General features: G+C 45.4%; 2 protein-coding genes across 3 annotated transcripts; both read right to left on the bottom strand.

The window, feature by feature from the left end:
* Nucleotides 1-13,620: 13,620 nt before the first annotated feature.
* On the bottom strand, nucleotides 13,621-45,752 carry LOC115088752 (glycoprotein-N-acetylgalactosamine 3-beta-galactosyltransferase 1-like). The gene is made up of 2 exons (XM_029596986.1): nucleotides 45,132-45,752; nucleotides 13,621-13,942 (listed from the first exon to the last, which is right to left on the bottom strand). The coding sequence occupies exons 1-2, from the start codon at nucleotides 45,735-45,737 to the stop codon at nucleotides 13,739-13,741; spliced, it is 810 nt and encodes a 269-aa protein (XP_029452846.1). The 5' UTR covers nucleotides 45,738-45,752; the 3' UTR covers nucleotides 13,621-13,738.
* Nucleotides 45,753-130,630: 84,878 nt separating this feature from the next.
* OS9 (OS9 endoplasmic reticulum lectin) lies at nucleotides 130,631-277,306 on the bottom strand. Of its 2 annotated transcripts, XM_029594908.1 has the most exons (15): nucleotides 277,022-277,306; nucleotides 258,926-259,102; nucleotides 246,614-246,677; nucleotides 245,947-246,023; nucleotides 244,813-244,911; nucleotides 235,597-235,798; nucleotides 234,798-234,950; nucleotides 224,927-225,063; nucleotides 216,866-216,908; nucleotides 215,636-215,721; nucleotides 193,299-193,538; nucleotides 192,596-192,791; nucleotides 149,327-149,494; nucleotides 147,461-147,573; nucleotides 130,631-131,379 (listed from the first exon to the last, which is right to left on the bottom strand). In XM_029594908.1, the coding sequence occupies exons 1-15, from the start codon at nucleotides 277,289-277,291 to the stop codon at nucleotides 131,242-131,244; spliced, it is 2,163 nt and encodes a 720-aa protein (XP_029450768.1). In that variant the 5' UTR covers nucleotides 277,292-277,306; the 3' UTR covers nucleotides 130,631-131,241. The 2 variants fall into 2 exon arrangements, with proteins under 2 accessions (XP_029450768.1, XP_029450770.1); XM_029594910.1 differs by lacking the exon at nucleotides 149,327-149,494.
* Nucleotides 277,307-288,358: the final 11,052 nt, after the last annotated feature.

Here is a 288,358-nt window from a genome sequence, read left to right as displayed (position 1 = left end):
AGAATGTCTTTAATGAAAATAATAAAAGTTTAAATTTAAAAAAAAGAAAGTGCCATACTGGGTCAGACCAAGGGTCCATCAAGCCCAGCATCCTGTTTCCAACAGTGGCCAATCCAGACCATAAGAACCTGGCAAGTACCCAAAAACTAAGCCTATTCCATGTTACCATTGCTAATGGCAGTGGCTATTCTCTAAGTGAACTTAATAGCAGGTAATGGACTTCTCCTCCAAGAACTTATCCAATCCTTTTTTAAACACAGCTATACTAACTGCACTAACTACATCCTCTGGCAACAAATTCCAGAGTTTAATTGTACGTTGAGTAAAAAAGAACTTTCTCCGATTAGTTTTAAATGTGCCCCATGCTAACTTCATGGAGTGACTCCTAGTCTTTCTACTATCCGAAAAAGTAAACAACCAATTCACATCTACCCGTTCTAGACCTCTCATGATTTTAAACATCTCTATCATATCCCCCCTAGGTCGTCTCTTCTCCAAGCTGAAAAGTCCTAACCTCTTTAGTCTTTCCTCATAGGGGAGCTGTTCCATTCCCCTTATCATTTTGGTAGCCCTTCTCTGTACCTTCTCCATCGCAATTATATCTTTTTTGAGATGCGGCGACCAGAATTGTACACAGTATTCAAGGTGCGATCTCACCATGGAGCGATACAGAGGCATTATGACATTTTCCGTTTTATTCACCATTCCCTTTCTAATAATTCCCAGCATTCTGTTTGCTTTTTTGACTGCCGCAGCACACTGAACCGACGATTTCAATGTGTTATCCACTATGACGCCTAGATCTCTTTCTTGGGTTGTAGCACCTAGTATGGAACCCAACATTGTGTAATTATAGCATGGGTTATTTTTCCCTATATGCATCACCTTGCACTTATCCACATTAAATTTCATCTGCCATTTGAATGCCCAATTTTCCAGTCTCACAAGGTCTTCCTGCAATTTATCACAATCTGCTTGTGATTTAACTACTCTGAACAATTTTGTGTCATCTGCAAATTTGATTATCTCACTCGTCGTATTTCTTTCCAGATCATTTATAAATATATTGAAAAGTAAGGGTCCCAATACAGATCCCTGAGGCACTCCACTGTCTACTCCCTTCCACTGAGAAAAATTGTCCATTTAATCCTACTCTCTGTTTCCTGTCTTTTAGCCAGTTTGCAATCCACGAAAGAACATCACCACCTATCCCATGACGTTTTACTTTTCCTAGAAGCCTCTCATGAGGAACTTTGTCAAACACCTTCTGAAAATCCAAGTATACTATATCTACCGGTTCAGCTTTATCCACATGTTTATTAACTCCTTCAAAAAAGTGAAGCAGATTTGTGAGGCAAGACTTGCCTTGGGTAAAGCCATGCTGACTTTGTTCCATTAAACCATGTCTTTCTATATGTTCTGTGATTTTGATGTTTAGAACACTTTCCACTATTTTTCCTGGCACTGAAGTCAGGCTAACTGGTCTGTAACTTCCCGGTTCTCCCCTGGAGTCCTTTTTAAATATTGGGGTTACATTTGCTATCCTCCAGTCTTCAGGTACAATGGATGATTTTAATGATAAGTTACAAATTTTTACTAATAGGTCTGAAATTTCATTTTTTAGTTCCTTCAGAACTCTGGGGTGTATACCATCCGGTCCAGGTGATTTACTACTCTTCAGTTTGTCAATCAGGCCTACCACATCTTCTAGGTTCACCGTGATTTGATTCAGTCCATCTGAATCATTACCTATGAAAACCTTCTCTATTACGTGTACCTCCCCAACATCCTCTTCAGTAAACACCAAAGCAAAGAAATCATTTAATCTTTCCGCGATGGCCTTATCTTCTCTAAGTGCCCCTTTAACCCCTCGATCATCTAACGGTCCAACTGACTCCCTCACAGGCTTTCTGCTTCGGATATATTTTAAAAAGTTTTTTACTGTGAGTTTTTGCCTCTATAGCCAACTTCTTTTCAAATTCTCTCTTAGCCTGTTTTATCAATGTCTTACATTAACTTGCCAATGTTTATGCTTTATCCTATTTTCTTCTGTTGGATCCTTCTTCCAATTTTTGAATGAAGATCTTTTGGCTAAAATAGCTTCTTTCACCTCCCCTTTTAATCATGCCGGTAATCGTTTTGCCTTCTTTCCACCTTTCTTAATGTGTGGAATACATCTGGACTGTGCTTCTAGAATGGTATTTTTTAACAATGACCACGCCTCTTGGACATTTTTTACTTTTGTAGCTGCTCCTTTCAGTTTTTTTTCTAACAATTTTTCTCATTTTATCAAAGTTTTCCTTTTGAAAGTTTAGCACGAGAGCCTTGGATTTGCACACTGCTCCTCTTCCAGTCATTAAATCAAATTTGATCATATTATGATCACTATTGCCAAGCGGCCCCACCACCGTTACCTCTCTCACCAAGTCTAAAATTGCTCCCTCTCTCATCGGTTCCTGAACCAATTGCTCCATAAAGCTATCATTTATTCCATCCAGGAACGTTATCTCTGTAGCATGTCCCGATGATACATTTACCCAGTCAATATTGGGGTAATTGAAATCTCCCATTATTACTGCACTACCAATTTGGTTCGCTTCCCTAATTTCTCTTAGCATTTCACTGTCCGTCTCACCATCTTGACCAGGTGGACGGTAGAATACCCCTATCACTATAGTCTTCCCCGACACACAAGGGATTTCTACCGATAGAGATTCAGTTTTGTATTTAGTCTCATGCAGGATGTTTATCCTGTTGGACTCTATGCCATCCCGGACATAAAGCGCCACACCTCCTCCTGAGTGCTTCTCTCTGTCATTGCGATATAATTTGCACCCTGGTATAGCACTGTTCCATTGGTTATCCTCTTTCCACCATGTCTCTGAGATGCCAATTAAGTCTATGTCATCATTCACTGCTATACATTCTAATTCTCCCATCTTACTTCTTAGACTTCTGGCATTAGCATACAAACATTTCAAAGTTTGTTTTTTGTTTGTACTTTCAGTCTGCTTTTTAATTAATAGGGATAAGTTTGAATTTTTTAGCTCAGGTGAGGTTTTAGTTACAGGCACTTGGACTACTTTTCTAATTATTGGAACCTCACTGTCGGGATGCCCTAATTCTAATGCATCATTAGTATCCTTTGAACATACCTCTCTCCGAACCATGCGCTGCTGAGCGACTGTCGGTTTTCCCCTTTGTTCTAGTTTAAAAGCTGCTCTACTCTCCTTTTTAAAGGTTAGCGCCAGCAGTCCTGGTTCCACCTTGGTTAAGGTGGAAGCCCATCCCTTCGGAAGAGACTCCCCCTTCCCAAAAGGTTCCCCAGTTCCTAACAAAACTGAATCCCTCTTCTTTGTACCATCGTCTCATCCACGCATTGAGACTCCGGAGCTCTGCCTGCCTCTGGTGACCTGCACGTGGAACAGGGAGCATTTCAGAGAATGCTACCCTGGAGGTTCTGGATTTAAGCTTTCTACCTAAGAGCCTAAATTTGGCTTCCAGGACTCCCTCCCACATTTTCCTATGTCGTTGGTGCCCACAATGTACCACGACAGCTGGCTTCCTCCCCAGCACTGTCTAAAATCCTATCTAGGTGATGTGTGAGATCCGCCACCTTCGCATCAGGTAGGCATGTTACCAGGCAATCCTCACGCCCACCAGCCACCCAGCTATCTATATTCCTAATAATTGAATCACCAACTATGACGGCCGACCTAACCCTTCCCTCCTGGGCAGTAGGCCTTGGGGAGATATCCTCAGTGCGAAAGGACAATGCATCACCTGGAGAGCAGGTCCTTGCTATAGGATCCTTTCCTGCTGCACCTGGTTGGTGCTCTCCCATCATGAGACCTTCTTCCTCCAAGGCAGCACCAGGGCTGCCAGTCTGAAGTTGGGACTTGACTACTATGTCCCTGAGGTCTCAACTGTATACCTCTCTGTCTGCCTCAGCTCCTCCAGGTCCGCCATTCTAGCCTCAGAGATCGGACTCGTTCTCTGAGAGCCAGGAGCTCTTTCCATCGCATGCAGATGTATAACTTCTCACCGGTGGGTTAAAAAATCATACATGGTGACACTCGAAGCAAAAGACTGTGGAAAGCCCCCCTCTTGCTGCTGGACTGGTGCCTTCATCTCAATTTTGATCAGTTCCTAGTTACGTTTTAGGTTACTATGGGAGTAGGAATGTGTCTAACGTCCTTTAAATGTATTAGTGAATTCACTATATGTCTGGGAGTGACCTAATGGGGTCTGATCGAATTCTCAATAAAGTTTTTGTTGATGGTTTTTTTTTTGTGAAAGTGGCACCTGCCTATAAATTAAGGGATGAGCTAGGGGTGGGTGGGTGGGTGAGCAGGGGTGGAGGGTTGGGAAATACAAACAGTCTAACTTCAGTTAGTCAGCCTGAGTGACTCACTGCTCTCTTGATTAACTAATGTTGGTCCCTATTCAAACCCAATCACACTACCACAACACCTTTCCAAGGTGAGTAACTGAGCTGAACTATTCAACTTTTTTACTTAGGTATACACTGCTCCTAGCTTATTTCTAGCTTCTGGCTACTTTTTGGGTTGGTTTTTTTTTGTGGGGTTTTTTTTTTCAATGCAAACACTCAGTATTAAATACAAACACTCAGTTCTGCAGACTTTTAAAAATAAACACACTACCTACTGCTACCTTATTGACTGACTAAAAATACAAACAGTCTAACTTGTTTACTCACTGCCTTTCTGACTATTAAAGGCACAAACACACAAACACACTAAATAATATTCCCAAATAGTTAACTTTGCCCCAATACTTTTAAAAAAGACAATGTCCCAAGCAAAAACTTACTGATTCCTTTCAGCCACCAGCAAGGTGATCCTCTGCTCTTAGTGTTCCCACTGGAATGTGGGTTATTGAGCTCTTCCCTTCTAATTTATAATGTGCTTCTAAGATAAATTAGTGCAAAACAATCCCTTAGGAGATGTACACCAGTTAATTTTCCTGAGTGACTCACTGCTGTGCTGATTAACAAAGAATAGTACCTATTCACATCAAACACACAACCTTAACATTTAGTTAGTCAGCCTGAGTGACTCACTGCTCTCTTGATTAACTAATGTTGGTCCCTATTCAAATCCAATCACACTACCTCAACACCTTTCCAAGGTGAGTAACTGAGCTGAACTATTCAACTTTTTTACTTAGGTATACACTGCTCCTAGCTTATTTCTAGCTTCTGGCTACTTTTTGGGTTGGGGTTTTTTTTTTTGTGTGGTTTTTTGTTTTTTTTTTCAACACAAACACTCAGTTAGTATTAAATACAAACACTCAGTTCTTTAAAAGTCTGGAGAACACTCAGTTCTGCAGACTTTTAAAAATAAACACACTACCTACTGCTACCTTATTGACTGACTAAAAATACAAACAGTCTAACTTGTTTATTCACTGCCTACCTACTGCTACCTTATTGACTGACTAAAAATACAAACAGTCTAAATTGTTTATTCACTGCCTTTCTGACTATTAAAGGCACAAACACACTAAATAATATTCCCAAATAGTTAACTTTACCCCAATACTTTTAAAAAAGACAATGTCCCAAGCAAAAACTTACTGATTCCTTTCAGCCACCAGCAAGGTGATCCTCTCCTTTCAGTCTTCCAACTGGAATGTGGGTTACTGTATATGTATATATTGAAAAGCACCAGTCCAAATACAGATCCCTGAGGCACTCCACTGTTTAACCTTTTCCATTGAGAAAATAGACCATTTAATCCTACTCTCTGTTTCCTGTCTTTTAACCAGTTTGTAATCCACGAAAGGACATCGCCTCCTATCCCATGACTTTTTAGTTTTCTTAGAAGCCTCTCATGAGGGACTTGTTAAACGCCTTCTGAAAATCCAAATACACTACATCTACCGGTTCACCTTTATCCACATGTTTATTAACCCCTTCAAAAAAATGAAGCAAATTTTTCAGGCAAGACTTCCCGTGGGTAAATCCATGTTGACTGTGTTCCATTAAACCATGTCTTTCTATATACTCTACGATTTTGATCTTTAGAATAATTTCCACTATTTTTCCTGGCACTGAAGTCATTGTACCCTCCAGTCTTCAGGTACAATGGATGATTTTAATGATAGGTTACAAATTTTAACTAATAGATCAGACATTTCATTTTTGAGTTCCTTCAGTACCCTAGGATGCATGCCATCCAGTCCAGGTGATTTGCTACTCTTCAGTTTGACAATCTGGCCTACTACATCTTCCCCGTTCACAGTGATTTGGTTCAGTTCGTCTGACTCATCACCCTTGAAAACCATGTCCAGAAATGGTATCTCCCCCAACATCCTCATTAGTAAACATGGAAGCAAAAAATTCATTTAGTCTTTCTGCAATGGCCTTATCTTCCCTAGGAGCCCCTTTAACCCCTCGGTCATCTAATGGTCCAACCGACTCCCTCACAGGTTTCTTGCTTTGGATATATTTTTAAAAGTTTTTGTTATGAGTTTTTGCCTCTACGGCCAACTTCATTTCAAATTCTCTCTTCGCCTGTCTTATCAATGTTTTACACTTAACTTGAAAATGCTTATGTTTTATCCTATTTTCTTCAGATTTCCAGACCTTCCAATTTTTGAAGGATTTTTTTGGCTAAAATAGCCTCTTTCAACTCAACTTTTAACCATGACGGTATTCGTTTTGCCTTCCTTCCACCTTTCTTAATGTGTGGAATATATCTGGACTGCGCATCTAGGATTGTATTTTTAAACAATGTCCATGCCTGTTGAACACTTTTCACCTTTGCAGCTGCACCTTTCAATTTTTTTCTAACTATTTTCCTCATTTTATCAAAATTTCCCATTTGAAAGATTAGTGTTAGAGCTGTAGATTTACTTATTGTCCCCCTTCCAGTTATTAGTTTAAATTTGATCATGTTATGATCACTATTGCCAAGTGACCCCACTACCATTACCTCTCTCACCAAATCCTGCATTCCACTAAGAATTAAATCTAAAATAGCTCCCTCTCTTATTGGTTCCTGAACCAATTACTCCATGAAGCAGTCATTTATTACATCCAGGAACTTTATGTCTCTAGCAAGTCCTGATGTTACATTTACTTAGTCAATATTGGGATAATTGAAATCACTTTTATGATAATGAATCTCCCATTAATATTGCACTGACAAATTGTTAGCTTCCCTGATTTCTCTTAGCATTTTCATCATCTATCTGACCATTTTGTTCCAGTGGACGATAGTATATTCCTATTACTATACTCTTACCCAACACACATGGGATTTCTACCTATATAGATTCTATTGAGCATTTAGTCTCTTATATGATCTTTATCCTGTTGGACTCTAAACCTTCCCGGACATAAAGTGCCACTCCCCCACAAGTTGATCCTCCCTATCATTGCGATATAATTTGTACACTGATTTAGCACTGTCCCATTGGTTATCCTCCTTCCACCAAGTCTCTGTGATGCAAATTATGTCAATCTCATCATTTACTGCTATACACTCTAACTCTCCCATCTTACTTCTTAGACTTCTGGCATTGGCATACAGACATTTCAAAGTGCATTTCTTGTTTATATTAACAACCTGCTTTTCAGGGATAATTTGGAAATCATTAGCTTCGGTGATTTTTTACATATAGGTACATTTGCTTTTATTGGAACAGCTCTGTTGGGATTCCATTAGTATCCTTGAAGGATACATTTCTCCAAACCATGCACTGCTGAGTGACTGTTAGCTTTCCCCCTTGTTTCTAGTTTAAAAGCTGCTCTATCTCTTTTTGAAAGTTAGTGCCAGCAGCTTGGTTCCACTCTGGTTAAGGTGGAGCCCATCCTTTCGGAAAATTCTCCCCCTTCCCCAAAGGTTTCCCCAGTTCCTTACAAAAACTGAACCCCTCTTCCCTGCAACTATTGTCTCATCCACGCATTGAAACTCTGGAGCTTTGGCCTGCCTCTGGGGAGCTGTACGTGGACAGGAAGCATTTCAGAGAATGCCACCCCTGGAGGTTCTGCATTTCAGCTTTCTACCTAAAATCCTAAATTTGGCTTCCAGAACCTCTCTCCCACATTCGCCTATGTCATTGGTGCCCACATGACCCACGACAACCGGCTCCTCCACAGCATTGTCTATAATCCTATCTAGTTGATGCGTGAGGTCTGCCACCTGTGCACCAGGCAGACAAGTTACCAGGCGGGTCCTCACGTCCACCAGCTACCCTGCTATCTACATTTCTAATAATTGAATCACCAACTATGATGGCCGGCTTAAACCCTGCCCTCCTGGGCAGTAGCCCTGGGAGACTTGTCCTCAGTGCGAGAGGACAATACATCACCTGGCGAGCAGGACCTTGCTACAGGATCACTTCTTGCTATACCAGGGTGATGTTCTCCTACTGGGAGACCTTTCTGAACCAAGGCAGCACTGGGCCTGCCAGACTGGATTTGGGACTTGGCTACTATGTCCCTGAAGTCTCATCAATGTATCTCTCTATCTGCCTCAGCTCCTCCAAATCTGCTACTCTAGCCTCCAGAGATCGAACTCGTTCCCTGAGAGCCAGGAGCTCTTTGCACCGAGTGCACACATACAATCTCTCACCGGTGGGTTAAAAAATCATACATGTGACACTCAATGCAAAAGACTGGAAAGCCCTCCTCTCGCTGATGGACTGCTGCCTTCATCTTTGTTTTATTGAGTTTCTAGTTAAGTTTAGGATACTAAGGGAGTTGGAATTAGAGTACTTTAAATTTTCAGGAATATTTACTAATTAATCTGCTAATTAAGTTTAGGTTACTAAGGGAGTTGGAAGTAGAGTACTTTAAATTTACAGGTGAATTTACTAATTAATCAGCTAGTGTCCTACCAAGGGGATGATTAAACTTTCAATAAGGGCAGGTACAATAGTATGATTTAGATAAGACCCTGATTGATTTTAACAAGAAAGTGTCTCTTGCCTAAAATCAAGGCTTGAGTGGGTGGGAAAGATAGACACTAGATTTAACTATCTCTGGCTTGCTTATTACCTCAGACACACACAAACTCTAAAGAATATATCTCTCTATTTCACCTTTCACCAAACTTTTATAAGTCTAAAGATTTCCCAAAGTTATATTTACCAATCCTCTTTAACCACCATTAAATTAATCTTTACTCAGTTAATTGAACGGTTTGAGATTTGCACGTCTATTGGCGCACTCTTCTGATCCTCTTCTACTGCAAAGGGTGCAGGGCCTCTGGAAGCTAGGGCTGTGGAATTCAATCCCTGGATAGCTTGCGGTGACCTCTGGACTCTTCTCCCGGGGGATTCTGGGAACAGTATGCAGATGAGCCTTCCGGTCCTCTTCTATTGCTCTGTGGTGAGGTCCCATAGAGAACAGTCATGGGTTCAGGTCCAGACATTGGTCGTGGCCGGCAGACACAGTTGAGATCCCAGCAATGGTCATGGCAGGTGGCTGACAGGCATAGTCGAGGTCCAGGTAGAGTTCATTCATGAGGTATTGATCCAAGACAGGAGAAAACAGGACTGGGATGAGACAAGGGGGGGCATGGCAAGGCTCGGCAAAGGCAAAGTTCTGGAGCAAGGCAGGAATGGGAAGGCAGGAATTAGACTAAACTGGAACTTGCAACACGCTCTGCAGAGCAGGAGTACCTGTTCCTGAGGCATTGGCCTGCAGTTTCCGCAGTGCCTAAATAGAGCTGGCCTAAAAAGGGGGCCACTCCATGAAGTTAGCAAGTAGCACATTTAAGACTAATCGGAGAAAATTCTTTTTCACTCAACGCACAATTAAGCTCTGGAATTTGTTGCCAGAGGATGTGATTAATGCAGTTAGTGTAGCTGGGTTCAAAAAAGATTTGGATAGGTTCTTGGAGGAGAAGTCCATTAACTGCTATTAATCGAGTTGACTTAGGGAATAGCCACTGCTATTGCATCAGTAGCATGGATCTTCTTGGTGTTTTGGGTACTTTCAGGTTCTTGTGGCCTGGTTTGGCCTCTGTTGGAAACAGGATGCTGGGCTTGATGGACCCTTGGTCTGACACAGCATGGCAATTTCTTATGTTCTTATGGTGGGGCTTCTCCTACCGTGGGCTCTTTAACCTTCAGCACACACCATGCGTGTGTGTCTAAGCAAGATCTGGGAGGAAGAGGAATCATGGCACCATCCCTGGTACGAAGAAGAGTCAAGCGTCAGGGTGAGTAATTGTCGGGCATCAGACAGCCCTTGCGGTCAGCCAAACGTGACAATCTGAGTAACTGAAAGGAGAAAAAGATCAAGTAGAAAAATATTTGCTTCCAGAGGAATTCAGAGACTTTACAAGACGAGTGAGGTCACTCGTCTAGTAAAGGCCACTGTTGGAAGCAGGATGCTGGGCTTGATGGACCCTTGGTCTGACCCAGTATGATGTTCTTATGTTCTTATGTTCTTAAGTTTATTAATCTTTTTTACTTTTTATTTATAGCTTTCAAAGTACTATAAAGAACAAACTTTGCACAAGTAATTTCAGAAAGATATACAGATAAACAGAAATAAAGAAACAATTCACAAAAAATGTAAATTTTACAAAGCAATTTTCTCTCTTAATTTAGACCTTTCAACCAAAAAGGTGGGAGGACAGGAAAAACTAGGAGAAAACAATAAGGACAAACAAGACTTAGGAAAAGGCCATAACATGAAATCCAATCCTTACACAAATATGGTTAATCAGATCTTAAATCATAGGTGACACAGGAAAACCAGCCAGCTTCCTCCTGCTAAATATATTTTAAGCTCTTCTGGAACAAAAAAGATAATAGCATTTATTTCTCAAGCTGATGACACATTTGCAAGAGTATCTGGGCAAAAACGAAGCCCCCAGAGCCTGTAATTCTTGTCACAGGGCTCACCAGGTGGCAAGTGACCAAGAAAGAATCTCCTTCTCCTGCCTCATCAGTGGTGCTCAGAACCCAAAGGAACCTCATCTGGCTGTGTGTGCACATTCCGCAATGGTAAGTTGCCTGATAGGAGGAGGGTAAACCCACACACTCAGCCCTTTCTTATCAAAGGCATGGAAAAGTTGGAAAGCAAAAAGAAGCAAGAAAAGCAGGATGCTAAGCAGAGAGGTAACAGCTCATGTGGCCGTCTTACTGACTTTACTTAAACGCTGAATTGAGTGCTGTAAACATTCTTCAGTCATCTAATCAACTATCAGTAAAAGAAGTTGGAAACCGCACTGCTTCTCAGTGTGCTTTATGGATACAAAAGACTGTCATTATTATTTGTGCCGAATACAGAGAAAGAAAAGGAACTTGTACTGGAGCTAATGCAAAAGGGCCTTGAGGTTAAGCCTCCCCCCACTGACAGCCCTGGAAGTCAGAGGTGAAAAGCTATCAGTATAAAAACTGAGAGCAGATAGGGTCTATTTCTCTTCCTATGTGCCCCTGGGTGCATTTTGAGGGACCTGTCCTGCCCAGGGGTTACATCCTATTCGGGCCGATTCAGTAAAGTCTGCGGGAGACGCGCACAGGCCACTAGCATCCCTAGCGCCTCTTTTTGGACAGGAGCGGCGGCTGTCAGCGGGTTTGACAGCCGACACTCAATTTTTGCCGGCGTCGGTTCTCGAGCCCGCTGACAGCCACGGGCTCGGAAACCGGACGCCGGCAAAACTGAGCGTCCGGTTTTCGACCTGACAGCCGCGGGCCGACTTCAAATTTGTTTTTCTTTTTCTTTTTTACTTTGTTTACCCTTCAGGACCTCAGACTTAATATCGCCATGATATTAAGTCGGAGGGTGCACAGAAAAGCAGTTTTTACTGCTTTTCTGTGCACTTTATCGGTGCCCGAAGAAATTAGCTCCTACCTTTGGGTCGGCGCTAATTTCTGAAAGTGAAATGTGCGGCTTGGCCGCGCATTTTACTTACTGAATCGCGCGGGAATACCTAATAGGGCCATCAATATGCATTTGCATGTTGGGGGCGCTATTAGGTTCGGTGGATTGGACGCGCGTTTTCGGCCCCTTACTGAATAAGGGGTAAGGGAAAACGCGCGTCCAATGGCGGGTTAACAGTGCGCTCCGTCGGAGTGCACTGTACTGTATCGGCCCGAATTATCTGGATCTTTCTCTCTCTCCCCCTCTCCCCAGTGCTCTTAGTCTCTCGACCTCTGCATCTCCTCCTCCTTTCACCCCTCTCTCTTCAACCTGGGTTCTTTCCCTACTGTGTCCCCTGCCCTCTCTTACTCTGATCCCATTCCAGGTTTGGCCTTTCCTCCCCTAACCCTCAGAAAGCCCTCCTCACGTATTCTCCACCCCTGGAATGCTCTCCCTACACACTCTCCCAAAAAAAGCCCTACTCAGTTCCCCCATCCCTGGAAAGCTCACCTTCAGCTGACCATTCCCTGAAAAAACTCTCCCTTCATGAATAAATCTTTTGTACAATCTGGCCTCCCCCAGTTCTCTCTGCCCTATGCTCATCCCCCCCCCCCCCACCCCCCCCATATCCAGGATCTTCCCTCTTTGTCCTTCACTCTGATCCCTACTCCATCCCCTGTCTTCTATCCCCTTTCCTCAATTCTCTTTTGCTCAGTATCTCTTTCTACTTGCACCCTGTCTCCCCATCCTGGTTCCTCTCCCCTGCTTTCTCGGTCCTTTGTCTTGCTGTGTTCCCCACCCCTGGAAAACTCTATGTTCCCTCTCTCTCTCTCTCTCTCCTACTCTCCCCTATCCAGAAAGCTCTCACTGTGCTCTCAGCCACTTTTACCTATGGACAAAGGGGACAATTTCCCTGGAGCCTGCGTGACAGAGGGGCCCATTGCATGAGCACACAGGGCCCTGCCCCTGATGAGTATCTTGGCCAGTGCCCATCTCAGGCAGCAGAGAACAGCCCGCTGCTTCCTACTTCAGCGTCTGCCCATCCAGCAAGCATGCAGGGAACAAGAGGAGAGGGTTCAGCCTGCAAAAGACAGAGCATAAAGCATGGCAAAGAAAGCCACTTTGCTCTCTAATCCAGCCCTCCCCTCCTGACTTTCAAGGAGAGGAGGGAAGGGAAGAGCTTGGATCAGACTCTGCGGAGCAAAGAAAATCTGTTCTGCTATCCTAATCCAGCCCTCATTTTCTTGTTCAGCCTCACCCCCCCCCCCCCCCCTCCTCCTCCCTGCAGGAAACAGAGGGAGACTGGTGATGCTGGAGTGGACAGAAGAATTCGAGTTTTGCCTGCATATTTCTAATTTGTGGTCACTTATTCTATATTTGCTGAGGGTCTGTGCTGTGCATTTGTGATTGAGGTGAGGTGACCTGGCTAGGATATAGCGTCTGTGGAGGTATTCATAGGAGTCCAGCTTGTTCTAGTTTTCCAGTAGAAGGTATATTGGAGTTTTAGGTCCCAGTGGAATGTTTGCAATGCTTCATTTTCATAGGTAGAAAGTTTTGCTGTTTCACCCAGTCCTACAGTGGGTGAAAGAACGGGACGGCATCTGTTGATGGGACCTTTGTAGCTTCTTCCTTCTCACCAGCACTGAGGGAGCAAGAAGCTGATTTGGGGGCAGTGTGACCATCTGAGGATCAGCGTGTGCCTGGAACTCCTCACCTCCATGCTTCAGTTCCAGGGCCAACAGAAACCTTTCAGCAGTAGAATCTACAGAAGGATTAGATAACTTCCATCCTACACACCCCACCCCAGAATCACTCAATCTCTGCTGTGAAAACGTCTTTAGCAGTCGCATTCCTGGCCTCCATAATGTTCCCCTTTTCCTCTAGAAGTGTCTAAATGGTTTTCTCCTGGCTGTCTAGAGCACTGTCTTTTGAGTTATGCCCTAGGAGCTTCTGGGCATTTTCAGACAGCGCTGGACGGTACCGATACTGGTAGCCGTATGCCCGGATATGGTAAGTTAAGTATTCCAACATGTACATTTCTTCAGGTCCAATGTAGTGAAAGGATATTGTTAAGTCTGAGCAGCACTGAGGCCCCTGCAGAATAAAAAATTCTGAAGGTTAGTGAGAGAGCAGTGTGCATTACAGTACTGTTCAGAAAAATCAAGCATTGGGGTTTGTCAGACAGCATCATGTGACTATGCATCAGAATCTTTTCATGAGCAAAACATAATCAGTTTTAGGGCAGCTTTAACAAAGCCACCTAATGTTACAATTTACTCGACCTCCATCAATAGCAAGATACTGTACCTTTACCAATGCCTCATCTTGTTATAATGTGTTCTACCATCAATGCAGGGCAGCTTTAACAATTCATATATCACATCATATCACAATGTGCTCCACCTCTGCCAAATGATATCACAGTAGGCTCTAGCCTAATGAACTTTCAGCTGTGACAACTGAACATATTAGCATAAAAACAGATTAAACTGGGAATAATATCAAACAAACTAGGTAAGTAATTTTGTTTAGGGTAGATCATACTTTGATGTAAAAAAAATAGCTTTGACTCTTTCAAGCCGATGCAATAACAAGAGTGAAAAACTGTGTGTCCAAACTGGGCATACATCCCCCTCTCCTGGTCAATCGATGCAATAGGCAAATGAGCTGCAGGCTAAAAAGGATGAGCTAGGGATAAATTGTGCATCCGAGGTGCGTCCATGGCATCGGGCAGCCAGGAGATGTGGCTATGCACTGGTTAGGAAAACGGATGCTTAATTAATTAATTAATTAATTATTTATTTAGCTTTTTTTTTTTTTATATATATACCGAGGTTCTGGTAACAATATTACTAATCACTTCGGTTTACATATAACATGTGACTTAAGTTAATTAATGAGCGTTTGCTTTCCTAACCTACACACAGCCACAGGTTCGGAAAACAGACATCCATTTTCTACTCTGACTGCCATCAAGATTTTTTTTTTTCCATGCTACTTCCTGGTTCCTCCTGCTTTAGTATCAGGAACCACAGAAAAGCAGTATTTTTGGCTATTTTTGTGGCGGCTTGGAGCACATGAAGACTTAATACCAGCTCCGGGCTGGTGTTAAGATTTGCATGTTACAACATGCGCATCAGGCGCACAGTGATTCTTTGCATTGGGGGTACTCCTGGGGGAATTCTGCGCTACTGCAGAATGCAGAATTTGCGCAGAATTCCCCCCCCCCCCCTTTGCGCAGAAATGCCAAATTCCAAATTGCCAAATTCTGCGCAGAAAATAGCAGAGGAGACCCTGGCATGCCACGAACGGAGTGTGACCCGCGGCACATGGGGGCCTTCCCTTTTCGCCGCAAATGGCGCGCCTGGCCTTCATCTTTGCCGCGAACGGAGCACATCCCACGGCATGCCGGTGAGAGAGAATATGTGTCAGAGAAGGGAGGGGAGGGTGAGAGAGAGCATGGGGGGATGCCGGTGAGAGAGAATGTGTGTGTGAGAGAGGGGAGGGTGACAGAGAGCATGGTTGGTAAGAAGGGAGGTAGGGAAGGTGAGAGAGAGCAGGAGGGTGTGAGAGAGAGCATGGGAGGTAAGAGAGGGGGTGGGTGGGGGGATGCTTGAGTGTGGGTTTCAGAGAGAGGGAGGCCTATATGAGGGGAGGGGGATGCCGGGGAGAGAGAATGTGTGTGTGAGAGAGGAGAAGGGGTGTGGGGGAGGGTGAGAGACAGCTTAGTTGGTAAGAGGGGGAGTGGGGCAGATGCTTGAGTGTGGGTTTCAGAGAGGGAGCCTATATGAGGGGAGGGTGACAGAGAGCAGGAGGGTGTGAGAGAAAGCATGGGAGGTAAGAGAAGGGGGCTGGGGGCATGCTTGAGTGTGGGTTTCAGAGAGGGAGCCTATATGAGGGGAGGGTGACAGAGAGCAGGAGGGTGTGAGAGAGAACATGGGAGGTAAGAGAAGGGGGCTGGGGGCATGCTTGAGTGTGGGTTTCAGAGAGAGGGAGCCTATATGAGGAGATTGTGAAGGAGTGTGTATGTGTGTGAGAGATTGGGAGCTCATGTGTATGAAAAAGGGATCGTGTGTATGTGAGGGTGCTAGCCTGTGTGAAGGGATTGTATATGTGTGAGAGAGAGCCTGTGTGAAGGGCTGCGTGAGAGAGAGACATAGGTAGCCTGTGTGAGGATGTATATGTGAAAGAGAAAGGGAGCTTGTGTGGCTGTGTGTGCAAGAGATAGGGCCCTGTATGAGGGGATGTGTGTGTGCGAGAGAATAAGGGAGCCTGTATGAGAGTGTGTGTATGTGGAAGGGACACTCTTACAGCGAATTTCTAGGGAAATTCTGCTCAAAATGTTTAAAATTCTGCAACTTTAAGTAATAACTTTTTTCTGTAATAATTTAAAATGTAATTATTCAAATACTGTCATGTAAATTGTGTTATTTTAACCAATATAAAATTTGCAGAATTTTGCAGAATTTTCAGTTTTTGTGTGCAGAATTTAAAATCTTTTTGTGCAGAATTCCCCCAGGAGTAATTGGGGGTAACAACTAATGGGGTTGATTTAAGAAGGTTGCGCACGGGCGTACATGTGTGCGCAAGTTATAAAATCAGGGGTTGGCGCGCGCAAGGAGGTGCACAATTGTGCACCTTGCGTGTGCCGAGCCGCGCTGCCTTCCCCCGTTCCCACCCCCTAACCTGACCTTCCCACCTTTTCCTACTGTAACCCCCCCAAAATTTTTTATTTTACCTTTTGCGCCTACCTCTGGGCAGGCGCAAGTTGTGCACGCCGGCCGACTGCCGGCGCACAATCCCCGGCACAGCGGCAAATATGGTTGCTGTGCTGGGAGCCTGACCCCACCCTGTCCCTTCCCCGCCCCTTTTTGTAAGCCTCGGGACTTACACGCGTCCCGGGGCTTTACGCGTGCCGCCGGGCCTTTTTAAAATAGGCCCGGCATGTGTAAGACCTTTTTAAAATCCAGCCCAATAGTTTCATCTACATGGCATTTGCACGTGATGAGCGCTTTTAGCTACGTGCAGTTTGGATGCGCTAATCCCATTATTGCACGGGGAGTTATTGTAGCATGTCCAAAACACACATCCAACCCTGCAGCAAGCTGTGTGCACTGTATTGCATCAGCCTGTTTGAGAGGGCAGTGGACATCTTTCCTCCATCAGGGTGTACCAGGGCAGAGAATCTAAAAAGTCACTGCTCAGTCAGCTGGCCAGTGGCAAGTTTATCCAGGCAAAGATATGCATAACCTTTCACAGATATTCAGCAGGCCTTACCTGAATAAGTTTACCAGTGAATACTCAAAGTGGAGGAGCAGCCTAGTGGTTAGAGCAGTGGGCCACAAACCAGGAGAGCAGCGTTCAAGTTCCACTATCATTCCTTGTGACCTTGGGCAAGTCACTTTACCCTCTATTGCCTCAGGTACAAATTTAGATTATAAGGCTTCTGGGGATAGGGAAATGCCTACAGGTACTTGAATGTAATCTGCTTTGAAGTGCTGAAAAAAGTGCGACAATATAGAACTGCTGTTCCAAGCAGACTGGTGTGGATACCTTTAGTCAGAACATGCTCATTATCAGGGGCGGATTGTGGGAAAATAGTGGCCCAGGGGATTTTTCTCCATACTGGCCCATGGGTACCCAATTACACATACAATTTGGTGAGTCACCAAATACAGAATAAAGGGACCATAAAATATACACAGAAATGCACAGACAAACTGAACTGGAAATCACAACAAGTTTAGACTCTATGTAATGCAGCAATGGAAAAACAGAAAAATACCATAATTCCTCATAAAACATCAAACAATAAAATCAAGAACTATAAACATCAATCACAATAGGAAATCAAACTAAAAATATATATTTCAAAACTGCTGATGAAAAGAACCTCCAGTAATTTAACTCAGGGAAATTTTCAAAAATTTGTATATAACACCAATAAAATATTTCAAAAAGAGCAGACAAATAATATTCAATAATTAAAACTAATAAGGATTTTAAAAAGCCCCTGCTGTCCCCTTCTGTGGGAGCTCTTGATTTCCAGGCACCCTGATATTGTCGAGGAGTAGGAGGTTATCCTCTCTCTCTCACACATACTCACATGCCCATTCTCTCTCACACATACATTGTCACATACATACACATTCATGCTCTTATATCCACCATAACCTCTTGCTCTCACTGCACTGACACACACTCTCAGGCTCTTATATCCACCATAACCTCTTGCTCTCACTGCACTGACACACACTCTCAGGCTCTAAGGCAGACCCCATCTCTTTCTTTTGCCAGAAAACCTCAGAGCCTCTCTCATTCCTCTGCTTGCCACTATCACTGCTGCCACGTGGGCTATTGGGGAGGTGCCGATTGCTGCTACTGACACTGAAGCCCATTCTGCTGCCTCCTCTGTGCAGGCCCCGTGGGCTTCCACTTTCTTCATGCTGATCTCATACATTGTGAGATCTGCATAGAGAAAGTGCTAGTCTTGCACATTCCCAAAGTTTACATGTGCCAATCACTAAAAAGTAATTAATTTTTTTTTACCTTTGCTATCTGATCTTAGTTTTCTGATTGGTTGGTCACAGGCTTCATACAATCATTCATACACTCAGTCTCTCACTGGCACATACTATCTGACTCTCACACACAGGCTCTCTCTCACTCCCATATGCTGTGTTGTTCAAGCACAGGCTCTCACTGTCACATGCTGTCTCTCATACAATCATTCATACACACAGGCTCTCACTTTCACATGCTGTCTCTCTCACACACAGGCTCTCACATGCTGTCTCTGCAAACATTCAGGTCCTCACTCTCACACACAATCTCTCAACTCATCTCATACACATTATACAGACCCTCAGCCTCTCTCTCACCTCTGGGCCTCCTCTTCACGGGTCGCTGCAGCATGGGCTCTGCAGCAGCCCTGGTACCGGGCTTCTTCCTCTTCTCGGGCCGCGCTACTCCTCTTCTGCATGCGCTGATGCTCCTCCTCCTTCCTGCCCACGCGGCTCCGTGCAACGTTTACTTCCGGGGCCGCGCAGGCAGGAAGGAGGAGGAGCATCAGCGCGTTTAAACGCAATCTTTTTCTTTGGGCCGTGGTGACGTGAGCCTCACCACGGCCCTGCCCATCTGCCTGTCGCAGCGCCGCATGAGTCTCCCTGCGCCCGGGGGCATTGGCTCCCCTCGGGATACCACTGCTTGCGGCGCCCCAGGCCCAGGCCTAGTGCTTCCACCGGCCCTGCCCGCAGGTTTCTCTTCGGGCCGCAGCGCCAGCAGACCCTCTTCTTGTCTTTGGCTGGGAAGTTTAAAAAAAAAAAAAAAATCACGTGATGGGAGCGACCGGCCCACCGGGGGATGCCCGATTCCCCGATAGGCCAATCCGCCCCTGCTCATTATTACACTCGCATTAGTTAAAGTTTGGCTCCGACTCCGGAATGCCTCCATCAATGTCCCTTTTTGTCTAGATAAATTTTGTGCATAAAAAAAGTTGTTCACACAAAAGTTATGCAGTTGGCGGGGAATATTCAAAGCTCAGCAACTCTATAAAGGTTACCTGCACAAGGGTTTTCAATGTTAACCTCTTAACAGTGGCGACCCCTTTGGGATGATCCTTATTATGCTGGGTAAATGTGTACAAAACCGTCTGGGTAGGAAAGGCCCTGCCCTCATCATGCTCTGACTTGTTAAAGTATGAAGTAAATGGCTATCATGTGCTACCATGGAAATGTGTAAATTTGTTTAATGTGCTGCTGGGGAAAATGTGTATGTTCCCTTAAATATTTGGGGGTTCTGTTATTGGTGGATTCTAGAGAGTGGGCAGTATAAACGGGGAAGAGTCTGATGAGTTTTTTTTGCCATTTTCTCCCCGCCCTCTCCCTTATTGGGTGGGGATTATGGACCTCCAGGTACGAGACCACACTCGAATACGCAGGTCTACGGGCGGCAAGAGCCAGGGACCCTCACAAGGGGAGAGACCTGAAGCTTCGAAGGAGAGGAGTTCATTCCCCTGTGATGGTTGGGACCGAGCAGTGTTAGTAGCTTTCCTTCTTCTTGGGGGGGGGGGGGGGGGCACTACTACATAGCCCAAAGAAGAAGTGCAGAAGAGGAGTGAATTAACCATTTGGGGGAACCGCCCTGAATTTATTCCCTATGTGTTAGGTCCAGGGAATCTAGCACAGATGGAAAGGAGAAGGTTTCCTCCTCCTCCAGAGTTATTTACCATAGTGGTGAAGCTTGAGGAAAAGTGTTGGTACTTCTCCCGAGGAATTACCCAAAAGGTGCGGAGCAGGATACGCAAGAAGGAGGGGAAAAAAACTGTATTCGAGAGTGGGGTGAATTGTAATGAGGTACTGTCTCAAGAAGTCCTTACTGTGGATGTGTCCAGAGAGAGAGAGAGTTATGGGTAACACATGCTGTACATGTCAGGTCGACTTCCCCCATCTGCATGGCCAAATGTGAAGAACCCGCACAAAAGGAGTTGGAAAGAATGAACCTTATAGAATAGGGAATTCCCTGCCCCCCCTCCCATCATTTTATGTACCCCACTATAGGGATACTTAAGAAAATTATGGAGGCAATTTTCAAGCTGTTCAACTCATTGCAAAGTACCTGTGTGTATCTTTTATCTAATTGTTAAAGGGAAAGTATTGCATATATTTTCCCTTAGAAAATTGCCAAAGGTACAAAGTATGTTTTTTAACCTGCAGGCTTTGCTGCTGCTTTTTGTGTTTCTCCTTTTTCTCTCCTCATTTAATCAAAATAACCCTCTTCTCTGATTAGACTAATGTCTGTGCTAGCTGTTAGCAACTCAAACTGTGGTATCTCTCATAATGTGTCAGAACTGGACCATTTCTGGCAAGGCAAGAAAAGTTTGTGTCACTCATCTCTTCATGTGCCTGGCAGATGGAGGAGATCTCCACCATGGATCAATAATATCAGTACTAAATTTAGAGTCATTTGGCCTTTTATGGAGACTCCTATCCACTACAGAGACTCACATCCAGCCAAGACTGCAATGTGGTTTATGTGCAACCCAGCACTTTAAAATATATAATCTATAACCACCTCAAAAGTGAGAACCCTGAATGAATCTCCAGAGAGAGCTTAGATAGGGAGAGGAGAAGTGGAACATTATCACTGTTATTACTCTGGCATCTCTGTTGGCTTAACATAGTAAGTGGCGGCAGAAAAAGACCCATTGGCCCATCCACTCTGACAAGTTATTCCTGTCTACATTGCATCACACTTGAGAAGACGAGTCTGACCACAGTAGTCCTTGTCATGATAGCATCTCATCAAGGCTATTGCAACACGCTGTACAATTGCCTGACAACAAAAGCTTTCATTTACTTCAACTAATCCACATAACTGAGATTTTGATTTCTAGTCACCCAGAGATTATTGCAGGGTACTGGGGGAAGGGGAGAGTGGGAGTAGTAGTTCACTCTCATTCACTTATGCACATTCACTCACTTCTCTCCTACACTCACATGCACACTCACTCTTCTTCTTCCACACCAACGTATGCACCCTCATTCTCCTCATTTATTTGGCTAACCTTCACATAGTCGGATACATTCAGCGGTGTGGTTCCGCTGCTGAATACAAAGGCTAAATTAGCCAGAAGTTAATCCAGCCTAACTAGCCGGGCCACACTGCGGCTGAATATGGACCACAGTATTTCTTTGCCAGTGTTTGAATTGTGAGTTTGCAAAGGTCACTTACTTGATCTGAGCAACTAGTCACTAGGGTTTGATCTGAAAAAAAAAAATGTTAAGGAGAAGTATCGTCATGAAACAGGAAGATTAGCTGAGAGGGATAATTGTAATCTTCTTGCAATAGAAATCACTCACAGGAGACTGTTTTGAAGTATTTTTGTTTGAAGCAATTGCCTTTAAATATATATATATATATTTATATGAAAGTAAGAACTGAGTAACCCTCAGTATAAAGGGAGTGCTGGCAGTGGAGCCTTCATCTACAGATGATAAGTTTGGTCTTGTTGGAAAGACGCATTTAAAACTTGAACCAAAATTTAAAAAATAGTAATTCTTGGAGGGTTACTGGCTGTTTATATTATCTTCTATTTTTAAGGTTATTATTTATTTGCCAGTGTTAGAATTGTCTGTGTGGTGGGGAAATAGACTTTGTGTTACAACTGGCAGCCCACAAGACAGCCCTATGAGTCCGCCATATTCACCCCAGGCCCAACGGTTCTCCCTTCCCAGAACAGAAACACCAATGAGGGAATGCCAAGAAGCGCAATACACCATGCCTGAATGATGCTATCCAGGCTCGCCCTTAGATGCATGAATGCGGTGTGCTTGGATTCTTAAAGAGCCTGCGGTGGGAACTGGCTTGTGGCACCCTTGGATGATGTCATTTGCATGGGCCTATATAAGGAATCCAGACTTTCAGTTCCCTACCTCAGCAACAGGTCTCCTGGCATCCTTGTGTCCCAGTTCATGTTGCTATTCATGTCCTACTCCTTGCTCGTCCTTATCTACTTCCCTGTCTTTTATGTTACCTTGGTCCTCTCCTCTGTCCCTGTCCTTGCCTGTTTCTTGTTTCTCCTGACCCTTGTCTTGCTTGTCCTGTCTGTCTAGTTTGTAGGGATGTGAATCGTTTTTTGACGATTTAAAATATCGTCCGATATATTTAAAATCGTCAAAAATCGTTTGAAGCGCGATACAATAGGAATTCCCCCGATTTATCGTCAAAAATCGTAAATCAGGGGAAGGGGGAGGGCGGAAAAACCGGCACACTAAAACAACCCTAAAACCCACCCCGACCCTTTAAAATAAATCCCCCACCCTCCCGAAACCCCCAAAATGCCTTAAATTACCTGGGGTCCAGAGCGGGGGTCCCGGTGTGATCTTTTACTCTTGGGCCTGCGGTGCATTGTAGAAATGGCGCCGGCGCTACCTTTGCCCTGTCATATGACAGGTCAAAGGTAGCGCCGGCGACATTTTGTTTTTTGTCCCCAGACGTCAGGAGCGTAGGAGATCGCTCCCGGACCCCCGCTGGACCCCCAGGGACTTTTGGCCAGCTTGGGGGGGGCCTCCTGACCCCCACAAGACTTGCCAAAAGTCCAGCGGGGGTTCCGGGAGCGACCTCCTGCACTCGAATCGTTTTGCCGTACAAAATGGCGCCGGCCATACAGCGTATGGCCGGCGCCATTTTGTACGGCAAAACGACGTCAGGAGCGTAGGAGATCTCTCCCGGACCCCCGCTGGACCCCCAGGGACTTTTGGCCAGCTTGGGGGGGGCCTCCTGACCCCCCACAAGACTTGCCAAAAGTCCAGCGGGGGTCCGGGAACGACCTCCTGCAGTCGAATCGTTTTGCCGTACAGCCGGCGCCATTTTGTGCTCGATGTCATCTATTTGGATTTCAGCAAGGCTTTTGATACGGTCCTGCACAGGAGACTGGTGAATAAGATGAGAAGCTTAGGAGTGAGTGCCGAGGTGGTGGCCTGGATTACAAACTGGTTGACAGACAGAAAACAATGTGTGATGGTAAATGGAACTTACTCTGAAGAGAGAGCAGTGTTAAGCGGAATGCCGCAGGGATCGGTGTTGGGACCGGTCCTGTTCAATATCTTTGTGAGCGACATTGCGGACGGGATAGAAGATAAGGTTTGTCTTTCTGCGGATGACACTAACATCTGCAACAGAATGGACACGCCGGAAGGAGTGGAGAGAATGAGACTGGATTTAAGGAAGCTGGAAGAGTGGTCAAAGATTTAGCAGCTGAGATTCAATGCCAAGAAGTGCAGAGTCATGCACATGGGGTGTGGAAATCCGAAAGAACTGTATTCGATGGGGGGAGAAGGGCTGATATGTACGGAGTAGGAGGGAGACCTTGGGGTGATAGTCTCTAATGATCTGAAGTCAGAGAAACAATGTGACAAGGTGATAGCTAAAGCCAGAAGAATGCTGGGCTGCATAGAGAGAGGAATATCACGTAAGAAAAGGGAAGTGATAATCCCCTTATACAGGTCCTTGGTGAGGCCTCACCTGGAGTACTGTGTTCAGTTCTGCAGACCGTATCTCCAAAGGGACAGACAGGATGGAGGCGGTCCAGAGAAGGGCGACCAAAAAGGTGGAGGGTCTTCATCAAATGACTTATGAGGAGAGATTGAAGAATCTAAATATGTACACCCTGGAGAAAAGGAGGAGCAGGGGTGATATGATTCAAACTTTCAGATACTTGAAAGGTTTTAATGATCCAAAGACAATGACAAACCTTTTCCGTTGCAAAAAAATCAGCAGAACCAGGGGTCACAATTTAAAACTCCAGGGAGGAAAACTCAGAACCAATGTCAGGAAGTATTTCTTCACGGAGAGGGTGGTGGATGCCTAGAACGCCCTTCCAGAGGAAGTGGTGAAGACCAAAACTGTGAAGGATTTCAAAGGGGCGTGGGATAAACACTGTGGATCCATAAAGTCTAGAGGATGTGAATGAAGCGAAGAGGCACGGGGATGGCTTGCTTGCGGGAATGACTGCTACTACCTGGAGATTAATATCCTTATTCAATAAACATACACACAGTTAATGCGACTCCAACATTGCTCTATGCTTCAACGGCAAGAGGAAATGTGGAAAAAAGGTTTTGCATCCACAAAAAAACAGGGGAGTAGCTTGCTTGTTACAGCAGTTACTACCCCAAACCAAATAAGCCTGATACTTCACTTGGAATACATATCCAGCATAGCTCTCTGCTTCAACGGTGGGGAGAATGAGAAAAGTTAATTTATATTCAGACAACAACCAACAAGGAATGAATTACATAGTCTGGGTAAACAAATAAGCATGGGTGTAGCTTGCTTGTTACGGCGGTTACTACCCCAAATCAATTAAGCCTGATACTTCACTTGGAATACATATCCAGCGCAGCTCACTGCTTCAACGGCAGGGGGGAATGAAGTAAAGAGGATTTATATTTAGACAACCAACAAGGAGTGAATTGCACAGGCAGGGTAAACAAGTGTGGGAGTAGCTTGCTTATTACGGCGGTTACTACCCCAAACCAATTAGCTAGATACTTCACTTAGATGCAGTTCCAGCACCGCTGTCTGCATCGTTGGTAGGGGTGGAAGGGAATTGGAACCAAAAAGTTACAAATAAGGGCCCTGACCTCAGCGGTCAGAGTAACAGATAAGTATGAAAAAATTGGTGTGAAAGCTTGCTGGGCAGACTGGATGGGCCGTTTGGTCTTCTTCTGCTGTCACTTCTATGTTTCTATGTTTCTATATGTGTTTCTTGTTTCTTGTTTGCTTTTATATTCCTGGTCAAGTCCAGTCCTACTCTAGTCTTGTCTGTCCAGTCCTCGTTCTGTCTCTGTGCAGTTCTAGTCTAGTCCTTTCTTTATCAGTCCTAGTTTAGTTTTTTCCTGTCCTGTCCAGTCCTTGCCCTCAGTTCAAGGGCTTTTTCATACTGCCTTCAGTACCAGTCCTGTCTCTAGTCCCAGGTGTTGCTTCCTGGTCAAGTCCTTATTTCCAGTCCCTGCCTGTATCCAGTACCAGCCTTCTCTCCAATCGAAGCCTTGCTCTTGTTTTCAGCCTGTGTGTCCAGCCCATACCTTGCCTTTGATTCCAGCCCTTGTCTCCTTCCTGCCTGTCGCTAGTCCAGTCTGCCTCCAACATCCTATCCAGTTAAATTATTCAGATAAGTAACACTGCCCGGTTACATCCACTGCCCACCCACTGGCTATCTGGCTAACTACTTAGCCAGATGAGCGACTTATCTGGTTAAGTGGTGGCCACTGAAAGTAGCCATATATTCAGCAGCTGCCACTTAGCCAGATAAGTAGCTACTTATCTGGCTAAGCAGCATTCAGTACTTTTTGAATATTGAGGCCCCTATATCTAAAGCTTATTATTTGCCATCTACAAAGGATGCTTTACAGAATGGTGTTTTGTCTAGGCGTGTTTATGTTTTCAATTAAATTCTAATTTTGGAAAAATCTATGGAAAATGTGGTTTTTAGCCTCAACTATTATTGTGAACTTAGTTCTAGACTCTGAGCTTGACTTTATTTTGAGGCTATTTTTCATAACAGTGTGAAAGTACATATATTCCGGATGTTGCTAAAGCAACCCAAGCAAAGGGGAAAGAATTTTTATTGTTGTGACCTGGTATTATTCAGCTAGGAACTTTATTTTAGCTTAAATTCCACTATAAATCTGTTGTCAGATTTAAGGGTGTGAAATATATACTTTTTGAGCCTTCTCATTTGGTCACTTTTCATAATGAAGGACAAGCTCAGGTGAATGCCACTCTGTCTTTGGATCTTGCAGCCATTTCGTCCCCAATTATGGAGTGATTCTAGATGGTTAATGAATGGTACGGGTGTACATTCATTTGCAACATATTGGCAATCCGCAACATATATGTCCATATTCGTTTTATTCATGGGGTCGCGAAACATATCTCAATTCCGCAAGAATATAACATATCATCCGTTCCATACGTTTGACGCCGCGCACTTTTCTTAGCTGCCATTTGCAATCGGAGAACGCCATTTGGGTGTATCCATAGCCAAAAACCAGCCCTTTCCTGTGAGTCATCAGTGACCTCACAGCCCTGTCAGAGTGGGTCGGACAGGTTGGCAAGGAGACCAGAATGCAACGTATCAGCGATAAGAAGTTTTGCAATGCAGCCAATCGCGCTCTCACTTAGTGGTCGGTGACGCTTTTCCTGATGACCCAGCACTACATATACTTAAGGTCGTGGCGTGCCACACACTTTCTTTGCAGAAGTGATGTGGGGAGGTGGTCTCTGCGGAAGGTGGCTGCACTCAGAGCTAGTCTGAGTTCTCAAATCTGTATTCAATTGCTAGCTAGGCTAGTTACTTAGAGAGAAAAAGATATTTGTTCTTCATTTGGCTGCAGTGCCATCTAGCCCTATTTTTTATTTAAGCACTTTTTTTAGGTGATCTGAGATGGTCTCTCTGTGCCAGGGAGAGAAGGCTGCTAGCAGTGGCATTTTGTTTAATTCACCCTCTGGGGTAGGTTGCAAGCATGATTTGGGTGTTGTGGGTGGGAGAGATATATTCAATTTTTAGCTAGTTTGCTAGAATTTCCATTGAAAAATATATTTCATCGATTTTCCTGCTGTGCCAACAATTCCAGCTTTTTTAACTGCATTTGTTTAATTGAACTCACTCAGTCTCTCTGTGCACTGGGCATCTGTGTCAGTGGGCACTGGGTAGTTTAGCAGACTCAAGTATATTATTGGGACAGTCTGTGCAGCGAAATCCCCAGTGTGCCTCTTTTGTAGTTACAAGCTCTGTGTGTGCACACACATTACATTAGTGCATATCAAGGCACTGTGCCAGTGGGCACTGGGTAGTTTAGCAGACTCAAGTATATTATTGGGACAGTCTATGCAGCAAAATCCCATGGGTGCCTCTTTTGTAGTTACAAGCACACACATTACATTAGTGCATATCAAGGCACTGTGCCAGTGGGCAGCCAGTAGGCACTAGGCAGTGACATTAAATCCAAACTTTCAAGGAAAGCTAGATGTGGTCGAGTGATTGGGACTGGCAGAGGAGGCACTTCAAAAGGCACTAGTGCCAATCCCCCATTAAAGTTAAAAAGGGACCTGTTGCAATCTAAGCTCTATGGAGAGGCAGGCAGTTCCATCAGGAAAAAAATGAAATCTAAACATGTTGCATCGCCACCACCTGTTTCTGACCCTGTAGTTTTGGAAATGAGGGAAAAGGAGGCTGAGTCATGCCAGACAAAATGTCGACACCCAAAAGCAGCAGTGGGGCAGCAGTCTCGACTTAGTGTTGACAATGTAGCGCAGGCACTATTTGCTTCTGATTCAGATGAAGACTCATCTTGTGTGGGATTCTCATCAGAAATGGAAGAAGTAATAGCTAACTAAGTTTTAGGAGGATCAGTTAGTCCTGTTTTAGCCTCCACTTCAGTGGAGCAGGGGACAGATGAAACTGATGATGAGGAGGAGGAGGAAGAGCAGTCAGCGCAGGCACAGAGTGTGACTGAGGCCCCTGGCATTGCTTCTCAGGGTGCACCCACTACTTCAGCTCCAGTGCCAGCATCCACCCCCAAGGCTATACAGAAGGGAGGATCACGAAAGACATCTGCAATCTGGAGCCACTTTAAAGTGACGGAGGACCCGTGTTTTGCTTGGTGTAATTACTGTGGCAGGGCTATCAGCAGAGGCAAGCAAATGGGACATCTATATAATTTTGGCATGACGCATCATATGAAGAGGCAACACCCAACAACAGTACTGCTATCTGGGGATGGTGGCAGTACCAGTCAGGGGACCCCTTCCAAACAGCGTAAAGTGGTTGAAAAGGAGCAGAGTCAGCTCACGCCCTCATCCCCATCTATCAGTCAGGTGGCAGGCCAGCAACCCCCTGACATGTGGCAGAAGCGACAACCCACCATGGAGGAAATGGGGTGGAGTACGGTAATGCTATTCCGGGGTAGGAGGCAGGCAGCCTCAAAAGTTGTAATCAGGAGCATTGGGAAAATGATTGCCCTTGATGACCAGCCCTTGCAGTTAGTGGAGAATGTGGGTTTCAAGCATTTTCTGAAGGTCGAAGTTCCAAATTACAAAGTCCCCTCCAGAACCACATTTAGCAGAAAGGTCATCCCCAGCCTGTACAAGCAGTGTCGCAGTCGCATCCAAGCGCTGCTAGCTAAGGCACAGGGGAGTGTGCATTTCACCTGTGATATCTGGACTGCCATGAATGCTGCATAATCTTACCTCTCCCTGACAGCACACTAGTGGGGCCTGGCTGAGGCAGGGGCAGGTAGCAGCTCTATTACTGAACAAGTATCAGGGTGGAGGTGGGCTTTACTGCACACCCACCTGATGGACCAGGCCCATACCACAGCCAATATTCTAGCATGCATCAGACAGATGCTGGAGGACTGGAAACTATACCAGCGAGACAGGAATCCTCAGGCAGGGTTCTTTGTCACAGACAACGGTGCAAACATGGTTAAGGCAATAACCGATGGGCGCTTTCAGAACATCTGATGTTTTGCACACACTCTGCACCTGGTAGTGAAGTCAGCTCTGGGGTTGGAGTCCAATGACCAAGAGAATGAATTCCTGCATAGCTTAATTCAGAAGTGGAGGAACATAGCAGCGCACTTCCACAGAAGTGTGAAGATGGGGCAGGTTCTCCGACAAAAGCAGACTGATTTGGACATGCCTCACAAGCGTCTCATTCAAGACATTGCCACCCGGTGGAATTGCACCTTTATGATGCTCGAGAGGTTAGTGGAGCTGCAGACACCCCTTCATGAACTTTCTGGTTCAATGGACATAGGTGTGCAGAATCCCCTAGGGCATCATGATTGGTTAGTCATGAGTCAGCTGGTAAAAATCCTGCAGCCCTTCAAGGATGTCACGGAGGAGCTGAGTTCCAGAAATGCCACCTTGGCTAACTTCATCCCTATAGTTAATTTCCTGGATGAAAGTTTGGAGGCCTTTAAACAGGAAGAGGGAATGGCAGTTGAGGTGCTGCATTGTCTGGACATTTTGCAGCAGCAGGTGGAAGAGAGATTAAAGCCTTTAACAGAGCAGAACACATACATGCTCACCACAGTTTGTGATCCCCGTGTGAAAGGGAAACTCGTCCTACAGTACTATTGTCTCCTATTGGTGAAGGACATGCTGTTAGCAAAAGTCCATGAACAGGAGCACCATAGGCAGAGACAGATTAGGCGTGAAGCAGAGGTGGAAACAGCGGGCACTTCAGAGCGTTGTGCTAGCCCAAGCAGGAGCAGCACTCTGTCAGTGACAGCTAGTACCTCCTCCTCCTCCACTTCAGAACACCAAAGCCATGTTGCCCATAAAGATTCATCTATTGTGCAATGGGCTAGAGAGAAAGCAGCTGGCATGAGTGACTCTCAGCCCACCCAAGCAAAGGAGATACTAGCACAGCTTTCAGTGACACGGTATCTCTCAGAGCTCACAGAGAACATGCAGACAGATCCGCTGGCATATTGGGCACACAAGTCCACCATCTGGCCACACCTAGCCAAAGTGGCTCAGCGATATCTGTCATGTCCACCAACCAGCGTGCCCAGTGAACGTGTCTTTTCAATGACAGGGGATATCATGAGCCCTCACCGCTCAAGGCTGGCACCAGACCTGACATCAGCATCTGCGGTAAGCGGGGGATTTAAACCCCAGCCACTCCGCCCGGCGTCCCTCACTCACCGCGATCGCCACCGCCGCTCCTCAACCCAGACTGTAGCTGCAGGCCTGCGCATCCGGCGCTGAAGCCCGTCGGGGCAAGGCCTCACCGTTTCAGCACTCACCTCCGAGGCTCCAGCACCGGCCACGCGGCTAGGCCCTCCGATCCGCCCATCCGAGACGCAGCCTACCAGGAAGGAGACCCTCCCTGACGTCAGCAACTTCGCTACCACCCTATCAGAGCCTGCCCTGCTGGGTTTAAATCTGAGCTCTGCTAGGCGCCGCACGCCGAAGGAGCGCGACAAAGGGGCAGGCCCCTTTGTGCGCCCCTTAGTGCAGCTCCTTAAGGCAGCTCTCTGTGAAACAATCCGTTTGTTCTTCATAACAGTAACTCCCTTATTCCCCAAACCACTCGGCGTTTACCAGCTCTCTCCCACACCAACTCCTCCTGCGATAGTTTTGTTCTTGGGATATTCCGCTCACATCCAACCCCCACCTTCCCCATTCACCGTCTTCCATTGCGGACGAACCATGATCTCTCTCACCATCCCAATCATTCACAAAAGCAGGAGCAACTCAGCAAATATTCCCTACTCACCCTCAATCTTGCAAAAGAGATTAACCCCAATCATGATCTCTCCTCTGAACCAACTTCTAGGTCTCACTCTTTTCACCCTAACACTTTTAAATGCTCAATCCCGCACAAAAAAAACTCACCTTCTCCATGGCTACCTCTTGGAGACCCAACCTGACCTATGTGCCATCACAGAGACCTGGTTAAAAACAGAAGATATTGCCCTAATCAACCAACTTCCGCTTTCCTCATACAATTTCTTCTCTATCCCCAGACCTAAGAAGAGAGGTGGAGGTCTGCTTCTCGCTGCAAACAAAAAACTTAGACTTTCTCTTCAGTGGGCAAATGCCTCTCCCCCCCCTGGAACTTACCATCTTCAAATCTAACAACCTACAAATTGCCCTTACCTATGCCCCTCCCGGCTACCTTGAGTCAGACCCATCGCCGTTAATAGAGCTCATAGTCAAACATATTAATTCAGACAAACCAGCCATCATTTTGGGAGATTTCAACCTCCATGTGGATGAGACCCCACTGTCTTCTAGCTGCGACATATTTCTCAATTCATTGAGCTGTATGGGCTTCAAACAAATTATCAACGAACCTACCCACAAAGCAGGACACACCTTGGACCTGATCTTTTTAAATGAGAGCCTCTCCCCCTCAACTGGCACACTCTGTACTCCTATCCCCTGGTCTGATCACAAGCTTATCTCCACCACTCTAAAAAATCATCAACCCATCACTTCTCAGTCTCAAAAGACCAAAATCCAATACAGGAAGTTATGTAACCCTGACACACTCATCAATCACCTAACTTCGGAGTTAGAACAGCTCGACCTCACTGACGCAGACTCGGCCACTGCTTCCTGGTCCAAAATCACGAAAAAAGTGGCTGACCTCACCTGCCCACTAACTGCAAAAAATCTTCAATCAAATATGGACAACAGAAAACCGTGGTACACACCGGAACTTAAATCCATCAAGAGAGACCTCAGAAGCAGAGAACACCTTTGGCGCAAAAACCCTTCCTCTACAAGTAACCTGACGGCATACAAAACACTTATGCATCAATACGGATCGCCATCCTCCGCACCAAAAGAAACTTCTACTCTCAAAAAATCCATCATTTCATCTACGACCCAAAAGCGTTATTTACTCTTATTTCCTCGCTCACCAAACCATCACCTACTGCGGTTCCAGATGATCAAGCCGCAAGCAAAGCAGCCGAACTAGCTACTTACTTCAAAAAGAAAATCCTAAACCTCTTAGCTCCGCTCACGTATAACAATACTCCTCTCCCTCCACCCCCCATTACTGCAACCGCTCTTCCAATTACAAATCTTGAAACCTTCGAACCTACATCTTCATTGGAGATAGAAATCATTCTCAAAAAGCTCAAACCTGCATCTCACCCTCTGGACACAATCCCATCCAACCTGCTTATCTCCATTCCTAGTACCATTTCCAAGCATATTGCAAAAATCATCAATTGTTCGCTCTTACAGGGCCATGTACCAGACCCACTTAAACTTGCTATCCTAAAACCTCTGCTAAAAAAGCCGAATCTTTCTCCGGATAATCCAGCCAATTTCCACCCTATTGCAAACCTTCTATTCATCGCAAAAATTTTGGAAAGAATAGTAAACCAGCAACTCACAGAATTCTTGAACAACAACAAAATCCTCTCCCCATATCAGTTCGGGTTCAGGAAAGCCCGCAACACTGAAACACTCTTAATCACACTTACAGACACCATCCTCACAAGTCTGGAAAAAAAACAACCACGTCTTCTCATTCTCCTCGACCTTTCTGCGGCTTTTGACACGGTGAACCACGCCTATCTTTTAGATCGTCTATCGGACATTGGTGTCAAAGGCACCGCCCTAAGCTGGTTCAAGTCATTCCTTCAAAACAGGACCTACAAGGTCAAAATCAACAATGAAGAGTCCCTACCTGCCTGCTCTACGTTGGGAGTTCCCCAAGGCTCTTCACTATCCCCAACCCTCTTCAATATCTACCTCCTCCCTCTCTGCCATCTCCTCTCCAGTCTTAATCTAATCTTTTATCTGTACGCAGACGACGTACAAATTCTCTTACCAATCACCGAATCATTAAACAAAACCCTCGAGTTTTGGGACACCTGCCTCAAGTCCATAAACAACCTTCTATCAAGCCTCAACTTGATCCTGAACACAAAAAAGACGGAATATCTACTTATCTCGCACGACGGCAATTTCACACAGCCTAACCCCCTTCGTGCAACCCTTCCCACTTTCTCCTCCCAAGTCAGAAATTTGGGAGTCCTCATGGATAAACAACTTAACTTCAAAAGCTTCATCAACAACCCTGCCAAGGACTGCTTTTTCAAACTCCAAGTTTTAAAACAACTTAGAGCTCTCCTCCACTTCCACAACTTCCGTACAGTACTTCAGGCAATCATCTTCTCAAAAATAGACTATTGCAACTCTCTTCTGATCGGCCTCCCTGCAAATACTATCAAGCCATTACAGATGGTGCAAAATGCCGCTGCCAGGATTCTAACCAGATCCAAAAAATGGGACCACATCACCACCATCCTGAAGATGTTCCACTGGCTCCCTATCAATTACAGAATCCTGTTCAAAGCTCTAACCATCACCCACAAAGCGATATTCAACATCACACCTTTGGAACTCAAGTTCCCTCTTAGACTGCACTTACCATCCAGGCCGGTAAGAGCAGCATATAAAGACACCCTCCAGGTTCCCTTTCTAAAAACAACTTCAGGAATGAGAGCCCTCTCAGCGTCTGGTCCAAAACACTGGAACTCTCTCCCTCCAGACTTACGGCTAGAACACTGCCCGGTCACTTTTAAGAAAAGACTCAAAACTTGGTTGTTCAATCAGGCCTTCTCCTATTCATATAATCTTCTGAATTAAAACCTGCCCGTTCATGAGTAGTATTTTGACTCCTCCTTTCATTTATATCGCCTTAGTCAAAAAATTCATGTCCAGATTTAGCTCCTCTACTTAGTTTCTGTTGCCTTCACTACGGTTCACATACCTAATCATAACCCCACTAGCCTTTTATTATACTGTAGAGTGACACCCTAATATGCCCCTCTGTTCCATGATATTAGTTTGGGGCAATCCATTGTTGCGTCAATCCCAGTTTTCTGATTCGTAGTTCAAGATCTTAGCCTCTGCTATTCACGTGTGTATTATATTTATTCTCTCCGAGACACTGTTTTCTATATAAATGTTAAATGTTATCTGCTTGCTTTATTGGTTAATAATATATTATTCTTATTGGAATCCTTAGTTCTTTGTAATTGTTCTCATTTGAAGCTCTGTTAATGTTCAATGTAATTGCTTTCATTTACTGAAGCACTGTTTCTGTTCAATGTAAACCGAACTGATTTGTAACCCCTTACAAGAATTTCGGTATATAAAACTGTTAAATAAATAAATAAATGCTAGCGTTTTTGAAAGTAAACCTGCCTTTGCTTGGGTTTCCTAATTTTCCTTGTGAATAGCAAGATGAATAAAAGCAATTGAAAGCCTTGCAGCAGCTCCAACTACCTCCTGTGCTCCAGATAATATAAGCACTGCAGCACATGTACCTGACCTCAAACGCTGTGCCTGTCCAACCACTGTCCAGGCCGTACGTCCCTACAAGGACCTGACCTGAAATGCTGTGCCTGTCCGTCCACTGTGCAGTCCGTATGACCTAAAAGGGCCTGACCTCAAACGCTGTGCCTGTCTGTCCACTGACCAGGCCATACATCCCTATAAGGGCCTGACCTCAAACGCTGTGCCTGTCCATCCACTGTCCAGGCCCTACATCCCTACAAGGGTCTGACCTGAAATGCTGTGCCTGTCTGTCCATTGTCCAGGCCGTATGTCCCTACAAGGGCCTGACCTGAAACACTGTGCCTGTATGTCCACTGTCCAGGCTGTACATCCTTACAAGGGCCTGACCTCTCACGCAATGCCTGTCCATCTACTGTCCAGGCCATATGTCCCTACAAGGGCCTGACCTCAAACGCTGTGCCTGTCCATACACATTTGGAATGTGAGAACATAAAAAGCTGACTTAAGATGTTTGGAGCTTGCATATTTCATGTGCTCAATATTTTTCATGACCTTGCCAACAGTAATATTTCTAGTACTATCGAAAACTGGTGGTAGTTGCACTCTAGTTCATCCTGTGTGTTCCCATTATTTACAGAGGCACTGTGTCAACATAGGTTGATACTGTAGATTTGGACTTGAGTAGCGGTTTTCTTATTTCTGAGAGCTTTTCATGTTCCTTTGTCATCAGCTGAAGTGCATAAGTACAGTTAATAGCTTCTAGGTATTCAAAAATAATCTCCAGCTCAGTTCTTGCTTCACAAATGGCAGTCTCTATTGCTCTATGTTGCGACCGTCAGTCTACGATGGCTTCACCCTGCCCACCTCACTCTCCTGGCGGCTCCTCCCGCTCACCTCAGACTAATGGCCTCCGCGGTGTCTGTCTGCTGTCCTCTCCGGTGTCCCCGGACCGGCTTTGGTGCTGCTTCACGCCATGCTCCTCCAAGGTACCTAGGGTGCGCGCGCGCATGCGCCCTCGTCTTTATGCGCACAGTGGCGCGATCCTCAGGGGCACCCCCCTGAAATGACATCACGCCTCCCGGATATTTAAGCCTATTACGTTTTCTAGCTCGTTGAGTTAGCAACAACTTGGCTTCTATGGATAGGATTCGCTCTCCAAACCAAAGCTACTCTGCCACTCCAGCGCTTCTGGAACTCTTCACCCTTCGGGGTTACTAATGAGGTACCCGCTCCTCGGGGGCTTCATCTTTTTTTCAGGTGCTATCAGGAAACCGGTACTCGCTCCTCGAGGGCCCATGTTCCCTGAGTCGCTGCCTGCATCTACAAACCCTTCTACTTGGAAGACTTCAATAACAGTTTCCATCAGTGAGTACAGCTACCATCTTTTCCACAGTACTACTTCACTGGAACCAGGTACTCGCTCCTCGAGGGCCTGCCCTCTGCTCGTGTGCCAGACCTCTCGTCTAGTGGAAATGCTGTTACAGCTACGTGAGTACATTACAAGGGGGTCTCTCAGCTCTAAGGGATCAGGTACTCGCTCCTCGAGGGCCTGCTCTCCCTACCTCGGAGCTTCTCCTAACTCTACCTGGGACTCTGACTCTTTACCATCTTGTACTCATAATTCTCAGTCTCTTTCCACTACAGCACAGCTTTGCAGAGGATATGCTGTTCCAGCATTCTGTGGGAGATGCTCCAAGCCGGGCTTCACATCTACTACTCACTACTGCCACCTCTGGTGGTTCTAAAAGCTGTATAATAAGATTCAAATCTGTGTTTGTATGTCCAGAGTCTAGCCTGACACCGTGGTCCCTCACGGGACTGCCCCCCATGGGCATGGTCAGCTGCCACGGTGTCCAAGGATCAACCCAAACACCAATAATCACAACACTCTAAAAACATCCTCTGTTGAATTATCTTTCAGAAAAGAAAAAGATGCCATATTCTTCTGCCAGTGAACCAGTTCAGGAAGAAGTGACAGATCAAACCACAACATAATTGCACAAAGGAAATCCTCTAATGCTGTGCCTGTCCGTCCAGGCCTTATGTCCCTACATGGGCTTGACCTCTATCCTTGAATGCTGTGGCTGTTCATCCAGGCCTTTTGTCCCTACAAGGGTTTGACCTCTGTTCTTGATTACTCTGCCTGTCCATCCAGACCTTATGTCCCTTCGTGGGCTTGACCTCTGTCCTCGACTGCTGTGCCTATTCGTACAGGCCTTATGTCCCTACAAGGGCTTGACCTCTGTCCTCGAATGCTGTGCCTGTCCGTCCAGGCCTAATGTCCCTACAGGGGTTTGACCTCTGTCCTCGATTGCTGTGCCTGTCCATCCAGGCCTTATGTCTCTAGGTGGGCTTGACCTCTGTCCTCGATTGCTGTGCCTGTCCATCCAGGCCTTATATTCCTAGGTGGCCTTAACCTCTATCCTTGATTTCTGTGCCTGTCTGTCCAGGCCTAATGTCTCTACAAGGGTTTGACCTCTGTCCTCGATTGCTGTGCCTATTTGTCCAGGCCTTATGTCCCTACAAGGACTTGACCTCTGTCCTCGAATGCTGTGCCTGTTTGTCCAGGCCTTATGTCCCTACAAGGGTTTGACCTCTGTCCTCGATTGATGTGCCTGTCCGTCCAGGCCTTATGTCCCTACATGGGCTTGACCTCTGTCCTCGATTGCTGTGCCTGTCCGTCCAGGCCTTATGTCCCTACGTGGGCTTGACCTCTGTCCTCGATTGCTGTGCCTGTTTGTCCAGGCCTTATGTCCCTACGTGGGCTTGACCTCTGTACTCGATTGCTGTGCCTGTTCGTCCAGGCCTTATGTCCCTACAAGGGCTTGACCTCTGTCCTTGATTGCTGTGCCTGTTCGTCCAGGCCTTATGTCCCTACAAGGGCTTGACCTCTGTCCTCGATTGCTGTGCCTGTCCGTCCAGGCCTTATGTCCAGTCCTAATGGCTACACCCTCGTTGCAAAGGGAAACCTCAGTCTCTGCCAATTGAAACTAGTTATCCTTCACAGCATGGATCCTTAAATAAAACAAACAATTTTCTTTAGTTTCTGCCCAGAAAAGAGAACTTCCTCCCTCTTGCTTATGAAGTCATGATCTGTTTGCAAATGCTTAAATCCTAACAATTTGTACCATCATACACTCTAGGGGCCAACCCATTCCAGGGAGCCCTTTCCTGCTCAAAGGAAATGGAACTCTCCCCGGATGTAGCAGCCTATCTCTTATCACCTGTTGACCCATGTTCAGAACGAGAAAAGAGCTCCAAGGTACTTAGACTGTGGCAAAAACAGTTAGATCATGCTCACAGTGAGATCCTGCTCCACATCACCACACTTTGAAGGATCGTGCTTCACTCTAGGGGCCAACCCATTCTGGGGAGGTCTTCCCTGCTCAAAGTAAAGGGAACTCTCCCCAGTGTAGCCACTGCCAGCCTATCTCTTAGCACCTGTTGACCCATGTTGAACTGTTGTTCACATGGCACCCTGCTCCATGTCGCCACACTTTGAAGGCTCGTGCTCCACTCTAGGGGCCAACCCATTCCGGTGAGCCCTTTCCTGCTCAAAGGAAAGGGAACTCTCCCGGCTGTAGCCAGCCTGTATCTACCCTCTGATCCATGTTGAACCACTGTTTACATGGAAACCTCCTCCGCCTCAGCCTTGAAAATTCTCGTTTGTATATCTACTAACTCCACCAGATTTTAAAAGACCAGCGAGACCTCACTAGATGCCAACAGAAACACCCCACTCTAGGAGCGAACCCATTCTAGGGAGCCCTTTCCTGCACAAAGGAAAGGTAACTCTTCCTGGGTGTAGTCAGCCTGAAGATGTTGTACGGACAGGCACAGCAATCGAGGACAGAGGTCTCCCCAGGTGTAGTCAGCCTGAAGAGGATGTTGGGGAGGTACCCGTAATGGAGAAGGTTTTCATGGGTAATGATTCAGATGGATTGAATCAAATCACTGTGAACCTAGAAGATGTGGTAGGCCTGATTGACAAACTGAAGAGTAGTAAATCACCTGGACTGGATGGTATACACCCCAGAGTTCTGAAGGAACTAAAAAATGAAATTTCAGACCTATTAGTAAAAATTTGTAACCTATCATTAAAATCATCCATTGTACCTGAAGACTGGAGGATAGCAAATGTAACCCCAATATTTAAAAAGGGCTCCAGGGGCGATCCGGGAAACTACAGACTGGTTAGCCTGACTTCAGTGCCAGGAAAAATAGTGGAAAATGTTCTAAACATCAAAATCACAGAACATATAGAAAGACATGGTTTAATGGAACAAAGTCAGCATGGCTTTACCCAGGGCAAGTCTTGCCTCACAAATCTGCTTCACTTTTTTGAAGGAGTTAATAAACACGTGGATAAAGGTGAACCGGTAAATGTAGTATACTTGGATTTTCAGAAGGTGTTTGACAAAGTTCCTCATGAGAGGCTTTTAGGAAAAGTAAAAAGTCATGGGATAGGTGGCAATGACCTTTCGTGGATTGCAAACTGCCTAAAAGACAGGAAACAGAGAGTAGGATTAAATGGACAATTTTCTCAGTGGAAGGGAGTGGACAGTGGAGTGCCTTAGGGATCTGTATTGGGACCCTTACTTTTCAATATATTTATAAATGATCTGAAAGAAATACGACGAGTGAGATAATCAAATTTACAGATGACACAAAATTGTTCAGAGTAGTTAAATCACAAGCAGATTGTGATAAATTGCAGGAAGACCTTGTGAGACTGGAAAATTGGGCATCCAAATGGCAGATTAAATTTAATGTGGATAAGTGCAAGGTGATGCATATAGGGAAAAATAACCCATGTTATAATTACACAATGTTGGGTTCCATATTAGGTGCTACAACCCAAGAAAGAGATCTAGACGTCATAGTGGATAACACATTGAAATCGTCGGTTCAGTGTGCTGCGGCAGTCAAATAAGCAAACAGAATGTTGGGAATTATTAGAAAGGGAATGGTGAATAAAACGGAAAATGTCATAATGCCTCTGTATCGCTCCATGGTGAGACTGCACCTTGAATACTGTGTACAATTCTGGTCGCCGCATCTCAAAAAAGATATAATTGCGATGGAGAAGGTACAGAGAAGGGCTACCAAAATGATAAGGGGAATGGAACAGCTCCCCTATGAGGAAAGACTAAAGAGGTTAGGACTTTTCAGCTTGGAGAAGAGATGGCTGAGGGGGGGATATGATAGAGATGTTTAAAATTATGAGATGTCTAGAACGGGTAGATGTGAATCGGTTATTTACTCTTTCGGATAGTAGAAAGACTAGGGGGCACTCCATGAAGTTAGCATGGGGCACATTTAAAACTAATTGAAGAAAGTTCTTTTTTACTCAACGCACAATTAAACTCTGGAATTTGTTGCCAGAGGATGTGGTTAGTGCAGTTAGTATAGCGGTGTTTAAAAAAGGATTGGATAAGTTCTTGGAGGAGAAGTCCATTACCTGCTATTAAGTTCACTTAGAGAATAGCCACTGCCATTAGCAATGGTTACATGGAATAGACTTAGTTTTTGGGTACTTGCCAGGTTCTTATGGCCTGGATTGGCCACTGTTGGAAACAGGATGCTGGGCTTGATGGACCCTTGGTCTGACCCAGTATGGCATTTTCTTATGTTCTTATCTACCCTCTGCCACGCTGCCTTGCTGCCATACACCAGATGACTCACTCAACTCCTTGTGGTTTTCTTGCCACTATCATGGTTCCTCAGTGTGTTGGTGCTAGTCTTTCTGCTTGCTATGTTCCCCCTTCATTGTGCTGTAGGATGTTAATGCCACTTGTCTTGCCACTTTGCCTATTGCGCTGCCTTTGAGGGTTCATGCATCTGCTATCGGTGCTCTCTTTTGAAAGTGTGGTTTGTTTTTGACACTCTTGCCGCTGCTTTGCACCTCTATTAAAGCACTCTTGCTACTCCTGGTACCCCTTAGCCCCTTTAAAGTACCTTAGGCTATTCATGCCACTTTGGTGCCACTTTGCCACAGTCTAAGTACCTTACATAAGAACATAAGAAAATGCCATACTGGGTCAGACCAAGGGTCCATCAAGCCCAGCATCCTGTTTCCAACAGTGGCCACTGGCCAATCCAGGCCATAAGAACCTGGCAAGTACCCCAAAACTAAGTCTATTCCATGTTACCATTGCTAATGGTAGTGGCTATTCTTTAAGTGAACTTAATAGCAGGTAATGGACTTCTCCTCCAAGAACTTATCCAATCCTTTTTTAAACACAGCTATACTAACTGCACTAACCACATCCTCTGGCAACAAATTCCAGAGTTTAATTGTGCGTTGAGTAAAAAAGAACTTTCTCCGATTAGTTTTAAATGTGCCCCATGCTAACTTCCATGGAGCTCTTTTCTCGTTCTGATGATTGCTCCCCAGAAGTTTCACCAAAATTGATAAGAAAACTCCAATTCTGCAGCTAAAAGTAGGCTGCAAATACTTCCCCCATTGACTTTAATGGGAACCGGAAAACGAATGCAACGTATCAACGGATCGGGGGCGCCATTGAATGAATGCAACGTATTTGCCCACTGATGAATAAGAATACCGAATCGGGCAAATCCGTACCCTCTGCACATCCCTAAAGAATGGTCTCTCTCGGTATTTGGCATTATTTTTCTTTAGTTGAATATTTCTTTTGATATTGGGACTGATTTCTTCCTCTTGTGTAGATTGATAGGATATGGGAGATTATATTATTATTTCTAATTTCATTGTCATTTCATGTTCTCACTCTTTCCATGTTGTTCCTAACAAGTGTTATACCTGAATGTATTCAAATGTTTTAAATAGAAAGTAAAAATAAAAAACAACCAGACAGAGCAGAAGTTGAAAAGGTGCAGAGGAGGGAGACAAAGATGATAAAGGCGATGACATCTCTCCTGTGAGGAGAGGCTACGCAGGGGACATACGATAGAAACATAAATCATGAGGGGATGGAATGGGTAAATAAAGGATGGTTATTTGCCCTTTGAAATATTGCCAAAACAAGGGGACACTCCATGAAACTAACAACCAACAGATTCAAAACAGATTTCACTCAGTGCACTGTCAAGCTGGTGATTCTGTTTCCAGAAGACGTGATCAAGGCAAGCATAGCAAGGTTTAAAAGAGATTTGGACATAGATCTACTTTCTGGGATCTGGCAGATATATGTGACCTGGATTGACATGACAATTCTTATTTTCTTTGTTCTTATGGACAAGGTCATAGTGATGAACGTATGAAAGAATATAACCCTACTTATAGCTATACAATGCAAGGTTCCACACTGGGAGTCACCACTTAGGAAAAGGATCTAGGAATCATTGTGGCAGCAGCCAGGAAAGCAAAGAGAATGTTTGTAATTATTAGGACAGGAGTGGAGAATAAAACAGAGAATATCATAATGCCTCTGTATCACTCCATGTGCAACCTCATCTTTTGTTATAATGTAAGCCGCCCACGTGGCGACAGTTTTTACTTCACTGTACACCGGTGTGATATGTATTTTATACAGGAACGTCGGTTTATAAAAACTAAAAATAAATAAATAAATAAATAAATAAATAAATAAATCTTGAGTATTGTGTGCAGTTCTGGTCACTACATCTCAAAAAGGATACAGCAGAATTAGAAAAGGTACAGAGAAGGGTGACCAAAATGATAAAGAGGATGGAAAAAATCCTCTATGAAGAAAGGCTAAAGAGGTTAGATCTCTTCAGCTTGGAGAAGAGAGGGCTGAGGGGGAGATATGATAGAGGTCTATAAAATCATGTGAGGATTATAACAGGTAAATACAAATGGGTTATTTACTCTTTCAAAAAGTACAAAGACTAGGTAACACACAATGAAAATCCTCATAGCCTGGAATGGTCTTGACGTTTGGACCTCTCGAACTATTAATGCTTTTTACCCCAATGGTATCATATGCATACTTATCTTTGTGCTTTAAGTATTTTTGCACAATTAGTTATGCTTATTTTTGTATATATATATATATTGCTCCATTTTTATACATTCTTGTTCATTTTTTATTGCTATTGTACATCTTTGTATACTTTTGTATATTTTTGTACGATTCTGTTTCTTATTGCCCATAAATGCCTGTTAATCACAGCTTACGGCTAACTGCAAATACCAGGTAGTGAGGGGGGGAGGGGGAGGGAGGGGATGGGGTACAACATGGTTGGGGTTTCAGATGTTTGGCAGTGAAAAATCTGCTTCAGTTTGTTATGTTATACGATTATACCCATGATATGATGTATTGTAACTGTTTGATGTTTTTTTTGTATTGCCGTGTTTTCTGGGTTCTGCCAATAAAAAAGATTACATACAAAAAAAAGAAATTACTAGATAATACATTTAAGACAACTAGGAGAAAATATTTTTTCTATTCAAAACAAACTCTGGAATTTGTTGCCGGAGGATATAGTAAAAACTGTTAGTGCAGCTGGCTTTAAAAATGATTTGGAGAAGTTCCTGGAAGAAAAGTTCATAAACCATTATTAAGGTGGACTTAGGGAAATCCACTGCTTATCCCTGGGATAAGCAGCATTCAATCTATTGACCCTTTGGAATCCTGCCAGGTACTTGTGGCCTGGATTGGACACTGTTGTAAACAGAATATTGGGTTTGATGGACCTTAGTTTGACCCAGTATGGCAATTCTTATGTTTATGTATTTATTTATTTATTTATTGATTTATTGATTTAAAAATTGTTCTATACCGTCGTTAAGTTAAATACCATCACAACGGTTTACATAAGGGCACGATAAAGAGAAATATGGGTGGTATAGATTACAAATTACTCGTGTGCCATCATAGTACGGTAACAATGTAAAATAATAAACTAGGTGTGTAAATTAAACCTGATTGTTAGGAACAAATTAGGCAGTTTGATTTTAACATTAATATGCTTATGTAGGTTACTAAAAACTTCTAGCTTGGTGCATCCTTATCGCTCAACTATTTTTCTCCTTTTCTTTATAAAATGCTTGTTTAAAAAGCCAGGTTTTCAGATTAGTTTTGAATAATTTCAGATTTATCTGTAGTCTTATTTCGAGTGGCATGGTATTCCAGAGTACAGGACCAGCCAGTGACAGTGCTCTTTCCCTTACTTGCGTGAGATGTGCTGATTTGACAGAGGGGACAGTTAGTAGAGCTTTATTTGCAGATCTCAGGTTTCTTTGTGGTACATGCACGTGCAGTGCCGTGTTAAGCCAGTCGGCTTTATCATCGTGGATTAGTTTATGGATTATACAAAGTGCTTTATATTGTATTCTTTGTTCAATTGGAAGCTAGTGGAGTTCAGCAAATGTTCCTGTAATATGGTCACTCTTTTTTTTGCCTGTCAAAACTCTGGCAGCGGAATTTTACAATATTTGCAGAGGCCGAATTGTAGATTGAGGTAGTCCCAACAGCAGGGTGTTACAATAATCTGTGCTAGTGAATATCATTGCTTGTAGAACTGTGCGAAAATTGTTAATCGTTAATAGAGGTTTTAGTCTTCTTAGGATCATTAGTTTTGCATAACCTTTTTTTATTTTCTGTGAGATGTGTTGTTTCATGTTTAGCTCAGGGTCAGTTATTACTCCTAGATCCCTAACTTTTGTTGCTAACTCGGTGGTTTGAATATTTTTGATTGTGAATGTTGGTTGTGTGTGGTGAGTGTTTTTACGTTCAAGATGTAAGAATTCAGTTTTGTCAATGTTTATAACCAATTCCATCTGATTTAGGAGCTGTTTGATTATTTCTAGGTACATATTGGCTAGTTTCATTGTTTCTTCAATGGTGTTTGGAATGGGTAACAGTAATTGTATATCATCTGCGTAAATGTAATGTATGATTCCCAGTCCTGCTAGTAAGTGACATACTGGAAGGAGGTAGATGTTAAAGAGTGTTGCAGATAGGGCTGATCCCTGTGGGACACCAGTTAGCAGTTTGACTTTGTCTGAAAGTGCATTTTTGATTTGTACCTGAAACATCTATTGTTTAAGTATGACTCGAACCATTTTAGTGTTTTTGTTAGTGAGTCCTATTTCTTTCAGTCTATTGATTAGTATTCTGTGATTTACAGTGTCAAATGCTGCAGAGAGATCTAATAGAACCAGAATGTAGTGTGTTCCTGTATCGAATCCTCTTAAGATATTGTCTGATAGAGCTAATAGCAATGTTTCTGTACTGTAGTGTTTGCGGAATCCATGTTGTGCTGGATATAGTATGTTGTTATTTTCAAGGTGGTTAGATAGTTGTTTTTGAACTGATTTTTTGATTAGTTTGGCTATTACGGGTAAGTTGGAGACTGGTCTGTAGTTGCTAAGATTTAAGGGGTCAAGGTTCTTTTTCTTAATAATTGGCTTGATTATTTATTTATTTATTTATTTATTTATAACTTTTCTATACCGAAGTTCAAATAACACTCCGGTTTAATTATGGCTCCTTTTAAGGTATCCGGCATTACTCCTTCATCTAGTGAGAGGTTGATGATTTTAGTTAAGGTTGGGGTTATTGTGTCGGCTATTTTTTTTAATTCTGTAATGGGTATGGTGTCAATTATGTGGGTAGCAGGGTTTAATTGCCTAATCATTTTTTCTACTTCAGGGTGTGATACCTCCTCAAATTCAGCCCAGATACTGACGTCTCTAGTGGGCATCCTAATCTCTTGTTTTGTAGTTACAGGGATTTTTTTCCTTAGATTCTCTATTTTATCTTTAAAGAATTGGGCTACATCATTGCACTGATTTTCTTGTAGGGTTAGATGATTGATAGTGTTGTCACATGTTAGGCTGTTTACTATATTAAATAGGGTTCTGGCATTGTTTGCAAATTTTTCTATTTTTGAGCTGTAGTATTTCTTTTTTGGTGTCTAAGATTGTATTTTTTTTTTCTTAGAATACCAGATATTATTCTATAAGAGGTATTACCCATATACATACCTCTACAACTGCATAATAGCAATATTCTCTATACCAAGGTATGTCTGAGAAATTACTTGTCATGATGTATTCAGGAGCTAAAGCGTGGAATGTCTCTCGTCCTTTGGTGTCTCTAGAGTCCCCAGTTTTGACTCCAATTTGTTCCATGCATTGCCCAAGGGCTAAATCCTCAAAGAAAGAATAAGTGCACACCTTCCTGCTGAAACCATCCACAAAACGTCTTAGGGCCTCTTTACTGAGAACATAGCCTGCTCCCCCACTCATGTAGCCCTGCTTGAGTATGGGAAGGATGAACTGCTTGCCAAAGTAGATGGGCTGGTCAGGTGTGTAGTTGGATAGCATCCACCTGAGGTTGTCTAACACCACAAAAGTGTCATCATCGGCTTTCATGAACCAATCAGCTTCCTCCAGGTAGTGCTCATATACATAATGAAAGGCCTTGATGGTCTTCCAGTAGAGCTGGTCTCGGCCTTCTTTGGTGTCCAGGCCAATAGTGGGGAAGTTCTTATCAGTAACAGAACTCATAAAAAGAGCAACGTTACAATGTTGGGTCCAAGTATTCTTCAGATGTTTGGCCTTTCTTTCCAGGTTTTCAGGTTTGGTCATGACCCAGCAAAGGACCCGAATCTTGTTATAAAGTTCATCTCCTGCACTGTTGTCCTCCCCTGAAAATGAGAATTTTGAAAGATATGTGAACCGTAGGATACACATGTTAATAAAATCAGTTGGCCTAGGTCAATAGCAGATAGTAAAGGCAATCAGACTTGAACTGATAACTTCTTACATAGCACATGGTAGTTGTCAACAGATAAAAACCTCTTGGCCTCTCTGGTCTACCCGGTTATCTAACTGAGACTCTACTTGATTTCCAAACATCTCCCCTCCTTGCTCTCACCACGACCCTCTGTATCTGTCTAAAGTATGTTTGATTTCTGTCACTGTTTTGGTTACCACCCTGTAGGGGTGCACAACCCTCTCTGCTGGTAGGTGATTCTATGTAGGGCTGGTGCTAGCTTTTTTGTAGCCATGTGTAAACAATTACTGTGCTGCCCCTCTCCTTGTTCTAGATTTTTTTTAATGCTTAATTATTATTGGTTTTCCCATTGAGGCCAGTGCAAAGATGCTAGGCACTCTAGACAAACTTTTTAGCCTTGTGCTCCCCTAATCTAGCCTCGGCCCTCCCCACACATAATAAAAAATTAAGTATGTATAATAATATATTTTACACAGAAAAGGACATTCAAAATACAGTCTTCTGAGGTAAAAATTATCACCAACATGTATATTATAATTACATGCACTACAGTAGTGCCAAACAGAACACCCTGCAAAAAAGAAACATGGAACCATACAGTTTTAGACCTATTGTTATGTATGTTGGGTGTGGGCTTGTCCCTTAGAAAGCCATGAGTAAATTGAATTACACTAGCTGATTAATTGGTAAATTCACTTCTAAATATAAAGTACTCTAATTCCAACTCTCTTAGTATCTTAAACTTAACTAGGAACTCAATAAAATTAAGATGAATGCAGAGTCCAGCAGCAAAAGAGGGCTTTCCAGTCTTTTGCATTGAGTGTCACATGTATGATTTTTTACCCACCGGTGAGAGATTGTATGTGTGTCCTCGGTGCAAAGAGCTCCTGGCTCTCAGGGAACGAGTTCGATCTCTGGAGGCTAGAGTAGCAGACTTGGAGGAGCTGAAGCAGGCAGAGAGGTACATTGATGAGGCCTTCAGGGACATGGTAGCCAAGACCCAAATCCAGTCTGGCAGCCCCAGTGCTGCCTTGGATCAGAAAGATCTCCCGGTAGGAGAACATCACCCTGGTGTAGCAGGAAGTGATCCTGTAGCAAGGACCTGCTCCCCAGGTGATGTATTGCCCTCTCACACTGAGGACAAGTCTCCCAGGGCTACTGCCCAGGAGGGAAGGGTTAGGCCGGCCATCATAGTTGGTGATTCAATTATTAGAAATGTAGATAGCAGGGTAACTGGTGGACGTGAGGACCGCCTGCTAACTTGTCTGCCTGGTGCGCAGGTGGCAGACCTCACGCGTCACCTAGATAGGATTATAGACAGTGCTGGGGAGGAGCTGGCTGTCGTGGTACATGTGGGCACCAACGACATAGGAAAATGTGGGAGAGAGGTTCTGGAAGCCAAATTTAGGATTTTAGGTAGAAAGCTGAAATGCAGAACCTCCAGGGTGGCATTCTCTGAAATGCCTCCTGTTCCACGTACAGCTCCCCATAGGCAGGCAAAGCTCCAGATTTTCTATGCATGGATGAGACAATGGTGCAGGGAAGAGGGATTTAGTTTTGTAAGGAACTAGGGAATCTTTTGGGGAAGGGGGAGAATTTTCCGAAAGGATGGGCTCCACCTTAACCAGAGTGGAACCAAGCTGCTGGCAGTAACTTTTAGGGATGTGAATCGTTTTTTGACGATTTAAAATATCGTCCGATATATTTTAAATCGTCAAAAATCATTAGAGGCGATATTTAATAGGAATTCCCCCAATTTATCGTCAAAAATCGTAAATCGGGGGAAGGGGGAGGGCGGGAAAACCGGCACACTAAAACATCCCTAAAACCCACCCCGGCCCTTTAAAATAAATCCCCCACCCTCCCGAACCCCTCCAAAATGTCTTAAATTACCTGGGGTCCAGTGGGGGGGTCACGTTGTGATCTTCCACTCTCGGGCCACGGGTGCGTTGATAGAAATGGCGCCGGCGCTACCTTTGCCCTGTCACAGGGCAAAGGTAGCGCCGGCGCCATTTTGCTTCCTGTCCCCCAACGTCACGAGCGTAGGAGATTGCTCCCGGACCCCAGCTGGACCCCCAGGGACTTTTGGCCAGCTTGGGGGGGCCTCCTGACCCCCACAAGACTTGCCAAAAGTCCAGCAGGGGTCCGGGAACGACCTCCTGCACTCGAATCGTGTTGCCATAATGAAAAATGGCGCCGGCCATATGGCCATATTGCCATATAGCCATACGGCTGAAGTGGTTAGGGCTGTTCATCTTGGAGAAGAGATGGCTGAGGGGGGATATGATAGAGGTCTTTAAAATAATGAGAGGTCTTGAATGAGTAGATGTGAATTGGTTATTTACATTTTCGGATAATAGAAGGACTAGGGGGCACTCCATGAAGTTAGCAAGCAGCACATTTAAGACTAATCAGAGAAAATTCTTTTTCATTCAACGCACAATTAAACTCTGGAATTTGTTGCCAGAGGATGTGATTAGTGCAGTTATTATATCTGGGTATATAAAAGGTTTCGATAAAATCTTGGAGGAGAAGTCCATTAACTGCTATTAATCAAGTTTACTATGGGCCTGATTTTAAAAAGCATTTACTCGAGTAAAAACCAGGTTTACTGGAGTAAATTCACTTTACTTGAGTAAGTGGGTTTTTGAAAATTGCTACAATATATGCCATTGACTTGTCTATAGGATTTACTCACATAAGTGCACTTTACTTGAGTAAATGGCTTTTGAAAATTGCTACAATAGTAGCTACATTTACGCATGTAACTCGTTTTGAAAATTACCCCCTTAGGGAATACCCACTGCTAGTAATTGCAACAGTCGCATGGGATCTTCTTTATGTTTGGAACTTGCCAGGTTCTTGTGGCCTGGTTTGGCTTCTGTTGGAAACAGGATGCTGAGCTTGATGGACCCTTGGTCTGACCCAGCATGGTAATTTCTTATATTCTTAAATAAGACCCTCACCAAATACAGAATAAAGAGATCATAAAGTAGAAATAGAAATGTTCAGCTAAAAACTCAACTATATACAACAAGCCAGATTCAGTACACAGTGCATCAATGGAAAAACAGAAAAATGACCATTCCTGAGAAAATGTAAACTAAAATCAAGAAATATAAAACATTATTCATAATATTAAAACCATACAAATAAAAAAATTAATATTTTAAAATAGCTGACAACTAGAAAAATATCTAGAGGTCCATATACACAAGCCATTTAAACAGATAACGTAATAGTTATCCATCTAAATGGCTTACCTGGCTATATTTAGCTCTTATCCAGATAAGCATTCCATGGGCAGGCAGAGTTAGTCAGTTAAATTAACCAGCTAACTTCGATATTTGGAGTTAGCCGGCTAACCTAACCGTCTAAATCTGGTTGTGCTATAGGGTTGTGCTAAAGTTAGCCAGTTAATCATAACCATCTAACTTTAAGATAGCCAGGTATATTCAGTGGCACGACCCTGCTAGTTAGCTGGATATGTCTAGTCAAGCCACATAACGGTTGAAAATGGACCCCCTAATAATTAAAAACTCATATACACATTTTTTTAAATTTCCCAAACACCTTAAAATATTTCAAAACAGCACACATCAAATGACACTCAATAATTAAAACTAATAAGGATTTAAAAAATGTCCTGCTTCATTTGATTTCCAAATGCTCTGAGATTGTCATGGATTACTGGAGGGTGGGGGGCGGGTGCTCACAAACTTTCTCTTCTTTCTATCACATACATACACATATTCATTCTCTCACATACATACTCTCTCTCATGTGGACACACACAATCTCACATATGCTCCCTAACATACACATTCTCTTGCAAACATACTCACATACACTCATATGTTCTCTCTTTTTCTCACACATGCTCTCTCACATTTTCATAACCTCTCTCTCACATACACACATACACCTCCTCTCTATTTCACACACGCTCAATCACACTCCCTCTTACTCTCAAAAATACATGCTCTCTCTCTCTCTCTAACACACACACACACAAACATTTCCTCTCTCATACATTTCCTCTCTCAAACACATACTGTGACGATTGTTTGGATCAGATACAGGAGTTGGATGTGGCAAAGTTTGGTACAGGATTTGGACGAGACAAAGCTAGGTATAAGAGCTGGACAAGGCAAGACTGGAAGGCAAGGATGGACAAGACTGGACTTGATACTGGAGCCAGACACGGAACAAAGGCTGGGGAGTGATAGGCAAAGACAAGGCAAGGAAGCGAGCACAGGCAGGGAGAGATACAAGCAGGGCAGGATACTGGGCAGGAACTGGGACAGGGAAGAAGCTCTGTAAAGCATAATGGAACAGACAGGAAGCTGTGGGCAGGATTCTGGAGACTGGACTGGGCAGGGCACAAGACCAAACAAGGATTGGACTGGACAAGAAAGTCTAGGACAGGGCCGAACAAGGACAAGACAAGACAACACTGAACAAGGAACACAGAAGCCCAAAGGCCACTAAACTATAGGCCCGAAGGCCTCTAGGTATAGAGAGAGGTCTGGATAGAACACACGGTGGGATGTAAGTATAGAGAAGACCTAAAGACTACAAGGCAAGGTAGGGTCTAGATAGGCCACAAGGCAAGAGGTAGGAAGCAAGAAGGCCTGGAGGCCAGAAGGCAAGGTAAGGCTTAGGGTAGGCCACAAAGCAAGAAGTAAAAAGTAAGAAGGCCAAGAGGCCATAAGGTAAAAAGCAAGGAAAGCAGCTAGGTCAGAATGGCAAAAATGACTCCATGAAGAAGCAAGGTTGAATGGGCAAATTTGGTTTACATAGGGCTGGAACTTGGGTGTGGTGCAAGCAGTGAGGAGTAGCTTGGCAAGGCTGGAGATTAAGCTTGCTGAGGTCCCCTGGTGGAGAGGAGGCTGCAACACAGGCTGAGTCAGAAGGCCAGTGAGGAGATGGCTTAGATAGCTTTGAATGGAGCTCACTGGAGGCCTCTGCTGGTGAAGAGGTGTCATAGCCAGCAGTCTCAGGGATGGTGAGGCTGTGAAACAGGGAAAACCTTGACACATACATATACACTCCTCTCTCATATATGCTTTCTCACTCACATATAATCTCACTAATACACATACACAATTTGTCACTCTCACAAGCTCTCATTGACACACATGTTCTGACTGACACATACACACTCTGCCACACACAAACATATGCTCTCACATATGTTCTCACTGACACACAAACACACACTCTCTCTCTTACACATACTCTCACTAACATTCATACATATACACTCTGTCTCTCACACACACACACACAAACACACACACACATCCTCCTCTCTCACACTTACACTCACATATGCTGAATCTCTCACTTTTGCCCAGGCCTCTCTCTATTATTTCTTCAGCTGCTGGTGGGATGGTGTTCTGTTGGCCGCCAGGACCTCTCTTCTTATATCTCTAGCCACCGGCGAGATGGTCCATTGGTGGCTGCTCGAGCCTATCGCTCTCCTTCCTTTCTTAGGATATGGAGGCACCGCCTGACCTCTTCTTCTCTTGTCACCTACCTCCCCAAGCATCCATTCTACGTATTTGTATGGTTTGCACACCTGGTAGTAATGGGCCTGATATCATCCTCTCAATAAAGTAGTATTTCCTCACATTTCTTCTAGCTTAAAATCATGGCCTCTTGTCCTGGATTATTTTTTACTATGGAGGTTGTTATCTTCTTGCATGTTACTGAAGCCTGACAGATATGTGAATGTTAGTCCTCAGGTTCTGCTATCGTAGTTACTGTATCTGTTGTGACAAAGATGCTGAGACCCAGCACTCACTACAGAAACATTTTTTCTAGCTCTGGTCCCTTGTCCTTTATCTGTCTAACTTTCTCCCCTCCTCTCTGTCATATAGGAGAAATGACTCTGCCTCCATGGTCCAACAAGGTAGAACAGAGCCATCTTCAGGGATCAATCAGATGATTGACCACCAGGTGGTGCTAAGATTATAGCATTTCATATTGTTAGTAGCAATATATGAACATGCACAAATCAAATCATAAAATCTAAAACAATTGGAGTATTCATTCTTTACAAATTGTTTGCAAAATGTATTTTTTGCTCTCTTATTACAAACTTATAGACCTATATTATGAATGACCCATTGATTCTGCATTAAATTTTTGTAAAAGAAATATTGCAAAAATTAATCAATTTAGTATTTATCTTGCAAATATTTCCCATTAAATTCTCATCATTTTTGCAAAAAAATGCATCATTCTTGTGAAAAATGTCACTAGGTTTTGACTTTTCATGAAAAATAGATTTATGATTCTATTTTTCCTAAGAAAAGTAAAGAATTTTTCCTAAGAAAAGTAAAATCAGCCTTTTCTGAAAAAACTGAGTGAGTTGGTAACACTAACTACTCTGCATTATTGCTGTTTTCTTATGGATCATATCCTTATAGAGAAGCACATGCTTTGTAGGTCCAACAGACAAAATGGATGCATTCTAAGCATGTGGCACATATGCCCTTTTTGACAACATCATCTGTGTGCTTCATCTCACCATCAAGATGTATCATGTGCCAGTCAGAGTGGTGTGGATGAGTCTTGTTAAGTAGTGCTGATCTCTGTATTATCTGCTGAGGGTCCATAGCAGCCTGGTGTGTGGTGCCTTCCAATTGCTTGGAAAAGTTCTGGTCAATAAAGTCAGTCAGCAAATTAAAACATAAGAGGTATCCCACTAGGAAGCCACAGCTAAAGGTGAGCCTGGATGCTTTGCATTTCAAGAATGCCATGCTGTCTTTTGCATCTGAAACAAAATTGTAAAAAATTAAATTAAGAGGATTCTGATTGAAAAAAAAAAAAAAAAAAAAAGATTACCACCCTTAGTCCTAATAGTTTTCCAGCCTTAAATATTTGTGTAGCCTCCTTCTGGATGGAGCATTTAAAATGTGAGTGTCTGGCATTTGTGTGGGCTTTGCCAATTTCTTGGAAAAGGGTTCACAGCTGAAGAAATAGGTCAAGCAGATAATGTATCTGTAATGGGATTATTTAGTTTAAGTCTGACTTTTGATTAACTCAGAGTCACATACAGACAGAATATAAAGAGGCATGTAGAGAATCGATTCTGGGTTTGGCCATCTTAGAACTGGTTAACAAACTACAGATTTGTAGGGCTGCAGAGAACTGACCCTGACACTTAACCCCCCCACCTCCACCCCAACACACACACACACAATTGCTTTCTACTTACATATCCCCCATTGCTTGCATAATTGCTTTCTGCTTGCATATCCCCTACACAATTGCTTTTTGCTGGCATAAAGATAAGATTGTAGAATAACTGACCTCTGACTTAATCTGTTTTCAAGGTGTCCCTTAGTGCATGGCAGTTGAATCACACTGCATAAAAGAAAAGACTGATTCAAACAGACAAAGAGAGGAAGAAGAAAGGACAGCAGAACAGATAGATATGCTGCTGGAACACTTTTGTAGAAAGTATTTTGTCGAGTAAGGGTTGTGTGATATTGCATTAATATTACTGTTCCAACTACATATAAATTATATTATTATTGCATTATTATCATACCCGAGTCATATAATGAAACCAACTGCTTGGGATCAAATTGTGGTTATGGGCCCTGAAGGATGAGTATGGTGTGACTGTGGATCCCTTAGATGCCCCCTAAATTGCCTTGTGTGACGTACCTAGTCAGTAGGCACTTTCATATCTGAAAAATCACAAGAACCCGTAACAAATTTGGTGGCAAGAATGTGCATTTATGCATTCCATGCTCTTTTAGTGTTCAGGGCAGATTTGTTTATTTTTGTATTGTGTAGAGTGTGTTATTGATTTTTTTTTAGTAGTTTACAGAACACAGGATAGTGTGGGAGATAATATATTTGGTACAGAATATTGTATATTTAACTTTGGCATCATGTGGTCTCAAAAGGTATTGTTTGTTGCAGTTCAAAAAGTCAGAAAGGAAACTCTTATGTCAGAAGTAAAAGTAGAAACCAAGGAAAATTACCTTCTAGAAATTGCAGCAACATGTGTGAAAAACCTATGGGTCCTTTTTCTCAGTGGAAAAGGGTAAACAGTGGAGTGCCTCAGAGATCTGTACTTGGACTAGTGTTTGTCAATATATTTATAAATGATCTGAAAGGAATACAATGAGTGAGGTTATCAAATCTGCAGATGATAAATTATTCAGAGTAGTTAAATCACAAGCGGATTGTGGGGAATTAGACAGACAGTGGGAGTGTGAGACTAATTTGACTGAGAAGCTAAAAATTATTAACACCCAGAATGAGGCTTTGAAGTTTGATATTATATACCTAAATTGTTAAGTGACAAAGCTGAGGTGTTAGAGATCTTCCAGGACCAATACAAACCTGCATACCCTCTACCCGAATCCCCTACATCAATGCTCTCTGATGATGAAGTGGGAGGTGATAGAAAATTACAAGTATAGAAACAACCAGGAAAAGGGGAGAAAAATATTCAGTAGAGGGAGGAGGTGAGGATATAGATATCTGTGGTAAGATGCCAGCCAGTAACCTTGCACTTGATCAGAAGTTTGAACCAGCCCCTAAAGATCAGTGAAATATAAGTTTCTTGGTATTTGCTTTCGATGTAGACATGTAGGACACAATCTTGTTTTGAATTGTATTTTCCCCCTTTCCTTTTTTAAATTTTTAGGGGCTTTATGTCATGTTATGTATGTGAACTCTTATGTTGTCTACATCTAGTGTCCTGCAGAATGAGGTCTGTGAAGAGGGAGGGGAGAACCAGGGTGAGATATGAGTTGAGGCCGGCAGGAAGCCCAAGTCCTGCTGACCAAATGTTTAAGCAGAGAAGGGCATTGGAAAGGGATGAGGAAGTGGAGTGGAGAGGGGATAAGAAAGAGGAGTGGGATGAGGAATTGGAATGACGTGGATGGGGGGTGGCTTTTGTCCCAGACTGTGATCTGGAGGGGGGAGAGCAGAAGAGAAAGGGACCTGTTGATTTAGGGGTGGTCATACCATAGGAAGAATGGAGACTTGAGGATGGGGGGGTGGGGACTCAGTGGGGCAGAGAGAGGCACTTGGGGCTGAGGAGAGCTGGGACTGAGACACTAACTGGAGATTTGGAATGGGGACAGTGGGAACTTGGCAGTCAGGTGAACATGATTTGGAAGGTAGTTTATGTGTTGGGGGTATGTGAGAGTGTGAGATGGGGGTCAGAGAAAGAGGCTGAAGAATGGAGAGGGGCTGCCATGAGGTGTGCAGTGACAGACAGTGGAAAAAGATGTGGGAGCTATGAAGATAATGGGAATGGAAGTGAGGCGGTGAATGGAGAGTACTTGGAGGCAGGGTGGAGTAAAACACCTGAAGAAAGGTGCTGGAGGCAGAGGAAAGAATGAAAAACAGGAAGAGTGCTTATGAGAGGAACAAAAGCAGAGAAAAGCAGATGAGGACTGGGGAGGAGGTGAGGATAAAGGGTGGAAATAGGAAACTGGGGTGGGGGAATAAGAGACTCGGGAAGGAGAGAGAAAGCTGGAAGAAGGACTGGGAAGATGTTGTGAGAGGAAAATGGAAAGGTGAGGGGGAAGATGGAGAGATGAAATCAGATAATAGAAGGACTAGGAGGCACTCCATGAAGTTAGCAAGTAGCACATTTAAGACTAATCGGATTCATTCAATGCACAATTAAGCTCTGGAATTTGTTGCCAGAGGATGGGGCTAGTACAGTTAATGTTGCTGGGTTTTAAAAAGGTTTGGATAAAGTGTATTTCATATCCAAATCATTGGTTGAGAGACATCTCGCTGTGGATCCGGGAGGGCTGCCATTAGATATGCAAAACCTAACATCTTTCTTGGAATCATCGGCCATTGAAATTATCGATCGTTCTCCTTTATTGGTCTCTCTTGTTGTTGAACAGGACATCAGTAAACTTTCCGACATTTAAATATACCATTTCATGGCTCTGTAGTAAGTATGTTTCCTGACATTTCAAAAGTAACACAAGAAAGATGTAAAGGTTTCCTTTCAATGAGACAAGAAACAATATCATTGGGTGCCTCTTTTTTATTGAGGTACCCTTGCAAATGTGTAGTAAAAAAGGATAATGATTCATATATATTTTTTGTACCAGAACAACTGAGAGTTTTTCTTGACTCACATACTTCTTGAATGACATCCCATTGTCTCCAAAATAGGATGTAAGCTTCTCTTATCAAGGACTATACCTTTTCCTGAAAGTATTTTACTTTGAACTCCTGGTTAACCACCTCCGTCAGTAATTACTGAATTGTGATGTAGTAATAAGTCATTAAGAAATGTTTCTTTTAATGATGTATCATTGGAATGAATAATTGTAATGGCTTATGCATATCTCTTATGACAAAATATGTGTATGTATTAGTAAAAGTTATAAATAAAATTTTTTTAAAAAAATTAAAAAAAAAGGTTTGGATAAGTTCTTTGAGGATAAGTTCATTAATTGCTATTAATTAAGTTGACTTAGGGAATGGCCTCTGCTATTAATTGCATCAGTAGCATGGGATCTACTTAGTTTTTGGGTACTTGCCAGGTTCTTATGGCCTGGATTGGCCTCTGTTGGAAACAGGATGCTGGGCTTGATGGACCCTTGGTCTGACCCAGCATGGCAATTTCTTATGTTCTTAGTTATGAGTGACTAGAGGCAGAAAAAAAAAATGAAGAAAGGAGATGAAAGTGAAAGATCAATCTCAGAGACAAATGCAGAGGAGGAAGTGAAGAAGACAGGAGAAGAGAGAACTGAACAAGGTCCTACAGGAAGCAGAAAAGAGAGGCTGGGATCAATACAATTTGGAAAATAAGATCTTCAGACAGCAAAGGTAGAAGAAATCATTTTATTTTTAGTTTATTGATTGGAATATGTCTGTTTTGGAGATATGTATCCCCTATTCTTTCATTTTGCTCAGGAGAGGAGGAAATGCTTTTCTGATTCATGTTCTCCAGTGTTGCAGTGCATGAGGAGTTTGGCTTCTCTGGATTTCCATTTCAGTTTTTCTGTCAGTATTGCTAATTTCTAGTCACTTATTCTGTATTTAGTGAGGATCTACATGTGTGAATGAGGTGAGGTATAACGTCGTTTTTGTGTGGGGATTGATAGCAGTCTGCTTTCTTCTGTTTTCCCTGTAGGAGGTATATTAGTGCTCTAGGGCCCATTGCAATATTTGCAGTTCACCTCATCATAGGTAGGATTATTGCTGTTTAGGGTATTTGTGTTGTTTTGGAGATGGAAAGGTTGCTACACAGGTTCTAAGTGTGCTTTTTGTAGGGTATTGGGATGCTTCACAGAGTGCCTAGTACAGGATAGTTTGTGTCAGTTTCTGAGATGATGCCAAAATTTGAATATTTTTTTTTCTTTGGTGAATAATATGGGCAAACCTCCTCCTCCTGCTCTGGACCATCATCAGAGGTGTTTCTATGGATACAGAATAGATTTGCAGAACTGGAGGTACAGGATTTCAATAGGGGTTCTGTTCTATTCTGTATAGTTTGGGGTCAATTATAGAACACTCTCATATAAGAGGATTGACTGAATGATGCTATTGAATAATTAGTCTTTATCTGCCATAATTTACCATCTTACTAATGGTGGGGTGGCAATAACTGTCATGCACGGATGTGAAAAGATATTGTCAGCAAAAATTTTACTCAGCATCTCTAAGCATTCAGAATTTTCACAGTTGAAAGCTAGCAACCCTATCTTAACAAGGAGGCCATTCCATGAAATTTAATGTGAACAAATACAAAAGTGATGCATATAGAGAAAAATAATTCTAATTACAGATACATGATGCTGGGTTCCATACTAGGAGTCACCGTCCCGGAAAAGGATCTTGGAGTCATTCTGGACAATTCATTGACTAGGGATGTGAATCGTTTTTTGACGATTTAAAATATCGTCCGATATATTTTAAATCTTCAAAAATCGTTAGGGCCATGATACAATACCAATTCCCCCGATTTATCGTCAAAAAATCATAAATCGGGGGAAGGGGGAGGGCAGGAAAACCGGCACACTAAAACACCCTAAAACCCACCCCGACCCTTTAAATTAAATCCCTCACCCTCCCTCACCCCCCCCCAAATGCCTTAAATTACCTGGGGGTCCAGCGGCAGTCCGGAAGGGCCTCCTGCAATTGAATCGTGTTGTCTTCAGCCGGCGCCATTCTGCGCCGCCATTTTGCAAAATGGCGGCGGCCATAGACCAACACGATTCGACTGCAGGAGGTCGTTCCGGACCCCCGCTGCAGGAGGTCGTTCAGCCGGGGTCGTTCAGCCGGGGTCCCCCGGCTGAACGACCTCCTGCAGTCGATCTCCTGCCAGCGCCATTTTCCGTACGGAAAACGATTCGCGGCAGGAGATCGCTCCCGGACCCCCGCTGGACCCCCAGGGACTTTTGGCCAGCTTGGGGGGGCCTCCTGACCCCCACAAGACTTGCCAAAAGTCCAGCGGGGGTCCGGAACGACCTCCTGCAGTCGAATCGTGTTGGTCTATGGCCGCCGCCATTTTGCGCCGCCATTTTGCAAAATGGCGGCGCAGAATGGCGCCGGCTGAAGACAACACGATTCAATTGCAGGAGGCCGTTCCGGACCGCCGCTGGACCCCCAGGTAATTTAAGGCATTTGGGGGGGGGATTTAATTTAAAGGGTCGGGGGTGGGTTTTAGGGTGTTTTAGTGTGCCGGTTTTCCTGCCCTCCCCCTTCCCCCGATTTAGCTACGGACCGCCGCTGGACCCCCAGGTAATTTAAGGCATTTGGGGGGATTCGGGAGGGTGGGGGATTTAATTTAAAGGGTCGGGGTGGGTTTTAGGGTGTTTTAGTGTGCCGGTTTTCCTGCCCTCCCCCTTCCCCCGATTTAGCTACGGACCGCCGCTGGACCCCCAGGTAATTTAAGGCATTTGGAGGGGGTTCGGGAGGGTGGGGGATTTAATTTAAAGGGTCGGGGGTGGGTTTTAGGGGGGTTTAGTGTGCCGGTTCACGATTTTAACGATTTTCACGATACTCTAAACACCCAAACGGCGACGATACGATTCCCTCCCCCTCCCAGCCGAAATCGATCGTTAAGACGATCAAGGACACGATTCACATCTCTAATGTTTATTGCATTTCATCAATGAAACTGTGCCCGGAGCGCTTCTGCATGCTCAACGTAGTTTAAGTAAAGCCCTATTACTGGCCAAACAAACAATTCTCACACAATGGCTAGTTAAGGACCCGCCGTCGTTAACACACTGGTGACCAAAACTTCAATAGTTGGCAGTTTATGAACAGATGTCTGCGAAAACCTCGATATTCGTCAAGAGATATGAGCAATACTTAGCCATTTGGAATCCATACCTGCTCTCCCTCAACCCTCGGGCCCGCAGCAAAATTCTAGATATGACAACCTGATCATATTACAGCATAGCTCTAGTACATTATCTGGAGATTCAGCCAACAATTGCCCTCATTAGCCACCATTCCTTACTTCCGCACACGCCTTCAGAAAAAGCTATAAGGCCACTGCTGCTGCAGTATAAGGCTTCACACCTTCACACTGGGGACTTTATGTATCAATGCCTCGTAGTCTTGGTGACTCCCAGGATATATGCTACAATACCTTCAGACCTCATGGACATGACTCGTGGCAACTAAGGACTGCTGCCTTTAAAGACACTGCTCTGGGCTATTACAGACTGTGCTTAAAGGGGGGAGGGAGGAAGGGGAGTTGTTTGGGGTGGGAGGGAGCTTGGGTGTATTGACATCAGAACTTTGTACCAAATTACCAATGTTTCTGTTACATTTATTTGAAAATCAATAAAGGACAAAAAAAAAAAGACAAACAAACAGATCTAATCAATCAAGTAAGAAATCAAAAAATCAATGTATTCTTTCATGAATCCTCTTGGCAGAAAGCCAGAATTCATCATAACTACAATAAAATAGCATTAATCATCAGAACAGGTGCAGAGCTGAGCTAGAATAATTCACATTATACCCAACATGAGAAAATATATATTCAAATTCTGGTGTCACCTTAGCAAAAAATATCCGTCCACTGCTAAACATTTTGTGAATGTTGCGCCGGAGGTGGACCCTTGGGCCAAGGTGGGGTTGACACAATCCGTAGGAAGGATCCTATGGATCCCTACCATCGGCAGGCAGAGTGGGCTGATGGACAGAGGCCAGCTGGCGCTTCACCAATACCAGTCCTTGTTCCCCGCGGGTTGAGCCTTTGGGTGCCAGGGCCGGCTGGACTTAGGTGGGCCTCCGTATGTTGTCATAGATGGAGAGTAGAGGTCAGCCCAAAGACAGCAACAGAGAAAAGGTATAGTCTATACTGGACGAGGTAGAATCTTGGAGACTGGGGCGCCAAAGGAACACAGTCAGACAAGGGGTGCCTGAGCAAGAGCAGGCCGAAGCCTGAATAGGCCAGATCCAGGACAAACACTGAAGAGGCGTCATGAGGGAAGCTTGAGTCAGGGCCAGCGGCAATCTGGAAGCAGTGGCAAGCAAAGCTGAGGTCCGAGCGAGGAGACAGGCACAGTAGTTAGGCAATGGGTCTAGGTCTGGAGAGAGGCAACGGAGTAGTCAGGCAATGCAGAGGTCTGGGTCTGGAGAGAGGCAACGGAGTAGTCAGGTAATGCAAAGGTCTGGGTTTGGAGAGAGGCAATGGAATAGTCAGGCAATGAAGAGGTCTGGATCTGGAGAGAGGCAACGACGTGGTCAGGCAAAGCCGAGGTCCGGACTTGGAGAGTGAACAACGTGGTCAGGCAAAGTAAAGGTCCAGGTTTGGAGAGTCAACGACTTGGTCAGGCAAAGCAGAGGTCCGGGCTTGGAGAGTGAACAACGTGGTCAGGCAAAACAGAAGTCTGGGCTTGGAGAGTCAGTAACGTGGTCAGGCAAAGCAGAGGTCTGGTCTTGGAGAGTCAGCGACGTGGTCAGGCAAAGCAAAAGTCCGGACTTGGAGAGTCAGTAACGTGGTCAGGCAAAGCAGAGGTCTGGGCTTGGAGAGTGAACAATGTGGTCAGGCAAAACAGAAGTCTGGGCTTGGAGAGTCAGTAACGTGGTCAGGTAAAGCAGAGGTCTGGGCTTGGAGAGTCAGCGACGTGGTCAGGCAAAGCAGAGTCAAAATCCGTGTAGTCAGTCCAAGGAAGGTTAAATAGTAGAAGCGTAGGAACAAGGATACCCGGAACAACGAGGATCAGGAACACAGGAACAAGGAGGCAACCCTCAGGAGGCAACGAGTACTTGACCAGCGAGGAGACCTGTTGCCAAGGCAAAGCTAGAGAGCGGAACCCGGGCTTATATACCGGTGCGCCGCTGATGTCATCATCCGGGGCTGCGGCTCGGTTCCCGCCACGGGCCCTATGTAAGTCGCAGTGAAGCGAGCGTGCGTGCCTATGGAGGGGCGCGGCACCGAGTAGCAGCGTTTCTCCACAGGCCACATGGAGGGGCCCGACGCTGAGCAACAGGAACAGTAGCTGGACTGGGGACACCAGGGTCTGTAGCTGAGCCGGAGGCACCAGGGGTGGCCTGAGGACAGAGCCAGTGGCCTACCGTCGCCAGAGATGAGGGAACAGGCTTTAGAGTCACTGGAAAGAGGTGAGGGGTCGAGCCGTGGGTCTGCCGCTGATGGCACGTGTAACAGTGAATTAATACAAGCCATTGTAAAGAAAGAGACATCTGGAACCGTGCCATATCATGCAGTCACAGCACTGACTCTCAGGGCTCAAACAACAGCAACTTTATAAAAAAGTAGCAATGCAAACACTACTCCAGGCCCTAGAATAATAATTCACCACCTACTGGAGTAACAGAACAAGCCGGATTGCTACAAATTCCTACAGAGAAAATTCATGCTAGCAGATATACTGCACCTCAGTCACACACAGGCAAACAGAGATCAACCCTTACCTAATATAGAAATAAGGGGCTACAAATCAGAAACAGAAACATGCAGACAAAACCAAAAAAGCCTGAGAAACCAGTCTCTGAACAGTGGAATACAGAAGAAAGCAAAATACAAAAATATAAGAAATACACATGCCCAAAGATGGCATATTCCAATTGCTAAAATCTCAAAATATTTGTTTTGTTTTGCTTTATTTTTTACCTTTTTCTGTTCTTTGTATTTTCTAATCAGTTGTCCTGGCCTTTTTTTCCCTTGTCAGTCATTTCCTAATTCTTTTTTAGGGTCTCTCTTCTTGTTCTGTTTCTTCTCCTACTGTCGTCTTCCATTCCTCCCTCCCTTATTCACACACACACACACACAGAGGTTCATGCTTTCTCTCACAACAAGCTCTTATTTGCATATGCTCTCCTCCCCCCCCCCCCCCCCCCCCCCCCCCCCCCCCCCCCCACCCCCACCACACACACATGCACACATACACACAAGCTCTCACCCTCACATTCTCTACCACAGTGCTTCTCAACCCAGTCCTTGGGGCACACCTAACCAGTCAGGTTATCCACAATGAGTATGCATGAGAGAAATTGGTTTTCAGGACATCCACAATGAAGATGCATGAGAAAGATGTATGTGCAAATCTCTCTCTTGCATATTCATTGTGGACATTCTGAAAACCTGACTGGCTAGGTGTGCCCCAAGGACTGGGTTGGGAAACATTGTTCTGCCATACACACACACAAGTTCTCACTCTCACTTGCTCTCCCACAAACACAAGCACTCACTCTCACACACACACCCCAGGCTCCCATTTTCACATACACAGATGCACACCCAGGTTCCCATTCTTATACATTCACAGATGTACACCCAGGTTCCCATTGTTACACACACACCCACTCAGGCTCCCATTCTCCCACATACACCCCACCCAGGCTCCCATTCTCCCACATACACCCACCCAGGCTCCCATTCTCCCACACACACCCACTCAGGTTCCCATTCTTATCCACACATACCCACTCAGGCTCCCATTGTCTCACACACACCCAGGTTCCCATGCTAACCCACTCACACATACACACCCAGGTTCTCATGCTCATACACATACTCACACACCCATACCCAGGCTTCCATTCTTACACACAAACCCAGGCTCCCATTCTCACCCCAACACATGCACCCAAGCTCCCGTTCTCAGCCACACACACATGGGATAGATTTTAAAAGTGCATGCGGGCGTACATGTGTGCGTGCTACCCGGCGCGTGCACATGTATGCCCAATTTTATAACATGCATGCGCAGACGTGCTCATGTTATAAAATTGGGACTCAGCACGCGCAAGGGGGTGCACAATTGTGCACCTTGCACGTGCTGAGCTGCCTTCCCCCGTTCCCTCCTCCCTAGCCTGACCTTCCCACCCATTCCCCTAACCTTCCCCCACCTAGCCTTACTCTATCCCCCCCCTGAACTTTGTCTTACCTTTTGCGCTTGCCTCTGGGCAGGTGCAAGTTGTGCACGCCGGCCGACTGCCAGTGTGCGATCCTCGGCACAGCAGCAAACATGGCCGCTGTGCTGGGAGCCTGACCCCGCCCCCGGTCTGCCCTGTCCCACCCATGCCCCATCCCTTTTTGCAAGCCCCGGGACTTACACACTTCCCGGGGCTTTAGGCCCAACGCGCATAACCCTTTTAAAATCCAGCCCTTAGGCTCCCATTCTCGCTCATATACCCATATTCAGGCTCCTATTCTCATCCACACATAGACAGGGCCTTTTCCTTAGGCCCGGGCAAACCTCTTCTTCCACCAGTGCGGAGATAGGATCTCACAACAGCATTTCTGCTCCGATCTTCCTCTTCACTGTTGTGGAAATAGAATTCCACAACAGCCTTGCTGATGCATTTCAGCTTCAGCCCTCTTCTTCATTATTGTGGAGATGTAATCCAGTGTTGGCATTGCAGCTCTGGCCCACTCCTTTGCCATTGTGGGAATGGGATTCCGCAATGGCACTGCAGCTCCAGCCCTCCTCTTCACCATGGTGGGGATGGGATTCCATGACAGCCTTGCTTCTGCAGCCCTCTTCTTTGCTGCCATGGTGATGGGATCCCGTGCCATTGCGAAGATGGAATCCCGCGACAAGCTTGTTTCTATGGCCCTCTTCTGCACTGCCATGGGGATGGGATCCCATGACAGCATTGCAGCTCCAGCCCTCTTCTTTGCCATCAGGGGGATGGGATCCTTCGATGGCCTTATTTCTATGGCTCTCTTCTTCACCGCTATGGGGTTGGGATTCTATCAAGGCATTGCAGCTCCAGCTCTCTTCTTTGCCATCACAAGAATCAGATCCCACGATGGCATTACTCCAACAGGGCTCTTCCAGTGTCAGACAGCCCTGCTTGGGTTGGCCTGAGCACAAAGTGGGCCCACCCATAGCTAGGCCCATGGCAGGATAGGTTAGATATGTTAAAGGCATTTATATAAAATAGCAGAGAATGATATATACAAAAGGAGAGAAATGCATCAAGGCAGTAAAAAACTCAAAATGAATATATAAAAGACCAATAAAATTAAATAAAATAAATACATAAAATATTAGTAGCAAACAAAAAACAATCAATTGCAAAGAAGGCACACAAAAATCAATATAACTACTTATGTAAGGAATATATTTATTGTATTACAAATTCCGAAGGACAAATAATAAACTTTATTAAACACATTTATAGACCCAACATGGCCATCTTGTGTCTCATTGCCTGCTTCGAGGGCACAGACACTTAACCATATATGAACTACAGTCCTTTTCATAGTGTCTACAATAAAAAAAACTTTAATACAACCAATGACATAAAATATACAAGAAAATACAAATACAGAAACATATTTAGTAACTGACAAAATATTAAATGCCTTATAAATAACAATGTGGAAGAGGAGGAACGGCAATCCCCCAAATAAGGAATCTTTCAATCTCTATAACAAACATATATTATAAAATCTTTACATTCAAAAAAATGAAAAGGGGAATGTTTGACAAAAAAAAGGAAGGAAAAAGAAAAAACACATACCTTAGAAGAGCATTAGCTCTTTCAAAAACAACTTCTACTGTAGGAGGGAGCAGAAAAATACCACACAGATCAATGCTTATGGAATACAACCAACCCAATGGCTGTAAAAAATAAAAACAACTTCTAAAAGAAAATGTACAGTCATAAGAACAATAAAAATAAAACCAATAAAAAATGTAAGAAATAATATAATTAAAAGGATAAAAGTATTTATATAGATTTAAAACACAAAAAAAATAAAAATCCAATGTCAATAAAAAGAGGGAGAAGGGGGAGAAGGAAGTGAAAAAGGAAGAAAAGAGAGGGAGAGAAGGAATGAGGAGAAGGAAGAAAATAGATAAAGAAAGAGGAGGGAGTAAAGAAGAGGGATGAAAACCAAGGTAAAAAGGACATTATTTCATTATCTCAAAAAAAAAACAACAGAAAACCAGTCATAAGGGCCATAAAAGAGAAATAAGAACATCCCCCTTACATGTAATATAGCTCACACTCCTCTAATATGACTTTCTTCATTTCTCTTCCAGGTAGACAATCTCAGTTGTGTTTAACCACTGATCTTTAATAACTTTGCCTCCATTACCATAACAAACCAATAAATTACAAAGAATCAAAAAAGCTTTGTGCTGTTCTTTTCCTTATTAAGCACCACATCCTAGAATGCCCACAATCTCTCCTAAAAGAGAAACTATTAAAATCACCTCTCTTCCATTTACCAAATATCAACTTTTTATCCCAGAACTAGAAAAAAAAGAAACTTTGAGAAGAAAAATATACATTACCCCACCTCAGGTAGAGCTTCTGCAAACTCTGGCTAAATCGCTCAGGAACACCTGGGAATAAAGCCATCGCAGCAAACAAGAAGGCAAAGTAATTGACAAGGGGGCAGAACTTCACCCCGGGGCACGGAGCTAAATGTAAAGTTCAGCGTGCATTAAGTCAGTGTTTCCCCAAGCAGTGTGCTGTGGTGTGCCTTCAGATCTGATCAGGCGTGCCTTGCAAAAGTCAGCTCTGCCTGATGCTCAGATCCCAACCAGCACCCGGGCTCTGCTCTCAGCACCTCACAGCAACAAGACACCAGCAGTGGTTCTTAAACATGTAGATGCTCCATTCTCAGAACATGTACAGGCCCTAGGGATGTGCATTCGTTTTCAACGAATGTGCAATCCGCAACGCATAAGTCCCTATTCGTTATATTCGTGGGTTCGCGAAATGCATCGTGATCCCCCACGAATAAGAACATAAGAAAATGCCATATTGGGTCAGACTAAGGGTCCATCAAGCCCAGCATCCTGTTTCCAACAGTGGCCAATCCAGGCCATAAGAACCTGGCAAGTACCCAAAAACTAAGTCTATTCCATGTTACCATTGCTAATGGCAGTGGCTATTCTCTAAGGGGCGGATTTTAAATGCCCTGCGCACGTAAATCCGGCTGGATTTACGCACGCAGGGCCCTCGCGCGCCGGCACGCCTATTTTGCATAGGCCGCCGGCATGCGCAGAGCCCCAGAATGTGCGTAAGTCCCGGGGCTTTGTAAAAGGGGCGGGCCAGGGGTGTGTCGGGGGGTGTGCCCGGAGCGACACAGTGTTTTGGGGGCGTGTCGCAGCGTTTCGGGGGTGGCGACGCGAGCGTGGTTTCGGCCCGGGGGTGTTCCAGGGGCGTGGCCGTGGCTTCCGGACCAGCCCCCGGGACCGGAACACGGAGCGGGGCTGCCGGCTGGCGCGCGCAAAGTTACGCCTGCTTTCAGCAGGCGTAACTTTGCCGACAAAGGTAGGGGGGTTTTTTAGATAGGGCCGGGGGGGGTGGGTTAGGTAGGGGAAGGGAAGGTGCGGGGGAGGGCGAAGGAAAGTTCCCTCCGAGGCCGCTCCGATTTCGGAGCGGCCTCGGAGGGAACAGGCAGCGCGCGCTGGGCTCAAATGTGGCACAAATGTACACCCCCTTGCGCGCGCCGACCCCAGATTTTATAAGATACGCGCGGCTATGCGTGTATCTTATAAAATCCAGTGTACTTTTGTTCGCGCCTGGTGCGCGAACAAAAGTACGCAATAGCGCAAATTTTTTAAATCTACCCCTATGTGAATTTAATAGCAGGTAATGGACTTCTCCTCCAAGAACTTATCCAATCCTTTTTTGAACCCAGCTACACTAACTGCACTAACCACATCCTCTGGCAACAAATTCCAGAGTTTAATTGTGCGTTGAGTAAAAAAGAACTTTCTCCGATTAGTTTTAAATGTGCCCCATGTTAACTTCATGGAGTGCCCCCTAGTCTTTCTACTATCTGAAAGAGTAAATAAAACATATCATATTAGTTTCATTCTTTTGGCTCACAGTGATTTCTTAGCGGCCATTTGAAATAGGAGAAGGCCATGTTGGAGTATCCATAGCAAAAACCAGTCCTTTCCTGTGAGTCATAAGTGACCTCACAGCCCTGTCATAGAGTGGGTCAGACAGGTTGGCAAGGAGACGAGAATGCAACCTATCAGAGCTAAGCATTTTTCTAATGCAGCCATCGCCAATCTCACTCAGTGCTCTGTGACGCTGTTCCTGATGACGCTATACTATTTATACGTTAAGCATGCGGCATGCCATGCTCTGTCTTTGTGGAGGTGGTCCGGGGAAGTGGCTGTACTCAGAGCTAGTCTGAGTGTCTCAAATCTGTATTCAATTGCTAGCTACTTTGATAGAATTTTCTATTGAAAAAGATATTTGTTCGATTTCTTGCAGTACCGCCAGCCAGCCATGCTTTTTTTGACCGCACTATTTTTTTTATTGATCTCAGGCGGTCTCTCTGTCTGTCCCACTGAGCCAAGCTGCTAGCAGCGGCATTTTACTGCTTATTTTTACATTTTACCCCCCCTGCAAGCAGGATTTGGTTTTGTGGGTGGGAGATATATTCAATTTCTAGCTAGTTTGATAGAATTTTCCATTGAGAAAGATATTTCTTCATTTTTACTGCTGTGCCAAGCCATGCTTTTTTTTTTTTAACTTCAGTTTTTTGTTTTGGTTTTTTTTATTGAACTCAGACTGTTTCTCTGTGCTCTTTTAAGGCAAGAAGGTAGTGCACTGGGCATCAGTGGGCATTGGGCAGTTTTGCAGACTCACTTTACAAACTCTTTACAAACACTTTACAAACTCTTTTGTAGTTACAAGTTTGGTGTGTGCACATACAGTGTAGTAGTGTACATCCCGGCACTGCCTCGTGGGCCTGTGGGCAGTTTTGCAGACTCACATATATTGTGACAGCAGTGCTCTTTGAAGCCAAATCCCCAGTAGGCCTCTTTTGGAAATAATTCTTTTAACTGAAACCCTAGTAGGCACTGTTAGGCAGGACATTAAATCCATGATGTTAGGGAAAGCTAGATGCGGTCGAGTGATTAGGACTGGCAGAGGAGGCACTTCAAAAAGGCAGTGCTGCCAGTCCCCCATTACAGTTAAAAAGGGACCTGTTCCAATCTAAAATCTCTGGAAGGGCAGGAGTTCCAGCCGGAAAAAAAATGAAATTTAAAGATAATGCATCACCACCACCTGTTTCTGACCCTGTAATTTTGGAGGTGAGGGAAGGGGAGGCTGAGTCATACAAGACAAAATAAAAGCAGCAGTGCCACAGCAGACTCGACTTAGCATTGAAAATGTAGTGCAGGCACTGTTTGCTTCTGATTCCGATGAAGAATCATCTTGTGTGGGATTCTCATAATCAGAAATGGAAGAAGTAATTGTTGAAGAAGGTTTAGGAGGATTAGTTAGTTCTGTCTTAACCTCCACTTCAGTGCTGCTGGGGAGAGGTGAAACTGATGATGACGAGGAGGAAGAGCAGTCAGCGCAGGCACAGAGTGTGACTGATGCCCCTGGCATTGCTTCTCAGGGTGCACCCACTACTTCAGCTCCAGTGCCAGCATCCACCCCAAAGGCTATAGAGAAGGGATCACGAAAGAAATCTGTGATCTGGAGCCACTTTAAAGTGATGGAGGACCCGTTTTCTGCTCAGTGTAATTACTGTGCCAGGGCTATTAGCAGAGGCAAGCAAATGGGACATCTAACTAATTTTGGCATGATGCATCATATGCAGAAGCAACACCCAAGTGTACTGCCATCTGGGGATGGTGGCAGTACCAGTTAGGGGACCCCTTTGTCCAGGCAGTGTAAAGTGGTTGAAAAGGAGCAGAGTCACCCCACGCCCTCAGTCCCTTCTAGCAGTCAGGTGGCAGGCCAGTAGCCCCCTGCCATGTGTCAGAAGTGACAACCCACCATGGAGGAAATGGGGTGGTATTCGGTAACACTATCCCGGCGAAGGAAGCAGGCAGCCTCAAAAGTTGTAACCAGGAGCATTGGGGAAACGATTGCCCTTGATGACCAGCCCTTGCAGATAGTGGAGAATGTGGGTTTCAAGCATTTGCTGAAGGTCTTAATTCCAAATTAAAAAGTCCCCTCCAGAACCACATTTAACAGAAAGGTCATCCCCAGCCTGTACATCCAGTGTCGCAGTCGCATCCAAGCGCTGCTAGCTAAGGCACAGGGGAGTGTGCATTTCATCTGCAATATCTGGAGCGCATGAATGCTGCACACTCTTACCTCTCCCTGACAGCACACCGGTGGGACCTGGCTGAGGCAGGGGCAGGCAGCAGCTCTATTAGTGAACAAGTAAGAGGGTAGAGGTGGGCTTTACGGCACACCCACCTGACAGACAAGGCCCATACGTCAGCCAATATTCTAGCATGCATCAGACAGATGCTGGCGCGCTGTCAGCTACACCAGCGAGACAGGAATCTTCAGGCAGGGGTTCTTTGTCACAGGACAATGGTGCAAACATGGTAAAGGCAATATGCGACAGATGCTTTCAGAACATCCGATGTTTTGCACACACTCTGCACCTGGTAGTGAAGTCAGCTCTGGGGTTGGAGTCCAATGACCAAGAGAATGAATACCTGCATATGCTAATACACAAGTGCAGGAACATAGCAGCGCATTTCCACAGAAGTGTGAAGGTGGGGCATGTTCTTCGACAAAAGCAGACTGATTTGGAGATGCCTCACAAGCGCCTCATTCAAGACATTTCCACCTGGTGGAATTCTATCTATATGATGCTGCAGAGGTTAGTGGAGCAGCAGACACCCCTTCATGAACTTTCTGCGGCAATGTACATAGGTGTGCATAGTCCCTTAGGGCATCATGATTGGTTAGTTATGAGTCAGCTGGTAAAAATCCTGCAGCCCTTCAAGGATGCCACAGAGGAGCTGAGGTCCAAACGTGCCACCTTGGCTGACATCATCCCTATAGTTAATTTTCTGGAGGAAAATTTGAAGGGCTTTAAACAAGAAGAGGGAATGACAGTAGAGATGCTGCATTGTCTGGACTTTTTGCAGAAGCAAGTGCAAGAGAGATTAAGGCCTTTAACAGAAAACCAAACATCATGCTCACCATAGTCTGTGATCCCCGTGTGAAAGTGAAACTCACCCTACAGTCCAATTGTCTCACATTTTGTGAAGGACCTGCTGTAAATAAACGTCCGTGAACAGGAGCGCCTTAGGCAGAGACAGATTAGGCATGAAGCAGAGGAGGAAACAGCGGGCACTTCAGAGAGTAGTGCTAGCCCAAGCAGGAGCAGCACTCTGACAGCGACAGCTAGTATTTCCTCCTCTACTTCAGTATGCCAAAGCCATGTTGCCCATAAAGAATCATCTGTTCTGCAACAGGCTAGAGAGAAAGCAGTTGGCATGAGTGACTCTCAGCCCACCCAAGCAAAGGAGACACCAGCACAAATGTCAGTGACACTGTATCTCTCAGAGCCCCCAGAGGACATGCAGACAGATCCGCTGGCATATTGGGCACACAAGTCCACTGTCTGGCCACACCGAGCCAAAGTGGCTCAGCAATATCTGTCATGTCCACCAACCAGTATGCTCAGTGAACGTGTATTTTCAAAGACAGGAGATATCATGAGCCCTCACTGCTCAAGGCTGGCACCAGAGTTGATGGAAATGCTAGTGTTTTTGAAAATAAACCTGCCTTTGCTTGGGTTTCCACATTTTCCCTGTGAATGGCAAGATGAATAAAAGCAATTGAAAGCCTTGCAGCAGCTCCAACTGCCTCCTATGCTCCAGATAATATTAGCACATGTACATGACCTGAAACGCTGTGCCAGTCTGTCCACTATCCAGGCCGTATGTCCCTATAAGGGCCTTACCTCAAAAGCTGTGCCTGTCTGTCCAGCCCTTACATCACTACAAGGGCCTGACCTCAAACGCTGTGCCTGTCTGAGTTTAGTTCTAGTATTTCTAATTTGAGTTTCATGTATTTGTGCATCACTTCTTTACAGAATATTATTTTTCCTGTTTTGCAACATTTAGAATGTAAGAACATAAAAATCTGACTTAAGATGTTTGGAGCTTGCATATTTCATATGCTCAATAGTTTTCATGACCTTCATAATATGGGCCATTTTCCCTAAATCTTTCTTAGATGCCAACAATAATGTTTCTAGTACTATAGAAAACTGGTGGTAGTTGCACTCTAGTTCATCCTCTGTGTTCCCATAGTTTACAGAGGCACTGTGTAAACTACAAAGTCAACACAGGTTGATACTGTAGATTTGGACTTGAGTAGCGGTTTTCTTATTTCTGAGCGCTCTTCAAATTCCTTTGTCATCAGCTGAGGTGCATAAGTACAGTTAATAGCTTCTGGGTATTTACAAGGGCTTGACCTCTAATGCTGTGCCTGTCTGTCCAGGCCTTATAACCATACGAGGGCTTGACCTCTAATGCTGTGTCTGTCCGTCCAGGCCTTACGTCCCTACAATGGCCTGACCTCAAGTGGTATGTCTGTCTGTCCAGCTTGGAGCTTGGATATTTCATATGCTCAATAGTTTTCATGACCTTCATAATATGGGCCATTTTCCCTAAATCTTTCTTAGGTGTCAACTTAAATGTTTCTAGTACTATAGAAAACTGGTGGTAGTTGCACTCTAGTTGCACTCTAGTTCATCCTCTGTGTTCCCATAGTTTACAGAAACACTGTAAACTATGTCAACATAGGTTGATATTGTACATTTGGACTTCAGTAGCAGTTTTCTTATTTCTGAGAGCTCTTCAAGTTCCTTTGTCATCTGCTGAAGTGCATAAGTACAGTTAATAGATTCTGGGTATTCACTAGATGCCAACAGAACCACCACACTCTAGGGGCCAACCCATTTCAGGGAGCCCTTTCCTGCGCAAATGAAAGGGAACTCTCCCCGGGGTGTAGCCAGCCTCTCTCTTAGCACCTGTTGACCCATGTTGAACCGTTGTTCACATGGAAACCTCCTCCATGTCGACTCGCCACGCTTTGAAGGCTTGTGCTCCACTCTAGGGGCCAACAACCCATTCTAGGGAGCCCATTCCTGCGCAAGGAAAGGGAACTTTCCCCGGGTGTAGCCAGCCTCTCTCTTAGCACCGGTTGACCCATGTTGAACCAGAGCCGCTGTTCACATGGAAACCTCCTCCCCGTCAACTTGCCACGCTTGAAGGCTCATGCTCCACTCTAGAGGCCAACCCATTCTAGGGAGCCCTTTCCTGCACAAAGGAAAGGGAACTCTCCCCAGGTGTAGCCAGCCTCTCTCTTAACACCTGCTGACCCATGTTGAACCACTGTTCACATGGTAACTCCTCCGCCTCGGCCTTGAAAATTCTCGTTTGTATATCTGCTACTTCCAACAGATTTTAAAAGACCAGCGAGAGCTCACTAGATGCCAGCGGAAACACCCCACTCTAGGAGTGAACCCATTCTATGGAGCCCTTTCCTGCACAAAGGAAAGAGAACTCTCCCCGGGGCCAGCCTGTCTTGCCCCTATCAAAACCACAGGGACCTGACTACCTCAGCTCTGCCAACCTGTCTTGCCTCTATCAACTTTCTGCCACTCTGCCTTGCTGCCATACACCAGACGACTCACTCTACTCCTTGTGATGTTCTTGCCACTATCATGGTTCCTCAGTATGTTGGTGCTAGTCTTTCTGCTTGCTCTGTTCCCCCTTCATTGTGCTGTAGAATGTTGATGCCACTTGTCTTGCCGCTTTTCCTGTCGTGCTGCCTTCGAGGGTTCATGCAACTGTTTGAAGCTGTGGTGTGTTTTTGACACGCTCGCTGCTGCTTTGCACCTCTGTTAAAGCATTCTTGCCACTCCTGGTACCCCCCTTTGCCCCTTTAAAGTGCCTTAGGCTATTCATGCCACTTTGGTGCCACTTGCCAGAGTCTAAGCACCTTGGAGCTCTTTTCTCATTCTGATGATTGCTCCCCAGAAGTTTCATCAGAATTGATAAGAAAACCCCAATCTGCAGCCAAAAAATAGGCTGCAAATACTTCCCCCATTGACTTTAATAGGAAAATGAACAACGAATAAAACTAATCAACGAATTGGTTTTCCCCCCTATGAAACTAATCCAACGAATTTGGGTCCCGGTGAAACGAAAACTGGATCGAAACAAATTTTTTTCCTTCTGCACATCCCTAACAGGCACATATGCCTCCCCTTCCCAGCTACAGCATGAGCTCTAGAATATGGAAATTAATAAGCACTGTGCAGAGTAATGGACAGCAGAGCCACTGCTTTCTTCGGCACACCTACCTTTCCCCCCCCCCCCCCCCCCCCCTTCTGAGCTTCCTCCTTTGAGTCCTTCTAGCCTCTGCCTTACCCCTAGGCATAACCAGACAGGGAGAGCGTGAACTGAGCTCCGGATGTCTCTCATTCTGAGTGTTGGGAGCAGCAGAAGTGGAGGAGCTCCGGCAGCCAAGGTAACTAACTGAGCTGGCTGCCTGTGCCACGCTGCCGTCTCCTACCTCTTGCACTTGCACGTGGAGAGAACTGGTTCTTGGCGATGGGGGATCATGTGTGCCTTGGCCCCTCCCCTTCTTCATCTTAACGTTTCAAAGAGATATTGCTCTTTCAGTGCTTCCCTAGCTCTTCTTCGGGCCCATGTGCATTCTCTCCCTGTGTCTTCGTTGCCTGCTCCATGGAGGTTGGCGTGCCACACAAATGTTTTGTTACTATTAGAGGTGTGAATCGTGTGATCGATCGTCTTAACGATCAATTTTGGCTGGGGGGGGAGGGAAATCTTATCGTCGGGTTTTTTTGTTTTAAAAAATCGTTAAAAATCGTAAATCGGGGGAGGGCGGGAAAACCGGCACACCAAAAAACCCCTAAAACCCACCCTGAACCTTTAAAAGAAATCCCCCACCCTCCCGAACCCTCCCGTCGCCCATATGACATAGTGAGGGCAAAGGTAGCGCCGGCGCCGTTTTGAAGATTGGCAATACGGCCCGCGTGCAGGAGGTCGCTCCCAGACCCCCGCTGGACTTTTGGCAAGTCTTGTGGGGGTCAGGAAGCCCCCCCCAAGCTGGCCAAAAGTCCCTGGGGGTCCAGTGGGGGTCCGGGGGCGATCTCCAGCAGGCATGACGTCGGGAGCCAGGAAACAAAATGGCGCCGGCGCTACCTTTGCCCTGTCACATAAGGGCAAAGGGCCACCGGCGCCATTTTTCAACGCAGCCGTGGCCAGAGAGAGAGAGAGAGAGAGAGGGAGATCGCGTCGGGGGCCCCCCCCCCACTGGACCCCAGATAATTTAAAACATTTTGGGGGGGTTTGGGAGGGTGGGGGATTTCTTTTAAAGGTTCGGGGTGGGTTTTAGGGTTTTTTTGGTGTGCCGGTTTTCTCGCGCCCTATTTAACGATACAATACAAATGCCCCTGACGATAAATCGGGGGCATTTGTATTGTATTTGCACTCTAACGATTTTGGACGATTTTAAAATTATCTGACGATAATTTTAATCGTTCAAAAACGATTCACATCCCTAGTTACTATAGCTGTGCCTTGTGCTTGAAAAGGTTGGGAAACACTGCATTAGGTAAATCACGCAACAGAACTTATCTGCCTATTGAAAAAACAGGAACCCCTAACTGAATGAAAACTATCATCAGCCTCATCTATGGCCTACGGATTGTAATAGTGAGAGAAAAAGGAGAAAGAAATAAGGGATGGGGAGAGGGAGGGAGGTGAACACGTGCTGGGGCAAGAGAGATAAGGAAAAACGGTGGAGGGAGGGATCGAGAAAAGAGGAAAGGATTGGAGGAGGAAGGAGGGAGAAAAAAAGAATGATACTGATAGCAGGGAGGTGGGGGAAGAGGGGAAGGACAGGAAGGAGAAAACTGGGGGAGCTGAGAGAGAATAAGGGGGAAGGGGAAGGGGAGGAGCAGGGAAGGGTATTCGATTCTATTTTTTTTTTTTTTGTCCATTTGCGTATGGTAAAATGCTGTGGATGAGGGATGGAAGGGTTGTTGTTTCCTAAAGCCTTGTTTTAACCTGAAGGAAAATAAAAAGGAAATAGAAGGGTTTGTGATAAATCAAATGCAAGTTTTTGATTTCCTCCTGTTGACTGACCTTTGAGGAAATTAAGCCAAAGCTTGTGCTTTTTCCCTCCTTCCCTGTACCCTTTCCCTGACTTGCTCCTTCTCTTCTCCCCCCCCCCCTTTTTCCTCTCCCCTGCCATCATTTTTTTGTTTTGCTTTGTTTTTTGTCCTGTTTCCCTCTCCTTCCACCCCTGATCCATCCCCCCTTTTCCTATCCCTCACTCTTCCCTCTGTTTTTCCTTCTCCACCTTCCCCAACACTTCCCCCATTCCTTATTCCTTTCTCTCCCTCTTGTAATCTGTAGCCATAGATGAGGTTGATAGTTTTCATTCAGTCCCATTCCTGTTTTTCAGTTGGCAGATAAGTTCTGTTATATGATTTGATTAATGCACATTGAGGCTTGTATTTAGCTCCGAGCCTGGGAGGGGGGGCTGTGAGGCTCCACCCCATTGTCAATCACTTTGCCGTAGTCAAACAGTTCATGTTTGCTGTGATGTCCTTTCTTCTAGGCGTTCCTGTGCTCTTCAGCCAATGTTTGCAGCAGCTCTCTCTGACCTGAGGCTTATCAAAGTTTCTTTTTCTCTAGTGTGGGGAAAGAACGTTGGTGCTTGGTAAATAGAATGCAAATGCATTTTTTTATATTTAGTTTTCTATAAAACAAAGTTGGCATAGGCGCCAAATCTAACAGAGCATACCGTAGCTGCAAATAATGAACATGCAGGCGCTCACTGAACCAACTTGCTGCAATTAATTTTCACTTCTTCTGTTTTCCTCTACCTGATCTCTCCAAAATAAGCCGCAGCTTCTTCTTTGGAAGAAAAAAAAAACAAAACTAGTACTCCACCACTGTGTTGAAACCAGAAGTTTCTAGGAAACAAAGGAGCAAAGTTTTTGCCCTTCCGCTGATGCTCCAAGCTTATCGACATTTGATTTCTCCTCTGTGTGCAACCGGAGGTGATTAGTTGTTAAAGATTAGATGGTCAATATTCAAAAGCCATTTAGAAGGATAACTTACATTTATTTGTCTGAATGGCAAGTTTGGGAGATATTCATCCAGTTATCTGGATAACTATGTGGTCAGGGCCTTCAAGAGATTCAGTGAATCCCCAGACCTGACCAATTTCCTTTGCTTAATTTTATTTTCTTTGCATTTTTTTTTTCCCCAAAACAGGCATGGATAAACCAGACCCCTGTCTGGGCCAATGCTGCCTCAACCACCACTTTCTTATCCCCACAGCTGGCAGCAGGAGTCGCATATAAGTGAACGTCGTCTCCTATTGCAGAGGGGCCGATCTCACAGCTTCTCACACGTTGCCTCAACGTGACTGCCACAGTCTGTGCTACCAACGAAGAACTTGTGATCTGGCAGGCTGCCACTGCAGAACCCACCCTGTGGCAGATGAAGAAGAAGGAGACCCTACAATCTGGTGGCTGCCAGTAGAGTCCATCCCATTAGCGGCTGAAAATGAGTCCTGGCAGGCAACTGGGGGGGGGGGGGGAGCTGAATAAGAGAGGACCTGTTACCCGGCAGCATGGTGAAGAGAGGGGGAGGCCTTGAACCTGTGTGAGTGAGTGAGAGAAAGTGTGTGCCTGAGAGCAAGCAAGCTCCACTGAATGTGAAAGTATGGGTGTTAGGGAGAGAGAGCCACTGAATATGAGTGCCTCTGTTTGTGTGTGTGTGTACACAGAGAGCCACTAAATGTGAGAGAATGCCCGAGTGTGTATGTGTGTGTGTATGATAGAGAAAGAGCCAATGAGTGTGAGTGCCTTTTTTGCATGAGAGAATGTGTAAAATCCAGAATGTAAGAACGCCTTTTTGTGTGTGAGGGGGGGAGAGCCACTGAATGTGAGAGAATGCCTAAGTATGTGTGTGAAGGAGAGAGCCATTGAATGTGAGAAAGTGCCTAAATATGTTTGTGTGGAGAGAGCCACTGAATGTAAGAGAGTGCCTGAGTATGTGTGGGTGTGTATGTGAGGAAGAGAGGACTACCGAGTGTGAAAACGTATGTGTGTGTGTATGAGAGAGAGAGAAGAAGAGCGAACCACTGAGTTGAGTGTGTGAGAGAGTGCTTTTTATTCGTGAGGGACAAAGAGCCATTGAGTGTGAGAAAGCTCTTTATCAGGGCTGGTGCAAGCATATTTGGCACCCTAGGCAAACCTTTGGTTATTCATCCCCTCCCCCCTAACTTAACTTCAGTGGCAACGGATCCCTTCTTTGACAGTATTGGCTCTAGTATAGCATCCCTCTAGACCTCATACTAGCATGATTTTTCCACCCCCAAAATCTTGGCACCCTAGGCAATTGCCTAGTTTGCCTAATAGAAGAATCAACCCTGGCTTTTGTCTATTTGAAGGGGAGAAAAGCCATTGAGTGTGAGAGAGTGCCTGTGTATGTGTGTGTATGTGAAAAAGAAAGAGGCACTGAGTATGTGTGTGTATGAGATAAGAGTGTGTGTATGGAGGAGAGAAAGAAGATACATTTCCATACTCTCACACACCCCCAACCAATCCAGAACAATCTCAAGGTGACTAGAAATCAAAAGTTCCCAGGAATGGAGAGCAGAGGATTTTTTAAAATCCCTATTAATTTTAATTGCTGGATATTGTTTGATATGTCTGCTATTTTTAAATGTTTTATTGATGTAATATTTGCAGTTCTGCTCTTTCCTAGGTAGGGTTGTTGCTGTTTGAGTCCTGGGAGTTAGTGTTGTTTTGATATGGCAAATTTGTCTTTTGGGTAAACAAACTGTATGCTTGCTTGGCAGGCTGTCATAGCTTTTATTGGAGCTATGCAAGTATTATCCCAATATACTTTATGAGAGCTATTGAGATAATACAGAACACGTCTTTAGATGTGAATATCTCTGATCTGACATCTGAAGAAGGCGCTTATGTAGTTTCAAAAGCTCTTGTACAATATTTTTAGGTAAATTATTTATTTTGCAGGTATTTTTGGGCAACCTGGCTTGTTCTCTTTACCTGCTAGGTGGTGTATTGGTGTTTTATGGCCTAATGTAATATTTGCAGTGTTGCCCTTTCATACATAAGATATTTACTGTTTGAGTACTGGCAGTTAGTGCTGTTTTGGTATGGGAGATTTACTATATTGTAATTGTTTATTCATGGCTTTCTGAGGATCAAGCCCACACCCATTAAATGTTATAACAGGCCTAATGCCATACAGGTTCCGACTGTCTTTTGTATGTTGGGGAAAGGGCACAAAGGGCGCAAGACTGCTGAAGGGTTGTGAAGGGGGGTGTGGGACAGTAGAGGGAACAGAGGGAGCAAGATTATTGGTGACTTGGGAGTTTGGGGGGGGGGGGGGGCGGGGACTGAGGGAACGAGACTCAATCCCCAACCATAAAAGTCACCGCACACCACTGGTTATATCCAGATAAGTCATTATCTGGCTATAATTTAGCCAGATAAAAAAGGGGCATTCCAGGATTTAACAAAGTTATCTGGCTAATTCAGCCAATTATCAGCTATCCGGAGGAGTTAATGGAAATGAGAGTCTGGGGAGGGGGAGAGAGGGAGAGAGAGAGAACTTTAATAGGGTGACTAGGACTCTCTACATCAGTAACACTGTAGATGGGCACATTAAACTCAGGGTGGGTTTGGAGGGTTGCAGTCTCTCAGAGAGAGAGAGAGAGAAAAAGACTGCAATTTTAGACTAGGCCACCTTATTATTGATGCTAGGTCCTTGTGCACGTGGGAAATTAAATCCCTACAGGATTCCTTCCCGATATCATTGCCACCCAAATGTACTAATAAGATCCGCGGAACCCCAAGGATGTTAACCTGTTCCTGCAAGAAGGATACCAAGCTCAGACCATTTCATACCCCGCTTTCCCATCCAACATATTCTCCAATGAAGCCTCTCCAATTGCAGATCTTCACCGTATGGCCTCCTTTGTGCCCGGTGCTGTGTCCAATGCACAAACGAGTGACCCATGACCCAGGCACACTCAGATTCATTATTAACCCATACTGGTTCTGCAAAAGAAGAAACATCCGTTACCATCACAAGTACCGATTCACCCTTTATTTTCGTATGTAACCACGGAACGCATTGGATTTCCACCTGCCAATGTCTTTGATCTCACCTTCCGCCATTCCCAATTCAGCCGCTGTCATTGCTGCCCCTATGCGAAAAGAATGCGAGCTGTAATAACTCGCATCCCTGCCCATGACTTCTACTACCTTTTTTTGAAACCTTTAAAAATGCGAGAGCGGCACTCTGTCCTTGTGAACTAAATAAGATCCCGCCACATCAGGAGGCACACGTATGTACTCCTGCAGGATTCTCACCAGGCACGCCACTGCATGCGCTGCCCTGCCCATCCGTATCCAATACCCTTTCCCGAATTGATCCGTCTTGGATTTTTTTAAATACAAACAAACGCTGTCTTTCAACACCGTAACCTGCCCCTCCATCAACCCGACCCCGTGTACGTTAGTTTTTGAACTGGTTACCAATTCGCTTAGGCGCAGTGCTCCGAAGAACGCTTTCAAGAAGGCAGCTCTGAACAGAAGAACTTCATACTCAGACCAGCAAACACATTCCAAGTACCTTGCCATTTCAACCAAATCCTCGTATCTAATAGGTCTCCTCCTATCTCCCGCCCACGTTCCCTACGCCAACCTGATAAAACTTGCTTCACTCTAAAACTTAAGGCGGGGTTCCTCCAACCCCTTAACTTCTGAAAGAATGAGAAACCCGCGAGGTGTGCCTTTACCATGGACAAGGAATATTGGTTAGACTTAGCCCATGTGATGTATTGCACCACTAAATGATCCCCCATTGGCCCTCCTGCCCAACCCCTACCCAGCAGAAATCTTATCTCCTGGTTTCCAGCCATATACGCTGCCCACGTCGACCGGGTTACCAACGTTTTTATAAGCAGCCACTCTTCGTCATCCCTAAGGTCCAGAGATATTCCGGACACTTCTCCGCCATCGCGTCCGCGCCAGGAGCCAGCGATTTGAAGACCTTCCACTTAAAATGAGAAAGGGCATCCGCTATAACATTTTCGACTCCTGAAACATGCTTAGCTGTTACCTTAACATTCCTCCTCAAAGACCTACTAACTCTCTCAATAATGCTGAAACCATCAAACATTTAGTAGACAACCGATTGATTAACTGCACTACTCCCAGGTTATCACAACAAATAAATTGTTAGCCAGTTCTTCGCCCCAAATAGCCAAGGCCACCACAATGGGAAATAACTCCAAAAAAGTTATGTACTTTGTGATACCCTCCGCTACCCAATCATCCGGCCAAGGCTCAGCACACCATTTTCCTCGAAAAAACACCCCAAAACCTGATGCCCCTGCCGCATCTGAAAACAATTCCAGCTCATCATTTGTTACTTTCTTATCAGGCATTATACACATCCCATTAAATCCTTCCAAAAATACCTCCCACACTTTTAATTCGTCCCTGATTGCCCGCGTTATCCAAATAAAATGATGCGCCGCCCTGATCCCCGCCATGGCCGAGGACAGCCTCCTGATAAAAGCCCGACCCACCAGGATTACCCTACTTTCAAAATTTAATGCCCCAATCAGGGATTGCATTGTTCTCAAAGTAATCTTTTTTGCTCAACTCACTTCTCGCACAAGGTCTCTTAACTTGTTGACCTTGTCCATCGGCAACCTTGGATTCAAGTGCAATTGTATCAAACTCGATCCCTAGAAGAGTTAACTTTGTGATCGGCCCTTCGGTCTTATCCTGCGCCATCGGTACACCCAGTCTGTTTGCCACCTTTAAAAAACCATCTAACTGTTTAATACACTGATCAGAGTTCCCTTGTCCTATGAATAGGAAATCATCTAAATAATGGAGCATACTAACCTCCCCTGTCTCTTGCTTTGTCTGCCACTGCAAGAAGGAACTAAAAGCCTCAAAGTAAGTGCATGATATAACGCAATCCATCAGCAAAAACTTTCGATTTGTTTTAAATGAGCTACTTGCTGACTTCATGGAGTGCCCCCTGGTCCTACTATTATCTGAGAGAGTAAATAACCAATTTACATTAACTTGTTCAAGTCCTTTCATGATTTTGTAGACTTCTATCATATCCCCCCTCAATCATCTCTTCTCCAAACTGAACAGCCCTAACTTCTTTAGCCTTTCCTCATAGGGCAGACATTCCATGCCCCTTCTCATTTTGGTCACCCTTCTCTGCACTTTTTCCAGTGCAGCTATATCCTTTTTGAGATGCAGTGACCAGAACTGCACACAGTATTTATCACAAATCCCATTTCGGGCATAACGCATAGCATAACACCATGAAAAACGGTGTAATTATTTCAGGCATTAAATTGTGTGTTACTCTATCACACGCAATGTTAAACATCCCTCACTGACTACATTTTTAGAATTTGCATACACATCTCTCAATGTGTTGTTAATCGCATGCATTGTGTGTTAGTAATCTCCTTGCTTTATTCCCAAGTAAGCAAAAAAACGGTTTTATAAGGAAAATTGTGTTTTTGCTGAATTAAATTGTTCAAAAGACATTATGCCTCAATAAAGGATTTTCTTGTGAGTTTTGAATCATTCAGAAGATTTTCCTTTGCCATCTTTAATTGTGCTTCCAAGTATATGATATCTTTAGATAATTTTTTCTTTTTAGCAGTCATAAACCCAGTGATTTCTCCTCTCCTAACAGCCTTGGCAGTTTCCCAATGCAAAACAGTATCATCTAAATATTGAGAATTACATCGTGCATAAAATTCCCATTTATCAAATGTAAATTCGTTAAACTCTTTATTATTTGCTAATCAAAGGGACATTCTGCTTAGTCAATCACTTACAAAAAGAAGGCTTTTCTCTATGGTACATGTTACAGGTGCATGATCTGAAATGATCAACGCTTCAAGTTTTGATTGACAAACTTTAGGAAGTCTCCTCTCAGATATCAAAATATTATCAATCCTCGATTGTGTTCCATGTGCTCTGGAAACATGTGAAGTCTTTAGTAGTAGCATTGAGTTATCTCCAAATGTCAAGTACTTCTACATGCTTATCTGCTTTCTTGGGACCTTGTGAAGAGCGTGGGAACCTATTTAAGCTAGGATCAGTGACATAATTAAAATTTTCACCCAGTATTATAGGCAGTTGAGCAAAAAGTGTGAGAGCAGGAAGAAATTAACCATAAAAAGAATGAGAATAATTATTAGGAGTGTACACAGAAGCTAGAACAACTGGTTTGCTAAATAAATTCCCGGAGATTATAATAAACCTACCCTTCGGGTCTGAAACGACTCTCTCTAACTGAAAAGCTACATTTCTATGAAATAGAATTACAAAGCCACTACTTTGAGTGGAACCAGAAAAAATCTATGTTCACTTCAGTTTAGAATGCTCAAGATCATTAAGATGGGTCCCTTGAAGAAAGGGAATATGAACTTTTAACTTTGCCAAATAGGACAAAGATTCTGTCTCTTAATAGGAGAATGAAGGCCTGCAATATTCCCGTGATAACACCTTGGAAAATGACCCCCTTAGTGTCTGGGTACTTGCCAGGTACTTATAGCCAGGATTGGCCACTGTTGGAGACAGGATGCTGGGCTTGAAGGACCCTTGGTCTGACCCAGTATGGCATGTTCTTATGTTCTTAAAACAAAAATTAAGTATAATCTGTAGTAAGTGACCCAAGTAATCCCTTCTTGTACCCCAAAATAGCATACCATACTCCCCACAATAGCTCGCTGCCCTGCCCCTCCATCTCCTTCAAACATCTAAAAAAGAACTTATGAAATATCCAACACCAAAGAAACAGGCATATGAAAACAACCGGAAAAAATATTCCAAATCGGACCATAGGAACACGGTATGAGTGCTTGAGTGCCACCCCCTAAAAAAGTACTAAAAAGACATAAGAAAGGAGGAAGTGACATCATCCTGAGAGATGGTGGCCTGATCGTGAGGTTCCTGCCCCCCAACTCAGCTATCTTTTGCAATCTAAAGGATTTTCCCATACCAAAATTTGCTTTCTGTACCCAGGAGATAAAGATTTTTACTTAAAGATGTCTCAGGTGAAAAGAAAACCGGACTTAGAAGAAGTTTTCTTTCACCAATCAGGAGGTGATACAGGCGGTCAGCCTGGATGAGGAAGAAGAGATGGATGATGATGTGCTGGATGCAGGTCGGGATGTGAGTGCTGGTGACTGCAGAGAAGCGGCAGAGGCTGCTGACATGAACTGAATTCCAGCATTTGTTCACAGAGTTGTGCCAAGATATGGAGCTCCATGGAGATGTTACCAACCTCGGAAGATGCATGCAGGAAGTGGAGACACGCTTTGAGGACAGGCCGCAGATGTTGTGGTATGGCATGAGAGGCGGGTAGGGGTGTGCATTTGTTTGCAACGTATTGGCAATCCACATGTATATGTCCATATTCGTTGTATTCGTGGGGTCGCAAACGTATTGCGATTCCCACTAATATAACATATCATCGTTCCATACATTTGGCGACGCACGCTTTTCTAGCCGCCATTTCAAATCAGAGAACGCTATTGGGTGTATCCATAGCCAAAAACCAGACCTTCCTGTGAGTCATCAGTGACACCACAGCCTGTCAGACAGGTTGGCAAGGAGACCAGAATGCAATGTATCAGCGATAAGAAGTTTGCAATGCAGCCAATCGCGCTCTCACTCAGTGTCGGTGATGCTCTTTTCCTGATGGCCCAGCTATTATATACTTAAGCACACGGCGTGCCATGCACTTTATTTGCAGGGGTGATCTGGGGAAGCTGGGAGGTGGTCTGTCTCTGCGGAACATGGATGCACTCAGAGCTAGTCTGAGTTCTCAAATCTGTATTCAATTGCTAGCTAGGCTAGTTACCTTAGATAGAAAAAGATATTTGGGTTTTTTAAAGCACTTTTTTTAGTTGATCTGAAATGGTGTCTCGGTTCCAGGGAGAGAAGCTGCTAGCAGTGGCATTTTGTTTAAGTCACCCTCTGGGGTAGGTTGCAAGCACCATTTGGGTGTTGTAGGTGGGAGAGATATATTCAATTTCTAGCTAGTTTGCTAGAATTGCTATTGGAAAATATATTTCATCGATTTTCCTGCTATGCCTACAACTCCAGCTTTTTTGTTAACTGCATTTGTTTAAATGATCTCACTCAGTCTCTCTATGCACTAGCCATCAGTGCCAGTGGGCAGGCAGTTTAGCAGACTCAAGTATACTGGGACAGCAGTGGTCTGTGTGCGCAGCCAAATCCCCAGTGGGCCTCTTTTGTAGTTACAAGCTCGGTGTGTGTGCACACACATTACATTAGTGCATATCAAGGCACTGTGCCAGTGGGCAGCCAGTAGGCACTAGGCAGTGACATTAAATCCATAATGTCAGGGAAAGCTAGATGTGGTCAAGTGATTGGGACTGGCAGAGGAGGTACTTCAAAAGGCACTAGTGCCAGTCCCCCATTAAAGTTAAAAAGGGACCTGTTGCAATCTAAACTCTTTGGAGGGGCAGGCAGTTCCATCCAGAAAAAAATGAAATCTAAACATGATGCATCTCCACCAACTGTTTCTGACCCTGTAGTTTTGGAGGTGAGGGAAGGGGAGGCTGAGTCATGCAAGACAAAATGGCAACACCCAAAAGCAGTAGTGCAACAGCAGTCTTGACTTAGCATGGACAATGTAGTGCAGGCACTGTTTGCTTTTGATTCCGATGAAGAATCATCTTGTGTGGGATTCTCATCAGAAACAGAAGTAGTAATAGCTGACGAAGTTTTAGGAGGATCAGTTAGTCCTGTCTTAGTCTCCACTTCAGTGCAGCAGGGGAAAGATGAAACTGATGATGAGGAGGAGGAGGAAGAGCAGTCAGCACAGGCACAGAGTGTGACCGAGGCCCCTGGCATTGCTTCTCAGGGTGCACCCACTACTTCAGCTCCAATGCCAGCATCCACCCCCAAATCTATACAGAAGGAAGGATCATAAAAGACATCTGTGATCTAGACCCACTTTAAAGTAACAGAGGACCCACATTTTGCTCGGTGGAATTACTGTGGCAGGGCTATTAGCAGAGGCAAGCAAATGGGACATTATCTAATTTTGGCATGACGCATCATATGAAGAGGCAACACCCAACAAAAGTACTGCCATCTGGGGATGGTGGCAGTACCAGTCAGGGGACCCCTTCCAAGCAGCATAAAGTGGTTGAAAAGGAGCATAAGAACATAAGAAAATGCCATACTGGGTCAGACCAAGGGTCCATCAAGCCCAGCATCCTGTTTCCAACAGTGGCCAATCCAGGCCATAAGAACCTGGCAAGTACCCAAAAACTAAGTCTATTCCATGTTACCATTACTAATGGCAGTGGCTATTTTCTAAGTGAACTTAATAGCAGGTAATGGACTTCTCCTCCAAGAACTTATCCAATACTTTTTTAACACAGCTATACTAACTGCACTAACCACATCCTCTGGCAACAAATTCCAGAGTTTAATTGTGCGTTGAGTAAATAGAACTTTCTCCGATTAGTTTTAAATGTGCGGAGTCAGCCCACGCCCTTAGCCCCTTCTAGCAGTCAGGTGGCAGGCCAGCAACCCCCTGACATGTGGCAGAAGTGACAACCCACCATTGAGGAAATGGGGTGGAATGCAGTAACGCTATCCCGGGGTAGGAGGCAGGCAGCCTCAAAAGTTGTAACTAGGAGCATTGGGGAAATGATTGCCCTTTATGACCAGCCCTTGCAGTTAGTGGAGAATGTGGGTTTCAAGCATTTTCTGAAGGTGATAATTCCAAATTACAAAGTCCCCTCAGAACCACATTTAGCAGAAAGGTCATCCCCAGCCTGTACAAACAGTGTTGCAGTCGCATCCAAGCGTTGCTAGCTAAAGCACAGGGGTGTGTGCATTTCACCTGCGATATCTGGACCACCATGAATGCTGCACACTCTTACCTCTCCCTGACAGCACACTGGTGGGACCTGGCTGAGGCAGGGGCAGGCAGCAGCTCTATTACTGAACAATTATCAGGATGGAGGTGGGCTTTACTGCACACCCACCTGACGGACCAGGCCCATACTGCAGCCAATATTCTAGCATGCATCAGACAGATGCTGGAGGGCTGGCAACTACACCAGCGAGACAGGAATCCTCAGGCAGGGTTCTTTGTCACAGACAATGGTACAAACATGGTTAAGGCAATAACCGACGGGCGCTTTAAGAACATCCGATGTTTTGCACACACTCTGCACCTGGTAGTGAAGTCAGCTCTGGGGTTGGAGTCCAATGACCAAGAGAATGAATACCTGCATAGCTTAATTCAGAAGTGCAGGAACATAGCAGCGCACTTCCACAGACATGTGAAGGCGGGGCAGGTTCTCAGACATTCCATAATTTTGAATTTCCGTATGAATTTAAACAATTCAACCCTGGTATGAAAGGAATTATAAGAGGGCGTTGGAATAAATGATAGACCCTTATTTAATGTGCTTATCTCATCATTACTGAGAATTCTTGATGACAAGTTAATAATCCTATTCTTATTCAGTATAACTAATTCTGGAATCTTTGATCCTGGTATGTAAGCACATTAAATAAGGGTCTATCATTTATTCCAACGCCCTCTTATAATTCCTTTCGTACCAGGGTTGAATTGTTTAAAATTCTTACGGAAATTAAAATTATGGAATTTTTTTTCAGATAATAAAACAGAATACACAAACTTATCAATAGTCAAAAAACAGAGTACTTGGATACCTTCAGGAACTGTAAATCCAGTCATACATACATATGAGACCTTCATTTTGCAAGAAATACAGAAACTTGAAATTGAAGAACCCTCAAAGAGATTCTTTAATATCAGCAGAAAAGAAAAGGATGCAATTGCTAATTTAAAGAATGATCCGAACATAGTAATTAAATCAGCTGATAAAGGCGGATCAATAGTGATAATGGATACTAATAAATACATCACAGAGGTCAAACGACAACTTTCAGATCGATCTTTCTACCTCGTTGAATGAAAATCTAACTGTCACCGTTAAAAGACAGATAGATGAGTTATTGAAAATTGCAGGTGACAGAGGATATCTTACTAATAAGGAATTGAATTTCCTCAAGGTAGATAACCCTATCATGCTACCCAAAGTGCATAAATCAATGACCAATCCGCCCGTTTAGACCTATAGTCGCAGCAAAAGGGTCCTTATTGGAACCGCTCTCCACATTTATAGATACCTTCCTCAAATCAGAAGTTTCAAGAGCACCATCTTATATTTGCGATTCTTTGCATTTTATTACTACATTAGAAACATTAAATGAACTACATGAAGAAATCATTTTGGTGATATTAGTCATAGAAGCCCTATATACTAACATTCCCCCAACAGGCAGCATTGCAAATTATCACTCAAAAACTGGAGACATGTACAATACATAAACGCATTCCGAATGAGTTTTTAATTAATTTAGAAGAAATAGCACTCACTAAAAACTTTTTTTGTTTTAACAGGAATATTTTTCTACAGACCAAAGGAGTAGCTATAGGGTCTGCAATGGCCCCATCAGTAGTGAATTTATATGTAGCTAAGGGCCTCATTTTCTAAAGTATCACAGGCCTGCGATACTTTAGGGAATGAGAGGCGGGGGGCCGAAACGGGGGGCAGGCCTGCGCTAGCCGGCAGCGATCGCACCGTCGCGGTGCGATCGCTGCCGGTTTCGCACCCAATAGCGCCACCATAGAAGGTGTAGCTATTGGGCGCGAACTCTGACGCAAAAAGGGCCTTACCTTTTCATCATCCGCGGAAAAGGAGGAGTCTGCCCTGACTCCTCCTCTTCCGGGGCCGACTCTGCCCCCATTTTGGTATCGCACGCGATAAGGGACATTTCGCGTGCGATCCGTTTAGAAAATAAGGCCCTAAGTTTGAAAGTAATTTCTTAATGGTTCATGAATTCCAAGATAACATCATACTTTGGAAAAGATTCATTGACGATATCTTTTTATTATGGAAAGGCAACATAGAAATGTTGAAAAAGTTCCACGTTTGGTTGAACTCTTTAGATCCAAATTTGAATTTACTATGAGTCATAATAAAGATCCATTCCCTTTTTAGATATTCAGATTAGTTTAGTGGATGGCAAATTTTTTACAGACATTTATAGAAAGCCGACAGACACTAATAAATTATTACACCATGGGGCGGATTTTAAGAGAGTTACACGCATAACCCTTAAAAAAAACCCCTGCACGCGCCAATCCTATTTTGCATAGGCTCAGTGGCGCATGCAAGCCCCGGGATGCGCTTATGTCCCGGGGCTTGCAAATATGAGCAGGGTGTGGGCGAGTGCCCCGACACAGCGGCCTGTGTCGGGGCCTGCCGCAATTTCAGAGCGGCCTTGGAAGGAACGGGGAAAGCCATCAGGCCTCCGCTAGGGCTCGGCGCGCAAGGTGCACATGTGTGCACCCCCTTGCGCGCACTGACCCTGGATTTTATAACATGCGCACGGCAGCGCATGCATGTTATAAAATCGGGTGTACATTTCTGCGCGCCGGATAGTGCGCACAAATGTACCCCCCCTGCACGTAATTTTAAAAATCTGCCCCTATACGAGCAGTCATAATAAATCATTATTGAAGAACTTAACATATTCACAATTTCTTAGATTGAGACAACTATGTACCACTGAATCTATATTTCATAAAAGGTCAATAGAGATGAAAAATAAATTTTTGGAAAAAGAATATCTACTCAAACATGTACAGAATGGATTGGAGAAGGCATTTAAACAAAAAAGATCAGAACTGCTCAGAAAGAAAGATAAGAAACAAACTAACCGGATAGTTTGTCCGATTACCTTTTCCTATATGTCACATATCATCACTGTTCTTAAAATGTTTTACCCATTTTTAAAGATAAAGATTTGATGATAGCCAATAAACGAGACAAAAATTTGAAGGATCTTTTAGCTCCGTCAGCTTTACCTCAGAGTTTAGTTCATGATATTAGACCACCAGGCCACCGCCCATGTGGGAAATGTTCTGTTTGTAATGTGAATATTAAAACAGATAAACTGTATATACCTGGACAACAGAAATATTTCAAACTTAATTCCTTTACTAATTGTAAGAGTAAAGGGGTGATATACACAGCAATTTGTCAATGTAATAAACTTTATATACGCAAAACAATCAGAGAATTTAATAAAAGAATTATAGAACACAAAAGCAGTATAAAGCAGTGTGCATTATCAAAACCATTAGTGGAACACTCTGTACAATATGATCACAAATTCAATGAATATAAATTTTGTGTAATTCAGCAACCCACCCTCAAATGGAGAGGGGGTAATCTTGACCGCCTTTTACTACAATTAGAGCAAAAATATATATATGAATTTAAAACTATGATTCTAAATGGTCTAAATGCAGAAATGGATTACTCTGTTTTTTTATAGTTGCATTGAGCCTCCTTTGAGGAATTAATTGGACTTTTGTATTTTTGCCTGGTTTTATTCTCCATAGATATTTTTATGTCTCATTTATATTTTTACCTTGACATTTTTTAGACATATTTATATTTTTTTATAACTATATGTTTTTACAATTTTTATCTTTGGATTTCAGACCTTGTATTTATTTTTGGATATAATACAGATCAATTCATTTTTGAGAATTGATATCGATGATTTTATTTACACAAATGCTTAAGATCATTTTTTAATAGATCAGGTGGAATAATCAAATATTTAAGCCAATGTTTGATTAATTGTATCTACCTGGGTAACTTTGTTCAAACCACACCCCTTTAAAGTGACTTGACAACTTTGTTCAGCAACATTAAGGTTTTTTAAAATATTTTTTTGTAACAGCGTTCTTAAAGTACTCATCTTCCGTTTTCATAAATATTTTTTTAAGTTATGAGGCACAGTTACTATAATTACTACACAATGCAGTCCTCCCCCATATGAATGATTGACAGATGCGTTTGGTGCCAGAATTCCCTTTAAAAATGGATGACAAACAACAGAGTTTTTGCTTTTCTGAGAGTAGAGACGAAACTCTGGCAGTACAGCATAAGGTAAAAAAATTTATCCCAATAGTAGGACTATAATGAATGTATGAAATTCATCAGAGTTTCCACTTATGTTTAAATCTGTACATTAGTTACCGACGAAATGTTGGTATCCAGATCTAGGGCCTCATTTTCCAGACCAATCGCACGTGATAAGGGACGTTTCGCACGCGAAAAGTCCCTTATCGCGTTGCAATACCAAGATGGGGGCGGAGTCGGCCCTGGAAGAGGAGGAGTCGGGGCATCACCTGGCCTGACTCCGTGAAGATGCTGCGGACGATGAAAAGGTAAGGCCTTTTCGCGTCCAATAGCTACACCTTCTATGGTGGCACTATTGGGTGCAAAACCGGCAGCACAGGACCGCCCCCAGTTTCGGCCCCCCCGCCCCTCATTACCTAAAGTATCGCAGGCCTGCGATACTTTAGAAAATGAGGTCCCTTGTGTCTCTATGTGCAACTTTGGTTCGCATATGATGTTTAAATTATTCCTTTTGTGATGTAAACATCAGATTTCAGTCTATAAAAATTTTGTTTGTTACTTTATTTAATTCCTTTCATTAATATGCACAATCCTCTTTAGTAGGGAGCTGCATTGTTTATAAACGCAGGGCATTGAGTGAATCACATATAGTGGTTTTTTGATGAAAAGTTAAGATTTAAAGACTGCCATAAGAATTTACACTTCGGTCCTATTTTTTGACAATTAAGTTGAGATTTAAGCATTGCCGCATATTTAAGTAATCTGCCTTAGTGCTTTACAATATATATTCCAATACATGAACACTCCTCGTATTGCCATTATGATTTCACACAAATTATATTTAACTATTTTAATGCGAATTCTTGTGTACTCAGCCCTGTTTTTTTTGTATGGTATGTTCAGATTTGATTTCAATTTTGTTTGCCGAGTCGACGTCCAACATTTTTAAATATTGTGGCACTATATGACACTTAAGACACGGGCAGTCACTTACCGTCAACCAACTTCAGAACTGAGTATAATGATACAGTGTTGGTTTCGGTGGTATTTGGTTACATAATTACACATAAAATGCTTTAAGGTTAAAACTGGGGTACTTATTTCATTTTTATATTCAATTTGGGTTCAAGTTTAGTGATTTATAATCGCTGTTTTTTATCAAAGGTTCACTGAGTTGATCAAACAAATTTTTCCTAATATTTTTCTTATCAAGGTCTGAATCAGGACTAGGTACATTTATTTATTTATTTATTTAGAGATTCTTATATACCGCAGTACGTATAGTTATACATCACCTCGGTTTACAGTAAACAATAAATTAGCAACAGGCTTACATATAACAGGTTATATAGGAAGTAAACAAATAACAGCCACAGACTTACATAAATAACGGGTTTCAGGAGTACATACTATAGCTCCTTTAACTATAAACACCAATGCATATTTAATTTCAACAATGAAGCAGGAGAGAAAATATGCCATTAGCCTGTTAAAGGCATAATCCAATGACAAGTTAATGTCAAGTCACAGATATTGCAAATGGGGAGAGAAGGCGTAAATGGAGAACAGAGAAATTAGCAGATTGAAACAAACATGGGGCATGAAGATGAACAGGGAGCTGATGAAAATTAAACAGGAAACTGTATTGTTCAGATTAGTCCATGATCATGAGTGAAAGCTTGTTCAAACAACCAGGTTTTGAGGTTTTGTTTGAAAGTTTTATGGCAGGATTCGAGACGCAAACATAGCTGTCATGAGAAAAGTAACACATAGTAATATGAAAATTTTACAATTAATTAATGTTATGTGTACAAATAATCTTCTGGATTTTGTAGATTTATTACCATTGCAGATTACCTGCATACAATGGTTGTTCATGAGGTCAACCCACATAAATGAATTTGAGTCCACAAGTGTTCAAGGTAAAAGATACATAAATGACATTAAAATTATTAATTTAATTTTATGAAATGACACAAATCATGACTGTGTTTCATAAGTTATTGTTTATTTAAAAAAAGGTTTTTATTTTTGATAGAATTATTTGATATGTATAGATATTCAATATATATAACATTTCCCTTATTTTTAAATAATGGGCACAAGTTGATTATATTATATTTTATCACTTCAAATATCACCATTTTATTTTTCCATCCATTATTTATATGTTTTTATTTATTATTTGATTTTTATGTTTTGCTCTGTATGATTTATTCATAGCCCCTGAGGCAGCAGCTGTGAAAGCTGCAAAACTTGGCCTGAGTCGGGCAGTAAATTTTACTATGTCCCTACTCCAATAAAGATTCAGAAAAAGACACAGGCAACTATCCTTTGTGTTTTTCCTAACGGCTTTTCTAGATCGCCTACCCTTTTGCTTCTTTGGTCTTTAATGTGTACAGTGAAGGGCAGTCTCCCTAATTCCTTAGAGGAGGCTAATATTTAATGATACATAAGGAAGGATCCTTTACATGCCAATTATAGGCCCTTTTGCTTTTTTTTAAATTGAACATTGGTTTGTAAGTTGTTTACAAAAAGGTTTTCAGTATATTGCCACAGTTAATGCATCCTCATCAAATGATTATCAAAGGCATATATAGCTCAGATATTAGACATCCAATTAATGTACCTCATGCAGTTAAGGGAGCTGTATCCTGCAAAAAGCAGAATACAAAATCTAAATCTAGCTATGCTATCTTAAAAAATTGAAAAGCTACTTGATGCAGAAAAGGCTTTTGAAAAAATGAATGACTCATTCTGTTTTATCAAATTTAGCCTAGGGACCAAACTTTTGCTATGAGTTGCAAGCCTTATATGCCACATCAGCTGTTCAAGTGAATGGATAGACTTCCGTCTAATCTCATTTGGGTATACACTATATACACACCCAGAGGACCTCAACAATTTTTAAGTCTACAAAACATTTTTATTAGATGTGTACAACCATTATACTCACAATTCCTAATACATAAGGCCATCTATGTGAATGGTGACAGCCTTTACAATAAAACTACATACCGTCATGCATTACCCTCCATTCATACTACACATTCATACCCACACATAACACTCACCATCCTTAAAAATAACCAACATGATCAGTTATTATACATAATTATGCACACGTTAACCTTTCTTAATGTGTAGTCACGCTACCTCCCCATATTTTACAATAGTTACAATAGTCCAAAACACCACAGTTGCTTCAATATGTAAATTTGATAACACCCAACGAAGATCTCGTTTCACCCGTCCACGCGGGCTTCTTCAGGAACTGACTGTTCACAGAAGCGCAACTACACTGTCATGTTGCTATGCTTGATATGGCTAACTTCTAGTGCACTGTCTTCAAACATCAGGCACACTCTTCTTTATAATACCTCATAATAGCGGCATCACCACACATAGTACTAGGTCCGCGCTCCAGCTTTTTCACAATGTTTCAATTCCTTAAACGGGCAACATCAGGCTTTAGCTTTTAAATGTCCTCTTCTCTCGATAAACTTCACACAACATTATAGTTTCTTAGGCTATCTAAGTCCTCTATATCCGGTTGTATCTGAACTGAACCGATTGAATCAAAACGCTGATATCCACCGCACTGCTCTCAGCCTTGCAATAAACATACGAGAGAGACTCTCCTGGTCTCTCTTTACGATCAGAATATTCTGATCGTAAGACAGTGCATAGAAGTTAGCCATATCAAGCATAGCAACATGACAGTGTAGTTGTGCTCTGTGAACAGTCAGTTCCTGAAGAAGCCCACGTGACGGGTTGATGAAACGAGATCTTCGTGGGTGTTATCAAATTACATATTGAAGCAACTATGGTGTTTTGGACTATTGTAACTATTGTAAAATATGGGAAGGTGTAGCGTGACTACACATTAAGAAAGGTTAACTTGTGCATAATTATGTATAATAACTGATCATGTTGGTTATTTTTAAGGATGGTGAGTGTTATGTGTGGGTATGAATGTGTAGTATGAATGGAGGGTAATGCATGACGGTATGTAGTTTTTATTTGTAAAGGCTGTCACCATTCACATAGATGGTCTATGTATTAGGAATTGTGGGGTAGATTTTTTAAAAAAGCGCGTTCGCGTACTTTTGTTGCGCACCAGGCGCAAACAAAAGTACACTGGATTTTATAAGATACACACGTAGCCGCGCGTATCTATAAAATCCTGGATTGGCGCGCGCAAGGCTGCCGATTTTGGGCAGCCAGCGCGCGCCGAGCCACGCAGCCTGTCACCGTTCCCTCCGAGGCCGCTCCGAAATCGGAGCGGCCTCGGAGGGAACTTTCTTTCGCCCCCCCCCCACCTTCCCCCCCCCTCCCCCCCCTCACCCCCCCCCCGGCCCTATCTAAAAACCCCCCCTACCTTTATCCATGGATTTACGCCTCCCGGAGGGAGATGTAAATCCACGTGCGCCAGCGGGCTGCTGGCGCGCCGAGACTCGACCCGGGGGCGGTTCCGGAGGGCGCGGCCATGCCCCCAAAATGCCCCGGGCCAAAACCATGCCCCCGGTCCCGCCCCCGAAACGCCACATCATCGGGTCCCGCCCCCTCGACACACCCCCGACACGCCCCCTTCCAAAAACCCCGGGACCTACCCGCGTCCCGGGGCTCTGCGCGCACCGGCGGCCTATGGAAAATAGGCGCGCTGGCGCGCAAGGCCCTACTCACATAAATCCGGGCGGATTTACGCGAGCAGGGCTGTTAAAATCCGCCCGTGTGAGTATAATGGTTGTACACATCTAATAAAAATGTTTTGTAGACTTAAAAATTGTTGAGGTCCTCTGGGTGTGTATATAGTGTATATTCAATAACAGAGGCATTGCACAATATTATTTACCTGTTAATCTCATTTGGGGACAGACATGGAGCAAGAGTGTCTATTTTCACTTTCATTTGCTCTAGCTAGAATAATTTGCGATTTCCATGTGTAATTCAGCTGCTGTACATGGCATTGCAGTAGATGGAGAACTGTTATTTCCTTAGATACAGATGCCCTTCATGTTGTGTTAAAGACCATTGATTATGGATTTAATAAATGATTTGAGATATGTCTCCAGTTAGTCTATAACTTTCTCTAAATCAGTGATGTCTTGCAAAACAAGATTGAAAGTTCTTATTGAGACATTGAATACAGAATTTTCAGATTGTATCCAGCAATTTTAGATATTTAGGAGTAACAATTCCTAGTAGTCTACTTTTTCCATTTATTATAATTGCTGAGGAGGTTAAATTGGACTTGTTTAGAATGGAAGGATATGGTAATTTCTTGGTTAGGAAGAATTCAGTTTAAGATTTTAACTCTTCCTCAAAATCTTTTCCTATTTTTTTGGTTATCCATGTTCATTCCTAGAAGATTTTTTCTTGAAATGCATTGGGCCTTCTCTGAATTCATTTGGCAGAGCAAGAGGGCCCAGGTTCCTTTTGAACCTTTGGTCCTACCCGGAAAGAATTGGTTCTCCTACATATTAAGTCATATTATAACTTCCCTACAAGTTATTTATTTACTATTGATTGAATTCTTAGGCTGCCATTCATTGGATTCAAGTAGTGGCAAAGTAGCACCAGCCTTTTCCATTACCTACATTTGTGTTTACAGTCTATAAAGCAACGCTCATGAAAAGCAATGGCCATCTGTTAGGAGCGCAGAAGTGCAGTCCTATTTCAAGGGAGGATATGAGTGCGGCTCAGGGAGGAGCCCCAAGACACACTGCGAGAGGTGAGCAGGTAGGAGCACGGGTGGAGCAGAAGCAAGGCTGGACTGAAGACAAGGCAAGGAACGTCTGGAACAGGAACAAGGCAGGCTCAGCCCTCCACTGGACCTACACGCACCAACGAGACCCAGCAATGCAATGCTGGTCTCGAGTAGCCCTCCGGCCACTCGATAGCCCTTCTGGACCCGCCGCTTGGAAATGACGAGTACGTGAGGCCAGGCGGAGGCTGAGGGCAGGAACAAGAAGGCTCAGACGAAGACTCAGGATATTCAGAAGATTCAGATAAAGACTCAGGATACTCGGAGGACTCAGACAAGGATTCAGGTTGCTCAGAAGACTCAGACAAGGATTCAGGTTACTAGGAGGTCTCAGGCAAGGATTCAGGAGAAAGTACAGGGTGAGTACTGCATCGCAGCGCGTCCTACACAGCCGCCCATGGCTGGTCACGGACCACACTGAAAGTAAAGCAGACTCCAGGCGAAACAGTGGAACTTAGAAACCAGGACATGATGAAGATTCAGGAGAGGCCTGCACAGCCACCAGTGGCTGGTCACAGACCATGCTGAAGCAGAGCAGGTTCTGGCAGAGTCTTAGGCATGGACAGAAGCAGGCACAATGAACTCTGAAGACTGGGACAGGATTCAAGACTCAGGATACTCGGAAACTAGTTATTAAAAACAGGAGTCTTCCGGAGGCTTGCGCTCCTGACGAGAAGGCGGCATTGTACCACGAAGTGCCCTACACAGCCCCCCATGGGCTGGTCAGGGACCACGATGGTGGCACACCAGGAGAGGTGGACAGACGAGGAACCTAGGAACTGGACGAAGGGCTGAAGAAGAGACAGACGGAGTCAGGACAGGAACATCGGACATCAGGAGCGGTACCTCTGGACACGGAACATCTGGAATATCAGGAACACAAAACAGGTGACGAGGGAGCTCCAACAAGGGACAAGACCAGGAACATCAAGGTGAAGAACTTCAGGAACACGAACATGGAACAAAGATCCATCAAGGGCACAGGAAGACCATGGAGGACCTGGAATGGAATGAAGACTACAGACCACTGTGCTGACCAGATCCAAAGGCCCTGAAGGAATGAAGCAGAGCCCTTTTATAGGGCTGATCCAGGATCACAGAGATGATGTCATCCGTTGGGAGCACAGGCCTTTCCCACCGCTGGCCCTTTAAATACAGGAGAAAGGTGCACGCCCGAGCCTATGCAGTGCCTGGAGGATGGTGAGTCAGCAGTGGCATCAGGGCCACGAAGGAGACCAGGCTGGATTGTGGCTTCTCCACCAGAGGCAGAGACAGCGGCTTCAGGGCTGCCTAGGTGGAGGGAGCGGCAATGGTGGCAGAAGGGCTGCGAAGACACAGTCCGGCAGCGGCTTCCACCATGAAGAGTCCTGGGAGTGGCGCCAGGCCGCATGAGAGGAGGCAGAGGCAGCGGTGGCTCCCCTTTGCATACAGAAGACGTCGGGCTGGCCTGTGGTAAGTGGGGGGCCTGTCCGCGGGATGGGGTCTGCGGACAGGATCGTAACACCATCCTTTTTTTAAATTTATTTATTTATTTATTTATTTATTTTAAGTTTTTCTATACCGGCATTCGCGATGGTTATCGCATCATGCCGGTTTACAATTAACAAGAGGAGAAGGAACAAAAGTAATAATAAATAATAATAATAATAATAATAAACATTAAACAAGTGATGAACTAAAAAGGTTGCAGTTACAATAAAACAAGGGAGTTACACAACTTGGAACAGAGAAGGAAGCTAGGATTTTAACAGAGAGAACAAATATGCCAATTATGGCATTTGCAACATTTGCAACATTAATGAATTACCCTGTAGATGTGGAGTTATTAATTATCATGTTAAGGGTAGGTCTACGCGATTGGATAATGATGATTTAAGGTTCAATTTAGGTCTGGAAAGGCTTTCATAAATAGCCACATTTTGAGTCTTTTCCTAAATGTAGGAAGGCAGGGTTCCTGTCGCAAATCTGATGGGATGGAGTTCCATAGTGTTGGTCCTGCAGTGGAGAAAGCCCTGTCTCTGGCGGTTATGTGCCGAGTGGTTTTGGAGTGTGGTACGTGTAGGGATTCTCTGTAGGACTCTCTGATGGGTCTAGAAGAAGTATATTTACTGAATGGAATTTGAAGGTTAAGCGGGGAGTATTGATGGATGGATTTGTAAATAGTAGTTATGGACTTATATAAGATTCTGTAGTGAATTGGCAGCCAGTGAAGGTCTTTGAGGATTGGTGATATGTGATCTCTTCTCCGTGCGTTTGTTAATATTCTTGCTGCCGTGTTTTGAACCATCTGAAGGGGTTTGGTGTGAGATGAAGGGAGACCTAACAGTATAGAGTTGCAATAATCTAATTTAGCGAAGATTATTGATTGCAAAATAGTTCTGTAATCGTGAAAGTGGAAAAGTGGTTTATTCTTTTTTAAGACGTGGAGTTTATAGAAGCAGTCCTTGATAGTTTGATTTATGAATGATTTTAGGTTTAGCCTGTTATCAATGATAGCTCCTAGGTCTCTTATTTGTGGAGTTTGTAAGTTGGGTGGTGGATTTGAGTGAATATTACTGTTATCCGTGGAAATTAGGAGGAGTTCACTTTTTGAAGAATTTAGTATTAGGTTTAGACTGGAGAGGAGTCCGTCGATTTTTTGAAGACAAGTTTCCCAGAATTCTAGAGTTTTTGTGTAGGATTCTTTGATGGGGATGACTATCTGGACATCATCTGCATATAGAAAGTGTTTAAGGTTTAGTTTGGTTAGCAGTTGGCAAAGAGGGAGCAGGTAGATATTAGGGATGTGAATCGTGTCCTCGATCGTCTTAACGATCGATTTCGGCTGGGAGGGGGAAGGAATCGTATTGTTGCCATTTGGGGGGGTAAAATATCGTGAAAAATCGTGAAAAATCGAAAAATCGCAAAACCGGCACATTAAAACCCCTAAACCCACCCCCGACCCTTTAAATTAAATCCCCCACCCTCCCGAACCCCCCCCAAATGACTTAAATAACCTGCGGGTCCAGCGGCGGTCCGGAACGGCAGCGGTCCGGAACGGGCTCCTGCTCCTGAATCTTGTTGTCTTCAGCCGGCGCCATTTTCCAAAATGGTGCCGAAAAATGGCGGCGGCCATAGACGAACACGATTGGACGGCAGGAGGTCCTTCCGGACCCCCGCTGGACTTTTGGCAAGTCTCGTGGGGGTCAGGAGGCCCCCCACAAGCTGGCCAAAAGTTCCTGGAGGTCCAGCGGGGGTCAGGGAGCGATTTCCCGCCGCGAATCGTTTTCGTACGGAAAATGGCGCCGGCAGGAGATCGACTGCAGGAGGTCGTTCAGCGAGGGTTCCGGCGCCTCGCTGAACAACCTCCTGCAGTCGATCTCCTGCCGGCGCCATTTTCCGTACGAAAACGATTCGCGGCGGGGAAATCGCTCCCTGACCCCCGCTGGACCTCCAGGAACTTTTGGCCAGCTTGTGGGGGGCCTCCTGACCCCCACGAGACTTGCCAAAAGTCCAGCGGGGGTCCGGAAGGACCTCCTGCCGTCCAATCGTGTTCGTCTATGGCCGCCGCCATTTTTTGGCGCCATTTTGGAAAATGGCGCCGGCTGAAGACAACAAGATTCAGGAGCAGGAGCCCGTTCCGGACCGCTGCCGTTCCGGACCGCCGCTGGACCCGCAGGTTATTTAAGTCATTTGGGGGGGGTTCGGGAGGGTGGGGGATTTAATTTAAAGGGTCGGGGGTGGGTTTTAGGGGGTTTTAGTGTGCCGGCTCACGATTCTAACGATTTATAACGATAAATCGTTAGAATCTCTATTGTATTGTGTTCCATAACGGTTTAAGACGATATTAAAATTATCGGACGATAATTTTAATCGTCCTAAAACGATTCACATCCCTAGTAGATATTAAAGAGTGTGGGTGATTGGGAGTTCCGCAGGGCTCCTCCCTAAGAAGAAGGATAGTGCTGAGATTCTTTGTTGTGTAATTTGACCTTGTATCCTCTGTTCCCCAGGAATGATTTGAACCAAGACAATGCTGTTCCTGTTATTCCAATGTTTGCTAATTGAATTAGTAGGGTGGAGTGGTTAACCGTATCAAAGGCAGCTGAGAGGTCTAGAAGGATCAGTAAGTAAGCGTGACCTTTATCCAGTCCCATGATAAGGTGGTCAGTCAGGGATATGAGTAGTGATTCCGTACTTAAAGATTTTCAGAAACCATATTGGGTTGGGAACAGAATTTTGTGTTCTTCGAGGTAGTCTGAAAGTCTGGTGTTAACTAATTTTTCCATTACCTTGGCTAAGAAAGGGAGATTGGATATTGGACGGAAGTTGGTAGGATCTTTAGGATTTAAATTGGGTTTTTTTAAGAGCGGTTTGATGGAGGCAATTTATCACTATGACCATCTCCATTTGTCAGAGTATGTAAGTGAGCTAAGACAGTGCTTCTGAATTTTTTCAAGCCCAAGGCACACCTATGTTAACAAAAATGGTGTGTGGTACATAAGCCTCCATGAGGCAGGCAATGAAGTAGTTGCAATAAGCCATTTCCCTCTATCTTAAAGTGCAGAAGGGAGAAAGCAGAGTTGCTTACCCATAATGGGTGTGCTCCAAGAGCAGCAGGATGTTAGTCCTCACACATAGGAACTTTGAGTAGGCACAATGAGTATGCCCTATATCACACATCCATGCGGGGTCCCTCTGCAGTCTTGTAAAATACAATTATAATTAAAATAAAAAATTGGAGAAACCCAACTCCGCGGGGTGGTGGGCAGGTTTCGTGTTACAGGTAAGCAACTCTGCTTTTTCTCAGGATAAGCAGAATAGTAGTCCTCACACAAGTGAATCCCTAATGACATGTTGCTCCCCAACACAAAAGGGAGCACATCACCGGTGCTGTTGGTAACAGAGGGGGAGACAGCCTAAACCCAAACAATGGGTCCTAGGCAGGAGAGTAGGGTTTTACACCTCAAATAGATTTCGAAGGACAGACTGGCTGAACCTACTTTTGCATTGGCCATCCCTATCCAGACAGTAATGAGATGCGAATGTGTGGAGAGAACTCCACATTGCAGCCTTGCAAATCTCCTCCATGGGAACTGCTCGTAAGTAGGCCACCAACATTGCCATGGCTCTGACAGAATGAGCCTTTACATGACCCCCAAAATGCAGTCACACCTAGGCATAACAGAAGGAGATGTAATCTGCTAGCCAATTAGATTGTGTCTGTTTGGCAACAGCAACACTCAACCTATTCTTGTTAAAAGAAATAAAAAGTTAGGTGGACTGTCTAAAGGTTTCTGTCTGCTCCAGACAGAAAGCCAAGGCTCGCTTGCAGTCCAATCTGTGCAGTGCTTGTTTGGCTTGGTGCGAATGGAACCTTGGAAAGAATATTGCCAGGATGATTGAGTTGTTAAGATGAAAATCTGTCACCACCTTAGGCAGGAACTTAGGGTGCATACGCAAGAACACCCTGTCATGGTAAAACTTGGTATAAGATGGATAAGTCACTAAGGCCTGGAGCTCGATGACCCTGCATGCTGAAGTAACATCCACCAAAAATATAACCATCCAGCTCAGGTACTTCAGGTCACAGGGCCACAGCGGCTCAAAAGTAGAATTCATCAGCTGAATCAATACCACGTTGAGGTCCCTAGAACAGTGGTCTTAGGGAAGGCTTCAACTGAAGCAGGCCCTGCATGAAACGTACAACTATAGGCTGTAGAGAGATAGGCTTACCATCTATATCTTAGTGATACGCACTGGGATGAACTTTAACAGAGTTGGTCTTTATGCCAGTCTCCAATAGGTGGCGGAGGTAGTCAAGCAGTTTTTGTGCGGGGCAGGAGAAAGGATTTAGGGCCTTCTACTCACATCACAAGGAAAACCTCCTCCACTTCAGTCCATATGACTTTCTAGTGGAAGGTTTTGTAGAAGCAACCAGGACCCAAGAAACATCCTCTGAAAGATCAAGTGGCTGCAAGATTAACCTCTCAACTTCTAGGTTGTGAGTGACAGGGCCTGGAGGTTGGGATGCCACAGCCTGTCTTGATCTTGCGTGATGAGAGCTGGGAAAATCCGCAGACTGATGGACAACTTCCATAGGATGGAAACCAGACTGATGGACAACTTCCATAGGAATGGAAACCAGACTTGTGTTGGCCAATGAGGGGTTATGAGGATCATAGTCTCTCTGTCCTTGTGAAGCTACAAGAGTCTTTGCCACTAAGAGAATCAGAGGATACGCAGACAGAAGACCCTTACCCCAATGACGGGCGAGGTCATCCGAGGGGTGTTTGTCATTTGACATGTACAAGGAGCAGAAACAAGGCAACTTCCTGTTGCAGAGGGACTTGAATAGATGTACGTCTGGGCTCATTAGACTAATGAAGTAATGTAGATTGCTCAGCATGATCGGTTTATAGTGTATATATCTCAAATCACAATAAAGATTAATAAAATATGAAGTATTTTTTAAACTGATAATTAAGTTTATAATATAAAGACTATTATAAATATTGATGGCAGTATATAGGAAAAACAAAACCTTTAAACAAAAGAATAATAGAACATCAAAGTGTGATAAATAGGAAAATTGAAGGTAAACCATTAGTAGAATATTCAGTTTGAAAGAATCATTCATTTGAAGAATATAGATTTGTTGTGATAGGTAAACCAATACCAAATTGGAGAGGAGGCAACTTAGACTCTCTTCTTCTAAGACTTGAACAGGTATATATTTACAGATTTAAAACAGTAACCCCCTCTGGGACTTTATCAAGAGATTGATTTTTCTGTTTTTTTTATGAATTTTATTAACAATAATTCTAGTTTGACTAATATGTATGCACTTTATATTTATAATTTTGATTAATCACAATTTATATATTATTCACAAGCTTCCTTAATATTTTCTTGTTTTCATTTTTTGCATTATAATCAATTATCACTTATTTATGACGTACTCACTTTTATATTTAGATAAATTATTAGTACTATATAGATCCTTAGTCTATACTTTATTTTTTTCCATATTTAATACATGGTTATATCATTTTTATGATAAAATAATTTGATTGTTTCATATTCTTTTTACCTTAGACTCCCTTATATTTTATATCATTAATTAGTTTATTTTGTTTAGGACTCCTATATATAATTTACATTCTCTATACTATTAGACACATATACACTGATTATTTACCTGAAATTTCAAACGAATACATGTGTTTGAGTTTGCTCAGCAACGAAAAATGTTTTAATATATAATGTGTAATAAGAGTGCTCATGAACAGTGATTATTCCAGCACCATCATGGTCACTTTTTCAGAAGAGTGCCAATTCCGTCCTTCTGTCAATCATCGCTGCGTTCCAGACGTACACATAGGAAATGTAGTCACTAAAGGCTAACCATGGCACGCTTTTCATATATTAAAGCACGATTATGCGACATTTCAAAGATACATGAAAGTATCAGTTTTACGCATGACACCGCATCGCTGTTGATGTAACCTCATCTATTTGAATTGTTTGATTTTTTTTTTTTTATTTTATTTTGATTTATATTCCGTTTTTTGCACTTTTTTCAGCATTTCAAAGTGGATTACATTCAGGTACTTTTTTAGGTATTTGATTATGTATTAGGTTATATTTATTTATTTATTTATTTAATTTCTTTTCCTATACCGATGCTCAAGACTAGGTCTTATCGTACTGGTTTACAATGTAACTGAGGGGAAACCAATTAACATCAAGGTAGAAAGTAAAGTTACATTAAACAGGGAGCATAAAACCTGGGCAATGGAAGACAGTACAGAGTTTAAACTAAGAAACAATTAGAGAGAGATAAATATATAAATCAACAAAAACTGTAAGATACAAAAACATAGGTTTATCCTAGGCAGTTATAGAGATGTAGTTCCATCTCTATAACTTTGGAAGTTATAGAGATGGAACTACATCTCTATAACTTCCTATGGAAGTTGTCCATCCTAGGCAGTTATAGAGATGTAGTTTGGCTAAACCTTTTGGTTCGGCCTCAGTTATTGACCCACCACGGGAAATTTCGGTTTCCCGCGGTTCAGGCCTTTTTTTTTTCAGCTGCCCCGAATTTCGGGTTAGTGCGTGCTAACATTTAAATGTTAGCACACACTAACAGGAGTTAGCGCGCACTAACCCAAAAAAAGAATTTTTCGAAATTTCGGAAAAATTTTCTTCATTTTTCAGGTTTACTGAAACAGGACGAATTAGGCAATTTCATTGAAATTGCCTAATTTGTCCAAAATGAATGCACATCCCTATTAGGTTATGATTATGCAGCAACTGAAGTTCCTTCATATTTGGTTAGCAGATTATTGTGTAACTTTTTTCTTAATATTCTCCTATTTTCCTTATAATCTTTAAATAGAACAAATGTTTAGGCTGATATACATAAATAAATAGCTGGGAACTATTCACAAACTGCCTTTTACACTGCGTCAAATGATTTTTAAAAAATTGCTTGTATACTCATTTTTATTAGATCATTTTACACAATCATTTCTTAAATCTGTATAATTTTTTGATTATTTTACATTGAAAAGGAATCTGATTTCGAATTGATACATGGTTCAGTTATGTTAAGCAATGATATAGATTTGAGTATATATGTGTATATGAATAAAGACAGTCTCGGTTAGATTGCAGCCATGTTTGTAAATCTGTTAGCCTATATTGTTGTTTCGATTAAATTACTTGTCATTTCAAATGTCATTTAAAATGTCATTCCACCAGGAAAGTGGATGGTTCTCCTACAGACCCTGCTGCCTTGAGCGCCCGGCGCCAGCAAGCCCCAGCAGCAGGCGATCGGCAGCAGGGAGAGCAACAAAACACCTGTGCACGCAGCTCCGATTTTCCGCCTCCTTCGGACGGACAAGAGAGACGAAATTTCACGGGCAAACTTTCCCCCAGCCCCCACTCACCTGCCCTGGCCGCGGCCACACAAGCCCCCAGCAGCAGAAGGGCGTCCATGGGTGCCAGTCTCCCGTGCGGGCGCGCGGACAGCTCCTGAGCAGCCTCAGTCCTCTCTCCCCTCCTCCCGAGGCGCGCACCGCGGCTCCCCTGCCTCACGGGGGCAGCCGGTGGCGAGAGCGGCTTCGGCAGCCCGGGGCGGATCGAGCGCTCCCCATGCGAGGCGGCTTCCAGCAGCCCCTGCCGAAGGTGCATGAATGCATGCCTGTACGCCCAATTTGGGCGCTCAAGGCAGCGAAGGTGCATGAACGCACGTCGCGACCTGAGCGCCTGGCTGGACATCCGAGGTCACAGCGTGTGTTCATGTACCTTCTCTGCCTTGAGCGCCCAAATTGGACGAACAGGCGGGCGCTCACGGCAGCGGGAAGGTGTTCTGTTTTGGTGCTGTGTTTCAGGCCGAGTGCGTGAGCGAGCCGAAGCCTGGGCTGTAGGTGCCCAGCTGCGGGGAGGGATGCAGCCCGCCGGCCGGGCTCTGCACCTCCAGCCAGGGCCCCGCCGCCGCCTGGCCGTGCACGTCTCACCAGGAGGAGGCGCCGTTCGCCATCTCCCCCGACAGGCCGGAGTGGAAGCCCGACTTGTACCAGGACTCATAGGGGTGCGCCATGCCCACTCATGGGTACAGGCCCTCAGCTGCCAAGCTGTGCACCTTGGATATGAAGGCCAACTGGCCGCTGGCATCCTGCGACGAGGAGGTGGAGGAGGAGGCTGCGGCCACCCCGCCGCCCACCACGTTGGAGAAGAGGCCGCCGTAGTCACTGCTGAAGGCCGACGACGTGGCGAGGTGGAGGCCAGGCAGAAGGCGCTGTTAGCGGCACCCGTTGCGCCCCCGGCCAGTCCGCTGGAGGACCGGCTGCTAGCCAGGGAGAAGCCCCCCCCCCAAGCTGGAGCCCAGATTGCAGCTGGACGTGGAGCGTTTCTAGGGGACATCCGTGATCTCGGACGTCCAGCCGGGCGCTCAGGTTGCAGCGTGCGTTCATGCACCTTCGCTGCCTTGAGCGCCCGCCTGTATGCCCAATTTGGGCGCTCAAGGCAGCAAAGGTGCATGAACGCACGCCATGACCTCGGACGTCCAACTGGACGCTCAGGTCGCGGCGTGCATTCATGCACCTTCGCTGGCGGGGGCTGCTGGAAGCCGCCTTGCATGGGGAGTGCCCAATCCGCCCCGGGCTGCTGAAGCCGCTCTCGCCGCCGGCTGCCCCCAGGAGGCAGGGGAGCCGCGGTGCGTGCCTCGGGAGGAGGGGAGAGAGAGGACTGAGGCTGCTCCGGAGCTGTCAGCGCGCCTGCACGGGAGACCGGCACCCATAGACGCCCTTCTGCTGCTGCTGCTGGGGGGTTGCGTGGCCGCGGCCAGGACAGGTGAGCGGGGCCTGGGGGAAAGTTTGCCTGTGAAATTTCATCTCTCTCTTGCCCGTCCAAAGAAGGCGGAAAATTGGAGCTGCGCGCACAGGTGCTTTTTGTGCTCCCTGCCGCCGATCGCCGGCTGCTGGGGCTTGCCTGACACTTGTCAAGCTGGCAATGCCCGAGCGTAATATAGAAATGATTTTCGCCCTGCGCCTTGATTTATTTTTTGTAATAATTTTTCCCCCTTGTGCGAGAAGCATTTTTTTCTGTGGATTGGGTTGGTTTGGGACTGGGCGACTGGGCAGCTAAGTTCACCACACTAACGCCAGGTAGGCAGTAAATTTGCAGGTTAAAGATGCGGCAAAACAGCTGGTTAAAAAGGCGATAATCTGGGTGCACGTTACTGTATCGGAGGGAATAGCTAATCCGATCATTAACATATCATATACATGCCGCAGGCGGAAAGGGATACGTGTCGATTTCAAGAAGCCGTAAGGATGCGTAAAACCGGATACTGAATCGCGGGTTAGACATACGTGTCCAAATTGTGCGTACAAAGCGGGTTAGAAACAGGGTAACCGCGGCCGTGCTTTACTGTATCGGCCTGCTAGTATGGAGGCGGCAGGGCATTCGACACTGGAGGCATGTTTTGGGTCAAACTGCAATGCGCCCATTTACGGATCTTCAGCAGTCTTACTCGTTGCCCGATTCTGCTTGGAACCCATATTTACAATTAACTCATTTTGCTCAGGCCAGCATGATTGCCTTGCACCTCACCTTAGGGAAATCAGACTTTGAAAAGTTGTGAGAAGGCCAATGGTTGCACTAAGGTTGTGTCTATGATATACCAATTATTATTGTCCCAGGATGTGCCTACCTATAATTTTCAGAAGATATGGGAAAAAGATCTTCAGGTAGACTGGGCTCCCCGGGTCTGGAAGTCTATTTTTCAAAATATCGGCAGAGGATATATAGCGGCCTCGCTTATTGAGAACTCTTATAAGGTACTTTATCGTTGGTATGTGTGTCCTTCTCAATTGCATAAGTTCACACCTCATTACCCAGACACCTGCTGGCGGTACTGTATGGAGGTGGCTACTTACTACCATATGTGGTGGGACTGTCCTAAGCTGCAGATGGTCTGGTGTGACGTATTTCATTGGTTGCGTGATTTGTTCCCTAGGCTGCCCTCTCACACCTGCACAGGCATTATTAGGCATAAAATTTCCAGGGCTCTCGGAGGATCATAACCGATTGGCACATTTTATCTTAACTGCTAGTCATTGCAAAATTGCACGTATGTGGAAATCCCCCAGAGTCCCCACAAAAGCAGTTATACAACAAAAGGTGCAGAAAATGTTTTTATTATCAAAAATTACAGCTTATAAGCACAAGAGAGTTTCTCGCTTTGAACTGATCTGGCAACCCTATCAACTGTGGCTATCTTCTATGACCACTGGTAACTAGGTTTACCCGATATCCATCATTCCCATTCTGCCATTTTTGAAGGGCAGCCTACCTAATACCTGACTGCTTTTGTGTAATCCTTACTTGTTCTCTAGGGCAGCACTCTATGATTGTTTCCTTATATGCAGGGTGTCTATGAGGCAATGGGGGGGGGGGGGGGGGGGTTTAGGTATTCCTAAAAGAAACGTACAGTTGCTAGGTTATAAACCTTCTTTGCGCATTATGTTACATTGTCTTTTCTATCACTGTCCTACTAGTTTTGTAGATTGCATTTGTACAAGATTACAGTGCTTGGAGCTGTTTAGTTGTTCTCTGAATGTGCCTTGTATGGTTTACATGATATATTGTTTGGCTTAATAAAAACCTTTAATTACAAAAAAAAAAAAAAAGCATCCATGGCTGGTGCTCTTCGGTCCCTGTGTAGGGAGAAGTAGCATTCCACTTTGCAGTTCCTTTCGGACGCAAAGAGGTTGATGGTTGGCTGACCCCATCTGTGGAAGATTCTGCTCACAACAGAGGGATCCAGAGACCACTCGTGGGGCTGGAAACTTCAGCTGAGGCGGTCCACTACTGCATTCTGTGTGCCTGCCAGATAAGTGGCTCACAGTAATATTGAGTGCGACAGGGCCCAGGCCCAAATCTGCGCCACCTCCTGGCAGAGCAGATAAGAGACTGTGCCCTCCTGTTTGTTCAGGTACCACATTGCTACTTGGTTGTGTTTGAATCAAGACTATCTTGTTGGATAGGCAGTCCCTGAATGCATAAAGGGCGTACCACATCGCCTGAAGCTCCAGGAAGTTGATCTGACAGATCTCTTCGGTTTTTGTCCAAGTCCCTTCGGTTTGAAGGCCTTCGACATGGGCTCCCCAACCTAGGTTGGAGGTGTCCATGGTTAAGGTCACATGAGGAGCTGGTTGCTGGAAGTTTAGACCTGTTTGTAAGTTGGCCTTGTGCGTCCACCAAGTAAGGGACAAACGAAGTGGATTGGTTATGTGGACAAGGGATGTAAGTGGTTTAGTAGCTTGATGCTACTGAGACTTTAAAGTCCATTGTGTCAGTCTCATAGCTAAGCGTGCCTTTGGGGTGATGGACTGTTGATGCCATGTGGCCAAGCAACTTGAGAAGTCGGAGAGCCGAAGCTGTTTTTTTTGATTGCAGATAGAGCTGGCGAGGTTGGACAGCATGGTTGCACGGTCGTCGGGCAAGAACCCTTTCGCTACTGTGGTGTCTAGGTCTGCTCCTATAGAGGAGAGATGGTGAGACTGTGTCAAGTGGGATTTCGAGTAGTTAATGAGAAATCTCAGTGAGTGCAGGAGCTGTAGGGTGAGACCGAGGGAGTCGAGGGCCCCTTATCTGGACTAGCATTTTATGAGCCAGTCGTCCAGATATGGAAAGATGTGTACACCCATGTGGTGTAAATCTGCAGCCACTACTGCCAGGCACTTCGTGAACACTCAGGGTGCCGAGGCGAGGCCGAATGGCAGTACTCTGTATTGATAATGTCTGTGACCCACCACGAATCGCAGGTATTTGCGATGAGGAGGGAAGATTGCAATATGGGCATATGCATCCTGAAGGTCCAGAGAGCAGAGTCAATCCCTTTGATGTAGCAGAGGTAGCATGGTGCCCAGGGACACCATCCTGAGCCATTCCTTGCAAAAAAACATGAGATCCAGAATAGGCCGGAGGCCGCCAGTCTTTTTTGGAATTAGGAAATACCTGGAGTAGAATCCTTTCCCCTGCTGGGCCAAGGGAACCGGTTGTATGGCCCTGGCATGCAGAAGGGTTGAGAGTTCTGACTCAAGAAGTGTTGTGTGATCATCCCAGCTCCACGCTAGACTGGGTGGGGAGTCCAGGGGTATAGATGAAAAACTTAAACGGAAGCCGTGGGTTACGATGGACAGTACACACTGGTCCGTGGTAATTGGATGCTAATTGGTTGCAAAGTGGCAAAGACAGCCTCCCACTGGGATCAAGGGGAGATGGTTGCTGCTCTCTGGAAAGGAGTCAAAATCCAGTCACAGGACCAGCTTGTGGAGCAGGCTGCGCTCTAGTTGTCCTCGCTTGGCATGCATGTCCTCTTTGAGGGGCCCAAGCTGGTTGAGCACAGGATGCGGGAGGATACCACCTACGCGGACTATAAAATTGTTTCCTTGTGTCCCTGCGCATAGCCCTGTGGGCTACGGCGGGTGCATCTGAGATGACAGTTGAAAGTTGACGCAGAGTCTCATGATGTTCCTTTAATTGGGCCACTGCCTCTTGGATCTTATACAAGAACAGGTTTTCTCCTGTACAGGGGAGATCTGCAAGTTTGTCCTGCACCTCCGGGCATAAGTCTAAGTCTTTGAGCCAGGCCCAACGCCTAGCACTAAAGCCCGATGCTGAGACTCTAGCTGCTGTCTGAAAAGAGTCGTAAGCAGCTTTGACCTCGTGTTTACCTGCTTACAATCCTTTTTGTAGGATGGAGGTCAAGGTCTCTTGCTGTTGCTGTGGTAAGGCCTCTGCAAATTCCTGGACTTGTTTCCAGAGATTTGTGTTATATTGGGTCATGTATAACTGATATGCTGCTATTCGCTCTATCAACATGGACCCTACGTCCTAATGCATCCAATGCCTTCTGATCTTTACCAGGAGGAACAGAGGAGTGTGGACGGGATCTTTTAGCCTTCTTTTGGGCTGATTCCACCACTACAGAATGGTGGGGCAGCTGGCGTTTTTGAAAGCGTGGGGCTTGTTGAACCAGGTACGTAGCATCTGTCTTTCTGTTGACTGGAGGTACAGTACCTGGATGGTCCCCACAAGCGGTGCAAGAGGTCAAGCAGTACTGGTATTGCCATTACCTATTTTGGAGCATCTTGCGGCGAGCATCTTCCTCCATCACCCATGAAAATGGGACAGTTTCAGACATCATCTTGACAAAGCTGGCAAAAGAGAGGTCTTCAGAAGGAGATAGACACCTTTCTTCCAGGGGTGAAGGCTCAAAGCAATTCCTCGGATGAAGAATGGTCCAAGGATGCATCCTCCCATGAAGCATAAGGAGTCTCTTCCTCACCTGCTGGTAATTCTGAGGGAGGAAAAATACCAGAGCTTAGAGGGTGAGAAGGCATCAATGGATATTGAGGTGGCAGCGAAGGAGTCCGTGCCGGCTTCGAGGGCACCGAAGCGGATGAGTTACGCTTAGGCACAGACAGCCCCAATGGCCCTGGAATGGGCTCTGGCATCGGTGGATCCCATGCAAGGATCGGGCCAGAAGCCCCTTCTTCATCCTCCAAGGAACCCGGTATGGGAATCGGGAAGGCCTCGATGGTCGACTTGATGCCAGCGTGTCCGGTGGCATGGGTTGAGTTGGCAGGGCAACGATGAGGGTGTCTAGGTGCTCGAGGAGCAGTGCAAAAATAGAGGGCGCCAGTTCCAGCACCGGTATGGGGGCCAGCGCCAGTAGCAACTTAAAGCCCCAGAAGGAATTAAGCACTGCCTCTTAGACCAGTTTGTCCAATTCCTCCCTGAAGGTTGGCATTGATAGCACTGTGACTGGGGTAGGAGGCAGGCTAGGCATTACTGACGCTCCACAGCGATGTGTGGAGGCTCAGTACCCAGCACAGATATCGGTGGGGTACGCCTCGGTGTCCCGGGTCCAGAGGAGGATGGGGGTTCCTCTCCCCAGGTGGCTCGGTAGGAATCGATGCCTCTGTGGTATTGGTGCCAGCACCGGGCGGGGACATGTGCCAGTGACGATGTTTCCCTTGGTGCTTGGTCCAGTCCTTCTCCAGCACAGAGGACGATGATGCCGATGCCTTCAAGAGTATCTGTGACGGACGGTCACCCGCTCCGCGATGTTCGTGGTGAGGCGTCTCCAAGGTCAATTGACCGTCTCCGGTCGGAGCGACTTGAGCTAGTCGATGGAGCAGAGCGTTTCAACGCAAACAACTGCTCCATCTTGTCCAGTCGAGCGCGCCGGCCTTTGGGGGTCATTTGTGTGCAACTGGGACATAGACATAGAAATGACGGAAGAAGACGACCAAACGGTCCATCCAGTCTGCCGAGCAAGTTTTGCACTTTTTTTTTTCTCATACTTATCTGTTACTCTTGGCTCTTAGTAACCTTTTGTTTCTATTTCCCTTCCACCCCCACTGGGGAACCTTTTGGGGAAGGGGGAGTCTCTTCTGAAGGGATGGGCTCCACCTTAACCAGGGTGGAACCAGACTGCTGGCGCTAACCTTTAAAAAGGAGATTGTTCTAGTTTAAAAGCTGCTCTAAGGGGAAAGCCGACAGTCGCTCAACAGCGCATGGTTCGGAGAGATGTATCTTTAAAGGATACTAATGATGCATTAGAATTAGGGCATCCCGACAGTGAGGTTCCAATAATTAGAAAAGTAGTCCAAGTGCCTGTAACTAAAAACTCACCTGAGCTAAAAAATTCTAACTTATCCCTATCAATTAAAAAGCAGAATAAAAATACAAACAAAAAACAAACTTTGAAATGTTTGTATGCTAATGCCAGAAGTCTAAGAAGTAAGATGGGAGAATTAGAATGTATAGCAGTAAATGATGACATAGACTTAATTGGCATCTCAGAGACATGGTGGAAAGAGGATAACCAATGGGACAGTGCTATACCGGGGTACAAATTATATCGCAATGACAGAGAGGAGCAGTCGGGAGGAGGTGTGGCGCTTTATGTCCGGGATGGCATAGAGTCCAACAGGATAAACATCCTGCATGAGACTAAATACAAAATTGAATCTTTATGGGTAGAAATCCCTTGTGTATCAGGGAAGACTACAGTGATAGGGGTATACTACCATCCACCTGGTCAAGATGGTGAGATGGACAGTGAAATGCTAAGAGAAATTAGGGAAGCTAACCAAATTGGTAGTGCAGTAATAATGGGAGACTTCAATTACCCCAATATAGACTGGGTAAATGTATCATTGGGTCACGCTAGAGAGATAACGTTCCTGGATGGAATAAATGATAGCTTTATGGAGCAATTGGTTCAGGAACCGACGAGAGAGGGGAGCAATTTTAGATCTAATTCTCAGTGGAGGCATAGGACTTGGTGAGAGAGGTAACGGTGGTGGGGCCGCTTGGCAATAGTGATCATAATATGATCAAATTTGATTTAATGACTGGAAAAGGAACAGTGTGCAAATCCAAGGCTCTCGTGCTAAACTTTCAAAGGGAAACTTTGATAAAATGAGAAAAATTGTTAGAAAAAACTGAAAGAAGCAGCTACAAAAGTAAAAAATGTCCAAGAGGCGTGGTCATTGTTAAAAATACCATTCTAGAAGCACAGTCCAGATGTATTCCACACATTAAGAAAGGTAGAAAGAAGGCAAAACGATTACCGGCATGGTTAAAAGGGGAGGTGAAAGAAGCTATTTTAGCCAAAAGATCTTCTTCAAAAATTGGAAGAAGGATCCAACAGAAGAAAATAGGATAAAGCATAAACATTGGCAAGTTAAATGTAAGACATTGATAAGACAGGCTAAGAGAGAATTTGAAAAGAAGTTGGCTGTAGAGGCAAAAACTCACAGTAAAAACTTTTTTAAATATATCCGAAGCAGAAAGCCTGTGAGGGAGTCAGTTGGACCGTTAGATGATCGAGGGGTTAAAGGGGCACTTAGAGAAGATAAGGCCATCGCGGAAAGATTAAATGATTTCTTTGCTTCGGTGTTTACTGAAGAGGATGTTGGGGAGGTACCCGTAATGGAGAAGGTTTTCATGGGTAATGATTCAGATGGACTGAATCAAATCACGGTGAACCTAGAAGATGTGGTAGGCCTGATTGACAAACTGAAGAGTAGTAAATCACCTGGACCGGATGGTATACACCCCAGAGTTCTGAAGGAACTAAAAAATGAAATTTCAGACCTATTAGTAAAAATTTGTAACTTATCATTAAAATCATCCATTGTACCTGAAGACTGGAGGATAGCAAATGTAAAGCAAAATTGCTTACCTTGTAATAGGTGTTATCCCAGGACAGCAGGATGTAGTCCTCACATAAGGGTGACATCGGTAATGGAGCCCTATGTACGGAAAAACTTCTTTAAAAGTTTCTATGAAACTTTTGAATGGCACCGGAGTGCCTACTGAGCATGCCCAGCATGCCATGATATTCCCTGCCACAGGGGTCCCCCTTCAGTCTTGTTTTGTAGCAATAAGCGTTAGCCAAAAATAAAATAATAAAACGTATCGGACCCAACTCCGCGGGGTGGCGGGTGGGTTTCGTGAGGACTACATCCTGCTGTCCTGGGATAACACCTATTACAAGGTAAGCAATTTTGCTTTATCCCAGGACAAGCAGGATGCTAGTCCTCATATATGGGTGATTAGCAAGCTAGAGGCTGAGTCATTTTGTGCTGAAGCAACAGTGAAGTATTGTTGTTGAAATGAATCAGCCGAAGATTACAGCAGGTCGATGTAGAAGGAGTTGGGATTATACTGGAAACAAGTTCTTTAAGACGGATTGTCCATAGGCTGAATCTTGTCTTCCTTCTTTGTCTAAACAGTAGTGAGCTGCAAAAGTGTGAAGAGAACTCCATGTTGCTGCTTTGCAAATGTCCAGAATAGGTATAGAGCGAAGGTGTGCTACTGAAGTTGACATCACTCTTACTGAGTGTGCTTTTACTCGCCCTTGAAGAGTAAGGCCTGCTTTTTCATAACAAAATTGTATGCAATCTGCTAGCCAGTTTGACAGAGTATGCTTACCCACTGCTTTACCTGGTTTGTTTGGATCAAAGGATACAAATAGCTGACTGGATTGTCTTTGGGCTGAAGTGCGGTTTAAATAGAAGGACAACGCACGCTTACAGTCCAAAGTGTGTAAGGCACTTTCTCCCTGGTGAGAGTGAGGCCTGGGAAAGAATGTAGGTAAAACTATTGATTGGTTCAAGTGGAATTCCGTGACAACTTTAGGAAGGAATTTTGGATGTATCCGGAGGACTACCCTGTCATGTAGGAATTTTGTAAAAGGTTCGTATGTGACTAGTGCTTGTAGTTCACTGACCCTTCTAGCTGATGTAATGGCTATGAGAAATACCGTTTTCCAAGTAAGGTATTTCAGGTCACAGGTATTTATGGGTTCAAATGGAGAACGCATAAGCCTAGCTAATACTACGTTCAGATCCCATGGTATGCTTGGGGAATGAATTGGAGGTTTAATATGAGTTAGGCCTCTCATGAATTTACTGACGAGAGGCTGTGTGGATATAGGTGCATCTCCCAACTTGTTATGATAAGCTGAGATGGCACTTAAATGTACCCTTACAGATGATGTCTGAAGACCAGAGTCTGAGAGATGGTAAAGGTAATCTAGTAGCGAGGTAGTGGTGCAAGTGAAAGGATCTAAGCCTTTCTGAGTGCACCACAATGTAAACCGTTTCCATTTGTAGGAATAATTCTTTCTAGTGGAAGGTTTACGAGCAGCTATAAGTACTTGGGATATAGTGGTTGGAAGGTTGAGAGGTTGAGAGGTTGTAAGATCAAGCTTTCAACATCCATGCTGTCAGGGACAGGGATTGAAGATTGGGATGGCGCAACTGACCCTGTTCCTGAGTTATGAGATTGGGAGCTACTCCCAGGCGAATTGGATCCCTGACTGATAGATCTAGCAGCGTGGGGAACCATACTTGTCGAGGCCAATATGGGGCTATGAGTATCATAGTCCCCTTGTCCTGTTGTAGTTTGACTAGTGTTTTGGTTATGAGAGGTATCGGTGGATACGCATATAGCAGGCCTGAATTCCAATGGCGAGCAAATGCGTCCTTTGGTAGGCTGTTCTGCTGCCAGAGGAGAGAGCAGTAAGTGTTTACTTTGTAGTTGAGATGGGATGCAAAGAGATCTATCGTCGGTTGACCCCAGCGTTGGAAGATCTTGGATGCTATTGCTGGATCCAAGGACCATTCGTGTGGTTGGAACTGACGACTGAGGCGATCCGCTACTGTGTTGTGGATGCCTGCTAGGTATGTGGCCCGTAGAAGAATTGAGTGTGTCAGGGCCCAGTCCCAAATTTGTGCTGCCTCTTGACAAAGGAGGTAAGAACCTGTCCCCCCTTGTTTGTTGATGTACCACATGGCTACTGTGTTGTCCGTTTGGATTAGAACAGTCTTGTGTGACAGGCAGTCCTTGAATGCATGCAGCGCATAGCGTATAGCTCGAAGCTCCAGAAAGTTTATTTGAAAAGAGGCTTCGAGCTTTGTCCACTTGCCCTGTGTCTTTAGTTGACCAATGTGTGCTCCCCACCCTAAGGTGGATGCATCTGTAGTCAAAGTCACTTGTGGAACTGGTTGCTGGAAAGGTAGGCCTTTGAGCAAGTTGTTCATTGATGTCCACCAGAGGAGTGCAGACGAGCTCTGGTGTGATGTGAATAGGAGTGGACATTGGCTGAGTGGCTTGTATCCACTGTGCTTTGAGTGTCCATTGCAGTAGTCGCATGGTCAATCTGGCCATGGGAGTGACATGAACCATGGAAGCCATGTGCCCTAGAAGAATGAGGCACTGGTGAGCTGTTACTTGGAATTGGTTTCGAAGATTGTGAGTCAACAGGACAAGTGTTTGAGCACGGTCTCTTGGAAGAAAAGCCGTTGCTAGTGTAGTGTTCAATTCCGCACCTATGAACTGTATCAGATGAGTTGGTGACAGATGGGATTTCTGGTAGTTGATGAGAAATCCCAAGGAGTGAAGCACTTGGATGGTGAGCTTGAGAGAATTGAGAGCTCCTTCTTTTGATTGGCTTTTGATGAGCCAATCGTCCAGGTAAGGGAACACATGCACTTTTTGCTTGTGGAGGTGTGCCACTGCTGCCGCCATGCACTTTGTGAATACTCGTGGTGCTGATGCAAGGCCGAAGGGCAGCACTCTGTACTGAAAGTGTTGATCCAGTACCCGAAAGCGCAGGTACTGGCGATGAGGAGGAAAGATGGGAATGTGAGCGTATGCATCTTGAAGATCCAGAGGGCAGAGCCAATCTCCCCTTTGAAGAAGAGGCAGAATGGTGCCTAGGGATACCATTCTGAATTTTTCTTTTCTTAGGAATTTGTTGAGATTTCTGAGGTCTAGAATGGGTCGAAGGCCTCCTGTTTTCTTTGGAATGAAATATCTGGAGTAGAATCCTCTGCCCTTTTGAGGCCCAGGGACTGGTTCTATGGCCTTGGCTCTCAGAAGGGTGGATAATTCTGTTTGAAGAATTATGGAATGTTGATTTATTGTGCAAGAGTGAAGTGGTGGATTTTCCATTGGGATAGTTAAGAAATCCAGCCTGTAACCGTGAGTCGTGATGGATAACACCCACTGGTCGGTGGTGATGGAGGTCCAATTGTTGTGGAAGTACTGTATGCGACCTCCTACTGGTGTTTCTGGGAAGGGGTTGATGTGGCCGCTGCTCTCTGGGGCTTTTCAGAAACCAGAAGTAGTTGTTGTTTGTGGAGGTGGCTGAGGTCTTGTTGGCCTTTGCCTAGGCTGCTGGCGTTGTGTTGGGCGGTTAGCCCTTGGCCTACCGGCTGGGGGTAGTATCGACGTGGACGGTAGTACGGTCGGCGAGTGTCATGTCTGGGATACTTTCTGGAAGAAGTTTGAGTTTCCTGAGGTTGAGAGGATAATTGTTTTAATGTCTCGGTGTGGTCCCTTAAGGTTGCCACAGCTTCCTTAATCTTCTCTCCAAAGAGGTTATCCCCCAGGCATGGTAGATCCGACAAATGCTCCTGAACCTCTGGGCGAAGATCAGAGGCCTTCAGCCATGCCCACCTTCTTGCAGCTATGCCAGATGCTGATAATCTTGCTGCTGTCTCAAAGCAATCATAAGTTGCTCGAACTTCGTGTTTGCCCGAGTCAAGGCCCTTGTGTATAATATTTTGGAAGGACTCCTGAAATTGCTCTGGAAGAGAAAGAGAGAGTTCCTGAACCTGTTTCCACAGGTTCCTTTGGTACTGGTTCATATAGAGCTGGTAAGAAGAAATTTTTGAGACCAGCATGGAACCCTGAAAATTCTTTCTTCCTAAGTTGTCCAGGAATCTACTTTCTTTCCCAGGTGGTAGGGAAGCATGGGACTTTTGTCTTTTTGCCTTCTTTTGGGCAGATTCAACCACCACTGATTGGTGAGGCAGTTGAGATCTTTGGAATCCTGGAGTAGGCTGTACAAGGTAAGTGGCTTCAGCCCTCTTGTTTACCGCTGGTACAGAACCTGGGTGCTCCCAAATCCTGTGCTGTAGTTCCTGGAAGACTTCGTGAACCGGGATTGCCAACATTTCCTTGGGAGGGTCCACAAATTGTAGGACCTCCAAAGTCTTTTGCCTTTCATCCACCTCTGTTTGGATAGGAAAAGGGATGGTGTCCGCCATCTCCTTAACGAAATTCGTAAATGAGAGGTCCTCAGGTGGAGATTTTCTATGGTCATCCGGTGGAAAAGGCTCTGAGAATAATTCTTCATCCGAAGAATACTCAGAAGTAGAGTCCCCAGGCTCATGATGTGGCATGTGGTAAGTAACTGGGTCACTAGGATGTGGTGGTACAGGTGAACGAGGCCTAGAAGGCCTTGGTACTCCCGATGGGCCTGGAACTGGGTCCAGTGGTAATTGCCTTGGTACTCCAGATGGCCCTGGAACTGGATCCTGTGGTAATTGCTTGGTAAGGATATCCAAGAGTGAGTCCAGTTTATTAAAGACCGGATGTAGCATGGTGGCATCCTCCGGAGGTACCGGCGCTGGCGTCGCTGGCACCGAGGAAGGGATTGGTAGAGGCGTATGCGGCATCGGTGACTGTACCGGGGTAGGAATCGCTTCCGGTTCCCGTGCCATCGTCGGTGACCTCGGAATCGACGGTGGCGGAATGGGCATCGATGGTGATGGAATCAGCATCGATGGCGGAATCGCCTCACGTAGAGCTTGTTGCACCGCTTGACGAATGAGAGCGTCAAGTTCCACTCGCACAGCTGGTGAAAACAGAGCAGCCGTGGAGGGAGGCGATGCCGATACCCCTTCAGAGCCCTGAGGAGGTTCGGAACCCGGCACCAATATTGGTGGGGATCGCCCTTCAGTAGGCCTTGGAGCCTCTGTCTCCGTCCGGGTTTTCTTTGCCGGAGAGGCCGTACCTGTGGAAGTCTCTTCGGTCACCGTATCCTGTCGCCGTCGATGGCGATGCTTCTCTTTTTGTTTGTCGCTTCCAGAAGTCGATACTTTCGATGATAACGACTGGGATGAAGCTGAGGCGTCTCCCGCCTCCGGATGTTTTTTCTTCATCATAAGCTGACGAACTGAAGTCGATGGAGAAGACTGAGTTGAAGTCGACGCCCGTGGAAGCAGTTGTATGGAAAAAAGCTGCTCCATTTTTTCAGCCCTAAGACGTCGACCTTTACTGGTCATTTCAGCACAAGACTTGCACGTTTGAATGTTGTGGTCTTTGCCTAAGCAAAGAACACATTCAAAATGCGGGTCGGTAATCAACATAGTTCTTGTGCAATTTGGGCACTTTTTGAAGCCGGAGGCCATGGCGCCGGACGGCCGTCAACGGCGAAAAAACCCCCAAAATTATCGTTCCCAGCCGGGAATCGATAACAGAAAAAAGTTACCGCCGGTAATAAAATGGAAAAACCCCTGCGGTGAATCAAATTTTTCCGAATTTTTTACAAGGTGAAAATCACCTCAAGACTCCAATTAACCCGCGATGCTAACGGCTTCGCGGAAAAAAGAAGACTGAAGGGGGACCCCTGTGGCAGGGAATATCATGGCATGCTGGGCATACTCAGTAGGCACTCCGGTGCCATTCAAAAGTTTCATAGAAACTTTTAAAGAAGTTTTTCCGTACATAGGGCTCCATTACCGATGTCACCCTTATGTGAGGACTAGCATCCTGCTTGTCCTGGGATAACCCCAATATTTAAAAAGGGCTCCAGGGGCGATCCGGGAAACTACAGACCGGTTAGCCTGACTTCAGTGCCAGGAAAAATAGTGGAAAGTGTTCTAAACATCAAAATCACAGAACATATAGAAAGACATGGTTTAATGGAACAAAGTCAGCATGGCTTTACCCAGGGCAAGTCTTGCCTCACAAATCTGCTTCACTTTTTTGAAGGAGTTAATAAACATGTGGATAAAGGTGAACCGGTAGATATAGTATACTTGGATTTTCAGAAGGCGTTTGACAAAGTTCCTCATGAGAGGCTTCTAGGAAAAGTAAAAAGTCATGGGATAGGTGGCGATGTCCTTTCGTGGATTGCAAACTGGCTAAAAGACAGGAAACAGAGAGTAGGATTAAATGGGCAATTTTCTCAGTGGAAGGGAGTGGACAGTGGAGTGCCTCAGGGATCTGTATTGGGACCCTTACTGTTCAATATATTTATAAATGATCTGGAAAGAAATACGACGAGTGAGATAATCAAATTTGCAGATGACACAAAATTGTTCAGAGAAGTTAAATCACAAGCAGATTGTGATAAATTGCAGGAAGACCTTGTGAGACTGGAAAATTGGGCATCCAAATGGCAGATGAAATTTAATGTGGATAAGTGCAAGGTGATGCATATAGGGAAAAATAACCCATGCTATAATTACACGATGTTGGGTTCCATATTAGGTGCTACAACCCAAGAAAGAGATCTAGGTGTCATAGTGGATAACACATTGAAATCGTCGGTTCAGTGTGCTGCGGCAGTCAAAAAAGCAAACAGAATGTTGGGAATTATTAGAAAAGGAATGATGAATAAAACGGAAAATGTCATAATGCCTCTGTATCGCTCCATGGTGAGACCGCACCTTGAATACTGTGTACAATTCTGGTCGCCGCATCTCAAAAAAGATATAATTGCGATGGAGAAGGTACAGAGAAGGGCTACCAAAATGATAAGGGGAATGGAACAACTCCCCTATGAGGAAAGACTAAAGAGGTTAGGACTTTTCAGCTTAGAGAAGAGACGACTGAGGGGGGGATATGATAGAGGTGTTTAAAATCATGAGAGGTCTAGAATGGGTAGATGTGAATCGGTTATTTACTCTTTCGGATAGTAGAAAGACTAGGGGACACTGCATGAAGTTAGCATGGGGCACATTTAAAACTAATCGGAGAAAGTTCTTTTTTACTCAACGCACAATTAAACTCTGGAATTTGTTGCCAGAGAATGTGGTTCGTGCAGTTAGTATAGCTGTGTTTAAAAAAGGATTGGATAAGTTCTTGGAGGAGAAGTCCATTACCTGCTATTAAGTTCACTTAGAGAATAGCCACTGCCATTAGCAATGGTTACATGGAATAGACTTAGTTTTTGGGTACTTGCCAGGTTCTTATGGCCTGGATTGGCCACTGTTGGAAACAGGATGCTGGGCTTGATGGACCCTTGGTCTGACCCAGTATGGCATTTTCTTATGTTCTTATTAATGAGAGAGCAGTGTTGGAACTGCATCTAAGTGAAATATCTAGCTTAATTAGTTAGGGGTAGTAACCGCCGCAATAAGCAAGCTACACCCATGCTTACTTGTTTACCCAGACTAAATAATTCAGTCCTTGTTTGGTTGTTGTCTGTATATAGATCCACTTTTCTTAATTCCCCCTGCCGTTGAAGCAGAGAGCTATGCTGGATATGCATTGAAAGTGAAGTATCAGGCTTATTTGGTTTGGGGTAGTAGCCACCGTAACAAGCAACCTACTCCCCACTTTTTGTGAATGCAAATCCTTTTTTCCTCATTTCCTCTTGCTGTTGAAGCTTAGAGCAATGTTGGAGTTGCATTAACCATGTGTTTGTTTATTAAATAAGGGTATTATCTCCAGGTAGTAGCCGTCATTCCCACTAGCCACCCACTCTTCATTCACATCCTCTAGACTTTATGGATCCACAGTGTTTATCCCACGCCCCTTTGAAGTCCTTCACAGTTCTGGTCTTCACCACTTCCTCCGGAAGGGCATTCCAGGCATCCACCACCCTCTCCGTGAAGAAATACTTCCTGACATTGGTTTTGAGTCTTCCTCCCTGGAGCTTCAAATCGTGACCCCTGGTTCTGTTGGTTTTTTTCTGACGGAAAAGGTTTGTCGTTGTCTTTGGATCATTAAAACCTTTCAAGTATCAAAGTCTGTATCATATCACCTCTGCTCCTTTTCTCCAGGGTGTACATATTTAGATTCTTCAATCTCTCCTCATAAGTCATTCGATGAAGACCCCCACCATACTGGCAGCCGACGGTCCGAGTGCAGGAGGTTGCTCCTGGACCCCCGCTGGACTTTTGGCAAGTCTTGTGGGGATCAGGAGGGTCCCCCAAGACTTGCCAAAAGCCCCTGGTGGTCCATCGGGGGTCCGGGAGCGATCTCCTGCACTCGGGCCATCAGCTGCCAGTAACCAAAATGGCACCTATAGCCTTTGCCCTTACTATGTCATAGGGGCTACCGGTGCCATTGGTCAGCCCCTGTCACATGGTAGGAGCACAAGATGGCGCCGGCCATCCAGTGCTCCTACCATGTGACAGGATCCGGCCAATGGCACGGATACCATGTCAAATGGTAAGGGCAAAGGGCCATCGGTGCCATTTTGATTAGTGGCAGCCGACGGCCCGGGAGCCCGAGGACAGCCCGGAGCGGGAGATCACTCCCGGGACCCCCACTGGACCACCAGGTACCTGTAAAAAGGTTTTGGGGGGGGGGGGTCTGGAGGGTGGGGGAAGCTAAGGGGTTACTTTTAAAGGGTCAGGGTGGGTTTAGGGGTTATTTTTGTGTGCCGTTTTTCCCGCCCTTCCCCAAAACAATAAGGGAACCCCCACGATCAATATCATGGGGTTTTCCTATCGTTTTGGGGGAGCGCTCGATTTCTGACGATTTTGAAAATATCGACGATATTTTCAATCGTCCGAAGCTCGATTCACATCCCTAGTACTCCAGGTGAGGCCTCACCAAGGACCTATACAAGGGGATAATCACTTCTCTTTTCTTACTCGATATTCCTCTCTCTATGCAGCCCAGCATTCTTCTGGCTGTAGCTATTGCCTTGTCATATTGTTTCATCGACTTCAGATCATTAGACACTATCAACCCAAGGTCTCTCTCCTGCTCCGTGCACATCAGCCTTTCTCCCCCCATCAAATACAGTTCATTCAGATTTCCACTCCCCATATGCATGACTGCACTTCTTGGCATTGAATCTCAGCTGCCATATCTTTGACCACTCTTCCAGCTTCCTTAAATCCAGTCTCATTCTCTCCACGCCTTCTGGATATCTCGACGGACATCGTGCAAGGGGCCTAAGCACAAAATGCAAACATTATGCGGGTCCATTATGGACATAGTCTTCAGACTCTCGGGGCATTTCCTAAACCTGGTCGCCATGCTGAAAAAAAAATGGCAGGCGCACTGTCAGTGACTGTTGGGCACCAAGAGGCAAGCCGCCGGGAAAACATTTACCAAGCGTTGGAGGGAATGGAGCGTGATGGGGAACCCCTGTGAGGGATTTTTTAAGAAGTCAAACTCAAATATGTCCGTGAGGAAAGTTGTGAGAAATTTCTCAGAGCTCCTAAACCACGAGGCAACTGCTGCATGGAAGAAAAGAGACTGAAGGGGGACCCCTGGTGGCCACAGGGTTAGTGGCATGCTGGGCATGCTCAGTGTGCCAGTCAAAGTTCTAGAAACTTTGACAAGTATTCCATGACAGGGCTCCATCTGATGATGTCACCCATATGTGAGGACTACCATCCTGCTTGTCCTGGAAGAAACAGCTGTAATGCCCCTGGAGTTACCCGAAGGAACGGATCCCGGCAAAAAAAAGGCCTACAGCTCAGAAATTCGACGTGCAGAACATATAGCCACCAGGAATACTGCCTTGAAGGTCAGTAACCACAAGGATAGGCTATACAGCGGTCAGAACGTATGGCATGCCAAAAAATCCAGCACCAGGTTGACTCCACAAAGGAACCGGTAACCTCAAGGGAGGCCTAAGATGCCTCACTCACTTCAAAAAGTGGACCACATCAGGATGAGATGATAAATAGCCATCATTCACCGGGCCTCTGAAACAGGCAACCTGCACCTTCAAGGAATTAAGAGCCAATCCTTTATTCAACCCATCCTGCAAAAAGTCCAGAATGAGCGGGATCTTAACTGAATGAGGAAGAACACCATGCTCCTCCCACCAGGCCTCAAAAACCTTCCAAACACACACACATAGGCTAAGGAAGTGGAGAACTTTCGAGCATGGAGTAAGGTGGCAATCAATCATCACAGATGAATATCCACACTTCAACAGGCGAACTCTCTCAAGGGCCAAGTTGAATCCTCATGCAGAACTGTTCCCTGCTGCAACAGATCCACGTGTGGCGGAAGACGAAGGGGGGGGTCTCCACCAGGAGTCTTTGCAGATCTGCATACCACGGATGTCTGGGGAAGTCCGGCACCACCAGGAGTACCAGCCCCCTGTAGCCTTCAATTTTGAGAATTATCTTTCCCAGCAAGGGCCATGGAGGAAAGGCATAAAGCAATTTCTTTTCCTGCCAGACCTGTACGAGGGCATCTATGGCCAGGGACCACGGATCTCTCCTGCGACTGAAGAATCAAGGAAGTTTTGCATTGTGAGAAGTCGCCAGCAGGTCTAGAAAGAAAAGCTCCCAGCAATCCACAATCCGCTGAAATGCCTCGGTTGACAACACCTATTCTCTTGGGTCCAGACTCTCCCTGCTGAGAAAGTCATAAGAAAATAAAAAAAATTGCCATGTTGGGTCAGACCAAGGGTCCATCAAGCCCAGCATCCTGATTCCAACAAAGGCTCTTACGTAGTCTTTTCCTGCAATGTGAGAGGCTGAGATCATCTGTAGATGTCCTTCCTCCAATTCCATAAGTTGGTCTATTTCCTGACACACCTATTGACTCTTGGTTCCTCCCTGGCAATTGATGTAGGCCACCATCGTCGCACTGTTTGACATCACACTGACCACTCGACCCTGCAGCCTGTGGCTGAACTGCAAGCATGCCAACTGGACCACCTGGGCTTCCAGGCGATTGCTGTTCCAGAGGGACTCTTTGGCATTCCAGTGCCCTTGAGGTGTCAGCTCCTGACAGTGAGAACCCCAACCCTGGAGACTCGCATCTGTCACGAGTACCAACCAGGTCGGGGATGTCAAGGAAACTCCCTCTCTCAGATGAGACTCCTGCAAGCAACACAGGAAGCGAGAGCAGACTTCCATTGGCAAGTGGAGCTGAACCGAATAGTCCTGAGACTGCAGGTTCCAACGAGACAGTAGTGAGCGCAGAAGACGACACATGCACCCTTGCCCACTTCACCACTTCCAGGGTTTCCACCATCAAGCAAAGCACCTGTAGATAGGACTATACTGCTGGGCAAATAGTGTTCACCAACTGACACACCTGAGACAATTTCTGAATCTGAACTTCTGGCAGGCAGACTTTGTCCTGTCCTGTGTCGAACTAAACCCCCAGATACTCTGTCTGAGATGGCTGAAGACTGCTCTTGGCCAACTTCACCACTCAACCGAGCTCCTGCAACAAGGAGATTACCTTGTGTGTCACCGGGCGGCTCTCTTCCTGAGACTTGGCTCGAATCAGCCAGTTGTCCAAGCATGGATGCACTGGGACTCCCTCTCTTCTCAACACCTCCGCTTTGACCACCATCACACCTTGGAAAAAGTTCTGTAGGCGGTGGCTAGATCAAAGGGTAACGCTCGAAACTGATAAGGGCGCCTCAACACCGCAAAACATGGAAAATGGTGTTCCAAACAGATGGGAATATGAAAGTAGGTCTTAGACAGATCCAGGGAGGTCAGAAATTCCCCCGACTGCATGGCCATTAGCACAGAATATAAGGTTTCCTTGCAAAAATGAGTCACTTTCAAATGACGGTTGACACTTTTGAGATCCAGGATGGGACAAAAAGATCCCGCCTTCTTGGGCACAACAAAGCAAATGGAATATCACTCCATACTTTGAGACATGGGTACCAGAACCTCAGCCCTCAGAGCCTTTGAAGCGCAGATTCCACTGCCTGCTTCTTCTACATGGAGTGGCAAGGAGACACCATGAACACGTCCTGAGAAATACTGCAAAATTCCAGCACATATCTTTCTTGTATCATTCCAGGACCCACTGGTCCGATGTGATCTTGACCCACTTCTGATAAAAGAGCGAGACGTTCCCCTCTCTCTTGTTCCCGAAGTTGGGTCGGCAAATATTCATTGGGAAGCTTGGGAAGAACTGCCACCCGAGCCCGCTCCTCTCTTGGGCTGTCTGGGATGAAAGGACCGAGACCTACCGAAAGGTAGACCCTCTATAGAGATGAAAACGCTTGGAACCCAGGAGACAACCCCTTATTCCAAAGGGGCACTGAAACTGCTTCTTATCCTGTAGCAACCGCGGAACCAGAGATTTGCCCCACTTACTGGTCAACTTCTCCAACTTGCTCCCAAAAAGAGCGAGCCTTTAAAAGGCATCTTCATAAGATTATCTTTGGAGGCTGCATCAGCTGACCAACTGCACAACCATAGTTGATGCCTGGCCGCTATCACCGAAGTCACTCCTCTGGCCGAGGTACGGACCAAATCGTAGCCTGCATCTGCCAAAAAGGTGGTAGTGGGCTCCATAACCTCTCTGGCATTCACTCCAGAGTCACCCTCCTGAGAGAAGCAGACGAGATTGTGCCACTAGGATGCAACAGGAAGCTATCTGTAAAGTCATCATCACTGCCTCAAAGGCTTGCTTAAAGATAGCCTCAATCCTCTTATCATGCCCATCCTTCAAGTCCACTCCTCCCTCCACGGGGATAGTCATCCACTTAGAGACGGCACAGACTAGTGCATCCACTTTGGGAAAACGCAAACACTCTCACACCTGGATCCAGGGGGTATAGGCCTTCCAATGTCCAACCCCCTTTGAAATTTGCCTCTGGGGCATTCCATTCAGGATCAATCAATTCCTGAATGGTGTCCATAAAGGGGGGAGGGAACCCCAAGAGGCTTTATGCAAAGAAACCAAAATGGGATTCTTCTTCAGCTCCAACATGGCATCCATCACAGGAACACCCAACTTCCTCAAGGTCTGGGAAATCAGGGCTGGCAGCGCATCTCTATGAAAGAACATTTCTGTCGGGGATACCTGCAGTGAACAGAGGTGAGCCCCAGCGCTTAACCATAGGACTGGGAGGGGCCACCAGCTGAGGGTGCCCGAGAGTGGAAGATCACACCGGGACCCCCCCACTGGACTCCAGGTAATTTAAGACATTTTGGGGGGGTTCGGGAGGTTGGGGGATTTATTTTAAAGGGTCGGGGTGGGTTTTAGGGTTGTTTTAGTGTGCCGGTTTTCCCACCCTCCCCCTTCCCCCGATTTACGATGATAAATTGGGGGAATTCCTATTATATATCGCCTCTAACGATTTTTGACGATTTAAAATATATCGGATGATATTTTAAATCGTCAAAAAACGATTCACATCCCTATTAATTTATGTATTGTGCAAAGTGTTTTGTATTGAACTCTGTATTCGATGGGTAGCCAGTGTAGTTCTGCTAGAGTTTCCGTAATGTGTTTAGTGCAGTCCTTCCTTCTGAGGATTCTTGATACTGAAACACTTTTTGTAACCCATGATAAAAGTCTGAGCCTTTGCCTTTAAGAGAAGCTCCCTCCCCCCTCCACTTTCTCTATCGGCAGAGCTTGAATGCCCCTCACTCTAACTTGAGTCTTCCTAGGTGCCTTATAGGCTCAAGGGACTGCCCTTCATGCTCCCCCTGTGTCACATGGTTCTTAGGCTCACAGCCATTGGACCTTGCCCCCCTGCCCCCAGCTTGTGGAGGTGTTTCCTTTAGCAGCTCTCGACAAGAGCTCAGTCTTGCCCAAGCCTGCTTCTGAGCCAGCAGCACTCTGTAAAACGATTGGGTTTTTACCTTCTTCTGAAGACTAAATCAGCCTCATACCCCTCAAGCTCCCTACCTCTACCAAAAACTAACTCCTGCAACTCACGAGACCTCCTTCTCCCTCCTGCTACCCTGTCTCCAGTTACCAAAGATCTTTGCCTTGGGATTACGTTTGAGATGCAACAATTGTAAGTATAATCTACCTGTACAATAAATAATTTCAAACTTAAAGAATCTTTGTCTTGAGGACTGATTGGAAAGAAAGCTTAGCTGCCTGGATGGCAAATTCGGATGTCTGCCTCATCCAGGACACCCCTTCTTCATACCGTCCTGTAGAAACTCCACAATCAAGGGGATCATGGCCATTCATGGGAGTATCTCGCAGTCCTCGCACCAGGCTTCGAATATTCTCCAGATCCGTATGTATGCCAGAGATGTTGAGAACTTGTGTGCTCAGAGCAGGTGTCAATCACGGCCTTTGAGTAACCGCACTTCTTCAGGCTAGTCCCTCTCAAGGGCCAGATTGTAAGAGAATAGAGATGGATCTTGTGAAGAATCAGGCCCTGCTGGAGAAGGGTCCCCTGTGTGGAGGTAGGCACAGAGGGGCTCCCTGCAAGGAGTCTTTGCAAGTCTGCATACCATGGGTGTCTTGGCCAAGCCAGGGCCACTGGCAAAACTAGTCCCCTGTGAGGTTCTAGCTTGCGGATAACCTTGCCCAGTAGTGGCCATGGGGGGGGGGGGGGGGGGGGGGGGAGCATAAAATAAGTCTTCCTCTGGCCAGATCTGGATGAGAGCGGCTATCCCTTGGGAGTGTGGCTCTCATCTGCGGCTGAAGAACTTAGGGACTTGGGCACTGAGATATGTGGCCAATACGTCCATGGCTGGGAGGCCCCAGCATATAACCCACTGGTCCTGAGTCCATCTGGCTACACGCTAGGAAAAGTTCTCCGTAAGCCAGTGCCTTCAGTGATATTCTGCCACAGGGGCTACAACTGTCTGTCATATGATCCGAGCAGAAGCATTTTAGGCATAATGAATATAAATCTAAGTGACATTTTATGGCCATATTTCTTACATTTTTTGAATGGACTTTTCTCCTTTTTTTTCAAATATTTTTTCTGTCAATATTTTAAGATTGATGCAGTGAACGTGCTGAGAGATTTCCCTACCATTTGTGATGCGGACAAAAACAGACTGAGGTACAAGTGTGCATGGGGGGCACTAGTGCAAGACCCGTGCATATGTAGAAGGCAAAGGTAAACTTTGAGCTGACAGTAAAAGGACCAGACTCCATGCTGTCAGATGCTATCAACCATCTTGCATGGCTGTATTATTGTGTTTGTGTATAGAGAACTAAATGTCTACTTCTGCTTAGCTTGGTTGCTGAATTTGTTTTATTTGGGTTTTGGTTTTTTTTTGCTCTGTACTTACCTCATTTTTATTTTCTGTTTTCCTGTAAAAACAATGTGCAATTGGAAATTCTACACTGCAATGTTAAAGAGATCCAACAGCTAACAGGGTTCTCCCTACATTGACTTCTACTGTAAACTTTCTATCCTAAGCTCAGAATTTGTTTTTTTGTCCCATTAAATTCTTGTTTTCTCCTTCCTTCAGCTCACTCAGAAGCCTGGGATCTGGCACCATGAGTCTTCATTTGCAACTACCCATGATTTCCTCAACCCCAAACATGTACTTAGTCTGGTCATTGCAGTGACTGATGCGCTAGCCTCCATGCAGCAGAGTTCTGCAACTTTGCAATCATGGGCCCTAAAATCCAGCTACCAGGTATTGCCCCTCCTCCCTCCCACCCAATCTGGGAACCTTGAAATTGGAAGAACACAGAACTTGCCCCTAAGGTGGCCAGTAAAATTCAGATTTTTAACACAAAGTAATTCATTGTAAGGAAAGATTTTTCTCTGGGAAAACCCAGTACCAGGGGGCAGTTACATAAAATTAATGACCGCCACAGTGACTTATAGAACAGAGTCGTACAAATTCTGTGCTTTTTGCATTTTCATATTAGAGATAGAAATGGAAAGTAGTTTGATGATGATTCTAGGTGGAGGAAGCCGACAGCATTGCTTCTTTTCTACATCATAAGATGGGAAAGGCATCCTTCACTACTTGATTTGTTGGTCAGGAGTGAAGCCAGAGTCACCTCACCTAAGTGAGCTTTAGGATGACCAGAGCACCCTAACTTGGGGGGGGGGGGAGAAGAAAAAAGAAGACAGGCTGAGCCAGTCCTGGTTTTATCCCACTAAACCTGTGGACTTGCAGTCTCTGCTCAGTTTTGAGAAATTGGCCCTACAATAGGAACAAAACCAGCACTGGGTCAGCTTTTTCCTGATGACCTGAAGCCAGCTGGTGACCTTATCCCAAGACTCACTACCATCGCTTACTCACCAGCTCGTAGTAAAGTCTAACATATGAAGACACTATAGCACCTCACAGAAAAATGGTAATCCTACTCAAGGTGCAGAACTATTACAATTGCCTACAAGGCTTAGGAATTAACATAGGGTGGATGTCACATCAGCATACCCAAATACATGCTTTTCATGTACCTGAACTTAGGCTGAGCCACAGGAAGCTTATCAACATATACAAAGCCACATTTTTAGAGCAGCCTTTTAACCATTTTTAAGCACACCCTTTGTTTCTTATTCTCTGCTTGAATAACTATCCCCCATTTTGACAGCTTCATGATCTTAACGGGAGGGAGCTGGGAAAAAAACCTCATTCAAAGAAAGCTGCCAGCCTAGGAAAAAGTGATAGCTCCTGCACTGATGGAATGAGCAGTAGTAAAGGAAACAAGGTGAAGTTTGCAAAAACAAAACCACCACCACCAGTACAAAAAGACCATTTACAAGAACAATAGACATTGCTATTTACCTGTGGCCCACTTCTTGCTCATTCTTAAAAAGCAGCTTCAACATAGCAGTCCCACCAAAGTTTCACATTGTTTGGTTTTATTTGTCCACTGGTCAGTCTTAATCCTAGGTCTCCTTGCTTTCTTAGTTTACAGAATGCTTTTTAAAAGTGTCTTTTTTTTTTTTTTTTTTTAAAGAAAAAGTGCATCTTCATTAAAGCTGAGTCACTTGCTTGTTCCTTTTATAAATCTTCATTGACTTCAATGTTCAGATTGTGGTTTATTTTTGGGCGAGTGAATGGCAGCCTCAGCATGAGGATCTGATGGCAATCAGCACGCTGGTACACCAGGATCCAGGAAGGGGGGGGGGGGGGGGGGGGAGATGGTGTGATAAAAGGTACTTTTTTGGTTCTGCTCAGGAAGGTCATTAAAATCACAAGGGGAAAGAAACAAACGCTGTATGAGCTAGCTGCCAACTACATTACTTACCCTCTACCTGCGAAACATCCTTCCCCAGCACTGGCCCCCCCTCCCCCCAGGAGAATGATTTTCAGTCACTGCAAAAGGCTGCTAACTCAGTGAATGCCTCACACCTCTGCAAGAACTCAATACCTGGTTCACACTACCATACACAGGTGCCAGACCCACTAATGCAAGGAAACAGTATGACCAACTACACCAGCATCATTTCAAGAGAGCAAAGGGAATTCTGTTTGTGGGGTTTTTTTTCTTTGCCAGGTTGTGCCTTTTATTTACAAATCCATCTCATCCGAGTCTGTGCCACCAGCTGGCCCAGTCTCTTCATGATTCTGATCCCAGACAAAGCGGTAGTTGTCCTCCAGCTGCTGCTGCCTCTTCTGCTCTCTGTGTACCTCTTCTGTGCCATGGACCTGCAGGGAGACACAACGGAGACAGGTCTCACGTGCCTGGGGGGTCTGCAGAGGGAGGGGAGCCTTCACCTCGTTTCCTGCAACTTATACTCCAATCAAGCACTGAAGTCACACTCACCCTCCATATATCAGACAGTGTGTGCACCATATACTGGGTAAAACAGATCCAGTTTTTAGGATAACCATCCACTGCATACAAACTAAGCTACATCAGTTTTAGATGGGCATATGACATCCCTTGCTGTAAACTATCAACATTAGACAAAAGATCATTAACACAGATTTCTCCCTCTATAAACTTCTCTTAAAACCACATAGCTGCAGACATTTAGAAACTACATGGAAGAGATGGCACGGGATAGAAAGACTATTTGATGAGATACTTATGATCAAGGAACCCGCTTTTTGGGGGTAGCTGAAAGGTAGATTCTGGAGCACTTTCGCATAAATATGCCCATTTTTCAACAGTTTTAATAAAGGAAGGGTCCCCAAAGAGAAAAAAAGCCTTAGATCTACTGCTGTCTTCAGCATGCAGCAGGAAGTGAGCTGGATAGGCTAGATGTCTTCATAGGCTAGGTTTCAATTACTGTATTTGCTGACATATAGGACGCACTTTTTTCCCCCTCAAAATAGGGGAAAAAACATGGAGTGTGTCCTATGTGCTGGTAATCAAAATTAAGGGGGAGGGGGGAGTAACGCGGTGACGTCAGGAAGAGAGGGCGTGCTGCCCGATTGGCCAGTGCTGGGCCAATCAGGCTGCACGCCCTTGCTCCCCGACACCACTGTGTCAACTCCCCGCCCCCCCCATCAGATGCTGTTAATTTTGATTGGGGAAGCCGTGCTTTGGCAAGCCCCTTTAACCCGGCACCGGCCAATTGGGCGGTGTGCCTTCGCTCCCCGATTGGCCGGTGCTAGGCAAAAGGGGCTTGCCGAAGCATGGCTTCCCCAATCAAAATCAATAGCTGGCTATGCTTAAAAAATGGTAGGGAGAGGGAGTAGCAAGATCTGGAAGAAGAGTTATTGAGATGCTGCAGCATTTTTATTTTCTTCAAAGGTCCTTTTTATTATGAATATTAATTCAGCCTCAGGTTTGTTGATGAGATTTAAAGTGCTAGAGGATGACATGCCAGTTCACATCATGACAAAGATCTTTGTTTCCCTGGAACAAGTGGTTGTGCTGGCAAAGTTTAATGCAACGTTGCCAAGAGTAAGGGGAAGCTGCGCTTCAGCAAAAGGGGCTTGCCGAACCGTGGCTTCCCCATTCAAAATCAAATTCATAGGAGCCGAGAGGAGAGCCCTGCTTGCTATTTCCTACCTGCTGGAGGCGGTTACCGGGGGTGAGTGCTGTCTTGCCCCGACAGCTGGATTTCATCTCTGTCAGCGTTTCCTGTCTGAGGGGGGCGGTGCCTGAGGAGGCGGGACCCGGACTCGGACTTTAAATTTCTACAGACCTGCGGCGCGCAGCAGAGCCGGCGTGCTGCTAAAGCCGCGCGCGTTTAAGGGGCGCGCGGCAAAGCGGGCTTTGCCGGGCTTCGCTGGGCCTTCGCTGGAATTCGCTGAAAGGTTAGGATTTACATTGGTTAAAAATTGCCTAAGTTAAGTATTCTTATCTCTCACTCACGGCCCCATAGAAGTGACAATTATAGACTGTTTCAACATTGAGAAGTATTATTAACCCCAATACTATTTAAAGTTTATTTCCTTTGAAGGATGCCACACACCAAAAGGAAGGCTAAATTAAGGCCTTCCAATGAGGTGACATCTGTAGAAGCCAAACAAAAAACAGTATTGGAATGGTTAGATCCTCTAAATTCCCCAATAGGGCAGACCGCTGTAGGAGAGTCACTAGAACGAGGTGTATCTCCCCAGGTCAGTGAAATATCCTTGAGCCCTGGGGCACCGGTTCCACCATCTCCTCCTGGGAGAGAGGGTCAAGAGACCCAAGAAGAACCAGGGGTAAATCAGGAAGGCATAGAAAGTCCTCTGGTGAGTCGGGGAGTAAATGAGGTTCAGCTTAATGATTTACATGGAATAAAATATAGATCACATGAGAAAATACAGTTGAGTTTGGTACAAAGTCCAACTGAGTTCCCTATTGATTCAAGTACACCTAAACTAACTAACCTCCCTAAAGATGATAACCAGAATATAGAGGTTGTTATAAAGACTAGTACTTTACCGCCTAAACCAAATAATATAACAATGGAAAGTCTCTGGAATTGTTTAGTAAAGTTAGATTCATCAATAAATAAGTTAACAGAAGTGGTAATGAGAACTTCTAACTCCTCAGTAGTAAATACGGCCGAGTTAGATAAGCAGAAAGAGGTAGTAGATAAAATAGAGAAAAAAATCACTCAGGTGGAAAAAATTCAGTGTGAACAGATTGTGGAGAGTGGGGAAGTAAGTAAAAGATTAGAAACACTGGAAAATATGGTTAGATCACTGAATATAAGAGTCAACAACTTTCCAATTATAAAGAAATTAAGTCCTATAGAATTATTTAGAAATTACTTACTCCAAATATTAAAAATATCTGAGAATTGTCTACCAGTCATAGTAAGGGCATACTACCTGGGTAATAAGAAAAAAGAGTTAAGGCAAGAACAAAAGGAAGAGACTGAAAAGGCATTAGAGAATGTTAGTACATCTATAGATCTATCAGATTTACTTCAGAAATCGCAGGATGAGTTAGAGGTAAAAACAAGGGGAACTCTGTTGGTTCAATTAGCTTTCTCAGTAGATAAAGAAAATATTATGAGATCCTTCTTTCGGAACAGAACAAACACCTTTTATGGTCAAAAGGTTTGGATATTTCCTGACCTTATTAAAATCACATAGGTTCGCAGGAAAGATTTCCTTCGATACAGAGAACAAGTATTAGGAAAAGGAGGTAGCTTTAAATTGATTTATCCATGTAAATGTAATATAAAGTTGAATGATCATAGTTACTCATTCCGTGACCCAGTCGATTTAAAAAATCTTCTTGAAAATTCATGACCGGTAAAGAAAAGATATGTGAGGATCAATAATGCTTAGTTTTCCTTAACGAATCGTTCAAAGTATAATGGTTGTTACTTCTAATTACCTTATGATTTTTGATTGATGATAGGAAAGTGACTCTGTAAAGTAACTTGTTACAATATCACAGTATGACTGGATAATCATGTTTAAATTATTTGTTATGTTTTTTGAAACAATAAATAAAGAATTCAAAAAAAAAATCAAATTCATAAAAAAATATAGAAAATTATTTTTTTCCTTAAAAATGTGTTTAGAAAAGGGGTGAGTCATATGCCACTGCATCCTATACTCTGGCAAATACAGTACTTAAGCAAAAAGAATGAAATTTTAAATATGCCTTTTTAAATTAATAAAACTGTATTCTATTCTAAGAACATTAAAAAAAAAATGGTGTGCTGGATCAGACCAAGGTATATTGAGTAGAGCATCATGTCTCAAACAGTGGCCAGTTTGAGTTACAAAAAGTTGATCCATTCGTTGTTGCTCAGTCCCAGGTATAAGCAATAGCTTTCCCCACATCTACTGGGTTAATTGTTCATGGACTTTTCCTCCAGGAACTTGTACCTCTCTTAAACCCTGTTATGCTAATCACCTTGACCATAGCCTTTAACAGTAAATTCCATAGCTTGTGTATTGAGTAAAAAAAACCAACCCAAAACAAAACCCACCCACTTTCTACATATTGTTTTAAATCTGCTGGTTGTTAGATTTGTCTCCTAATTTTAGTGTTATCTGAAAAGGTAATCTTACCCTATTTTCCTGTTCCAGTCAATAAATGTATAAAACTTATATCATGTCCCTTTCTCAATTGCCTTCTCCAAGCTGAAGAGCTCTAACCTGTTTAGTTTGCTTTCATAAGGCAGCTGTTTCATTCCCTTTATCATTTTATTCTCCTTCTCTGTATTTTTGTTAGTTACACTGTATCTTCTTTGAGATGGGGCAACCACAACTGCATGCAATACTCACAAGTGCAGTTGATCCATGGATTGATAGAGGCATTATAATATAAGCCATTTTATTCTCTATTCCTCTCCAAATAATTCCTATTTGCCGTTTTGACTGCTGCCTCACAGTAAGCTGAGGATTTCAAAGTACTATGCATAAGGTCTCCAAGGTCCTTTTCTTTGGTGGCGATTTCTAATATGGAACCAGCAGTAGGGATTATTTTCCTCTATATGCATCACTTTGCACTTGCTCACATTGGGCATCTGAATGGCAGATGAAATGTAATCTCCTAGTTTCATAAGATCCTTCTGCCGTTCCTCACAATCCACTACTGTTAACTCTAAACTTTGTGTCACAAGAACCACTATACTAGGTCAGATCAAGGGTCCATCAAGCCCAATATCCTGTTTTCAACCTAGGTCCAAATACATGGCAGAATCCCAAACAGTAGATAAATTCCATGTTGCTTATGTTGAAGTATAAGCAGTGGCTTTCCAAGTCTATCTAGTTAATGACAAATTTATGGACTTCTCTTATAGAATTTCTCCAAATTATTTTATTCTACTGCACCAAATCGTCAACTTTGCCACCCATCAGCTCTCACATTCAGCCCTCCCACAATAATATACTCTTCTCCCCTCTCCATCAATCCTTCCCTTGCAATCTTCCATCCTTGTTTTAGTCTCTCCCCCTCCACATCCTGAAGCAGTTTCATCTTCCTCTGCTCGTTTCTCCCTTCCCTCCATTCCAAACTCCCCTTCTCCCAATCCTTCTCCTTCAATGTCTCTGCTTCCCTCCCCTAGTTTCCCCCCTTCTCTTTACTTCCATCTAGTTTCTCACCCTCCCTCTGCTCACACCCAATCACCCTTGTACGCCCACAATAATGCTACCTGCTCTTCTCAAGGATCCATTTAATTAGAGCCCTGCAGTGCTGGCAGTCATTCTTTGCTTATACATGAAGGGAGAAGAGCAGTTACTACTAGTACTACACTGCCTATTAAATATCCCCCTGGGGACAGCCACCTTACCTCTGCCCAGGTCCTTGGGAGGCTTCCAGAGTGGATGACAATGCTGCAGGCATCATCTTGGGCACTCTAACGCTAAGTCCATTGGGATGTTGGGGCCTGCAAAAAGTAGTGCTGAGCAAGGTGAAGCAGGGGCAGCCGCCTTACCTGTGCAATCGTACAATTTCATCATTGCAGGTAATTCAAAGCAGAAATCGCTCTAAGTTTGGAACATGTGCCCCACCACCTATGCCTCATCCTTCTTAAAGGATTTTTGAAACATGTTCTGATCATAATGCTTTGTCTTCCATATTATCTCCCCTGGGAAAGGACTTGGGGGGCACTCAGTGAGAGCTATCTGGGAACTGTCCATCAGAAGGAAGGTCTTCAATTGAGGGACCCGATAGATTCACTGGCCCAAGAGATAACATATCTGGCCAGAATAGATCCCATAGTATTCTGGCTCCTGTTTAGCCTATCACTGTTTAGCCTATCACTGCTACCTCTGATAGACTCATTGAAACTGAACTTGTCACCCTAAAAGATATATGGAGGATTGCGTCTCGCATAGTGTCAACCTTATCAAGCACAATGAAACATTTGTGCACTTAATTCAGCTGATGTATCATCTAAATCAATGGTTCCTAACACTGTCCTGTGGACCGTCCAGCCAGTTAGGTTTTCATGTTATCCACAATGAATATGCATGAGAGAAAATTTGTATGTTATGGAGACAGTGCATGCAAATTTTCTCTCATGCATATTCACTGTGAATATCCTGAAAACCTGACTGGCTGGGGGATCCCCAGGACAGGGTTGGGAACCAATGATCTAAACTGATATAGATCTTAGAAATGGAGCACTTGAAACCAATTATTTTGTTTATTTCAGGTCAATTTCAAGTTTACAGTTTTGTATATCAGCTGGTATAATGAATAATTGCCACTTACCTGATAATTTCCTTTTCTTTAGTACAGACAGGTGGATCTTCCTCCCTGCCCTTGGTTGCTGATGGGTTGTGCTATTGTCCTCCTGTGTGGCTGCATGTTCCAGGGGTTACTGGTAAGTTAGTCCAGTCCCTAGATTAGTGTTAATATATTTTGTCTGAGCTCCATGTTTTCCTGTTGGCTGCAATCAAGTTTTGTTAGTCTGTCCACAGTTGGCTTTTGCAGAGAATACTGGCGGGCTGATGTCAATGCAGGGGTATATATACTGTGATGTCAGTTTACTCAGTCTCCATTTGCTGGTAGAGGTGCTTAACCCACTTGTTCTGGATCCACTTGTCTATACTAAAAAGGAAATTATCAGGTAAGTAGTCATTTCTCATTTCTTAGCGTTTAGACAGATGGCTCCAGAGCAAGTGGGATGTACCAAAGCTACTCCTGAACAGAGCGAGAGGCTGCCTGGATCCAGTCAAACCCGCACTTGCAAAGGCGGTGTCCTCCTGGGTCTGCACATCTAGACAATAATACATGAAAAAAAGAGTGTAAGGAGGACCATGTCGCAGCTCTGCAAATGTTGACAAGAGAATCTAACCACCCCCCATGACACTGCCTGAGCCCTAGTGGAATGCTCCCTAACTTGACTAGGCAACAGCTGCTCAGCAACCACATACGGGGCTCTGACTACCTCCTGAATCCAGCAAGTTATCGTAACCCACGATGTTGACTCACCCTGTTTACTTCCAGTATGGAGAACAAACATCCGATTCATCTTCCTGAGAGGTTTAGAAACCTTCAAATACCTCGAGATATGCCTCGACATCCAAGGGCCATAACAGGCGATATTCCTCCACATCTCTATCCCTGTCCAGAGATGGCAGGGAAATGGACTGATTCAAGTGAAAATCTGAAACCACTTCTGGCAAAAAGGAACAGTATGCAGCTGTATCACCCCCGGAGTCACTCGAAGAAACTGCTCCTGGCAAGACAAGGCCTGATGTTCGGATACTCTACGCACTGAACAAACTGCCACAAGAAACACTATTTACAAGGTCAGTAAATGCAAGGAGAAAGCACACATTGGTTGAAAATTAGGGCCGCTAAAAAATCCAAAACCAGATTAAGACTCCACAAGGGCACCGGTACCTGCCAGGAGGGACGAAGATGCTTCATTCCTTTCAAAAAATGGGCCACAACTGGATGAGCCGACAAGGGTCCACCATTCACCTGACCCCTGAAATAGGCAAGAGCCGCCACCTGTACCTTTAATGAGTTAAGGGTCAACCCTTTATTCAATCCATCCTGCAAAAATTCCAAAATGAATGGGATATTAACCGACCGAAGAAGAACCCCCTCGTTCTTTACACCAAGCCTCAAACACTTGCCAAGCCTGCACGAACGCTAAGGAAGTGGAGAACTTTCTCACTCACAGCAAGATGGCAATCACCACAGAAGACTACCCCGCTTCAGCAAACGAGCCCTCTCAAGGGCCATACTGTAAGACAAAATCAAGTTGGATCTTCATAAAGAACAGGCCTCTGCTGCAGCAGATCCCTGTACACTGGAAACTGGAGGGGGAAATCCACCAGGAGTTTCTGCAGATCTGCATACCATGGTCTCCTGGGCCAATCTGGCGCCACCAGAAGCACCATCCCCCTGTGACTCGATCTTCTGAATCATCCTGCCCAACATGGGCCACAGGATGGAGGGGGGGGGGGAGGGTAGGCATACAGCAGCTTACCCTCCAGCCTCTCCTGCATGAGGACATCGATGCCCAGGGATTTTGGATCTCTCCTGCAACTAAAGAAATGAGGAATCTTTGCAGTGTGACAAGTTGCCAGCAGATCCAGAAATGAAAAGCCCCAGCGATCCACTATCAGCTGAAATGCCTCGTTTGACAATTCCCTTTCTCCTGGATCCAGATTATCTGATGAGAAAGTATGCTCTTACATTGTCTTTTCCTGCAATGGGCAAGGCTAAGATCTCCTGAAGATGCACTTCTGCCCATTCCATAAGTTTGGCAATTTCCTGCAACACTTACCAACTCTTGGTTCCTCCCTGCCGAAAGATGTAAGCCACTGTTGCATTGTCCAATATTATTCAGACCGCTCAAGCCTGTAAAAGATTGGTGAACCGCAAGCATGCCAACCAGATGGCATGGGCTTCCAGCCGACTGATGCTCCAGAGATACTCTTCTGTACTCCAGCGCCCTTGTGCTGTCACAGCTCCTGACAGTGAGTTCCCCAATCCTAGAGACTCACATCTGTCGTTACCAGCCAGTCTGGTGATCTTAGGAAAGCATTCTCAGATGATCCGCTTCTAACAACCACTGCAGGTGCTTGCAGACTTCCATCAGCAGGTGAAATCGAATCGAATAGTCCTGAGACACTGGGTTCCAACAAGACAGCAAAGAGTGCTGAAGAGGATGCATATGTGCTCTCACTCACGGCACCACATCCACGGTCGCCGCCATCAATCCAAGCATTTGTAGATAGGACTACACTGTCTGGCTTGTGCTCATCAATAGACGCACCTAAGCCATCAGCTTCTGAATATGACCTTCCTGCAGGAACACCTTGCCCTGCTTCGTGTCAACCGAATACAGAGATAATCCTGCAACTGAGATGGCTGAAGACTGCTCTTGGCCAGGTTCACCACCCAACCTAGCTCTTGTAACAAGGAGATTTACATTGTGTGGCACCCAAAGGCTCTCTTCCAGAGTCTTGGCCCGAATCAGCAAGTCGTCCAAGTACGGGTGGACCAGAATCCCATCCTCTCTCAACACTGCTGCCACCACCACCACAATCTTCAAAAAAGTTCTAGGCATGGTGGTCAAACCAGAAGGTAGCACTCGAAACTGAAAATGACACACCAAAATCCATGCAGAAATAGTTGATGCTCTAGCTAGATGGGATAAATCCAAGGCCGTCAAACTCCAACTGCACTGCCAATATCACTGAGTGCAAGGTTTCCATGCAAAAACAAGTCACCCATAAATGACGGCTGACCCCCTTGAGATACAGCATGGGGCAAAAGGAGCCCTCTTTCTTGGGCACAACGAAATAAATAGAATATTGGCCGTATTTTCTTGAGACATAGGCAACAGGACCACAGCCCTCAGACTGAGGAGTCTTGACAATGTACACTCCACAGCCTGTCTCTTCTGCAGGGAGTTGCAGGGTGACACCATGAATATGTCCCGAAGAATACTGTGAAACTCCAGCACCTATCCATCTCGTATCACCTCCAGGACCCACTGATCTGATGTGATTTTGACCCACCTTTGATAAAAGTGAGAGAAGCAACCCCCTATTCTCCTGTTCCCAGGGGTGGATTGGCATATTTTCATTGGGAAGCTTGGGATGCTCCACTACTGAGCCTGCACCATGTCTGGGCTGCCTGGGATGAAAGGACTGAGATCTACCCAAAGGTAGAGTCCTCTGAAAGGCCACTCCTCTGTAGGGTCAAAACATTTGGATCATCTAGTACGACCTCTTATGCTAAAGGAGCATGGCATCTGTTTCTTATCCTCTGACCCTGAGGAACCTGGGACTACCCCACTTACTGGGCTTTTCTCCAGCTCGCTCCTAAACAAAAGCAAGCTTTTAAAGGGCAATTTCGTAAGGTCAGACTTGGAGGTTGCATTGGCCGACCAATTTCTCAGTCATAACAGACGCCTGGCTGCTATTACTAAAGCTACCCCTCTGGCTTAAGTGTGGACCAAATCGTAGCCCGATTCTGCCAAAAATGCAGCTGCTTGATCCATCACTGCCTTGGAATTCACACCAGATTCATCAGCCACCTGTGAGAGAAGTAAACAAGAACAAGCCACCAAAGTACAATAAGAAGCTATCTGCAAAGTCATTGCCATTGCTTCAAAGGCTTGCTTAAGGATGGCCTCAATTCTCCTAACAAGGGCATCCTTCAAAGCCACTCCTCCCTCTATGGGAATAGTCATCCTCTTGGTGACGGCACACACAAACACATCTACTTTTGGAAAACGTAATTGCTCTCTCGCAGCTGGATCCAGGAGGTATAGTCCTTCCAAGATTCGTCACCCTTTGAAGTTAGCTTCTGGGGCGCCTCACTCAAGATCAATCAATTCTTGAATAGGCTCCATGATAGGGAAGAAACATCAAGCTTTACTCAAAAAAAAAAAAAAATCAAAATGGGATTTTTCTTGGCTCAGACATGGATTCAGTCCGGAGGTTCGAGGAGAAGGAGAGGCAAGAGCGGACCCGGCGGCCTTTCCGGGGGTGCAGTGGAATTTCCAGCCCTGCCGGGTTACAGCCGGGTATCCTTAGCATCTGACGTCATTGGAAGGCGATGCTCAAGGGGCCTTGAAAATCGGCCCTTCTGTGGTGCGCAGCCACCGCATCGAAGCTGCACGCACCAAAGGGGTGCGAGGCTTTGTTTCAATTTGGACTTCTACCTTGATTTTTCTCCTTGATACGTACCTTATAAATCTGATTGCCTCTCCTGACCCTTTGTAGTCTTCACCGCTTGGAGGAGAGATCTAGGTTGTGGATTACCAGTGAATCGCATGAAGTTGATGTGGTCGAGTTGTGCAATCTTTCTTCGGAATTATGCCTCACTTGGCTAGGAAGCAAAGGGCAAAGGAGCATGAGGCTCTCACTGCTTCTACCTCCTCTCCAGCACAGTTAATCGGCCCGATGGACTTACATGTGAAGCAGGACGCACAGAGATCAGGAGTGGCTCGCTGCGGGGAGACCGGGAGGAAGCAGAAACCGGCTCCCCTCAAGAGCTCCAAACAACTTTATCCCCGATCGATCGGAGACCTCCTGCAACCCAACTGAGACTTATAATTTTTCATTGTTGAATTCACCGGAACAAAAAGAGTGGAACAGCTCAAGGCTGGCTTAAGGCCCGTAAGAGAGAGGGAAGCCAGAGAAGAACTGCGGGCTGTCCTGGAGACAGGTGGGACAGGAGAAGCCAAGGACTGCACGGTAACCCCACTGTCTGGAAGGGAAGTAAAAACTTAATTTTACTGTTCTCCCTATTGAGAAAAATACTGAAACCTGAAGTTGTAACACTTGATATATTATGGGAAGCAATTCAAAAAGTTATCAAAATCTTCTACAGCAGTTTAATAATTTAGCAGTATATATGAAGGGGATGGATAATAGAATTGAAAAAAGTGAGAAAGAGAAACCTCAGGGAATACAAAGTATCGCTTTTGGATGAAAAACTGAAATATTCTCTGGAGGCTCAGGGGAAGTTAATTAAGGAAAATTTGTATTTGACAAATCGTATGGAACAACTGGAGAATCAGGTAAAGGGGAAAAATGTAACATTTATACATTTTCCAAGGGATCCTTTAATTACACCACGTGATATGTGGACGAAATACTTAGTTCAAATTTTGAAGTTAACTGAACAGACCTTTCCACCACTCTCGAGGATTTACTATATCCCACCTTACAAAAAGAGAGTAGATCTTAATAATATGGGATTTCAGATGTTAATACCCACTACTTTGGAACCTGAAATGGACTTAAATATACTAGAGTCCACTCAAAAGGAACAAGTCTCCCCTACTACTTTGATAGTAGTCTTACTTATAGAAACAGACAGAGAATGGGTCTTGCATAAGGTTCTCCGTACTCGTGACAAGCCCTTCATGGGTTTAAAAATCTCTGCTTTCCTGGACCTAGCTAGGTCCACACAAATTAGGAGAAAGCAATTTTTACAGCTGAGACCCAGAGTATTAAGTTTGGGAGCAATGTTTATGTTGAAATATAATTGTAAATGTGTTATAACATATAGAGATACTACATATATATTTTTGGTCCCTGAGCAATTAGAAAATTTCCTGAAAGATAGAAATCCTGATACTAATGTATTATCCCCTTCTTCAGTGGAGGAGGTGCAATAGGTCCTTGGTGATACGATCATAGCTTAGTTTGTGTCCTTGTACTGATAAATATGCTATATTTCTTTTTCTGTAAAAGCAATGCTTATATGCCTTAGGTTGAGAGTATCTCCTCTAAAGCCGAGGACTTTAGCAAATGATTTGACAATGTAGATTGTGTTTTCCTGTGACTTTGAGTTAATAATTGATGCTAATTCAAGTAATATTCTTGGATTGTAATGAAAAACAGTAAAAAAATAAAAAAAGATATGGATTCAGTCCCAGGAACTCCCAGTACCTTCAAAGTCTGGAAAATCAGAGCCGGTACTCATCCTTATGAAAGAACTGCAACATAGTTCTATACGGCTCCAATCCCGGAGAAATTTCCCCATCCTCCACGAAATAAGGATCAAGGAATAATGGCAACTGATCTAGGAGTACTCTGACACTTAGCCGCAACACCTGGAGTACTGTGCTCAGTTCTGGAGACCGTATCTCCGAAGGGACAGAGCCAGAATGGAGGCGGTCCAGAGAAGGGTGACCAAAAAGGTGGAGGATCTTCATCAAATGCCTTATGAGGAGAGATTGAAGAATCTAAATATATATACCCTGGAGGAAAGAAGAAGCAGGGGTGATATGATACAGACCTTCAGATACTTGAAAGGTATCTGAGTAAACAAACCTTTTCCGTTGGGAAAAAAAAAATCAGCAGAACCAGGGGTCACGATTTAAAACTCCAGGGAAGAAGACTCAGAACCAATGTCAGGAAGTATTTCTTCGAAGAGAGGGTGGTGGATGTCTGAAACGCCCTTCCGGAGGAAGTTGTGAAGACCAAAATGGTGAAGGATTTCAAAGGGGCGTGGGATAAACACTGTGGATCCATAAAGCCTGGATGATGGGAATGAATAGAAGAGGTATGGGGGTGGCTTGCGGGAATGACGGCTACTACCTGATGATTAATACCCTTATTCAATAAACATTCACATGGTTAATGAGACTCCAACATTGCTTCAACGGCAAGAGGAAATGTGGAAAAGAGGATTTCATTCAGGCAACAACCAACAAGGTAGCACAGTCTGGGTAAACAAATAAGCATGGGATTAGCTTGCTTGTTGCAGCATCTACTACCCCGAACCAATTTAAGCCTGTTACTTCACTTGGAAAGCATATCCAGCACAGCTCACTGCTTCAATGGCAGGGGAATGAAGAAAAAAATGGATTTATATTCAGACAACAAAGGACTGAATTGCACAGTCTGGGTAAACAAATAAGCATGGGAGTAGCTTGCTTGTTGCAGCGGCTACTATCCCGAACCAATTTAAGCCTGTTACTTCACTTGGAAAGCATATCCAGCGCAGCTCACTGCTTCAATGGCAGGGGAATGAAGAAAAAAATGGATTTATATTCAGACAAAGGACTGAATTGCACAGTCTGGGTAAACAAATAAGCATGGGAGTAGCTTGCTTATTGCTGCATTTACTACTCCTAACAAACTAAGCCTGATACTTCACTTTGAATGCATATCCAGCGCAGCTCACTGCTTCAACAGCAGGCAGAATGAAGAAATAGGATTTACATCCAGCCAACATCTAACAAGGCATTGATCTGAGCAGTATGAGTATATAAACATCGGGGTAACTTGCTCGATACGACTGTTACTACCCTCAGCCTTGTACTTCACTTTGATACAGCTCCAAACACTGCTCTCTGCATCAATGGCGGGAGTGGAAGGAAATTAGAATAAAAAAGCTACCAATATGGGCCCTGAACTCAGCGGTCGGAGTAACAGTTAAGTATGAGAAAATAAGTGTGAAAACTTGCTGGGCAGACTGGATGGGCCTACTGGTCTTCTTCTGCCGTCATTTCTATGTTTCTATGTAACACCAGGCATGTGGGATTTCACTGCCTACAACCCCCAGCCAATCTTACCAGGCGGGGCCGAGGACTGCGCCTGAAAAGACTGCAGTGAAAGAATTCCACCCAAGAAAAGGCAGGGGGATCCATGTCAAAACCAGGGAGCACTTGTCCTGTGCCTACTGAACTACCTTTCCCCTGCTGACAAATCAGGTAGGGGAGCTGCAAAGTCAGGCGACCCTTCTGGCATCTCTTTACCCAGGTCCGCATCAGGCTGAGAAGAACCAAGCTTAGTAAAATCAGACGAAGGCAATTCACCCTGAGCTTCCAAGCACTGCCGACACAAGTTAGAGAGAACGCCAGGCAGAGATGCCCGAATAAGACAAGCAGCACAGAGGGTAAGGCGCTTAGGTTTCTTTGCTTATAGGCACCATCAGTCTGTCAGTACACTCTAATAGGCGACTGAGAAGCGCGAGTCCAAGCTGTATCCATGCTGCAAAAACTAGTCATCCAAAATTTAGGGGCACAACCTTGTGCCCTTTATGAGCGCCCAAAAAACAGAGTTCCCACAAGGCCGCTCAGATCGCGTGCGCATAAACACTTATAGATGCCTCTAGCACTGGACGCCCAACCAGGCGCCCAAACTGGGCGTACTCGCACGAACCAACGGAACTGAAGAGGGCAGCCTAATTCGCAGGAAAAAGCGCACAAAACACAGCTGCAGGCCTACCACGTGGAGAACAAGGAAAACCTGAGAGTGGGACCTAGCCAAAAACAGTTGCTCAAGCCGCCAGGCTGCCCACAGCCCCAAGCTCCTCTGTGAGGGGATCGGCGTGCCGAGCACGGAGACCAAAGGGGAGGAACTCCCTACAAAAACCCCTTCTCTGCTTTTTTTTTTTTTTTTTTTAAATTATTCTTCTTTATCTGAGCTCAGCCTGTCCCAACTGAGTACAGAGTCTGTCTCCAGCTACGGGGAGAGAGGGCATACCAACGCGCTCAGTTTCCTGCGCCCTCTTGCCTTTCAGCTATTTTACAGCAAAATCCACACTGTCTGAAAACCAGCGACCAGAGCAAGGCACTCATCTGAGGGAGGGAGCATATGGCATCGCCACAGGAGAGCGGGGCAAATTGATTTTCCTTTTCTCCTTCTAAAAACTTTTAAGCAATCCCCAGTTGAGAGATGCACGTCCATCATCTGCTGGAGACGGAGAATACTGGTAGGCTGTCAGTGCCAGGGTATATATACTGTGATGTCAGCTTTGCTCCGTCTTCTTCTGCTGGTAGAGGTACATAACCTACTTTTTCTGGCTCCACCTGTCTAAACGCTAAGAAAAAGATAATGTGGCTATTTGTTATAAAATGTGAAATTACGGAGAATAAGTTAAGACCTAAGAATCCTCAATTGCTGAATTTTTATAGAACTCATTTTCTTTCAAGTAGTGAACTATTTAGGAAATATACAAATGAGATTATGCAGATTTCTCTGATAAGTTTTTCAGTTGTCTAATAACTTATCTGCCTGATAAAGAGAACACTTCCACTAGAGCTACTTTTGTGGTTTCCTTCAATTCTGATGCTGACAAGGAAGCTTTTTTTCATCTCAACAGAAGAAAAATCTATTGTGGGCAAAAGATTCAGGTTTACCCTGAGGTAGCAAGAGACGCAAGCTAAGAGGAACGTTTTCCTTCAGTTAAAATCGAAAGTGATTTCTTTAGGGGCTTCTTTTTATTTAAAGTCTCTTTGTAAGCATTTGGTGGGTTTTCAGGGTAATAAGTTTTTTTTTCTGTATCTGACCATCTTGAAACTTTTATAGCAGAAAAATCCAGTTGATATGGTTTGAGGCTTAATTAATGGTGGAATAGGCCCCTTTGGGTTTAGTTTTTTCTTAATTTTTATGTATGGTGTGTTCCATTATAATGGAGAGATCTGACTTGTTTTCTTTTTTTGAATATATTGTATTATTTTTTGACATTTATGATTTTCCCTGAGTTTGTGTTTAATTTGATTTAAAATTTAAGATTAAATTATGAACCCCCCCCCCCAAAAAAAAAAACCAAACAACCTATCCACAGGGTTGGCACAGTACCCAGCAGCTGACAGGCGGGAGCTTTGGTAGCAGGAAAACAGTGGCAGCAAAAAAGAAAGGTCCCAAGTGAAAGACCGGTGGCAGGAACATCTTTGGAGGAAGGTTGGGAAAGCAGCAGAAGGGGACAGGATACACAGGTACTAACTTGTCTGCCATTCTATTACACTGGAAAATTCTGTGGCATTGCAAGAAACTAGGGACCCTACTTACGTTGCACGGTTAGAGCTGGTACTGCGGGACAGAAAAGAGACACTCGTGTCTAGTGTTGACAGACAAAGGATAACAAAGCCAGACATTTCTACATGCTGCATCGCAGTACTCGCTAGGAAGATACCCGCAATTATATGGAGCTGCTCACCAATATATTAAAGAAAATATCTTTTAAGTTCTTTGTGTCCTCGTCTGACAACCAGTGCGTATCATCCTCATCTCCAAAGCCTCCTGTGGTGACAATCTTGATTTCTATTTTCCCTAGAAGCCAAAGATGGAAAAGGTTAATTCAGCATTAGTTTCATTCAGTTCTGATTTCCACAGGACTGTTTTTAATTGACATCATGTATGTCAAATTTTAATTAAATATCTGTTAATTATGAGATTATATGTATAAGAGCGCCTGAATATTTTTCAGTAATGAATTGCGGAACATAAATAAATAAAAAGGATAAGCGTTTACCTTACTATAAAAATACTCACTATTACGATAAGCATTCCAAATTCTTTATGGGAACAGAATACTACACACTTAGTAGATCTTACAAAAAAAGGGATCATCAACTGCAGGAAAACATCACTACTTTTAAGTGCTGCCATGCAGAAAGTGAAGAAAACCGAGCTAGTTTAGGGCATCATATACATGGCCAAAACAAATTTGTGAAATATAATTTTTTTTTTTAAACTAGTCTTCTGATTGGCTAAATCAGTGTCACGCAACAAAATGCTGACTTTTGCCCTCTATACAGCTGCGTCAAAATAAGATGGAATGCAAGGTAATAAATGAAACCCCCTAGGCCATCTGTCTCTGGTAAATAACTTAACAGAAAGGCCAGTGAGAATTACCAGCCTGCTTCAGCTCTTCTGAGTTAGTAGGGCGGCTCCTTCAGGAACAGAATTGACCCAAAAGCAGCAGCAGATGAAGCAGGATCCTAGTCTCATGACTTCAGAATGTTTTATTTCAATGTTAAACTGCAGTGCTTTTTTATGCTTAGTCTTACCTTATATGTCCATGGGACAGAAGGCTAATCACGGTCTGCTTGATTGCCTGGAAATGTCATCTACAGCAGTCTCCTCAACAGTGTGGTGCGGGCAGGGTTAATCTAAACAAACTGGATTCGCACTAGGGTCTGGTAAAATAGTTTGTGTAAGATATGTATGTATGTTTTTATGAACTGACTAACTTGTCTAGGATATTATTTATCAGCACTTAATATTCTGCTTTTTCCCCCAAAGTTGGTCGCAAGAGAGAAATGTAAATGAACAGAGGCATTAGAACAGCTTATAGTCAAATTAGTGTAGCGCCGAGATCCAGCATAGGAAAATCCATCTGTGAATACTTTCCAAGACCTGTTGCATATAACAGTCCCTTGTTGGGGGTTTAAGAAGTTGGGCTGAAGATGTGCGTCTTAGGCGGGGGAAGGCCTGCCTAAAAGCCATGCCTTAGCTTTTTTTCCTGAACTTAAGGTAGTATGGCTCCAAGGTGCAGGGTCAGTGTTACTTTATGCTTTCAGCTCTTACGCACCAAAAATTTGGAATAAAGTCTTGTCCAGGACAATATGGCAGTGGTTAATGGCGAAGAAGAAAGAAGAGTCATTTTGGCGGACTGGAGTTTGAGTAATAAGTATTTAAAATAAAGCTCTGTGCACTGGGTACTTAAGAACATAAGAACATGCCATACTGGGTCAGACCAAGGGTCCATGAAGCCCAGCATCCTGTTTCCAACAGTGGCCAATCCAGGCCATAAGAACTGGCAAGTACCAAAAACTAAGTCTATTCCATGTTACTGTTGCTAGTAATAGCAGTGGCTATTTTTTACGTCAGCTTAATGCTATCTAATAGTACCTGAAGAGTCTAAATTTAGCTGATAATGACCTTTCGGGTAAAAGTTATGCCACAAGGCATTCTTATTTCTGATCTGATCACCATTAGCCAGTCTGGCTTGGCGGATTAGTGTTCGCTGCACCATTTAAGCTTCTCTCAGCCTTGGCTTTTGCCCATAATACAGCTGTACCTTCCGCCTTCAGCCCTTCCTTCTCCAGTAGTTCCTTGACCACATTCTCCACGTGTCGCAGTTGGGGGTTGTCACTACTCATTTCTCGCACTCTCATCTCCTTCTGCAGTGCACTGCCAGGCTTTATCTTAGTGACTCTGACCTTCACCCGACTGTCCAAGTCCTCATCTGGGGCACAAAAGTTAAAATTAAAGAGCTGCTTAAACAGAGTTCCAGCCATGAGCTCCAAAGTAAAACAGCACAGATACATAAGCCACATCAAATTGTTTGAAAATTGCCCTCCCCAGATAAAGAAAATATTCTGAAGGCAACCAAGCAGGCTGTTTGGATTGGTAAAAATAATTATCTTCTCAGATTAAGGTGAGGAAGAACATTTCTGAGGGATAAAATAACGGCACTGAAAATATGTTAAATATTCAATGCTTTTTCCCACCAAACTCCAGTAGAATTTGAGAACTGGACCAATGGTTTTCAACCAGGAATACATGTTCCGAGGGGGGGTACTTGGAAGCCTATCAGAGGGCATCACCAGTCTGCTGCCACACAAAGGAGAGCCTGGACTGCAGGAGACAACCACCTTGCCACTGCTGCAGTAGCTGCTTTCAGTGATCCACTGCCAGCACCAGTTTGTACTGCCTCTTGGTACATCTGTGGCATATCCCCGTCTCATAGCAGCAGCCGGTCACAGAAATATAAGAGGCAGAATGTACCATGCAGAGTAATGAACACAACTATGCTTCTCGTCCCCATGGCTGCAGTTTCCTTCTATTCCATGCCATTTCTTCTTATTGCATGGGCTTCCTAATTAAAAGTGAAGCCTGCAGAGGGATAGGAGGAAGACCCTGCAGCAGCTGCAGACAGTGGTACCTGTTGTCTCTCCTGAGTCTGGCTACTCAAGTACTTATGGTAGTTCCTTTACTGCTGCTCCTCACAGCAAGATTGGAAGAAGCAGGGATGCGAGATGTGAAGGCTGGAAGTCGACGAGAACAAAAGTGAAGTTGCTTACCACAGATAGCAGGATAAATAAGACAAGTGGGCAACAATATTCTGGACTGCCAACACAGTCAACTCCGAGAGCTCAGGAAAAATACAGGTTTTTCCAAGCATGTGCAGGAATTTGTGATTTGCTCACCTTATGAACCCTGTTACAGAGTTAGGAGTCAAATCTCCCAGGATGCTGGGTGAGTGTGTGTATCAGATTTATCCTATGAAAACCCCCCATTACAAATAAGCAACTTTGCTTTCTTCTCTGTCAACAAGCAGGATGGACCAGCCACACAAGTGGGGAATCCCATAGGTGAAGGTTGCTTGATTTTATCTAAGAACTTTGTTTTGAGGGCAACCTGGACTGGTATACAGTTTGGGGAGCAGGGATTAGAGGTTTACCATTGCCACTAATTGAGACGTCCTTGAACTGCTTGACCAAGACATTGTCTCAGATTTATTGTTTGGACAATAATGAGGTAAAGATGTGAACAGATGTTGCTGCAATTTTTTTTTTATTCCCTGTTATTTATTATGCATGTTAAAAGTTTATTGTTATTCTATTATGGATGTTTTTATGTACATCACCAGTGGCCTTGGTACAGGCAGTATATATGTGGTTTAAATTAAATAAATATTTCAATTGAAAGTGAGTGAACATGGGCAACAATGTTTACATGGCTCTGAATGGAACATTCAATTGAGGTCTTGCTATATTAATAGCAGTGCAATATGCAGTCAGTCAGTTTGACAAAGTTTATAGTTACTGCATTTTCTAATTTACTTGGATCAAAGGAAACATTCAAGCAGACTGCCGGTGGGGCGGTGTTGACTTTAGGTAGTAAGCTAAAGCTTTGGCACAGTCCAGTGTATGAACGACCTGTTCTTTCTTATGAGCATTAAACTTCAGAAGAAACAGAGAAGTATGAAAGACTGATGTGAAAAACTAAAACTATTTTAAGTAAGAATTCAGAGTACATTAAAAAACCCCTCCCCTATTATGGAAAAATTGTAGACAGGGAGAACAGGAAGCAAGAACTTGAAGTTCGCTAACTCTTTAAGAACATAAAAAGTTGCCATACTGGGTCAGACCAAGGGTCCATCAAGCAAAGCATCCTGTTTCCAATAGTGGCAAATCCAGGCTTCAAGTATCTGGCAGGTACCCAAACAGTAAATAGATTCCATGCTAATGATGCCAGTAATATAAATGGCTATTCCCTAAGCCAACTTGATTAATAGCAGTTAATGGACTTCTGCTCCAAGAATTTATCCAAACCTTTTTTTAAACCCAGCTACACTAACTGCACTAACCACATCCTCTGGCAACAAATTCCAGAGCTTAATTGTGCAGAGTGAAAAAGAATTTTCTCCAATTAGTTTTAAATGTGCTACTTGCTAACTTCATGGAGTGCCCCCTAGTCCTCTTATCTGAAAGAGTAAATAACTGATTTACATCTACTCATTCTAGACCTCTCATAATTTTAAAGACATCCTTTATATCCCCCCTCAGCCGACTCTTCTCTTCTCCAAGCTGAACAGCTCTAACTTCTTCAGGCTCTCATATAGGGAAGCTGTTCCATCCCCTTTATCATTTTGGTCGCCCTTCTCTGTACCTTCTCTATCACAACTATACAACGATAGAGCCATTATGACATTTTCTGTTTATACAGCATTCCCTTCCTAATAATTCCTAACATTGTTTGCTTTTTTGACTGCCGCAGCAAACTGAACCGACAATTTCAATGTATTATTCACTATGATGCCTAGATCTTTTTGCTGGATGGTACCTCCTGATATGGTACCTAACATTGTGTAACTACAGCAAGGGTTATTTTCCCCTATATGCATCACCTTGCACTTATCCACATTAAATTTCATCTGCCATCTGGATGCAGAATGTTTCAGACTCGCAAAGCCTTCCTGCAATTTATCACAATCTGCTTGTGATTTAACTACTTTGAATAATTTTGTATCTGCAAGTTTGATTACCTCACTCATCATATTCCTTTCCAGATCATTTATAAATATATTGAAAAGATCCCTGAGGCACTTCACTGTTTACCCTTTTCCACTGAGAAAATTGACCATTTAATCCTACTGTTTCCTGTCTTTTAAACAGTTTGTAATCTACAAAAGGACATCACCTCCTATCGCACGACTTTTTAGTTTTCTTAGAAGCCTCTCATGAGGGACTTTGTCAAATACCTTCTGAAAAGCCAAATACACTACATCTACCAATTTACCTTTATCCATGTTTATTAACCCCTAAAAAAAAAAAAAGCTGATTTGGGAGGCAAGACTTCCCTTGGGTAAATCCATGCTATGTTCCATTAAACCATGTCTTTCTATATACTCTGATTTTGATCTTAATAGTTTCCACTATTTTTCCTGGCACTGGAGTCAGGCTCACTGGTCTGTAGTTTCCCAGATCACCCCTGGAGCCCTTTTTAAATATTGAGGTTACATTGGCCACCCTCCAGGTACAATGGATGATTTTAATGATAGGTTACAAATTGTAATTAATAGATCTGAAATTTCATTTTTGAGTTCCTTCAGAACTCAAAACATCTTCAAGCAGATGTTACTGCTACTAGAAACAAAGCCTTCTGATCCGGATACCATGAGGGACTTTATCTGGCTGTAGAGTATAATGAAATACGTGAAGAATTCAATGAAGGATACCTCCGACGCAGATTGTGGTTCGAAACACATGTTGGGTTTGTTATAACCTTTGTGCATGTGTGGATTTATAAATAAGAAGTAATTCAGAAGATGTTTTAAAAGAATTGTATTTGCATAATGAAAAATTACAAAAACAAAAAAAACTGTTTAATTAGGTCCAATGGTTAAATATGAAGCTATGAAGGTGATATACCAGTATAGCTTATTATCATGGTCCTTTAATACTTGGATTTACATCTCAAAAGATTTTATGCTGTTTTGCATTAATTTTCTCTTGAACACACCAGATAATCTTTTCTAGGTAAAATGTGTTCTTGTGAATTCCTTTCTGAAGACTATCAAGATATATTTTTCATTTCTCCAGATGCAGTAATGATTTCACTAACTAGAACTCAATCTACATGCCGTCAGTGCTAGGGAATGGATATTCAGGTAAGAACTTTCCTGTGTTATCAGGGAAGGAATTTCTGAAACACCTATAGGATCTTTTACAGATAAATACAGATGAGGAAACCATATTTGGTAAGGCCAGGACGAAGCAATGAGGATAATGGAGGCCGTGTACTGACTTATCTTTTGTAGAGTCTTGGATATTAAGTCTTGGGGGATAGGAATAAAGGAGACTTGTTCCTCATTGTATGCTGAATGCATCTGTTGCTAGACTGTGATGGCTTGGCCTTCTGAAGTAGAATTTGTTTAAGCTTCTTGTCTTCCAATGTAATGAGATCTATTTCTGGGACTGCCCAATGTTGGAAGATGTTCTCCTCAAGGACCATTCATGCGGTTCTAAGTAACAGCTCAATTTGTCTGCAAATACATTCTGCACTGCTGGTAAATATGTTGCTGACAGGAACATCTGCTGAGATACTGCTTCTCTGTAGAGGATGTAAAATCCCACTCTATCTTGTTTATATCCATTTGGATCAGTATCCTGTTGGCAAACACTTTGAGAACACTAAAGATTCTTCTCAGTTCCAGCAGTCTGATCTGATGAGATCTTTCCTATATTGTCCAAGAGCCCTGGGTGTGGAGTTAGAGTATGCACTCCCTAACCTATGCTTGAAATATCTGTTGTCAAAACCACTTGGTGCTGAACATGATGGAATGGAAGTCCCTAAGCTTATTGTTCAATGAAGGGAACGATAAGCCCAATCGGTTATTCTTACTAGAGATAAAAATGGTTGGGTAAGTTGCTCCCACTGAATTTGAGTATCCATTGAAAGTGATGCAGGTGGTAGCACAAGGACTGAGGCTGATCATATGGCCTAGCAATACCATTATGGAGTGAGCTGACAGTCTTGCTAGAGGCTTCTTGCTAGGGTTGGAATGAATTCAGAAGTGGCAGTGCCTGCTGTATGCATACTTTATTTAGCAGTTAAAATGCAGACTAAATAAATAGAGCCAAATAACACCTTAAAATGTAAAAATAGTATGTGTTGTGATTTTTGAATTTTTATGACCATTGGGGTAATATATGACATCTCAAACGGTACAGTAGTCATGAATGGCTGAGAACTACCGAATTAGACTGAGCACTAACTGGATGGCTGCTTTGCACTTTCTGGAGTGCTGATAAATTAGAGAAGCAAGTTTGCTTACTATAAAGTGTTTTCTGAACACAGCAGTATGAATAATCCATTACATGTGAGTGATGTTATCTGGCAGTACCGAACAAACTTGTCTTTTCAAGAAAATGGAGCTTTTAGCTCTATTGATCATGTGCAGGAATTCCCATGCAAGTGTTGCCTCGTGAGCCTCCTCAGTCTGTCCCTTAAGCTAGGATAGTTGTATAATCAACTTTAGGGAGAAGCATGAGGATTTCTTGGCTATTTCATCCTGCTCCTTATGGAAAACACTGTTTATGATAAGCAAATTCCAGGCTCTTGTCCACTATCCGCCATGCACACAGTTTCTCCACAGCAGAGTTCTCCATACTCATCCCAAGTTTCTGCCAAAGGTAATCTGTCTGCCACATTAATCAATCTGTTGTGCTCCCAACTTTCTGTCATAGGTCTCACATGCATAAGGGAGAGAAAACCCTCCAAGTGATAGACTACAAAAGAGCTTTAGCGAATTACAAAAGGAGGATGCAGCCACATCATCGATTTTCACAGCTCTTTGTTTCATATGATCCAAATAACCTGGACATCACAGTTGCTAGGCAAACCTTGCCCAATTGGCTGGCTGAGTGCTTTCAACACTGCTACTCCTTGGCAGTACTACAAATCAGAGTCATTAAAAAATTATCAGGTGGGATTGTTCTCCTTCTAGAAGTTCAACCTTTTCTGTTAGACGACTTTCATGCTCGTGTCTGCAAATAGATATCAAACTTTGGGTGCGCAAAACTCTTCTCTTAGCAAAAAAGAGAATTCTACATAATTGTTTTCTGTCTGAAACACCTACGCTTACTCAGCTGAAGTTAGCTTTACTTCACTTATGTGCTATGGAATATCACATTGAAAAAATTGGCCTATCAAGCAAAAATCTTTTCTGAAAATATGGGATATGTATTTGCAAACCTTGCCTCATAGAACTCAGTCTTTATTTAAATGTTCTCCAGTGATGGTTTCCTGATTTTACTGGCTGTTGTAATGCTTGGTTTATTTTTATCTTGATCACCAATGACATATTTGGCTGTGTCTGGGTTTTGAGGGGATATACTTTTGGGGCAGGGTTTTATTTCATGTTGGTTAAATAGCTGTCAGTGTATGATGCTAATTCTTTGGTCAGTGTCTGGGGGTATGCAGATTCACCGCCCTTAGTGACATCTCTTCATTATTGTGGTGCATTTGACTGTCAAAGCTTAATAAAACAGAGCTTATCTGAGGGTAAAGCAGAAAACAAAGGGTAAGATAACAGAAGCAAGACCAGAGGCATACATAAACAAATTAAGATAAAAGAAGATGATCAAAAGAGCTGACACACCAAATATTTACAAGCAACGCCTTTAGAGAACAGAGTAGTTGCAAGCCCAGATAAACAGAGGTTTTAAATGACAAGTCTAAAGGCACCAAAAAGAAGTCATATGACTCATTTTGTCAATTATGGCTGTTAGCCATATGACATCACCACACTCCTGCTGTTAGAGATGTTAAAGGCAGTAATAATAAAACTGTCAATCAAAGCAAGGTCAATGAGGGGAAAACAGTCAAGAGCCTTCAGAAGGCAGAATAAATGCAGCTGAGTTAAAAAGTTTAAGAGACATGTGTGCTAAAGGGATTATAGTAAACAAGTGTCAGAGAATATGCGTATGCATGTGAATAGAAGGAAAAGTAAAGGGAAGGGGGAAGGGAGGGAGATACAATGTAAGGGTTACCAAAAGAATTGACTTCAAAGAAAACTGAAAAATCCAGGTCGGTATTGAGCCATGCGAGGTCAGGTTTTAAGAACATGAATCTATGTAACTTCATGTTGGAGAAGTATCTGTAAGTGGAAACCCCATCAAATAGGGTGGGGAATTTTCAATAAAAAAAAAGTATAGATCCTTAAATGAATTGCAAGGCTCAGCCCAATGCCATACAAGTGGAGCATTTTCACGAATGACAAAGACATGATAAATGTTCATAGATCCGAGAGCGGATCATGTGGGAAGTTTTTACAATATAAAGAAGAGAACAGGGACAGTGAAGTAGATAGATAACACCCATGGAGCTACAATCTGAAGCTAATCTTAATTGCAAAGGATTGTGAAAGGAAGGATGCATGAAAATAGAAATAGATAACTAGAAAGGGCATGCTTTACATTTTCCCACATGGAAAATGGCCAGAGTTCAGGGTAGGTGAAGAAATAGATTCACGGTATTCAGAGGACACCAACAAGTCACGTAAATTACGCCCACAACAAAAGGCAAAATAAATATTTTTCTGGAAGGTGGGAATGGGACAGAACAAGGACCAATGGCGTCGTATAATATTACAAATATGGCGACAGGCAGGAAAAGAGTAAAACAAGTGAAAGCATCAGAGTCATCAGGGGAAGATTTGAGGAAAAAGTAGGTCACGATTAGAATAAAGGGCTTGTTTAAACACATGATTGATAACACGGTAAGGGTAGCCACGGGAAAGGAAGTTAGAAAACATGGAATTGGCTTGAAAAAAAAATTCATCATGGGTGGAACATACTCCCCGTAGCTTAAAAAATTGGCCAACTGGGATGTTGTCCATTAGAAAATGCGGGTGGCAGCTTTTATATGAAAGTAGCATATTATCATCTGTTAGTTTCTTATAAAAAAAGGTATAAAAATCACCATATGCAAAAGAAATTAGAATATCCAGGAAAGGAATTTTATGGTGATCAATATGAGCAGTAAATTTGAGGTTAGGGTTACAGGAATTTAACCAATCAATGAAAAGAAAAAATTGTATGTCAGTGCCATTCCAAATATTGTCTACATAACGGATATCATGAGAGGATAAAGTTGCAAAAAGGAGAGGGATAAAGAAAAATACACTCAAATTTAGAAACATACAGGCAGGCAAATGTTGGGGGCCATGGCTGCCCCAGAGAAGGAGAACCTCTGAAGCGAACCTAGAGACTAAGCAGATACGGGTAAGCCGCTGCCCACCCTTAGTTCAAGACACCCACAGTTGTCCGGTGTCTGTGTTAATTGGTTGAATGCACTGGCGGTCTCCAGTCTTGAATCAGTTGAACCAGGTTTAATGAAGTTTAATCAAGTTTATCGAGCAAAGATATATCCCCAATAGCTTTTCGAAGAGAATACTGAAGAGCTGAGCTTACTGCAGGGGTATATTATCTAGAGTGACGTCTGCTTTGAAATCTGACTCAGTCTCCCATCTGCTAGCAGAAGAGCACATAACCCATTGGTCCTGAGTCCATCTGGCTACACGCTAGGAAATGGTAATTTGCTCAAGTGACTGACTGTGGATGTTGGGACATCCTCCTCAGATATCAAGATGGGTTCCAGCATCTGGGTGTGCAGTATGCTAGAAGTAAGTGGGCCCAATCAGCATAAAGGGTCTGTCATCGCAACATGAAAACCTTCTGCGAGCAGAGGAGAAACCCTCTTGAATGGAGGGGAAAAGGGCAAGCTGACCCCTTTCCCTGCAGATCTAGGCTGAACAGGGGAAGGAGGTCAATTGAGTAGGCAAGGCAGCTTGAAGAATCGGATGCTTGATTGGAGCTGAATGCTTAGAGGACCTCGCAGACTAGACCTCTGATTGCATAGAGATATCAGTATCTCAAAGAATTAGGAGAGCGGCTTCAATACTGCTACAATGGAGGTGCCAGCTGCATGAGCACTATGCCATGCAAGCCTGCATATAGAACTCAAGAGTAAAGGATCAGGTGCCAATGAAACAAAGCTAGGAGCCTCAGGGTGCATCAACTGTTTTGCAGTTTTTGGTGCATAGTTCGCTTCTATCTTGTCTGCGTCAGGTGCTTTGATACAGCTTGCTTCTGCTTCCTCAAGGCCTCATATATCAGGTGCATTGCAGAACCATGCAGTGAGTGTTTTTCTGCATGTGTTTGTGGTGCCTATGTGGGCTATGCTGACACCAATGCACTGTGCTTTGCGTGCTTATGTTTCTTAGACACTTTCTCGGTGGGGGGGGGGGGGGGGGGGGGGGGGGTGTCCAGAAAATAATAGTTCTTTTTCTTTGATGCTGAGCAGGTGTCTGAACTCGATCCAAGGCTTCAGTGAGCGCCAATGGTGGGCGGGTCTGAGGAACTTCCACTGAACTCAAAGCCTAGGAAGGAAGACTATGCTGCACTGCAGGGCAAGAGATTTGCACAGTTCTATGTGATGTGCCTTGGAGCATTGCGACATCCATCCATAGACAGCAATTTTGTTGCTCATGCTCCAGTCCAAGACAAATGTAGCAGAGTTCATGGCCATCAGTTAGGGACACTACCTTCCCACGGATGCATTTAAAAACGCTGGTCACTGGCTCTTTCTTCTGTGCCATCCCTTTCTCCTGAGCTTCTCTCTCTTTTTTTTTTGTGAGGCAGGCAGGCCTCCAATAGAGGAGACAGAAAAATGTCTTTCGGGGGGGGGGGGGGGGGGGGGGGGGGGGGGGGTAAGCACTAGGAAATGTTATAGGGCTGTGGGAGCAGCAAGACAAAAAAAAAAAGAAAAATCTTTGTTAAAAAAAAAAAAAGTAAGGAGAAACTTAGTACACATCTGTGCAATGCTCAGACAAAAAATGAATGAGGAACCTCATGAGGCAATGCCCACATGGGAAGCCCTGCACATGTTCATTAAATCTAAAAGCTCTATCATCTTGGACAGACAAGTCCGTTCAATGCCTCCAGATGATGTCACCCACATGTAAGGGTTAATTCAGCCTGCTTATTGACAAAAGAATGAAATATGACTAGGAAAGCGAAACAAGCAGAGGTATTTTCCCTAAGTTTGCTGAATATATGATTCTGACTTTAAGGGAGCTTAAGCAGTGTGTGCATTTAGTCTCTGGGCTGCTTTGGAGGTTTCTCAGGCATCTACAGGACAATATGGAAGGCAGCTCATTGTGATAAATATTATTAAATGATTATAATTCTTAATATTAGTCTTCAGGATTAGGGAAAGGTGGCACAGTATGGGAATCATAAGACTTATGATTAATACTACTGAGCTGGAAGGAGAAAGAGAAAGGAATAGTCACCAAAATGGCATTTCGCCAGGAACTTTAACAGATCTGGTTGTGAAACAAGGTTTTCAATTGCTTTTATGCATAGAATATTCAACTGAAAATCCCTTAAATTTAAAGGGAGAGTATGTCTAATAACTAAGGGCTAGATAAAATTCAGAAATGGCTCTCTAGAAATAAAGTGCATTTAAATCCTAATAAAACAGAAGTTTTGTGGGTCAGAAAAGTACCTGAACAAGCTATGCAAACCCCTTTGGTGCTAGAAGTAATTAGAGATGTGATTCGACCGAACCTTTTGGTTCGGCCTTCATTATCGGCCCACCATGGGAAATTTTGCTTTCCCACAGTTTGGGATGATTTTTTTCGGCCGCCCTGAAAAAAAACAACCCCTAAACCCACCCTAACCCTTCAAATTTAATTACAAACCCCCACCGTCCCGACCCCCCCCCCCCCCCAAGACTTACTGAAAGTCCCTTACCCATTGCTCCTACCATGTGACAGGGGCCGACCAATGGCACTGGTAGCCCCTGTCACATGGAAAGGGCAAAGAGCCACTGGCGCCATTTTGATTACTGACAGCCGATGGCCCGAGAGGGGGAGATCACTTCTGGGACCCCCGCTGGACCACCAGGAACTGAGGTGTTGGGACGGTGGTGGTTTGTAATTAAATTTGAAGGGTTGGGGTGGCTTTGGGTTGGTTTTTGTTTTTGGTTTTTTTTTTGGTTTTTTTAATGTGCCCTTTCTCCCTCCCCCCCCCCAAAAAAAAACAATAGGAAAATCCCACGAAATTGTGGGTTTTCCTTTCATTTTGTCAGCCCCCTGAAATGCAACGAAATAGGAAATAAAGACTATATTTCCTATTTCGTTGGAAACGAATGCACATCCCTAGAAGTAATACCTAAAAATAATTGTGTGTGTAGCCTTAACATCTCCTTGGATCTAGCTCTAAAGTTAACTAAATACATTGCTAACATTCTAAGAGTACCTTCTTTCTGTTAAGATCAGTGTGCCAGACTTGGTATTATTTGAATAGATCAGACCTTGTTGTTGTGATATATGATACATAGATTAGTTCAACAGTTTATACATGGACTCACAAGTAAATGCAATACAGCAAATTCAGCTAATACAGAATTGTAGCAGCCAGAATTATTTTGGGACCAACGTTGTTAGAGTGCATAAGACTTCTGAACTAATGAATCTTCATTGATTGCCAGTTCTTTGGTGAGTACTATAAAGATGCTTTGAGGGGGGTCTCCATGGAGACAGATAAATTGGTGGCAATGAAAAAGCAGAAAGATAACAGTATAAGACTGAACTGATCAGATTTGTGGAAATAGCCAAGGCTGTTATTTATTGTATTTACTGTATATGCCACCTTTCAGTCAATTCAAAGTGGATTCTTTCAGGTTATTTATAAATGTCAAGAGTCAGCATTAAGTTTCACTTCCATCTTCTGGGATCAGCTTCCAAGAAATCATATGACTTACAAGAATGGAGTAGTATTAGCATATGAGAGATAAGAATATTAACCAGTTAAAATTTGTTATGCTAATAAAATAATTAACCCATTGGTGTGTAAGTTCAGGGGAGGTGACATAACTGACTGTAAAAACTCAGGAGCTCTGAGTTATGTTTTTACATTACTTCTCTGCTTCTAAATATTATAACATTAAATATTTTTCTCTACTGGCTAATTGGTATTTAGTGCTTACTAGCACCCCTGACAATACACTTGTAAAAATTTGGGGCCAAAGGCATTTATCCAGATAATTTGAGTTATTTGGATAAAAACCTATATTTGAATATAGGAAAATTGGTTCTTACCTGCTAATTTTCATTCCTGGAATACCACAGCTCAGTGCAGATTCCTGGGTTTTGCCTCCCTGCCAGCAGATGGAGACAGAGTTTTACTGACACTGCCATTAAACTAGTGTGCCACCCGCAGTCCCTCAATATTGACCTGTATGCAAGCCAAGATGATAACTATTAAACCAATACTAAGAATCCTGCAACCAAACTCCCACAACAAGTAGGAGTAAGGTAAATTCACAACAATATTGGCATTTGTTCTAAGAAACCAAAGGTAAACAGCCTTGAATCCCCCACAACTCTGCATTATATACAACTCCTCAGCAGTAAGAGCGGACTTTCCCTTCCCAAAGGGAGAGTCTCAATACTGATATGTAATATTCCAGGAACGAAAATTAGCAAGTAAGAACCAATTTTCCTTTCCTGTTCATATGCCAGATCAATCAAGACTTCTGGGAGGTACCTAAGTTCCCTCAAATTGGGTGAAACCTTGAGAGTCCTACTCGTAAAACACATGGAGTCCGGAGCCCAGACATCCAACAGATGTTGTCTGGTGAAAGTATGCAACAATTTCCAAATAGCCACCCTGCACATCTCTTGTGGGGGGGGACACACGTGTTGAGACTTGAGCCAAGAGGTCGCCTGAGAACAAGTTGAACGCATTCTCAGCCCTTGAGGCACACACAGGCCGACCCTTACAAATATAAACTGAGTCAAACGTAGATCTTGACACCTTACACCCCCTTCTTTGGACCACTCCACAGCACAAAGAGGTGATCTGTTCTCCTGAAATTATTAGTAACTTCAAGATACCTCAAGAATGCTTGCCTGACCTCCAAGACTCAAAGCTCTCATGTGAGAGGTGTGGACAAATTCAAATCTGGAAAGTCCAGAAGTTCCAGAGTCTGACTAGGATGGAACGACAAAACTGCTTGACAGAAAGGAAAGCAACATACATGACACCCCAGACTGAAATAGGTAGAAAAAGGTCTCAACACGACAATGCTTGAAGCTCCAAAATACTCCTGGCTGAACAAATAGCTTCCAAAAATCTCCCTTCAGAGTGAGATCCTTGATAGTTGCCCTCCTCAGAGGTTCAAACGGAGCCTTCTGAGACCCAGATTAAGGTTTCATCAAGAAGGACAGAGCTTTCTCACCAGAGGACACAAATTCTTCGCTCCCCGAAGAAAATGCACTAAACTGGATGCGTGAACAGAAGATATCCCTTTACCTTACAGCAAAGACAGCTCAATGCCGCTACCAGCACCCTCAGAGTTAAAAGGTCAGACCCCTCCCAAACTCTCATGCAGAAAACTAAAAAAAAATATGCAACACCGTGGCTAAAAAAAAAAAGACTGCATTCCACTAGTGGTACACCAGGACTGGAAGATCTTTTAAATCCACATACACACTAAGGGTGTGGAAGGTCACCTGGCCTGCAATAAGGTGGTAACAGCTTCAGAATACCCTGTGTCTCCGCCTTCACCTCTCTCAAAAGCCAGGCCATGAAACAGAAGTGAGCTGCCAGATCACCTTGGTGAACCTTCTAGATGCTGTAAGCATGAAAAGAAACATCTAATGTACACCCTTCTGCATGGGAATGCAAAAATACGCTTCCACGATACCAAAGGAAACCAAGAATTCCCCCTTATGCGAAGGGCTGCAATACCCAAGCACCGGGTCTCCATCCGGGAATATGGAACTCAAGCCAATAGGCACCTTTCTTCTTCTGAACCAGAAGGTACAGGGAATATCTTCCCCTAATGGAAAGCAGAGTGGCTTATCGGTAGCAGATGTTTTCCAAGGACAGCAGGATGCTAGTCCTCACTCATGGGTGACAATATCAGAAGGAGCTCAATGTGGAAAACTTATGTCAAAGTTTCAAGAAACTGACTAGGCACACTGAGCATGCCGGGGCTGCCCTATACCATGTGTCCATGCGGGGTCCCTTTTCAGTCTCGTAACATAGAATTAAGATAAAATAAAAAAAAAAATGGGAGAAACCTAACTTCGCAGGGTGGCAGGCCAGTTTTGTGAGGACTAACATCCTTGCTGTCCTCAGAGAACACCTGTTATAGGAAAGCAACTCTGCTTTCTCTGAGGACAAGTGGGATGATGGTCCTCACACATGAATGAATCCCTAACTACAGGCTGCTCCCCAACACAAAAGTGGATACACACACACCCAGCCAGATGCCAACGGGCACAACACCACCAGTGCTGTTGATAACAGAGGGGAAGACAGCCTGAACCCAAACAATGGGTCCTAGGTTGGGAAAGCTGGGTTCTACACTTCAAATAGGTTCCAGAGGACAGACGGGCTGAACCTACTGTCGCATCGGCCATCCCTATCCAGACAGTAATATGATGTGAAAGTGTGGAAAGAACTCCACGTCTCAGCCTTGCAGATCTCCTCCATGGGAACTTCGCAAGTGGGCCGCAGAAGCTGCCATGGCTCTGACAGAATGAACCTTGACATGACCCCAAAAATGCAGTAACGCCTGGGCATAACCCTAGAAGGAGATGTAATCTGCTAGCCAATTGGATAATGTCTGTTTCGTAACAGTAATGCCCAACTATTCCTATCAAAAGAAATAAAAAGTTGAGTGGACTCTCTATGGGCTTCTGTCCACTCCAGGAAGAATGCTAAGGCTCACTTGTAGTCCAAACTGTGCAGTGCTCATTTGCCTTGGTGTGAATGGGGCCTAGGAACAAAGATTGGCTGGACAAATACTGGTTAAGATGGAAACCAGTCACCACCTTAGGCAGGAACTTAGGGTGCGTACCCAAGACCACCTTGTCATGATATAACTTAACATAAGGTAGATAAGTCACTAAGGCCTGGAGCTCACTGACCCTGCGCGCTGAAGTGACTGCCACCAAAAGTATGACCTTCAGGGTCAGGGACACCAGGTCACAGGTGCGCAGAGACTCAAAAGGAGCTTTCATCAGTTGAGCCACCACCACATTGAGATCTCAAGATACAGCAGAAAGGCCCTGACTTGAGCCATGTCTAGTAAGCTCTGGTGAAGTCCAATTGAGATGACTGACTGAGATGGGACTTTGGGTAGTTGAGAGCGAAACCTAGTGACTCCAACAACGGAATGGTCAAGCGCATGGATATGCTAGTCCCTGCCTGAGATGTGTTCTTGACCAGCCAATCGTCCAGATATGGGAAAACATGCACTCCCAGTCTGCAGAGGTGCACCACCACCATGGACAGGCATTTTGCGAAGATCTTTGAGGTGGATGAGAGCCTGAATACAAACATCCAGTTCTGGAAGTGCTGTTTTCCCACCACACATCAGAGATACTTCCTGTGACCTCGGAAGATCTCAATATGGGTGTATAAATCCTTTAGGTTGAGGGAACATAGCCAGTCCCTTTTTGCAAAAAGGGGGTTCAAGGTGCCCAGGGAAACCATCTTCAACTTTCCTTTTCTTAGAAACTTGTTCAAGGCCCTCAGGTCTAGGATGGGACGGAGTCCCCCTGCTTTCTTTGGAATCAGGAAGTACATGGAGTAGAATCCCCACCCTCTCTGCCCTGGTGGTATGGGCTTGACTGCTCTGGCAATTAAGATGGAGGATATCTCTGCTTGTAGCACCTCCTGATGCACTACCGACCCACAAAATGGACACAATGGAAAATTTGGTGGGACACCCAATAGATTTAATTGGTACCCTTGGCAGATGGACAAAACCCACAGGTTCAAGGTTACACTGGGCCACCACTTCACAAAAAAAATGCAGCCTGCTGGAGGGTCCATTGTCCTAGGTATGGGCAACTGATTTACGCTCCCTATGGCCCAGTCGAAACTCTGTCCCTGGAGTGGACTGAGGAACCAACTGGGGCTTGGGAGCTCTCTGCTGCCTAGAATGGCCATGGGAGATCAAATGTACGGCACAAAGGAGATGGAGTATAGTACTTTCTTTGGCAAAAGAAAGATTTCCTGGGCTCCAGCCTTGACAGCCTCCTGGATGAGGATAAGTCTGGAGTGCTGGCAGAGAGTTGTTGAAGGGTTTCATGATGGACTGGAGTTGGGCCACAGCATCCTACCAGGTACCCTGGCAGGCACCAGTGCCTGCCAGGATCACCTTGCTGGTGGCTGAAAGGAATCAGTAAGTTTTTGCTTGGGACATTGTCTTTTTTAAAAGTATTAGGGCAAAGTTAACTATTTGGGAATATTATTTAGTGTGTTTGCGTGTTTGTGCCTTTAATAGTTTGAAAGGCAGTGAATAAACACGTTAGCTGTTTGTATTTTTAAACAGTCAGTCAATAAGGTAGCTAGTAAGCAGTAGGTAGTGTGTTTATTTTTAAAAGTCTGCAGAACTGAGTGTTCTGCAGACTTTTAAATAACTGAGTGTTTGTATTTAATACAAACTGTGTGTTTGTATTGAAAAAAAAACCCCAAAAAGTAGCCAGAAGCTAGGAGCAGTGTATACCTAAGTAAAAAAGTTGAATAGTTCAGCTCAGTTACTCACCTTGGAAAGGTGTTGAGGTAGTGTGATTGGGTTTGAATAGGGACCAACATTTGTTAATCAAGAGAGCAGTGAGTCACTCTGGCTGACTAACTGAAGTTAGACTGACTATTTTCCAACCTTCCCACCCCTCGCCCTCCCACCCCTAGCTCATCCCTTAATTTATAGGCAGGTGCCACTTTCACAAAAAAAAACAAACCAAAAAAACCATCAACAAAAACTTTGAGAATCCGATCAGACCCCAGTAGGCCACTACCAGACACATAGTGAATTCACTAATACATTTAAAGGACGTTAGACACATTTCTACTCCCATAGCAACCTAAAACTTAACTAGGAACTGATCAAAATTGAGATGAAGGCAGCAGTCCAGCAATAAGAGGGGAACTTCCCAGTCTTTTGCATAGTGTCACATGTATAATTTTTTACCCACCGGTGAGAAGTTGTACATGTGCATGTGATGCAAAGAGCTCCTGGCTCTCAGAGAACAAGTCCGATCTCTGGAGGCTAGAGTGGCAGACCTGGAGGAGTTGAGGCAGACAGAGGTATATAGATGAGACCTTCAGGGACATAGTAGTCAAGTCCCAACTTCAGACTGGCAGCCCTGGTGCTGCCTCGGAGGAAGAAGGTTTCATGATGGAAGAGCACCAACCAGGTGCAGCAGGAAAGGATCCTGTAGCAAAGACCTGCTCTGCAGGTGATGCATTGTCCTTTCGCACTGAGGATATCTCCCCAAGGCCTACTGCCCAGGAGGGAAGGGTTAGGTCGGCCGTCATAGTTGGTGATTCGATTATTAGGAATGTAGATAGCTGGTGGGCGTGAGGATCGCCTGGTAACATGCCTACCTGGTGCGAAGGTGGCGGACCTCACGCGTCACCCTAGATAGGATTTTAGACAGTGCTGGGGAGGAGCCGGCTGTCGTGGTACATGTGGGCACCAACGACATAGGAAAATGTGGGAGGGAGGTTCTGGAAGCCAAATTTAGGCTCTTAGGTAGAAATCAAATCCAGAACCTCCAGGGTAGCATTCTCTGAAATGCTCCCTGTTCCACGCGCAGATCACCAGAGGCAGACAGAGCTCCGGAGTCTCAATGCATGGATGAGACGATGGTGCAAGGAAGAGGGATTCAGTTTTGTTAGGAACTGGGGAACCTTTTGGGGAAGGGGGGGAGTCTCTTCCGAAGGGATGGGCTCCACCTTAACCAAGGTGGAACCAGACTGCTGGCGCTAACCTTTAAAAAGGAGATAGAGCAGCTTTTAAACTAGAACAAAGGGGAAAGCTGACAGTCGCTCAGCAGCGCATGGTTCGGAAAGATGAATTAGAATTAGGGCATCCGGACAGTGAGGTTCCAATAATTAGAAAAATAGTCCAAGTGCCTGTAACTAAAAACTAACCTGAGCTAAAAATTTCTAACTTATCCCTATCAATTAAAAAGCAGAATGAAAATACAAACAAAAAACAAACTTTGAAATGTTTGTATGCTAATGCCAGTAGTAAGATGGGAGAATTAGAATGTATAGCAGTAAATGATGACATAGACTTAATTGGCATCTCAGAGACATGGTGGAAAGAGGATAACCAATGGGACAGTGCTATACCGGGGTACAAATTATATCGCAATGACAGAGAGGAGCACCTGGGAGGAGGTGTGGCGCTTTATGTCCGGGATGGCATAGAGTCCAACAGGATAAACATCCTGCATGAGACTAAATACAAAATTGAATCTTTATGGGTAGAAATTCCTTGTGTGTCGGGGAAGCCTATAGTGATAGGGGTATACTACCGTCCACCTGGTCAAGATGGTGAGACGGACAGTGAAATGCTAAGAGAAATTAGGGAAGCTAACCAAATTGGTAGTGCATTAATAATGGGAGACTTCAATTACCCCAATATTGACTGGATAAATGTATCATCGGGACACGCTAGAGAGATAACGTTCCTGGATGGAATAAATGATAGCTTTATGGAGCAATTGTTCAGGAACCGACGAGAGAGGGAGCAATTTTAGATCTAATTCTCAGTGGAGCACAGGACTTGGTGAGAGAGGTAACGGTGGTGGGGCCACTTGGCAATAGTGATCATACTATGATCAAATTTGATTTAATGACTGCAAGAGGAACAGTGTGCAAATCCAAGGCTGTCTTGCTAAATTTTCAAAAGGGAAACTTTGATAAAATGAGAAAAATTGTTAGAAAAAAAACTGAAAGGAGCAGCTACAAAAGTAAAAAATGTCCAAGAGGCGTGGTTATTGTTAAAAAATATCATTCTAGAAGCACAGTCTAGATCAGAGCTTTCCAAACTTTTCATGTTGGTGAGACACTTTTTAGACAAACATAATTTCGGGACACAGTAATGCAGTCTACTAGCAAACCAGAGGTTAAAGGTTAAACGAACAAAATGTATTTCGACAATTTATGTATGTTTCCTTAAATATATACATAATAAAATGTTTCAAGACACAACCTATCTTGTGAAAACCTTTCATTTATATTAAAAACATAATATTCCAAGATTAATGTTATTGTTATAATTTATGAGTAACAATAATAAAACAAAGTTAGTGTTATTCAATTTACCTCTTTAATGAGATATATGAGCTTGATGGGATGAACACAGCTTTTGAATATTTGGTGTTAATAAGAAAGTCCAAAGGGTCTTCTGCGTAATTTTAAAAAGCTGGCCAGTGTCACACTATATAATTATTTGATAGCTTCATTCAACTAATTCTATATGGCTATGAGAGTGAAGTCTGGAATTTATAGGAAGGGACAGAATGTCAATACAAATCCTGCACCTCCAGTTCTGAAACTCTGTGCATCCACTGAAATTCCCCCAAACAATGGAGCTTGAATGTTTCCCTTACAGCTCATCATACTAAAAGATATTTTCAAATTCTGGTGTCACCTCACAGTAACAGCAGCACAAACACCTTCCACTGCCAGGCACATTGTGAACGAAAATAAAACCTCGCAAAAAAAAGACACTCAAAATCTATACTGCAATCCCATTGTAACATAACAGTAATAACACCAAGGACTCAAACAACAATAACCCTAACTGTGAAAAAGCAAGGGTAAATATTATACTGGGTCCTAGAATACCAATACACCACCTACTGAGGAAACAAAACAAACCAGATTGCTATAGATCCCTATGCTAGCGAATTTCTCATCATGGTCACACACACAGAGCAGAAACAGACCCTCACCTGTTACAGAATACAAAATAAAGGAGCACAAATTAGACAAAAACTGAAATGGAAACCCCAAGAAGCCAGACTCTGTGTATTAATAATGGAAAAACAGAACCACCATTCCTCATAAAACAAATAAAATCAAGAAACATAAAGCATCCGTTATAATAGTAAAACCATACTAATAAAAGAATATTTTAAAACTACTGATAAATAGAATTTCTATTCATTAAAATCATACATTTTTTACAATTTCCCCAAACACCAATAAAATATTTCAAAACAGCACATATATCAAACACCCAATAATTAAAACTAATAAGGATTTTAAAAAGCCCCTGCTGTCCATACGTGGGAGCTCTTGATTTCCAGTCACCCTGATATTGTCAAGGATTAGGAGGTTATCCTCTCTCCCACATACATTTCCATTCTCTCTCACACATACACTGTCACATACATACACATTCATGCTCTTATACCCACCATAACCTCTCGCTCTCACAGACACTGACACACTCTCAAGCTCTAAGACAATCTCTCTCCCTCCACACACACACCCCCCACACAAACTCTTACTCCCCTGGATTTTCTCATACACACTCTCTCTGGCTCCCTCACATACACACAAACACACACACCCAGGCAAGTTCCCAAACATTCTCACACAAACACACACACCCAGGCAAGCTCCCAGTCATTCTCACACACACAGACCCCCAGGCAGGCACCAATTCATTCTCACACACACATACACCACACACAGGCAGGCACCTATTCTCTCACATACAAACCCCAGGAAGACACCCATACATTCTCATACACAGACACACCCTCAGGCAGGCACACACTAAAGGCAAACCCCCTCTCTCTTTTGCCAGCAACCTCGGAGCCTCTCTCATTCCTCTGCTGCCACTGTCACTGATGCCGCATGGCTATTGGGGAGGCGCTGATTGCTGCTATTGGCACTGAAGCCCATTCTGCTGCCTCCTCTGTGCAGGCCCCGTGAGTTTCCACTTCCTCCATGTTGATCTCGTACATTGTGAGATCTGCATAGAGAAAGTGCTACTCTTGCACATTACTAAAGATTACATGTGCCAATCAGTAAAACGTAATTTCTTTTTTTTTTACCTTTGCTGTCTGATCTTAGTTTTCTAATCGGTTGGTCACAGGCTTTTTTGTTCCACCTCCCCTTTCTTATTTTTTTGCCAATTCCTTTCACATTGTCTTTTTTTCTATTTCTTTTCTCTCCATCTATCTTCTTCCCTCAAATATTCAGTCAGGTTCTCATTCTCACATGCTTTCTCTCATACAATCATTCATACAGTCTCTCTTGCCCATGCTGTCTGACTCTCATACACCCAGGCTCTCTCTCACACCCACATGCTGTCTTGCTCAAGCACAGGCTCTCACTGTCACATGCTGTCTCACACACACACAGGCTCTCTCATGCTGTCTCTGCAAACATTCAGGTCCTCACTCCCACACAATCTCTCAACTAACCTCATACACGCACTCTACGGGCCCTCAGCCTCTCTCTTACCTCTGGGCCTCCTCTTCACGGGGCTCTGCAGCGGCCCTGATCTTCTCGGGCCGATCCGCGGTGGGGACCCTGCTATCGGGCCTCCTCCTCTTCTCGCCCGCTGCAACAACGCTGCTGCTCCTCTACACGTGGCTGACGCTCCTCCCCCTTTCTGCCCGTGCGGCTCCGGCAACATTTTTCTTCCGGGGCCGCATGGGCAGGAAGGAGGTGGAGCACCTGCACGTTTCGACGTGACCTTTTTCTTCTTCGGGCCGTGGTGAGGTGAGCTCCACCACAGCCATGCCGATTTTCCTGCTGTGTGTCTCCGGCACACAGCACAGCGATATTTCACTGCTCAGCCGCCAGTGGGATGAGCTCCACCGGCGGCTGCATTGGCTCCCACTTGCCGGTGTGTCACGTGCACCAGGCTTGCGCGACACACCGGCAAACTGCAGGCGACACACACTTTGGAAAGCTCTGATCTAGATGTATTCCACACATTAAGAAAGGTGGAAAGAAGGCAAAACGATTACCGGCATGGTTAAAAGGGGAGGTGAAAGAAGCTATTTTAGCCAAAAGATCTTCATTCAAAAATTGGAAGAAGGATCCAACAGAAGAAAATAGGATAAAGCATAAACGTTGGCAAGTTAATTGTAAGACATTGATAAGACAGGCTAAGAGAATTTGAAAAGAAGTTGGCTGTAGAGGCAAAAACTTACAGTAAAACCTTTTTTAAATATATCCGAAGCAGAAAGCCTGTGAGGGAGTCAGTTGGACCGTTAGATGATCGAGGGATTAAAGGGGCACTTAGAGAAGGATAAGGCCATTGTGGAAAGATTAAATGATTTCTTTGCTTCGGTGTTTACTGAAGAGGATGTTGGGGAGGTACCCGTAATGGAGGTGGTTTTCATGGGTAATGATTCAGATGGACTGAATCAAATCACAGTGAACCTAGAAGATGTGGTAGGCCTGATTGACAAACTGAAGAGTAGTAAATCATCTGGACCGGAAGGTATACACCCTAGAGTTCTGAAGGAACTAAAAAATGAAATTTCAGACCTATTAGTAAAAATTTGTAACCTATCATTAAAATCATCCATTGTACCTGAAGACTGGAGGATAGCAAATGTAACCCCAATATTTAAAAAGGGCTCCAGGGGCGATCCAGGAAACTACAGCCCGGTTAGCCTGACTTCAGTGCCAAGAAAAATAGTGGAAAGTGTTCTAAACATCAAAATCACAGAACATATAGAAAGACATGGTTTAATGGAACAAAGTCAGCATGGCTTTACCCAGGGCAAGTCTTGCCTCACAAATCTGCTTCACTTTTTTGAAGGAGTTAATAAACATGTGGATAAAGGTGAACTGGTCGATGTAGTATACTTGGATTTTCAGAAGGCGTTTGACAAAGTTCCTCATGAGAGGCTTCAAGGAAAAGTAAAAAGTCATGGGATAGGTGGCAATGTCCTTTTGTGGCTTGCAAACTGGCTAAAAGACAGGAAACAGAGAGTAGGATTAAATGGACAATTTTCTCAGTGGACAGTGGAGTGCTTCAGGGATCTGTATTGGGACCCTTACTTTTCAATATATTTATAAATGATCTGGAACGAAATAAGACGAGTGAGATAATCAAATTTGCAGATGAGACAAAATTGTTCAGAGTAGTTAAATCACAAGCAGATTGTGATAAATTGCAGGAAGACCTTGTGAGACACGAAAATTGGGCATCCAAATGGCAGATGAAATTTAGTGTGGATAAGTGCAAAGTGATGCATATAGGGAAAAATAACCCATGCTATAATTACACAATGTTGGGTTCCATATTAGGTGCTACAATCCAAAAAAGATCTCGGCGTCATAGTGGATAACACATTGAAATCGCCGGTTCAGTGTGCTGTGGCAGTCAAAAAAGCAAACAATGTTGGGAATTATTAGAAAGGGAATGGTGAATAAAACGGAAAACGTCATAATGCCTCTATCGCTCCATGGTGAGACCGCACCTTGAATACTGTGTACAATTCTGGTCGCCGCATCTCAAAAAAAGATATAATTGCGATGGAGAAGGTACAGAGAAGGGCAACCAAAATGAAAAGGGGAATGGAACAGCTCCCCTATGAGGAAAGACTAAAGAGGTTAGGACTTTTCAGCTTGGAGAAGAGACGGCTGAGGGGGGATATGATAGAGGTGTTTAAAATTATGAGAGGTCTATAACGGGTAGATGTGAATCGGTTATTTACTCTTTCGGATAGTAGAAAGGCTAGGGGGCAATCCATGAAGTTAGTTTTAAATGTGCCCCATGCTAATCAGAGAAAGTTCTTTTTTACTCAATGCACAATTAAACTCTGGAATTTGTTGCCAGAGGACGTGGTTAGTGCAGTTAGTATAGATGGGTTTAAAAAAGGACTGGATAAGTTCTTGGAGGAGAAGTCCATTACCTGCTATTAAGTTGACTTAGAAAATAGTCACTGCTATTACTAGCAACGGTAACATGGAATAGACTTAGTTTTTGGGTACTTGCCAGGTTCTTATGGCCTGGATTAGCCACTGTTGGAAACAGGATGCTGGGCTTGATAGACCCTTGGTCTGACCCAGTATTTTAATTTATTTTATTTATTTAGATTCTTTTATATACCGAAGTATAACAGGCTGCCTTCACTCCGGTTTACAATGTAACCAACATCATACATAAAACGCATTCATAACGAACATATTGAAACATGTATAGACAACTAGTAACAATTCATCATATGTCAGAAATGTGAGGATAGGTATAAGAGAGTAAGACTTACAAATTGGACTTGTAATGGGAGAGCAAGTATAATTAAGCATTTAAATACATAACTAAACTGAAAACACGCTTGGGTGTGTTAAGGAGACTTATACAAAAGGGAAAAGAGAAGTGGGAGGGAAAGGAGGAAAGGGTCCTAGGGGGCCATGGGAGGAAAGGATGTGCATGACAATTTGAATAGAGGGGTAAAGGAGAAAAGGTATGGGGGGTAGGAAGTAAGTAGAGCATGGTTAGAAGGGGAGGTAGGCAAGTAAAGCATGGTTAGCAGAGGAAGTAAGTCTGATCGGATGAGATTAGATTAACCAACTCCGTCTGTGAATGTTTGTTTAAATAACCATGTTTTAAGTTCTTTTTTGAAAGATTTGGAGTCTCTGATCGAACTTAGGTAGACTGGTAAAGAGTTCCATTCTTTTGGTCCAGCAATCGAAAATGCTCTATTCCTAGTGTTGGATAGTTTAGCAGAGGGAAGGGAGGGTATAACTAGTAGCAATTTGGCGGTGTTTCTTGTCGTGCGTGGAGTTTTGTGCAGTTGAATCATGTGGTCGAGGGCAGGGTTATCATCTATGTAGATTTCGTTGTGTAGAGTGGTTAAAATTTTGTATTTGATCCTTTGTAAAATCAGTAGCCAGTGAAGACTCCTCAGTACTGGGGTGATGTGTTCAGATTTCTTCTTGCCAGTAAGTACTCTGGCCGCGACAATTCTTTGGATTCTACTCTCCATTCTCTTTGTGGTATGCTTGTTTAAACAGCCATGTTTTTAGGCTCTTTTTGAATAGTTTGATGTCTTTTTGCAGTCTGATTTCTGATGGCATGGTGTTCCTTAATGTAGGCCCTGCTAATGATAGGGCTCTATCCCTTACTTGAGTTAGTCTTGCAGTTTTAACGGAGGGAATAGTTAGTAATGCCTTGTTTGCGGATCTCAGGTTCCTGTTGGGGACGTGTACTTTCAGTGCAGTGTTTAGCCATTCTGTTTTTTCAATATGGATTAATTTGTGTATGGTACATAGTGATTTGTATTGTATTCTCTGTTCAATGGGTAGCCAGTGTAGTTCAATTAGGGTGTCAGTGATATGGTCCCTTCTACTTTTTCCAGTCAGAATTCTCGCCGCTGTGTTTTGCAGTATCTGGAGTGGTCTAATTGTTGTGTATGGTAAACCCAGGAGTAGGGCATTACAATAGTCAGTGCTTGCAAAGATTAATGCTTGTAGCACAGATCGGAAGTTGTTTGTTGTTAGCATGGGTTTTAATCTCCTAAGAGTCATATGTTTGTTGTAGCCTTCTCTTATTTTGAAAGATATATGTTTCATATTCAGTTCAGTGTCAATTATCACTCCTAGGTTGCGTACTTTTTCAGCTAGTTCAATCTTTTGGCGGTTTTTGAGTGTTAATTAATTGAATATCATCAGCGTATATATAGTGCGTTATGCCCAGTCCAGCTAATAGGTGGCATAGTGGCAGCATGTATATGTTAAATAGTTTGGCGGATAGGGCCGACCCTTGTGGGACTCCTGTTTGAAGTTCTATTTTATTTGACATTGTATCTTTGATGTGTACTTGGAAGTATTTGTTATTTAGGTATGATTTGAACCATTTAATTGTATTATTGCTAAGTCCTATTTCTTCTAGTCTATTTAGCAGTATTTCATGGTTTACTGTATCGAATGCCGCTGATAGGTCTAGCATTACCAGTATATAATGTTTACCGCTGTCAAACCCTCTCATGATGTTGTCGGTTAGTGCCAGCAGGAGAGTTTCAGTGCTATAGTTTTTCCGAAATCCGTGTTGTGACAGGTATAAGATGTTATTGGTTTCTAAGTGTTCTGCTAATTGGTTTTGTACAGTTTTTTCTATTAGTTTTGCAAGTAGAGGTAGGTTTGATACCGGCCTATAGTTGCTAAGGTTAAGTGGATCACTGTTTTTTTTTTCTTTAAGATTGGTTTCACTGTTGCTCCTTTAAGCGTATCTGGCATGGTTCCTTCTGTTAAGGATAGATTAATGATATTGGTTAGAGTCGGAGAGACTGTGGAGGCTAATATTTTTAAGTCTATGGTTGGTATTGTGTTGGTATTTAGTGCTGATTGTTATAAAATATTACTTCCGTATGTGATAGGCCCCATGAATGCTTTTTTCTTAGAGGCAATACAACAATGGCTTTCCATTAGGATTCAACAGAACCTTCATCACACTTAGCAAAGGCAGGGAAAGCACAGTTGCTTACCTGTAACAGGTGTTCTCCTAGGACAGCAGGATGTTAATCCTCACATGTGGGTGAATACCAAGCTCCAGACTGTCCCCAAGACAAACAGCTACCAAACAAAATGCCAATGGGCACAACAACAACTATGTCACTGTAGGTCAGCAGAGGACAGTCTGGTCGCCACCAGAACCACAAAACAGGAAGAGTTGCATTCGTGTCTGGAACAGATTGCGCAGGATGGATTGCCCAAAGGCAATGTCCTGATGCCCATCCTTGTCCAGGCAGTAATGGGTCACAAACACGTGAAGGGAATTCCAGATAGCGACCTGGCAAATTTGACGTTGGGGGACTGCTTGCAAATGAGCCACCGACATTGCCATGGCCCGCACAAAGTGAGCCTTTCCTCTGCTGGCTAGTGGAAGGCCTGCTTGTGCATAGCAGAAGGCGCTGCAATCCTCCAGGCAGTTGCATAAGGTTTGTTTACCCACCGCCCCTCCCAGACTATTGGTATCGAAGGACACAAAGAGCTGAGTGGACTACCTGTGGCAGGCAATGCAATCTAAATAGAAAGCCAAGGCCCTCTTGCAGTCCAAGGTAGGAAGAGCCTATTCCCCTGGTGGGAGAGGTCCCTGGGAGCCAGTTGAGGTTGAGCTGATACCCCTGACAGATGATGGTAAGGACCCATCAGTCCGACGTGACAGCCTCCCAGTGATGGGCGAAGCCGAAGACCCACCCCCTCCCACCGGGGGATCCAGCATCAGGGATGCGCTCAACTGACTCTCGCTCCCCTCGCCGCCATTCAAAAGCTTGTGGTCGGGGCTTGCTGGGGTGCCGGCTGGGGCCTAGGCGCTCACTGTTGGCAAGGGCAGCCCCTGGAGCCAGTGCGTGACGTGCGAGCCCGAGAGACTAGAGGATAATACTTCCTCTGCCTGTAGAAGGGCTTCCGGAATCCCAGCCTGGAGGATTTCCTGGCCAAGGACAGGGCAATGGAGACACTTGCAGAGAGCTGTCAAAGGGTGACAATGGTCCGTCAATTGCACTACCGCATCCCAAACCTTATCCCCAAAGATGTTGTCAACCTGTGCAGGGGAGGTCAGCTAGCTTTTCCTATACCTCTGGACGGAGGTCGGAAGCTCTGAGTCAGGCCATTCTGTGGGCACCGATGCTGACCGCGGCTACTCGGGCTGCCATCTCAAAGACATCATAGGTGGATCGCACTTCATGCATGCCAGCTTCTAAACCCAGTAGGACAATGGCAGTGTGTGCTTCCTGTTTCTGTTGAGGTAAACCCTCTGTGAGGTCCTGAACCTGTTTCCAGAGGTTCCGGTTGTACTAGGTCATGTACAGCTGGTAGGTGGCAATATAGACAACCAGCACAGTGCCCTGGAAGACCTTCCTGCCCAAGGCATCGAGCTCCTTATGCTCTCACCGCGGTGGTGGTGGTGGAGGGGGGAGACGCAGAGGCATGAGTGCGGGAGTGCTGGGTCTTCTTTAGAGCGGACTCTACAACCACAGACTAGTGGGGAAGGTGCCGCTTCTCAAGCCCCATGGCTTGTTGCACCAAGTAGGTGGCATCAGCCTATTGACAGTGGAAACAGATCGGTTGCTCTCACATCCAGAGGAGGAAGTCCTTGAAGATGTCGTGGATGGGAACTGCCACAATCTCTTTAGGAGTGTCCATGAACTGGAGTACATCCAGCATCTTATGTCATGCATCCTCCTCTGTGAGCAACTGAAATGGAATGGCTTTTGCCATGGCCCTGACAAACCCCACAAAGAATAGATCCTCGGGGGGGGGGGGGGGGGGGTGACTGGCACCATTCCTCCTGGCGGGAAGGGCTCCAAGACTGGGTCGAAGTAGTTGGAGGATGACCCCATGTAATCATCTCCCCAAGGGTCGTAAGGTTCTTCCTCCTCACTGGGGCCAGCGCAGCGCGGGCGAGGCCCATGAGGTGTATCGGCCCTGGGTTCAGATGGCTTCATAGGCCTAGAGGGCCCCGTGGGAATCAACAGTTCACCTGGCATTAAGGGAACCGGAGGCCGTGGGAGGCCGGAAGGACCCGGCAAGGGCTCAGGGAACCGTGGCCTCGGGAACATGGTAACATAGTAATGACAGCAGAAAAAGACCAAAATGGTCCATCAAGTCTGCCCAGCAAGTTTCCAAAACAGTCACTGCTGCTCCGTGCCGGTTAAGCTTTTTTATTTACTCCCATCCTCTAGCCTTTTAGGGATCCACAGTGTTTATCCCATGCACCTTTGAAATCCTTCACAGCTTTAGTCATCTCCACTTCCTCCGGGAAGGGCATTCCAGGCATCCACCACTCTCGCAGGGAAGAAATATTTCATGACATTGGTTCTACGTCTTCCTACCTGGAGTTTCAAATCGTGATCCCTAGTTCTACTAAATTGTTTCCAATGGAAAAGGTTTGTTGACTACCATGGATCATTAAAACCTGTCAAGTATCTGAAGGTCTGTACCGTAAGAACCCTGCTCCTCCTCTCCTCCAGGGTATACATATTCAGGTTCTTCAAACTCTCCTCATAAGTCATTCGATGGAGACCACCCAGCATTTTGGTCGCCCTTCTCTGGACTGCCTCCATCCTGTCTGTCTCCTTTGAGATACGGTCTCCAGAACTAAACACAGTACTCCAGGTGAGGCCTCACCAAGGACCTGTACAAGGGTGCCGGCCATATCTTTCTCGGAGGAGGACCAGAGGATCGGGATCATTCCGGTGGAGCACCTTTGTGGCCGTTGGGGAATCGAAGGCCTCTCTGGCATCGGTTGTGTCGGTAGGGTGCCTAAAAGGATGTTCAGACGCTCCAGCAGAGGTGCTAGGATAGACTGCAGAGGCTCGAGCACCTGTAAGGGGGCCGGTGGCACGGGTGGCTCAACGCTCTGAAGCGCCTTGAGCATTGCGGATTGCACCCTCAGTCCAGCTCCTCCTGAAAGTCTGGTAAAGCCAGGACTGAGGGAGGGGGAGGAGTCACCAGCTCTTCCTCGGATCTCTGAGGTGGCACGGTGCCCAGCACAGATATTTGTGAGGAATGCCTGGGACTCCCGGGGGCATTGGAGGATGGGGCCGTGCGTCAATGGTGACTGGTGGTGATGCTTACAGGATCTCCCCGGTGCAGAGGACGTGGAGGACTCATGTCTGGGAGAGTGGTGAAAGCACCTCGGTTCTGTCACCGTCACCGCAATCCTTAGAAGGGGCGGCGAGAGGAAGCGTATTGAGGGGCTCCCCGTGACCTCTCAGCATCGAGGGCTCTGACGCAGGAATGGAGCAGACTTGGAAGAACTGAAAAGCTTCTCCATCTTCATGCCCGACGGCCTTTGGGGGTCATCTGGTCTCACAGACATCCATGGATGTCGTGTGAGGCCCCCAGGAGGGGATGCGAACCTCATGCAGATCTGTGATGGACATGGTCTGCGGGCACTGGGGGGGCACTGACGAAAACCGGTTGATGCCATGAAAAAGACACCCGGTGTGCGGTCGATGACCGGCAGTCTTAAAGAGGTGAGAAGTTGGGAATCAATCACGAAACGACAAAAGGAGGTAAAAACCTACCACACAGAGGAGCCACCAACCGTGAAAGGGGACCAGATGAGGAAAAAACAGGGAAAAGACCAGATACTGTCGAGAAAACAAGAAAATGGAAGAGCTTCACGAACTGTGAGGCAACTGCACCGCAGAAAAGAAGAGGCTGAAGGAGGGGACCTCACGTAGACGCGTGGATAGCAGCATGCTGGGCAAAGCTTCTAGAAACTTTGACAAAAAGATTTCTTTGCCGGGCTACATCGGCTGATGTAGGATTACCATCCTGCTTGTCCTAGGAGAAAGACCCTATTTTAGATTCATTTTACAAGCCACTCAAACTGTGATCTGAAAATGTTTGCTCAGATTATTGCTGAAAGACTGAGTATAATTATCCAGTCTCTGATCTCCCAAAATCAAGTGGGATTTGCAAAAAAAATAGATCTGCTGCAACACACCTACTAAAATTGATTACGGCAATGGGAAGGTGCAAATCTTCGGATACAGCTGCTTTAGCTGATGGGTTCGACTGAGAAGGCTTTCAATAGATACTCATGGGCCCATATGCTCTCAGCTTTGGAGAGGTTTGGTTTAAAGGGTCCAATATTACAATATATTAGCTTATATCAAAATCTGGTCTCATACTGGGCAAACAGTTTTAAAATTGGCAGATGTAGCTATTCACAAAGGAGACAGGGATGCCTCTTATCACCTATGCTTTATATTCTCTCAACTGACCCCCTTATTAGGAAAATAGCCACTGATGATCGAATTTCAGGGGTTTTAGAGGTGAAGGGAAAATTTAAAATTGCTGACTTCACGGATGATGTATAATGTTTTTGACAAATCCCAAGGAGGTTTTGTATTTTTGCTGGATTAAAAATCTATCAAGAAATCAGATGCCTTCGACATCACAGGAAATCTTAAATTCCTGTGAGTTTGAAATTTGACAGAGTGTTTGGTAAGTTATTCCAAATAGATGGGCCTGTTTCTTTCTTCCCAGCAACTGGGAAGAAAGTTTTCTGCTATGATGGGTGGATATCGAGATGAAGTATCTGGCCAAAAAAAAAGATGCAATTTCTTCTGCTAATGGAAATCTTTCCTTTTTTTTTTTTTTTTTTAACATTGTCAAGTCACTAACCACACCTGACTCCAGCCATCAATCTACTTATGACCTCCCTACCTGTAACAAGATTGTCAACTATTTTAAAAGCAAAATTGAAAACATACCCAAGGAATTTGCTCACTTACCTTACCCTACTTTTAGTAGCCCCTCTTCTGACTGCAATTGGTCAGTATTTACCCTGGTATCTGCATCAACTTTACTGTCCATGATACAAAAATAAACTAATTCACCACTAAATCCTTGCTATGGTTTTCTTTCTAAATCTATTGGGTCTATTACCTGTAATTTCTTCTGTAAACTGGTAAACCAATCCCTTGAATCAGGTATTTTTCTGGACAACCTAAAACAACCCCCAATTCTTCCAATACCCAAAAATAAAGCAAACAATCCCATGGACCTCAATAACCTTAGACCAATTGCTTCACTTCCCTCCGTAGCCAAACTCATAGAATCTGTTGTATTATTTCAATTATCACATTTTCTCACTGATCATGATATTCTTCACTCCAGTCAACATGGGTTCCGCAAAAGCCATTCAAATGAAACACTACTCCTTTCATCTTTTGATTCACTATTACGTGGCTTTAACTCCAACACACTGCCTTCAACACACTTGACCACCAAATCCTTTTATCCAGTTTATATTCTATAGGTATTTCTTCTACAGTTCTGAACTGGTTCTGAACTGGTTTTCGTCCTATCAGATCATACTTAAATTAATATTGGCAAATACTCTTCTAATCACCATATGATCTCTTCTGGTGTTCCACAAGGGTCTTCTCTTTCTCTTTAACATCTACTTACTCCCTCTTTGCCATATTCTCTCCTCTTTAAACATTCAATTTAAAATATATGCTGATGACATTCAGTTTTTAGTTCCTTTCAATATTTTCATGGTCTTCCCCTCTTTCAATGGTCACCATAACAGTCTTAAATTAAACCCTTCAAAAAAAGAAATTGTCTACCTAACATCTATTGTGAACCCCTCAAATGGCCCTCCGTCTCATCTTTTACTAAACGGCATTTCTATTCCCATCTTAAGTTATGTACATAGTCTAGGAGTATTGATAAACTCAAATCTTTCTCTAACACAACACATCTCTGCTATAGTTAAAAAATCAGTTTTCCAATTACACATGTTGAAGAGCCTCCTTCCTCTGCTTTTTAATCAAGACTTCCTTACGGTTCTTCAATCCCTGGTTTTCTCTGGACTCTATTATTGCAATGCACTATTTGGGTTTACCCGATTCAGCCATCCGTCCTCTTCAATTAATTCAAAATTCTGCCGTACATATATTATCTGGAACTCCAGAGAAAAATCACTTATCTCCAATACTCTACTCGTTACATTGGCTCCCCATCAAATTCAGAAACCTATATAAAATTCAGAAACCTATATAAAACCCTGTCATTCACTCAATCATACATAAACCAGTCTTCAACTTGGCTGTGTTCCAATTTACAAATCTACAAACCAACAAGACATTTAAGATCCTTAAATAAAAACCTATTAGACGTTCCATCGATCCACCTTGCAAGGCTGGACATTACTCAGAAAAGATTTTTCTGTTACAGGCCCATCTATTTGGAATAACTTACCAAACACTCTGTCAAATTTCAAACTCACAGGAATTTAAGAAATCAATAAAAATGTATCTTTTTCAATTGGCTTTTGACACTCATATCAGAACACACCAAATTTCTCTTGATTAATCTCTTTCCCACATTTCACATTTATGTTAACCGATAATATTTGTCTTGTCTCCTTTTCTTCATTCAAGCTGGATATTAATTTTAATTCATTACTTACTTTTAGTTGTATTTTATCTGTTTGTTTTATTTTTATATTATGAATTTTATATTATGTATTTTCCTGTATGAGAACCATTTTGACCAATTTTGTTTGTAAAAGCGGTATACCAACAATAAATAAATAAATAATCCCTACAAATACAGAGAAAATTTATGAAGCAAATGTGGGTCCCTTGAAGAGAAATTTCATAAGAATGCAGGGAAGTTCTACCACTGTCCCTGACAGGTAGAATACAACTGTTACAGATAAGCAACTCTTTCTCCCAGAACAAGCAGGATGGTAGTCCTCACAGATGGGTGAATACCAAGCTGCAGGCTACCCCCGGAACATATAGGGCCAACAGACACCCAAATAATGTGCAACAGGCACAACAGGAATGCTGGTGGCAACAGGAGACTGGGCTCTAGGCAGGGAGAGTTGGGTTCTCACACTTGGAACAGGTTACGGAGGACAAACTGGCCGAAGGCACTGTCCTGTCGACCATCCTTGTCCAGACAGTAATGAGCTGCGAAGGGAAATCCATGCAGCGGCGTTGCAGATTTCAGCAATAGGGACTGCATGGAAGAGGGCCACTGACGCTGCCATGGCCCTCACTGAGTCCGCTTTCACTCGGCCTCAGAGCTGAAGGCCCGCTAGCTCATAGCAATAAGTGATACAGTCTGCCAACCAATTGGACAGGGTCTGTTTGCCCACCGCAACCCAAGTCTATTCTTGTCAAAGGAGACAGAGTTGGGTGGAATGCTTATGGGCTGCAGTGCATTCCAGATAAAAAGCGAGAGCACGCTTGCAGTCCAAGGTGTGCAGAGCCTGTTCACCTTGTGTGTGGCCTCGGAAGAAAGGTGGGCAGCACAATAGACTGATTCAGGTGGAAGTTAGTCACCACCTTAGGCAGGAACTCAGGGTGAGTGCGCACCACTCTGTCATGGAAGAACCTCGTATAGGGCGGATAGGGCCTGCAGCTCACGGACCCTGTGAGCGGAAGTAATTGCCACCAGGAAGATACCTTCCAGGTGAGGTGTTTCAACTCACAGGAGCACAGAGGCTCAAACAGAGACCACATGAGCCATGCTAGCACTATGTTGAGGTCTCAGGACGCCACGGTGGAGGTTTCAGTTGAAGTAAACCTCTCATGAAGCACCCCACTAAGGGCTGCATCAAAATCGGAGCGTCACCCACTCCGCAGTGGTAGGCACCGATGGCATCAAGGTGGACTTGGATTGAAGTAGTCTGCAACCCCGACTCCGAGAGATGCCAGAAATAGTCCAGAAGCCAAGATGTGGGACAAGTGAAAGGGTTAAGACCCTGTTCTGCACACCAGACAGAGACCTCCTCCACTTCAATTGGTAGGACTTCCATGTGAAAGGCTTACGAGAAGCTACCAGGATTTGTGAGACATTGCAGGAAAGGTTGAGGGACTGCAACACTAGCCTTTTAATATCCAGGCTGTTGAGGGCCAACGACCAGAGGTTCGGATGGCGCAGCCTGCCCTGATCCTATGTGATGAGGTCGGGCGAGGTACCCAGGTGGATGGGCTCCTGGACCGGCAGGTTGCGGAGGATCGTAAACCAGACCTGTCACGGCCAATGCGGGGCCATGAGGATTATGGAGCCTCCGTTCTATTGGAGCTTCATGAGGGTCTTGCCTATGAGTGGAATCAGAGGGTATGAGAACAGGAGACTTGCACTCCAGGATTGGGCAAAGACATCCACAGCTGGCTCCCCGTCCTCTCTGCGCAGGGAGCAGAAGCGACTCACTTTGTGGTTCTGCGGGGACCAGATGTGAAGAGATGCACATCCGGCTGACCCCACCTGCGGAAGATCTTGTAAGCTACGGAGGAGTTGAGGGACCACTCGTGAGGGTAGAACATCTTACTGAGATGGTCCGCCACCACATTCTCCGTTCCTGTCAGGTATACTGCTCACAGGAGCATGGTTCGTGATAGGGCTCAGGCCCAAATCAGCACTGCTTCTTGACAAAGGAGATAGGAGCCTGTGCCCCCCTGTTGTCCTTTTCTATTATGACAACCTTGTGGGATAGGCGGTCTTGGAACTCAGATGGCATACTGCATTGCCCCGGAGTTCCAAGACGTTTATCTGGCACCTCGCTTCGGCCCGATGGATGCAGCACCGGCATCGAGGGCACAGAGGCAGATGCGGTGTGCTCAGGCACAGACATCCCCGATGGCCCTGGAACAGGCTCCGGCATCTGTGGATCCCATGCTGGGATCGGGCCGGACGTCCCTTCTTCCTCCTCCGAACCACCTGGTATGGGAATCGGGACATGTGGAGGCCTCGATGCCAGCGTGTCCGATGGAACAGGCTGAGTCTGCAGGGCACCGATGAGGGTGTCAAGGCGCTCGAAGAGCAGTGCTAACATGAGAACACCGGTTCCGAATGGAAGCCCCGAAGGGAATTCAGCCCTGCCTCTTGGACCACGCGGTCCAATTCCTCCCAAAAAGCCAGCATGGATAGCACGGCAGCTGGGGTAGGAGGCAGGCTAGGTGTTACTGTACACTCCACAATGATCTGTGGAAGGTCAGTACCCAGCACAGATATCTGGGGAACACCTTGGGTCCCGGGTCCAGAGGAGGATGGGGGCTCCTCTCCCTGGGCCCTCTTCGCAGGGGGCTCAGTGAAAGTCTATGCCACTGCGGTGTCTGTGCAGGCACCGGGCGGGGACGCACGTCGGTGCCAGTGACTGTTTCCCTCAGTGCTCGGTCCGGTCATTCCCCGGCACCAAGGACGATGACGCCAATGCCTTCGATGGTTTCGGTGATGGACGGTTACCCGCTCCACAATGTTCCTGGCGAGGTGTCTCAGAGGTCGATGGAACATCTCCAGTCAGTGGCACTTGAACTGGCGTCGATGGAGCAGTGTTTTGAAGTAAACAAATGCTCCATCTTGTCCATATGAGTGCACCGGCCTTTGGGGGTAATTTCTGCGCAACTAGGGCATTGACAGACGACGTGCGAGGGACCCAAGCACAAAACACAAACACTGTGCGGGTCCGTAATGGACATGGTCTTTGGACACTCGGGGCATTTTCTAAACCCGGTCGCCATGGAAAAAGAGGCGGGCGTGCGGTCAGTAACCATCGGGCACCAAGAGGTATGCTGCCGGGAACAGACCGTAAATCACGGGAAAAACACTTACTGAGCGTCGGAGGGAACAGAGCGCGATGGAGAACCCAGTGAGGGATTTTTAAAGAAGTTAAACTTCAAATATTTCTGATGATGTCACCCACATGTGAGGACTACCATCCTGCTTATCCTGGGAGAAACCAGGCAAGGTCCTGAAGCCCTTGTTAAATATGGGGGGGACTTTGCCTGGCTTGCTGATGTGGTTTTAGCTAGCATAAAAATGTAAAAAATGTAAAAAAATAAAAAAATTCTGGGAAATATATTTTGTGTATGGATGAACAAGAGTGGTAATACTCCCTGTTATTCCTTTTTGGAGTTCACGTTTTCCTTTTTGGTGATTTGAGTATAATTGAAATGGATAGGTTCTTTTCTACATTTGTCCTGGGAAAAACCCAGGAGTCTGGATTGATCTGGGTACGTACAGAGAATTGCTTTTTCATAAGTTCTGGCTTGGATCAATGGCCTCTGGGAGTTATCTTTTTACATGTCAAGCATCCCAAGAGGTCGTAGTTGACACCCAAACAAAGTAAGAACATAAGAACTTGCCATGCTGGGTCAGACCAAGGGTCCATCAAGCCCAGCATCCTGTTTCCAACAGAGGCCAAACCAGGCCACAAGAACTGGCAATTACCTAAACACCATGAAGATCCCATGCTACTGATGCAATTAATAGCAGTGGCTATTCCCTAAGTAAACTTGATTAATAGCAGTTAATGGACTTCTCCAAGAACGTCTCCAAACCTTTTCTGAACCCAGCTACACTAACTGCACTAACCACATCCTCTGGCAACAAATTCCAGAGCTTATTGGAGAAATTACTTACCTGATAATTTTGTTTTCCTTAGTGTAGACAGATGGACTCAGGACCAATGGGTATAGTGTACTCCTGATAGCAGTTGGAGACGGATCAGATTTCAATCTGACGTCAGCCCTAGTACATATACCCCTGCAGGAAGTGCAGCTCTTCAGTATTCTCCTCGAAAAGTATTGTGGATATATGTATGACTGAATAACTTGAATAACTTGATTAGCTTTATAACTTGGTTAACTTAATAAATTTGAACCGGTTGAATTGGTTATAGCTGGAGCCACAAGTGCCCTCAACCGAGAAACGTCAACACCTGAATCCCCCGAGAATTCCATGAGTAGCGGCAGCCGTGGGTGGAATGCTGAGTCCATCTGTCTACACTAAGGAAAACGAAATTATCAGGTAAGTAATTTCTCCATTTCCTAGCATGTAGCAGATGGACTCAGGACCAATGGGATGTATAAAAGCTACTCCCGAACCGGGTGGGAGGCTACCCGTGACCCACTTAGTACTGTCCTTGCAAATGCTATGTCCTCCTGAGCCTGAACATCCAGGCGGTAAAACCTGGAGAAGGTGTGGATGGAGGACCATGTCGCCGCCCTGCAGATCTCGGCGGGTAACAGCATCTTGGTTTCCGCCCAGGACACTGCCTGGGCTCTAGTAGAATGGGCCTTGACTTGTAAAAGCGGTGGCTTGCCTGCTTCTACGTAGGCCGCCTTGATGACGCCTTTGATCCAGCAGGCTATGGTTGCTCGCGAGGCCGCTTCCCCTTGCTTCTTCTCGCTGTGAAGGACAAATAGATGATCCATCTTTCATACGGATTCCGACATTTCCAGGTATCTGACTAGGAGCCTGCCGATGTTGAGATGGCGTAGACTTCGATCCTCTTCCGAATTCTTATGCTCATCTGGCAATGGTAGTGAGATGGTTTGGTAGAGATGGAAGCGAGACACCAATTTGGGAAGGAACGACGGAACTGTGCGTAACTGGATGGTTCCCGGGGTGAGTCTGAGGAACGGCTCTCGGCAGGACAGTGCTTGTAGCTTGGATATACGACGGGCCGAACAGACTGCCAGCAGGAAGGCTGTCTTCAGTGTTAATAGTCTGAGAGACAGGCCACGGAGAAGTCTAAAGGAGGTTCCTGCTAGGAAATCTAGGACCAGGTTGAGGTTCCAAAGAGGCACCGGCCACTTCAGGGGTGGTCGGATCTGCTTGACTCCTTTTAGAAAGCGGGAGACATCCAAGTGAGAGGCTATGCTGCCGCTCTCGTTTCCGTAGCATGACAATGTGGCCACCTGTACCTTGATGGAGTTGAGACAATCCCGTCTGTAGGCCGTTCTGCAGGAATTCCAAAATCGCAGGAATTTTGACTGAGCGTGGTATGATGTCGTGGTCCTCGCACCAGGCTTCGAATACTCTCCAAATCCTTATGTATGTTAGGGATGTGGAGAACTTGCATGCTCGGAGTAGAGTGTCAATTACTGCCCCCGAGTATCTGCTCTTCCTTAGGCGAGTCCTCTCAATGGCCAGACCATAAGAGAGAATAGAGCTGGATCCTTTGCACTATAAACTAATCCATGACGAAAAAGCTGAATGGCTAAACACAGCACTCCGCGTCCACGTCCCTAACAGAAACCTGAGATCCGCCAAAGCAGCCCTCCTAACCATCCCCTCAGTAAAAACTGCAAAACTAACTCAAGTCAGAGAAAGCGCACTATCATTGGCCGGACCGTTACTATGGAACACCATGCCCATAGAGATAAGACTACAGAGAGATTTCAAGACTTTCAAAAAGAGCTTAAAGACATGGCACTTTAGAGAAGCCTTTCCACAAAGAGCGAGAAAGAGAAAAACGCTGAAAGCTGTACACATAAAATCTTCATACAGCACTAGAACATTTTATGTATGTATGTCATGGTTTTGTCTATTGCACCTTTTAAATTAAATGTATAATTTAACAGTCTTTATCTTAAGTCACAGGTCAGATTAATCACTAAACTCTTAGCCATTACTATGAAACGATGTTACAGAGATCATCAGGCACCTCCATTACTAATAATAGGAACAGTTGCATGTACAATTTACTATATGTGCCTATATGTAAACCGCTGTGACGGTATTCTACTAAATTTATTTATTTATTTATTTAAAGACTTTTATATACCGAAGATCATGTACTAGTACATTTCGCTTCGGTTTACAGATAACCAGCAATAGAATTACCATATACATGGTATACATAGAACAATAAACAGTTAACCGTGTACAGTTAATAAATAATTAAGGTATAAACATTAAACAAGGAGAAATTATAAATGACGGTATAGAAAAGATTTTAAATAAATAAATCCTTGTGGAGGATCTGTCCGTTGGAGCAGGTCTCTGTGTGGGGGTAGCGGCAGGGGGCTCCGTCAGCAGTCTTCACATGTCTGCGTACTACGGTCTTTTGGCCAGTCCGGGGCCACTAGAAGTACTGGTCCCCTGTGGTGTTCTATCTTGTGGATGATTGTGCCCAATAGAGGCCACGGCTGGAAGGTGTAAGTCTCTTGTGGCCAGGTCTGTACCAGGGTAAAGATTCCCTGGGACTGGGGTTCCCGCCTGCGGCTGAAGAAACTGGGTACTTGGGCGTTGGACCGGTTTGCCAGGAGGTCCATGATTGGTGTTACCCAACGGTTTATCATCAATTGGAATGCTGTGGTAGCCTCCATTCTCCTGGATCTAGACACTCTCTGAGGTAGTCTGCAGCGACGTTGTCTTTCCCGGCGATATGAACGGCTGAGATTTCTTGAAGATTCACTTCTGCCCATGACATTAGGGGGTCTATTTCCAGAGACACCTGTTGGCTTCTAGTTCTTCCCTGACGGTTGATGTATTGTGGCAGTTGTCCGACATTACTCTGACCGCTTTGTCTCTGAGTCTGTGAACGAACCTTAGGCAGGCTAGTCTAACTGCCCGGGCTTCTAGGCGATTGATGTTCCATCCCCACTCTTCTTCGTTCCATTGTCCTTGGGCGGTAAGCTCCTGGCAGTGTGCTCCCCATCCTCGTAGGCTGGCATCCATGGTGAGTAGGATCCAGGTTGGGGAGGATAGTCTCATTCCCTGGCTCAGATGGGCTTCTTATAGCCACCATCATAGTTGGGCCCAAACTCTGTCCAGGAGCTGAAGATGTACGGTGTAGTTCTGGGACAGTGGATTCCATCGTGATAGTAGTGAGAAATGTAGGGATCTCATGTGAGCTCGTGCCCATGGCACTACTTCCAGTGTGGATGCCATGAGGCCGAGAACTTGTAAGTAATCCCATGCTGTGGGGCGAAGTTCGCTCAGCAGGGTTCGTAACTGGGTCATCAGTTTCGATCTCCTTGTCTGTGTCAAGATGACCTTGTCTTGTTTGGTGTCGAACCGGACTCCCAAGTATTCTAGAGATTAGGAGGGCTGCAGGCAGTTCTTGTTTGTGTTGATCATCCACCTGAGGCTCTCCAGTAGAGTTTTGACTCTGTTGGTTGCCTGGTGGCTTTCCTCTGGGGATTTCGCTCTGATCAGCCAATCGTCTAGATAAGGGTGCACACGGATTCCTTCCTTCCTCAGTGTTGCTGCCACCACCACTATGGATCTTGATGAACTTCCGGGGTGCAGTGGCTAACCCGAAAGGTAGTGCCCGGAACTGGTAGTGACGGTCCAGGATCGAGAAGCGTAGAAAACGCTGATCCTCTTGATGGATCGGAATGTGTAGGTAGGCTTCAGACAGATCCAGGGATGTAAGGAACTCTCCCGGTTGTATCGCCCTTATTACCGAGTGTAGGGTTTCCATGCGGAAGCGAGGAATCTTCAGGTGACTGTTGACCGCCTTGAGGTCTGAACGTTCCTTCTTTCTTGGGGACGATAAAATAGATGGAATAATGTCCAGTATTTATTTGTTGTGGAGGCACCGGTGTTATAGCCTCTAAGGCTAGCAATCTGGTCAGTGTAGTTTCCACTGCCGTCCTCTTGGAAGGGTCATGGCAGGGAGATTCCACAAACTTGCCCAGGGGAGGTGGTGGAAATCCAGGTAATATCCCTCTCAAATGATGGATAGGACCCACTCATCCGAAGCTCTCTCGACCCATCTTTGGTAGGATAGGGCAAGTCTGCCCCCTATGGCTTCTTCCTTTGGATGGGTCGGCTGATTTTCATTGTGGGGTGCGGCTGGGGCGTGAGCCCGAGCTGGCTCCCCTTTTGTTGTGCTTGTTCCGAAAGGACTGGCTCCGGCCTGCGGGGCGGGCCACTCGATATGTGCTTCTATATGGGTTGAAGCTCTGTGATCCTCTGCCCCTGGAGGATTGGGGGAAGGATCCCCTAGGGCCTCTTCGCACTGTATACACAGGGCAGTGGCCTCCTCATGCTGTACGGCTCTAATGTGGCATGCTGGGCAAAGGCCCCGAGATGAAAATTGGTTCTTACCTGCTAATTTTCGTTCCTGTAATACCACAGATCAGTCCAGAAAAGTGGGTTGTGTATCCCTACCAGCAGGTGGCGTCAGAGAATAATTAGAACTTTGGGCACTGCTACATAATGAGAGTGCCACCTGCAGTCCCTCAGTATTTCTCTGACTCCAGCAGGTGGTAGGGTGCATCTCCTGCAGTCTTATTTTCAGGGTAGTTAGGAAACTTATTTTATTTTTCCTTCTCATTTGCTTCCTGAGGTAGTAGGCACCTTCGTGGGCCATCCCTCAGTGGAAGCCGGCGTCCGGGGGGGGGGGGGGGCGGTTAGACACACCCCTGACTGTGTTTCGCCCACTCCATCCTGGGGTGTACTTGCTAACTTCATGGAATGCCCCCTAGTCCTTCTATTATCCGAAAGTGTAAATAACTGATTCACATCTACTCGTTCAAGACCTCTCATGATCTTAAAAGACCTCTATAATATCCCCCCTCAGCCATCTCTTCTCCAAGCTGAACAGCCCTAACCTCTTCAGCCTTTCCTCATAGGGGAGCTGTTCCATCCCCTTTATCATTTTGGTTGCCCTTCTCTGTACCTTCTCCATCACAACTATATCTTTTTTGAGATGCGACAACTAGAATTGTACACAGTATTCAAGGTGCGGTCTCACCATGGAGCGATACAGAGGCATTATGACATTTTCCATTTTATTAACCATTCCCTTCCTAATAACTCCTAACATTCTGTTTCCTCTTGACTGCTGCAACACACTGAGCCGAATATTTTAAAGTATTATCCACTATGATGCCTAGATCTTTTTCCTGGGTGGTAGCTCCTAATAAGGAACCTAACATCGTGTAACTACAGCAAGGGTTATTTTTCCCTATATGCAACCCCTTGCAATTGTCCACATTAAATTTCATCTGCCATTTGGATGCCCAATCTTCCAGTCTTGCAAGGTCCTCCTGTAATGTATCACAATCCGCTTGTGATTTAACTACTCTGAATAATTTTGTATCGTCCACAAATTTGATAACCTCACTCGTCATATTCCTTTCCAGATCATTGGTCCAAGTACAGATCCCTTTTCCACTGAGAAAATTGACCATTTAATTATATTCTCTATTTCCTGTCTTTTAACCAGTTTGTAAACCACTAAAGGACATCGCTCCTATCCCATGACTTTTTAGTTTTCTTAGAAGCCTCTCATGAGAAACTGTCAAACGCCTTCTGAAAATCCAAATTGCACTGGGGGCACCCAAAGAAACTGCTGGCCTTTTCTCCCTGACAGAAATCAGTCAAAAAATAGCAGCTGTAAAATCAAACAACTATTATGAACAAATTGATGTACCAATGATGATCAATATGTGGCTGTGTGAAAAAGTAAAACAAAAAAAACTTATCGTACAGAAAAAATGAACATAACCACTGGCCTCTATGGAAAAAGAATGTAGTGTCCTTGCACGACAGCCCACCCATGCTTAGAGTATGATGAAGGTTCTGGAAGCTATGCTATCATCTTATCGATCTTGTCTATCAGATGACATCTTAGCCGCAACATAATTTTTATTTATATGTATTAAGTGTTAGTTTTAAGGGGATGATTTTTATGGTTATGTATGTGGTTACACTGATTATAAACTTTTTAACTGCTGTTTTTAATTGTAAACTGCTCTGGCCAGATCTGGAATCTATTGTGCGGCATATAAGAAACAAGAAATAAAAAAAATGTACTGCTGTTTGTTCTCAGAGAAAGCAGTATTAGAAGCAGTTACTGAAAAGATCACACTGCAAGAAACAATGTGGATTTCAAAGTCTCCCGAGGTAATTAATAAGGAATAGTAGCTTGAGATTTATTTAATGTTTGGGTACTTGCCAGGTACTTGTGACTTGGATTGGCCACCGTTGGAAACAGGATGCTGGGCTTGATGGACCCTTGGTCTGACCCAGTATGGCATATCTTATGTAATATGTGCAGTCTGGTTGATGGGGATGAAGAGAAGCTTAGTTTTAAGTCACAATACTATGGATTATATGATATAGCATTCTATGTTTGCTATGCAAATTTATGACTGTGTATCTTTTTTCCCCAACAAGAAATTACAAACAGAATGATTTACAACAAATTAAAGTATTGTGTATTAAAACTGCCCCCATCCCATTTTTCTAATTACCTGCCGATTGTTTGCCAAGGGGGCCAGGGCTGCCTCTGGTTCTCTCTCTGGCGTCGGCATCAGTCTCTTCTCCCTTTTCTGTCTCTGTATCATCTAACTTGTCAATTAGTTTGTTTAGGGTGGAGGCGAGAGACTTGGAGGCCTGACTCCTGTCAAACTCCCCTTTTAGGCCCTCCATTTCCAGCTCTTCTTGAGCCTGAAATGCAATAAAAACAAAATGCTTTAGTTCTCAGATTTTAGACAGAGCTCTTTATAGTTGGGCTGCAATGCTGGCTCAGAGCTACAGCACAAATTGGAATTGGGAGAAGACTGCTCCATCTCTTCATCTAACAATGGCCCTAATGTATTAAAACGTTTCCCCCATTTTGTATCTATGAGAAAAATGCTTAGTACATGGGACCTGGTGTGTGAGCTTCACCAAGTTACTTATCCTCCCCCCTATGCTCAGTCTTTAAGAACAGGAAGAATTCTTTGTAGGCTAATGGCACATCTCTGTGAAAAATGAACTCTAAGCTGACAAAGTCCGGGTGTGGATAAGCTAATAGCAGACTTGGTATCTCTTCAAGATCTAACAGTAAGAGTCCCCACAGGCAAGATAAAGACAGAAACAAGGAGCTCTGGAAAAGGGTAGATGCAGACTGCCTCATTTATGATCTCTATTTTCACTTCTTCTGTGTCTCATGCAGCCTTTGTGCGCACACACCTCATCAATAATACCATCAAACTCTTTCTCCATTTCTGTTTTGACATCCTGTTTCAATTTCGATATTTCAGATTTGGGCAGGAGGATTTCTTCCAGTTCCTTCTCAAATTCTTTCATGACCTCATCATCATCTGCCACCTCTTCCTCCTGGGGTTGTTTCTCTATCAGAGGAGTCTCTTGACTCTTTGATGCCTCAGGGCCATCCTCCTGAGTTTCACTTGCCTCTTCACCTTTCTGCTTCTGAAGAGGGGAAAAAACGTTTGAAAGGAGAAAGCAGGTGAGGCAGGGTAGTTTTCAAACAAACAAGACATGCTTTACTTCCAGATCATCTATACAGCAAACAAGGTAAAATTTAAACTTACCTGTTAATTTCATCTTTCAGTCCTAACAGACCTGTCTAGATAAGTGGATTATGTCCCCCCTGTCAGCAGATGGAGACAAAGGGGGGAAAAAAAGCTCAAAAAACTGACTTTACTCTCCCTGTAGGGTCTGGTACTCCTTTAGCTCTTCATTATCCTATGTCAAAGCTAAAAGAACCAAAAGTAAATATTTATTTTTTTCTAAAATCACCACCACAATCAAAACCTGATGCAGCCAAGAACATTCACTCCATGGTCATTAACTCAGGAATTAGATAATCCCTACACCAAGGTCATAATTAGGCCATCTATCTTCAGAGTGGGCAATATACTCACTGCTAGTTTTCTGAACTTGGCAAACAGAGAGCCCTTGATCACTGCAGTTTCACTGGGTGGGTTCTATACTGGTCTGGCAAGACTAAAGGAAAGGAAGTTAAGTCAAGTTTAAAAATTTGCCTTCCTTATCATCCATACCAGACAAGTGGGACATACCCAAGCTCCATCTATACTGGGTGCGAAGAAGCCACAATACCTCTCAGAACTCCTGTGCCTAAGGTGCAGCTTTTCCCAGCCTGCACACCCACCACTTAGGTGCCTAGAGCAGGGATGGAATCTAGACAAGGGCCCTGTCATTCTCTGAGAAGGCAGGTTCTGATTCTGCCTATGAGGAAATTTGCACCCTTGTCAAGTGGGCTTGACAGCCAGCTGGGACCTGTAAGCTCTTGCTGAAGTACTCATCTCCTTGATTCCTCCTGAAATTAATGCCTTCGAATCCACTGGGACTTAACAGGACACATCAAAAAAAACTATCCAAGAAAAAAAATGATTACCAACAAACATCTCAAAGATGACATACTTGTTCCTGTTCTGGCCTACATTGCCCAACTTTATCATAAGTGAGAAAAGCCAGATTCGAACAGAGGTGAAACACTACCTTTAGAAGTGGGATAGTACTGGGCACAGAGCTACCCTTTCCTTTAAAATCACCAAGGAGACAGACTTAAACAAGAGTCAAAGACAGCCCAGGCAGCATGAGAGAAAGAGGCCAGATTCCTTCCAAATTATGCTCAGATTCCAAGTCAGGTAGATCTGCAGCAGAGTCAGGTCCACTACCAAAAGCTGTAACCTCTGATACTATCTTCACTATACAGCCTGATTCTTCAACAGCCAAAAAACAACGGAAAGGATTTTCTAGGGAAGAATCCTCTGACTGGGAAAAAGGATGAAGAAATACCCCTTTAATTTCAGAACTCAGGCTAGGCCCCTGCTTTCCTTTTTCGGCCAAAGAACTTGCCTATCTTGGTGCTTTGCTGGATTAATCTGAAATCTACTTTCAATGGTGCCTCACCTGATTGCTAGTATGGCAGAGACAGTTTCTATCAGTCCTTACACTTCAGGGTCTTGTCAGCTAAAAACGCTCATCTCTATGATGGCAGTGTTGGCCATGTGAGCTACTGCTAGGTACTGCAGAGGAACTCCATCCCAGACCAAACCTGACTCACTTACCACAGTACCTAAGGGCTACTAGATTCGCTCAGTTATGTTCACATCAGCATTACACTGACCACCACTACATGGGTTGATTTCTCCTGAACTGGAGACCAGGATTTCTGGTTTATTAACAGTATCAGGGAAAATTTGCAATAAAGCTGTTTCAACAGAAGGAATTAAAGAAACTCCCAGTAGGTTAGACAACCAGAGAAACACTTCAACCCATAATTTCATAACAATGGGACATTCCCACCAGATATGCATGAACGTTCCCCGCGCCCCGCATGCCCGCCAGCAGGAGTCTGGCACCGAGTGAGAGAAGCGATGAAGCCTATCCGGGGTGATGTACCACCTATATATTATCTTGTAGCAGTTTTCCTGCATACGGGCTGAGATGGAACACCGCCGGGCATTATTAAAGACCTCTCCCCACGTCTTCTTCCCCAGTTGCTTACCCAGATCAGCCTCCCACCTGGAGATAAATTTACATGGCTCTAACAGTGGGGTTAAAAACAGCTGGTATATTTTGGCTATCGATCCCCTGAGTTTAGCACTGAAAAGGCAATATGTCTCCATGAACGACCGTCCCATACGTAAGATGCCGGCCCTCTGAAGTCCCTGTACATAGTGGGTCGCTTGCGCATAAGCCAGATAATCGCGGTGGTCTAGTTGAAACTCCGCAAAAAGCCTCTCTAGAAATAATAGCACCATGAGATAAGACCAGGATTTCTGAAGCACTGAACAATCGACTCTTGGCCTCACCCTGGACCAGTAGGTTTTCCACTAGGACTCCTGTCCCTGTTCAGCTGCCCTGGATCATAAATCCCTGCCTAACCTATAATGCTTACACCTACGATACGAAATAACTATGAAGGAGACTGCAAAATTATTTCCCACAGGAGACAGCCATGAAGAGCCACCTGCTCAGGCACCTAACCTCACAAGAGAGGGAAAGTAGCCTCTTTGCACTAGGCAAAGATATCACCCCGAGAGGAGTGCAAATTGAGTGAGATGCATATGATTATGCACTACTACATTCAGATCCCTTGCCCTGGAGCTTGGGATTAGAAGAATAGGCCATGCTCAGGGCAGACATGGAAACCTGAGACCTGGTCATTGGGAGTAATATCTTTATCACTTAAAAACCAAGGGCATATGGCCATTTTCTTCTTTGAATATGAGAGGGCTTCCCTATATGCCAGAGGCTGGTGAGGACCAATTACTGTTCAGAATAATCAGTCAGCATAGGGGTTCACAGCTGCGTAAGACTGGCTGTGACCAGTTTTCCTGCTCTGACGCTGCCTAAGTAGTCAGATGTCCGACTAAAAAAGGAACCAGAGTCCCTCCCTGCATAGGAAGGACTTTACTATCCCGTGACCAGCAGGTACCAGGGGTTGTGGTTAGCACAAGCCTGATAGCTGTCAGCAATGGATCCAAGATAATACATTGAGAAATATCTATTGGTAATCCCTGGAAGAAAGGGTGAATACTCCTGGATACCTGTAAGGATTTTCCTAAAAGATCTGCCATTTAGCATAGGGACCCGAAAAATAGAGAACGCGCAGCCCTTTCTGGGATATGTCCCTGACCTCTTTCCATGGGAGAGACTGGGCTGACCAAGCAAGCCCAATACTATCACCCGCAAAGCCTACACGGAGGGCGACAGAGAAGTCCTTGAGTGGTATTGAACCACCCAAAGCAGAAGAATTAAGAGTTGCGATGAGGGATCATGCCAAATACACAGCAAATGAACCCATTTTCCTGGGATAATTCCCCAAGAAAGGGATAGAGATACCTGAGCAGGTTGCTTGTAATCTCTGAAACAACCCCATCCAGGACTGGCAGGAAAGAGGTATGTCTGATAAGCACTCTTAGCTGGACTCTGAACTTCAGTCCCCAAACTTCCAAGACTATTCCAAAGGTCATTTAATCTCTTAGAAAGGGCAAAACTGTTTAAAAAAAAAAAAGGGTTGAGATAGCAATGGCCATCTCTCTGTTGGCGATCTCTCAAGAAGCACAACTGTAAACACAGTGGGCCAAATCCTGAACTAGTCTGGGTCAGGCCACATGGGTGATCTGACCCAAGGAGCTCTTCCCTCTAATTGTGCAAGACTCACCAGCCTTGAATCCATCCAGGAACTGCAAGTTTCAGAAATCCCACCTCAGCACATTGGGGAAGGTCAACAAGGTCTCCTCTGAGGGATGCTGGACCCAATGCAGAAGGACTCTAATGACAAAGCCATTGCACATAGCTGTCTGGGGAGAAAGACTAGAAAAAAAGGAAGATCGCTTAAGCAGAGACCCAATCTTTCTATTATGGGAGTCTCCTAAATATGCTTCCATCCACCGTGATCAAGATGAAGACAGCCCCCCAGCCGATCTAACATCATATCCTTTTCTTTCCTGGGAAGGGAATGCAGATCCATCATCTTGGCCACTTTAAGGCTGGAAGCAGGGGGTGTCATACCTAGGAAATCCCATCTCCAACAATTAAAAGTAGTGGGAAGGTCTTGATGAGAGGCCTAAGAGCATCCAGGAATAAAGGATCCCACTACAAATTACTGCCTCTCATTGCTCATCCAAGACTGCTAATGGTCATGCCCAGAATTTAAGGGCCATCAGTTTCTCTCACCTGAAGAGCCACCTTATATAATGCCTTAATCTCCTTCTCCTCCTACCACCAAATTCCCTAGGATTGCACCAGTCAGTGGAGTACTCTAGCACCCCAAATGTTGCCAAGTATAACCTAAAATTCTTCCATGTGGGGACATGGATAAGGGCTAGGAAGGGCTTGAGGAAAAATCCAAAGGGGCTGCCATAGCAGGACCACAGGAAAATTGGTTCTTATCTGCTAATTTTCGCTCCTGTAGTACTATGGATCAGCCCAGACTGCTGGGTACAACAACTCCTGAGTGCCAGAGAGCTCTCCCCAGAGGAGTCTGAGCAGGCTGATCAGTTATGCCTCCCTTCCAGCAGATGGAGACAGAGAAAAAAAACTTGAAGGGCACCCCTGTAAGTAAGATGCGCCACCTGCAGCCCCTTCAGTATAAACAATATCAAAGCAGAATTAAAGTGGTAACAGGAATCCAAAATTTTAAATGGTTAAACCAAATTTATGAGACTCAACTATGTACAAAATAAGCATGTTTATGAAATCTTCATCCTGCTATATAGTATGACAGGAAAAAACTGATACACTGTCGAGAGGAATCAAAAACTGGGTGGGCGTCTGGGCTGATCCGTGGTACTACAGGAACGAAAATTAGCAGGTAAGAACCAATTTTCCTTTCCCTGTACATACCCAGATCAGCCCAGACTGCTGGGATGTACCCAAGCTGCCTTACATGGGGTGGGACCTAGAAATCCCCGCTCGAAGCACACCACTGCCAAAGCTCTCCGAGTTGGGAGCACGAACATCCAAACAGTAATGCCGAACAAAGGTATGCAAAGATTTCCAGGTTGCTGTCCTATAGATCTCCTGAGGGGACATCAACTGACTTTCTGCCCAGGACGCCGCCTGAGAACAGAGCGAATGAGCCTTAAGACCCTCTGGAACTGCTCGCCTGTGACATATGTACGCTGAAGCAATAGCATCCTTCAACCACTGGGCAATAGTAGCCTTGGAAGCTTTATGCCCTTTCCAGGGACCGCTCCACAAGACAAAAAGGTGATCCGACAGGAGAAAATCATTAGTGACCTCCAAGCAACGCATCAGCATCCGCCTGACATCCAAATGCTTCAATTCACGAGCATGTGGAGAATTCTGATCCAAATCCGGGAACGCAGGCAATTCAACAAACTGGTTCACGTGAAAAGCCGATACAACCTTAGGCAGAAAGGACGGCACGGTTCTAAGAGAAACACCAAAAATCGGAAACCTAAGAAAATGTTCGCAACAAGATAGAGCCTGAATTTCCGAAACTCACCGAGCCAAGCAGATAGCCAAACACACCGTTTTGAGCTTAACGTCCTTCAGAGTGATGCACCTGAGCGGTTCAAAAGGAGGTTCACACAACGTCCTAAGGATTAAATTCAAACTCCAGGATGGACAAACTGTTCGACGTGATGGCTGCAAATGCTTAGCACCTCGAAGGAAACGAATCACATCCGGATGAGCTGCTATGGACGCACCATCCACCTTTCCACGTAAACATCCTAATGCCGCCACTTGAACCTGGAGGGAACTGAAAGGTAGCCCCCTTTGCCAAACATTCTTGCAAGAAGGCTAGAATGTGGACCATCGAGGCCTGCCTAGGGGAAACATTCGACCTACTATACCAAGAGTAAAAAACCTTCCAGACTCGGACATACGTAAGAGGTGGAAATTTTGCGAGCCCGTAAAAGAGTAGAAATCACCGAACCCGGATACCCCTTCTTTCACAACTGCCACCTCTCAAACCAAGCCGCTAGACAAAAGCGATCCACCTGGATGAAAAATACTGGACCCTGCTGCAGGAGATTCGGAAGATGACCCCAACGGAGCGGCCCGTTCACTGCAAGGTTAAGGAGATCTGCGAACCACAGCCTCCGTGGCCATTCTGGAGCCACCAGCACCACCGCTCCCGGATGGGCTTCTATCCTTCAAGACCTTGCCTACCAGAGGCCAAGGAGGGAATGTATAGGGCAGAATGTCACGAGGCCATGGGAGGACAAGAGTGTCCACCCCTTCCGCTCCATGCTCTATTCTGCGACTGAAGAAGCGCAGCGCCTTGGCATTCCCCCAAGTCGCAAGTAGATCCAAATGGGGAATCCCCCAGCGATTAGGTATCAACGCGAATGCCTCGGACAGCTTCCATTCTCCGGGATCCAATCTCTGACGGCTTAGAAAATCCGCCTGTATGTTGTCTATCCTGGCAATGTGTGAAGCCGCTATCCTGAGCAGATGAGTTTCTGCCCAGGCCATGAGCTCGTCCGCCTCCACCGCTACAGGACGGCTTTGTGCCTCCATGCAGGTTGATGTATGCTACAGTTGTTGCGTTGGAGAGCACTCTCACTGACAGACGAGGAACCAGAGGCAAGAACTTCTGCAGGGCCAAGCGGACTGCCCTGGTCTCGAGACAATTGATGGACCATTGCACTTCCTGCTGCGTCCACTGGCCTTGGGCTGCCTGAAATTGGCAAACTGCCCCCCAGCCGGAGAGACTGGCATCAGTTGTCACAATTGTCCACTGAGGGACCTCCAGATCCAGCCCCCAGGACAAGTGTCCGTGGGTTAGCCACCAAGCTAGGCTGGACCTGGCCGGTTCCTGGAGAGGTAAGGGCAATTGAAAAGCTTCCGAATTGGGGTCCCAACGTGAGAGCAAAGCCCTTTGCAAAGGCCTCATATGAGCAAAAACAGACGTCATAGAACCAAGCCAGTTCCCTGGGCTTGGTTCTATGACGTCCAGAGTAGACGTCATAGAACCAAGCCCAGGGAACTGGCAGGGACAAGAGACACCGAACTTGCGACATGAGTTTGTCTATCCGATCCTGCATCTGGAAGACTTTCCCAGAGTATCGAATCTTGCCCCCAAAAAATCCAGGATCTGGGTAGGGGACAACTAGCTCTTGTCCGCATTGATGATCCAACCCAGAGTGCAAAATGTCTGCACCACCCTGGCGACTGCCGCCTCGCATAGTTCCTTTGACTGCTCGAATGAGCCAGTCGTCCAAATAGGAATGTACCAAGATCCCCTGGCGATTGAGAACCACCGCCACAACCACCATCACCTTGGTAAATGTGCACGGAGCGGTCGCCAGCCTGAAGGGAAGTGCTTGAAACTGGTAATGCTTGCCAAGGACCATAAACTGGAGATACCGCTGATGGTCCTTCCGAATTGCAATGTGTAGGAACACTTCAGTCAAATCGAGGGATGCTAAAAGCTCTCCTGCTCTGACGGAGACTATTACGGAACGTAGCTTCGCCATACGAAAATGGGGCACTCAGAGCTCTGTTGACCTTCTTCAGATCTAAAATCAGACGAAAGGACCCTTCCTTCTTCGGAACCAGAAAATAAATCAAATATCTGCAGGTTCGAAGTTCGTTTGGAGGAACCGGAACATCCGCCCCGAGATCCAACCACCTGAGAAGGGTGAGAGACATCTAGCACCTTTTCTCCAGAGACCCGTAGGGTGACACCAGAAATAGATCGCGTAAGTGACGAACAAAATAGGAAAATTAGTTCTTACTTGTTAATTTTCGTTCCTGTAGTACCACGGATCAGTCCAGACCGTGGGTTGAGCCTCCTGTCCAGCAGATGGAGACAGACCAAAACTGAAAGGATATCCTATATCAGGACAGAGCCTACCCTGCAGCCCTTCAGTATAACTATTGTCAAAAGCAGAAAAACAACGGTAACAGGATCAAGCAAGTAGAAGGCTCGATAGAGCAACTCAACTGAAGAACTCTGTAGGGATAAGAACTCTTGCATATATTTGGTTCCCCACAACCAAAGCTTCCGGTGTAAACATTCGGTGTGCTATAGAAAAATGAAAGTACTGACTTCTGAGAATCTGCAATAAAAAGCTTCGAGTGGACAGTACGAAAGGTGAGAAGAGGGAAGGGCGTCTGGACTGATCCGTGGTACTACAGGAACGAAAATTAACAGGTAAGAACTCATTTTCCTTTCCCTGTACGTACCCGGATCAGTCCAGACCGTGGGATGTACCAAAGCTTCCCTAAACAGGGTGGGACCGAGACAGTCCCGCTCGAAGCACTTGCCTACCAAAAGAACTAAAGACTGGTGTTTGCACATCCAGGCGGTAGTGTCGAGCAAAAGTATGCAGGAACGTCCAGGTAGCGGCCCTGCAAATTTCTTGCGGAGAAACAGATTGATTCTCCACCCAGGAAGTAGCTTGAGAACGCAGCGAATGGGCCTTTAGGCCCTCAGGAACCATCCAGCCTTGACAAAGATAGGCCGAGGAAATTGCCTCTTTCAACCACTGAGCAATGGAAGCCTTAGAGGCCGGTTTGCCCCGATTCGGACCGCTCCAGAGGACAAAGATGATCCGAAAGTCGTTTGTAACCTGAAGGTACCGGAGTAGGATGCGTTTAACATCAAGTCGGCGAAGGTCACCCCCAGTGGTCCCCACAATTTCCTCTGGAGAGAACGCAGGGAGCTCCACCGACTAGTCGACATGGAAGGCGGAAACAACCTTCAGCAAGAAAGAAGGCACCGTTTTGAGAGACTCCGGAATCGGAAAACCGCAGAAAAGGTTCCCGACAGGACAACGCTTGGATCTTTGAAACTCGCCACGCGGAACAGATAGACACGAGAAAGACTGCCTTGAGAGTGAAATCTTTCACCGTAGCTCGACGAAGAGGCTCGAATGGGGCAGTACAGAGAGCCCAAAGGACGAGATTGAGACTCCACAACGGGCAAGTGGAGCAAATGGGTGGCCTCAGGTGCTTGATGCCTTTCAAGAAACGAATCACGTCCGGATAAGACACAATGGGATGACCATCCACTCTCTATCGAGAAGGACTCTGAGAGTGGACACTTGTACGCGTAACGAACCAAAGGAGAGTCCCTTCTGGAGGAAAGAAAGTACCACCGAAATCGGAGCGAGTTGAAACACCCGATTCCGTACAGACGATCTCAAAATCTTTCCCACACGCACATAAGTTAGTGAAGTGGACTGTTTGTGAGCCCGCATAAGAGTGGAAATAACCTCCTCCTTATAGCCCTTACGCCTCAGACGTCGACGTTCAAAAGCCAGGCCGCTAGACAAAAGCGATCGGCCTGGTCGAAAAATACGGGCCCCTGCCGAAGCAGGCGAGGAAAATGGCCGAATGGAAGCAGCCCGTCCGTGGCCAGGTTGACGAGGTCCACGAACCACGGTCTGCAAGGCCATTTGGATGCTACCAGAACCACTGGCCCTTGGTGGAGTTCTATTCGGAGAACTTTTCCCACCAGAGGCCACGGAGGGAACACGTAGAGAAGGACGTCTGCGGGCCAGGGAAGAGCTAGAGCATCTACGCCCTCCGAACAGTGCTCCCTCCAGCGGCTGAAGAACCTGTTGGCCTTGGCATTGCGCAAGGTCGCCATGAGGTCCAGGTGAGGAGGACCCCACCTGTCGACGATCAGATCCATGGCTTCATCCGAGAGTTCCCACTCTCCTGGATCCAGAGACTGGCGACTGAGGAAATCGGCCTGTACATTCTCCTTGCTCGCAATATGGGAGGCCACCAGGGAGTCCAGATGACGATCCGCCCAAGCAAAGAGACAGCTGGCTTCTAGGGCCACCAGGTGACTGCGAGTGCTCCCCTGGTGGTTGATATAAGCAAATGTGGTGCAGTTGTCTGATAGGACCCTCACCGTGGATTAAGGGTAGAAACTCCTGCAGCGCCAGACGTACAGCTCGGGCCTCCAGCTGACTGATGTGCCACCGAGTCTGAACTGGAGACCAAATCCCCTGTATGGTCTGGGACTGGCAGAATGCTCCACAGCCGGAGAGACTGTGGAGTCTGAAGAGGCATTCCCCAGAGATGAGGGAGCGAAAGCCACCACTGCAAGGCTGCGATGGTAGAGACCGAAAGCAGGAGAGTCATGTGAAACTGCTCCGACAGCGGCTGACAACTGGGTAGTAAAGCTCTCTGTAACGGACGCATATGCGCAAAAGACCATGGGGACTAGGTCGATGGTGGAGGCCACTGAGCTCAGAACTTGAGGTAGCCCCACGCTGTTGGGAGAGGGAGAGAGAGGAGGTTCCGCACCTGATCGATCAGTTTGAGAGCTCGAGCACGAGGCAGGGACACCTTGCCGATCCGAATATTGAAGCGTGCCCCCAAAAATTCCAACACTTGGGAAGGATGGAGATTGCTTTTGGGAAAATTGACTATCCATTCCAGGGAAGAGAGCAGAGCTAGGACCCGATCCACCGCCTGTCTGCAGTGATTCGCCGACTTGGCCCGCACGAGCCAGTCGTCCAGATACGGGTGGACAAGGACTCCTTCTCGGCGAAGGGCAGCCACCACCACCACCATGATCTTGGTGAAGGTTCGTGGGGCGGTGGCAAGGCCGAATGGCAACGCTCGGAACTGAAAATCCCGGCTGAGGATGTGGAAGCGAAGATACTTCTGGTAATCGTGGTGGATCGGAATGTGGAAGTAGGCCTCTGTCAGATCGAGAGAGGCAAGGAACTCGCCGGGATGAACCGCTGCGATGACCGCTCTCAGGGTTTCCATGTGAAAATGTGGGATCTTGAGGGCCCGATTGACCCTCTTGAGGTCCAAGATCAGACGGAAGGAACAATCCCTTCTTGGGTACGATGAAGTAAATAGAATACTGGCTGGCGCAGAGTTCTTGCTGCGGAACTGGGACAATGGCGCCCAGACTCTGGAGTCTGGAAAGTGTTTGGTCCACCACCTCCCGCTTGAGACGGCTGCAAGGAGAGACAACAAAGAGGTCCGGCAGGTCTTGAGCAAATTCTAAGACTTAACTGCCTCGGACAATGTCGAGAGCCTACTGGTCAGATGTGATTTTGACCCACTCCTCGAAGAACAGGGAGAGACGACCCCCTAAGACAGGAAACAGAGGAGTGGGTCGACCGGATTTCATTGTGAAGCGGGCTTGGAGGTGGCACGCTGAGAGGCTCCCTTACGGAAGGGCCTGCGCCCACGAAAAGGCTGGGACCAAGATTGAGATTGGGAAGAATAATCTCTAGAGGGATCACCGCGTCCGAGGTATATATCGCCGTTGACCCCGGAAACGAGGAAGGGAGGGCATAAATGACCCTAGATTGTTTTGGGCGGTCCTCAGGCAGCTTATGAACCTTGTTTTCCCCCAAAGAGTTAATAAGCTGTTCAAGGTCCTCTCCAAAAAGCAACTTACCCTTGAAAGGCAATGTGCCCAAACGCGTCTTAGAAGACGGGTCCGCTGACCATTTGCGCAACTAGAGGAACCTTCTGGCAGATACCGCCGAGACCATCGCTTTTGCCTGGACGCGGAGAAGATCGTATAGCGCATCTGCCCCGTACGCAATGACGCATTCCAACCTTTCAGCCTGCTCCGTCTCTGCAGACGGGAGGTCCTGGGTGCCGAGCAATTGTTGAACCCACCTAAGACCTGCACGAGACATGCTGCAGATCGTCGCCCAGACCCCCAAAGCGAGAACCTCGAAGATACATTTTAAATGGGCTTCGAGCTTATGATCTTGCACGTCCTTTAGGGCTGTGGCCCCAACTACTGGGACAGTAGTGTGTTTGGTGACCGCAGAGACAGAGGAGTCCACCGTGGGAATCCGCAGCATGTCCAAGCAATCCTCCGGGAGGGGATAAAGCTTGACCATGGCTCTCCCAACACGCAGTCCTGCTTCGGGAGCTTCCCATTCCCAGAGGAGTAACAGCTTGTGCATAGGATGAAAAGAAAAGGCACTTGCCGGAGCCCTAAGCTCCGCCAGGACCGGATCCATGTCTTTGGGCAGCGAAGCCGTCAGTGTATCTGCAGGGGGCCCCCTCAAATCCCAAAGGGAATGAGGGGTTCCAATTCCTCCTTCTGAAACATGCGGAGGACCTGGGGGGGGGGGGGGAGCACTCCCAAACCTGCAGTGGAATCCAGGTCCGGAACAACCAGAGGAGCCAGGGGGTCAGAAATGGGGTTTACTCCCGGGACCACCTGCACCTTGACGGGTCCCTTTGGCTCCGGGATCGGGAGAATGGGCGGAGGAGTCGGCCGTGGGAGTTTCGCCAGCAGGGGACCTGGGGAAGGGTCCTCCTCCTCCTGCAAGCTGGCCAAATAAGATTTGTGCAAGAGGAGCACAAATTCTGATGAAAATCGGGTCCTAGCTTTGCGGGGGGGGGGGGGGGGGGGGGGGAAGAGACACACTCCTGAAAATTCGGCTCCCCAGCACCTGACAGCTCAGAATCGAGAGCTGCCGAGATCCCCAAAATGGCCACCGTTCCCGCGGTTTGCTGACCCAGGAACGGCCATGCCATGCGGAGGGGTTTGTGACCGCGGACTAAATTTGGCTGCCCTGCCGAGGAGGGACCCTTCCTCACCCGGCAGGCATGCTGAATAGAGCCCCTCACGCGACAAGGGCTCACCACAGGCAAGGCAGGCACTAGGACGCAGCATCCCCACTGAAGAGGAGCCGCGATCTGAAGAAAAAAAAAACAGCTGACAGAAGGAAAAAAAAGCTTTAATAGCTGCCAGCAGGAGCGGAGGCAGAGGAGTAAACCCTGCACGCTCCTCTGGGTCTGGCTGCCGGCTTGTGGCTTAAATTAAGTAAGAATTTCCCCACTGCTAGTAATCATCTTTTTAATTTATTTTTTTTCAAAGCTGAAAAGGTGGAACTGAGGGGAAAAAAAGGAAGGAGCACCGAGCTCTTAAGGCAGCCTAAAATAGATTACTACTTGCTTGATCCCCAAAGTAAAGAAAACCAAAGGCTGACTAGCCCAGATCAGGAGACCACATGGTGAGCTGATCCACCTGCTGAGACAGACAAATACTGAAGGGCTGCAGGGTAGGCTCTGTCTTGATATAGGATATCCGTTCAGTTTTGGTCTGTCTCCATCTGCTGGACAGGAGCCTCAACCCACAGTCTGGACTGATCCGGGTACGTACAGGGAACTAAGGCGAAACCGTGTTCTATAATGTTTAGAAACCAATGGTCAGACGTTTTGACCCACTCCTCGTAAAACAGGGACAGCCGCCCCCCAACAATCGAAACAGGGAATTGGGCTGGCGCTATTTCATTGGGAAGACTTGACTCCCGTCGCCCCTGTGGCACCGCCATCTTGGGCAGGTCTACGGCCATGAAAGGATTGAGACCATGGTCTCAATCTACCGGACTGCCTTTGGTCAAACGGAGCTGGCTTAGACTGGCGAAGAAGGCGCAACCCCTGAAAACGTGACCGGGAAGGGCTGAAACCTCTGGAAGCTTTTGGCCTATCCTCCGGGAGCTTGTACACCTTATTGTCCCCCAAGGACTTAATGAGCTGCTCCAAATAATCTCCAAAAATTAATTTCCCCCGAAATGGAAAAGCACCCAGCTGCGACTTGGAGGCAACATCAGCCGACCAATTATGGAACCATAAAAGCCTGCGGGCTGACACCGCAGAAGCCATAGTATGCAAAGACGTACGAAGGAGATCGTACAAGGCATCCGCCCCATACGCTACTGCCGTCTCCAAATGATGAGCCTGCTCAGACTCCTCCGAGGAGAGCTCTCTGGCCCTCAGGAGTAGTTGTACCCAGCAGTCTGGGCTGATCCGGGTACATACAGGGAACTGGGGATTTTTTTTTTCACACAACAGACCACAGCAATCTACAAACTCACAAGCCTAATTTAGCCTTAAGACACTCTGGGAAGCTTCATTTATGTACAAGAGAAGAGATCAGTTCTGAAACAACAACTGAGTAGAGAACTGGAGCGGTGCAGGCTCTGCCCGAGGAACAATATGTAGCTCTCCTGGAACTTCCCTGTTCAACTGATGGAGGAAAGGAGGTGGTAAAGAGCCTGGCATACTTGAATTTTATTTATTTTGTAACAAAACCACGATAAAATATCTCCCAATCCAGCTGAATTGGGAGTGCCAACCAGGCCCTGTTCCATATATACTACATGACTACAATGCTGCATTCTATCATAAGGGCCAGGGCTCAATTTGGAGAACCCATGCAATTTTGCTCTTAGCAGTGTTGATCTGCCGCAGATTGCACCTGTCCATGTGGTGCTTGCCTACTCACAAGCCAAGCAGAATGTACTATTTTCCTATTTTTCCTATTAAACTATTTTTCCTATTTTCCTATTAAACTGAAACAGTCACTATCTACCAATCACTACAATGTTTTACTTCTTGTTAAACTTTTTATCTTTCCTCTAACTCTAATCCCAGTTAGAATGACCCCCGTTTTATTGTAACTTTTTCTTCCATGCACTTGTTTTACTTTTAATGTATACTCTTATGTTATTAGTTATTTACGTTATAATGTATTTCTCACCCCTTGTTTTATGTAAACCGACATGATACGAACTCCGTGAATGCCGGTATAGAAAAATACAAATAAATAAATAAATACTAGCTGACACGCTGAGCCACTGTGACTTACCTGCAGCTCCAGACCTCCCTCTCTTTACATCCTTACCGGAAGCAAGCAGAGGGAGGGGAGAAGGGAGGGTGATCACCTGAGGCCCCCTTACAGATTCTAAATCTGGCACAGTACCATAGGAGACTGGGAGGCAGTCCAAGGAAAAGTCTGTGCTGCAAGCCTTATTTTATTTTACTTGATTAACTTTTCTGCCTCCCTGTTGCTCTCCCAGAATAGCAGGACTATGTGCTGTCAGTAGCTCCTGCCTGCAGACCCACCAAGGGATCAATGTCCCCAGGGACCACCCTGTGCTTGGCCCATGAGTGTGGAAACAGACCCCAAATGAGTCTGTTGCCAAGGGGAAAACAGAATCATTCCAACTAGGACTATTGCCCAGAGCCACCCCAAAACTCTGCCTATGCTTCACTGGAAGCCTGGGCCTTGAGTTTTCCTGGGTATTGCCTACTCATAGCTGCAGCACTAGTCCACATCTGCACCATCTACTGAAGACAAAAATACTGAAGAGCTCCATCTCCTGGCACAAGGATATAACCCACTTGTCTAAACTGGTCTGGCATGGATAAAAAAGAAATCTCTTTTCATTAAGCCAAGTGGCAAGGTATAAAAAAACTCCAAGGAAAAAATGTAAGAAAAACAAGTAGTAAAGGAGATAATGTATATAATTATGGTCTCAATCTGCTTAGGACAGCACATAAGTTAGAGCAATATAGGAAAATTGGTTCTTACCTGCTAATTTTCATTCCTGTAATACCACAGATCAGTCCAGACTCCTGGGTTTTGCCTCCCCAACAGCAGATGGAGACATAAGTTTTGACCGTCCCTGCCTATACCCTGAGGTGCCACCTACAGTCCTGTCAGTATTTCGTATCAAAGCAGAATATCTTAAACCATAACATTGTGTACTTCGTACCGGCTATATTCGGTGAATACAAAACCTGCTCACTAAACCCAAGTAGGAGCAGGACCCTTAAAAACTTTGAAACAACTTGCTTGCAGAGATTATAAAGTATTGAACGAGCGGACTCTTATCTTTATGCTGAAAAAGGGCAGGACTCTGGACTGATCCGTGGTACTACAGGAACAAAAATTAGCAGGTAAGAACCAATTTTCCTTTCCCTGTACGTACTCGGATCAGTCCAGACTCCTGGGATGTACCAGAGCTCCACTACACGGGATGGGACCCTGAGAGTCCCGCTCGGATTACACCTTCACCAAACACCCCAGATCCTGGGGCCTGAACGTCCAATCTGTTATGCCTAGTAAAGGTGTGCAAAGACTTCCAAGTAGCAGCTCTACAAATCTCCTGCAGCAAAATTTGCTGACACTCTGCCCACGAGGCCGCCTGTGAACACGTAGAATGCACTTTAAGACCAACCGGAAGCGGCTGACCTTGAAGCAAATAGGTTGAACTAATAGCCTCCTTCAATCAGTGGACGATCATAGCCCTAGACACCTTGTTTCCTTTTTTGGGACCACTCCAAAGGACAAAAAGATGATCCGACATACAGAAGCTATTGGTAATCTCCAAATAACGTAACAGAACAAAGCGTACGTCCAGTTTCCTCAGATCCCTAGCCTGGGGATCAAGGCAGTTCAAGTCTGGAAAAGACAGGAGTTTATCGACTGATTCAAGTAAAAGGTAGATACCAATTTTGGAAGAAAGGAAGGAACCATCCGTAAAAAGACCCCCATATCTGTAATTCTTAGGAAAGGCTCCCTGCAGGACAAAACCTGGAGCTCAGATACTCGGCAAGCTGAGGAAATCGCCACGAGAAAAACCACCTTTAAGGTAAGATCCTTTAGCGTCTCCCGAATTAAAGGTTCAAAAGGTGCCGCACATAGAACTCTGATCACCAAATTTAAATTCCATGATGAACAAGGATCCCTGACCAGAGGACGCAGGTGTTTTGCCCCTCTGAGAAATCAAGCCACTTTGGGATGCGTAGCCAAAGGTACTCCTTTTATTTTACCCTGGAAACAGAGCCGACACCTGTACCCGTAATGAGCTACACAAGAGGCCTTTAACTAGACCGGCCTGCAGGAAGATAATATATCGGGCACCAGAGCCAGAGTAGGATCCTCATTGTGGTCTACAGACCAAGACTCAAAGACCTTCCACACCCTGACATAAGCTAAAGAAATGGAGGTCTTCCTGGAACGCAAAAGGGTAGCAACGACAGCGTCCGAATAACCTTTGCTCTTCAGTCTTTGCTTCTCAAAAGCTATGCCACAACACAAAAGCGATCTGCCGCTTCCAAACAAACGGGGCCCTGACGCAGAAGATTCGGAAGATCCTGAAACCTCAGAGGCCCTTCCACTGTCAGATTTAAGAGATCTGCAAACCATGGACACCTCGGCCATTCTGGTGTCACTAAGATCACTTCGGATGGATGGGCTTCGATGCGCCTCAGCACTTTGCCGATGAGAGGCCATGGCGGGAACACATACAGAAGAACATGCCTTGGCCACACGAGCATCAAAGCATCCACCCTTTCCGCCATTGGCTCCCAGCGCCAACTGAAGAAACGAGGAGCCTTGGCATTCCAAAGGTCGCCATCAGATAGACACATGGTCTGGACCACTTGCTGCAAATGAGATGGAATGCCTCATCGGAGAGCTCCCATTCCCCGGGATCGAGACTGTGACGACTGAGGAAAGTCGGCTTGGACGTTGTCTACCCCTGCAATGTAAGAGACTGCGATGCTGGTTAGATGCTGCTCCTCTCAGTTTATTAATCGTTGGGCCTTGATCGCCACCGGTAGACTCTTGGTTCTCCCTTGGCAATTGATATAGGCCACAGCTGTCACACTGCCCAATAGAACCCTGACGGACTTGCCCTGCAGCAGCGGGAGAAGGGCTTGAAGCGCTAACCATACTGCCCTGGTCTCCAGGCAACTGATCGACCATTGGGATTCCTCCACAGACCATTGGCCCTGTACAGACTTCTCATGGCACACCACTCCCCAGCTGGAGAGACTGGTGTCCGTGGAGACCACCGTCCAAGCAGGAACCTCCAAGCTGATTCCCCGGCATAAATTGTCCGAGAGGAGCTACCAATCGAGACTGGAACATGCAGAGTCTATAAGAGATAGGGGAATATGAAATTGCTCAGACACCAGGCTCCAACAGGAAAGCAATGCTGAACGAAGAGGTCTCATATGAGCAAAGGTCTGGGGAACCAGCTCCAAGGTAGAGGCCATCGAGCCAAGGACCCGCAAATAGTGGAAAACTCTGGGAAGACCCTGAGCTATTAAGTCCCGAACCTGTACTTGCAGCTTGACAATGCGCTCCTCGGTGAGAAAAACCCTGCTGAGACGTGTCGAACCGGGCTCCTAGGAACTCCAAGGACTGAGAGGGAAGCAATTGGCTCTTGGCCAAATTGACCACCCAACCCAGGGACCGCAGAAGCTGAAGAATCCGGTCCACCGCCAATCGACAAAGATTCCAAATTTGCCCGAATGAGCCAATCGTTCAGATAGGGATGGCCCAACAAAAGCCTTCCTTCCGAAGCTCCGCTGCCACCACCATGACCTTGGTAAAGGTCCTGGGTGCCGAGGCTAACCCAAAAGGAAGAGCACAGAACTGAAAATGTTGACCCAGGATGGAGAACCTGAGGAATTTCTGGTGATAGACCTGGATCCCGATATTCAAATACGCTTCCGTGAGATCCAGCGATGCCAGAAATTCCCCCTTGCGTACTGACGCAATGACCGAACGCAGGGTCTCCATGCAAAAGCGGGGGACTCTAAGACACCTGTTGACTCGTTTTAAATCGAGAATGGGCCGGAACATGCCGTCTTTCTTGGGTACCACGAAATAGATGGAATAGCGGCCCCTGCGCTGCTCTGCTGGAGGAACTGGCACAATGGCTCAGAGATCGAGAAGGCACTGTAAGGTGTCTCGCACTGCCTGCCACTTCCCCATGTATGAGCAGGGGAAATGAGAAATCAGTCTCGAAGGCACAGAGCAAAATCTAAAGTGTAGCCGTGTCTTATCACGCCGAGGACCCACTGGTCAGAAATCAGCACGGTCCATTCCTCGAAAAACAGAGATAATCTGCCTCCTACCACCGGAACAGGAATGGACCAGCCTCGCCTCATTGGGAAGGCTTAAGGCCTCCCGCAGATCAGGGGGTCTCAGATTTTCCAAACCGCCACCATCGAAAGGACTGAGACCAGGGCTGTTGTCTGCCGGCCTTCTGTCTAGAGGAGGAGCCTGACGATCGGGAGGACTGAAATCTCCGATTTCCCCGGAAACGAGACAGAGGACGAAAAGCTTCTCATCTTGGACATATCCTCCAATAGACTATGAACCTTATTCTCCCCCAAGGAGTGGATCAAATCTTTATCGAAGAGGAGCTTGCCCTTAAAAGGCAGGGAACCCAACTGGGCCTTAGAGGAGACATCCGCAGACCAAATTCTCAACTAGAGTAGCCTGCGGCCCGTACAGCTGAAACCATAGACCGGGCAGAGATTCATAGAAGATCATAAAGGGCATCCTCATGGTAGGCCAAGGCAGCCTCAAGGCGCCCCCGCTTGAACAACCTCCTCCTCCGACAGGGAAGCGTTACTCTGAAATTGCTGCATCCAGCAGAGACCTGCCCTTAAGGAGAAACTGCTGCACATGGACGCCTGCACTCCAAGGGTAGACACCTCGAAAATCTTCTTGAGCTGGATTTCCAGCTTACGATCTTGGAGAACTGAGGGCCATTGCCCCTGTCCCCGGAATGGTGGTCTTGGTAACTGCAGACACAGCTGCCTCCACCTTGGGAACCCGGAGGTTGTCCAAGGCATCTTCTGGCAAGGGATAAAGCTTATCCACGGCTTTGCTGACTTTCAAGCCCAAATCCGGAGTGTCCTACTCCCGAAATAAGTCCATGACCAAAAGATGAAAGGTAAAAGACCTGGTCAGACCTCGAAGACCCACCCATAACCGGATCGATAGACCCCATCCTTGAGTCTTCCGGAGGACTGTCAATGCCTAACTCTAGCACCGCGGGGATAAGGGGACCCAACTTGTCCCTCCTGAAGAGACGGACCACCTTACAGTCATCTCCCTCAACCCGAAAGGTACTCTAGTGGAAAAAGTATCTTGGGGGTTTGCACCTAAGATTCGAACTCTGAGGAGGAACCCGCTCCTGGGCGAGACTAGGGGGTCTGAAGGGGGCGCTTAGCCTTCTGGCCATCACCCCCTTTAAAGGGCCTGGCCCTTTTAAAGCCCTTTTGACCCAAATTGGCCCCCTGCAGACCTGAACTGCTTGCCGACTGCCTCTCCTCAGACAGCAGCATAGGCCCTTCCCCAAGGTATAAGATCATAAGAACATAAGAAAATGCCATACTGGGTCAGACCAAGGGTCCATCAAGCCCAGCATCCTGTTTCCAACAGTGGCCAATCCAGGCCATAAGAACCTGGCAAGTACCCAAAAACTAAGTCTATTCCATGTAACCATTACTAATGGCAGTGGCTATTCTCTAAGTGAACTTAGTAGCAGGTAATGGACTTTTCCTCCAAGAACTTATCCAATCCTTTTTTAAACACAGCTATACTAACTGCACTAACCACATTCTCTGGCAACAAATTCCAGAGTTTAATTGTGCGTTGAGTAAAAAAGAACTTTCTCCGATTAGTTTTAAATGTGCCCCATGCTAACTTCATGGAGAGTCCCCTAGTCTTTCTACTATCCGAAAGAGTAAATAACCGATTCACATCTACCCGTTCTAGACCTCTCATGATTTTAAACACCTCTATCATATCCCCCCTCAGTCGTCTCTTCTCCAAGCTGAAAAGTCCTAACCTCTTTAGTCGTTCCTCATAGGGGAGTTGTTCCATTCCCCTTATCATTTTGGTAGCCCTTCTCTGTACCTTCTCCATCGCAATTATATCTTTTTTGAGATGTGGCGACCAGAATTGTACACAGTATTCAAGGTGCGGTCTCACCATGGAGCGATACAGAGGCATTATGACATTTTCCGTTTTATTCACCATTCCTTTTCTAATAATTCCCAACATTCTGTTTGCTTTTTTGACTGCCGCAGCACACTGCACCGATGATTTCAATGTGTTATCCACTATGACACCTAGATCTCTTTCTTGGGTTGTAGCACCTAACAGTCCCGCAACAGCCCCCTGGTAGCCACCTGCTGCGGGAATAAGGGAGGGGGAGAACTACTACCCCCCTCCGTGGTGCAAGTTGCTGCACTGAAAGACAACATGGTATTCTTTCCCGCACTCAGCGGGGACGGATCCGGCGGGGCATTCCGCGATCGCCCAAGACCAGCAAGAGCTCCATGCGCTGCGGTCCTGACCTCCCCCCCCGGGTGGCATGCCAAACAAAGCCAATCCCAGGAAAAGCGGACCATGCGGCATGACGAAAAAGAACTTCGGGACAGGCTGAGAAAAAAGGCACCTGCCTTGGCAGCGCGACAGCAGCAAGACTAAAATACGAAAAGGAGAGTCAACCCGGCAGCCGCAAAGCTCCCCCTTCGATTTAAAACTTTTTTTTTGCCAAATCTGGAGGCCTGGGTCCTGTGCTCTGGGGGTGAGTGAGCCAGGCTCCCTGGTATCACCCCCCCAGTGCAGTCGTAAGCAAGTGGCAATGGGGTTCTCAACCCCTAACACCTTCTGCCTCGAATACAAGGGGGGATGGCCCCTGCGGGACCTGCCAACCCCCTGGGAGGCTCCAACGACTGTCTTCACGTTTTTTTTTATTTTTAAGGCAAAGGAACCTAACTAGCCTGTGGCACTAACACTAGTGCCTCCCCCCCCCCCAAGTCCGGACTGAAGGAAATTGCACCTCCACCATCTGCTGGAGACAGAGAAATACTGACGGACTGTAGCTGGCACCTCAGGGTATAGGGCAGAGTTGGTCAAAACTTCTGTCTCCAACTGCTATTGGGGAGGCAAAACCCAGGAGTCTGGACTGATCCTGATACATACAGGGAAAGAATAGGATCGATTTCTTAAAGCAAAGCAGAGAAAACAAAGAAAACCAATGAAATAATCATAACCACATCAATGGCAAACTTCCAATCTGCCTTGAAGAAGCAAATGTAGAGCCATACTGAAAGCACTGTAATGCCATGAGAACATAAAAGCAAGGAGGGGAGGGACAACTGCAAGGATATTTAAAAAAAAAAAAGCAAATAACTAATCTGGCTAAGTCAGTGTACAGCTGCAGCTAGTCGAAAAACTTATTCGGCTAACTCCAGCTAATTCATCCCCACCCCGGAAATCCCATCACTTATCCAGGTAAAAGTCAGCCAGATAAATGTACCAATATTTCAAAAGTTGCTATTTAACCAGAAAACTTGTGAGTTATCGGGCTAAATGGCTTTGAATATTGGCCTCTGTATGTTCTTAGGAAGACAAAAAAAGTGATTTTCAAACCAAAGATTTATACTACCCCAAACTGGAAGGGGGGGGGGGGGGGTAGACTCCTGTTTCAGTTCAAGCCTACCTTTTCTACACTTTTCAACTCCTTTATGAATTTGACCAAGTCGTCACGATTTCGTATGACTTTGTAACGAAGCTTACTTTGTGAATCTGAAAAGTGAATAAACATTCTACATTTGATCAGAAGAATGATTTATGACATACTTTTCCAGGCAAGAATTTCAAAGCATATTACATGAAAAAAACATTTGTACAGTGCAGTATAAGAATTTACACTGGCTTGCTCTGATAGGGCAGCATAAGCAGTACAATATGGATGTGTGTTATAATTATAGCTATGTGAATGATATCTAGCAGTCTAAAACCGGTTAGGGCAGTAGGGGTGATATAGCATAGTTTGTGAAGTACAAAAACAGGGTAAAGTATATTACAGATACTAGTTATAAATCAAAAACTATATATTAAAAAGGGTCATCAAGTAGATTTTATTAGGCAGAAGAGGTAGATGGCTTCAGTAGGGTCAAATGGATGAGTGCAGGATATTCATTTTTTAAATAAATATTCAGCAAGACATGGGGTTTAAAATAAAGTTTAACTGACACCAAAAGCTGCTTCAAAGAGACAGATTTTCATCACTTTCCTGAAAGAGGTGGTCTGGGGTGAGTCGGATATGAAATAGAAGAGTTCCATAGGGTTGAGACCAATCCTGCAAAGGTTCTCTTCCTAGTACTGATGAGCTGAATTGTTCTTGCTGGTGGCACCGTTAGGCGGGCCTGGGACAGCGAGAGTAGGAAACCCATGTGCACGTATTGGGACAGGGATCCACTGAGGTAGGTAGCCACTAGTCCGAGAGTTTTGTAGGCTGATCATTTCTATAGCACTACTAGACACAGCTCTACAGATACTCTAGGATAGTCCCTGTTCTGTGCAGCTAAATGGCTCTGCTTCTCAATCTCACATCACAATAAAAAGAAAGGATGTTATATTCAGGCAAGAGAATACAAGCTAACCAAGTACTGCACACAGTGCTCATTGTAATAACTACCAGATGAGGTACATTTCAGAAGACAATTCAGGAGGGTATTTACCAGTGTTATCACATTTCATACAGTAAGATCTCATACTGTCTATTCATCATTTGTACAAGTTCATTTGACTATGATTATCTGGGTTTTTGGGGGGGGTTCTGCAATATTCAAGACAAACTTTCTATAGATTTCTTCCCATGTTTTAAGTCCTCTTAAAACAATGTTAATATAAGAATTAACTGAGTGATAATGAAATGGGCCTTTACCATCAGCTTGCTCAGCAGCTGCCTTCATAGCAGGATCTTCCTTCTGCACAGAAAAGAAACAGGTAATCATGTAGACAGGGAACAGCACTATCTTGTAACACTGTGTCCCTAAAACAGTGACAAAATATTGACAGAAGAGAGGCAGTCATAAAGTGATGGGAAGTAGCACTGACTATTTTAGGGGGTGAAATGGGGAGGAAGAGCCAGAAGATACTTGAATGGGAAAAAGCAAAGAAGGCCTGAGGGAAAAAAAAAAGGGGGGGGGGGGGAGGAGGAGAGGTCTGAAAGTGGAGGGTCAAACAGATTTTGAGGGGGGCCAAGAAGTCCTGGAGAAAGAAAAAAAAAAGAGCCTGGAAAGGCTTCAAGACACTGGGAAGCTTAGCATGGTAGATGCAAACTAGAGGGAAGCGAGGCTGGAAGTATAAGTACCTCTGAAGAACCTGAGAAGGAATGACAAGCAGGCAACAGCAGGAATGAATCAGGCTAGGAGGCTAAAGGCGGTGGGTAACTGAGAAAACCTGAAGGGACCACGGAGAAGGAAAGAGGTAAGAACCTGGAAGTGAACAGCTCAGGCATGACTTAAGAGAATATCCAAAGCTGCAACCATAAAAATGGCAGACAAATTAAAACAGCCCAATGGAAAGGGTTTGCCTATGCAGAGTGTTCCTGTTCAATTCCCAAATGAGGCTTCCTGCATCCCAGGTCAGCTAGGGATGTGTTTCCGGCACAGTGTGCCATTCAGACTATCATTACAGTTGACACTCATTACTGAAATAATCGAACGACGTACACTGGAAGCGTAAGTTTATTAAATATGGGGAAAATTCCCCAAGTGGTTGGAAATGAAGGTTCATGGTGCCAGAATCTCAGCACAGGTTCTGATTCTTCTTCCAACTCAAATGAGAAACTATCAGGCTAAAGAAAATAGCCTATGATCCAGAATAGCATCTAAGGCCTAGAAAGCATCTCTCTGGTCCTTAAAAAAAAAAAAAAAAAGAGTTCTTAAGTTTTACATTGCTTGCTAACTTGTGTATTTCCAGCAAGAGTAGCAGCTATATTAACCACACAAGTGAGCATGGACACCCAGTAGGAGCCAGGCACCCTCTGCTGGTAAACCAGCAAACAGCAGTGTTTGTACTGAAAAATATTTTCCAGTGGACAGATACTTTCAGCAGGGAGCACACTACTAGAATACAAAGGGAGGCAACATGCTGAAATTATGACCCAATTCACTTATTTGTTCTTTCCCGGTGTGCAGCTGACCCTCTATATGGGAGCTCTTAATTAAAGCCTAGTAGGCTCACACTTTTTTGGCTCAACATTATCCTTCTGCTCTGTAAGCTTCTAGCTTAATTACAACAAGCCCCTAACTGGGCTATGGCACTACTTACATAATAGCAAAATTGCTTACCTTGCAATAGGTGTTATCCCAGGACAGCAGGATGTAGTCCTCATATCTGGGTGATGTCATTGATGGACCCCTATTGTGGAAAACTGTCAGTTTCTAGAAACTTTTGACTGGCACTCTGAGCCCACTGAGCATGCCATGATATTCTCTGCCACAGGGGTCTCCCTTCAGTCTCGTATGTAGCAATAAGCTTTAGCAAAAAATAAAATAATAAAACGTATCGTACCCAACTCCGGGGGATGGCGGGCGGGTTTCGTGAGGACTACATCCTGCTATCCTGGGATAACACCTATTACAAGGTAAGCAATTTTGCTTTATCCCAGGACAAGCAGAATGCTAGTCCTCACATATGGGTGATTAGCAAGCTAAAGGCTGAGTCATTTGTAGTGAAGCAACACTGAAGTATTGTTTGTGAAAATGAGGCAGTCTAAGATCACAGCAGGTTGGATGTAGAAGGAGTTGGGGGTTACACTGGAAACAAGTTCTTTAAGACAGATTGTCCATAGGCTGAATCTTGTCATCCTTCTTTGTCCAAACAGTAATGAGCTGCAAAGGTGTGAAGAGAACTCCATGTTGCTGCTTTACATATGTCAAGAATTGGCACTGAACGATAGTGTGCTACTGAAGTTGACATTGCTCTTACTGAATGTGCCTTTACTTGCCCTTGGAGAGGAAGGCCTGCTTTTTCATAGCAGAACTGTATGCAATCTGCTAGCCAGTTGGAGAGAGTGTGTTTGCCCACTGCTTTGCCCGGTTTGTTTGGATCAAAAGATACAAAAAGAGTTGAGTGGATTTCCTGTGGACTGCAGTGCGATCTAAGTAATATGCTAGCGCACGTTTACAGTCCAAGGTATGTAAGGCCCATTCTCCTTGGTGAGAATGAGGCCTTGGAAAGAATGTGGGCAAAACTATGGATTGGTTCAAGTGGAATTCCGTAACTACCTTGGGAAGGAATTTTGGATTTGTACGGAGAACCACTCTGTCATGTAGGAATTTTGTATAGGGTGAGTACGTGACAAGTGCTTTTAACTTACTAACCCTTCTAGCTGATGTAATGGCTATAAGGAAGATGGTCTTCCATGTGAGAAATTTAGGATCACAGGAAGTCATGGGTTCAAAAGGAGAACACATTAGCCTTGTTAAGACTAGATTAAGGTCCCATTCTGTAACTGGTGGCTAAATTGGTGGTTTAAGGTGAGTTAAACCTCTCATAAACCTACTAACAAGAGGTTGTATGGATATGGGAGCATCTCCCATCTTGTTATGGTAAGCTGAGATTGCACTTAAGTGTACTCTTACAGATGAGGTCTGGAGACCAGAGTCTGAAAGATGGCAAATAGTCTAGTAGAGAAAGTGTGGGGCAGGAGAAAAGGTCTATGTCCTTTTGTGTGCACAAGGCAAACCTTTTCCATTTCGAAGAATAGTTTTTTCGTGTTGAAGGTTTACATGAAGCTATAAGCACTTGAGACATTGGTTGAAAGATTGAGTGGTTGTAAGATTAAGCTTTCAACATCCACGCTGTCAGGGATAGGGATTGAAGGTTGGGATGGCGCAACAGACCCTGATCCTGAGTTATGAGAGTGGGAGCTACACCCAGGCGAATTGGTACTCTGATCGAGAGGTCTAGAAATATGGGAAACCATACTTGTCGAGGCCAATATGGGGCTACGAGTATCATGGACCCCTTGTCCTGTTGTAGCTTCACTATTATTTATTTTGGACTTTTATATACTGACATTCATGTAGAAAATTTACATATCACATTGGTTTACAGTGAAAAAACAAAAGTTGCAAATAGTATTACATAGAACAGGGTGACATGGAACTGAGAATAAGGGATCAAAAACAAAGGTAAATAATGACAACTGAAAAAGTGTGAGCCACGTGAGGATTAGAGTGACTCTTAAACAATATCAAATCAGAGAAAACATATGATAAAGACGCAATGATAAAAAGCCTATAAGATAATCAAATAGTAAGATCAAATTATATACTAAAGCAATGAGAATAAATATACGATGATAAGCAGCCATTAAGGAAGTCAGAAAGTATGTTCAGTCTAGACCAAGCCAGATGGCAGAGTCCATTCCGGGCGAGAATGGAGTTTTGGTTATGAGCGGTATTGGAGGATACACGTATAGAAGGCCTGAGTTCCAAGGGCGAGCAAAGGCGTCCTTGGCTGGCTGGTGTTTCTGCCTGTGCAGAGCGCAGAACTTGTCCACTTTGTGATTCAGGTGTGATGCAAAGAGGTCTATTGCTGGTTGCCCCCAACGCTGAAATATCCTGGTCGCTACTAAGGGATCCAGGGACACTCGTGTGGTTGGAACTGACGAGTGAGGCGATCTGCAACTACGTTGTGGATGCCCGCTAGATATGTGGCCCGGAGAAACATGGAATGTGTCAGGGCCCAGTCCCAAATCTGTGCAGCTTCTTGACAAAGGAGATATGAGCCCGTACCTCCTTGTTTGTTCAGGTACCACATGGCTACTGTATTGTCCATTTGAATTAGAACAGTCTTGTGTGAAAGGCAGTCCTTGAACGCATGCAGAGCATAACATATAGCTCGAAGTTCGGGGAAATTGATTTGAAATGTTGCTTCGAATTTTGTCCAAGTACCCTGGGTTTGGAGATTGTCTATGTGAGCTCCCCAACCTAAGGAGGATGCATCTGTATCTAAAGTTATCTGTGGGACTGGTTGTTGAAAGGGCAGGCCCTTGCGCAAATTGTCCTTGTTTGCCCACCAAAGTAGAGATGAATGTAGCTGGTGGGTGACTTGAATTGGAGAGGACAGTGGGTGAATGGCTTGGATCCATTGTGTTATTCTCATGGCTAGTCTGGCCATAGGAGTGGCATGAACTGTGGAGGACATGTGACCTAGTAAAGTGAGAAACTGATGAGCTGTTGCTTGTTTGAGTGTAGCGAATTTGCCAACAAGGCAAGTGTTACTGCTCGATCCTCAGGGATAAAGGCTTTTGAGAGGATGGTGTTCAATTCTGCTCCTATGAATTGAAGCAGGTGAGACGGAATGAGATGGGACTTTTGATAATTGATGAGAAACCCCATCGACTGAAGTAGAGTAATTGTTCGATTGAGAGAAGCCAGAGCTCCTTGTTGAGACTGACTTCTGATGAGCCAGTCTAGATTTATTTATTTCTAACTTTTTTTTTTTATACCGAAGTTCAGGTAAAACATGAACACTTTCCTTGTGTAAGTGTGCTGCTATTACTGCCAGGCATTTCGTGAACACTCAGAGCTGAAGTGAGTCCGAACGGTAGTACTCTGTACTGGAAATGTTGATGACCCACCAGGAAGCGCAGATACTTGCAATTAGGAGGGAATATTGGAATGTGAGCGTAAGTGTCTTGTAGATCCAGAGAACAAAGCCAATCTCCTGTTTGAAGAAGTGGAAGCATGGTGCCTAGAGATACCATCCTGAACTTTTCTTTCTTCAGAAATTTGAGATTTCTGAGGTCTAGGATGGGACGTAGGCCTCCTGTTTTCTTTGGAATGAGGAAATAACGGGAGTAGAATCCTCTGCCCTGCTGAGTCCGGGGCACCCGCTCTACGGCTCTGGCTCTCAGAAGAGTGGATAATTCTGCTTGTAGATGAATTGTGTGATTTTCATTTAGCGAAAGAGGTTTTGGAGGAGAGTTGAGAGAAAATTGAGTTGGTAACCTTGAGATATTGAGAGTACCCATTGGTCTGTTATCTGTAACCAATGGTTGTAGAAGGCGGAAACTCTGCCTCCTACTGGCAGGTTCAGTTTTGGATGATTGAGATGGCTTTGGTCTCTGGTGGTGGCCTCAAAAACATGCAGCCGGTCCTGTCTGCAGTGGAGGTTGAGGCCTAGCAGCTCTAGGCTGCCTGGGTTGAGATCTTTGCTGTGGACGAGAAGATCTACCTCTGGATGCTGGTGGGTAGTAATGTCTCTACCTGTAGAAAGGTTTGAGATTCCTTCCTTGGAGGACGGCGAGATGATGATGTAGCAGAGTCTTGCGGAACAGACGACAGTTGGTGCAAGGTTTCCGTATGTTCTTTCAGTTGGGCCACAGCATCCTGTACCTTTGACCCAAAGAGGTTGTCACCTATGCATGGCAAATCCACCAGTTTTTCGTGTACCTCAGAGGCCTGAGGTCAGAGGCTTTCAACCATGCCCAGCGACGTGCACTTATTCCTGAGGCCGCTACTCTCAAAGCTGTCGTAGGCGGCTCGGACTTCATGCTTTCCAGCTTCAAGTCCTTTGTGTATAATGGCCTGAGCTACTGCTTGGTACTGCTGAGGTAGAGAGTTGGAAAGCTCCTGCATCTGCTTCCAAAGATTCCTCTGGTATTGCGTCATATATAGTTGATAGATGCAATTCTTGAATTGAGCACAGCTCCCTGGTATACTTTCCTGCCTAAGGAGTCCAGGAATCTATGGTCCTTTCCAGGAGGAGTAGAGGAATGAGGTCTTATTTTTTTGGATTTCTTCTGTGCCGACTCCACAACAACTGATTGATGTGGGAGCTGTGATTTTTGGTATCCAGGAACATTTTGGACCAGATAGGTGGTGTCCACTCTTTTGTTAATAGGTGGAACTGAGCATGGATGTTCCCAGAGTCTATGCTGTAATTCCAAAAGTACCTCGTGGACAGGGTTGGCCAGGACCTCTTTTGGAGGGTCCACGAACTGTAAAACTTCTAACGTTTGCTGTCTCGTGTCCTTTTCAGATACCAAGTTAAATGGTATTGTGTCTGCCACGTCCTTAATAAAATTAGTGAAGGACAAGTCCTCTGGTGGGGATTTCTTTCTACCTTCTGGAGGAGAAGGGTCAGACATGAAGTTTCGGAGGAAGGGTCAGAACGCTCGTCTTCCCATGAATCGTATGGGTCTTCTCTGCAAGGGGAAGCGGGAGAAGACCTCGGTGGTCGAAAAAGTCCTGAAGGCCCTGGCTGCGGATCTTCAATAGGTCTGTCCAGGAACTTCAGTTGGTTTAGATAGAACAGATTTCGGTGGGAGAGCACCGATTGCGACAAATCTATCAGTAGTTGAAATAACGCCAATTCCGGTTGTCCTCGGGCCCCAGGCACTGGTATCGGTATTGTCTGGACTGGTTCCGGCATTGGTCCGGGTACCGGCAACAGTAGAGGCGTCTGCATCGGTAGATGCTTTGGTACCGGTGCAGTCAGCGGCTTCGGTGTTGGTACCGGCATCGGCATTGACGAGGACATCAATGGTCCTGTAATGCTTGCAGCACCGCTTGGCGGATAAATCCGCTCAATTCCTCCATGATAGCTGGTGCAGGCAGAGCAGCTACACGTGGTGGCGGTGGAGGCGTTATCGGTCCTTCCACAGGGCCCTGTGGAGGTTCGATGGCTGGCACATCATGAGGAGGTTAACGCCTCGGCGAAGGCCTCTGTGTTTCTTGAAAGCGAGGTCGTTTGGCGGTCGATTTCTCTGGGGATAGTAAAGCCTCCGGAATCGATGGATGGCGATGTCGATGTTCCGCCGCCGACCTCATCGATGCCACGGATGGGGTCGGCGATGAACGATCCCCTGAATCTTCCGGACGACATTTTTTGAGAATTAGACGTTTTGAAACTCCGGCCGGAGATGATTGAGTGGACATTGATGGAGAAGGTAAAAGTTGAAGATGGAACAAGTGTTCCATCTTTTGTTGTGCCTTTCGACCCTTCACGGTCATTTCGGCACACTTTGGGCAAGATGTTACATCGTGTAATTGGCCCAAGCAAAGTACACACTTGAGGAGTGGATCTGTAATGGACATGGTCCGATTACAATTGGGACATTTTTTAAATCTAGTGGCCATATTTCCCTAGACAGCTGTCGATGAAAATGAGAAGAAAAACACTTTTCCTGAAAAGAGTCAGAATGAGAAAAAAACACAAAAAAACGTACTCACCGGCCGGTGGTAACGTGGGAGACCCCGATATGGGAGAGAAATAATCACTTTTAAATCTGATTTTTAGTCAGAAATGTATGTGAGAAAACTCACACAGGCTCCTGCTCCGCGATGCCAAAAGCAGCGCAGAAAAACAAAGACTGAAGGGAGACCCCTGTGGCTGAGAATATCATGGCATGCTGGGCATGCTCAGTGGGCTCAGTGTCAGTCAAAAGTTTCTAGAAACTTTGACAGAAAGTTTTCCGTAATAGGGGCTCCATCAATGACGTCACCCATATGTGAGGAATAGCATCCTGCTTGTCCTGGGATAAAGAGATAAATAGATCTCTATAGATACCTGTAGAACTCAAACTGCTAAGGATATATATAGATTTTTTTTTTTTTAAAGTCTAGCTAATGTCCTCTGCCTGAGGAATGGAGTACTACTGCTCTCTAAAAGTTCACTTTTGAGTCAATCATTAGGTGTTTGTGTTGAACAGTGATTGAGTCCTTCCCTTGTGGGCTGTGCCTACTGCCTGCGCAGCATCCCAAGCCTGTTCAAAGAGAAACCAGGCTCAGGAACCAAACCCGGATCTCCGCCTGACAGCAAAACAGACAGACAAATGGGAAGTGTTAATATTTCCCTGTGCTTAGCAGTTTGAGTCATACAGTTATCACTCAGGACAGCCAGACAATTATCTTTTATGAGTGAGGACAACCATTGTTTTTAATGCAACATTCTCTGTACATATATGATTAAAGGGCATGGCTACCCAGGCTTCTCTGTCCAGCATCTGTGCATCCTCATCTTGTGGTTGAAGAACTTTATCCCAGAAGTCTGTCTCGCCTTCAAGATATTCATCTACAATATCCATTTCCGGAACAATCTGTGCTTCTTCTGAAGCTACTTCTGTTAGAAAAATCAAGCAATAAGGTCAACTGCTACAAGCCATCAGCGAAACTGGGGAAATACTTTACAGAAAAAAAAATTATAGTAGTTTTAAGAAGGGTGGAGAAAACGTGAATGGGAAAATTATTCCTTCTTCAGGGAAGGTCTGAAGCACTGAACTAAAATCAACCAGAACTAGGAAAGAAGCTCAAATCCTCACTACCACTAAGCCTCTATTACCTCGAGCCATTCACGCCTCCTCTCTGTGCCTCAGTTATAATCCCTGCCTCTGCCATGGACTATATGACTTTGGGAGCATCACTTGTTCCTTCTCCCATCTAGAAGTTCTCCTGCTATTCAGTTGCCAGACCTATGGTGTCAGTCCGTCTACCCTAGATGAAATGGTTCTACATGAAGTGCACTGGTATCAAATTTGGTTGAAAACCAGCTGCTTTGGTTGTGTAGAGAAAGGTAGTATATCAAATCAACTATTTAAACCCAAATTAGTATTCTTCTTCACAGGACCTTCCTCTTAGATTTAGTTTCTAAGTGAATTATAAAGAGAATCTCCAATTTATACACCAATGAGCTAGTTTGACTGCATAACATTTTCTTAAGTGGTTGGCATACTTTTATCTCATATGTTAATAAGGACTGAGACAGTTGTAAATCATATGATTTCTTGTAAATTGAACCCAGAAGGCAAAATGAAACTCAATGTAGGCCTTTAACTTACCTTTTGACTTTTAGCATACATTCTAGCATTTCAGCAACCTTGAATAGTTTCAACAAGAATAATCAGTGAAATTTCACAGTGCAGTAATGATTTTCTACTAGTCTAGCCTCATAGGAAAAGAGCCTTTCAAAGCACCCCCACACCATTCAAGACAGCTTCCATGACTGTCTCTTGCAGCAAAGCCAGAGCTGATCTGTAGGTTATGCCATCATACCAATCTCTTCTGGAACAAAAAAGACAAGACCATAGACATGGATCCCGTAAAGGGAAATGTCTCCTCCATAAACTAATCTCAAAGAGGCTCCAAACTAACTCAGGTCTGCTACGTGCTCCTCTTTCACACCACCAAAGGTTGTAACCTGACACTACGTATCCTCACTATGTAGCTTGGCTCCTTCAACAGTCAAGGTTGTAAAAGAGTGGAAGAGATCTTCTAAGGAAGAATCCTCTGACTGCAGGAAAGAATGAAAGAGCACCCCCTGCTTGCACCTTCAGAACTCAGCCCAGGGAGTGTCTGGGCTCCTGGCCAGTCATGGTTCCCACCATAATATCTAAACCCCCTGGGTTCTTGCTTTCCTTTTTCAGCCTAAGATCTTGCTTGTCTTGGAACTTCACCAGGCTGATCTGATTCAACCCAATCATTTTTACATTGCAACTTAGCATTGGTGGATTAATAAGCATTGGACACTAGTTTTTATTTGCATATTGGGAGCATTTAACTTTTTATGAGTATTACTTATCCTGTCAAATTCTTTGAGTGAATTTTCTCTTTTCTTTGAGTTGGTTTTTTTTTTTTTTTGCAGCACATTATGATTACAACTTTAATAACCTGCCATCAGCAGCATGAATGTAGACCTTGTACAACTGTGCTGTTTTTCAATCAATTTAGTTTTAAACCGATATATGTAGATTTTTGGGAACACTCCTCTTTCCTGTATTTACCCAAGTACCTAAGGGTTACTAGATTCCCTCAGCTTGTTCACATCAGCTAATGGTATTACATTAACTACTGCCACCTGGGCTGCCTTCTCCCAAGCTAGAGGCCAGTATTTCTGAAGCTGGTTGTGGCCCTCAGCCTAGTCCTGGACAGATTGGTTCTTGAATTAGTGTGTAATTTTCTGTCTTTGAGAAACAAATAGTCATATTTGTTTATAAATGATTGCATATAGATTTGTTTTACAAGGTCAGTACATAACTTGCCAGAGAGAACATCTTACTGCCTTTACAGATTCCCCTGTTTTCTCCTACTTCACACAATTTCTTCCTGCATCGTTTCAAGGCCAGGAGCAGTACAGAGCACTAAAACACCTGGAAACTGTCCAGGGCAGAGTGTTGGGTTTAAAACTAGTGAAGACAAAATGGCGATCATAAGCAGTGGATAAAAGACAAGAAGTCCACCATTTTAGGCATGCATACAAATATTTTTATCACCAGTAGTTTGGCAATATATCAAAGGTTACACAAAGAAAATTGTTCTGCGAATGTGGGTATACAGTGGGTATACAGTATACAGATGTAAAGTGGGATGGGGGAGATGTAAAGTGGGATGGGGGAGAGACTGCTGCTGACCAGAACTGAACAGAGACAGAAAGATTCAGCATCTCCAGTATTGTATATTTGTTTGTTTTTCTAATTTGTCTCAGGTGTTCTCATAAGCACCTGCTTTGTAATTACATAGAAAATAAGCTTGCCATTGTTTCACAAAAGACTTAGTGTTATTTTTCTTCGTCAATTCAATAATATAGACCACAGGGCAAACAAATACTAGCTGACCCCGAAAGAACCCAACACAGTTCTCCACTAGTACTCCTACCCCTGGTTCAGCTGCCTCAGATCATAAATACCTTCCCAACCTATGAAGTTCACGCCTTACAGTGCAAAAAAAAGTCAAAGAAAACTCCATTCCCTGCAGAAGACAATTAGGAAAAAAAAGCCCTGCTCAGGCTCCTTCTAGCCTCCCTAGAAAGAGAAAGTAGCCTTGCAACACTGGACTACTGAATATCACTGAGAGCGAACAGAGTGAGATGCATGTGGGTCTGCACCCAAGGAACTATATTCAGGTCTATTCCCCTAGAGCTTAAGATCTGCAGAATGGACCATGCTCAGGGCAGCACAGAAATGGGAGATCTCAACACTGGACATAAGGCCTTAAGCCCTTGAAGTCCAAAGCCATAAGACTACTACTTTGGATAGGAGGGCTTACCTATTTAAGAAATTTATAAGAACATAAGAAGTTGCCATACTGAGTCAGACTGATGGTCCATCAAGCCCAGCATCCTGTTTCCAACAGTGGCCAATCCAGGATACAAATACCTGCCAAGTACCCAAACATTAAAAACAGATCCCATGTTACTAATGCAGGTAATAAGCATTGGTTATTTCCTAAGACAACTTGACTAATAATAGTTTATGGATTTCTCCAGGAACTTAGCCACACCTTTTTTAAACCTAGATAAGCTAATTGCCAGAGGATGTGGTTAAGGCTATGAAATCCAGAGCTTAATTATGCATTGCGTGAAAAAGAATTTTCTTTGATTTGTTTTAAATGTGCTATTTACTAACTTCATGGCATGCCCCTTAGTCCTGAAAGGGTAAACAATCGATTTTACATTAACCTTTTCTAGTCCTCTCAATTTTATAGACCATCATATCCCTCCTTAGACATCTCTTCTTCAAGCTGAACAGCCCTAACCTCTTTAGCCTTTCCATCCCCTTTATCATTTTGGCCTCCCTTCTCTGTACCTTCTCCAGTGCATCAATGGAGAAATTACTTACCTGATAATTTTATTTTCCTTAGTATAGACGGATGGACTCAGGACCAATGGGTTATGTGCTCCCCTGCTAGCAGATGGAGACTGAGTCAGGTTTCAAAGCTTTCACCTTTGAAAGATATCCCCCTGCAGCGACCTCAGCCATTCAGTACTCTCTTCAAAAGAGATTGAGGGCATACTATTGAAACACTTCAATAAATTTTGAATACAACTTAATAACTTGATTAAAAAACTGGTGACCGTAACTGCACTCAACCAAACATAAGTGCTGAATCCCAGCAATATTAGATGCCCTGATTTAGGGATAGGGCCTCGGCTTACCCGTAACCTCTTAGAATCTAGATTCACCTCATGGGAGATTCCTTGGTACCGTTCATGAGCAGCTCTGGGCAGGATGCTGAGTCCATCTGTCTACACTAAGGAAAAAGAAATTATCAGGTAAGTAGTTTCTCTATTTCCTAGCATGTAGCCAGATGGACTCAGGACCAATGGGATGCACAAAAGCTACTGTAGAACGGGGTAGGAGGCAGCCTGCAGTCCGGTTAGCACCACCCTTTCAAAGGATGCGTCCTCTCAGGCCCGGGAGTCCAGGCGATAGAACCTGGAGAAGGTGTGTAGGAAGGACCACGTCGCTGCTTGAGAGATGTCGACGGGAGACAATAGCTTAGCTTCCGCCCAGGATACTGTCTGGGACCCATTGGAATGGGCTTTAACAGAAGTGGTAAAGGCTTCCCTGCCTCTACATAAGCTCCCATGATCACTTCCTTGATCCAGCCAACTATGGTAGCTCGCGGAGCAGCTTCGCCTTGTTTTTTTCCAACAGGATGAACAAACAAGCGATCCGTCTTGTGCACAGGTTCTGAACATTCCAGATACTGTACTAAAAGCCTACTAAGTGGCATAGGAGGCAGTAGCCTTCCATGTCCTTGCGTTTATCCAGAGATGGTAAGGAAATGGACTGGTTCAGGTGAAACTCAGACTACCTTTGGTAAGAAGGAAGGAACAGTATGAAGCTGTAACATTCCTGCAGTAAACCAGAGGAACGGCTCTCAACATGACAGCACCTGTAGCTCAGAGATGAGACTAGCATATCGCCACCAAGAATACAGTCTTCAGCGTTAACCAGTGCAGAGAGACTGAACAGCGACCGAAAGTAAGGCCCTGCTAAAGAGTCCAATACTAGATTGAGGTTCCATAAGGGGACCAGCCACTTTAAGGGTGGTCGGTGGTGTTTAACCCCTTTCAGGAAACAGGCCAATTCAGGATGCAGACAGGTGGATTCCGTTCATCTCGCTCCTGAAGCAAGAGAAAGCCGCCACCTGGACCTTCAAGGAGTTGAGGGACAACCCTTAGTTCAGGTTGTCCTGTAAAAATTCAAGAATCATGGGGAAGATTGGTCATCCAAGGGGGCACCCTGCGTTCCTCGCACCAGGCTTAAATTATTCTCCAGATCCGCATGTACGCCAAGGACGTATTCGGCAGCTTCCGTGTGTGGAGCTGCCGAATATCCACACTTTGACAAGCAAGCCCTAAGGGCCAGACCGTAAGACAAAACAGAGTTGGGTTCTCGTGAAGGATCGGACCTTGTTGGAGAAGGTCCCTGTGTAGGGAGAGACAAAGTGGGGGGGCTCTCCACCAGAAGCCTCCGCATGTCTACATACCACGGGCGTCTGGGCCAATCCAAGGGCACTAGAAGGACTAATCCTCTGAGGTTCGATCTTGTGGATGACCTGGAGAGAAAGCGTACAGTAAGTCCTCCTCTGGCCAGGTTTGGACAAAAGCGTTGATCCCTTGGGAGCGCTGATCTCTTCTATGACTGAAGAAAATCGGCTGACCTTCGCATTTTGAGATGTGGCCAGTAGGTCAATGTATGGGAGGCCCCAGCGATCTACTAGGAGCTGAAAAGCTCTGGTCGACAACACCCATTCCCCTGGATCCAGACTCTCCCTGCTGAGAAAGCCTGCTCTGACGTTGTCTTTTCCTCTAAAGTGGGAGGCCAAGATCCCTTGCAGATCTAACTGCCCATTCCATTTGGGGGGGGGGGGTCGTCTAATCTCCATAGAGACAATTGGTGACTTTGGTTCCTCCCTGGCAATTTATGTAGGCTACCGTTGTTGCATTGCCCAACATCATGCAGACTTCCTGTCCCTGGAGCCTGTGGGTGAATTGCAGACCTGCTAATCTGACTGCTCTTGCTTCCAGGCGGTTTATGTTCCAGCGCACCTCTTCCTTGGTCCATCGCCCCTGGGTTATCAATTCCTGACAGTGAGCTCCCTACCCTCGGAGGCTCGCGTCTGTTGTGAGGACTAGCCAGTTTGGTGGGGACAGGCTCACACCCTTGGCTTAGGTGAACTTCCTGTAGCCACCACTGGAGCCAAGAACATACTTCCATTGGTAGGCAGAGGCGAATAGAGTATTGTTGTTACAGTTGGTTCCAAAGTCACAGAAGGGAGCGTTGGAGTGGCTGCATGTGTGCCCTCACCCACTGTACTACCTCCAGGGTTGATGCCATCAAGCCAAGAACCTGGAGATAGTGCCATACCCTGGGGCACATGGTGTTCATCAACCGATACACTCAGCACATCCATTTCCTTATCCTTGAGTGAGGGAGGAAGACTTTGTCCTGCTTGGTATCGAATCGGACTCCCAGATACTCTAAGGACTGGGAGGGCTTGAGGCTGCTCTTGTCCATGTTCACAACCCAACCGAGTTCCTGAAGCAGGGACCTGACCTTGCTGGTTACCTGGAGGCTCTCTTCCAAGGACTTCGCCCTGATCAGCCAGTCATCTAAGTAAGGCTGCACCAGATCCCTTCTTTCCTCAGTGCCGCCGCCATGACCAACATAATTTTGGAGAATGCGGTTGCCAGGCCGAAGGGCAACGCCTGGAACTGATAATGGTGGCCCAGTACCACAAAGCGTAGGAAACAATGGTGGTCTTGACTGATTGGGTTATGAAGGTAGGCCTCCAAGAGGTCCAGGGAGGTTAAGAACTCTCCCGGTTGTACGGCCATTATGACGAAGTGAAGAGTTTCCATGCGGAAGTGAATTATCCGCAGATGACGATTGATGCTCTTGAGGTCCAGGATGGGGCAAAATGAACCCTCCTTCTTGGGGTGCTATGAAATAGATGGAATAATGCTCTATATTTTCCTGCAGTGTAGCACCGGAGTTATAGTCCTCAGACTAAGGAGCCTTAACTTGGATTCCACTGCCAGATTTTTGTGCTGGGAGTGGCAATGTAACATCATGAACATGTCCCGAGGGATGCTGTAAAATTCCAGAGTGTATCCTTCTCGTATGATGTCCAGTATCCATTTGTCCAACCTGATCTTGACCCACCGCTGCTAGAAGAGGGATAGTCAGTCCCCTATCTCCTCATCCTGTGGATGGGTTGGCCAAATTTCATTGGGAAGTTCGAGTCGAACCTGAGCCTGAACCAGTTTCTCTTTTTGGTTGTCTGCTCTGAAAGGACTGAGACCTTCGAGGGCAGAGATGTCTGAAATGAGATTCTGTAGGCCTGGAAGTGCTGGGAGCCCCTATCTGGACCCCTCATAGGCGAGGGGTACTGTAACCTCTTTTTCTTATCTTCTGGTAACCAAGGCACTGGAGATTCACCCCACTTACTGGCTAGCTTTTCCAATTCACTTCCAAATAGAAGGGATCCCTTAAAGGGCATCTTTGTGAGGTTTGCTTTAGAGTTCGCGTTCGCTGACCAATTTCACAGCCATAGCTGTCTTCTGGCCGCCACCACTGAGGCTACTCCTCTGGCTGAGATACACAATAGGTCAGAGCTTGCATCTAGTAGGAAGGCTGCAGCGGGCTCACTTGTCTCTCCGGAATGCGCCCCTGAGCTATCTGCCTCTCTCAAGAGCTGCAGTGTCATTGCTGTTGTATCAAAGGCTTGCTTAAGGATGGACGCCAACCGCCTATCGTGTGCATTCTTCAAGGCTGCTCCTCCCTCTACTGGGATAGTTGTTTGGTTTGAGATGGCACGGACCAGGGCATCCACTCTCGGAAAAGCTGGCGATCTTTGGCCGCTGGGTCCAGAGGGTACAAGGCCTCAAAGGCCCGACCTCCTTTAAAACTGGCTTACGAGGCATCTACCTCCAGGTCAATCAACTCCTGGATGGCTTCCAGCATTGGAAAATAGCAAGCGGCTTTCCGTAGACACACCAGGATGGGACCTTTCTTTGTTTCCAACATTGGGAGTTCCTGGCACGAACCCAGAGTCTTTAGAGTCTGGGAGACCAGGGCTGGCAATTCATCTGAGGAAGAGACCATAGCATGGTCCCATATGGCTCCAGACCTGGAGGGATTTCCCTGTCCTCCAATGAGTCTGCATCCCCTTCGTCATCCGGTGGTGTCTGGTCCCCGTCAGAGATACCCTTGATGAGGCGAAGCATGTCCAGAGGCATGCTGATAGGGCTGGGAGGATGAGGCCTTCCCAGCTGGGGCTCAGACCAGGCAGGGGCAGCAGCTGACTGTGCCTGAACAAAGGCTTGAAGGCCCTGAAGGAACTCCATCCAAGAAAAGGTTGCCGGGTCCATATCTAGCCCAGGAGGAACTGGGGTAGGGGGCCACTGAACTGCCCTCTCCCAGGGAGGACGTAGCCCCGGGGTGCTACAAGATAAAGTCGTGGCTGACCTGTTCTCAGACTGGGAGGGGACAGGCTTGGAGAAGTTCTGAGGGTCTAGCCCTCCCTCTGGGCTTCCTCAGTGCTGACACGGTGCTGTACAACCTTAATATGGAAGGAAGCACAAAGGGAGTGTCGCTTGTGCTTCTTTGTTACCAGAGCCATAGTACACTGTAGCTTGTGCGTTCAGCCGGTTAGCGTCTGAGCTCGAGCGCGCACAAATCTGCCCCAACGTATGTAAGTATAAGTGTCTGGTTGTGCGCGAATGTATGCATGTGCTTATACGCACGGTTATGCGCACCTATGTGCTTGTCAGGCGCACAAAGGGCCGGCCTGCACTGTGCGTACTGACAGTCAATAAGGGAAAATGGTGCCGCACCAAATCGCGCGCAGCAGCCTGCCACGTGGCGTACCCACCGAGCCTGAAGTGTGGCCTAGCCCATTGGGGGCCGCTCAACCCGCTCAGAAACGCCCTTCCCTTGCCCTAACAGGATCAGGAATATAGTGGATACAGTGTGCCGAGCAAGGAGACCGGAGGAAAGACTTACTGAAACCCTTCCATGTCCCTGAATCAGAGTTCTTTTCTACTTACCTGGACTCTGCACTTACCAGCTGAGTACAGAGGTCTCCAGCTGCGGGTGGAGAGGGCTTAGGCCATCACTGCTGCACTCTGTTTCCTGCACCTGCTGCCTTTCAGGTGCTTCAGCAGCAAAGTCCACGCCGGGGACCGGCTACCAGACCAAGGCACACCTCTAAAGGATCTCGGAAATCACCTCAGGAATTCTCAACTGGGAAAGGGACTTTTAGGTATCACCGCAGGAAAGCGGGCTCGATCTTTCTCCAATTTAAAAGGTAAACTTTCTTCTTCAAACTAGTACTGCAATCCTAGACACTACTGCTGGTGTGGGTATAGTATATCCACATCTGCTAGTAGACGGAGAGATACTGAATGGCTGAGGTCACTGCAGGGGTATATCTAAGGTGACGTCAGCTTTGAAACCGGACTCTGTCTCCATCTGCTAGCAGGGGAGCACACAACCCATCGGTCCTGAGTCCATCTGGCTACACGCTAGGAAAAATTTTGATGGTGAAAGGGGGAATTTTTAAATGCTGCAATGTGTCCGGCTAACTCCAGTTGGACCAATGCTTTGAATATCAACCTCTAAATTTATCATAAAGTGAAATATTCTCCATAGCGAAGTTCTAGAACAGCTAAAATATATTCACTGAAGGCTTTCAGCAAGGAAAATGACTTTTTGGTGGCTAGAAAGATTAACTGAACAGAAAAAATATTGTGTCAAACAAAAGTGGTGCAAAATAGTGAGGATTCAAAATAATTGTTCACAATGTACTCTTATAAACTGATAAATACCATCAATGTGGCCAGTCATTATAGGTACTTATGTAAAAACAAAAGGATTTTTGGCCGATGATTAAGCGTAAGGCAAAGTGAAGGTTTAATATATGCCAAAGTGCCTATTATGACTGGCCACATTGATGGTATTTATCCGTTTATAAGAGGACATTGTGAATGATCAAAGAACAAATAAACAAACTGATCAGAGTAACAGAGAAAGGCTGACCACAATTGACAAAAGTCTGTTCCATTCATACCTCTCCCTTCCGCTGCCCCCTCTTCTGGCTCATGCTTTTCTTTGGGGGGCTCCATCTTCTGACTTGCAGATTCTATCTCTTGATCGTCTCTCATCTGTGTGTCCAAGGTTTTAAGTTCCTCTGAGATCTCTTCAACTATACGCTTTGTGTCAGCTATATGTACAACAAAACAAGGCATCTTATTAACGATTTGAACACCAATCAATCTAATAAGAAGTAAGGGGAAAACCGGTCACCTGAAAGGAAAACATCTGCACTATACTACTGAATCATCACTGGTAGACCTCATGTCTATGAAGCAGTTTTTGCACTGGCCCTTCAGCATGACACAATGATGTTTCCTGCCTTCCGATAGGCTGCACTAGTTGACATTATGTCCCCAACAACTTGCCACCAAGGAAAAGAAGTCCTGGGAATGAAGGCACAGAGAACGAGAGGACTGTATGGCATGAGGTCATACAGAGGATCAGTGATTTTAAGGATTTGGGCTGCTGTTCAGATGGTTTTTAATTCAATGCTTCAGACCTCACTAGAAGGAAGACAGACTTCTCCATTACTTTCCAACTAGTTCACAGGACATCATCATCACTATCAGATCTGCACAGTGTATACGGAATACCGATCATGGGTTGTTCTAGCTGATTTTAACTCATTTCCTATTTTTATAACCATAACAAAACCACTTAAGACAGTAAGAACATCTTCAGTCTTAGCATGTTATCAGGAAGACATGGCCCTGTTGGATGAACACTATGGCTGGGTTATCATGGTCAGATTATTCTGATTCCTGGATACTCACAGACTTGTGCTTTGACGTAGGCTATGTACTGCTCAGGACTGAGAGCCGGGTGACATTTGATAGACTGAGGGGTAATAGTGGAAGGAAGTCGCAGAAATGGGTGGTGGCAGATACGAGTGGTGTGTATCGTCAAAACATAGGAGCAGGACTGGGGCTCATCCACACGAGCGATGTAATCTCCTGATCCCTCTTCACACATAAACTAGTGCAAGAAAAGAACATTAAGTACAGTTGTCAATCACCACAATAATTGTGCCAAGATCAGCTGCCAATCAACTGTCTTCCTGAGCTCCCATTCTGATATTCTATTATCAACTGGGAAATGTCTGCGAAATAAACTTGTTATAATTATCTAGTACATATGTGTCCTATTGTAAATCTATTTTTAAGACCAATACTTTAAACTGAACTACTACTGCAGATATTCACGATGTAAAGTATGATCACAGAAAGAGCATGGCAGCTGGGCTATACGCTACCAGGCAGGGACACCAAGTTTAATTCTCAGCTGTTTCTTATTCCTGAGGATGGGAGTGCAGCAGAATGTTCTTACAAGCTTGGGGGAACAGAGTTCACTGTTGCTCTTAGGAGGACACTTATGGGCCAGCAAAAGAGTAGACAAAGCATGACAAAGGTGTATTCCACGTCACCTGCTATAAAATCTTTAAACATGTGCGAGAGAGGTAAAGAAAATATCAGACACTATGCAAAAATAGAGTCCTAAGAAGAGTCAGAGAGGAAGAAGTAAGGAGAGAGGCAGTGCCTGATAACTCCAATGATGGGATAGAATGAGGAGCAAAGCTGTGCAGCTGATATCCAAGAAGATCCTCTAAGGCATCTGGTTTCTTATGGTTTTGCTACATTCTCTACAGTTTATATTGTTGTATATGTCTGAAAATAAATTCTTTAAAAAAAAAAAAAGGAATAAATGTGATGCGGATTAGCTGTAATGGAGAAATTATTTACCTGATAATTTAGTTTTCCTTAGTGTAGACAGATGGACTCGGGACCAATGGGTTATGTGCTCCCCTGCCAGCAGATGGACATGGAGTCCAGTTTCAAAACAGACGTCACCCTAGATATACCCCTACAGTGACCTCAGCCATTCAGTATTCTCTTCAAAAGCCATTGGGGACATACTGATGAAAAACTATAAAAAACAGAAGTCCTTAACTGTACTCAACCAAACATTAGCACTGGGTCCCAGAAATATAGATGCCCCGATCTAGGGGGTAGAGAGACTGCTTACCCGTAACCTCTTGGAATCAAAATTCATCTCATGGGCGATTCCTTGGCACTGCTGATGGGCAGCCATGAGTGGGATGCTGAGTCCATCTGGCAACACTAAGGAAAACAAAATTATCAGGTAAATAATTTCTCCATTTCCTAGCATGTAGCCAAATGGACTCAGGACCAAATGGGATGTACAAAAGCTACTCCTGAACAGGGTGGGAGGCTGCACTCAGTCCAGTTAGCAATGCCCTTACAAAGGCTGTGTCCTCTCGGGCCCAAACATCCAGGCGATATAATCTGGAGAAGGTGTGCAAGGAGGACCATGTCACCACTTGGCAGATGTCAACAGGAGTAGCTTAGCTTCCGCCCAGGATACTGACTAGGCCCCAGTGGATTGAGCTTTAACCTGCCTTCACATAAGCTCCATGATCACTTCCTTGATCCAGTGAGTTATGGTAGCTCACAAAGCTGCTTCACCTTGTTTCCTTCCACTGTGAAGAACAAACAAGCGGTCCACCTTCTACACCGGTTCCGAATTTCCAGATACCGTACTAAAAGCCTGATGTTTAAGTGGCGAGGAAATGCTAGTCTTCTGTGACCTTGTGTTTATCTAGGTATGGTAAGGAAATGGACTGATTCAAGTGAAACTCCGAGACTACCTTTGGCAAGAAGGGAGGAATGATGCAAATCTTGTAAGTTCCTGAAGTCAACCAGAGGAATGGCTCTCGAAACGACAACACCTGTAGTTCAGAGATGAGACAGGTCGAGCATATCGCCACCAAGAATAGTCTTCAGCATTAACAGGCGTAGGGACAGACTGCACAGCAACCGAAAGGAAGGCCCAGCTAAAAGATCCAATACTAGATTGAGATTCCCTAGTGGGACCGACCACCATAAGGGTGATCAGAGGTGTTTAACCCCTTTTAGGAAAACGGGCCAAGTCTGGATGTGCCGACAGGCAAGCTCCGTTCACCTTCTCAAACAGGAGAGCGCTGCAACCTGGACTTTCAAGGAGTTGAGGGACAACCCTTCATTCAGGTCATCCTATAAAAATTCCAGATCCATGGGGATTTTGGTCGTCCAAGGGGTTACCCCGCGTTCCTTGCACCAGACCTCAAATATTCTCCAGATCTGCACATACATCAAGGCTCTGGAGAACGTCCGTGCGCAGAGCAAGGTGGCAATTACTGCCACTGAATATCCACGCTTCATCAAGCAAACCCTCTCAAGGGATAGGCCGAAAGACAAAACAGGGATGGGTCCTTGTGAAGGAGTGGACCTTGTTGGAGCAGGTCCCTGTGCGGAGGGAGGCTGAGGGAGCTCTCCTCCAGAAGCCTCCTCATGCCTGCATACCAAGAGCATCTGGGCCAATCCGGGGCCACTAGGACTAATCCTCTGTGGCGTTCGATCTTGCGAATGACCTTGGTCAGCAGAGGCCATGGAGGGAAGACGTACAGTAAATCTCGCTGGCCAGGTCTGGACAAGGGCATCAATCCCTTGGGAGCGCTGATCTCTTCTGCAACTGAAGAATCGTGAGACCTTCGCATTCTGAGATGCAGCCAGCAGGTCGATGGAGGGGAGGGCCCCAGTGATCTACCAGGAGCTGGAAGGCTCTGGTTGACAAAGCCCATTCTCCTGGATCCAGACTCCCCCTGATGAGAAAGTATGCTCTGGCGTTGCCTTTTCCCGTGATGTGGGAGGCTGAGAACCTCTGTAGATTTAAGTCCGCCCTTTCCATAAGAGGATCCATTTCCAGAGCCACTTGGTGGCTTTTGGTTCGTCCCTGGTGGTTGATGTAGGCTACCACAGTAGTGGTGTCAGACAGACATCACACAGACTGCCTGGCTCTGAAGTCTGTGGCTGAATTGCAGACACGCTAATCTGACAGCTTAGCTTCCAGGCAGTTTATATTCCAGTGCGTCTCTTCCTTGGTCCAGCATCCCTGGGTTGTCAATTCCTGACAGTGAGCTCCACACCCTTGAGGCAAGCCAGGTCATGAGTACTAGCCAGGTTGGTGGGGACAGGTTTACACCCTTGCTTAGGTGAGCATCCTGTAGCCATCACTGGAGCTAGGAACATACTTCCATCGGTAGGTAGAGGCAAGACTAGTAGTCTTAAGACAGTGGGTTCCAACATGACAGCAGGGAGCACAGGAGTGGCCACATGTGTACCCTTGCCCACGGTACTACTTCCAGGGTTGATGCCATCAGACCAAGGACCTGGAGATAGCTCTACACCCTGGGGCACATTGTGTTAGTCAACCAATGTACTTGACACAACAGCTTCCTTACCCTCGAGGGTGGAAGACTTTCTCCTACTTGGTGTCAAACCAGACTCCCAAATACTCTAAGGACTGGGAGGGCTTGAGCTGCTTTTGTCCATGTTCACAACCCAACCAAGATCCTGAAGCAGACACGCGACCCTGCTGGTCAGCTGGAAGCTCTCACAACTTTGCCTGGATTAGCCAGTTGTCCAAGTAAGCATGCACAAGGATCCCTTCTTTCTTCAGTGCCACTGCCACAACCATAATTCTGGAGAATGTCCTGGGGGCAGTTGCCAGGCCGAAGGGCGATGCATGGAACTGATAATGGAGGCCCAGTATCGCAAAGCGTAGGAAATTCTGGTGGTCTTGTCAGATTGGAATAAGAAGGTAAGCCTCCGAGAAGTCCATGGAGGTTAAGAACTCTCCCGGTTGTATGGCCATTATGACGGAGCAAAGAGTTTTCATGCGGAAATGAATTAACTGGAGATGACGACTGACAAGTTCCAGAATGGGGCAAAAGGAACCCTCCTTCTTGGGTATGATGAAGTAGATGGAATAACTCCCTGTATTTTCCTGGGGTGCAGGAACTGGAATTCTAGCCCTCAAATTGAAGAGCCATAACAAGGTAGATTCTACTTCCAGTTTCTTGTGCTGGAGTGGCAAGGTGACATCAAGAACATGTCCCAAGGGATGCTGCGAAATTCCAAAGCGTATCCTTCTTGTATTATATCCAGTACCCATTTGTCCGACATGATCTCAACCTACCGCTGATAGAGGGATAGTCGAACCCTTATCTCCTCACCCCATGGATGGGTCGGCACAACTTCATTGGGAAGTTTGGGCCAAACCTAAGCCGGAACCAGTCCATCTTTTTGGTTGTCGTCTTCGAAAGGACTGAGACTTTCCCAAGGGCAGAGATGTCTGAAATGACGAGTTTCTGTAGGGCCGAAAGCACTGGGAGCCCCTGTCCCGACCCCTCATAGGCAAGGGGTGCTGCGACCTCTTTTTCATATCTTCCAGTAGCCGAGGCACTGGAGATTCACCCCACTTACTGGCTAACTTTTCCAATTTGCTTCTGAATAGGAGGGATTCCCTTAAAGGGCATCTTTGTGAGGTTTACCTTAGAGATCGCATCCGCTGACCAATATTGCACCCAATAGTTGTCTTCTGGCCTCCAGCACTGACAGCACTCTTCTGGCCGAGGTACGAACTAGGTCAGAGCTTGCATCTACTAGGAAGGCCGCAGCAGGCTCTCTCGTCTCTCTGGAATGCACCCGAGTTATCTGCCTCTCTCGACAGAAGCTGACACGAGTGAACCACCAGGGCCCAAAAGGAAGCAATCTGTAGTGTCATTGCTGTCGTGTCAAAGGCTTGTTTAAGGATGGACTCCAACTGCCTATCATGCGCATTCTTCAAGGCTGCACCTCCCTCCACTAGGATAGTTGTTCGCTTCGAAAACAGTGCAGACCAAGGCATTCACTTTTGAGAAACAGGCATTCTCTGGCCATCGGAGCCAGAAGGTACAGGGCCTCAAATGCCCGACCTCCTTTAAAACTGGCTTCTGGGGCATCCCACTCCAGGTCAATCAACTCCTGGATGGCTTCCAGGATCAGAAAATAGCAAGAGACTTTCTGTAGAGACACCAGGATGAGATTCTTCTTTGGTTCCATCATAGGGTCCATGCTGGGAACTCCCAGAGTTTTCAGGGTCTGGGAAACCAGGGCCAGTAATTCATCTCTGTGGAAAAACCATAACATGGTCCGGTATGGCTCCAAGCCTGGAGGGATTTCCCCATCCTCCAAAGAGTCTGCATCCCCTTCATCATCCGTGGTGTCTGGGCCCCTTACACGGATACCCTTGGTGAGGCATGTCGCCTGAACGAAGGCTTGAAGGCCTTGAAAGAATTCTACCCAAGAAAAGGTCACCGGGTCCATACCCTAACCCAGGAGGAACAGGTGTAGGTGCTGCTGAACTGCCCTCTCCCGAAGTGGATGCAGTCCCAGGATTACTCAGATCTGGGCTGCTATTGGATAATGTCATGGCCAACCCATCTTCTGAATGGGAGGGACTGGGCTTAAGAAGTTCTGGGAATCCAACCCTCCCTGGGCCTCCTCACAGTGCTGACACAGGAAGGATTCCAGGTCAGACCGTGTAGCCCTAATATGGCAGGTAGCACAAAGAGTGTCGCATGTGCTTCTTTGCTGCCAGTCATAATAAACTAACTTGTGCGTTCAGCCAGCTAGTGTTTGATTCGAGCGCACACAGATCCGCTCCGATGCGCGTAAGTATAAGTGCCCTTAAGCGCGAATGAATGCATCCGGTTGAGCACGAGCGCACAGGTATGCGCATACTTATGAGCACATTAGGCGCACAGCAGGGCTGGCCCGCACCATGCGTACCAACAGTCCATAGGGAAAATGGTGCCATACAAAAACCACGCTCAAGATGCTGCGATGTCCTGCCACATGGAATATCCATCGAGCCTGAAGCAGAGGCTAGCCCATTGGGAGGCTGCTCAACTGGCTCGGAAACCCCCTTCCCTTGCCCCAATGGGATCGGAACATTGTCAGTACAATGCGCTGAGCAAGAGACTGGCGGAAGGCCTTACCGCAACCCGTCTGTCTCTGAATCGGAGTAGTCATCTTTTTACTTACCTGGGCTCAGCACTTATCAGCTGAGTACAGAGATGGTCTCCGGTGGCGGGGGAGAAGGCTTCGGCTGTCACCGCCATGCTCCACTTCCTGCACCCGTTGCCTTTCAGCTGCTTCAGCAGCAAAGTCCATGCTGGAAACCAGCTATTGGACCAAGGCACACCTCGGAGGGATCTTGGAAATCACCTCAGGAATTCTCAACTGAGGGAGGGACATTTAGGTATCACCGCAGGTGAGCGGGGCTCAATCTTTCTCCAATTTAAAGGTAAATTTTCCTTCTAACGGGTACTGCAATCCCGCTAAACACCAATGCTGATACAGGGATAGCATGCCCACATCTGCTAGGAGACAGAGATACTGATGGCTGAGGTCACTGCAGGGATACATCTAGGGTGACATCAGCTTTGAAACCTGACACAGTCTCCATCTGCTGGCAGGGGAGCACATAACCCATTGGTCCTGAGTCCATCTAGCTACACTCTAGGAAATCCATGTTAATTCTGACTCATGTATTTCAACTTGCCGTTGAGACTAGTAATGGATTACCATTTCAAATGAACTCATTTTAACTATTTTCAAATCTATGCCGACTAGATTTCTTTTGTTTCCTTCACTTTTTTCCTCTGATTTTCTAAGTTATCATTCTTTTCTCTCCAGCTCTCTTTCTCCACCTTTCCTGTTGTGCCACCCTCTCTTGCCACAGCCTGCCTCTCCCCTCCATCTGCATGCACTGCCCCAGTCTATCCTTTGTTTTGCATTCCGGCAGGTATTCCCTCCTTTGGCTCTTGGTTGCACTGGGAACTCCATGCTGCACGTGCCCTCTCAGCAGCGCCTCCAGATATTCTCTCCTGTTGTGGGCACCACCTGATTTTATGTACTTTAAGTCACATGGCGGAAAGGAGAAGACACTGAATGATCATCAGCAATGATGGGAGCTTGGCCCAAGTGGTTCTACTAACGGGAGAAGACAACAGGCCCACGTGGGGCCACCAGTGGGAGAAGATTCAAGCAGTGCCATGAGTAGTAGAAGCAGCAGGATAAAGGTGCCGCAGATTAGGAAGCAGTAAGACTAGGCTATTCTAGCTCTTGGAAGGAATTAGAGATGGTCTCGTATAAAGGAGGAAGGAAAATGGGGCCAGCAGCAGTAGACATGGACTAGAGCAGTGGTTCGCAACAGGTGTGTCGGGACACTAGCATGTCACGAAGTCCCAGGAGGAGTGTCACAGAGCCAGCAGAAGACTGATCTTTCTTCATCAGTCTGGGCAGGAGTTGTCTGGCTTCTCTTTTACTGTTTATGATAGGAAGCTGCTTTTGCTTCCTTCTCTTCCTGGCCAGTGGGAGGTTGTTCTCTCCTGCTTCACCCAGATCAGAGCACGACGTCACCAACTTCTGTTCATATGGGTCCAGCAGACAACAACTATCTTCCTCTGCCTGGTCTGGTAGTGAGGCTGTTGATGCTCTCTTCACCCCATGGGGCCTGGATGTGAAAGCAGGAGCATAAGAAGAAAGAAAGAAAATGCCATACTGGGTCAGACCAAGGGTCCATCAAGCCCAGCATCCTGTTTCCAACAGTGGCCAATCCAGGCCATAAGAACCTGGCAAGTACCCAAAAACTAAGTCTATTCCATGTAACCATTGCTAATGGCAGTGGCTATTCTCTAAGTGAACATAGGCTATTCTCTAAGTGAACATAAAGGAGAAAGGTGCGTGAGGTATAGATATGCTGCTGCTGCCTCCCTTTCTTCCTCTCCTCAGTGCTTCTTGCCCTCATCTACTGTTGATAAAGAGTGAGGGAGAGACTGCAATGGCCTGAAGTCTTTTCTGCTGGCTGGGAGCCAGAGGAGGGGAAAATGTACTAGGCAGGAAGGCATGGGGAGATGGGGAGTCAGGAGTCTGCTGGATAGGATGGGGTAGGGGAAAGAAGGTTAGGGTTGTTGGGTAGGGAGAGGTAAAGGAGGGACGGGTTGGGACTGCTGGGCAGGGAAGAGAGATGGAAGTGGAGAGAGAGATGGCAGTATGGGGCTGCTGGAAGGGGTAGGAAAGAGGTGGTCAGAGGTATTTTGGGTAGGGAAGGACAGAAAGGGAGCACAGGGAAGAGGATGTGGGGTGTTGGGAATGTTGAACAGGGATATGAGCAGGTGAAGGGATGGTTGAGTAATTGGGAGACGTGAGGGGTGATAGGGCATAGAGGGGAGTGACTAGGTACAAGGGCTATACTTGAGTCAGTTTCGTGAATATGCATTTCTTCTCTCTTTGAACTTTACTTAGTGTAGGAGGAAATATATTTTTCTTTCTAGTCTCTAGTTTTGCACTGCATGCAGAAGGTGGTCTTGGGGTTTCCAACCAAGCTTTGTTTCCACATTTGTAATTTGTGGTCTTTTATTCTATATTTGGTGAAGTCAGGTCTGTCTGTGACTGACATGAAGTACTTTAGAGGTTTGTATCAGCCTTATTTGTTGTATTTTCTCAATATTATATTGCACTGTGGTGACCTGCTGTCTTTTCATGGATAGGGCGATTGCTGTTTCATTTCTTGAAGTTAGTGCTGCTGAGGTATGGCAGGTTTGATAGTCATGTACAGAGTGGGGTTTGTATTATTTTACAATGCGTCTGGTAATAGAAGGAGTTTGTGACGCTGTTAAGAAGACACCAGAATCAGAATAATCTTTTTTTGTATGGCGAGTTGTACAGGGAAATGTCTTAGTTCTGCTCTGCAATCATTGATAGGAAGCGGGGGACTCCTGTGGATGCACAGCATACACTTATATTTAGTCCCATAATGGTCATATGTTCAGTGTGTCACACATGTGAGCATCATCTCAGGTGTGTCCTGATAGAAAAAAGGTTGAGAACCACTGGACTAGAGGATACAGGCTGTAGGAATAAATGGGACCCATGTAACATGCTGGGTTGACAGTTTTCACAGCAATTAGTAAACTATATGGCCTTTACTGTATCACATCACAGAAAATAAGGCCCTAATATATATATATATATATATATATATAAAAAGCAGCAATAGAAAATAAATGCATGCTAGTAAACAGAGTAGTTTTGTTTTCTGCTTACCCTTACTTCTGTCTCTCTGGACTGCCCATTCAGGTCACACTTGGAGCCATTAATATACATCTGGCTGTGATAACGCTTCAATCTGTGATGCTTTGATGCCTGAAATAAGAGAAAACATTCCCGCAGGACCAGCAGCGTCAAGTATAGCAATTGTACTGATACAGCCTTGTATATTTTATGAGGCACTCAAGAGACAAGTGGAATAGCATTGAAACAGGTAAAAAAAAAAAAAAAAAAACCCATGTGTGCTGGGATCCATTGCTTCAATGGGAAATGTGCCAGGGTACATGATAACCTACGATCACATAACATTAAGCAATCTAGGCAACTGTTGCATCATGACATAGCACTGTGTTCTAAGTCTGGCATTTCTGCACTCTAATCAAACAGTTCCCATTTTGGTGTCTTTGGCCCACTTTGGGGAAAACCACCTTCCATCTAAAAGCCATTCAATTTCTTGGGATTACACCCATGCTGATGAATCCCCTTCTTTTATTATCTTAGCTCATTTCCATTCCCACTCAGGTGCTTTACCTTATACAGTCCTGTACAGAATGCCATGCAGCTAACTATCCCATAAAAAATCCTATCAAATTGTTCTAAATAAAGCTGCCATACCACTGTACAATTTACCTCGGATGACACTGCACATGCTAAAAGCACTACATACTCATTTAAAAGTGCTGCCCTGGGCACATTCTGTAATCAGATGCTCTACATCACCTGTGTGGAAAGGACAAAATTTAGGTGAGGCAGATGGGTGAGCACATTATACGTTATGCCAGGGATATTCTAGGTACAGTGGCACCTCCAGGTCTCTTTTCCAGCCCCGTCTTTCCATTATTCTATTTCTGAATAAATTGGGTGGTCCCTTAAATGACTGAGAATGGATTGCAAATTTATTTTTATAGTTTTTAATAAATCATTACAGAATTCTGGTTAGCAGCATTAGGCAAATTTGAATGAACAAACAAATATGCACTATGTTTTTTTTTAATTTATTTTTAATTTATTTTTACACAGTTTCAGTGGTAATGACAACACAGAGTTAACAAATGGACAGCTACAACTAAATAAGAACTCCGGATCTGAGTGATGATGCCTTATTTGCATTATCATAGGGCACTCACTCACCTTGGCAGTTTCATTGTTCCAGTCAAACTCGGACTGGTAGTAACCAAGATATAAAATATCACCTTTCACTTCAGACTCTGAAAAAGATAAAGCACATAAACAAGCATGTCTAGTTTTGCACTGATGAAACCAATACAGCGATCCCATCTGCACATGCTAGTTTTACAGCATTACAAAATGCTTGATGAGAACTGAGCTTTGCAGCTTATCAGACAGCATCCTGTGGATCAAAATTATTGTATGCTTGATGACATCGTAACAGGGCCCTGGCAGAGCTGTAACACAGAAGGGGAGAGTGCGATGCAAAGATACATAACTCAACAGCACCACTTTTCAATAATCACTGCTACCACCAACTGCAGTAACTTTAAGTCAAGTCACTTTAAGGTCTAAGATAACTGCAAGCTCTTAAGCATCTTGCAACCATGTTCCACTATCTAGCAATTGCATAATAAACTGGTAGATTCCCCCTCACTCACCTACCCATCATACCTTTTGTTCCATGTTCTTGTAGTTATGCACCCAAAATTATCTTTTCATTCATTTCTGCAGGACAGACTAGATAAGTTGCTGTGTTCCGTTAGAAGCAAACTAAGTTTTGGTCAGAACCAAACCACTGTATCTATAGGGCCAGGCAGAAGCTTAGACTGACAAGAGTATTCAGTACCTTCCATGTGATACTGCTGGATGTGTTTCCCATAACAGAACTCATAGGTCCACCAATCCTTGGTCTAATGAACAAAAACAAAATAAGTTAAAATGTTCTGTACATCAATTGTTATTTAAGATTGCCTTTTCATTAAAACGATACTCAAGGCACATTTACAACAGACAGAGACAATTTAACAATAACAATTACAGTTTTCTGTATGGTGTTCTATACCAGTATCACCTGTGATTCTTGAAAACCAAGAATTTAAAAAAGACTGAATATGCAGCTTTTGTGATACTCTGCCTTTCACTATCAGCTCAGTCACGCCAAAATCTTTTTTTTACCTGCAAAGGCTTCTTACCTGATCTTCAGTAAGGTACAATAAGACACGCGGTCAAAACGGGCGCTCGTACTGAGCACCCATTTTCCTTAACACGTACAGAGCTACATCCACTGTGCGCCCGATACAGTATTTAAATGAGAGGGAAACTGGGGCAGCATTAAAAAAAAAAAAAAAAAAGCGCATGCACTCAAAGGAGTTTATTGCATCTGGCGCCTACAACTGCAACGGGCACTCAATATGATCATCCACTTTGACTGCGCTTCCTTTTGGTTATTTTGCCGAGGTGCTGATTTCAGCGCTGACCTTTATTATAATCAAACAGTAATATAATAAACAACTGCTATTATGATGTAATCACTTAACACTAGGTTATTAGAACATGACATAAACGGTACAGCTCCGGGCAGGATAGGAGCACTGCTCCGGGTAGAAGCATCACTCCTTCAATGTGCGTTTGCTCAACAAGAAATGATAAGTGTCATTTGATTTGTCCAAAAAAAAAAAAAAAGCTTTAAATACCATCTTAAAAAAATCTCAAAATATTTGTGAAAAAGAGACCAATGAAACACAGTAAAAAAGTCTATGCAACTCAATTAGTAGTGGTGTATTTTAAGAAAACCCCACACTTTTGAGAGAGAGAGAGCCATACAAGAAAAAAAACTCTTGTATTGTTTATGAGGTCTCCTTTCACAATAAAAAAAATTGATGTGGAAAAATTGTTGTGAAAATTAATGTTGGAGTTTCCACCATTTATATGATGTTCTAATAACCTAGCCTTTTATTATAAATCAGGCATGTAAATTGTGCAGTCATAAGAAAAATGTGCTTCTTGCTGAACAAAGCAATATACATATATTTTCTTCACCACAAATAGTAAATTCACTTATTAAAGGAGGATGCATTTAGCACAACACAGAGGACCATTTTTTTTTTTTTTTTTTTTTTTTTAATGTTTCTCATGAGCCCTTGACTGCAAGTTAACTTTACTCCATCTCTGGAGCAGGAGTTAAATTGCCTGTGTTAAAAAATGGAGAAATTACTTACCTGATAATTTCGTTTTCCTTAGTGTAGACAGATGGACTCAGGACCAACGGGTAAAGTGTACTCCTGATAGCAGTTGGAGACAGATCAGATTTCAGTCTCCAACTGCCTCTAGTACATATACCCCTGCAGGAAGTGCAGCCCCTAGTACATATACTCCTGCAGGAAGTGCAGCTCTTCAGTATTCTCCTCGAAAAGCATTGTGGATATATGTGTGACTGACTAATTTGATTAACTTGAATAACTTTATAACTTGATCTGGTTGAATTGGTTATAGCTGGAGACCGCCAGTATACTCAACCGGAAAGCGTCAACACCCAGTAGGGTGGGTGTCCTAAGTGAAGGAAAGCATGACTTACCCTTGTATCATTCGAAATTCCATGAGTAACGGCAGCCAAGGTTGGGATGCTGAGCCCATCTATCTACACTAAGGAAAATGAAATTATCAGGTAAGTAATTTCTCCATTTCCTAGCATGTAGCAGATGGACTCAGGACCAATGGGATGTATAAAAGCTACTACCGAACCGGGTGGGAGGCTGCCCATGACCCACTTAGTACTGCCCTTGCAAATGCCGTGTTCTCCCAAGCCTGAACATCCAGGTGGTAGAACCTGGAGAAAGTGTGGATGGAGGACCACGTCGCCGCCCTGCAGATCTCGGCGGGTGACAGCATTCTGGTTTCTGCCCAGGACACTGCCTGGGCTCTAGTAGAATGGGCCTTGACCTGTAAAGGCGGTGGCTTGCCTGCTTCTACGTAGGCCACCTTGATGACTTCCTTGATCCAGCGGGCTATGGTTGCCCGCGAGGCCGCTTCCCCTTGTCTGTTTCCGCTGTGAAGGACAAATAGGTGGTCCGTTTTTCGTATGGGCTCCGACATTTCCAGATATCTGGATAGGAGTCTGCCGATGTTGAAGTGGCGTAGGCTACGGGCCTCTTCTGAATTCTTCAACTCATTCGGCGATGGTAGTGAGATGGTTTGGTTGAGTTGGAAGTGTGACACCACTTTGGGAAGGAACAAAGGGACCGTGCGCGTAACTGGATGGTTCCCGGGGTGAGTTTGAGGAATGGCTCACGGCAGGATAGTGTTTGTAGTTCCGAGATGCGGCGGGCTGAACAAACTGCCAGAAGGAATGCTGTCTTCAAGGTTAACAGGCGGAGGGACAGACCTCTGAGGGGCCTGAAGGAGGCTCCTGCTAGGAAATCCAAGACCAGGTTGAGATTCCAAAGAGGTATCGGCTACTTTAGTGGTGGGCGGATGTGTTTGACTCCTTTCAGGAAGCGTGAAACGTCCGGGTGAGACGCTATGCTGTCGCCCTCGCTCTTGGAGCCATAGCATGACAATGCGGCTACCTGTACCTTGATGGAGTTGAGGGTTAGACCCTTCTGTAGCCCGTTCTGCAGGAATTCCAGGATCACGGGAACTTTAATTGAGCGTGGTATGATGTCATGGTCTTTGCACCAGGCTTCGAATACTCGCCAAATCCTTATGTACATTAAAGATGTGGAGAACTTACGTGCTCGGAGTAGTGTATCGATTACAGCCCCCGAGTATCCGCTCTCTCAGGTGAGCCCTCTCAATGGCCAGGTCGCAAGAGAGAATTGAGTTAGATCCTCATGGAGGATCAGGCCTTGTTGCAGCAGGTCTCTGTGTGGAGGTAGTGGCATGGGGGGGGGGGGGGGGGGGGGGGGTCCCTGCTAGTAGTCTTCTCATGTCTGCGTACCACGGTCTTCTATGCCAGTCCGGGGCCACGAGAAGTTCTAGTCCCCTGTGTAGCTGTATCTTGTGGATGATTGCGCCCAATAGGGGCCACAGCGGGAAGGCATATAATAGGGTCCCCTGTGGCCAGGTCTGTACCAGGGCATCGATCCCCTGGGACTGAGGTTCCCGCCTGCAGCTGAAGTACCTGGGTACTTGGGCGTTGGACCGGTTTGCCAGAAGGTCCATGTCTGGTGTCCCCCACTGGTTCACTATCATTTGGAACGCTGCAGGCGACAGATTCCATTCTCTTGGGTCTAGACTTTCTCTGCTGAGGTAGTCTGCCGTGATGTTGTCTTTCCCGGCGATGTGGACGGCTGAGATCTCTTGGAGGTTTACTTCCGCCCCCGACATTAGAGGGTCGATTTCCAGAAACACCTGTTGGCTTCTGGTTCCCCCTGACGGTTGATGTAGGCCACTGTCGTGGCGTTGTCCAACATTACTCCGACCGCTTTGTCTCGAAGTCTGTTAGCGAATTGCAGGCAGGCAGGTCTGACTGCCAGTGCTTCTAGGCGGTTTATGTTCCATCCCGACTCTTCTGTGATCCACTGTCCTTGGGCGGTTAGCTCCTTGCAGTGTGCACCCCATCCTCGTAGGCTGGCGTCTGTGGTGAGCAGGGTCCAGGTTGGCGAGGATAGCCTTGCCCCCTGTCGCCTGCAGCCACCATTGTAACTGGGTCTGGACCTTGCCCGGGAGCGATAGACGAATGGTGTAGTTCTGAGACAGTGGATTCCATTGCGATAGGAGTGAGTGCTGTAGGGGTCTCATGTGAGCTCACGCCCATGGCACTACTTCCAGTGTGGATGCCATCAGACCGAGGACTTGTAGGTAATCCCATACTGTGGGGCGAGGTTCGCTCAGCAGGATTTGTAACCGGTTCCTCAGTTTTGATCTCCTTGTGGGAGTCAGGCTGACCTTGTCTTCTTTGGTGTCGAATCGGACTCCTAGATATTCTAGCGACTGTGTGGGCTGCAAACAACTTTTGTTTGTGTTGACCACCCATCCGAGGCTCTCCAGTAGAGTTTTGACTCTTTGGTTGCTTGTTGGCTTTCCTCTGGGGATTTCACCCTGATCAGCCAATCGTCTAGATAAGGGTGTACAAGGATTCCTTCCTTCCTCAGAGTTGCTGCCACCACCACTATGATCTTGGAGAACGTCCAGGGTGCTGTGGCTAAACCGAAGGGTAGTGCCCGGAACTGGTAGTGACGGTCCAGGATTTTGAAGCGTAAGAAGTGCTGATACTCCTGATGAATTGGGATGTGAAGGTAGGCCTCCGAAAGATCAAGGGATGTGAGGAACTCTCCCGGTTATATTGCCCTTATTACAGAGCATAGGGTTTCCATGCGGAAGCGGGGAATCCTCAGGTGGCAGTTGAGGTCCAGGATGGGCCTGAACGTCCCCTCTTTCTTGGGGACGATAAAATAAATGGAATAATGCCCAGTATTTATTTCCTGTGCAGGCACTGGGGTTATGGCCTCGAGGGCCAGTAGTCTGGTCAGTGTAGCTTCCACTGCCACCCTCTTGGAGATGTCGTGGCAGGGGGATTCCACAAACTTGTCCGGAGGGGTTTGTAGGAAATCCAGGTAGTACCTCTCTCGAATGACGGCTAGGACCCACTTGTCCGACGTTATCTTGACCCATCTGTGGTAGAATAAGGCTAGGCTGCCTCCTATGGCTTCTTCCCTTGGACGGGTCGGCTAAATCTCATTGTGTGGAGTGCGGCTGGGGCCTGGACCCGAACTGGTTCCCCTTTTGTTGTGCTTGTTCCGAAAGGCCTGGTTTCTGCCCGTAGGGTGGGGCGCTTGATAGTTGCTTCTGTATAGGCTGAAGCGTTGTGAACCTCTGCCCCTGGAGGCCCGGGGAAAGGGCCGCTGGTTTCTCTTATTCCTGTCCTCCGGTAGGCGTGGCAATGGGGACTCGCCCCATTTGTTGGCCAGTTTCTCTAGTTTGCTGCTGAACAGAAGGGATCCTTTGAAGGGCATCCTTGTGAGACGCGTTTTGGAAGATGTGTCGGCCGACCAGCTTCGGAGCCAGAGTTGTCTCCTGGCAGCCACTGCTGATTACACTCCTCTGGGCTGCTGTGTGCACCAGATCGAAGGCAGCATCCGCAAGGAATGATACTGCTGGTTCCATGGCCTCTCCAGGGGTGTTGCTCCTGGTCTGAGATAGGCAGGCACGTGTCACTACAGTGCAGCAGGCCGCTATTTGTAGAGACGCCAAAGGACTGTTTAAGGATGGATTCCAAATGTCTGTCCTGAGCATCTTTGAGCGCTGCTCCTCCCTCCACTGAGATAGTAGTGCGCTTCGAGACCACGCAGACCATGGCATCCACTTTTGGGCATGTCAGGTGGTCTTTGGCCACCGGGTCCAGGGGGTTCATGGCTGCCATAGCTCATCCCCTTTTGAATGTGGATTCTGGAGCACTCCACTCCAGGTCAATTAGCTGCTGGAAAGCTTGTAAGAGAGGGAAATGATGAGAGGTCTGACAGAGTCCCTCTAGTAGGGGATTCATCTTAGGCTCCCCCGAAGCACTTGCGCTCGGCATAGCAAGCACTTTCAGACTGTGGGTGACCAGTTCTGGGAGCTCGCCCTTGGTGAAGAGACGTCTCATGGTTTGGTGAGGCTCTGTCCCCGGGGGGAGTTCCCCTTCTTCTAGGGGCTCTGCTTCCTCTTCAGAGTTGTCCGTGTCCCCATAGGTGGGGCTTCTGGGCGGTGGAAACATTTGTCTAGGCCTAGCGTGGCCTGAGGGATAAAGGTCTTCTGGTGGAGACTGTGGCTGTTTAGCCGGAGGCTCAGTCTGCATGTGGACGAAGGTGTGTAGCCCTTTGAAGAATTCCACCCATGAGATAGACAGAGTCCAAGCTAAGGGGCGTTGAGTCCCTAGAGGTCCCTGACAGAGGGGGTGTCCCACTGGAATTTGCTAGGTCCGGGGTACTTACTGAGGAGCTAGTACTCTGGCCTGGGTAGGACTGGCCTTGGCCTGGATCTTCCAGGACCTCCTTGCACTGGGCGCACAGGGCGTTGGCCTCTTCGCTCTGTGCGGCTCTGATATGGCATGCTGGGCAGAGCCCTTGAGCTCCATTCCCGGTGGTGCCATGGCTATAGGCACGTAAATCCTTATGCGCTCCGGCGCGTCTAAGATGTGCATGTGGGTTGTGCGCGTCGCACGAGACGTGTATATCTTATGCACGCGGCCCTTGTGCGTATAACTATGCGCACATGTATTTTGTGCGCCTAGCTGGCCTTGTGCACCCGGATCGAGACGGTGGACAGAGCGGTGAATAGGGTCAATATGGCGACGGTGACCACCTCGGAGGGTCTCCACGTGGGAGGACCCTTGAAACTAACCGGGACCTGGCCCTGCTAGGGCGGATCAACCTGGTGGCACAGGTCCCGGCCGGCGACCTGTGCGACTCCTCGAACCTCGGAGACCAGAGTCTATGCTGAAGATTTCTACCTTACCTTGTCTTCTGTGCTTCCTGGTTTCGTCCCGGGCGGTCTCCGGCTGCGGGGGGAAGAGGGCAAATACCTTCACCGCCACACTCGAGGGTGCACACGCTGCCTCTCAGCTGCGCCCAAGATCGGGGGTTAGGTCCTCGCCGCGATTCGGCCGTCGGACCGAGGTTCACCTCCGAGGGACCACGGAAATCACCTCGGGAATTCTCAACTGGGGGAGGGACCCAAGGGCAACACATGCGGTGAAGGTATTTGCCCTCTCCCCCTGCAGCCGGAGACCGCCCGGGACGAAACCGGGAAGCGCTGAAGACAAGGTAAGGTAGAAATCTTCAGCATAGACTCTGGTCTCCGAGGTTCGAGGAGTCGCACAGGTCGCCGGCCGGGACCTGTGCCACCAGGTTGATCCGCCCTAGCAGGGCCAGGTCCCGGTTAGTCGCCGTCGCCATATTGACCCTATTCGCCGCTTTGTCTGCTGTCTCGATCCGGGTGCACAAGGCCAGCTAGGCGCACAAAATACATGTGCGCATAAAGTTACACGCAGGAGAGCAGGGCTTGTCTTCAGAGGTAAGTTTTCTTCCGAATTTGGGTTTTCTCTGTTGAATTTTGTTCTAACGCTGTGAGAGCATACAGATAGTCCCTAACTGCTATGGAAACGGAAAATACTGAAGAGCTGCACTTCCTGCAGGGGTATATGTACTAGGGGCTGACGTCAGATTGAAATCTGATCTGTCTCCAACTGCTATCAGTAGTACACTATACCCATTGGTCCTGAGTCCATCTGCTACACGCTAGGAAATACGCGTTGGGCCCCAGCCTTTTGGCACGCTTTCCTACATCAGACAATAATAGCTAATGTCTTCATCTATAGTAAAATTGGTTCTTACCTGCTAATTTTTGTTCCTGTAGTACCACAGATCAGCCCAGACTCCTGGGTTTTACCTCCCCTCCAGCAGGCAGAGACAGAGAAATTTTTTGTGGACTCTGTCGTATACCCCTGAGGTGCCACCCAGAGTGTCAGTATTCCACTGTACCCAAGCAGAATGATAATAAAAAACATCAACTTTTCCTGAACAACCTCCCCCCCCTCCGAAGAGCAGAGGTAATGAAAAACATGTAACTGATGAAAACCAAAACTATGCCCTAGAATCCTTACCCTGAAAAGGGGGCATTATGTGTCTTACAGCAAATAACTGGCTAACCACCAGCCAAACAGACTCTCCCTGGGTGAACTCTGGGATGATCCATGGTACTACAGGAACGAAATTTAGCAGGTAAGAACCAAATTTTCCTTTCCCGGAGTCGGATGACCCTATACAAGGTATGTCGAAACAATAGCCTCCTTCAGCCAACGTGCGATAGTGGCCTTAGAAGCTTTATAACCCCTTCTGGGTCCACTCCATAAGACGAACAGATGGTCCGAAAGACGAAAACTCTTTACGTCCAGCTTCCGCAAATCCTTGACCTCTGGCATAGAGGAGTCCAGACCCGTGAAGGAAGGAAGCTCCACTGACTGACTCAAATGAAAAGCAGAGACCACCTTCGGGAGAAAAGAGGGAACCGTTCGTAATGAAACCCCTGCTTCCGAAATCCTTAAGAAAGGCTCTCTGGAAGATAAAGCCTGGAGCTCTGAAATATACCTCACCGATGCAATAGCCACTAGAAACACAATTTTCAAGGTGAGGTCCTTCAGAGTCGCCTGTTTCAAGGGTTCAAAGGGAGCCGTACAAAGGGCGCAGAGAACCAAAATAAGTTTCCAGGAACGGATCCGGGGCCTGCCGGGACAAAATCGGGACCCCAGCCCCCCCGACGCGATCGCGAGTCACTGCCCCCTCGATTTCGCCGGTGCAGCAACCCTCGAGGACCCCTCTCCCCCCGACAAACACTCCGTGCAAAAGCTGGCATGGGAGAGTTACGCGCGCGCGCTGCCGCACACAGCACAGGCTGCACCACGCGGCATGAACAGCGGCCTAAATTTAGACCATCGGGAGAAAAGAGGGGTCGGGAGCTGTCTGCGGTTTGAAGCCGATCGGCAGAACAGGAGAATTTAAAGACATAGTACCCCCCCTTTTTTTTTTTTTTTAAACCTGTGAAAGGTCTGACTGAAGGTGAGAGCCAGGCCCCCCGGGATCACCCTCAGTGGGCAGTTACAGGTTCCTCAACCCTCTGCTCCGAAGCCTCTATTACAAGAGGGGGTGGCCCCACCAGGACCTGACAACCCCCTAGGAGGCTGGAACAAGGGGGGGGGGGGGGGGGGAACTAGCCTAAAGACCAAAACCTGACCTTTTTCTTACAAAAAGGACTATTAAAATTTGCAAACCAAAATCCTAAATCCTGACAGAAAACAGACTCAAGGAAAGCACTTCTTCCAACTGCTGGAGACAGAAGAATACAGACAGACTCTAGGTGGCACCTGAGGGGTATACGACAGAGTCCACAAAAATGTCTGTCTCCGCCTGCTGGAGGGGAGGTAAAACCCAGGAGTCTGAGCTGATCTGGGTACGTACAGGGAAATGGAATTTACATGCATTAAACACTAATCAGGTACGCATTTGTTAGGGTGCATTTTTTGGATGCGCTAATCTCCTTACTGCAGCGGACAATATTCTTATGCGCCCAACCACAAGTAAATCTGCACTGCATAGGCCTCCTGTGAGGCTACTTAAGATAGCTTAAACCATTTCAGCTTTTATTGTATTATACAACTCTAGTTTTAAATGTTCTTTGCCAAAACTGATTATATACAGTGGTTGTATGTGCCACTGGATTTTATCAAACTAGTCAGTCTGTCCATTCCGTCTGATTTTCTTCACTCCACCCACAGCAAAATCTATACTTTTTAGGCACATTTTTCTACTATGAGCATACCTATTGTCGACATTCACTCTATATGCATGTTATCGAGCTGAAAGAAATGTACCAATTTGGATGAAATTCTGCACAGTACAAGTTATTAGGGAATTGCGATTTTGGTTTTAACTGGACTAAAATGCCAGACATCCTTTTATGTAGGAGGGTTAAGGCAATGGGGAAACATACCTTAGAGCAGTGGTTCTCAACCGGTGTGTTGCCAAGCTCCGGCAGGTGTGTCGCGGCTCCCGGTGTTCCACTGCCACGCTTGGGCTTCCCTTCTCCCTAGGGGCGGGGCCGAAGAACGAAGAGACGCTGCGCGCCAACGCCAGCGGGGCCGAAGAACGAAAGACCTGCGCGCCGACGCCAGCGGGGCCGAAGAACGAAGAGACGCTGCGCGCCGACGCCAGCGGGGCCGAAGAACGAAGAGACGCTGCGCGCCGACGCCAGCGGGGCCGAAGAACGAAAGACCTGCGCGCCGCCGGCAGCTGAAGAGCAGAGAGACCTGTGCGTCACCAGCGGCGGGGCCGAAGAACGAAGAGACGCTGCGCGCCGCCGGCAGCTGAAGAGCAGAGAGACCTGTGCGTCACCAGCGGCGGGGCCGAAGAACAAAGAGATGCTGCGCGCCGCTGCCGGTGGCTGAAGAGCGCAGAGACCTGCACGTTGCCGGCGGCGGGGCCGAAGAACGAAGAGACGCTATGCGCCGCTGCCGGCGGCTGAAGAGCCGAGAGACCCTGCACACTGCGGGAGGCGGCTGGAGAGACGTTGCGTACCGCGGGAGGTCAGGCCAGAGGTGGCTGAGAAGTGGAGGCCAAACAATGAGAAGAGGCTCCATGTGAGCTTGTGTGCTTGTGGTAGAATGGGTGCATGAGTGAGAGCTTGTGTGCGTGTGTGCGTGTGGTAGAATGGGTGCCTGGGTGCGTGAGTGAGAGCTTGTGTGCGTGTGGTAGAATGGGTGCCTGGGTGCGTGAGTGAGAGCTTGTGTGCCTGTGGTAGAATGGGTGCCTGGGTGCGTGAGTGAGAGCTTGTGTGCCTGTGGTAGAATGGGTGCCTGGGTGCGTGAGTGAGAGCTTGTGTGCCTGTGGTAGAATGGGTGCCTGGGTGCGTGAGTGAGAGCTTGTGTGCCTGTGGTAGAATGGGTGCCTGGGTGCGTGAGTGAGAGCTTGTGTGCCTGTGGTAGAATGGGTGCCTGGGTGGTGAGTGGCAGCTTGGTGTGTGTGTGTGTTAGAATGCATGCCTGGTTGCATGAGTGGTAGTGTGTGTGTGTGTGTGTGTGTGTGTGTGGTAGAATGGGTGCCTGGGTGCATGAGTGAGAGCTTGTGTGTGCGGTACAATGGGTGCATGAGTGGCAGTGTGTGTGTGTGTATGTGGTAGAATGGGTGCTTGGGTGCATGAGTGAGAGCTTGTGTGTGTGGTACAATGGGTGCATAAGTGGCAGTGTGTGTGGTTGTAAGTGACAGAGTATGTGTGAGCTTGTATGTAAGTGACAGCATGTGTGTGATTGAGAGAGACTGGTCAGGGAGGTGACTGGTGTGTGTGTGAGGAAGAGATACTAGTTAGGGAAGTTACTGGTCTGTGTGAGACAGAGACTGGTTGTGACTGGTTGTGGGCCCCAAGGAAGAGGACTGTGAGGACATAGCTTTAGCAGCCACTGCTGCTTCTGGTGAGTGCTATTGGCCTGCAAGGGAAAGGAGTAGGAGAGTTGCTGGAGAGGGTAAGTAAAGGCAGCTTTTTAAGTTTATTTTTCTTGATTGATTGCCATTTTAATTATTGGGTGTTATGTGATGTGTCTGCTGTTTTGAAATATTTTGATATTTAGACAATTTTTAATAATTTTATGAGTTTTTAATTGTTGGATGTTATTCTGTTCATCAGCTGTTTTGTAACATTTATTAGTATAGTTTTACAATTATTTCTAAGTGGGTATCTATAGCAGCTTGGCTTGCTCTGTTTTCCCAATAGGAGGTGTATTAGTGTTTAGGGCCTGGTTAATTACTGTCCTTTCATAAGGAGGGGTATTGTGCTTGCCAGTAAAGAGAGTTTGCTTTGCTTTTACTGGGATGTCATCAGATCCAGAATATCTTTTTTTTTGTATGGTGAGCTGTACGGGTAATGCCCTAGTTCTGCTCTGCACCCATTTTTGGGGGTAGACGTGGTTCCTGAGGATGCAGAATGTATATTTACATTTTGTCCCGTGATGGTCACATGTTCAGTGTGTCACGCATGTGAGAACCATCTGTCAGGTGTGTCCTGGCCGAAAAAAGGTTGAGAACCACTGCCTTAGAGCAATGCTTCTAGCATGTGTTTTCCAAAATATTTAAAAATGTGTTTTTATACCCAGTAAGAGGCATTTTTCTTTCTGCTTATTAGCAAAGCTGCAAAAAGGTTTCAATAAGCAACTGCCATCACTGGAGCTAATCCTAGAGGAGGTCTAGGGCCCAAGGAAAATCAGCAGGAATAAACCCCCATGCAATAGCTGCTGGCCTACCTGCCAGTGCCCTCAAACAACAGCAGCAGCTGCAGGCCAGAAGGAAGTGATGTCAGACACCACCAACAGAAAGTTACTGTGCCAGGGCAGAGCTAATGAAGCGACATGGAACCCCTTAAATGAAGGGCCTGTGGCAGATGCTCTAATTTACCCTCTGCTCCTCCCCAGGACAGCCTTGGCAATCATAAAACCCACCCTGACCTTTGTCACAGCAAGAATGACTGGATGAGCAGTCACCAACTGCAGTAATACAAGCTCATTAAACTGGGGGCAATAATATTCTCAAGACAGATATGGAGAAAGAACGACAAGATTTAATTATTGTGATTCGCAACTACAATCCACTCAATACTACCAATGATCACGTTCATCTCACGCCACAAAAGTAGGCCTCACCTTTATAAGACAAGGCGCAGTTTCCATGGGCCTCAATAAATCAGAGATGCCCAGTCCTGAGTAAGCCCGAGAATCTTCATCCCGGTCCTGGTGGAATTTCACAGCCAGTGCTGGGAGTTTGCACTCATACTTCTGCTTGTATTTCGAGGAAATCATCACTATCTCTTCTGACTTACTCTGTAAAATATTTTAAAAAATTATTATTGGTACAATGAAATTAAGATATTTGTATCTGAATGAAAGAACAAGAGTGGCCTCCAGGACAATAAAAAGATCAGAGTTTTAAGGGTAATAAACTGCCCAAGGAGTTTGCACCAAGAATTACTTTGATAACAGTTGCAGCAAAAAAATACCAGAAGAGATTTGCACCAGCTCTTTCTGTAAGTACCTTTTTCCGGGAACACATATGTATTTGTCTCCCCAAATTTAACCCCAACCCTTGGGACACCTCCCAAGCCTACACATCCAGACGATAAAACATGGAAAAAATGTATAAGGAAGACCACGTCGCAGCTCAGCAGATATCGATGGAAGACAACAGACTAACCTCTGCCCATGACACTGCCTGAGCCCTAGTAGAATGAGCCCTAACCTGAATAGGCAACGGCTTTCCAGCATCCACATATGCAGCCATGACCTCCTCCTCAATCCAATGGGCTATGGTAGTGAATGAAGCCTGAGAGCCCTGCTTACATCCACCATAGACAACAAACAGGTAATCCATCTTTTGAAAAGACTTGGAGACCTCCAGATACCGCATGACAAGAGGCTTAACATCCAAGGAGCACAAAAGGCAAAACTCCTCAACATCCCTGATCTTATCCATGGATGGCAAGAAGGAAGGAACAGTACACAGCTGTAACACCCCCGCAGTCACCCGAATGAACGGCTCCCAGCAAGACAAGGCTTGCAGCTTAGAAATCAGACGCACAGAACATATAGCCACCAGGAACACAGTCTTCAAAGTCAACAACCATAAGGAAAAACTACAAAGTGTTTGGAACATAGGGCCCGCCAAAAAGTCCAACACCAAATTAAGACTCCACAATGGAGCCGGTAACCTCAGGAAGGTCTATAAGGTGCTTTACTCCCTTCAAAACACGGGCTACAGCAGGATAAAAGACAAGTAAACACCATTCACCAGGCCTCTGAAATAGGCAAGAGCCACAACCTGCACCTTCAAGGAATTAAGGGTCAAGCCTTTATGCAATCCCATCCTGCAAAAAATCCAGAATGAGAGGGATCTTCACTGAACAAGGAAGAACACCCCCGCTCTTCACATCAGGCCTCAAAAACACTCCAAACTCACACAAGCCAAGGAAGTGGACAAATTGCGAGCACAGAGTAAAGTGGCAATCACCACAGAGGAATAACCATGTTTTAACAGGTGATCCCTCTCAAAGGCCAAACCATAAGACAGAATAGAGTTGGATCCTCATGAAGAACCGGTCCCTGCTGAAGAAGATCCATGTGCAGTGGAAGATGAAAGGCGGGCCTCCACCAGGAGTCGTCGCAAATCCACTTACCATGGATGCCTGGGCCAATCCAGTGCCACCAGGAGTACTAGCCCCCTGTGGTCTTTGATCTTGCAAATTTATCCTGTACAGCAAGGGCCACGGAGGAAAGGCATAAAGCAATCTGTCTTCCGTCCAGATAATTTTCCTTAATATATCTCTTCCCCTACACCCCACCTTTTCTATCGCCTCTCCAACTCCTCTTCCAGTTCCTCACCCACGATATATGTTTCGCACCCTTCTCCTCCCATAACCTCTCTTATCACTTCTACACTATGCCCTCCCATTTTATCGATTGTGCATTCCTTCCTAACCCTTTCATAATGCTTGCACTGAGTGTTGTCTCAGTTCCTACTGTCCTTGCTCCTTCCTGTATATTGATTGTACATAATGTTTCGCTCCTCCCCTCCACCTCGTGGTTGCTTGCCCCTCCCCCAGCTGGAACATCACAGAAGCCTAAAAGATCCTGCTTTAACTTCTCTACTCTCACACAGGCGTCTCCTCCTTTATAACAATTGAAATAATGAGTGTTCATCTAGTTTAATTTCCATTTGCATCAAGTCCCATCACTACAGATTCTTGGGAATGGGAATCAAGAAAAACTTGTAATAATTCAAAAAAATATATGTATTTATTTTGGTAAACAATTTCGCATTTACATGGAAATTTTAACAACATTTTCCCACCCTTAGATTCTACCTCTGCTCTCATATCAAGAAATTTCCTTCCAACTTGCATCACTCTAGAAAAAAATCAGGGTAAATCCAAATAGTCACCATGAAACAAAGCAAGTCTGTTTCGCATATTTATTTATTTATTTATTTTTAATTTTTATATACCGAAGTTCTTGTAGGGACTACAAATCACTCCGGTTTACATAAAACAATGAACTGCCCAACAGAGCGCGGAGCTTTACATAGAACTGTAGAACATACGGAACAATATAACTAGATGACAATTTAACATAGTGATAAATAAATATTATAGTTTAACTGGTAATACTAGATGACAATTTAACCTAGTGATAAAATTATAGTTTAACTGGTAATACATAAAGATTATATTATTTAATATAAGCAGTATAACTATTTAATGTAGAATAAAGGCGTATTAACAGTGCCAAATATATATATAGAAATGAATTTTTTGAACTCAAAGATAGTTGTTCAGTTGCAGAGTCTTAAAATAGGACTTGGTGTGGTGTCCATGATTAGGAGATACCTAATATATAGGATGTCTGTCCGTCAGAGTAGAATTAAGCGTCTGGGAAGGCTTGTTTGAAAAGAAAGGTCTTAAGTCTTTTTTTGAATTCTTGGTGACTAGTTTCTAATCTTAGATCTGGGGGAAGTGTGTTCCACTGGTGGGGGCCTGCTGAAGAAATCGCTCGTTTGCTCAATGAAGATTTTATTTGCGGAGCATGCAGTGTTCCTCTGTATGCGCTTCTGATTGGTCTGGAAGACGTGTGCGGTTGGAGTTGAGAGGTTAATGTGATGGGAGCTAGTTTGTTTGTCGCTTTGTGGATGATAGTGAGTACCTTACAGAGTATCCTTTGTTTAATGGGAAGCCAATGTAGATTACGAAGGATTGGGGTGATATGATCTTTTTTGTTAGTGCTTGTTAGTATTCTAGGCGCTGAATTCTGAACCATCTAAAGTCTAAGGACTGTCTGAGGCGAAGGTAAACGTGACATGCAATGTGGATCTAGTCATTATTGCTGTCTCAGCAGAAGACTATTACGGTATATCAGACAAATTTAGCTGACCTTCAGTTGGTTTATTCCTTTCAGCTATATTATCTTTTGATAACACATAATAAATCTTTGAAAAGACAGGCAATGATTGTACTGGCATTTTTACTATTTGTACAAGATATTCCTTGAGCATTTCATATGCTATTAAGTCATGCCTAGGGAAATTAAGAATTCTTAAGTTTAAATACTTTAATGTGTTCTCTATCCCTTCAAATTTCTTCTCCTAAAATCTCTGCTCTAGCAAACCTTTGCTGCCAGCTCTCTAAATTACCCATTTTTATCCCCATTTGATCAATCCTCTGTTTTTTTTTTTTTTTTTACAAGGGAAACTTCGATGTTATTAAAACGTTGGTTAGAATCTACAGTCAATTTTGTCAGGTTAATAACTGCTCCCTCTAAAGACTTTACTGCAGTCCACAGTGTTTCTAAAGTAATCTCTGCAGGTTTATCCAAAAGCGACTCAATTCCTTTAGCTGCTTCTGTTTCCGACTTTCCCCACTGTAGTTGGGGTTCCTTCTCCCATTCCCTCAGATAATATTCCTAATTTGTTGGCAAACAATAATTTGTTGGTGCTCCAGGGCTCAAAGATGTTTCAGCCAGTGGGTCTGATACCCGCTCCATATCAGATCCCACAGCAGCCACTTCCCCTGGTATCATTCCAGATGACGGTGTGAAAAAGGCTGGGATCCGCATTTGAGAAGGCTCTGACAAGGGAGAAGAAGAGGCCATCTGCCTTATTTTTGCCTTTCGTTTTGTATGAGGCATAATACTTAGAAGGTCTTGTGGCCCCAAGTTTCCCACTCCACACTCAAGTTGTTCCAACTATCCTCCTGAGTGAAGGCCAAGGAATCGAAAGATTTAGAAATATTTCAAAGTTACACACATTTCAGATGAAAACAATTCCCGATGGGTTTTGAATTGCAAAATTTTGCAACAAAGCCGCGCACCGGCGTCAGCTGTGCGCCGCGGGGGGGGGGGGGGGGCGGTGATTTTTTAAGCCCCAGCCAGTCCCTGACTGATGAGGACAAACCAGGAAGAGCTTGGCAAAGTTCAAACAGGGCCGGAGAGGCTCCTCCTTACCCCGATTTCCTTAAGGTAAGATTGGTCAATGGAAAATGAACTCTCCCTCGGTCCTCAGCTTCTGATGTTTTATATTTCTTCACTTTATTGTTACAGAATTTTTACTTGTGCGTTTGGGCCAGGGAGATCGAGGCTCGGGCCTGGACTTGGGGGGTGGGAGGGGTGTGAAGGGACACAAGGTTCACCTAGGGCGCCCAATACCCTTGCACTGGCCCTGCCACCATTGACAACTAACCTTTGTTCCACCGAACAGAGGGTGATGCTCGGTGAGTATAAAGACTCAATGAGCTGTGGCCTGTAAAGCTAGCAGTGCAGCTAGGATATAGAGCTATTGTGAAAAGGGGTCAAAAAAAGTATAGCTGATACAGATGTATTGGGAGTGCACAGTAACTTTGAACAGGTCACTTATCGTCTCTCCCCCTGTGCTGTGTATGGAAGATAAAAATGTATGAAAGGGAATTTGCAGATCTCTCAGTCCATTTAACACAGGTTGTGAGCTATCTTTCTTGAACTGACATTTACAAATTATAGCACACATTTGATAACTCTGCAAAGGGTTCATTAGCAGAAATTGACTAGTCTATGTAAACAATCCTGTTTCTACACCTCAATACAGATCCTAAATCTGACCAAGAGTCATTTATATAAAAATGTCCCTCCCGCTACAAAAAAAAAACTTAAGAAAAGCTGCTGCACCTGTTACTTTCGCCATCTGGTACACCGTGAAACTTGCACATACCAAGATTAAAAAAAAAAAAACCTGATCTGAAACTCCAAACAGATGCTGTGGCTTTGAAGTAATTTTAGGTCAAGGGTTTTAAAGTTGTAGAACCACTCAAAACTCAGGACAGCCTTAGACAAAAAAAAAAAAAAAATCACCTCTTTTTACAGAAAGAATATTTATTTATTTAAAAGGTTTTATATACCGACAACCGTTTGCACATCGTGTCAGTTTACAGGTAACTTAGAACCAAGGTATAGATAGGTATTGCCTTTACAAGGAACAAAGAGCAGTCAAAATACAGTTACAAAGCAAAAAACTAGATAATTTAGTTGATAGATTCAACTGGGTGTAACATAAGTTGGGAAAGGGGTATGAACAACAATAACAAAAGGAAAAAGCTATGTACAGGGTTAAAAAATATGTTCGTAGGGATTGCTGATTCTTATTTGGGGGAAAGAAGGAGGGGAAAAAGGGAGGCCAGCAGAAAGGCAAAGGATAGAGGTAGGTCACAGAGGGAGAGGGGTTAGCAAGCGAGGGTGAGGAGGGGTAGGCTTGTAGGAAGAGCCATGTTTTGAGTTTCTTTTTGAATTTGGGTGTGGAGGTTTCAGTGCGTAGGTCAAGGGGCATGAGTTCCAGAGGGTGGGGCCGGCAAGAGAAAGGGCTCTGTTTGTTGTAGAGATGAGTCTAGTTGATTTTATAGAGGGAGCACATAGGGTTCCACGTAGGGAGGACAGAGTTGGTCTTGTGGAGGTGCGAGGGAGGAACGGTGGGTTTATCCAGTTGTAATGTTCGTTGGTGATGCTTTTGTGAATGAGGGTAAGAGTTTTGTATATGCTCTATAAAGCTGCAAGGTAGACTACATCTACCGCAGGGCTCCCTAAAACCTTTACCAATGTGAACCCCATTTTAGCACTTGAAGTCACATGACTCCAGACAATTAAAACAAAAATAGGGGCGCGATCCCCCCCCCAACTATCATACACTCTCACCCTTGCCACACTCCAGTTGATCCTCTCTCAACCGCCACCCTTCCCAAAAGACCTCCATTTCCAGCAGATCCCCTCACCTATCCAGCCCATCCCCTCCCTGACCCCCTTCGCCAGAACTTTTCGCATCCTTCCCATTCATCCTCTCTCACCCCCAGCTCCTCTTACAGTCCCTAGTTGATCTTTCCCAATTCCCCCTTCTCACCCTCCATAGCCAATCCCTTTTCCAGCTTATTCTCAAACCCCTCCTACATCTGATCCCTTCCTTCAAACAACCCCTCGTCTACATATCCCTCTGGCCAGGGTCAGCAACAACATTTTCTTTTGGGTCTCAGGCCAAAGATGGACAACTATGCATATCCAGCATAGCTCTCTGCTTCAACGGCAGGGGGAATGAAGAAAAGTGGATCTATATACAGACAAACAAGGAATGAACAACAGTCTGGGTAAACAAATAAGCATGGGTGTAGCTTGCTTATTGCGGCGGTTACTACCCCTAACTAATTAAGCTAGATATTTCACTTAGATGCAGTTCCAACACTGCTCTCTACATTAATGGTGGGGGTGGAAGGGAAATAGAACCAAAAGGTTAATAAGAGCCAAGAGAAACAGATCAGTATGAGAAAAAAAAAAGTGCGAACCTTGCTGGGCAGACTGGATGGGCAGTTTGGTTTTCTTCTGCCATCATTTCTATGTTTCTATAAGTGGTAGACAGAGAGGTAAGGCTAATAAGGGCAACATTTCTCTCTTGGATAAGTTCAGTGGCAACATCCATTGGCCTGTACATATACAGCCCTCCCTCCCCTGATGGCTGGTGCCAAGCACAACTGTGATCTAAGTGCATTAGTAATGAAAGTCAGCACAGAGCTTGTGAGACCGTGCAAGCTCCAAGGCCCTGCAGTGAGCCTAAACCAGGGGTGGGCAAACTTGTGTTGGGGGCCACATTACAAATTAATCGACCACAACGAGGTCGGGGGGAGGAGGAGTCTCCCCCCTTGAAGCTCAACACAATCACCAAATCTCCAGCACATGCTGCAGGCATTTCCGTATCCAGCAGGCTTAAACATCATGTTAGTACCCAAGAAGCCCCTTCAAGCATGGATCCCAGTCTAACAAAATCAGCAAAACCTTCAACCCAAGAGGTACAAGGCATTTTCCCAGCTAGCAGCCCACCTCACCTCGATCACAAATGCAGAAAACAGACCCTCACCAAATAAGAATAAAGGCGGCCATAGAACTATAAAAAAAAAAAAAAAAAAAAAAGAAAAGAGCAGACAAAAAACTAAACTGAAATCCACCACAAGCTAGTGCAATAACACAAACACAAATATCACCATTCCCCATAAAAGAAGATCAAGAAATATAAATATCAAACTAATAAAAATATTTCAAAACACTGGACACGTGATGCTCTTCCAGCAAGAAGATTTATGTGGTGCAGCGTGGAGCTCCCTTGGTCCCTACTTGAACAGGTGGATAATGTCCACGAAAAATACCAGCATGGGCGGAAAAAAACACAAAACAAAAAACTGTAAACCGAATTGGCAAAAAACTGGGCCAGACAATGAAAGTCAGCCGGAAGAGACTGACTCAGGAGGAATGGCCTATGCTGCCAAGCCCTCGAGACAAAGATCATATGCTGCAGGAAATGTTTTCCAAAAATCTTGCAGATGACAACTGCAAAACTGGCGGTTGTAGTGGAGAAAGTGGCAACCCTGGTTTCTTCTGTACACGAAAACACCGCACGTATTATCGAGACAGTAGAGAAGAAAGATGGTGATTACGCAGGCAGGAGCAAAGACTGACATGTTGGAGAGGAAATATGCAGCCTTGGTGGATGACCTGGTTTACCAGAGTCGGCAGAGGGTAAGGATCAGGTGCAGTTCTTTGCAAAATGGCTGCCAGGAGTGCTAGGTTTGGCGCAGAAATATGGCCTCATAAAAATCAAGCGAGCCCATCGGGTCTTGTCAGCCCCGCTGGCTCCAGGGGGCGGCCGTGTGCAGTTATTATACAGCTGCACCGGTAAGCGGATGGCCAAGGCAAGGCTGCAAAAGGACATTTTATATAAGGAGAAAAGAATTTACATTTTTCAAGATTTCTCTCAAACCGTGCAGAAGTGGCGTGCGGCGGGGTCCACTAAGTAAGGAGTGAGCTACAAGAGAGGGAGTTCCCTTACGCTACGCTTTATCCAGCTCGCCTCAGGGTAACCATGATGAAAGACATTTTTGACACAGTTGAAGAGGTGAAGGGATTTCTAAACAAAAGACAAAGAACTCTGCCTGAGATTAGTCAGTCCACGATGGACATGTACAAGCGGCTGAGGCGGAAGGATCCAGAGATGGGCTGAGGGGGTGAAGAATAATTACCAGAGGCTCGCCACACGTGAGATTGACCCCCAGGATGAGTATCTTTTTGCCAAGTTTTCTGGTTGCTTTTTTTTTGGTCACGTATTGACTGCTGGGTTTGGGTACTTCTGGAGCCATGCGGTTCAACGGGGAAGCAGGGTAATCCCTTTATACTCAGCAAGCTTAAAGAGTGTGGAGGACGTCGATAGAGCAGGAGAATATGAACTGAGCAGTTACCTAGTAAAGAAACTGGGATCTCTGGAAAGAGCAGATAGCTTTCATGTGGTTGAGATGAAAATTAATTTTCTGCTGTTTTTTGAAAGAGCAAAAGATAAGCTAAGCTATCTGGTCAATGGCTCTGGGTCGAAGACTATTTTTTTTTTTTATAAGTTATGTTTTTTACTACTCTCTTGGGCCTAGTTTATGCCACATAGAATTCTGGCACAGTGTTCTTCTCCAAGGACCATCTCTCTCAAGGTATAGCAATGGCGTGATAGGTAATACTTCGAGCTTTGGTCAAATCTCCAGTGGGTTGACTGCAGCAATGCTGTATGGGATGGTTTGGGGAAGGAGGCTGGGATGGGGTGGGAAGGTGATTACTGAGTTGGTAAGTTGGTTGTTGGGAGTGAGTGTCAAGGGGGAGTTAGGCAAGGGGTAATGTTAAATACTGACACCAACATACAGATGTGCAAAGAGGGTAAGGGCACGGCTCGGTTTATTGGTTACAAAACACTTAATTAGGGAAGGTAAACATGGGATAGGTTTTAAGTTCTTAATAGGAAACACGTGAGTGGTGGTATCATGGCTGATTATACAAATTATTTCACAATATAAAGTAAATAGTTAAATCCTAACTGCTCGGTTATCTTTCTCTAATTCTCTCCCCAGTTATATTAACCTTGTTGTAATGTAACTTTATGAACTCTTTGTACTTGTTAATGTTCCGTTTCTGTGTTCACACCCCCTTGTTATATGTAAACCGTCATGATGTGATTCTTAATCACGAATGCCGGTATAGAAAAACTCTAAATAAATAAATTTCTTTAAATGTTAGGGGGATATCCACACCTGTAAAGAGGGCTAGAATAATCCAGTTTTTAAAGAATAAGGGAACTATCATCGAATTTTTTCAAGAAATGCACTTAGGGCCGATTTTAAAAGTAACCCTCTTAAAAGGCCCCTGTGCACACTGAGCCTATTTTGCATAGGCTCGGCAGCGCGCACAAGCCCCGGGATGCGCGTAAGTCCCGGGGGCGCGGTGTGAATTTCAGGGCGGGGCAGGCGTAAATCTGCCAAAGGTGGGGGGGGGGGGGGTGGCAGAAGGAAAGTTCCCTCCGAGGCCGCTCCGAAATCGGAGCGGCCTTGGAGGGAACAGGCAGTGCGCGCCGGGCTCGGCGCGCGCAGATTGCACAAATGTGCACCCCCTTGCACGCGCAGACCCCGGATTTTATAAGATACGCGCGGCTATGCACATATCTTATAAAATCCAGCGTACTTCTGTTCGAGTGTGGTGCGTGAACAAAAGTACGCGCACGCGCTGTTTTTTTTAAAATGTACCCCAGCGTGTCATGAAGAGAGCCTGGGTAGTTCAGGTACATGCAGCCTCATTCTCATCCAATGTAGAGGGATGTGCATTCTTATTCATAAAAGTATACCATTCCAAGTATTATGGTCGTGTAGTGATCCTGAGGGCCACTACATTATGGTGGAAGGCAATTTATATGGGTAGATGATCACTTTGGTTTTCATGTATGGCCTAATGTTGGTCAGTCGAATTTCTACACTAAAGTGACAGAGGTCTTGCTGGATATGATGGCACTAGGCTCTGTCTAGGCAGGGACTGGAATTTCAGTCCAGATCCTAGACTTGATAGATCGGGAAAGTCTGGGCAACAAGCTGATCGGGGGTAGGCTTTCAAAATTTGATGCAGCTTTATAGTTTGCTTGATGCGTGTGGAGAGTTAGAAACCTGACTGTACAGAATTACATATCTTTCTCTCCCAGACACCAGTCATACAGCCGGATAGATTATTTTTTTATGTAATGCGGGCATCATGGTGGCTGTTGTAGATGTTGACATCTTGTTATGTACTATTTTGGATCACCATGCGGTGATGATACACTTCAACCTTTGGGGAGGACAGAGATCTGATAGGTCCTGGATGCTAAATGGATCCTCGCTGAGACAAAGAATGTAGGTTAAAAAAAAAACAAAAACAAAAAAAACTGTTGAGGTTATTGCTGACTGATTTGCAAAATCTCCCATCAGAATATGATCCTGCATTAAGATGGGAAACTTTAAAAGCTGTTGTCGGAGGGCATATGATCTTGTATGCAAGTCATCAAAATAGGCAGAGGAAGTCTAAACAAAAGTAGTTTAGAAAATCAAAATGGTCATGCTAGAGAATAAACATAAGTCAGATGGCTCAGTAAAGACCCTTAACAAAATTGAGTTTGCTTAGGGATAAATTAAAGGAGCTACAGACATATCAGATTGAAAAATCTATGCATTTCCTATAGTAAAAATATTATGAACAAGGGGGAAAAGCCGGCTCGCTGCTGGCTAAAATGATTCAAGCCAAGAGAGACAAGTCTATTTTCAGTATACGGGGATATAAAAAGGTTGCCATTTGATATTAATGGGCATTTTGCCGCACATTGTGCCAGATTTTACAAGGCTCGACTGGCACCGGACGAGGCAAGGATTAAAGGGGGTTTTTGTTTTTTTTTTGTGTTTTAATCTGTTTTTATTTGCAAGCCGTAAAAACAAGACATTATACAAAATGAAGGCAAACAACGGTTCGCAACCATTATACAGCAACAATTAGAAGCTAAAGTGAACATACATAAAACCATACAAACTCCCCAACTCCCACCCCCCTCCCCCCCGCACACTGGTGTTCACGGACAGTAAGCTATAAATGGATGAGACTGTATAAGCGATGAGTAACATTACTAATTGGTGAGCCGCTAAAGTGTCTCTGGATGGACCTGGAACCTTTAAATATTATGATTGTCATCCATCCATTTTCTGTAAGGACCCCATACAGCCTGAAAGGAAATGATACGATTCTGATGAACAGCTGTAAGCCTATTAAGTTGGTATAAGGAGAAAAGTCGTCGTTGAACTGCAGCCAGAGCTGGTATCGCGGCTTGTTTCCAATGTAAAGCCAGCTCTGTCCGTGCAGCAATAAAAATTTGCAAAATCGATTTCTGTGTGTGTGTATTATATTCCACCATGGGTGCGCCCAGCAAAACGTGCCAAGGCCGCGCATCACAGGTGATATCCAGTAGTTGTGAAATCCACTGATTCACCCCCTGCCAATAACCCTGTATATTTGGACATGTCCACCAGATGTGGAGATAGGTGCCTTGGGCCCCACAACCTCTCCAACAACTGTCTGAGACATTGGGATAAAATCTATGCAACACTTGTGGTGTATAGTGCCACCTGTATAACATTTTATAACTATTTTCTTGTAAGCCCGCTGAGATGGAACACTTGCTAGCCATAATATATATAACATCCCAATCACTGTCCCCCAGGCATCCCGGGAAATCGAAGTCCCATAGAACCCTGTATTTATGTGCCACCAATGACTTACTGTTAAACAAAGTATAGATTTTTGATATAATCCCCTTAAGGATCGAAGCATGCTGACACAGGGTCTCAAACAGGGTGTTTTTGAGTCTCAAAGTACTCCTCCGCAAACCGGTTTGTATAAAGGACGAAACCCTAGCGTACACCAGAAAGTCTATGATGCTCCCTGGATGTAAGTCACCGAGTTGCTGTCTAGTGAGCATCTTACCCTGCTGTATTAGATGACCCAGGCGGAGAACCCCAGTCTGACGCCAATGTGTAAGGCCCACAGACCGTTCTGAACTGGGCACTACAGTATTAGTAAATAAGTGGGTTGACAAGGAGTGAGGTTCGGGTCCAACCAACTCCGTTTTCCAGCGGTGCCAAAACTGCATGGAGAGTACGCAGGGCGAATGGGAAGTATTCAAATTTGTCCCACGATGTGCTAGGCTGCATGGTAACGCTGCAACAGGAAAGGTCCCCAGTAATCCCTGTTCAAACCTAACCCATTGAGGAATATCTCTAGTTCCATGTAAAGCCACCAAGGCGCGTAACTGAGCAGCATAATAATACCACAGTAAATTAGGCAGATGCAAACCGCCCCTGTTTTTTGGCAAATAAAGAATGGACCGTGCAACCCTGGGTGGCCGCTTCCTCCATATGAAGCCACAAATAAGGTTCTGCCATTTTTTGAGAAGTGCAGCAGGTAGGCTAATAGGGATAGTGGTGAAGAAATACAACAAACGAGGGAGGATATTCATTTTGATAATAGCCAATCGCCCCAACCAGGAAAAGACTTGACGGTCCCACCTTCTTAGATTCTCACGGATACTGGCCACCAAAGGAGTGTAGTTCAAATCATACAATTGGTTGGGATGGGATACAATCTTAACCCCTAAATATTTTAAACAGGAAGAGGCCCACAGAAAAGGAAATTGCCTTTTAAGACTGTTAACTGTAGAGGGGGGTAAATTCAAATTAAGAAGTTCTGATTTATCATAATTAATTCGCATTCCAGATACTGTGGAAAATCCCTGAAGTTCATCCATTACCCCCTGCAAAGATATTTCAGGGTCAGAAAGTGTCAGCATAACATCATCGGCGAAGAGTGAAATTTTGGAATGTACAGTGCCTCCCCAAATCCCCTGAATGTGCCCGGCCTCACGCACTCTGGTGGCAAATGGTTCTAAGAACAGTGCGAACAGCAACGGTGACAACGGGCATCCCTGTCTGATTCCCCGTTGGATATGAAAAGGAGGTCCGTATCCACCATTAGCCTTCACTCTAGCCAACGGATGCTCATATAGCTTCCGGATCCACATCAGGAAGTTGTCCCCAAAACCCATTTTTCCTAACACTTTAAACAAGAACTCCCAATGAATGAGGTCAAATGCTTTTTCCGCATCTAGGGCCAAAAGCACCGCTGGGATTTGTTGTCGTTGGACGATATCAACAATGTTAACAATCCTCCTGACATTATCCGCAGCCAGTCGTCCCGGGACGAAACCCACCTGATCGTTATGTATCAGATCTGGAAGAACCCCATGAAGTCTAGCCGCCAATACCCTGGCCAATATTTTTAAATCGATATTGATTAACGAAATGGGACGGTAAGAGCTACATTTGACGGGATCCCTGCCCGGTTTTGCCAGGATGGTGATCCCGGCTGTATTGGAGTCGTTCGTAAGAGTTTTACCCTCTAGGAGAGAATTAAAAGCCTTCGTTAGGGGCTCAACTAGATGTGAAGCAAATTTACGATAATAAGCTCCCGTAAAGCCATCCATGCCAGGAGCTTTGCCGGGTTTAAGTTGTTTGATGGCAGCTAAAACTTCAGCAGTTTCTATAGGCTTGTCCAAAGTGAGTTGCCGAGACTCACCAAGAACCGGCAGGGTCACAGTGCTTAAATACTGCTCTATATCCCCGGTCTGGATATTGGGGTCCTGAGTGTAAAGTGTAGAATAAAACTCAGTGAAGGCTTTGCGAATATCCTCTGGCAGTGTGGTCGTATGGCCTTGGGCAGTTTGTATTTTAGAAACCATGGTTCTAGCCTGAGCCGCTTTTAACTGTCTGGCCAAATATTTTCCTGCCTTATTCCCACCCTCAAAATATTGCTGTTTGAGGAGCATTAGCTGATGACTGATAGCAGTATCTTCCAAGGCCCTCAGTTTATCCTTAAGGCGTAGTATTTGCTGATAAATGGCTCCTGATTGAGTGCGACTATGCGATTGGATCAGGGTGGATAGGTCCTTCAGCAGTATCACCCTCCCCGCGTGTATGCCAGTAACCGCCCACCTGAGAAATCGGTCTCGCCCCTGCATGTCACCAGAAATACCAGTGTAACCCCAAAAACCTATTGTATCCCCTAACATCCTATTGGGATACTCCACCATCGGAGGTCTGTGTTGATGCAGACAAAGTGTGCCCCACCCTCTGTGACCTCCCCGCCCACCGGAGTAAACTTGATAAATACAGATAATAATGAAAGACCCAGGTATAACACAAACTCAGTGATAAAAGTTCTCTCGCCTCACTGTAGCAGAGAGATCGGAGGCCCTGATGATAAAACAAAGTTCAATCCGTTCCCGCGAGGTTGCTCATAGCCTCTGGATCCGCACACAGGAGAGGAAAGAGAAACCAAAACAGCTGACAATTAGGATAATAGAAAAGAAAAATGTCAACCCTTGTCCGAAACCATGGCACTGTGCGCTCCAGCCTGACGTCTCAGCCTTTTTCCGCCCTTATCCGCTCTTTGCCATCTGGGTGCAACGTCCCTCTGTGGTTGAGGCTGCTTTCCATTTGAATGTTGAAAGTGGACCGGCAGCTGGGCCTTGAAAAAGACTCCTGGCGCATCCTCCAAGGAAGTGATTTTATATCCCACACCCTGGACCTGAAATGTAAGTCCAAAAGGGTATGTCCACCGGTAACGAATGTTCCGCTCACGCAGCTGCGCCGTCACTTCCCGTAGTTCAAATCTCTTCTTCAGGGTGACCGGCGAAAGATCCTGGTAAACTGATATCTGATGATTGTTCCATTTGATATCCTTCAGGTTCCTGGCTATGTTGTAGATTTTGTCCTTAAGGGGGAAGCTAGAGAAGCACAGCACGAGATCTCTGGGCCTCTGGTCCGTTCTAGGCCCCAGCGCACGGTGTGCCCTCTCAAATTTTATGTCCATCCCCTGTGCTAGCTCCGCCGACTCCATGTACATGCCCATTTATGGACTCATGTACCAAATTGGCGGTCTTTCTGCATCTTTAAAGGTCAGCGTTCTCCCTTCCCCTCGCCGCCGATAGATGTCTCACGGCCAAGCGATTGCCACCAGTTCTGCATCGTGAAAGTTAGTATTTTGCGAGGACCAGGTATTTATCCACGGCACAAAACTTAAGTGCATAGCTCCATTATTATAGACTGCATTTTGTTGTATTTTCAGAGCTATATTCAGACTCCATCGGCGCTGCCGTACAAATAATCACTCCAGCATCAGTAAGTGTTCCTTCATATCTCCGCGCCATTATTTAAATCTGAGTGGGATTATTTATGCACATTGTCTTTTGTACTCATCTCGTTCACAGCATTTAAAACATTCCCGGACAACGACAGAGCCGACCACAGTGGTACCCGACCCCCTGAAGGAGGTTCTCTCCGAAACACTTTGTGTCGGGACAATGTCGGAGCATACCATTTTTTCAACATCACTTTAGGCTTGTCGACGGACATTTCATTGCAAGATAAGTACATCTCTTGGATTTAAGCTTTAAAATTTGAGCAATCCGTGTTGGAAGTACCTGCAGACTTAAAGTGCATATTGGGTAGCTTTCATGGCTGAGCACCCTTTACACACAGCCCACAGAGAGCAATGATTAAATAATTCAATGCTATCAATAGCTTTCATTAGCTTAGCCTTTTGGCATCTAAATATGAGGTCTCTCTGAGCTTTGATACCCACTCTCCATTCATTTCAGGATTAATATTTTGTGGTTTTGCTACCGATTTCCTGGTTCTGTGGATCCTTTTAAAATATTTAGTCATGCATTTGAGCTGCAAAACCCAAGGGAGTAGTACATTATAGTGGGTGAAATTCTAAGCATGAAAGAGAGAGCAAGATCTATGAGTGATCATATCTGATGATGTTAAGGAGGTCAAACAGATATAAGGTGACAGTGAAAGCCAGAAAGATGCAGAAAACAGAAGGTGATATTGTCCTTGTATAAGTCTCTGGTGAGACTTCATTTGGAATACTGTGTACAGTTCTGGAAACTGCATCATTGAAAGGATATAAAAGTGTGTTTGACGTCAGTCCAGAGGGTGGTCAGTGATCGTCACTGTAAAACATATGGGGACAGACTTACAGATCTAAGCATGTATACCCTAGAGGAAAGGTGGGATAGGCAAGACATGACAGACATTTAAATATCTCAAATGTTGTTTGTTAATGTGGCTCGCGGAAATGGGGGCTACTACCTGGAGATAATACCCTTGTTCAGTGTACATACACACAGTTGATGAGATTCCATCATTGCTCTGGGCTTCAACGGCAAGAGGTAATGTGGAAGAAAAAAAAAAATTGTATTCACAGGGAAGCGAGGTGTAGCAGGGCAGATACTTTACTTTCAAAGCATGTCCAGCGTAGCTCTTTGCTTCAACGGCAGGGGAGAAAGTCTAATACTTCTCGTTCAATGCATAGCTCTCTGCTTCCACAGCAGGGAGAATGAGGAAGGGAGGATCTGTATGTGGATTGCATAGTCTGGGTGGGCAGGGGTGTGGCTTGCTTGTTGCGGCGGGCACTACCCCTAATTTAGCTGAATATTCACTTGGATGCAGTTCCAGCGCTGCTCTCTACATTGATGGTGGGGGGAGGGGAAACAGAACTAGAGAGTACTAGAAGCCAAGCGTAACAAGTATGAGAGAGAGAGAAAAAAAAAGTACATAGCTTGCTGGGCAGACTGGCTGGGCTGTTTGGTCTTCTTCTGCCGTCATTGCTATGTTTCTATGTTTTCGTGTACAGGAGGCTGTTGAACGAGGAGTCATAGGATGAGGGTGCAAGAAGGTAGACGCAGGAGAAATCTATGGAAATATTTCTTTACACAGTGGAAAGCGGATGCATGAAACAGCCTTCCCCCTTAGAGGAGGTAGAGACAAGGTCAGTATCAGAGTTCAGGAGAGCATGGGATAAACACAGAGACTCCAAGGAAGTAGCAGGATCGTAAAGCTGAATAGTTGGTGTAGTTGGGCAGACTAAAATGGCCTTATGGTCATTTTCCTACTCTGTACAGCAACATGCACACAAGCAAGGTGCTATACAAACAAAAAGGATTAAATTAAATATGGAACATTTACCTGCACAAAGTTCAAAGCAAACAGTTTGCTTGGCAGTTGTACAACAAGGTGCAACTGCCAAGCAAATGAAAGGCAGAAGCACAATGAAAAGGCAGAAGCACAATGATCATTAGGTGAGCATTTCCAGCATTACACAATTATTGCCACCATCTTTCTACAGTTTGTTTTCAGATTTACAAACTATTTTGTCAACCAGTCAACTGGATTTTGGTGCCATGACCTTCCATTTACAAATACCGGCGAACTTCCTCCTCATTTTAAATAGGCCCTCCTTCTCACTGTTCCTAGTTTGATCACTGCAGCAACAGTACTACCGCCGAGAACTGTTTACAAATACTTATATGCATTCCCCTTTTCTGAAAGCAATCGAGGCAGCACGCACAGAGTAACAGAATTATATTAGCCCTGCATAATTTATCACTAAGGCTCAATATGTACGCGCCTTGACCTCTTTTCTCAGCTCAGCAAAACACCATTTTATAAGAAAACGAAAAGATAAAAAGGCATAAAACTCACGGGCCAAGATAACTTTGGTGCCAGTAAAATTAGAAGAACGCTCAGAAAAGGGAAGGAGGTAGATGGAGACTGGGTTGATCCACCCTCATTACTTTCAGGGATTCCAACCGCTTCGGCAATTCATGGCTGAAGCTCAATTCGTGATTTTATCCCCCCCCCCGCCAAATCGTAGAAGTGCTTCCAGCTCCTGCTCGTTCCAGTTGTTGTTGGAAATGAGATGAGCCGCAGATGCGCGCCTCCATCGCACGGAGCCCCCTCCTCCACTCACCTGTCCCAATACCACCGGATCCGGCAGGATCTCCAGCCCATACTTCATCTCACTCAGCTCCTCCAGGTTGAGCGAGGCCGACACCGCTAGTACAAGATCGAGAAGGGCAAGCACAAGCCCGCAGACGCCGGAGCGCCTCCAGCGACCAACCGACGCCGCCATCTTCTTCCCATTCTCATCGTCTTCCGCGCATACACACAAACTAGGGCCCGTCCTTCCTCCCACCGGCCGTCGCCCATTGGACAGCGTGCCGGGCTTTCTCAGCAACATTTCCGGGTCTACTTCCTCGCATCTGTTCAAGGCCGCGCCTCCGATTGGTTTAGATGATGAGGTCCGCGCCTGTCGCGCAGGCACAGGTACGGGTTTGGTTGGCCCGTTTTTTTTGCCAGTTCTGATTGGTTTCAGTCAGCAGTAAGGCACGGCCAATGGCATGCTTTCTTTGTCTGGAGGCGTGGAGATGTCAGAAGACCTCATTACTAGGCTGTTTTGTGAACGCTAGTTTCTTTCCCTTTTGATCCCCTACGGGCCAAACGGGGGTTAACAGTGCGCTCAGCCGGAGCGCACTTTACCGTATCGGCCCGTTTTCCACGCGCTATTACCCCTTAGGGGGTAATTTTCAAAAGGAGTTACATGCGTAAATGTAGCTACTATTGTAGCAATTTTCAAAAGCCATTTACTCAAGTAAAGTGCACTTATGTGAGTAAATCTTATAGACAAGTCAATGGCATATATTGTAGCAATTTTCAAAAACCCACTTACTCAAGTAAAGTGAATTTACCCCAGTAAACCTGGTTTTTACTCGAGTAAATGCTTTTTAAAATCAGGCCCTTACTGTATAAGGGGTAAAAATAGCGCGTTGAAAACGCGCAGCCAACCCACAGAAACTAATAGCACCTGCAACATGCAAATGCCTGTTGATGGGCCTATTAATCATTCCCCGGCGATACAGAAAGCAAATCTGCCTGCGGCCCGCGGGTTGGAAGACAGACATACATTTTATTTTCAGAAATTAATGCCTGCCAAACAAGCCGATTCAGTAAAAGTGCCTCCTTTTTGACAGCAGCAACGGCTGGCAGCAGGTTTGACAGCTGACGCTCAATTTTACCGGTGTCAGTTCTCAAACCCGCTGACAGCTACGGGTTCGGAAAACGGATGCCAGCAAAATTGAGCGTCCGTCTTCCGGGCCGTGGGCAGATTTTTTATTTTTATTTTTTTTAATTTTTACTTTTTTTTACTTTTGAGGCCTCCAACTTAAGGGTGTACAGAAAAGCAGTTTTTACTGCTTTTCTGTACACTTTCCCGGTGGCGGCTGAAATTAACTCCTGCCTTTCAGGCCAATACAGTAAGGAGCGGTAGGAAGAGCTGCGTTAGTGCCGGGCGCACCCGCGGTTGCCGCACGCACAGTCCGGCTCACCTGCCGCTCGGTACTGTATTTAAATAGCTTGCAAATGCAAGCTGCGTCCGTGAAGCATTAGGCCCGCACAACCCATTTTACTGTATAGAGCGCTATACAGTATCCTGGGTGCGCTGGCCTAACGCTTCACGGACACGCTGGTATCTGTCATTTCAAATGACAGGTACCAGGAAGTGGACGGTTCTCCTACGCTCGGGATTGCCAGTCCTCTCTCCCCTCCTCCCGAAGCAAGGCGCATAAAGCAGCCTTGCTTCGGGAGGAGGGGAGAGAGGACTGGCAGTGTAAAGCAACGAAGCGACTTACTCTTCTTGCAGCCCCCCTCCGGAGACGGACATCGGCGGAGACGGACCGCGGCTCCCCTGCCTCCCGGAGCTGCCGGCGAAGATGGATGCCTGCATGGGCGAAAGCGGCCCCTGTGCGTGCAGTTGGGCCACTCAAGGTGTGACGTCACGACGTTTGGTGTCACGGCATGTGACTTCACGTCTTGTGCGGCTCAATTGCACGCACAGGGGCCGCTTTCACCCGTGCAGGCATCCATCTTCGCTGGCAGCTCCGGGAGGCAGGGGAGCCGCGGTCCGTCTCCGCCGATGTCCGTCTCCGGAGGGGGGCTGCAAGAAGAGTAAGTCGCTTCGTTGCTTTACACTGCCAGTCCTCTTTCCCCTCCTCCCGAAGCAAGGCGCGTAAAGCCTTGCTTCGGGAGGAGGGGAGAGAGGACTGGCAGTGTAAAGCCTTGCTTCGGGAGGAGGGGAGAGAGGACTGGCAATCCCGAGCGTAGGAGAACCGTCCACTTCGTTGCTACTTTTTTTTTTTTTCGCTTTTTCGCTTTTTTTTTTTTTCACTTTTTTGATTTTTTCCGCTTTCGTTGCTTCGGGAGGAGGGGAGAGGACTGGGGCTGCCCCAGAGACCAGCACCCATGGACGCGGCCAGGGCAGGTGAGCGGGGGCTGGGGAAAGTTTGCTGCCTTCCCTTACCCCTGCCTCTAACGCAGGGGTAAGGGTAGGCGGTAAGTTAGCAGGTTAAACGCGTGGCAAAACGGCAGGTTAAAAAAGCGATAGTCAGGGTGCACGTTACTGTAAGGGAGGGAATAGCTAATTCGATCGTTTATATCTAATATAAATGCCGCGGGCGGAAGGGGTTACCCGGTGATTTAAAGAGGCGGTAAAAATGGGTTAAAGGGGATAGTGTATCGCGGGTTGGACTAACACGGCCGAAAAGTGAGTAGAAAGCGGGTTAGGAGCAGGGTAACCGTGGCCGCACTTTACTGTATTGATCTGACAGTTTGGCCGATACAGTTTGGCTGCGCGGTTTTCAACGAGCTATTACCCCTAATAGCGCGTCGAAAACGTGCGGCCAACCCCCACAAAACTAATAGCGCCCGCAACATGCAAATGCCAGAGCACAATGTACTGTATCGGCCTGTTTGGCAGGCGTTACTTTTGGCCGGCACCTGGAAAGTGTACAGAAAAGCAGAAAAAACTGCTTTTCTGTACACCTTCCAACTTAAAGAAGTGGTACAGTATGAAGTTCTGAGCCCAAAACAAGAACATGATCATATCTGATGATCTTAAGCTGGCCAAACCGACAAGGCAACGACAAAAGCAAGAAGGTTGCTTGGATGCATATGGAGAGGAATAGCTAGCAGGAACAAGTTGTGGATAGTGCCTTTGTATAAGTCTCTGGTGAAAGCTCATTTGGAGTACTGTGTATAATTCTGGAGACTGCAACTTCAAAAGGATATAAACCAAATAGAGATGGTCCAGAGGGCCAACAGTCTTCATCATAAAATATATGGGGACATATTCAAAGATCTATATATGTACTGTATATCCCGAAGAAAAGAAGAAAAAGGGGGAGTTATAACAGAGACATTTAAATATCTCCAATGAATACATTTACAGGAGGCAGACCTCTTTCAAAGGAAAGGAGGATCTGGAAGAGAGGTCATGGGATGAGGGTGAAAGGAGGTAATGTAGCAAAACAAGGGGTTTTATGTGCACTGTGATTTCTAGTTTTGCCCTAGGTCTTAAGTTTTCCTCAGAGAGAACTCACTTCCTTTGAGCTGGCCTGCTACTGGTGTTTGACCTCTATAATACTATAATTCAAGCTGAGGCTTGGGATGCTTTCTCAACTCAGAGTGAAGCTTGGACATCATATATATTTCAATATCCTTGGGGATTTGTAAGACTAACATCCTGCAGTGCCTTTAATCAGAAAGCTAATAATGGTCAGAAAACCATTAATGAAAGAGCTATTGCTAATACTTTGTGACTTGATTGGCCCTGCAGACACAGCTCACAGATAACTAGCCTTGAAGTTGCTAGAATTCTCTGATCTTGGCTAGTACAGACAGACCAGATTTATGTGCCAAGGCCCTGTTCCAACTCATTTGGACAGCTCTTTCCACCTCCCCAAACACTAAGTACTTAGAAATTTCCCTGTATAAATCCTTGCTATTTTACCTGTTACTGTTTGCAAATTAAATATTTTTCTGTTCACTGTACCTGGCTTTTGTTTTAGCTTGTTAGCTCTGTCTGATTTGGACTGATTAATGATACCAGTATTTTCTGTATTTGGTCTGTGAATGCATTTCTGTGTGTGACTCCTGGGTTATTTAGGGATCTGTATCCCTGGAAACTCAAGAGGGCAGCTTGCAGGCAAGGAACTTGCTGAGAGGCAAGCAGGAACCCAATTGATGTGTGGGAAGTTGCCAATGAAGGGTCAAGTGTACACGGGCAGATAGGCCTGATCAAGGGTTGGCGGGACCCCAGGTGTCCACTGGGTTAATTCTGAGTGGGTATTAGAGTAGCACTGAGACATTATGTTACCAAGTAGACTTAGGAGTAATCTTGGAAAATATTTTATTACAGAAAGGGTGGTGGAGAGATGGAACAGCCTCCAGTGTAGGTGTTGACGATAAGGACAGAATCTGAATTCAAGAAAATATGGAACAAATATAGAGGATCTCTGGGGAAGAGGAATGAGCTATAAAGCTGAACAGGAGATGTGGATTGGCAGACTGGATGGGCCATATGATCTTTATCTGCTGTCATGTTCTATGTTTCTATGTAGATGTTGCGACCGTTGCTGCCCGACGTTTCCACTATGCCCACCTTACCGCTTTGGCGACTCCCTCTTTGCCTGTTGGAAGTTTGGCTGCCGTGGCATCCTCTTGCCGTCCTCCTCCGGCGTCCCTGGACTGGCTAGACGCTGCACACTGCCATGTTTCCCCGGAGCCTAAGGGTACGGCGCGGCCCCGACTGAAGAACCAGCAGTGGCGCAAACCTCAGGGGCGTCCCCCTGAGATGACGTCATCCGCACCGGATATTTAAGGTCTCTGAAATCGCTAATGAATCGAGTTAGCATAGGATAGGGTTACTCTACCTAAGCTACTCTGCCTCCTCGGACTTACCAGGGGTACCCGCTCCTCGGGGGCCTCGCTTTCTCTTTTGCTTTTCAGATCGCAATCTGGAACCGGTACTCACTCCTCGAGGGCCCTCGTTCCTGGACTTGCTACTGAATACCACTTCTGCCAGGAAGTCATAGCTGTCTACAACATCAATGAGTTACCTTCTCTTTCAGAGCGTTCCCTGGAACCAGGTACTCGCTCCTCGAGGGCCTACTTCATTCCAGCTCCTGGGCTGCCTCCAAGAGACTATTGTGTAAGTGTTATCATCAAAGTTCTGTTCCTGAACTCTGCATACCCTGCCTACTCACCATATTCAGTTTCTCTACAGCTCAGTTATCCAGGATCGCTGTTCCAGTATCTGAGAGACTACAGCCCAGCCGTGCAATTCAGCTCACTACTGCCACCTCTGCTGGTTCAATATACTGTTTAATAAAAGAATTAGTGTGTGTCTGTCTCCATACTCTGAGCCTGACTGGTGGTCCCTCTCGGGATCTAACCCCGGGGGTGTGGTCATCTGCTACCGGCCCAAGGATCCACCCACACCTACTTCAAACACTAACAGTAGATTAGTAGTATTCACTTCCATTCCTTGAGAGCTGCAAACAAGTAAGGTTTTTAGGGCATCCCTAATGAATATGCATGAGATAGATTTGCATACAATTGAGGAAGTATGCACACAAATTTATGTCATGCATATACATTAGGGATATCCTGAAAACCAGACCTATTTGCCACTCTTGAGGACTGGAAGTGAATACCACTGGTGTAGGCTGGCCCAGATTTAGGCATAGGCAACATTGGAGAAATTACTTATCTGATAATTTCGTTTTCCTTAGTGTAGCAGACGGACTCAGGACCAGTGGGTATTGTACTCTTCTGCTAGCAGATGGGAGTCGGAGTCAGATTTCAAAGCTGACGTCACTCTAGATATACCCCTGCAGTAACCTCAGCTCTTCAGTATTCTCTTCGAAAAGCCATTGTGGATATATCTTTGTTTAATAACTTGATTAAACTTGATTAAAACTTGATTGAACTGGTTCAACTAATTTCCAAACTGCAGACTGCCAATGCACTCAACCAATTAACGCCGACACCGGACAACTGTGGGTGTCTTGAACTAGGGGTGGGCCACGGCTTACCTGTATTTGCTTAGTCTTGAGGTTCGTTATCCAAGGTTTTCCTTTTCTGGGACAGCCGTGGGCGGGATGCTGAGTCCATCTGTCTACACTAAGGAAAACAAAATTATCAGGTAAGTAATTTCTCCATTTACTAGCGTGTAGCCAGATGGACTCAGGACCATATATCAGTGAGATATACAAAAGCTACTCCAGGACAGGGCGGGAGGCTGCCTGTGGCCCACTTAGTACTGCCCTTACGAAGGCTACATCTTTTCGGGCTTGAACATCCAGGCTGTAGAACCTGGAGAAGGTGTGTATGGAGGACCACGTTGCCGCCCGACAGATCTCGGCGGGCGACAGCAGCTTGTTTTCTGCCCAAGAAACTGCCTGTGCCCTCGTAGAATGAGCCTTAACCTGTAGTGGTAAGGGCTTTCCTGCCTCTATGTAGGCTGCCTTGATTACTTCTTTGATTCAGTGGGCTATGGTCGCCCGCAAGGCCGCTTCTCCTTGCTTCTTCCCACTGTGAAAAACGAACAAGCAATCCGTTTTGCACACCAGTTCCGATCTTTCCAGGTACCACACTAGGAGTCTGCCGACATTTAGATGGTGAAGAAGGCGTGAGTCTTCCGAGTCCTTATGTTCATCCGGAGATGGTAGTGAGATGGTTTGGTTCAAGTGAAACTCGGAAACCACTTTCGGTAGGAAGGAGGGGACAGTGCGCAGCTGTATGGTTCCATGCGTGAGCTTAAGGAACGGTTCCCAACAGGATAGTGTCTGTAGTTTGGAGATGTGACGGGCTGAACATATTGCCACCAGGAATACTGTCTTCAATGTTAAGAGGCTGAGTGACAGACCGCATGTTGGTCTGAAGGAACCCCCAGCTAGGAAGTCTAATCTAGAGATTCCATAGAGATACCAGCCACTTTAGGGGTGGTCGGAGTTGTTTAACCCCTTTCAGGAAGCGGGACAAATCCATATGGGTTGATAGTCGGATACCGTCCACTTTGGCTCTGAAGCAGGACAGTGCGGCTACTTGGATCTTGAGGGAGTTGAGTGACAACCCCTTCTTCATACTGTCCTGAAGGAACTCCAGAATCATGGGAATCTTGGTTGTCCGGGGGAGTATCCCGCGGTCCTCGCACCAAACTTCGAATACTCTCCAGATCCGTATGTATGACAGGGATGTGGAGAACTTGCACACTCGGAGTAGGGTGTCAATCATGGCCTTTGAGTAACCGCGCTTCTTCAGTCAAGTCCTCTCAAGGGCCAGTCCGTAAGAGAGAATCAAGAAGGATCTTCATGGAGAATTGGGCCCTGCCAGAGAAGATCCCTGTGTGGAGGTAGGCACAGAGGGTTCCCCACAAGGAGTCTTTGCATGTCTGCTTACCATGGTCGTCTTGGCCAATCCTGGGCCATTAGTAGAACTAATCCCTTGTGACATTCTAGCTTGCAGATGACCTTGCCCAGTAGCGGCCATGGGGGGAAGGCATACAGTAAATCCTTCTCTGGCCAAGTCTGGACGAGAACGTCAATCCCTTGGAAGTGTGGCTCTCGTCTGAGGCTGAAGAACCTGAGGACTTGGGCATTGAGATCGGTGGCCAGTAGATCCATGGCTAGGAGGCCAGCTAGGAGGCCGCGATTTACTATCAGTTGGAAGGCTGTGGTCCACAGCATACATTCTCCCGGGTCTAGGCTCTCTCTGCTGAGGAAGTCTGTTGAGACGTTGTCTTTTCCTGCAATGTGGGAGTCCGAGATCCCTTGTAGGTTTATCTCCGCCCAAGCATGAGAGGTCTATCTCCAGAGACACCTGCTGGTTCCTGGTTCCTCCCTGACGGTTGATGTAAGCAACCATTGTAGCGTTGTCCGACATTACTCAAATCGCTTTGCCTCGGTGTCTGTGACTGAATTGCAGGCATACTAGTCTGACTGCTTGAGGTTCCAGGCGGTTAATGTTCCATTCCGCCTCTTCCTTCTTCCATTGTCCCTGGGCTGTCAGTTCCTAATAGTGGGCTCCCCAACCTCGCAGGCTCGCATCTGTGGTGAGCAAGGTCCAGTTCGGTGGGGATAGGCTTTCTCCTCTGCTTAGGTGGTCTTCCTGTAGCCACCACTGGAGCTGAGAACGTACCTCTGTTGATAGTTGGAGGCAAATTGAGTAGTCCTGGGACAGTGGATTCCATCATGACAGAAGCGCTGGAGCGGTTGCATATGGGCCCTTGCCCACGGGACGATCTCCAGGGTTGATGCCAAAAGGCTGAGGACTTGAAGATAATCCCATACCTTGGGGCATGCATTGGCCATCAGTCGTAATTGCTCCATCAGTTTCCTTCACCTCGGGGAAGGGAGGAAGACTTTGTTCTGTTTGGTGTCAAAACAGGTCCCCAGGTACTCTAGAGATTGAGAGGGCTGCAGACCGCTCTTGCCCGTGTTCACGATCCAACCGAGTTCCTGCAGTAGGTTCTTGACTCTGCTGGTCACCTGCTGGCTCTCTTCCGAAGACTTTGCCCTGATCAGCCAGTGGTCCAGGTAAGGGTGTACCAAGATCCCTTCCTTCCTTAGTGTTGCCGCCATGACCTCCATAATTTTGGAGAATGTTCTGGGGGCGGTTGCTGGGCCGAAAGGTAGCACTCGGAATTAGTAATGGTGACCCAGTATTGCAAAGCGTAGAAAACACTGGTGGTCCTGATGGACTGAATGTGAAGGTAGGCTTCGGAGAGGTCCAGGGAAGTTAGAAACTCTCCTGGTTGTACTGCCATTATGACGGATCGAAGAGTTTCCATGCGTAAGTGTAGTATCCATAGATGGCGGTTGATGTTCTTGAGATCCAAGATGGGCTGGAAAGATCCTTCCTTCTTGGGAATGATAAAATAGATGGAATAGTGTCCCATATTTTGTTGGGGCGAGGGAACCGGAGTTATTGCCTTCAGGCTGAGTAGTCTTGTTAGAGTGGTTTCCACTGCCAGTCTCTTGGTGTGGGAGTGGCAGGGTGACATCATAAATTTGTCTTGAGGGATGCTGCGGAACTCCGGAGAGTAACCTTCTCGAATGATGCTTAGTACCCATTTGTCCAATGTTATCTTGACCCATCTTTGGTAGAAGAGGGCAAGTCGATCCCCTATCTCCTCTTCCTGTGGATCGGTCGGCCCATTTTCATTGTGGAGCATGGCTGGAGCCTGCCCCAGGGCCTGCTCCTCTCTTGGTCTGTCGGTTCTGAAAGGGCTGGGACCTTCCGGAGGGACGAGGGTGCCAGGAGCTGTGAGTTCCTGTAGGGTCTAAAGCACTGCGATCCTCTGCCCTTGGTTCTTCTGGGAGAGGGACGCTGAGATCTTTTGCTCCTATCTTCTGGTAGCCGAGGCACTGGGGATTTGCCCCATTTGCTGGCTAACTTCTCCAATTCGCTTCTGAACAAGACAGATCCTTTAAAGGGCATTCTTGTGAGATTTGCTTTATAAGTCACGTCCGCAGACCAATTCTGTAGCCATAGTTGTCTTCTGGCTGCCACTACAGAGGCAACTCCCCTGGCTGAGGTACAGCATAAGGTCTGAGCTTGCGTCTGTCAGGAAGGCTGTTGCAGGTTCCATCATCTCACCGGTATACATTCTGGAGTTATTTGCCTCTCTCTCGAGGAGCAAGCATGAACGTGCCACCAGTGCGCAGCAGGAAGCAATCTACAGTGTCATTGCTGTTGCGTCGAAGGCCTGCTTGAGGATGGATTCCTTCAATGCAGCCCCTCCCTCAACGGGAATCGCACAGACCATAGCGTCCACTTTCGGGAAATGCAGGCGTTCCTTGGTCACTGGCTCTAGAGGGTTTAGGGCTTCCAAGGCCTGACCCCCTTTGAAGCTGGCCTCCAGGATATCCCACTCCAGGTCAATCAGTTCCTGGATGGCTTCTTTCATTGGAAAGTAGCATGAGGCCTTATGAATGGACACCAAGGTGGGGTTCTTCTTTGGTTCCGCCATAGGGTCTGTGCCTGGAATACCCAGCATCTTCAGAGTCTGGGAAACAAGGGCTGGTAATTCTTCCTTGTGGAAGAAGCGAAGCATGGTTCAGTATGGTTCCATTCCTGGAGGGATTTCTCCTTCCTCCAGGGAGTCACCCTCATTATCTGCGGTGTCTGGGTCCCTATCATGGAAGTTCTTGATTAGGTGAAGCATGTCTCGAGGCATCCGAGCAGGGCCGGGAGGATCTTGTGCTTCCGGCAGGGGTTGAGTCCGGGGCGCAGCCAGGGCTGATTGTGCTGATTGGGCTGATTGTGCTGATTGGGCCTTGGAAAGATTCCAACCAGGAGAAGGTCCCTAGGTCCATGTTAATCCCGGGGGAGTCGGACTAGGGGCCCCAGTGGTGCCCTCCTGTGGAGAAGCCATCTCAGAGATGCATAGGTCCGGGTTGCATTCGTTGGTAGTTCCGGACCCATCCCCCAACAGTAAGGGACCAGGCTTAGGTTCACCCTGGGCTTCTTCGCAATGTTGATGTTATAATTAGTGAGGTTTGGGTGGAACTTTGGACCGTGTGGCAGCTGACCACGCCCACGGGGGGAAGTCCCATGAGGGGCCACAGGTCAGGCTCAGCTTAGGACACACAAACACAGAGATTGATCTTTTATTAGACAATGTGGTGAAGCCACCAGAGGTGCAGTGGTGAGCAGCAGAAGTAGCCCAGTTGGGTGTTAGAGACCAGCTCCCTAGAGGGGAGGAGTTAGCAATCTGTTATAGATCTGCTCCCCCAGAGGGGAGGAGTTAGCAATCTGTTATGAATCTGGATGCTGGATATTCCCGTTGAAGGAGGAGTTAACAATCTATAAGCGATCACCCCGCCAGGGGGCAAAGAAGCACTCTGTTACGGATCTTGCTAAGGAGTAGCAATCTATTAGTGCTCTGCTCTTCCAGAGGGAAGGAGTAGCAACTGTTATGCCTTGTTCCTGTAGAAAGATGAACCAGCAACCTGTATGATTCCCACGGGGAGATAGCTATCTGATATGGATCAGCTTCCGCAGAGAAAGGAGTGATGGTCTGATGTGGGTTGCTCCCACAGAGTGGTAGATGATGATACCGCTCTTATTAGTGTAGGAATGACACTTAGTAGAAATAGTGAATCCCTGGGCCGATGGCAGTTGACAGCGCCCTCAAGTGGAGTTCCTGAGAGGGACCACCGGCTAGGCTGGAGTATTGAGACAAACACACAGGCTGATACAGTAAAAGTCTGTGGGAGAGCGGACGAATGCCCGCTCTCCCGGCGCGCACACCGGCCACTTGCCGGTGCGCGTGATGCAGTATTTAAATTAGGTCCGGCGGTAGATCCGGGCAAAAGGAGGCGCTAGGGACACTAGTGCATCCCTAGCGCCTCCTTTTTGACAGGAGCGGCGGCTGTCAGCGGGTTTGACAGCCGACGCTCAATTTTGC

The sequence above is a fragment of the Rhinatrema bivittatum genome, chromosome 3 (assembly GCF_901001135.1).
Source record: "Rhinatrema bivittatum chromosome 3, aRhiBiv1.1, whole genome shotgun sequence".
NCBI classification, from domain to species: domain Eukaryota; kingdom Metazoa; phylum Chordata; class Amphibia; order Gymnophiona; family Rhinatrematidae; genus Rhinatrema; species Rhinatrema bivittatum.
Note: the sequence above shows the minus strand (reverse complement) of the source record. Positions and strands in the feature narration are given on the sequence as shown.

Coding starts and splice junctions, on each gene's coding strand:
- LOC115088752 (XM_029596986.1), bottom strand. CDS start 45,737: ATGACCAAACCTGAAAACCTGGAAAGAAAGGCCAAACATCTGAAGAAT. Junction 13,943..45,131: donor GCTATTATGCAGTTGTAGAG/GTATGTATATGG, acceptor TTTATTCTGCAG/GGGCCTCAGTGCTGCTCAGA.
- OS9 (XM_029594908.1), bottom strand. CDS start 277,291: ATGTTGCTGAGAAAGCCCGGCACGCTGTCCAATGGGCGACGGCCGGTG. Junction 215,722..216,865: donor AGCTGCTGAGCAAGCTGATG/GTAAAGGCCCAT, acceptor TTCACTTTTCAG/ATTCACAAAGTAAGCTTCGT. Junction 131,380..147,460: donor ATATTTTCTTTAATATATTG/GTGAGCAGCTCC, acceptor GTCTCCCTGCAG/GTCCATGGCACAGAAGAGGT.